Genomic DNA, 252,818 nt, shown 5'->3' with positions numbered 1-252,818 from the left:
GCAACCATCTCAGCTGTAATTAACTCAAGACTCTCAACTATACAATTAGCTACGAGTTCCAAAGGGTTAGCCATTATTAATAACTATTTTAGAAATACCATAAGATGGAAAAGCAATCGCAAAGAATCTCTCCGTTTATGACGGTGTGATAAAGGAGAATTCACTGAATGCCTTACGTATCCCAAGGTTTTCCAGAAAGCACATTTTCAGAGTGTCCCACTTTGCCAATACTCAACCTACTTAAAAGCAAAACATATCCTTCACATATTTCGTGGATGTAGATTCTCGTGTTATACATAGACTAATAGGTGGTCCTTTGGAAAGGTGGAATAATACTGAACAACAAATATACTACCCAGCATGCAGCAAATTCAAATACTCATTTAAGGAAATCAGTCAATTGAAATGAATTCATTAGACCCTAATCTATTGATTTCATATTACTGGGAATACAGATATGCATCTGTTGGTCAGATATAGCTTCTTTTTTTTTAAGGTAGGGGCGTGGATAAAAAAACAGTCAGTATCTGGTGTGACCACCATTTGCCTCATGCAGCACAACACATCTCCTTCGCATAGAGTTGATCAGACTTTTGATTGTAGCCTTTGGAATGGTGTCCCACTCCTCTTCAATGGCTGTTGCTGTATATTGGCGGAACTGGAACCTGCTGTCATACACATCGATCCAGAGCATCCCAAACATGCTCAATGGGTGACATGTCTGGTGAGTACGCAGGCCATGAAAGAACGTGGACATGTTCAACTTCCAAGAATTATGTACAGATCCTTCCAGCGTGCATTATCATGCTGAAACATGAGGTGATGGCGGCGGATGGACGCCAAGATAAATTGCAATTGTGTTAACTGTATGTAGCTTATGTCTGCTCATACCATAACCCTACCAACATCACGGGGCACTCTGTTCACTGGATTGACCTGCGTGCTCGCCCACACGAGCACGCAGGTGAGCTTCCCTGAGATGTTTTTTTTTTCAACAATTTGTGCAAAAATTCTTCAGTTGTGCAAACTCACAGTTTCATCAGCTGTCTGGGTGGCTGGTCTCAGACGATCCTGCAGGTAAAAAAGCCGGATGTGGAAGTCCTGGGCTGTCATGGTTACACATGATCTGCGGTTGTGAGGCCGGTTGGAGGTACTGCCAAATTCTCTAAAACAATGTTGGAGGTGGCTTATGGTAGAGATTATCTGGCAACAGCTCTAGTGGACATTCCTGCAGTCAGTATGCCAATTGCACTCTCCCTCATCTTGAGACATCTGTGGCATTGTGATGTGACACTGCACATTTTAGAGTGGCCTTTAATTGTCCCCATGATGATGCTGTTTAGCGAGCTTCTTGATATGCCACAGCTGTTAGGTGGATGGATTATCTTGGTGAAGGAGAAATGCTCACTAACAGGGATGTAAACAGATTTCTGCCCAAAATTTTAGAGAAATAATATTTTTGTGCATATGGAACATTTCTGGGATCTTTTATTTCAGCTCATGAAACATGGGACCAACACTTTACATAATGCATTTATATTTTTGTTCAGTCTATATATTTTTTTTTATTTTTTTTATAGTGGAAGACATCTGAAATCTATGATCATAGTGCCCTCTACTTGTGACAGGCAAAATTGAATCTGATATATTCTATAGCATTAATCTAGTTTTGTCTTCTGACATTTGAATTCAACATTGATCTTTCATGTTCAGTGATATGCTGCAATGTGAAAAGCCAATCTCCAACTTCTCTAATTAGTAAGTATGGTAAAAAGTATAAAATAAGCAGAGAATCACTGGGATTTCTTGACATTTCAGAAAATGTACAACATTTCCTATTGGTAAGGAAAAATAAAATAAACAGTGATAATTGTATAAAAAGTTTAATTTCAATTATTTAATTAACCAAAAAATAGAAACAGCCATGATAAACAAGGAAAAGAAAAGTAAAACTGAAACCCCGGGAGGATAGGATAAAATCAAATAAAAGATGAATGAAGTGGGAGATCAGGGAGAGACATTTAAAATAAAAAACGGTCAGATCATTTTTTTATTCTCCCTCTCTGAAAGACACAGGGACAGATGGGCACGGCCACGTAGTCTTCACTGGTCAGGGGGTGATTTTCATCTGTAGTGTTCAACTGAAACGAGAAAAGGTGAAAGACGAGGGAGAGGTTAGTTTACAGCGTCTAACTTTGTGTACCCACATAAAATGACTTCCAGATGTTGGGTCCAAAAAAATTACCTAATTAAATAAATGGATGCCTGCAGCCTTTACACCTGTATTAATGGCACCTGTTTGAACTTGTTAATAGTATAAAAGACACCTGTCCACAAACTCAAACAGTCACACTCCAAACTCCACTATGGCCAAGACCAAAGAGCTGTCAAAGGACACCAGAAACAACATTGTAGACCTGCACCAGGTTGGGAAGACTGAATCTGCAATAGGTAAGCAGCTTGGTTTGAAGAAATCAACTGTGGGAGCAATTATTAGGAAATGGAAGACATACAAGACCACTGATAATCTCCCTCGATCTGGGGCTCCACGCAAGATCTCACCCCGTGGGTTCAAAATGATCATAAGAACGTTGAGCAAAAATCCCAGAACCACACGGGGGGACCTAGTGAATGACCTGCAGAGAGCTGGGACCAAAGTAACAAAACACAGTGGCCTCCATCATTCTTAAATGGAAGAAGTTTGAACCACAAAGACTCTTCCTAGAGTCCAACTGAGCAATCGGTGGAGAAGGGCCTTGGTCAGGGAGGTGACCAAGAACAGAGCATTTTGTCCTCCAAACACAACGAGTTGAGTTTTTAGCAAAAAGTTATATTTTGGTTTCATCTGACCATATGACATTCTCCCAATCTTCTTTTGGATCATCCAAATTCTCTCTAGCAAACTTCAGATGGGCCTGGATATGTACTGGCTTAAGCAGGGGGACACGTCTGGCACTGCAGGATTTGAGTCCCTGGCGGCGTAGTGTGTTACTGATGGTAGGCTTTGTTACTTTGGTCACAGCTCTCTGCAGGTCATTCACTAGGTCCCCCCGTGTGGTTCTGGGATTTTTGCTCACCGTTCTTGTGATCATTTTGACCCCACAGGGTGAGATCTTGCGTGGAGCCCCAGATTGAGAGAGATTATCAGTGGTTTTGTATGTCTTCCATTTCCTAATAATTGCTCCCACAGTTGATTTCTTCAAACCAAGCTGCTTACCTATTGCAGATTCAGTCTTCCCAGCCTGGTGCAGGTCTACAATTTTGTTTCTGGTGTCCTTTGACAGCTCTTTGGTCTTGGCCATAGTGGAGTTTGGAGTGTGACTGTTTGAGTTTGTGGACAGGTGTCTTTTATACTAATAACAAGTTCAAACAGGTGCCATTAATACAGGTAACGAGTGGAGGACAGAGGAGCCTCTTAAAGAAGAAGTTACAGGTCTGTGGGAGCCAGAAATCTTGCTTGTTTGTAGGTGACCAAATACTTATTTTCCACCATAATTTGCAAATAAATTCATTAAAAATCCTACAATGTGATTTTCTGGATTTTTTTCTTATTTTGTCCGTCATAGTTGAATTGTACCTATGATGAAAATTACAGGCCTCTCTCATCGTTTTAAGTGGGAGAATTTGCACAATTGGTGGCTGACTAAATACTTTTTTTGCCCCACTGTATAATGTATACAAATACATATTAATAGCAACTTGGGTGTTAGAGGAAACACTAGGGTGGGATCAGCTCATCTGTAGCTGCAAGGAGTTGAGGAGTGGGGTCCAGTTTCCGTTCAAGGACTGGATTTTGTCTTTGGTGGATGCTGTAATTTTTCCCATTGTGATGTGGTCTGTGAGGAGGTTAATCCATTGACAAAATAGACTGTTGGTTTCTGTTTTTCTAGTTGAGTAATATTGTTTTATTGGATATATTTAAGGTGAATAAAATGGACTGATGATCTCCAAGAAGGCAGAAGGATGGGAAGAATGGAATCCTGTGACCCAAAAGGGTGGACAGTTTGTGTATGGTTTCCTTCCAGAATTGTTGGGTGGGTGGACAGAGCCATGTGGCGTGAAAGTGGTTGTCTGGAGTGTCGTTGATTTGTTTTAATGCATTAATTAATCTACTTTTTCTTAATCCAGGTCCTAGGGACCCAAAGAGGTGGACATTTTTGTTTCTGCCCTAGCACTAACACACTTGATTCAACTTATCATCACTCATGATGAGTGTTAAGAAACACTGTATTGGGGGCCTCCTGGGTGGCGCAGTGGTTAAGGGCGCCAGCTGTAACCAGAGATTCTGGGTTCGCGCCCAAGCTCTGTCGCAACCGGCCGCGACCGGGAGGTCTGTGGAGCGACGTGCAATTGGCCTAGCGTCGTTAGGGCTTGGCCGGTAGGGATATACTTGCCTCATCGTGCACCTGGCGATCTTGGTTAGTGTGCACTGCGCCCAGCTTTCAACCTTCGTCTCTCCCGAGCCCGTACGGGAGTTGAAGCGATGAGACAAGATAGTCTACTAATAATTGGGGAGAAAAAGGGGGTCAAAAAACACTGTATTCGGAAATTAATCTAGACTTTTTCTACATTTTGTTATTCTAAAATGTATTAAATAGTTTTTTCCCCCCTCATCAATCTACACATAATACCCCTAGCACACCTGTATTTGGGGAGTTTCTCCCATTCTTCTCTGCATATCCTCTCAAGCACTGTCAGGTCGGATGGGGAGTGTTGGTGCACAGCTATTTTCAGGTCTCACCAGAAATGTTTGATTGGGTTCAAGTCCGGGCTCTGTCTGGGCCACTCAAGGACATTCATACTTGTCCCGAAGCCACTCCTGCTTTGTCTGGGCTGTGTGGTCGTTCTCCTGTTGGAAGGTGAACCTTCGACCCAGTCTGAGGTCCTCAGTGCTCTGGAGCAGGTTTCCATCAAGGATCTCTCTGTACTTTGCTCCGTTCATCTTTCCCTCAATCCTGACTAGTCCTGACTAGTCTCCCTGTCTCAACCTCTGAAAAACATCCCCACAGCATAATGCTGCCACCACCTTGCTTCACCGCAGGGATGGTGCCAGGTTTCCTCAAGACGTGATGCTTGGCTTTCAGCCAAAGAGTTAATTCTTGGTTTCATCAGTCCAGATGTGTGCCTTTACAGATCATGTCCAACCAATTGAAGTTACCACAGGTGGACTCCAATCATGTAGTAGAAACATATCAAGGATGATTAATGGAAACAGGATGCACCTGAGCTCAATTTTTGGTCTCATAGCAAAGGATCTGAATTCGTATGTAAATAAGTTATTTCAGTGTTTTTAATAAATTTACATTTGCAAAAATGTTTTTGCTTTGTCATTATGGGGTATTGTGTGTGGAAAAAAGTATTTAATACATTTTAGAAGAAGGCTTTAACGTAACAAAATGTGGATAAAGTCAAGCGTTCTGAACCCTTTCCGAATGCACTGTATCTAACATTCTAGTTCACATGATCTTCAAATCCAAGGTAATGAGGAAATATGCAGGCTTTTTCTCCGCTATATATACAGTGCCTTGCGAAAGTATTCGCCCCCTTGAACTTTGCGACCTTTTGACACATTTCAGGCTTCAAACATAAAGATATAAAACTGTATTTTTTTGTGAAGAATCAACAACAAGTGGGACACAATCATGAAGTGGAACGACATTTATTGGATATTTCAAACTTTAACAAATCCAAAACTGAAAAATTGGGCGTGCAAAATTATTCAGCCCCTTTACTTTCAGTGCAGCAAACTCTCTCCAGAAGTTCAGTGAGGATCTCTGAATGATCCAATGTTGACCTAAATGACTAATGATGATAAATACAATCCACCTGTGTGTAATCAAGTCTCCGTATAAATGCACCTGCACTGTGATAGTCTCAGAGATCCGTCAAAAGCGCAGAGAGCATCATGAAGAACAAGGAACACACCAGGCAGGTCCGAGATACTGTTGTGAAGAAGTTTAAAGCCAGATTTGGATACAAAAAGATTTAAACATCCCAAGGAGCACTGTGCAAGCGATAATATTGAAATGGAAGGAGTATCAGACCACTGCAAATCTACCAAGACCTGGCTGTCCCTCTAAACTTTCAGCTCATACAAGGAGAAGACTGATCAGAGATGCAGCCAAGAGGCCCATGATCACTCTGGATGAACTGCAGAGATCTACAGCTGAGGTGGGAGACTCTGTCCATAGGACAACAATCAGTCGTATATTGCACAAATCTGGCCTTTATGGAAGAGTGGCAAGAAGAAAGCCATTTCTTAAAGATATCCATAAAAAGTGTTGTTTAAAGTTTGCCACAAGCCACCTGGGAGACACACCAAACATGTGGAAGAAGGTGCTCTGGTCAGATGAAACCAAAATGGAACTTTTTGGCAACAATGCAAAACGTTATGTTTGGCGTAAAAGCAACACAGCTGAACACACCATCCCCACTGTCAAACATGGTGGTGGCAGCATCATGGTTTGGGCCTGCTTTTCTTCAGCAGGGACAGGGAAGATGGTTAAAATTGATGGGAAGATGGATGGAGCCAAATACAGGACCATTCTGGAAGAAAACCTGATGGAGTCTGCAAAAGACCTGAGACTGGGACGGAGATTTGTCTTCCAACAAGACAATGATCCAAAACATAAAGCAAAATCTACAATGGAATGGTTCAAAAATAAACATATCCAGGTGTTAGAATGGCCAAGTCAAAGTCCAGACCTGAATCCAATCGAGAATCTGTGGAAAGAGCTGAAAACTGCTGTTCACAAATGCTCTCCATCCAACCTCACTGAGCTCGAGCTGTTTTGCAAGGAGGAATGGGAAAAAATTTCAGTCTCTCGATGTGCAAAACTGATAGAGACATACCCCAAGCGACTTACAGCTGTAATCGCAGCAAAAGGTGGCGCTACAAAGTATTAACTTAAGGGGGCTGAATAATTTTGCACGCCCAATTTTTCAGTTTTTGATTTGTTAAAAAAGTTTGAAATATGCAATAAATGTCGTTCCACTTCATGATTGTGTCCCACTTGTTGTTGATTCTTCACAAAAAAATACAGTTTTATATCTTTATGTTTGAAGCCTGAAATGTGGCAAAAGGTCGCAAAGTTCAAGGGGGTCCGAATACTTTCGCAAGGCACTGTATTTGTGCTCCCTGTAAGTGTCTTGCACCATCACACTGTATGATTGAAATAAAATGACTACAACCTTAGAAATAAAACATTGATTACAATATTGTGTTGTTGACCTTTTGTTAAAATTAGTATCAGTATGTAGGATATCTGGTGGCAAGCCCAATCATGTAATGTAATCACACACACGCACGCGCACGCACACGCACACACACACGATAACATATTACAGAACACATACTAATATTTTCTCAGTTTGGTAACATGTATTTATTTGTAACAAAACTACGTTGATTACATTGCTGATTTCTACCATACACTGAGAGTGTATCTTGAAAAACTATTTCACTTATCTGTGATGCATGCTCTCTTTATTTTTTTTATCAATAATTTGCATGTAGTTTAATCTGTGATTAATAAAGGGTGTTAAGATACAGGAGGTTCCCTGGTGGCGTTACTTTTTGGGGTTGTGATCCACCCCGTCCTCATCCACCCAGATCTCTCCGGTCTTGGCGAACTTGACCTCTTTATCGACAGTGAGGATGTAGGACTTGGGCTGACCCTGTGCATACTCTGCCAGGAGGTTGTTCAGCCCATTCAGTGGGGATTCCTTAGGGCAACTATGTGAATTGTCACTTTCTACTTGGAAGCCAGTGACATAGAGGTTATGTGGCAGAATGCTCTTCTTAACGGTGCCATCCAGAATGAGGATGGAGTCGCCCTTCTTGAGATGACTCCCCTCGATGAGGTCACTGAGAGCCATCTTCTCTGACTTGTAGTAGAGACGCACTTTGCCACCTGTTGCGTTGGCTATATTACAACCTAAGAGAACAAGAGAATGAAACAGAAAGAGAGAGATAGATAGAGAGGGATAGTCAAAGAGAGAGATAGTCAATACTGGACAGTGCTGAAAGAAATGTGGTTGTCAATATTAGGTGTTGCTAGGAACACTGCTGAGAGCAACAGAGTCACACACTTGTTCACTTTTTGGAAAATACTCAAATGTAAATGTTTAGAATTGTTCAGACGGATAATGACAATATTCCATACCAAGAAGGCCTCCAAGTCAGGTGACTTCTCAGGTGACCATGAAATGAAAATCAGGTGACCTGTCACCTGACCCTATAACTATGTCTGCCAAGCACACTAAACATTTCTTGGTTTGGCAGCCTTCGCCTGACTTCACTAGTATGCGTTCAGGGTAAACGTGAGTGTTATCTGCGCTACATTCATTGTTTAACCCCTAGTTCAACTTACCAACTTTTGATGTGTATGTTTGGACTCCTTCATTAGCATTGTTGTTCTGTTGATGTAAACTCTTATGCCTCTTTCTTTGTCTGTTCACAGAAACCATACTCAATCATACTCTTTCAAGTAGTCTTTATTCATGTGTTTGCCCTCTGTGCTGGGACACTTTTTGTGCTACAATAAATGGTTAAATGTTCTCTGGAGTCCTTGTCCTGTGGTGTATTAATTATGGAAACTGTTTAAGAACCAAAACGGGGCAAAATGAGACTTTTTATTGGACAAATTCAGGGAGGTCCATCCCTGTTTCGTTCCGTTTGCTTCTGTTTTAATAAAAGTTTTGCAACAGAATCGGCGTAATGGATACTGGTCACTAACCGGAGCCCAATTGGCAGTTAACAAACAATCCACCCACTACTGCCTTTAGTCAAAAGTACACTATAAACTCACTAGCATAGTCTTACAAGCCATTTTAAAACAAGTTTTCTGCAATTCTACAGTTTGACATGACTTATTATGCCTCTCTTGAGGGGTGTATGGAGGGGTACTATGAAAATGCAGTATAAGTGGAAGGGACATTTTTTAACTTCCTGCATTTCAACACATTTTGCCATGGGGAAGAGAAATGTGCAGTTTTTTGCTTTTCTACACATTGTCATGAGTCTGAGAGAATTAAGCAGTTTTAAAGCTAATTTCCTGCATTTCTACACTTTGCCATGGGGCAGAGATTAGGTTTTATAGCTCTTGTCCTGCTATTCTTCACAGATTGCCATGATGAGAAATGTAGCCGATTTCAAGCTAATTTCCTGCTACTCTACAAATTTTGCCATGAGGCTGAGAGAAAATGATGCAGTTTTAAAGTAACTGTCCAGTGAAAATCTCACTTAAGTTCATATTCGTGGCGAAAGCATAAATTGGAGAAAAAAACACGTAAACCTCACACTTGTATCTCAAACAGACCTGTTTCATAAATGCTTGCTATTTCGTCCGAGGATGTCGTCCTCCTGAAGCAGATGAGCTGGCCAATCAGCAGTCTACTCGCACTAATATTTAATGACCAGTATACGCCCACACCATTCCAACATGTTTAATTAAATATTTTTGGAAGGTAAACTATTTATCTTCTATTGTAATTCATTATAGGTAATATTTCATAGAAATCTGAAAACACTGGTCAAAAACGCAAAAATAACCGCGTTAAACTAACTGATCTATATGCACCATCATACCAGGTTATTTAATGCTTTAAGAATAAATGCACATGATATTTGGCTACGGAAGTGCCATCTCTACAGCTTCCGTCCAAAAACAAATCCCATGAAATGACGTCAGCAGATACTGGCTAGTTACAAGTGGCTGGCTTAGCTAATGAGCTAGCTACGTCGTTCACAGCACGCATGACCAGAGTGACACAATGAACCAAAGGCACACCCCATTTCTGTTTGAAAATTGAGTAAGGAGTTTGACCGTTAAAGCTGATTTCCTGCAATTCTACATATTTTGCCATTGCTTACGACATGTTAGTATGCTATATGGGGGGGGGGGGGGGGGGGGGGGGGGGCAACCCCAACAAGAATTTATTGGTGGGGAATAATCAACTTGTTCTGAATATTGAAGAGGACATGTCCCCCCCCCACTTAGAATCCCATGTGGGATGGGCCACAGGCTAAGTGTCATCAAATGTATTTATATACAGAGTCCCTGCTCCAGTTGGACTGGGTTACATACCTTGCGCATCGCTGTTGACGTTGATTGAACCACTAGCTCCCATTGCTGCCAGAGAGAGGGGGAAGAGAGGCGAGAAAGAGGATGACAGGTACGGAGAGAAAGTAAATCTCCAAATGTAAATTGCTGATTGATTTAAATTCTTGAATTTGAATAAATGGTCAACTATTATACACGGCACCACCATCAGAATGCTACACTACAGACAGTACCTATAACAAGTATTCACACCCCTTTTACTTTGTGTGTTAAACGACAACTAAAATGGATTTAATTTGGGATTTTGTCACTGATCTACACAAAATACTCCATAATGTCAGTGATTTAAAACAATTAATAAAAAAAAGGTGTTATTCAGATGTATTAAAATGTATTTAAAATCAAATAATAGGTTGCACTGACTCGCTCTGTGCAATAATTGTGCTTAACATGATTTTTTTGGGGACTGATCCATCTCTGCACTGTACCTCATACATGTTAAATCAAATTTTATTAGTCACATGTGCCAAATACAACAGGTGTGGACCTTACAGTGAAATGCTTACTTACAAGCCCCTAACCAAAAATGCGGTTTAAAATATACGAACAAGAAATAAAAGGAAGAAGCAATTAAAGAGCAGCAGTAAAATAACAATAGCGAGACGATATACAGGGGGTACCGGTACAGAGTCAATGGTGGGGGGTGGGTGAGCAATGCAAATAGTCTGGGTAGCCATTTGATTCGATGTTCATTAGACATACACCATATCTATAAGTTCCCTCAGTTGGCCCTGCTCAGATCATGCCACCATGCCTGTGTTTAAACAAGCAGCCCAATTGTGATCTTTTTTTCACTAATTGTTCTCTTGACCAATCAGATCAGTTCTGAAAAATATCTGATGTGGTTGGTCAAAATACCAATTAGTGGAAACAAATATCAGAATTGAGCTGCTTGTGTAAACGCAGCCTATGAAGCTTTTCTCGTCAACAGCCGGCTCTCTCTGTAGTAATTAAGCCTGGGGACGAGATTACCATGAGGCCAATAGTGATTTTAAAACCTAAACCTAAGGCATGCATTTTAAATCATGTATTTACCTGTGTCTGGGTGTTCTTCCTTGGTGCAGTGGAGGGTTTGAAGGTTGTAGTAATCAGGTGTTCTAGTGCAGAGTGGAGAGATGGCTCTGCTTTTATAGGGTAGATCTTACAGAGGGAGGGAGGGAGGGTCGGTGGGGGGTTCTCAGCCAAATCTAGGTAAAAGTTTATGTGCCGGAGAACTGAAGAGAAGGATTCAGTTCGAGAACCGTCGTGGGTGTCACAAGAGCTGTATATTTAGATGTCAAACACTAAAACGTATTTTATCTCCAAGTACCATTCCTTGAACTACCCCTGACAAGTAAATCACAGACAATCAAGGGAGTTTGATCACCTAAAATAATAAAACGAGGATCAGACTAAGAATTAAAACATTTGCTGGGGTCAGCTCTGACCATGTAAGAGTCTCTGAGTTGCTATCTATGTGGAGTTGTTCTCTTGCTCATTAGAACTGATCTCAGATCAGCTGGTATCAGGGTCTTAGCCTGAAGGTATATGCGCTGTCTCAGGTCCAGTTTGCGCTGGAAGCCGTAGAGGCGGCAGTGGTAGGGCTGGCTGCCACTGCGCTGACGGCTGTGGGTGATGTGGTTGGAGCTCTTTGCCATACACCAGGCACACATCGGGCTTCTCACCTGGGATAGGAGGGCAGAGGGGACATACTGTATTAAAGGGGAAGTTTATTATTTCATTATGTAATGTTAGATTGTTCCTCACCCTGAAAGTAGTCTATGAGCCAGGAAAAACTAACACATGTTTAAGTTTCTTTAAACAGCCACTACAAACTTCAGCTAACTTCATCCAAATCAATGGGAGTGGCTGTTTTTTAAACATTTTCTATATATTCCCACATACTCCGGCGCGTAGCCACTTCATTTTTAACAGGCACCACATGCCCCTACCACTCCCATTGTTTTTTTTGTTCTTTTATTTTAAATAGTTAATAATTTTCTAGCGTGACCGTGATAAAGTCAATATCCCTATGTCCATAGAATACATATTGACTCACCTGTTTGAATGAAGGTGTGTTTTTTTTCGTATCAGATTTCTGGCAATCTTTTGCCACAGTATTGACAGGGGTAGGGCCGCATGTCAGAGTGGATAGGGTGGAGGAGCGCTTGAACACTTTCCCACACACCTTACACAGCCAAACGTACGCTCCTGAAACACATGAGGACAAAGCATATAGGCCATATATTTTGTGGAACATTTTATTTATTGGGTTGTCACATTCATTTCAAATCACAGTTTCATATGAAGTTAAATTAATCCTTTTTTACAAATACACCAAAACAAACTAATATAGGTCATAAAGCGTAGACCCCTCAAACTCAACTCTGGACTTCAAAACCAGTTCCACACTATTTCTTCTTTGTTCCCCTCCAATCAGCGACTGATTTAGACCTGAGACACCAGGTGTGAGGGATTAATTATTAGGTAGAACAGAAAACCAGCATGCTTCAGACCTTGTAGGGTAAGAGTTCAATAACCTTGGTATAGGCCATCTAGTCATGTATAGGGTCTGCTTGTGGTGTGTTTTCCTGTATATAGCTTATAACTGGCATCTAAACCTTAATAAACAGTCCTGGTGATAATACACAATATCACATATTTCATTAACTGTATCTACTTTGAGCAAAGGTTAGGGTCAAAACCATTTTGATGACCAAATTAAAATGGAATTCACCCCAACCCTGCTTTCACATGTACAGTTATGAATAGAACTACTGTTCCCTGAAGGAGGGAATGAGGTCCGTGGAGGCTGCAGAGGGGGAACGGCTCGTAATAATGGCGGGAAGGGTGCAAATGGAATGGCATGAAATACCTGGAAACCATGTGTTTCATGTATTTGATACCATTCCACTGATTCCGCTCCCATCATTACCACGAGCCCGTTCTCCCTAATTAAGGTGCCACCAACCTCCTGTAAATGAGGTATACCATACCTCATTTATGGTATATAATTTTGACCAATCAAATTCACCTGAAGAAATCACGCCCAACCTGGCCAATGGGTCCGAACCCGCCCTCATAAGCCCGCCTTCCTGGCTAAAATACCGGGGCTCGTATTCATTTCCTCAATTCAGTACCGCTCTTCAGCGAGCCCAAACCCCCCGATGGAGAGGGCCAAATTAATTTATACCTTGTTCCCTCCTTCATGGAACAGTAGTTATATTCATAACTGTACGTTCCCTTTCAGTCTGTCACTCGGTATAACATAATATGGGGACATACAATCACACCCCAAGCCGGCTCAGAGGGTACCAAACTAGGAGGCCCCAACCTCCAAAAAAGGGGTTTCAAAAGCCACCTTTCCCCCTAATACATACCCGAGAAACCTGAACTGTCAGAGTCAGGGAACCAGAACCGGCTGTAACTTGGCTATGCGCACTGACACGCTGCCACTGCAGCCCAAGTCCATAGATCCCACGGTTCCAAGAATACTTACCATGCAAATGTCAGAACTCGTACAAGGAACTGCAAGTCCAAAACAACAGAACACCTGTTGTGACTTGATAAAGTGCACGTGTGCTGCATAGCATCAACCAGAGTGGATGAACCACAGCAGCCCGAGGCTCAAAACCACAGAAAACCTTCAAACGCCTGCCACTTACATGTTTAAACCCTCTCGTAGAGGGTGCATGTGCCACCTGTATAGTCGATTACGTTCAAGGATAAATCCCTGGCTGGGGAAATTCAACCTTTCAGGGGCCAAACCCACAGATCCCATATCTGTGGCTGTGGATGCCAAACTCTTCCTTGCTTCTGGGACAATAGCTCAGACGACATGGAACCTTCCACGGGTCTCCTTCCAACAGGCGGATGATCTCTGGGAACCATGGTTGTCTGGGCCAACTGGGAGCCACCACTGATACGCCAAAGCATCAGCTCCCACCGGAGTGCCATGATCCCTCATTGTGAAGACGACAACAATGTGCATTTTCTCGCGATGCGTAAAGTTCTACGACGGTCCTACCGAACCGGACCCATATCTGGGCAAAAACCGAAGGGTACAGTCTCTACTATGTAGAGAGGACCCCCCTGGAAAGTAGATCTGCGTCCACATTGAGAGATCCAGGAAGATGCGTCACCCTGAGCGACAGGAAATGTGCAATGCTCCATACAAGCAGAAAACGGGCCAGGTTTAGGAGAGACAGACCACTCCCCCCCGCCTGTTGATGTACGTCACCGCTGTCCTGTTGTCAGACCGAACCAACACATGCTGGCCCTCAAACATTAGAAGGAAACGCCTCAGCACTAGCAAACAGTCAGTAGCTCTGGGTAATTGATATGCAGCGCCCTTTGAGCTATTGACCAAATCCCTCTGTTCCGAGTAGCCAACACACAGTGCTCCCCATCCCAGTAAGGATGTGTCTGTTGTGATCACCCGGCCCATGAACACTACCCGGCCCATGAGAACCCTCTGCTACACTAGTCACGGGTCCCTCCAAAGAGTCAACGCCCTTAGGCACGACAAGGATACTTTGAGCAACCAATGGCAATGGCGAGATGCATCCAGACGCGTAGCAATCACCCAGCGCTGAAATAGACGCATCAACATAAGTCCCAGAGGAACCACTATCAGAGATCATCAGACCCAATAACCGCAGGCTTAAGCGAAAAGGCACAGGGTTCCCCAGCTGATACCGTGCCAGACAGAGACGGAATGCAACCCTCTTTTGCGGAAAAAAAACAATGGATTCCGAACCGAATCGAGAACGAGACCCAGAAACTGAATTAGCGGAGTCAAACAACTTTTCTTGTGATTCACTTTGAACCCCAGAGAATGAATATGGGAAACCAGCATGGCAGTGTGGAGCTCCACCTGTTCCCTCGACTCCAGTACGACCAACCAATCTTCCAGATAGGCCAATACTCTGATCCCCTGGCACCACATCGGTGCCAAAGCCACCTCCACCACCATAGAAAAGGTGAGGGGCGATAGGGAGAGCCCTAAAGGCAGGCGAAGAAACCTATAGGCCACACCCTCAAATGAAACTTTCTAAACTTTATGTGGGGGAGGAAATATAGATACATTAAAATAAGCATTCCTTCACATCTATGGGCATGAACCAATCGCTGGGAAGCACCGACTGCAATAGCCCGAGAAGTGTGAGCATTTTGATCTTACAAACCTTGATGTGCTTGTTTAAAACAAGCAAGTCCATGATGAGGCTCAATGTTACATCGCTCTTGGGAACTAAGCAGTACTGGCTGTACCAATCGCTCTGTACTTCTGACACGGGGACCAACCGAATTGCCTGCCTTTGAAGAGGAGAGGATGGCTGCGTTTCAAACTCAAAACACCGTCATCCACTTACCCTCGCCTTATGTCCTTGGGGGAATCCCCACGGCCATCTTTGTCATCGGTCCAAATGATTAGCCAAGCAAGGGAAGTTCGCAACGTAAGCCCCTCAGCCCTCGTTTTGGATCGAGTTTGCAAGTGTATAATTATGTTCACTTCTGGGCCTGAAATGCCCCATAATTCAATTTGTGATGATTGTACATTCGCTAAGACTTAACACCTCAACGTCAATATGAAGTCAACATACAAGTGTAAGTTAAAACAAATGTAAATAAGTTAGAAATTGTGCTGCTGCACATGACAGCACAAACACATCTAGTAAAAGTTAACTAACGTTAGTTAGCTAATTAATTTGCTATCATACAGTAAGCGTATATTAATAATTATATTGTTAATATAAGTAGACATGCAATCTTAATTGACTGTAGCGCATATAAAAACACCCACAAGCTACTGATGGCTGAAAACACAATCATCGCGGGACGAACGAGTGACGAATTTCCAGGCAAGGGCGATCCATTTGAGATGAATTCCTTCCTCCCTCGCCCCTTGCCCTGCAAGTGTAAACTCGTCAGACGTCGTGGTACGTCATCAGAAGTGTCCAATTAATTTGAGGGCTAAGGGGAGAGGGTGTGTCTTTTAAGACAGGTGCTAGGACCTTGGGGACGATTGACGTAATGACATCACAAAAAGGAGGAGGAAGCACAGCGAACTGCAGACCGTACCCCCTTGCCTCCATTCTCATCACCCATGGTGAAACTGCGCATGCCCTCCACTGGACGGAATATGCTGCCAGTCTCCCATACGTTATCTCCTCAAGGGGGTGCCACCCTGAGGACTAGGATAATTCGTTATTTTTGTCATGCTTATTTTCATAACCACCAGTCTTGACAACTGCATGAAACAAGAACTGTGTATATTATACCCACACCTGGACCATACCGCACTTTCGATACCCCTGAACACAGAGGAACCTTGAGTAGAAACAATGTGCTTTCGTGGTACCACCATTCTGATACGCAGTCCACACTTTTTGCCGGTGTGATCCACCACATCCTCATAGATCTTTCCAGTGTTGGCGAACTTCACCCCTTTGTCGTCAGTGATCATGTAGGATTTGGGGAGACCCTCAACATAATTTGCTAGGAAGATGTCAAACAGTGGATGCACAAATATCATACCCCAAAGACATGCTAACCTCTCAACATTACAATAACAGACAGAGGTTAGCATTTTTTGGGGGGTATGTAATCTTCTCTGTAATCTTCTCACTCATCCTTATTCACCATTCATTCAGAATGATCCGCAATCATGGTAGCATCCACATAATGTAGAAGTGTTTAGAAAAAATATTATATTGCAAATGACACATTACATAAGTCTCTCATTGTTTCCGCCTGTTATAGACCCCCCTCAGCTCCCAACTGGACACCATATGTGAATTTATTGCGCCCATCTAGCTTCAGAGCTCATTCTGTTAGGTGACCTAAACTGGAATATGCTTTAACACCCCGGCCATCCTACAATCTAAGATAGATGCCCTCAATCTCACACAAATTATCAAGGAACCCACCAGGTACAACCCTAAATCTGAAAAAAATGGGCACCCTCGTAGATATTATCCTGATCAACTTGCCCTCGAAATACACCTCTGCTTTTTTAAAATCAGGATCTCAGTGATCACTCCCTCTTTGACTGCATCCGTTATGGGTCCGCGGTCAAACGACCACCCCTCATCACTGTCAAACGTTCCCTAAAACACTTATGCGAGCAGGCCTCTCTAATCAACTTGACCTTGGTATCCTGGAAGGATATTGACCTCATCCCGTCAGTAGAGGATGCCTGGTTGTTCTTTAAAAGGAATTTCCTCACCATCTTCTATAAGCATGCCCCTTTCTAAAAAATGTAGAACTAAGAACAGATATAGCCCTTGGTTCCCTCCAGACCTGACTGCCCTCAACCAGCACAAAAACATCATGTGGCGTACTGCACTAGCATCGAATAGTCTCCGCGATATGCAACTTTTCAGGGAATTCAGGAACCAATACACACAGTCAGTTAGGAACGCAAAGGCTAGTTTTTTCAAACAGAAATTTGCATCCTATAGCTCTAACTCCAAAAAAATTTGGGACACTGTAAAGTCCATGGAGAATAAGAGCACCTCCTCCCAGCTGCCCACTGCACTAAGGCTAGGAAACACTGTCACCACCGATAAATCCACGATAATCGAGAATTTCAATAAGCATTTTTCTATGGCTGGCCATGCTTTCCTCCTGGCTACCCCAACCCCGGCAAACAGCTCCGCAACCCCACAGATACTTGCCCAAGCCTCCCCAGCTTCTCCTTCACCCAAGTCTAGATAGCAGATGTTCTGAAAGAGTTCCAAAACCTGGACCCGTACAAATCAGCCACCATACCTTCTCCACTGTGCAATCCGGTTTCCGAGCTGGTCACGGGTGCACCTCAGCCACGCTCAAGGTACTAAACGATATCATAACCGCCATCGATAAAAGACAGTACCGTGCAGCAGTCTTCATTGACCTGGCCAAGGCTTTCGACTCTGTCAATCACCATGTTCTTATTGGCAGACTCAACAGCCTTGGCTTCTCAAATGACTGCCTCGCCTGGTTCACCAACTACTTCTCAGATAGAGTTCAGTGTGTCAAATCAGAGGGCCTGTTGTCCGGACCTCTGGAAGTCTCTATGGGGGTGACACAGGGCTCAATTCTTGAGCCGACTCTTTTCTCTATATATATCAGTGATGTCGCTCTTGCTGTGGGTGATTCCTTGATCCACCTCTACACAGACGACACCATTCTGTATACTTCTGGCCCTTCTTTGGACACTGTTAACAAATCTCCAAACAAGCTTCAATGCCATACAATAGTCCTTCCGTGGCCTCCAACTGCTCTTAAATGCTAGTAAAATGAAATGCATGCTCTTCAACCGATCGCTGCTTGCACCCACCCGCCCGACTAGCATCACTACTCTGGACGGTTCTGACTGTAGACAACTACAAATATCTAGGTGTCTGGCTAGACTGTAAACTGTCCTTCCAGACTCATGTTAAGCATCTCCAATCCAAAATTAAATCTAGAGTCAGCTTCCTATTTCGCAACAAAGGCTCCTTCACTCACGCTGCCAAACAGACCCTTGTGAAACTGACTATCCTACCGATCCTCGACTTCGGCGATGCAATTTACAAAATAGCCTCCAACACTCTACTCAACAAATTGGATGCTACATATTCATCGCCAAACCCACTGGCTCCAGGTCATCTATAAGTATTTGCCAGGTAAAGCTCCGCCTTATCTCAGCTCACTGGTCACCATAGTAACATCCACCCATAGCACGTGCTCCAGCAGGTATATCTCACTGGTCATCCCCAAGGCCAACACCTCCTTTGGCTGCCGTTCCTTCCAGTTCTCTGCTGTCAATTACTTGAATGAATTGCAAAAATCGCTGAAGTTGGACACATATCTCCCTCACTAACTTTAAGCATCAGCTATCTGAGCAGTTTATCGATTGCTGCAGCTCTACACAGCCCATCTGTAAATAGCCCATCCAACTACCTGCCGCATCCCTATATTGTTTTTATTTACTTTTTTGCACACCAGTAATTCTACTTGCACATCATCATCTGCACATCTATCACTCCAGTGTTAATTTGCTAAATTTTAATTACTTCGCTACTATGGCCTATTTATTGCCTTACCTCCTTACTCCATTTGCAGACACGATATATAGATTTTTCTATTGTATTATTGACTGTACTTTTGTTTTATGTGGGATAAACAAAAGTACAGTCAATAATACAATAGAAAAATCTATATATCGTGTCTGCAAATGGAGTAAGGAGGTAAGGCAATAAATGTAACTCCGTGTTGGTGTTTTTGTCGCACTGCTTTGCTTTATCTTGGCCAGGTCTCAGTTGTAAATGAGAACTTGTTCTCAACTGGCCTACCTGGTTAAATAAAGGTGAAATAATATATATATATTTTTTATCATTCATTTCTGTTGGGCACAAAAACATCGAACACAACCAAAACAAACAGAAAATGCATCCAACAAATATTTTTGGTCACAAGCTTGATGTAGTTAATTGCGTGCTATGAATATGGGACCAAATAGTCAAATATGTACTACTGTAACACACAAGTAAATTTGTCCAAACACTTTTGGTCCACTAAAATGTGATGACTATGTAAAAAATGTGCTGCAATTTCTAAACGGTTCTCATGATATGAATGAAAATACTCTCAAATTCAAGCTGACAGTGTGCACTTTAACCTCATAATCGTTGTATCATTTCTAATCCAAAGTGTTGGAGTACAGAACCAAAATAAGAAATGTGTCACTGTCCTAATACTTTTGGAGCTCAATGGATATGGACATGTCATTTCTTATTCTTTGAAATGTCTAATATAAGTGTGTCTTATCATCCCATGTGGGATGGGCCACATAGGCTAAGTGACATTGCGCAATAATAAAATATAAATGTAGGAAATTATATAGAGTCCCTCCTGCTGGACTAGGTTACATACTGGCCTGATTGGTGATTTGCCAGTTGAAATATCGGCCTTACCACCTTATATGCTTTGGTCTGATACGTTTACGCCTGATATGTCATGGCTGTCGTCATGGCTGTCGTCATGGCTGTCGTCATGGCTGTCGTCATGGCTGTCGTCATGGCTGTCGTCATGGCTGTCGTCATGGCTGTCTGTGCCTGAAGCTGGAGTACTCTTTCCCTAACCCATTGTTGCTACAATGGAGAGGAACAGAGAAAGAGGGTGCGAGGAAGAGAGACACTGAGATGCTCCAAATGGAAATGGAAAGCACGGTACAACATGCATTGAAGATACTGACATTTTTATTCAGTGTCAGTCATCCCTCATTGCATAAACTGGCAGTACATACGTCTTTTGTGATGTCTTGGTCTGTATACTGATTGAAACTGTTTTTAAGTCGTGAATCAAGCAGGGTGGGTGTCAAATCAGAGTTGATTTGAGAATTCTCATTCCAATTAATTTATTGAATTTGAATTAAAAACATAAACAGCACCACCATCAGGACGCTACACTACAGACAGTACCTATAGTAATTATTCACACCCCTTTGTAATGGTAAGCTTAAATTAGTTCAGGACAAAACATTTACTTCAAATCGAATAATAAATTACATTGACTCGCTATGTGTGCATTAACAGTGGTTAACATGATTTTTGAATGACTGATCCACACACAACATGTAAGGTCCCTCTGTCGTCCCTGCTCAGGTATGTCACCATGAGGCTAATCTTGTCCCCAGCCGGCTCTCTCTCTGTAAGGTCCCTCTGTCGTCCCTGCTCAGGTATGTCACCATGAGGCTAATCTTGTCCCCAGCCGGCTCTCTCTCTGTAAGGTTCCTCTGTCGTCCCTGCTCAGGTATGTCACCATGACGCTAATCTTGTCCCCAGCCGGCTCTCTCTCTGTAAGGTCCCTCTGTCGTCCCTGCTCAGGTATGTCACCATGAGGCTAATCTTGTCCCCAGCCGGCTCTCTCTCTGTGTCCCTCTGTCGTCCCTGCTCAGGTATGTCACCATGAGGCTAATATTGTCCCCAGTCGGCTCTCTCTCTGTAGCAATTAAGCCTGGGGATGAGGTCACATTAAGGCCGATAGTGATTCTAAAACCCAAAGCATGTATTTTAAACTATGTATTTACCTGTGTCTGTGTGTTCTTCCTTTGTGGTGCAGTGGAGGGCTTGAAGGTTCGAAGGGATCAGGTGTTTTAGTGCAGTACTTTTGGCTGTGCTTTTATAGGGAAGCGCTGACAGAGAGAGAGGGGGCTCTCTCAGCCCATCACAGGTATTTAAATCCAGGTAAATGTTTCCGTACCAGAGAATTGAAGAGAATGAAGATAACGATTCATTTTCCAGAGAATTCCGTTGCACACGGTTGAACTACTTTTATCTCAAAGTGACATACCTTTAAAACCACCCCGAGAGGTAAATCATTAAAAAGCAAGGGAGTTTGATCACTAAAAAAAACAATGATCATTCATTCATTACAATAATATCTTGTTGTTATCCAAATCTGAAAGTGGATAACAACGAGTTTTAATGCACACACTTAAGAAAGCGATACTTTGGAATATAAATGGGATTGGAATGTTTCAAAGGTGTTTTCAACATATTTTCAGATATGACCCTATGATTACACTGAAAAAACAGAAATATATATGTAGGGAAAATATACAGTTGGGATTCAACTACAGTCAAGGTAAATGTTTGTTAGAATTTTTTGTGGAGCATCCATCCGTTCTTCCATCCATCCCCAGCTTCTGTTACGCTTGTCCAGTTGTGCCCTTATAATGAAAAAATTATTTGGGGTCAGCTATGACCAATCTCCCGATTGTGAAAACTAAACTCAGATCAGCTCTTAGCCAGGGTCTTGACCTAAAGGTCTATGTACGGTAGTTCTTCTGGTTTTGTCCCAGCTCCTGTTTGCGCTGGAAGCCATAGAGGTAGTGGTAGGGCTGGTTGCTACTGTGCTGACGACTGTGGGTGATGAGGTTGGAGCTCTGGCTGAAGGCTTTGCCACACACCTGGCACACATGGGGCTTCTCACCTGGAATAGAATGGCAGAGGGGACATACTGTATTAAAGGGGAAGTTCACTCTTTTATAACTTCGGTTTTCTTTAATGAAACAGCCACTACAAATTTCAGCTAACTTAATCCAAATCAATGGGAGTGGTAGGGGCATGCCTTGGCTGTTAAATTTATTTATTTTAAAGGCCAAATCACTTCCCACGTCACCGGAACATGGCATGCAGTCACTTTCATTTTTAACAGGCATCACATGCCCCTACCACTCCCATTGTTTAAAAAAAAACAATTATATTTAAAATAGTTAATACGTTTCGAACGTGACTGTGACAAAGACAAGATCCCTATTTCCAGAAAATACATATCGACTCACCAGTGTGAATGAAGGTGTGTTTTTTCATATCAGATTTCTGGTGAAATCTTTTGCCACAGTATTGACAGGGGTAGGGTCGCGTGTCAGAGTGGATTAGCAGGTGAGTGGACAGGGTGGAGGAGCGCTTGAACACTTTCCCACACACCTTACAGCCAAACGTACGCTCCTGAAACACATGAGAACAAAGCATATATGGCCATATATTTTGTGGAAAAAAATATTTATTGGGTTCACAGTTTCAGGAGAAGTGTAATGAATCTTTATTTAATTTTTTACACCAAACAAAAATGAGTATAGGCCATATAGTCATGAATAGGATATACTGTGGTGTTTTTTCCTGTATATAGTTTATAACTAGCATCAAACTCTTAAAACTCCCTGAAGTCGATGTCCAGTGGAAATCTAATCAGCATTTAAAAAATCCCCATGAAAAAAATCTGTCAGTTTAAGATAGAGAGATGTTGTTTTTGCATTGGATGCGTCTCAATCCACCACATCCGCCTATGTCGCACTTTCACATCTGAGGTGAAAGTTGACAGAGCTAGAGCGGTGTTTGTTAGACCAGGAGGAGACGTCTTGAAAATCGGTCTTCTCACAAAATCGTCTGTGGTGTTTCCGAATGTCCTACAAACTATTTTGACGTCTCTCAAACTATTTTGAGACTCTCACGAACATGTACATGATTTGTTCTAGGACGCTCACAAGACTCGTCTGATGGTCCCCTGGTACCAGCTGAAAAAAATGATGATAGTATATATGGAGACTATTTAATGGCCAAAATATGGGGTTAAATACACATAAAAAAACGAATAATAATAAAAAATAAACAAATGTTTCCTGATCTTTCTTAAATCTCTCAGATATAGGAGAGACACCTCAGAACAAACTTCCTTTTGATATTTTTTTGGGACTATCTGTTGTTTCATGTAGTGAATCTGTTATTCAATGTGTTTGTATAGCCTAATAACAGTAAAGACCTGATACTTCAATGAGTCTTAAAATTCAAAATCAAATAGCTAAATGATCCTTGGTATGGCCTTAAAACAATTCCATATATCTTTGTAGAACAGTGCAGTTAATAACTTAATTTCAAAATTTTTAAAATGATATTTCCACACTATGAGGTGGTAATAACACTCTGAAATTGTGAAATGATGATAATGCCCTTTTTCTGTAGGAGCTGTATGAAAAACAAATGCCTGCAATTTCAGCCTTTTTTGGTTGGATGGAACTTTTGTGCCGCATCATGATGTCACAATTTGATCTGATTAGAATAGACCTGACCCCAGAGCTGCTTTAAAACCCTTCATTATACATGTAATGTGGCAGGCAACAGGCCTTTATTTGCTTCATTAGGTGTGTTATTCCTACCTTGACCCTGTAGCTCAAAACCAGGTCTGGCCTATAGCCGTACGGCTGACTGTTAGTCTTTGTGTGTGCTGATGACGATTGCTTGTGTCTGCCACCATGGGACTTGTGGACGTGGGACTCCAGACTGGAGACAGAAAAGAAACTCTGAAAAGAAAACAAACACTTTAATGTGATTTGCAGAAGGGGAGAGCAGTGCAGTAAATACAATTGACCTATTATCTTAATTTAATCCTCACACTGGACTTCCAGTCAGAAACAGAATAGACAATCAAAGCACGTCAGGCTTCAGTTTCTGCACTTTGACCTTTGGTTAATAAAAAGGCTGTGTGTAGGTCTATCCAATCACCTCAGTGGTATTCCAATGAGTCAGAATTATTCATCATCCATGATGGAAGCAAACATAGCATTCTCTTATAACTAATATCAACCCTTTTTGATGGAGAGGATAGATGTTTAATAATTCACCTTTATTTATACAGGTAAATAAATGAAGAACAGATCATTATTTGCAATGACGACTTGTCAGAGGGATAGAATAACAAAACTGATTTGGGATCATCCACTAACTTTTCCACACAGTGGACATTCAGTCCCAGTGGTCCTGTGGTCACTGATCTGGGGACAGTCTCTGTGTCGGGTCTCTCCCAGGAGGGGAGAGCCCACCTCTTCAGCAGGGCTGCCAGGGTTCAACTGGGATGGAGAGTGGTGGTGCAGCGCAGCTCTATCACCTTAAGATGGGGAATAGCAGGTGGTTGAAAAGTTACATTAATTAGCCCCGTCTTACAAGCAATCACTGATCTCTAGGTCTTGAACACATTGCTGTTTCAGTCTTAACTTGAATGAACATTGTATATTAATTAATGATTATGAGAGAACGATAATACACAAAACTGGCGGATGTACATGAGCTTGTGTTAGCTGAGCCTCAGTGTTCAACACCTACCTGAAAACATGGGACTGGTGGGGTGAAGGTAAGGGGGGCTATGTGAGGCAGGGTGGAGGGCTGGAGGTGGAGAGGGCTGTGGTGGGTAGGCCTCATTGTGTGTCACTAGAGACACTGCACTCTTCGGTGACGGCTGTCCCTGAAGGGTACCCCACTGCCTCTTGTCCGTTTCTGAGGGACCCACTGGCACCAGGGTCGTGCCCAAGCAGGGGCTACCTGCTTTGGGGCGCAGAGGGTGAGAGCCCCCCCTCCTCACCAGGAAAGAGCGAGGCATGGTGGGGAAGCGAGAAGCAGCAGGAGCACAGAGGGTTTTGTAGACTCAATCTAATGGAAGGGAAGAAGAAGGCCCTGCAATATGGAGTACATGACAATTGACATAATAGTCCATGTGTTATTCAACCAACATACAGCAGGTGGCAGCAATGCTTTGACTAACACAGTCACATACCACACTGCCGTATTCATACAGCTTATCAGAGTGTAAGTGCTGATCTAGGATCCGTTTTCAGATCATTATGAATAGGATAACAGGACCACGGGGGACCTGATCCTAGATCAGCACACCTAATCGGAAATGCTTTCTGAATACAGGCCCTGGTCACACAACCACTCCTAAAGAAACAGTACTGTGGGTTTTGCTGACACTAAAATTATGAAGACAACATTTTGAAACCATAAAAACAAACTCCATACTGAAATCAGTTCAAATATGCTGAACGGAAATGCTGAGTTTTCCCAGCAGAGCTTTTCCCATATATTCATAAAGGAAGTCATTTATTTGGCATTTAATGTCCAATTGACAGAGACATCTCTAGGCAGATCGTCTCAGCCAAGTCATTGCACAAACTCATTACTCGTGAGCTTGGTTGGATTGCTGCATAAACTGTGGCCACATAATACTAGCACGCAGTGTTATGAAACCATTCCACAGCAACTACCACCAAAATCCAACTAAACACAGCAGACCGTTATGTATTATCCCGACTCACCCTGTGAACTTTCTCCCCTCTGGTTGCACAGCCTTACAGGTGGCAAATAGTAAGAGACTTGAAGACGTAACAAGATATAAGACTAGGGGCAATAAAGCTCCCGAAAATATGGTTAAAAGCTTCAGATATCAAATATTTCTCAGTTGAAGTATTCTATGTTACTAGGCAGAATAGTTCAATCTTTTGCCCAAGGGCCAATGGATCACTGGATAAGACAGAACACTTTCGACTGTGTAATGTTGCAGATACAGGGTGGCATTTGAAACAGCATAATTAAGTATGATGCAGATACACTGGTGGAGATGAATGATGATTAGATTGAACACATCGGCCGAATTCATTTGGTACGGTAACTGCAGTTAAACTCACCTTATAAAAGAGGAATGACAAATCTCTGCAGCTAGCCGTCTTGAAGATGTCATCAGTCAAGTCACCTGGTGAGAGGACAACAGAGCTTTGATTTTAAAGATGATGATACTGTACATGATCATTTCCTAAAAGCACAAAGCAAAAATAAACTCCTAATCTTAATTGCAGGATGGAATTGAAGGCCGCAAGAAGTAATTTATGGCTTTATGGCCTGACTACAAAAAAAAGTGTTTCAAACAAACTTACCAGATAACACGTTTTTTGAAAAGGCATACAAAATGTCAACATTTCACAAAGCAAATAGGCAGAACAAATACATTCTGGCTCAAATTCTAAATGAATTTAAACAAAATATCTAAATATGATATGCCAAAATGTTTACCTTTACTCCCGGATCTCCCACTAGTGAACTAATGAAATTAAAACAGGAAGCTCAAATCATGCAACATTACAGGGATATGCTCAAGTTTAAGCTCTAAACTGTATTCAGATGTTGTGTTCAGTGAAGTCCAATGACGCGGATGGGGAAGAGCATGTCTGTAGCACCGCTCCACTCAGCAGCAGCCACCTCAACCACAGCGCTTCCTCAGAAAGACCAGACCGACACCAATGCCGAGCAACAGTTCTTTCTGCTGCACTAAAAATCCACTCAGCGCTGCTTTGCTACAGTATATAGGACCAAACGAGTCCCGATGTACTCGCTCTAATCTCTTCACTTTCAAATGGCCAAATGTCCTCTTTGACTTGAGGTTGGTATACAAATCTCCAATGTCAGTCTACTTCACTGTTATATCAAAATGATTCACATGATCACAAAACAGGAAGACGTGTTGAAGTGAGGCAAGAGAAAACCAAGTAACAAGAAATTGGATGAGGGGAGGATGGTGGGGTCACTTGAGTAACTTTCTGCAGAAAGTGTCACCACACACAAGTGTTGAGACAGGAGGGGGTTTCAAAATGGAGGTTAGAGAAGAGAGCGATGGAGAGGGAAAGCCCAAACAGAAATTAACTGGTAACCCAATGTCGTGATGAGCAGAGCGGGAGAGAAAGATAAGAGAGAGGGACAGCGAGCCAGAGAGGATAACGGGTTCAATGGAAGATTACAATGGATTTTATATCCAAATGAAGACAGGGGTGCACACAATCAACACAACGCTCGAGTCAGCACAACAACACCGTACCACCTCAACATGGCATCTGAGAATGTGTAGTGTCAATGTTCATTTCATATCAATCATCATCAAGTACAGAACACTGAAATGTTTTCATAATATTGTCTTTAATATCTTTATTACTGTCATTAATATACTTGACAACACATTGGTAGAATTGCAAGAGAGTGAACAAGGTTGGCGGGAGTAAAGTGGATACCGACCTGCTGTTACATACATGAGAGAAGTCCTACACCAGGGTTGTGTTTGAGGCACCAAACGGAAGAAAAGTGACTGAAACCGGGAGGGACTTCAATGGACGTGTCCAATAATAAACACAAATGTTTGTTTTCTGTTGCAGAACATTTGAAAAATATTTTACATTGTGTGCCCTAATGAATACAACCCAGGGTATGCATGAGGACACCGTCCATAAGGGGGAGTCTCCATGTTTCGTTTCTTTCTTCTTTGAGACACAGACAATGGCATGTATAGTGTTCCAGTTTCATTCTAACATTGTTTTATATATATATATATATATAAAATCTTAAACATATTGGGGATCCTTCAGTCCTAGCGCAACAGTGGCCTTCACCTTTGAGATATTTTTGGTGAACACCACCCTAAACCAGAGTGAAAATGCTGAACTGTCTATGAAAATTACATTTGATATACATGTAATTAATCTCCTATGTATAAATCTACCTACATTATGGCACTATATAAGATTTAAACATGGAACCCTACCATTCCCCACACCCTAAGATTTTAACCATGATCTTAGTTCAGATCAAAGAATAGCCATACCAACGCTAATCATAAAACTACATGGATGACAAATACTGAATCAGAGGGCATCTTCATGTGTATCAAAAAACTATTTTAGTCACAGTTATACCAGTTGTAGTTGGGACACTGGGGAGCTCCACGTCCGAGCACCATCTCTGAACAGCAGTATAGTGTTTGTGTTATGTGTAAATTAGACACTGTCTGGTAGTGTCTAATAGTGGTGTAAAGTACTTAAGTAAATACTACTTTAGTCGTTTTTTTGGTATCTGTACTTTACTTTTTATATTTGACAACTTTAGGAATTTAGTGGAGTAAAATAAATACAAATGGTGTACTTTTTACTCCATACATTTTCCCTGACACCCAAAAGTACTCGTTGCATTTTGAATGCTTAGCAGGACAGGAAAATGGTCAAATTCACACACTTATCAAGAGAACATCCCTGGTCATCCCGATTGCCTCTGATCTGGCAGACTCACTAAACACAAATGCTTAATTTGTAAATTATGTCTGAGTGTTGGAGTGTGCCCCTGGCTATCTGTAAATAAACAAAAAGCAAAACAAATTATACCGTCTGGTTTGTTGAATGTAGGGAATTTGAAATGATTTATACTTTACTTTTGATACTTAAGTATATTTAAAACCAAATACTTTTACTCAAGTAGTATTTTACTGGGTGACTCACTTTTGAGTAATTGTCTATTATAAAAAAGGTATCTTTACTTTTACTCAGGTTTGACTCAAGTACCTTTTCCACCACTGACCAAGACTATACTCTACCGCAGGTCGACAACACATGGCATCCGAACTCCCTCCCATTGCTAAAGTAATGCCGTAACTGACTGGTCCAGGATGTTACACCAGACAACAGTGATTTCAGCTGCTGCACTGGTTTAACCTCTAAAAAGGTGGTTATTTGTAATACTTGAGTGAGCGAAAGATGGGCTACGTGGCAGTGGAACCCCATTGGAAGAGCTCCCTTATTTCCTTGGCAGTTGGTGACAGGTTCCCCCTTCATCCAGCATCATTGTGTGACAAAAGCCAGGCACACAGCCAAATCTGAGTGCATGGCATAAGTTGAACATAAGAAAACAGAAAGCATGATACAAAGTTGGGATGCATAGGCTTGGTGGCATAGAGTCTTAGCTTGCTACACTAACCACTCCAAGCATCCACTTCAATCTAGAATCTTAGGATCTATATCTAGAATCTTAGGATCTATATCTAGAATCTATATCTAGAATCTTAGAATCTATATCTAGAATCTTAGAATCTATATTTAGAATCTTAGAATCTGTATCTAGAATCTTAGGATCTGTATCTAGAACCCTAGGATCTGTATCTAGAATCTTAGGATCTATATCTAGAATCTTAGGATCTATACAACACCCTATTTAATATAATACCACACATCCCCTGCAGTCTGCCTCAGCAAATCAACTCAATTATTATTGTGATATATTTATATTAATACTTTCGTTCAGGTTGTCATATTGTATAATTCAATAATATTCCATACGTTTCGCTTCCACTGTTGTAAGAATGTAGAAATGAGAAGTGTCTGCCACAGAAGTAAGACAACGCTCCTTCCATTTCCTTCCATCTATATAGAGTTTCTATGAAAACCACATGGAGCTTCTTTCTAGACGGCCATCATCGATTCCCATGATCAACTCTGTCCCATTGATATAAACACATAACATTTGAATGCTTTGGAAACATGACACCAAGCCGATGCATTCGTCTCCCCGCTCCTAATGACTGAGCTAAAGCTAATTCTCACAAGCATTTGTCATATATTCAAGACCATTGGGATGATATGCCACATGAGGTACAGTGCCTTGCGAAAGTATTCGGCCCCCTTGAACTTTGCGACCGTTTGCCACATTTCAGGCTTCAAACATAAAGATATAAAACTGTATTTTTTTGTGAAGAATCAACAACAAGTGGGACACAATCATGAAGTGGAACGACATTTATTGGATATTTCAAACTTTTTTAACAAATCAAAAACTGAAAAATTGGGCGTGCAAAATTATTCAGCCCCCTTAAGTTAATACTTTGTAGCGCCACCTTTTGCTGCGATTACAGCTGTAAGTCGCTTGGGGTATGTCTCTATCAGTTTTGCACATCGAGAGACTGAAATTTTTTCCCCATTCCTCCTTGCAAAACAGCTCGAGCTCAGTGAGGTTGGATGGAGAGCATTTGTGAACAGCAGTTTTCAGTTCTTTCCACAGATTCTCGATTGGATTCAGGTCTGAACTTTGACTTGGCCCTTCTAACACCTGGATATGTTTATTTTTGAACCATTTCATTGTAGATTTTGCTTTATGTTTTGGATCATTGTCTTGTTGGAAGACAAATCTCCGTCCCAGTCTCAGGTCTTTTGCAGACTCCATCAGGTTTTCTTCCAGAATGGTCCTGTATTTGGCTCCATCCATCTTCCCATCAATTTTAACCATCTTCCCTGTCCCTGCTGAAGAAAAGCAGGCCCAAACCATGATGCTGCCACCACCATGTTTGACAGTGGGGATGGTGTGTTCAGCTGTGTTGCTTTTACGCCAAACATAACGTTTTGCATTGTTGCCAAAAAGTTCAATTTTGGTTTCATCTGACCAGAGCACCTTCTTCCACATGTTTGGTGTGTCTCCCAGGTGGCTTGTGGCAAACTTTAAACGACACTTTTTATGGATATCTTTAAGAAATGGCTTTCTTCTTGCCACTCTTCCATAAAGGCCAGATTTGTGCAATATACGACTGATTGTTGTCCTATGGACAGAGTCTCCCACCTCAGCTGTAGATCTCTGCAGTTCATCCAGAGTGATCATGGGCCTCTTGGCTGCATCTCTGATCAGTCTTCTCCTTGTATGAGCTGAAAGTTTAGAGGGACGGCCAGGTCTTGGTAGATTTGCAGTGGTCTGATACTCCTTCCATTTCAATATTATTGCTTGCACAGTGCTCCTTGCGATGTTTAAAGCTTGGGAAATCTTTTTGTATCCAAATCCGGCTTTAAACTTCTTCACAACAGTATCTCGGACCTGCCTGGTGTGTTCCTTGTTCTTCATGATGCTCTCTGCGCTTTTAACGGACCTCTGAGACTATCACAGTACAGGTGCATTTATACGGAGACTTGATTACACACAGGTGGATTGTATTTATCATCATTAGTCATTTAGGTCAACATTGGATCATTCAGAGATCCACACTGAACTTCTGGAGAGAGTTTGCTGCACTGAAAGTAAAAGGGGCTGAATAATTTTGCACGCCCAATTTTTCAGTTTTTGATTTGTTAAAAAAGTTTGAAATATCCAATAAATGTCGTTCCACTTCATGATTGTGTCCCACTTGTTGTTGATTCTTCACAAAAAAATACAGTTTTATATCTTTATGTTTGAAGCCTGAAATGTGGCAAAAGGTCGCAAAGTTCAAGGGGGCCGAATACTTTCGCAAGGCACTGTATATACTAGGTAAAAATACTGCTCCCAGTCTGTTAACACCTGTGCATTATAGCCATCTGAAGCTGTAGTAACAGCACGCATCAGATAGTCAGATATTTTCAGTCAACACGTTCAACTGAATGTTTCCATCCATCCCTAAATTCTATTGGTAACAGGCAGTAGAAAGAGGAAGTGATGTCACAGTCGGCTGTTCTGGAAGGAGAGGTATTGATAATTCATCATTCAGTACCATGACTGAGACGAGAACAACAGAACAACAGAGAGAGTGATGACCCTGGTCCAACTTGATAATGATATTTATGATGATTTGATCAGTACACTTGTAGCTCGTAAATTATATATATTTTTGCCTCTGATCGGCAATGTCAACAAATTCTCATATTTTGTTCTCCCCCGTAACTCAAAATGAACACCTTCACATCACTCACACAGCCTTTTAAAGGACGCATGCCAATCCGTCCCAAACTAGACAAACTCTAGCCTCACCATTAGACAAAATGAATGATTGACTGAGCCATTGCTGTCCTCTTACAAGCACTTGTGTGTTGATATCTGCTTTTAGGGTTTAAAAATTCCTTAACACATTTCAAATAGATTATAAAAAGGAGTTGTTTATGTGTGGGTATTCTCACATGCTTAAGTCATGCTTAAGCCATAGGTAGAGACATCATTATGAAGTCTAGCCATGACCGTTCAACAATTTCTTCACAGTAGTTTTCGCACTCGCACCTGATTCCTAAGGGGTTGGTTGTAAAGTTCAACTGCATGTTGAGCAGATAGAACATAACTTAAAAGAAGACTGGGAGAAAGAAGGAAAATCATAGCAGCGCATTCGTTCGGTCTCTCTGACATGCATCGTCATGGACGCCGCCCGTTGACACCTCAGCCTCAGGATTCAAGTTGGCACAAAGGACCATGGGAACTAAAACATGTATAAAGTTTGGCCGCCGTTGGTATCCATCTATATATTTATATTTGTAGAGATATCTAAAAAAAAAAATATTAAAATAAATAACAACATAAATAATAGCAGAAAAAAAAAAAAGATTTGGCAACGTTGAGATTTTTGTTGTTGTTGACATGAGCCATCGTAAATCACTTGCCTTGTTTCAATTTGCAAGGCATTGAGACACACACAACATACAATTTCAGTAAGATAAAATGTTAATATTGATCTATGCATGTGATGTCATCTAGTAACATCCCTATGATATTGATGTGTACAAGTTCATACCATACTCCTTTCCTACCTCTATCCTTCCTTCCTTCCCTCTCGCTCTCATTTTTTTGAAGTGTGCATTGTGAGGTTACAGTGGAGGGTTGTTTCCATTGTAACAGGCAGTGCAGGTGGCTAATGGGTCTTCTTGGAATGATGGAATGGCAGAAAGAGAGAGATGGAGAGAGAGAGAGAAAAGGAGGAGGAAAGAGAGAGATGGAGGGAGACGGCGTGTTCCACATCTCGCTCATGGGACAGTACAGTACGAGCAGGGTCAAGCCCAACAAGTCATCCATCCATCTCATCTTTTACCGATCCCAAATCCATATGGAAGTCCTTCCAAACTTGAGGGGAATCATTTAATCAAAGTGATGTCCTATGCATCTCATAGTCACTGCTGTGTGGTATGGTTGGAGTATTGAAAGTTGAAAGCAATTTTTGGGGGTCAATTTTCAATCCTTTTTATTTTCTCGGCTTTCTGTGTGGATAGGATATGCTTGCTGCACAGTGAGCGAGCGTACTGAAGTTATCTGTTCTTCACTCAGGTCCGGAGTGCAGCGTGGAAACTAATGGCAAGGACAGGACAGGAGAGGACAGGGGAATATGACTGGAATTGACTCTACCCCCATAGGGAATATAGGGTCTGCCGGTAAAAATGTAGAGGAGAAAGAGATTCAGGGAGAGATATAGGGAGAGAGAGGGAGATAAAGAGAGGGATAACTGAAGAGAGAAGTAAAAGGGGGAGATGGAGAGAAGAGAATGACAAAAAGAGGAGAGACCATGGCGCCAACGCGAAGGAGGAGGGGAGGATGTCCGTTACAGGTTACAGTAGGAGTTTAGGGTGAGAACAGTAGTACAATAAAGTTGGGGTGAGTACAGCATCTCTAATACTAAAGGGATGCAGAGTACAGTATCTTTAGTAGTCTAGGTCAGGACCAGGTAGTTCCAGGGACCTCCATGGCTCAGTTGTCCAGGACCTCAGCACACACCATGCTAGTGTAGAGCTGCTGCGAGGGGCCGTGGTGGGGGTGGTCCGGGTGGGCCTCTGCTTCGCTGTCGGTGCTGCCCTCGCTGTCCAGCCTGGCCGAGGGGTGGGGGTGGGGCAGGGCAGTGTACATGGCATTGGGGGGGATGGGGCTGGGGAGAAGGTCCTCATCCGAGCTCAGGTAGTCGCCTCCGGCCGACGAGGGGCTAGCTAGACACAGATCCGGGTAGCCCCCGCCCCCGTCCCGGGAACTAGGGGCGAACTTGGAGCGCTGCCCGCGGAGCTGCCTGATCTAAAAGAGAAAGAAATAAGGTTATAGAAGATATTCATATCCGGGGATCATTATCACAGTCATCTAGGATATTACTGATAGAAAAAATAAAGAATTTTGATGCTGTTTCAGTTGGTGAGAAGAGTGTGTACCACTGGTTGGAAAGTGACCCATTTCTATAGAAACCTGGTATGGTGGTCTAGCCTGCAGTAACAGGCACATCAGACTGGGTGTAACCTTGTGGGTGTGTTCTAAATCTAGTACCTAGTACATTGATAAGGTCTGTCGATAAGCTTTACAGAAAGTCAGAGTACCTGTGGATTTTCAGCTGCCAGTACAGATTGAAGTCTGTTTTACTATGAAAGAACCTGCTGAAGCACCAACCACTTCACCTGTGTGTGTGTGTGTGTGTGTGTGTGTGTGTGTGTGTGTGTGTGTGTTCACATATGAAGCCTGCATCAATGACGTGTAGTGGGTGTCCCTTGCGTGACAAGCCACAGCCGGTCTCCAAATGCTTCAGCAAGTACATGTCTGTGTCTGCGTGAGTGTGTGAGTGTGTGCATGCGTAGATAAAACACTGATTCAGTACTTACAGAAAACTCTGAGATTTGTACTGTTAGGCTGGTAGGAGGGGGGAGGGTAGTGGTTAACCAATAGGAACACTATAACTAGGCACTCGCCCACCTCTTCCTCTTCAGTCTCGGTTTACACAGCAGAGCTCAATCATGTACACTATACTGGCTGGAAAAAAAACAGATCTGATTCTAGTTCAGCCCTTCTCGAAGTGTATCATGTTGTTCTGGGACAAAATCTGAATATTCAAAATTCATTGGTATGATAAACACTTTAGAATCATAACTTAAACTGTTACAAAAAATGTAAAAAATGTATGCTAATTCTACTAATTCTCTCCTACACCAAAACATGAATTAATTTGCAAAACAAATGCCCGGGATCTTTGAGACCGAAAAATGACTCCATGCTAATTTTGACTTTGTCACGAATGTTTCGGTACTCTATACATAAAGGCTCCATATGACGAATATAACCAATAGTATGCACTCTAAGAACTAGTGAACAGAAAAGGGCAAGTCAGTCCCATCACTCCCTTCTCACGCACAGCCGCTCTCTGAATGAGCAAGTGTATATTACGTGTGTGTGTGTGTGTGTGTGTGTGTGTGTGTGTGTGTGTGTGTGTGTGTGTGTGTGTGTGTGTAAGCATGTGAGAATCAGTGTTGTCTAGTTCTCACACGCATTCATCGCCCTCTTTCTGAGGGCTGGGGTTTTGAAGTGGTAGGGGGGGGGGGGGTAGGGGGGTACGTCTGTTCTGTGGTTGGAAATGTCATACAGAGGAAGGCCAGAGTAGTGATTCTAGTATGTCATGCTTCACGTGGCAGCCAACATCTATCATTTCAGAGAAATACAAAAAGCACGAGGGGATGCGATTTACATAGCTGGGTCTCAATGGCTAAACTAACGCCAGACACGAGGGCTTTTACTGGTGTGTGTGTGGGGGGGGGTCCCATGTGGCTCAGTTGGTGGAGCATTGCGCTTGCAACACCAGGGTTGTGGGTTCCATTACCACGGGGTGGACCAGTACCAACAAACAAACAAAAAGTATGAAAATGTATGAACTCACTTCCGTAAGTTGCTCTGGATAAGAGTGTCTGCAAAATGACTGTTAAACATTAAATGTGTGTGACCTCGTTCTTGAGCTCTCCGATCTGGTCTCGAAGCTGGGTGATGTACTGCCTGGAGTCAGAGTGGTTCAGCTGGCCCTGGATCAGACCCTCCTCCTTCTGTAGGACAGGGATGACACACACACACACACACACACACACACACACACACACAGGAGTCAGAGTGGTTCAGCTGGCCCTGGATCAGACCCTACTCCTTTTGTAGGACAGGGACAGGTGGATGAGATGCACACATACTCGCCCGCGTACGGACACAACCGAACAGTCAACGCCAAAGAAGCAGAGAAGACGATCTCCCCAATGTACACATGCCACCCAGAAGAAATCTAAACACACTTGACAATCACATCCATTCAATATGGAAGTCAAGTTCAGATCTGTGTACAAACACCCCACCTGTATCTCCAGCTCAGCTATCTTCTGTCTGAGCTCAGCCATGGCGGCCATGCTGTCAGCCTCCCGCAAGCGCACCGCCATCACCTCCTCTTTACTCTACAGAGAGGGGGAAGAGGGTGGTAGAAGAGAAAAGACAGAAAGAGAAAAATTACCTCTGGCGCAAAGCCTGAGTGAAAGCCACTAGCCCATCTAGTTGTGCAATAGAGTCTGTTTAAATTGCAGCCTCACACACAAAGCCCACTTATCAATGTCACCCTGGGCTGCTTCCATTTCCCACACCCTCTCCTTTATATATCTTTCTCCCACCATCTTCTCTTCTCTCACCTGGCAGTCAGTCCACTTATTCCACTACCTTCCTCCATCCTCCCCATACCATCTCCACTTCCCCTCTCCTCCCGCTTCCTTCCTCCATCCTCCCCATACCATCTCCACTTCCCCTCTCCTCCCGCTTCCATCCTCCATCCTCCCCATACCATCTCCACTTCCCCTCTCCTCCCGCTTCCATCCTCCATATACCATCTCCACTTCCCCTCTCCTCCCGCTTCCATCCTCCCCATACCATCTCCACTTCCCCTCTCCTCCCGCTTCCATCCTCCATCCTCCCCATTCCATCTCCACTTCCCCTCTCCTCCCGCTTCCATCCTCCATATTCCATCTCCACTTCCCCTCTCCTCCCGCTTCCATTCTCCATCCCTCCCTCTTTCTGCGCCTTCATCCCCGCTCTCCCTCCCGTCTTAACTTGCAGCCCACTTATTCCACACATATCAACGCTACCGTTGGCTACCTCTATTTTCCCCCTTCCCTCCGCCTCTACCCCACCTTGCAGTCGAGCTCGGCCCGTTTCCTCTTCATCTCGGTGAGCTGGGACTGCAGCCCCTTGTTCTGGCCCGCCAGCTGCTGCAGCCTCTCCTGCATGGCGGCGCTTTCCACCTCATGGCGCCCAATCAGCTTGCTGTGAATCTGGTTCTGAAGGTAAAGAGAGAGTGGGGACACTGTCAGAAGACTGAAAGCGTAATTAGTCATTCTGGATTAGCGTCTGCTAAATTACAAGTTTTTAAATGTAATGTGCAGCACAAGTCAAAAGTTTGCACACCTACTCATTCAAGGGTTATTTATTTTTACTATTTTCTACATTGTAGAATAATAGTGAAGACATCAAAACTATGAAATGACACATATGGAATCATGTAGTAACCAAAAAAAGTGTTAAACAAATCAAAATATATTTTAGATTTGAGATTTTTCAAAGTAGCCAAACTTTACCTTGAAGACAGCTTTTGCAAACTCTTGACATTCTCTCAACCAGCTTCAGGTGACCATGAGGTCACCTGGAACGCATTTCAATTAACAGGTGTGCCTTGTTAAAAGTTCATTTGTGAAATGTATTTCCTTCTTAATGAATTTGAGCCAATCAGTTGTGTTGTGACATGGTAGGGGCGGTATACAGAAGATAGCCCTATTTGATAAAAGACCAAGTCCATATTATGGTAAGAACAGATGAAATGAGCAAAGAAAAAGGACAGTCCATCATTACTTTAAGACATGAAGGTCAGTCAATATGGAACATTTCAAGAACTGAACATTTCTTCAAGTGCAGTCGCAAAAACCAAGCGCTATGATGAACCTGGCTCTCATGAGGACTGCCACAGGAAAGGAAGACCCAGAGTGACCTCTGCTGCAGAGGATAAGTTAGAGTTACCAGTCTCAGAAATTGCAACAGAGTTCAAGTAACAGACATCTTAACATCAACTGTTCAGAGGAGACTGAGTGAATTATGCCTTAGTGGTCGTATTGCTGCAAAGAAACCACAACTAAAGGAATCCAATAAGAAGAGACTTGCTTGGGCCAAAAAACACGAGCAATGGACATTAAACTGGTGGAAATTTGTCCTTCGGTCTGATGAGTATAGATTTGAGATTTTTGGTTCCAAACGCTGTCTTTGTGAGAGGCAGAGTAGGTGAACGGATGATCTCTGCATGTGTGGTTCCCACCGTGAAGCATGGAGGAGGTGGTGTGACGGTGCTTTGCTGGTGACACTGTCTGTTATTTATTTAGAATTCATGGCGCACTTAACCAGCATGACTACCACAGCATCTGCAGTGATATGCCACCCCATCTGGTTTGCGCTTAGTGGGACTATCATTTGTTTTTCAACAGGACAATGACCCAAAACACAACACCAGGCTGTGTAAGGGCTTTTTGACCAAGGAGGAGAATGATGGAGTGCTGCATCAGATGACCTGTCCTCCCCAAATCACCCGACCTCAAGTCAATTGAGATGGTTTGGGATGAGTCGGACCGCAGAGTGAATGAAAAGCAGCCAACAAGTGCTCCTTCAAGACATTTGGAAAAGCATTCCAGGTGAAGCTGGTTGAGAGAATTCCAAGCGTGTGCAAAGCTGTCATCAAGGCAAAGGGTGGCTATTTGAAGAATCTCAAATATAAAACATATTTTGATTTGTTTAACACGTTTTTGGTTACTACATGATTCCATATGTGTTATTTCATAGTTGTGATGTCTTCACTATTATTCTATAATGTAGAAAATAGTACAAAATAAATAAAAAACCCTTGAATGAGTAGGTGTGTCCAAACCTTTGACTGGTACTGTATATGATATTAGCTTTTAGGTCTTAATTTAAGGTTAGGTTAAAAATCTGCTATTTTGACTGGCTGTGCCAGCTAGTGACCATTCTGCAGCGCTGCCTCCAGTACATGAGTCATCCCAATAAATGCCAACCTGCGGCCCAAAGTGATGAACTGTAACGAAAATGTGTGTGTGTGTGTGTGTGTGTGTGTGTGTGTGTGTGTGTGTAGGCCTATGGTGTTGTATAGAGCTTTGAATAATCCACCACAAAAGTCAAACATCTCACTCATCAGGGTGAGAAACATGAGTGTGGAACTGAATGTTAAACACTTAGCGAGGTACTTTCCATAAATCGAAAAGATATATGTACACTATCATTCAAAAGTTTGGGGTCACTTAGAAATGCCCTTGTTTTTGAAAGAATAGGACATTTTCTGTCCATTTAAATAACATCAAATTGATCAGAAACACAGTGCAGACATTGTTAATGTTGTAAATGACTATTGTAGCTGGAAACGGCAGATTTTTTATGGAATATCTACATAGGTGTACAGAGGCCCATTATGAGCAACCATCACTCCTGCGTTCCAATGGCACGTTGTGTTAGCTAATCCAAGTTTATCATTTTAAAAGGCTACTTGATCATTAGAAAACACTTTTGCAATTATGTTAGCACAGCGGAAAACTGTTGTTCTGATTAAAGAAGCAATAAAACTGGCCTTCTTTAGACTAGTTGAGTATCTGGAGCATCAGCATTTGTGGGTTCGATTACAGGCTCAAAATGACCAGAAACAAAGAGCTTTCTTCTGAAACTTGTCAATCTATTCTTGTTCTGAGAAATGAAGGCTATTCCATGCGAGAAATAGCCAAGAAACTGAAGATCTCGTATAACGCTGTGTACTACTCCCTTCACAGAACAGCCCAAACTGGCTCTAACCAGAATAGAAAGAGGAGTGGGAGGCCCCGGTGCACAACTGAGCAAGAGGACAAGTGCATTACAGTGTCTAGTTTGAGAAACAGACGCCTCACAAGTCCTCAATTAGCAGCTTAATTAAATAGTACCCGCAAAACACCAGTCTCAACGTCAACAGTGAAGAGGCGACTCCGGGCTGCTGGCCTTCTAGGCAGAGTTTCAAAGAAAAAGCCATATCTCAGACTGGCCAATAAAAAGAGAAGATTAAGATGGGCAAAAGAACACAAACACTAGAAGGCCAGCATCCCGGAGTCAGGATGTTGAGGTTGAGACTGGTGTTTTGCAGGTACTATTTGGGATTTATCTACCATTTCCACATAGTATTTGTAGTAGTAGTTACCCCGTAGTCATTTAGGCCTAATGAAAGTCTCCATTAGAAATGTGAGCCAATACGATTTATTTCCCTAGGCTGGTCCCAGTACTGTTTGTGCCATCTTGCCAACTCCTATGGTCATTGTTACGTGAGACAGACCTGAGATCAGACTAAGGAAATAACACACAATGGATCACTTTTATTTAGACAGAGCACAAACAGATTTGGCATCAGGCTAAAGTTCCTCCACTGACCTTGCTCTCCAGCTGTATGGCTTGGAGTTTGACCTCCCTGAGTTCAGCCTGGGCCTGGGCCTCTCTCAGACGCACCCCCATCAGCTTCTCCTGCAGCTCATTCAGGGCGTTCTTCTTGGGGGATTCCTTCCAGTGACCTCCACCCCCGCCTCCTTTTGACATGTGGAGCTGGAGAGAGAGAGGAACGGAGATGAAGAACAGGTTAGAGAGCCACAACCAATGTGCATCGGTTCTCTATCTATCTCTCCCTAAAGTCACTCGCTCTGAGACCTTGAAGTAGTTGTTCCCCTTGGTCTGCAAGGGCCGTGGCTTTCGTGGAGCGACGGGTAACGATGATTTGAGGGTGACTGTTGTCAATGTGTGCAGAGAGTGCCTGGTTCTAACCCAGGTTGGGGCGAGGAGAGGGACGGAAGCAACACTGCTACATAAGCACAGTCCTTCTAGTCACCTCTACTATGCTCTCCCCTTCTGAAGCCTTCAGTTCCCTACTGTACAGCTCTCTGCTCTGTGGTGTGTTACTTACCTGCCAGCGCTGGTTGAGCTCGGTCACCGTGTCCTGCATCTCTCTGAAGGAGTGCAGTGTCTCCAGCTCTCGGAGCTTCACCAGCTTCAGCTCATCCTGCAGCTGGGCCACGTTGTTCTCATCAGGCAGAGAGCTGCTCCTCTGGAACACAAACACACACACGCATGATAAAGATATGAAACATACAAATATAACCACACACACACACACACACAGGTGTGGTTGAGCTCGGTTCTCTTACCTTCTCTAGGTCCAGTACTTTGTCCTGCATCTCTTTGAGGGCTCCCAGTAGCTCTGCCTCCTGCAGCCGGGACTGCTCCAGCTGCGTCTGCAGACCGGTCACAAACTGCTCTGTGTACTGAGAAACAACACATGGACCAATTATAAACGGAGACAACACACTGGGACCAATCCCAAACTGACACTACACATATCAACCAATCAATCAAACTGCTCTGTGTACTAAGGCATCAGAAGATAAAGATCCTCCACTCAGCACAGTCAGAAGAGGGCTGGCCAACCCTCAGAGCCTGGATCCTCTCTAGGTTTCTTCCTAGGTTCCTGCCTTTCAAGGGAGTTTTTCCTAGCCACCGTGCTTCTACATCTGGATTGCTTGCGGTCTGGGAATCTAGGCTGTGTTTCTGCATAGCAGTTTGCCACTGCTAACTCAAAAAGGCCTTTTTAAAATACATTTGATTGGTTGATGGGTCAGAAGAATGTCTGTCTAAATGGCTGTTTTCTATTGATATGGAAATGGAAAACCACACAATGTCTATCAGTGTATCCACCAGGTAGATTCACCTCATTTGTGGACACCGAAGTAGATAAATGAGTGATGTACTAAAAGGAGATGTGGAGTACAGCTCTGTGTAGCTGTGGTAGTTGTGGTGAGATGGACAGAAGGGATGTGGGTTGGCAAAAGGGGGAAACCAACCCAAAAAAACATTCTGTTTCTCACTAGATGCAGTTCAGAGAGAAGAGACTGAAAGAGAGAGCTGGTGAGATCGAGAGAGAACATTGGGACAAACCAATATCTGTGTATGTGTATGCATGGCATAAAGGCCTTTCTTTATTTGTGAATTAAAGTACCCACTCGGTTTCAATGTGAGAGAGAAGTGAGAGGTGGGGGTGTGTGAATTCTGGCTTGGTAATATACCCAGGCTAGTCATCGGAGGCACAACACATACTCTGACCACACCTGAAACTCCAAATCAATAGCAACACCACACACACCTATACCACTGATTCTCTCCATGGCTCCAATTCTAGTAGATCTAAACTTAGTTCAACTGGCGTTGAAAGACTAACGGAGGAGGAGGAGACAGTCAAGGAAACAATGTTGAGACGTGCTCTCACATTAGTGTGACTGCTGTGTCTGACTATGAAGAGAAACAGCACATTGTTACAACACTGTACACACTGTACATAGCCAAAATATGACATTGGAAATGTCTCTATTCCTTTGAAACGTTTGTGAGTGTAATGTTTATTTCTGTTTATTATCCATTTCATTTGCTTTGGCAATGTGACCATGTTTCCCCATGCCAATGAAACCCTTTGAATTGAAACTGAGAAACTAACGTCTGTAGAAAGAGTTGTGGTTCCTGACACATTCAGTAACAGAAACACATCGTCTTTTGTTTTTTGCCGTAGTTGGGAACTTGCATTCAAAACGGATTCAAGCGCCGACTGACTCACGCGTGTTTGAATAGACTAAAATAGTGTGTGTGTGAGAAAGATAAAAAAAAAAAAATATATATATATAAATATATATATATATATATAAAAATTAAAACAACATTCTACACACATGATGCAGTGCACCGTGAGGCAAAGTCACAGAGGAGCATTCGGTGTTTCTGTAGCATACAACACACACTAACACACAAGGACAGGCGACACACAGCTGCTAACACACAGCCACAATAGAATAACTGAAGCCCTATTGTAGTGGACCAGCTGGGCTACAGGCATTGTCTGTCTGTCTACCCATTCAACATCACACTAATTGTCCACCTCACCATGGCGGTCTGTCTACATCTATACATTAGAATGCTCATACAACTGGCTTATACCACACCAGCCCTGGGTGAACACAATGTTATAACACTATGGATTTAGAACAGGTCAAACATCAAACTCTATACAATGACTACCGCCCCCGTAGCACTCACCTCGGTAGCCATGAACTGCTTTGAAAGGCTGGTCATGGCTCACATCAACGCCATCATCTCGCAAACCCCTTTTCCCACTGCAATTCCCATACCGCCTCAGATCCACAGACGACACAATCTCAATTGCACTCCACACTGCCCTTTCCCACCTGGACAAAAGGAACACCTATGTGAGAATGCTGTTCATTGACTACAGCTCAGCGTTCAATGGCATAGTGCCCACAAAGCTCATCACTAAGCTAAGGAACCTGGGACTAAACACCTCCCTCTGTAACTAGATCTTGGACTTTCTGAAGGGCCGTCCCCAGGTGGTAAGGGTAGGTAACAACACGTCTGCAACGCTGATCTTCAACACGGGGGCCCCTCTGGGGTATGTGCTTAGTCCCCTCCTGTACACTCCCTTTTCACCCATGACTGTGTGGCCTCACACGACTCCAACACCATCATTAAGTTTGTTGACGACACAACGGTGGTAGGCCTGATCACCGACAACGATGAGACAGTCAGAGACCTGGTAGTGTGGTGCCAGGACAACAACCTCTCCCTCAACGTGAGCAAGACAAAGGAATTGATTGTGAACTACAGGATAAGAAGGCCCCAAAAAATTGGCAAAGACTCCAGTCACTGTTCCCTCTGCTACTGCTCGGCAAGCGGTACCAGAATGCCAAGTCTAGGTCCAAAAGGCTCCTTATCAGCTTCTACCCCCAAGACATATGACTGCTGAACAATTAATCAAATGGCCACCCAGACTATTTGCATTGGCTCCCCCACCCCCTTTGTTTTTTACACTGCTGCTACTCACTGTTTATTATCAATGCATAGTCATTTCACCCCTACCTGCATGTACAAATGACCATAATTGCCTCGACTAACCTGTTCTCCCACACATTGACTTGGTACCAGTATCCCCTGTATATAGCAGCGTTATTGTTATTTTAATGTTCCTTTTTTTACTGAGGTTTATTTAGTAAATCTTTTCTCAACTCTATTTTCTTAAAACTACATTATTGGGTAAAGGGCTTGTAAGTATTCGGCGCATGTGACAAATAAAATTGATTTGGATTTATAATGTACGGTGTTGCTCTGCTGGCAACTGAATGCAATAATTCTACATTAAAAAGAGTCAACACATTGACAAGCAACACCGTCCTAAAAACACACAGAATTACTGTAAGTGAGCATAGAACAGTTACTTTGGTAGTGATTCAGTTTCTGTAATTTAAGTGACTTTTTCAGATATAACCCATGACGAGAAACTAAGAAAGTGTTTGACAGCCTTTCCACTATCATCAAAGCGCTACCCAAACACTTACGATAAGACGATAATCAACTTGGTCCTAAACGTACGAATCAAACATCCATACGCGCATTATGCTGAACTGTTTGGAAAACACATGTTGTTATTATGTTACATGGTATAAAGAGCAAAGGGGCAGAATAACATGTATACACTGCAACAGTTGACTCTAAGACATACAGTGGGGGAAAAAAGTATTTAGTCAGCCACCAATTGTGCAAGTTCTCCCACTTAAAAAGATGAGAGAGGCCTGTACTTTTCATCATAGGTACACTTCAACTATGACAGACAAAATGAGAAAACAAATCCAGAAAATCCCATTGTAGGATTTTTTATGAATTTATTTGCAAATTATGGTGGAAAATAAGTATTTGGTCAATAACAAATGTTTCTCTCAATACTTTGTTATATACCCTTTGTTGGCAATGACAGAGGTCAAACGTTTTCTGTAAGTCTTCACAAGGTTTTCACACACTGTTGCTGGTATTTTGGCCCATTCCTCCATGCAGATCTCCTCTAGAGCAGTGATGTTTTGGGGCTGTTGCTGGGCAACACGGACTTTCAACTCCCTCCAAAGATTTTCTATGGGGTTGAGATCTGGAGACTGGCTAGGCCATTCCAGGACCTTGAAATGCTCCTTACGAAGCCACTCCTTCGTTGCCCTGGCGGTGTGTTTGGGATCATTGTCATGCTGAAAGACCCAGACACGTTTCATCTTCAATGCCCTTGCTGATGGAAGGAGGTTTTCACTCAAAATCTCACGATACATGGCCCCATTCATTCTTTCCTTTACACGGATCAGTCGTCCTGGTCCCTTTGCAGAAAAACAGCCCCAAAGCATAATGTTTCCACCCCCATGCTTCACAGTAGGTATGGTGTTCTTTGGATGCAACTCAGCATTCTTTGTCCTCCAAACACAACGAGTTGAGTTTTAACCAAAAAGTAATATTTTGGTTTCATCTGACCATATGACATTCTCCCAATCTTCTTCTGGATCATCCAAATGCTCTCTAGCAAACTTCAGACGGGCCTGGAAATGTACTGGCTTAAGCAGGGGGACACGTCTGGCACTGCAGGATTTGAGTCCCTGGCGGCGTAGTGTGTTACTGATGGTAGGCTTTGTTACTTTGGTCCCAGCTCTCTGCAGGTCATTCACTAGGTCCCCCCGTGTGGTTCTGGTATTTTTGCTCACCGTTCTTGTGATCATTTTGAACCCACGGGGTGAGATCTTGCGTGGAGCCCCAGATCGAGGGAGATTATCAGTGGTCTTGTATGTCTTCCATTTCCTAATAATTGCTCCCACAGTTGATTTCTTCAAACCAAGCTGCTTACCTATTACAGATTCAGTCTTCCCAGCCTGGTGCAGGTCTACAATTTTGTTTCTGGTATCCTTTGTCAGCTCTTTGGTCTTGGCCATAGTAGAGTTCGGAGTGTGACTGTTTGAGGTTGTGGACAGGTGTCTTTTATACTGATAACAAGTTCAAGCAGGTGCCATTAATACAGGTAACGAGTGGAGGACAGAGGAGCCTCTTAAAGAAGAAGTTACAGGTCTGTGAGAGCCAGAAATCTTGCTTGTTTGTAGGTGACCAAATACTTATTTTCCACCATAATCAGCAAATAAATTCATTAAAAATCATACAATGTGATTTTCTTTCTCATTTTGTCTGTCATAGTTGAAGGGTACCTATGATGAAAATTACAGGCCTCTCTCATCTTTTTAAGTGGGATAACTTGCACAATTGGTGGCTGACTAAATACTTTTTTGCCCCACTGTATTTTCTTTAAATTGTATATACACGAATAATATATATTTTGACCATTAATTATGACCAGTGGTGGAAAATGTACTAAATTCTAATACTTGAGTAAAAGTAAGTGTCCCCCAGTAAAATACTACTAGTAGAAGTCTAAAAGGATTTGGTTTTAAATATACTTAAGTAGCAAAAACGAATTATTTAATTCCTTATATTAAGCAAACCAGACAGCACCATTTTCTTGTTTTATTCTTATTTATTTACAGATAGCCAGGGTCACACTCCAACACTCAGACATAATTTAAAAATGAAGAGTTTGTGTTTAGTGAGTCTGCCAGATCAGAGGCAGTAGGGATGGCCAGGGATGTTCTCTTGATAAGTGTGCGAATTTGACTATTTTCTGTCCTGCTAAGCATTCAAAATGTAAAGAGTACTTTTGGGTGTCAGGGAAAAGGTATGGGGTAAAAAGTACAGAATTTTTCATTACTAACATAGTGAAGTAAAAGTTGTCAAAAATATAAATAGTAAAGTACAGATACCCCAAAATACTACTTAAGTAGTACTTTACATCACTGATTATGATGCAGACCGATACTGTCTATCATCCAACATCCACTAACTGTGCCACTCTGGCTAGATTGAGGTCACAACTCAACACAAACTGACTTGGGGAAATTCACTTTGACACTTCACAGTTCTCACCAACACCAGCCTTTATTTATTTTTTTCTCACCGAATAATTTGTCAATGTCATTGATGTAGAATGTAATTAAATGACAAGTACAATTTGCTAAAAATCATTTCAATATTTTACGAGCAGAAGACTGTCCGAATGAGTCAGTTCCCCAAACAAGAACAAGAAAAAAAAATCCACAAGGGCAACCACAGACTATAAAGCCTAGTGCTGGTATTTTTCCATAACAGTCACTGGCACATCAAAAACATGTTTTGCCAATTTGTAACTTTTAGAGCTTGTTATCCATTGCAATAGACTTGTATTTGATCATTTTGCTCATAATCTCTGAGTGAAAGCCTAAGACGGGTGCACTGTTCATCAAAGCCTGACTTTAGTTCAGTCCCTGCCCCATCCCAATATCCCACCCACACTGACTCCAGATCATTCCTTACCTTCTCCCGCTGCAGTTCTCCGATGGTGTCCTGGGCTTTCTCCAGGTTCTGACTGGTCACACTGAACTGCTGCCTCACCACCGCCAGCTCCCGCTTGATCACGTAGTTCTCCTCCGCCTCCTGCGCCCGCGTCACCTGACCCTGGAATAGTGAAGACACAGGGTCAGAGACCAGAGGGGGCCGTGTCAGTTATAGGGAATATGTCTGGGGGGGTGGGGGTATGGACATCGTTGGTTTGAATTTAGAGGGAATTGGTGCTTAGCTTTAACACTTTCACTATTGGAGGTTAGATATTAGGAGTTTGACAGTGTAGAATATGAAATGGCACTTCTGTATCCATTCCGATTAGGTTGCAATTACCCTGTAAAGACATTTCTGTCCTAATAAATGACAAAGGGCATAAAACACTGCCTGTGTTTCGACGAGCCACATGCAGTGTTAGAGCACCTGCCATGGACACACATGCGGTCACAGGGGGAGCATGGTCTGACGGACAGACAGACAAACAAAACATTCTCTCATGCAGAAGTCAGGCACTGATCGGTCACTGTCATTGCAGACAGAGAGAGGAAGTGCAGGAGGAAGGAAGGTGTTAAGAGAGGAGGAGAGATGGTTTTCCAGTACCGTACCTGTATCAGCCTGTCTGCTAGAGCAGCACTTTCCTACAACACCAGTGAAGGAGAGGAAGAAGATAAGACAATAAAAGGAGGATAAGGAGAGAATAGGGAGACATAAAGACAAAGAGGAGTGAAGGATAAGAACAGGGCGAGCGTGTAACGGAAACGTGACAACAGAAAATAAACAAGAGGGTGAGACAGAAATAAATAAATCACAGTACAGAGTGAAAGAGCGGCAGTGGGTTTGTGTGAGAGAAGGAATAAAAAGAGGACAGAAAGACAACAAGCATTACTCAGAGAACAACAGGAGAGAAGCAAGAGGGGAAGAAAAACCAGAGTGCTTGGAAAAGGAGGAGAGACTCAGTGGCTCCGGTCTAGAATAAGGCCCATCCATTTCAATCATCCATTCACGCACACAAAATCAACAGACATGATCTCTGTCTTTAGGTGCATTCACAACTTAAGTCACCTCACTTATTCTGTAAATGTGACAGGATATAAGTCTTGGTTGGCATATTTTAGCTTCATGTTCCTGGCTGTGTTTTATTGTCCATCATAAACCTTATTCGCAATAGCACGAAAGTGAGTGTCTGACTCGAAGCCAAGTTTCCATCTCTTACCTTCTCCAATGTCTCAATCCTCTGCTTCAGAAGCCTGTTCTCTGTGCGTAACCTCTGTGGATGTGTATTTCAAACGGGTAGAGAGACCGTTAGGAACATGTATTAGTCATTATACAAAGCTTATAAATCTGTTGGTCTATTAATAGATTAGCTCAAAGAAGTTAAGACACGTGAGCACACACACACACACACACACACACACACACACACACACACACCTTGATCTCTATCTGCTCCTCCATCTCTTTGTTCTTGATTGTGGTGTACTCTTTCTCCAACCTGGCAAATAAAAGCATTTTAGCAGAGTTAGATTCATACAATGCGTTTCCATTTTCCATTTATGCATTTGACTGTGTGCAAATCAAACTGAAACGAATCATCTTAAACTGAAAGCATGCTTTGTATAGTAACACCACCACAAATCAGGGCCCATTGGGCCATATGAACTGTAGTCTACAACCTAGAGCCAGTATTGTTATTCTAATGAACAGTGATTAGAAGCAGAGCCTACTTCTTCATCCTCTTGGGGTTGTATTTGACCTGGTAGGCCCTCAGGATCAGCTTGTCTGGGCAGCTGTCAAACTGGTGAGGGATCAACTTCTGGAAGTGCTGCGAGAGAAGGAAGAGACATGGTTAGAGCTTCATAGAATACACTCTGAGCGAGAATATGTCCTGTTAATACACTCTGAACGAGAATATGTCCTGTTAATACACTCTGAATGAGAATATATGTCTCCTGTTAATACACTCTGAATGAGAATATGTCCTGTAAATACACTCTGAATGAGAATATGTCTCCTGTTAATACATTCTGAACGAGAATATGTCCTGTTAATACACTCTGAATGAGAATATGTCCTGTTAATACACTCTGAACGAGAATATGTCTCCTATTAATACACTCTGAATGAGAATATGTCTCCTGTTAATACACTCTGAACGAGAATATGTCTCCTGTTAATACACTCTGAACGAGAATATGTCCTGTTAATACACTCTGAATGAGAATATATGTCTCCTGTTAATACACTCTGAATGAGAATATGTCCTGTAAATACACTCTGAATGAGAATATGTCTCCTGTTAATACATTCTGAACGAGAATATGTCCTGTTAATACACTCTGAATGAGAATATGTCCTGTTAATACACTCTGAACGAGAATATGTCTCCTGTTAATACACTCTGAATGAGAATATGTCTCCTGTTAATACACTCTGAACGAGAATATGTCTCCTGTTAATACACTCTGAACGAGAATATGTCCTGTTAATACACTCTGAATGAGAATATGTCTCCTGTTAATACACTCTGAACGAGAATATGTCTCCTGTTAATACACTCTGAACGAGAATATGTCCTGTTAATACACTCTGAATGAGAATATGTCTCCTGTTAATACACTCTGAACGAGAATGTCTCCTGTTAATACACTCTGAACGAGAATATGTCTCCTGTTAATACACTCTGAACGAGAATATGTCTCCTGTTAATACACTCTGAATGAGAATGTGTCTCCTGTTAATACACTCTGAACGAGAATGTGTCTCCTGTTAATACACTCTGAACGAGAATGTGTCTCCTGTTAATACACTCTGAACGAGATTGTGTCTCCTGTTAATACACTCTGAACGAGAATATTTCTCCTGTTAATACACTCTGAACGATAATATGTCTCCTGTTAATACACTCTGAATGAGAATGTGTCTCCTGTTAATACACTCTGAACGAGAATATGTCTCCTGTTAATACACTATGAACGATAATATGTCTCCTGTTAATACACTATGAAAAGGAATAATATGTATGTTAATACACTCTGAAAGGGAATAATATGTCCTGTTAATACACTATGAAAAATAATATGTCCTGTTAATACACTATGAAAAATAATATGTCCTGTTAATACACTATGAAAAACAATATGTCTGTTAATACACTAGGAAAAATAATAATATGTTCTGTTCATACACTATGAAAGGGAATAATATGTCCTGTTCATACACTCTGAACGAGAATATGTCTCCTGTTAATACACTATGAACGAGAATATGTCTCCTGTTAATACACTATGAACGAGAATATGTCTCCTGTTAATACACTATGAACGAGAATATGTCTCCTGTTAATACACTATGAACGAGAATATGTCTCCTGTTAATACACTATGAACGAGAATATGTCTCCTGTTAATACACTATGAACGAGAATATGTCTCCTGTTAATACACTATGAACGAGAATATGTCTCCTGTTAATACTCTCTGAACGAGAATATGTCTCCTGTTAATACACCATGAAAAGTAATATGTCTGTTAATACACTATGAAAAATAACATGTCTGTTAATACACTCTGAAAAATAACATGTCTGTTAATACACTATGAAAAATAACATGTCTGTTAATACACTATGAAAAATAACATGTCTGTTAATACACTATGAAAAATAACATGTCTGTTAATACACTCTGAAAGGGAATAATATGTCCTGTTAATACACTCTGAAAGGGAATAATATGTCTGTTAATACACTCTGAAAGGGAATAATATGTCTGTTAATACACTCTGAAAGGGAATAATATGTCCTGTTAATACACTCTGAAAGGGAATAATATGTCCTGTTAATACACTATGAAAAATAATATGTCTGTTAATACACTATGAAAGGGAATAATATGTATGTTAATACACTCTGAAAGGGAATAAATAATATGTCTGTTAATACACTCTGAAAGAGAATAATATGTCCTGTTAATACACTCTGAAAGGGAATAATATGTCTGTTAATACACTCTGAAAGGGAATAATATGTCTGTTAATACACTCTGAAAGGGAATAATATGTCTGTTAATACACTCTGAAATAGAATAATATGTCCTGTTAATACACTATGAAAAATAATATGTCTGTTAATACACTATGAAAGGGAATAATATGTCTGTTAATACACTCTGAAAGGGAATAATATGTCTGTTAATACACTCTGAAAGAGAATAATATGTCCTGTTAATACACTCTGAAAGGGAATAATATGTCTGTTAATACACTCTGAAAGGGAATAATATGTCTGTTAATACACTATGAAAAATAACATGTCTGTTAATACACTCTGAAAGGGAATAATATGTCCTGTTAATACACTCTGAAAGGGAATAATATGTCTGTTAATACACTCTGAAAGGGAATAATATGTCTGTTAATACACTCTGAAAGGGAATAATATGTCCTGTTAATACACTATGAAAGGGAATAATATGTCTGTTAATACACTCTGAAAGGGAATAATATGTCCTGTTAATACACTATGAAAAATAATATGTCTGTTAATACACTATGAAAGGGAATAATATGTCTGTTAATACACTCTGAAAGGGAATAAATAATATGTCTGTTAATACACTCTGAAAGAGAATAATATGTCTGTTAATACACTCTGAAAGGGAATAATATGTCCTGTTAATACACTCTGAAAGGGAATAATATGTCCTGTTAATACACTATGAAAAATAATATGTCTGTTAATACACTATGAAAGGGAATAATATGTATGTTAATACACTCTGAAAGGGAATAAATAATATGTCTGTTAATACACTCTGAAAGAGAATAATATGTCCTGTTAATACACTCTGAAAGGGAATAATATGTCTGTTAATACACTCTGAAAGGGAATAATATGTCTGTTAATACACTCTGAAAGGGAATAATATGTCTGTTAATACACTCTGAAATAGAATAATATGTCCTGTTAATACACTATGAAAAATAATATGTCTGTTAATACACTCTGAAAGGGAATAATATGTCTGTTAATACACTCTGAAAGGGAATAATATGTCCTGTTAATACACTATGAAAGGGAATAATATGTCTGTTAATACACTCTGAAAAATAATATGTCTGTTAATACACTCTGAAAGGGAATAATATGTCCTGTTAATACACTATGAAAAATAATATGTCTGTTAATACACTATGAAAGGGAATAATATGTCTGTTAATACACTCTGAAAGGGAATAAATAATATGTCTGTTAATACACTCTGAAAGAGAATAATATGTCTGTTAATACACTCTGAAAGGGAATAATATGTCTGTTAATACACTCTGAAAGGGAATAATATGTCCTGTTAATACACTATGAAAGGGAATAATATGTCTGTTAATACACTCTGAAAAATAATATGTCTGTTAATACACTCTGAAAGGGAATAATATGTCCTGTTAATACACTATGAAAAATAACATGTCTGTTAATACACTCTGAAAGGGAATAATATGTCCTGTTAATACACTCTGAAAGGGAATAATATGTCCTGTTAATACACTATGAAAAATAATATGTCTGTTAATACACTATGAAAGGGAATAATATGTCTGTTAATACACTCTGAAAGGGAATAAATAATATGTCTGTTAATACACTCTGAAAGAGAATAATATGTCTGTTAATACACTCTGAAAGGGAATAATATGTCTGTTAATACACTCTGAAAGGGAATAATATGTCTGTTAATACACCCTGAAAGGGAATAATATGTCCTGTCAATACACTCTGAAAGAGAATAATATGTCTGTTAATACACTCTGAAAGATAATAATATGTCTGTTAATACACTATGAAAGGGAATAATATGTCTGTTAATACACTCTGAAAGGGAATAATATGTCCTGTTAATACACTATGAAAAATAATATGTCTGTTAATACACTATGAAAGGGAATAATATGTCTGTTAATACACTCTGAAAGAGAATAATATGTCCTGTTAATACACTCTGAAAGGGAATAAAATGTCTGTTAATACGCTATGAAAGGGAATAATATGTCTGTTAATACACTCTAAAAGGGAATAATATGTCTGTTAATACACTCTAAAAGGGAATAATATGTCTGTTAATACACTCTGAAAGGGAATAATATGTCTGTTAATACACTCTAAAAGGGAATAAAATGTCTGTTAATACGCTATGAAAGGGAATAATATGTCTGTTAATACACTCTAAAAGGGAATAATATGTCTGTTAATACACTCTGAAAGGGAATAATATGTCTGTTAATACACTCTAAAAGGGAATAATATGTCTGTTAATACACTCTGAAAGGGAATAATATGTCTGTTAATACACTCTGAAAGGGAATAATATGTCTGTTAATACACTCTGAAAGGGAATAATATGTCCTGTTAATACACTATGAAAAATATAATGTCCTGTTAATACACTATGAAAGGGAATAATATGTCTGTTAATACACTATGAAAGGGAATAATATGTCCTGTAGGTATCACATGATAATTGAAGTAAAGACACGTCACAAATGCCCATATGTTTAAACAATGGTTCATTTCACTCTTTTGTTTTTCTTGCCTCCAGCAAGTCTTGTGTCTATCTACAGTGATAATTCATGATTTATACTATAGTGCAGGGGTCCCCAATTACATTTAGCCGTGGGCTGATTTTTCCTTGAGCCGATGGGTGGGGGGCTGGAACATAGTTATAAATCATTTGTACACTGCAAATTGACCGCAAGAACAGATATAGTATTTCACAAAACAATTTGAATTTCAAACCTTGTTTACATTGTGATACGATCACATATGTCTCCATGTATCCGTGGGAATACTAGGGAACAGATTTCCTAAATTAAAATCACTTTGAGCTCATTTTCTGGTAATTTTACAGTCTTTTAATGTCCAAGAAAGATTTTTTTTGTTTAAATAAAATCTCAGAAAACATAATAAAATAAAATCACCCACAAGAGAAATTTGGTCCCTTAAAGCTGAATTACTTAATGGTGAAACAGCTTATTGGGGAACCCTGCTGTAGTGCCTTTTATTTGGACGGCAGGTAGGATAGTGGTTAGAGTGTTGGACTAGTAACCGAAAGGTTGCAAGATTGAATCCCCAAGATGACAAGGTAAAAAAACATGTTCTGGCCCTGACTTGCCTAGTTAAATAAAGGTAAAATAAAAAATATTGGATAAATCCCAAATGGCACCCTATTCCATATATCATCCACTAATTTTGAAGGGGCCTAGTGATTGTTACCTGAGACATGCCCTCCATGTCCAACTGGATGAGGTCAGTCTGGTTGTACTGCAGAATGGCCATGCCCACACGAAATATAATCTCCAGACCCTGAAGACAGGGAATCAAAGTTCAATTCAACACAACCATAGTGCTAGATCACAAGACTCTCTTGTGGAAGATATTTTATCTTCATGAGAACAACCCGTGAATAAAGGTTACATTTAAATCAAACCATGTCTATTGGATCCACTATGTTGATTTTTTTCTCTCAAAGTATGTTCACCCAAACACATTCTCACACTCGCATAAGACACCAGTGGTGAGTCTCTTACCTCGTACATGAAGATATCAAAGATGCGTGTGGCGACGGGCATGGGGAGGAAGGTGAGGAAGAGAGTGAGGAACCAGGAGGAGGCGTACATGGACGTGTGGAAACTCTGAGAACGGAAGTGGACGTTCAGCTCCGGGAGCTGCTCCTGTTGGGATAAGGTGAGAGAGGGAAAAGAGGAAGAGAAAGAGGGTAGATGAGAAGGGAAGAGACGAGAGGAGTTAATTAAGCAATAAGGCACGAGGGGGTGTGGTATATGGCCAATATACCACGGCTAAGGGCTGTTCTTATGCACGAGTGCCTGGACACAGTTCTTAGCCGTGGTATATTGGCCATATATCACAAACCCCCAAGGTGCCTTATTGCTGTTATAAACGGGTAACCAATGTAACTAGAGCAGTAAAAATAAATGTTTTGTCATAGACGTGGTATACGGTCTGATATAACATGGCTGTCAGCCAATCAGCATTCAGGTCTCAAACCACCCAGTTTATAATAATAGGGGTTTTAGTTGAGCTGCAACACTGTAATGGTTTAAAAGTCGTACTATATAAAATGTAAGGACTTACCTAGAATAAATCTGTGCTGTATGAATCTATTTGCTGCCCCATAGTGGACAACTCTATAATTGCAATATCTGTGCTTATTCCCCAACTACAGTGCACCATATGCATACTTAAGTAAAACCAGACATTTTTTAGGTATTTTTTCCCCATTTCAATCCCAGCCACTTGCAAGGCCCTTAAGGTTTTAGTTAATTTGACAATATATGCATCCTAAATGGCACTATATTCCCTACATAGGGCACTACTTTGACCTATTGGCCCTTGTCAAAAGTAGTGCACTTTATAGGGTATAATTTGCCATTTGGGACACAGTCAACCTTCTACATTGGCCAGCGTGACATATGGAGATGAATAAAGTTGATTTACCTGCAGCAGGTATTCAAACTGGTAGATACAGAGGCCTAGTTCAGCCATGGTTGGTTTGAAAAGCTCCCTCAGACGGTACTCCTGCATCAGACGCACAAACACGCAGAACGCCTCCTCCTCTGGCATCTAGAGGGCCACAGGAGAGACCGGGTCAGGCTGTGTGACTGTGTGTGCATTCACACTAATCAGGAGCTCAGAGGTCATTTATTCATACTGTATAAGCAATGAAAAACGGGTAGAATCAGGATAATTCCGTAATTGACCTCATCCCGTCAGTAGAGGATGCCTGGATATTTTTTAAAAATGCCTTCCTAACCATCTTAAATAAACATGCCCCATTCAAGAAATTTAGAACCAGGAACAGATATAGCCCTTGGTTCTCCCCAGACCTGACTGCCCTTAATCAACACAAAAACGTCCTATGGCGTTCTGCATTAGCATCGAACAGCCCCCGTGATATGCAGCTGTTCAGGGAAGCTAGAAACCATTATACACAGGCAGTTAGAAAAGCCAAGGCTAGCTTTTTCAAGCAGAAATTTGCTTCTTGCAACACTAACTCAAAAAAGTTCTGGGACACTGTAAAGTCCATGGAGAATAAGAACACCTCCTCCCAGCTGCCCACTGCACTGAAGATAGGAAACACTGTCACCACTGATAAATCCACCATAATTGAAAATTTCAATAAGCATTTTTCTACTGCTGGCCATGCTTTCCACCTGGCTACTCCTACCCCTGTCAACAGCACTGCACCCCCAACAGCAACTCGCCCAAGCCTTCCCCATTTCTCCTTCTCCCAAATCCATTCAGCTGATGTTCTGAAAGAGCTGCAAAATCTGGACCCCTACAAATCAGCCGGGCTAGACAATCTGACAATCCCTTTCTTTCTAAAATTATCTGCCGAAATTGTTGCCACCCCTATTACTAGCCTGTTCAACCTCTCTTTCGTGTCGTCTGAGATTCCCAAAGATTGGAAAGCAGCTGCGGTCATCCCCCTCTTCAAAGGGGGGGACACTCTTGACCCAAACTGCTACAGACCTATATCTATCCTACCATGCCTTTCTAAGGTCTTCGAAAGCCAAGTCAACAAACAGATTACCGACCATTTTGAATCTCACCATACCTTCTCTGCTATGCAATCTGGTTTCAGAGCTGGTCATGGGTGCACCTCAGCCACGCTCAAGGTCCTAAACGATATCTTAACCGCCATCGATAAGAAACATTACTGTGCAGCCGTATTCATTGATCTGGCCAAGGCTTTCGACTCTGTCAATCACCACATCCTCATCGGCAGACTCAACAGCCTTGGTTTCTCAAATGATTGCCTCGCCTGGTTCACCAACTACTTCTCTGATAGAGTTCAGTGTGTCAAATCTGAGGGTCTGTTGTCCGGACCTCTGGCAGTCTCTATGGGGGTGCCACAGGGTTCAATTCTTGGACCGACTCTCTTCTCTGTATACATCAATGAGGTCGCTCTTGCTGCTGGTGAGTCTCTGATCCACCTCTACGCAGACGACACCATTCTGTATACTTCCGGCCCTTCTTTGGACACTGTGTTAACAACCCTCCAGGCAAGCTTCAATGCCATACAACTCTCCTTCCGTGGCCTCCAACTGCTCTTAAATACAAGTAAAACTAAATGCATGCTCTTCAACCGATCACTACCTGCACCTACCCGCCTGTCCAACATCACTACTCTGGACGGCTCTGACTTAGAATACGTGGACAACTACAAATACTTAGGTGTCTGGTTAGACTGTAAACTCTCCTTCCAGACCCATATCAAACATCTCCAATCCAAAGTTAAATCTAGAATTGGCTTCCTATTTCGCAACAAAGCATCCTTCACTCATGCTGCCAAACATACCCTTGTAAAACTGACCATCCTACCAATCCTCGACTTTGGCGATGTAATTTACAAAATAGCCTCCAATACCCTACTCAACAAACTGGATGCAGTCTATCACAGTGCAATCCGTTTTGTCACCAAAGCCCCATATACTACCCACCATTGCGACCTGTACGCTCTCGTTGGCTGGCCCTCGCTTCATACTCGTCGCCAAACCCACTGGCTCCATGTCATCTACAAGACCCTGCTAGGTAAAGTCCCCCCTTATCTCAGCTCGCTGGTCACCATAGCATCTCCCACCTGTAGCACACGCTCCAGCAGGTATATCTCTCTAGTCACCCCCAAAACCAATTCTTTCTTTGGCCGTCTCTCTTTCCAGTTCTCTGCTGCCAATGACTGGAACGAACTACAAAAATCTCTGAAACTGGAAACACTTATCTCCCTCACTAGCTTTAAGCACCAACTGTCAGAGCAGCTCACAGATTACTGCACCTGTACATAGCCCACATATAATTTAGCCCTATCAACTACCTCTTTCCCAACTGTATTTAATTTATGTATTTATTTTTCTCCTTTGCACCCCATTATTTTTATTTCTACTTTGCACATTCTTCCATTGCAAAACTACCATTCCAGTGTTTTACTTGCTATATTGTATTTACCTTGCCACCAAGGCCTTTTTTTGCCTTTACCTCCCTTCTCACCTCATTTGCTCACATTGTATATAGACTTGTTTATACTTTATTATTGACTGTATGTTTGTTTTACTCCATGTGTAACTCTGTGTTGTTGTATCTGTCGAACTGCTTTGCTTTATCTTGGCCAGGTCGCAATTGTAAATGAGAACTTGTTCTCAACTTGCCTACCTGGTTAAATAAAGGTAAAATAAAAAAAATAAAAAATTTAGCACAACGTAGCGCGATAGCAAGAGAGGAGAATGTCGAGACTAGAGGGCTGCTGAAGAGACGTTACCTGCATGAGCAGCAGGCCCACGATGAAGGCACTGCCCTGGCAGTAGCCCACCTCCCGGTCCACCAGAGAATACGCCTGCACACACAGACATCAATCAATATGAACAAACCTATACTCATTGGGGAGACTTCCCGGACACAGATTAAGTTTAGAGATTCTCCATTTGCAATGCTTTTTAGTCCAGGACTAGGCTTCATCAGTGTCTGGGAAACCGGCCTCTACAGTTCACATACACATTTAACTCAATCAATCAAATGTATTTATAAAGTCGTTTTAACATCAGCAGATGTCACAAAATGCTATACAGAAACCCAGCCAAAAACCCCAAACAGCAAGCAATGCAGATGTAACTGCTTCTAACTGTTCATCCAACTGCACATCTCACTAGTATAGTGATAGTACCAAAAAGGACTAATCATACCAAATCTATTCTGTTTGTCCAAGTAAACCTAAGAGACAACGTTCACACAAAAAAAAAAAAAAAAAAAAGTCATGCTCAAGGTGAAAATGTCCTCACCTTCATGACGTTGAAGAGTACCTCCTGACCCAGGCTGTCCTGGCCCTTGAAGAACTCATGCTCGGGGTAGGTGCGGGCGATGTCCCGGCGGATGAGCTTTTCGCAGGGCGAGGACATCTTGAGCAGCTCAGAATACTGGTTCTTCACTGGCATGTCTGTAGCGTTACCAAGCAGCTGCCACACGATGGCCCGGAAGTGGTGTGGGATGCCCTTGCGGATCAGCTCCTGGAGGGGAAAAGAAAGATTTAGTTACGAATCAAATTCTCAGTTTGCTGTAGAACTCCACCTCCCAGCCTATACTGAATATCTATGTCATCTCATACGTCTCTAATCTTCAATTATCTTATCCCTCCATCTGTGCTCTGTCCTCACTTGTCCTCGCTCCCATTTTCTCCTCTCTAATCTCTCCTGCTGTTCCCCTCTCCCTTTTCCATCCTTTTCCCTAGCTCTGTCTTTTCCCTAGCTCTGTCCCCTTTTCCCCCTCTCCTCCCCATCTTCTCCCCTCTATTCCCTTTGCTCTGTCAGTCTCTCAATCACTCATCCACCCCCCCTCACCTTGAGCAGCTTGTCCTTCTTGCGTCTCCATTCGTCCCACTCGTTGACGATGCGTCCCCACAGGATCCAGGTGTCCTCCTCCAGGTGGGACAGGTTGGACGAGGCAGAGGAGCTTGACACAAGGGACGAGCCGCTGTTCCGCCGCGAGCCGCTCATCGAGCGCATCGACTTGGAGTCCGCCTCCAGAAGTCTGAGGTGGGGGGGGTGTCAAGGGGTTAGGGGTCAAAGGTCAGACATGGGTCACATGAGTGAATCTAGACCCACTTATGCTTTCGTTGCTCTAGTCTTGTTTCCATTACTTGCTTTGATCTTTTTATTGTCAATCCATAATGTTAAGCTTTTCAGGCTTAATGTTATATGCTCTTTTGCATTAAATTAGACTGTTACTTGAAACGTTTTTAATTGTTACTCCATGTAGTAGAAAATCATGTGTGGGAGAATGTCATGTAAAACACTGGAGAGCACAAAGAACCAGCAGTAACTTTAGTACCACTAGGTCAAGTTACTGAGCCTTGAGCACCTCTTTGATAGTGACTGGGCACTGGGCCTATTGTTGAGATACTTATCAGTGCCAAAGCAGCTACTCTGATAGTAGAGACAATGAGGGTGTGTCCAAAATGGCAGCTTTTTCCCTATATAGTGCACTGCTTTTGACCCGAGCTCGCCTGGACCCTGATCAAAAGTAGTGCACTACATAGGGAATAGGATGCCATTTGGGACGCAACCTGAGTGTGTGCCTGCACATTGGTTATAATACCGTGCCAGTAAAAGCAAAGGTCCAGCTCACAGAGGCAGAAGAGGAAGGTGCAACAGTGCATGTTCCAGCTCTGGCATCAAAGCGTCTCTCAGCTAGCCTAGCCGGCCCGCTAGACCTTGTCCAGAAGCTCCTCCAGCCCAATGACACATCTGCTCAGTGCATCTGCTTTGGAGCTACCCACAGCGGGGAGAGGCTAACCTCTGCTACCCCATACTGACCTGGAAACCTCATAGCCATGTGCTGTAACACAGTTGGATCGCTGGACTGTACCCGTCTGTTTATGAGTGGCTCATCATTTACCTGGCAAAATATCAGCAAATGCCATTCTCACAACAGCGCAGGGATCTTGAACGCAGCCATGCGAGACCAGTCACAACCTAACAGTAGGTTTCCATTGAACAAGGTTACAAAAGCAATGTTGCAAAAAGACATGTGTAACGGAAACGGCAGATATGAGAAACGTGCAACAGATTGACAACATTTTTATCCGTTCAATAAGGGTGGATTTTTCTTTTGTTGAACTTTCTTTATTGCAAGAAATGATGATGGAGACTGTGTTTATGTAATAGAGTATTGCCAAATAATTTTTAAGATAAGCCTACGAGCCGAGCTGCACACCGAATCCACATTTAATTCTAAATCCAACTATTGGTCAAATATATATATTTTTTTCCCTTTGCAGTGACATTCAATAATGCCTGAATTGCTTAGCCTTTCTTTTCTGGTTGGCTGGATGCAAGTTCAAGATCCAATTCTTTCAGATCTAAAGGAGTGCAAGTTACACCACGGCGATAAGGTGGCACATGAGAATTCTTAGAATATTAGTCAATTCTTGCATTCTATCCATGCTGGCTTTGGGAGCTACCTCAGACATGAAACAGATAGGTCAGAGGGCATACAGGCTGCCACCAGTTTATTAAATGTGCAATTTGCCTAAATGGATCATGGAAAAATGTCAACCACTTAATTTTTATTTGACACGTTTTTTGCTAAAAAGTTTTGTTATTTTTCATGGGATGTCATTACGTCCAGCTGTTTTTAAATTGACACGAGACAGTTAAATGAAAACGCAAAGTGGCAGGCAATTGTCACATCTATTGTCTTTCTAAATATCTACACAAAACCACTGGACAAGTTAATGGAAACATACAGGTAACTGCCAAAATAAATTACACTTGAGTGAACGAGGCATACAAAGTATATTGAAAGCAGGTGCTTCTACACAGGAGTGGTTCCTGAGTTAATTAAGCAATTAAAAACCCATCATGCTTAGCGTCTATGTATAAAATGCCCAGTTGCCCATTAGTTTGGCTACCATGGCGAGAAGAGATATCAGTGACTTTGAAAGAGGGGTGTGTGTGTGTGTGTGTATCTCAGTCACCAGATCTCAACCCAATTGAACACTTATGGGAGATTCTGGAGCAGTGCCTGAGACAGCCTTTTCCACCACCACCACCACCGAAACAAATTATGGAATTTCATGCAGAAGAATGGTGTCACATCCCTCCAACAGAGTTCCAGACACTTGTAGAATCTACAGTGCCTTGCGAAAGTATTCGGCCCCCTTGAACTTTGCGACCTTTTGCCACATTTCAGGCTTCAAACATAAAGATATAAAACTGTATTTTTTTGTGAAGAATCAACAACAAGTGGGACACAATCATGAAGTGGAACGGATATTTCAAACTTTTTTAACAAATCAAACACTGAAAAATTGGGCGTGCAAAATTATTCAGCCCCCTTAAGTTAATACTTTGTAGCGCCACCTTTTGCTGAGATGACAGCTGTAAGTCGCTTGGGGTATGTCTCTATCAGTTTTGCACATCGAGAGACTGACATTTTTTCCCATTCCTCCTTGCAAAACAGCTCAAGCTCAGTGAGATGGAGAGCATTTGTGAACAGCAGTTTTCAGTTCTTTCCACAGATTCTCGATTGGATTCAGGTCTGGACTTTGACTTGGCCATTCTAACACCTGGATATGTTTATTTTTGAACCATTCCATTGTAGATTTTGCTTTATGTTTTGGATCATTGTCTTGTTGGAAGACAAATCTCCGTCCCAGTCTCAGGTCTTTTGCAGACTCCATCAGGTTTTCTTCCAGAATGGTCCTGTATTTGGCTCCATCCATCTTCCCATCAATTTTAACCATCTTCCCTGTCCCTGCTGAAGAAAAGCAGGCCCAAACCATGATGCTGCCACCACCATGTTTGACAGTGGGGATGGTGTGTTCAGCTGTGTTGCTTTTACGCCAAACATAACGTTTTGCATTGTTGCCAAAAAGTTCAATTTTGGTTTCATCTGACCAGAGCACCTTCTTCCACATGTTTGGTGTGTCTCCCAGGTGGCTTGTGGCAAACTTTAAACAACACTTTTTATGGATATCTTTAAGAAATGGCTTTCTTCTTGCCACTCTTCCATAAAGGCCAGATTTGTGCAATATACGACTGATTGTTGTCCTATGGACAGAGTCTCCCACCTCAGCTGTAGATCTCTCTAGTTTTTGATTTGTTAAAAAAGTTTGAAATATCCAATAAATGTCGTTCCACTTCATGATTGTGTCCCACTTGTTGTTGATTCTTCACAAAAAAATACAGTTTTATATCTTTATGTTTGAAGCCTGAAATGTGGCAAAAGGTCGCAAAGTTCAAGGGGGCCGAATACTTTCGCAAGGCACTGTATGTGAAGGTGCATTGAAGCTGTTCTGACTTGTGGTGCCCAGCGTCCTATTAAGACACTTTATGTTGGTGTTTCCTTTATTTTGGCAGTTACCTGTAGCTACTGTGCAACACATGTGAACCCCGGTTCCCATCTCTTTCTCACCTGTTCTGCTCCTCAAGCTTGGCCAGCAGCTCTAGCTCGTCAGGGCTCAGGCTCTCAGAGTCGGCGGGGGAGGCGGCGGGGGCCGAGAGCATGGCATCTTGGCAAGATGAGTCCGGGCTGAGGAGGGGGCTGCCCATGGAATGGTCCATGCCAGGGGGAGAGGAAGGGGGACACTCCAGCTGGTTGTGTCCCCCTGTGGAGCACTCTCTCTCAGGGCTGCCGCTGGGGGTGGACATGGTGGAGGTGGGCACGGTGCAATGCACTGTTGGACAGGGGAGGCTGTGGCTGGGTCTCCTTACCCGTCTCCCCCGCTGTAAGGTCACCTGGTAGGGTGGTGCCGGAGCCAATTGGATCAGGGTTCCTCAAATCTGTTGTGAATTTTGAGGACATTTGAATTACGAGGACATATGCATGAGGACATATGCATGAGGACATATGCATGAGGACATATGCATGAGGACATATGCATGAGGACATATGCATGAGGACATATGCATGAGGACATATGCATGAGGACATACACTGAACAAAAATATTAATGCAACATGTTGGTCCCATGTTTCATGAGCTGAAATAAAAGATCCCAGAAATGTTCCATATGCACAAAAAGCTTATTTCTCTCAAATTTTTGGCACAAATGTGGTTACATCCCTGTTCATGAGCATTTCTCCTTTGCCAAGATAATCCATCCACCTGACAGGTGTGGCATATCAAGAAGCTGATTAAACAGCATGACCATTACACAGGTGCACCTTGTGCTGGGGACAATAAAAGGCCACTCTAAAATGAGCATTTGTGTCACACGACACAATGCCACAGATGTCTCAAATTGAGGGAGCGTGCAATTGGCATGCTGACTGCAGGAATGTCCACCAGAGCTCTTGCCAGAGAATCTAATGTTAATTTTTCTACCAAAATGAATGTACAGAGATACCGTGATGAGATCCTGAGGCCCATTGTTGTGCCATTCATCCGCCGCCATCACCTCATGTTTCAGCATGATAATGCACGGCCCCATGTCGCAAGGATCTGTACACAATTCCTGGAAGCTGAAAATGTCCCAGTTCTTCCATGGTCTGCATACTCACCAGACATATCACCCATTAGGCATGTTTGGGGTGCTCTGGATCAACGTGTACGACATTGTGTTCCACAGGAAACAATCAACAGCCTGATCAACTCTATGAGATGTGTCACGCTACATGAGGCAAATGGTGGTCACACTGGTTTTCTGAATCATGCCCCAACCTTAATTTTTTTTAAAGGTATCTGACCAACAGATGTATCTGTATTCCCAGTCATGTAAAATCCATAAATTAGGGACTAATTCATTCATTTCAAATGGACTTATTTCCTTATATGAACTATAACTCAGTAAAATCTTTGAATGAATGCTGCGTTTACATTTTTGTTCAGTATACATACAAACAGTGCATTCGGAAAGTATTCAGAACCCTTGACTTTTTCCAAATGTTACTTTACAGCCAAATTCTAAACATTCTACACACAATACCCCACAATGACAAAGCGAAAATAGGTTTGTATAAATTTTTGCTAATTGATTAAAAATAAAAAACAGTCAAAAGTTTGAACACACCTACTAATTCAAGGGTTTTTCTTTATTTTCACTATTTTAGTTTTTTTTGCGACTGCACTTGAAGAAACTTTCAAAGTTCTTGAAATTCATGATTTACTGACCTTCATGTCTTAAAAGTAATGATGAACTGTCATTTCTCTTTGCTTATTTAAGCTGTTCTTGGCATAATATGGAGTTGGTCTTTTAACAAATTCTGTATGCCACCCCTACCTTGACACAACATAACTGATTGGCTCAAACGCATTAACTTCTTTGGGACTGGGGGGCAGTATTGAGTAGCTTGGATGAATGAGGTGCCCAGAGTAAACTGCCTGCTACTCAGGCCCAAAAGCTACAATATGCATATAATTAGTAGATTTGGATAGAAAACACTCTGAAGTTTCTAAAACGGTTTGAATTATGTCTGTGAGAATAACAGAACTCATATGGCAGGCAGAAACCTGAGAAAAAATCCAACCAGGAAGTGGGAAATCTGAGGTTTGTAGTTTTTCAAGTCATTGCCTATCCAATATACAGTGTCTATGGGATCATATTGCACTTCCTAAGGCTTCAACTAGATGTCAGCAGTCTTTAGAACCTTGTTTCAGACTTCTACTGTGAAGGGGGAGAGAATAAGAGCTGTTTGAGTCAGAGGTCTGGCAGAATGCCATGAGCACAGTAAGGCACGCGACCGTGAGAGCTAGCTGCGTTCCTTTTCATTTCTAAAGACAAAGGAATTGTCCGGTTGAAACATTATTGAAGATTTATGTTAAGATTTATGTTTCTACAAACTGTAATATAACTTTTTTGACTTTGTCTGAACTAAGTGATCACGCATTGAGCATTTGGATTACTGGGCTAAACGCGTGAACAAATGAATGATGGATGATAAATGATGGACTTTATCGAACAAAACAAACATTTATTGTGGAACTGGGATTCCTGGGAGTGCATTCCGATGAAGATTAAAGGTAAGTGAATATTTATAACGCTATTTCTGAGTTTTGTGACACCTCTCCTTCTTTGGAAAATGGCTGTATGTTTTTCTGTGACTTGGTGCTGACCTAACATAATCACAAGGTGTGCTTTTGCTGTATAGCCTTTTTGAAATCAGACACCGTGGCTGGATTAACGAGAAGTTTATCTTTAAAATGGTGTATAATACTTGTATGTTTGAGGAATTTTAATTATGAGATTTATGTTGTTTTGAATTTGGCGCCCTGCAATTTCACTGGCTGTTGCTAGCATCCCACATATCCCAGAGAAGTTTTAAAGAAAGAAATTCCACAAATTCACTTTTAACAAGGCACACCTTTTAATTGAAATGCATTCCAGGTGAATACCTCATGATGCTGGTTGAGAGAATGCCAAGAGTGTGCAAAGCTGTCATCAAGGCAAAGGGTGGCAACTTTGAAGAATCTCAAATATAAAATAGATTTTGATTTGTTTAACACTATTTTGGTTACTACATGATTCCATGTGTGTTATTTCATAGTTTTGATGTCTTCACTATTATTCTACAATGTATAAAAGAGTAAAAATAAAGAAAAACCTTTAAAATGAGCTGGTGTCCAAACTTCTGACTGGTACTGTAAGTATTCAGACCCTATGCAATGAGACTCAAATTGAGCTCAGGTGCATCCTGTTTCCATTGATCATCCTTGAGATGTTTCTACAACTTGATTGGAGTCCACCTGTGGTAAATTAAATTGATCGGACATGATTTGGAAAGGCACACACCTGTCTATATAAGGTCCCACAGTTGACCGTGCATGTCAGAGCAAAACCAAGCCAGTCAGGATAATATCTATGAGGGTGCCCATGTTTATGGATTTAGGGTTGTACCTGGTATGTTCCTTGTGAGATTGAGGGCATCTAGCTTAGATTGTAGGACTGCCGGGGTGTTAAGCATATCCCAGTTTAGGTCACCAAGCAGAACGAACTCTGAAGATATATGGGGGGCTGTCCAGGGCACAGCTGGGAGCGGAGGGGGGGGGGGGGGGGGTCTATAACTACAGTGCCTTGCGAAAGTATTCGGCCCCCTTGAACTTTGCGACCTTTTGCCACATTTCAGGCTTCAAACATAAAGATATAAAACTGTATTTTTTTTGTGAAGAATCAACAACAAGTGGGACACAATCATGAAGTGGAACGACATTTATTGGATATTTCAAACTTTTTTAACAAATCAAAAACTGAAAAATTGGGCGTGCAAAATTATTCAGCCCCCTTAAGTTAATACTTTGTAGCGCCACCTTTTGCTGCGATTACAGCTGTAAGTCGCTTGGGGTATGTCTCTATCAGTTTTGCACATCGAGAGACTGAAATTTTTTCCCATTCCTCCTTGCAAAACAGCTCGAGCTCAGTGAGGTTGGATGGAGAGCATTTGTGAACAGCAGTTTTCAGTTCTTTCCACAGATTCTCGATTGGATTCAGGTCTGGACTTTGACTTGGCCATTCTAACACCTGGATATGTTTATTTTTGAACCATTCCATTGTAGATTTTGCTTTATGTTTTGGATCATTGTCTTGTTGGAAGACAAATCTCCGTCCCAGTCTCAGGTCTTTTGCAGACTCCATCAGGTTTTCTTCCAGAATGGTCCTGTATTTGGCTCCATCCATCTTCCCATCAATTTTAACCATCTTCCCTGTCCCTGCTGAAGAAAAGCAGGCCCAACCATGATGCTGCCACCACCATGTTTGACAGTGGGGATGGTGTGTTCAGCTGTGTTGCTTTTACGCCAAACATAACGTTTTGCATTGTTGCCAAAAAGTTCAATTTTGGTTTCATCTGACCAGAGCACCTTCTTCCACATGTTTGGTGTGTCTCCCAGGTGGCTTGTGGCAAACTTTAAACAACACTTTTTATGGATATCTTTAAGAAATGGCTTTCTTCTTGCCACTCGTCCATAAAGGCCAGATTTGTGCAATATACGACTGATTGTTGTCCTATGGACAGAGTCTCCCACCTCAGCTGTAGATCTCTGCAGTTCATCCAGAGTGATCATGGGCCTCTTGGCTGCATCTCTGATCAGTCTTCTCCTTGCATGAGCTGAAAGTTTAGAGGGACGGCCAGGTCTTGGTAGATTTGCAGTGGTCTGATACTCCTTTCATTTCAATATTATCGCTTGCACAGTGCTCCTTGGGATGTTTAAAGCTTGGGAAATCTTTTTGTATCCAAATCTGGCTTTGAACTTCTTCACAACAGTATCTCAGACCTGCCTGGTGTGTTCCTTGTTCTTCATGATGCTCTCTGCGCTTTTAACGGACCTCTGAGACTATCACAGTGCAGGTGCATTTATACGGAGACTTGATTACACACAGGTGGATTGTATTTATCATCATTAGTCATTTAGGTCAACATTGGATCATTCAGAGATCCTCACTGAACTTCTGGAGAGAGTTTGCTGCACTGAAAGTAAAGGGGCTGAATAATTTTGCACGCCCAATTTTTCAGTTTTTGATTTGTTAAAAAAGTTTGAAATATCCAATAAATGTCATTCCACTTCATGATTGTGTCCCACTTGTTGATTCTTCACAAAAAAATACCGTTTTATATCTTTATGTTTGAAGCCTGAAATGTGGCAAAAGGTCGCAAAGTTCAAGGGGGCCGAATACTTTCGCAAGGCACTGTATAACAGGCGGCAACAGTGAGAGACTTATTTCTGGAGAGATTCATTTTTAAAATTAGAAGCCCGAACTGTTTGGGCATAGACCTTGAAAGTATGACAGAACTTTGCAGGCTAACTCCTCCGCCTTTGGCAGTTCTATCTTGATGGAAAATGTTGTAGTTGGGGATGGAAATCTCAGAATTTTTGGTGGCCTTCCTAAGCCAGGGTTCAGACACAGCAAGGACATCAGGGTTGGTGAAGTGTGCTAAAGCAGTGAGTAAAACAAACTTAGGGAAGAGGCTTCTGATGTTAACATGCATGAAACCAAGGCTTTTACGGGTTACAGAAGTCAACAAGTGAGAGCGCAGGGCCTGGGTTAACCTCCACATCCCCAAGGAACAGAGTAGGATGAGGGTATGGCTGAAGCCTATCAAAACTGGTCGTTTTGTGCGTTGGGGACAAAGAATAAAAGGAGCAGATTTATGGGAGTGGTAGGATAGATTCAGGGCATAATGTAGAGACAGCGGTATGGTAGGGTGTGTTGTGATGTGATGGTCATTACTGAGAGGTGGTTAAGGAGAGTGTTTTGAATTCTGATAACCTTACTGGTTATAACCTTTTTTGGCAAGACGGATCTTCCAAAAGGTGGGGGAGTGGCAAACTTTACCAAGGATCACCTTCAGTGCTCAGTTGTCTCCACCAAGTCTGTCCCCAAACAATTTGATTTGCTGGTTGTAAGTATTAAACTTTCAAATAGCTCTTTGATGACTGTTGCTGGGTGCTATCATCCTCCATCAGCACTGGCCTGTACCCTACCTGCCCTAAGTTCTCTCCTGGCCCCTTAAACTAAGTCTGAATTTGTCCTGATAGGTGACCTAAACTGGGACATGCTTAAACCACCTGACTAAATCCTAAAGCAATGGGACTCCCTAAATATTTCTCAGATTACTAATCCCACAAGGTATGAAGCCAAACACACAGAAAAGGCTACTCTTCTTGATGTTATCCTCACAAATAATCCTGATAGATATCAGTCTGGTGTTTTCTGTAATGACCTTAGTGATCACTGTTTTATAGCCTGTGTTCGTAATGGATGCTCAGTGACATGACCTGTCCTGATTTGTCATAGACGCTTGCTAAAAAACTTTAATTAGCAAGCCTTCCTTCATGAACTGGCCTCTGTAAAATGGTATAGAATCAGCTTGATCCCCTCTGTCGAAGACGCTTGGACCTTCTTTTTTTATTTTTTTATATATATTTTTGACTCAGCCATGCCTCCTTGCCCGTCCAACATTTCCTCATCCGATGCTTCTCCCTCTTTTTCCCCCTGCCCTGCAACAAAGTTTCTCCCTGCAGGCAGTCACTGAGTCCGAGGTGCTAAAGGAGCCCCTGAAACTTGACCGTCTGCGTTATGTAGTGCATAACAGCAGCCCTTAGCCGTAGTATATTGGCAGGAAGAGACTGTGCATTAAAGGTGATTGGATTAGCAAACTAGAAAGGATGTGTTGAGAAAGATAGCTCTGCAGATTTCTAGTATATCAACATGGCCTATAGTGAAGCCAAGAACAGACTGTGCACTGCACAATGTAGCTACTAATCACAAAACCAATAGGGGGGAACCATTGGTCAGTGATAAACCAGAGCCAGAGGTCCCGCTGCTATTGTTTAACCAAGAAGGTAGCAACACTGCTCTGGAGTTCCTCTCTGCACTCCTGTCTGTGGCAGCCAAGCTGCACCATAGAAATGGAATTACTAGAATGAGAATCCCATGAGGGTGCAGCCAAATTGCGATGGCCTGGGTTGTTTCCTGTTCAACTCATTCTAGTTCCATGGCGTTTCCACTCCTGTATGTGACATCCAGGCAGCACCATAGAAATATAATTACTAGAATGAAAAAGAAATCCCTGACAGCCTCATAGAAATATAATTATTCGAACAGGTAAAAGACCTCAGGCCATGGCAATTTGACTGCACCCTCATAGCATTTCCATTCTTTGCTTATATTTCTATGGACAGAAGCACAGCCCTGGCCTGCTTCATGTATGGGAACTCTATTACTGGGTAAGCCAAAACCCAGCCGAGCTGGTGGCCCCAATTCAGAGGGAGAGGAGAGATAGACCTAACCCCAAGCCGAGAGTAATTTCAGCATACATTTGACAAATGGAATCCCAGAAGGTGGGGCTTATGCACATCTGCAAGAGTGAGAGAGGAGGGGAATGGGCTAGCCCCCATTGGAATGCTGAACAGCTCTATGACTACAACACACACACACACACACACACTGAAATCCTAGGTGTTTTAATATCCGCCATAGTCACACCGATACATAAGTCTACTGAAGCGCGACAATGACAAGCAGAAAAAACTGCCCAGAGAAGAAAAAAATATTGTTTGAAGGGAGAAAACACTGCAGAGGGATGGAGGGACAAGGACACCATTCATGCGCTGGGAGAGGCCAATCAAAAGAGCCATTAACTAGCACGAGACCAATTGCATCAGAAGAGCAGCAGCTCGGGCAAAACGAGCATCCCCAAACCGTCACGATATTCCCTCAAAATGACACGCAGCTAGTTCCTCCAAAACAATGTAACAATAGAAACAGAAAGGTTGTCCATATGTAGGCTAATTTAATCAAAGCTAATCTTATGACACCATAAATACTGCACTTTTAACCTTTGATATTGCTCAAGACTGCTCACTGTGACGATGGAAATGCACAATAGTTACCTTTTAAGAAACCAATGCAAGAAATAATCTTAAAATCTATGAAAATATAACACTAGTCTCCCTCTGCAAACAAATCCCCTAAATTACTGGCATCCTAATTTGTCATCTCACCAGGAATCACTCCAGTCCAGCTACAGTAGGATGTACACCAGAGGAGGTATACAGCAATGTCATTGAAGCCAGGCTATAGTCCAAACTCTGTGAGTCATGCCAGACTACAGCAGTATGCGGGACTATTGCTGCTCTCGCTATCAGTACATTAACTCTCTCTAAGGGTAACCGTAGGACAAACAAAAAAATGGCACTGAATGTAGCTGAATGCGGAAGTCCTCCCATTTAGTGTGTCTGGAGGTGATATGTTGTGCTTCCCAAACCCTATATAGTGCACTACTTTTGATCAGAGCCAATTTGGGGCCCTGGTTAAAAGTACTACACCATATAGGGAATAGGGTGCAATTTAAGACACCACCATGGTGAACTTGGGACTGCAGAGTACTGGAGACAGAGATAGCCTTGGGGGACCAAGGGCCGTACCCAGCACATGAGGGAGCTTCAATGTGAGCCCTGTTGTGTGTGTGTGTGTGTACAGGAGCTTCTCCCTTGCCGTGAATGGGGCATCTTCAATGTGAGCACTGTGTTGTGCCTATGCATGAGTTTGTATGTAAACCACTATCCGCGTGCACAATTATCGCATTCTGTGTGCGCCTCAGTGCTTCCTATCCTCACGCCAACTGTCCACAGCAACAGACAGACCTATTGTACCCCCAACTATCAGCCCTCCCTATCCCCCATTTCTCCCCCTGAACCCCTAATCCACCCCTCCATTCCCCTCTCTCCCTCCTTGTATGTCCTGTGCCTCCCCCTCAGGCCATGCTTGACATCACAGGCAGCCCCCCATGCTAATCCCCCAGTCCTCCCTCCTGTTCGCCCTAACCTCACTGTTGCTACATCTCATTTACATCTTTATGCCCGTCTTTCCGCTGACACGTGGCTTGTTCCTCAACGCCACAACATCCAAGTGCATGCGACTGTGGAGGCATCCAAAATGGCACCCTATGCTCTATATAGTGCGCTACTTGGGAATGGGCCCTGGTCAAAAGTAGTCCACTTTGTAGTGCCCAGTTCATCTCCTGCTCTGGTGTCTAGGGTTAGTATTATGAACCCTGTGCTCTTCTGACGTCACTGTTGTTGATGTATTCCCTCTGTTTCTGTAATGGCTGCGTATTAACCCTGGTCTGTAATAGGCTTGACCTCCCCTAGTCATCCAACATCTTCATGGCAATGACAGCCTGACCATCCTTGACAAAGTGAATTATAAACTCAGCAAAAAATAAATAAATCCTCTCACTGTCAACTGCGTTTATTTTCAGAAAACTTAACATGTGTAAATATTTGTATGAATATAAGATTCAACAACAGACATCAACTGAACAAGTTCCACAGACATGTGACTGACAGAAATTGAATAATGTGTCCCTGAACAAAGGGGGGGTCAAAATCAAAAGTAACAGTCAGTATCTGGTGTGGCCACCAGCTGCATTAAGTACTGCAGTGCATCTCCTCCTCATGGACTGTACCAGATGTGCCAATTCTTGCTGTGAGATGTTACCCCACTCTTCCACCAAGGCACCTGCAAGTTCCTGGAAATTTCTGGGGGGGGGGGGTAATGGCTCTAGCCCTCACCCTCCGATCCAACAGGTCCCAGACGTGCTCAATGGAATTGTGAAACGTGAATCCAACCATCACCCCTGGTGAGACAAATCCGTGACTCATCAGTGAAGAGCACTTTTTGCCAGTCCTGTCTGGTCTAGCAACAGTGGGTTTGTGCCCATAGGCGACGTTGTGCCCGGTGATGTCTGGGGAGGACCTGCCTTACAACAGGCCTGTCCTGTCCCGCAGGTGTGATGTTTGGATGTACCGATCCTCTGCAGTCCTCACGCCTCCTTGCAGCATGCATAAGGCATGTTCACGCAGATGAGCAGGGACCCTGGGCATCTTTCTTTTGGTGTTTTTCCAGAGTCAGTAGAAAGTGTCCTCTTTAGTGTCCTAAGTTTTCATAACTGTGACCTTAATTGCCTACTGTCTGTAAGCTGTTAGTGTCTTAACGACCGTTCCAGTTCATTAATTGTTTATGGTTCATTGAACAATCATGGGAAACAGTGTTTAAACCCTTTACAGTGAAGATCTGTGAAGTTATTTGGATTTTTACAAATTATCTTTGAAAGACAGGGTCCTGAAAACGGGACTTTCTTTTTTTGCTGAGTTTATATACATTCATTATATCGGTCCATGGCCCTATACAGCAGATGTTATCTAGAATCGAGATGAATCTAATGAATAAGTTACTTTGATGGTAAGCTTGAATGAAGAACAGACACATTTCGGCTAATTAGCTAATATCATGTCATCCGGTGAAGCTCCCTCAGACTACCAAAGTTCCCTAAACGCAACCACATTTAGAAGAAGAATTGCTTCCTGAATTCCTAGTGTAGCAATCAGCGCCCTCCTGATAATCACGTTTCCATGAATACCAAGGGGAACAAGGCTTTAAAATATACACTTCCACCATCCTCCCTCCAAAGGAATTGCAAAGGAATGCGATGTGACTAATCATTTATTCTGCAATGGTAGTGAGTGTATTGTCGGAGGGGGGCTAGGCCGATCTGACCCTGATCAGCTCTGTGATTCAATAAGATACAGATTAAAAGGATCACCAGCACTCCTGCGTTAACCTCAAATGGATTACAAACAGATTTAACACTGTACACCAACATAACCCCGGATGCCCTTGCATTTGCCTAGGCATTAACAGAAAATACACACATAAACGATACACAGTATGTCCATGGGATTGGTTTAAGCCTCACTTTCCCAAAGTAGATGAACCAACCAGATCCCCTTTTCTGGGGCACTGATCGAAACTGATCTGGGACCAGTATAGTTAGTGTGGCGTCAAAAAGAAACCATCTGACCTATTACTATTACACCTGTGCCACTTTGGTACAATAGCCTCAGTACATTGTGTCACCAGTTGATTGTGTGTTCATTCATCTCTATATTAACACCATATGAAACCTCCCTCTGGGGTTACAGAACAGGTCTGGATAGTTTGCCACACACACTGGAATGGGCCAATAGAGAGGTGACGTTAATTATACTCCCAGAGAGAGTGAACTGTGAACTGAGGTGAATCATTCCTGTACATTACCAGACACCAGTGATCCTAGAAAACAAGTGCAACCAAGACAACAGCTCTGGTGAAATGGTTGCCCGGGCTTGTTTATCATAATAAAGGGCAAGGCCCTGTTCACCTGACTAGGTGGAGAAATAGATGGGGGGCGTGGTATTGGGCGTGGCCAAGAACGCCTTCTCCGACCAACATTTTTAGAGGCCCTCCCATGGCAGCAGAAACAAAATGTTGCTGTATCAAAACAATTTTGTCTGCTATTCGCAATTCTAGACATTTTGCCATGGAGAAAAGAAAGCATTTTACAGTTTAATTAAGCTAGTTTCCTGCAATTCTACACATTTTGCCATGGCTTGTGTTGTGTTCTTATGCTACATTTCATGACCAAAAGCTTGTCAAACATCTCATTACAAATCATGGGTATTATTATAGAGTTGGTCCCCTCCTTTGGTGCTATAACAGCCTCCACTCTTCTGGGAAGGCTTTCCACTAGATGTTGGAACATTGCTGCAGGGACTTGCTTCCATTCAGCCACAAAAGCATTAGTGAAGTCGGGCAATGATGCTGGGCGATTAAGCCTGGCTCGCAGTCGGTGTTCCAATTAATTCCAAAGCTGTTCGATGGCGTTAAGGTCAGGGCTCTGTGCAGGCCAGTCAAGTTATTCCACACCAACCTCGGCAAACCATTTCTGTTTGGAACTCCCTTTGTGCATGGAGGCATTGTCATGCTAAAACAGGAAAGGGCATCGTATAGAATGTCATTGTATGCTGTAGCGTTAAGGTTTCCCTTCACTGGAACTAAAGGGCCAATCCCGAACCATGAAAAACAGCCCCAGGCAATTCGTTATTCCTCCTCCAAACATTAGTTGGCACTATGCATTGTGGCAGATAGTGTACTCCTGGCATTCGCCAAACCAAGATTAGTCCGTCGACTTCCAGCGGGTGAAGTGTGATTCATCACTCCAGAGAATACGTTTCCACTGCTCCAGAGTCCAATGGCGGCAAGCTTTACGCCACTCAAACCAATGCTTGGTATTGCGCATGGTGATCTTAGGCTTATGTGCGGCTGCTCGGCCATGGAAACCCCTTTCATGAAGCTCCCGACAAACAGTTATTATGCTGACGTTGCTTCCAGAGGCAGTTGGTAACTTGGTAGTGAGTGTTGCAACTGAGGACAGATTTTTATTGACGCGCTACAACACTTGGTGGTCCCGTTCTGTGAGCTTGTGTGGCCTACCACTTCACGGCTGAGCCGTTGTTGCTCCTAGGCGTTTCCAATTCACAATAACAGCACTTACAGTTGACCGGGGCAGCTCTAGCAGGGCAGATATTAGACAAACTGACTTGTTGGAAAGGTGGCATCCTATAATGATGCCACGTTGAGCTCATCAGTAAAGGCCACTCCACTGCCAATGTTTGTCTACAGAGATTGCATGACTGTGTGCTCAATTTTTATACATCTGTCAGCAAAGGATGTGGCTGAACTGTCTGAATCCACTACTTTGAAGTGGTGCCCACATACTTTTTTTATATATAGTGTATCTGAGTGACTCAAACATTATAACAAAATCAATTGGGGGCCCCATGCCAAGACATTTGGGGAATTTTAGGGGAAACACTGTAATGTTGTTTTTGTAATATTATCACCCCTCTAGTATGTGATGTCTCTGAAACAATACAGTTATACTGATCTGTAGCATCCTGTATCTGGGCAAATATTGGTTTGCTTTGTGAGTAACTTTAACTAGTTGCCATTCCATTTCCGCTATATTCCGTGCTGTAATGTAATGTGCTTCCAAATTAATATGAACAACAGACTAGAAGGGAGCTTGTAGTAGCTGCAGTAGGGCAGGATACTGGAGTTTTAGACTTGATATGTCAGGTCATGGAGTTGCTCCCAGTATTTCAGCGTCAGCAGCACAGCAGGATAATGGAGTGGAACCTTTAGCACAGGGCAGGCCTCTGCTGATCGCTACAACCAACCAACCACAGTGAGAGAGCCGGTATGACGAACAAATAGACAGAACCTCCGAGATGCAGAGACAGACAGACAGGCAGACAGACACAGACATCAGGACAGGTTTATGATATCCCTCCCTCCTACTACGGTCCATATTGTGGCATTCAGCAGTTTTGTACGGCAGAAGCACGCCACAGCCAAGCTGGTGTAAAACACAAAGGCATATTAGTTTACCATTCATTCACAGTTCACCTTAGCATGGATTGCCATAACAACAGCAAGTAGCAGGGATGATGAGAAAGAAGTGAGGTTTACACAGCTGTGTGTAAATGCCAACTGTCACTTTTACTGAGCTGTAATGTTTAAATGTCCCATCCGTGTGTGTGTGGTAATCTGGTATAGTGTTTAATTTTAAAACAAGGTCATGAGGATGTGTGAAGATCAGATAATTGTTTTCTTGAGAGCAAGTGTTTCACTCTCTGTATGGTGAGTGCATTTCCTAGATAAGGTTAAAAGAAATTACTCTTTCTCACTCAACACACCCTGTGCAGGTGAAATCTACCCAGCGCTTTCACTTGGTGGTGCATGTCTCTAGTCTGTTCTATTCTAGTGTTTATAATACTAACCATAATTAGTCTGAAATGCAAGGTCATTTATTCCTTGAAAAGTAGTCCCCAAAAAGACTGAAAGCAGATGCTTGGGGCAGAATACTTCACTTTTTTTTAATAGTCAGCCATAATACCTCTTCCATAATAAAATGTTTGAGATTTTTCGCTCTCATCTTTTGGAGTAAAGCCAACCCAAGGGACACCCATTTCTGACTACAATATTCTAATGGCTGTAGCATGCCTTCACTAGCAAAAATAATACATCTGAAGGACAAATAACCTGCGTTGTATAGGCTACAAAGAACTGCCTGAGGATGTAATTACGTAGGCTTTTGCCTGTTTCGGTTTATGTGATGGCACTTAGCGCGGATTTCAGGCCAATATGCTAATGCCTATGGCTGCTACCTGTACAACAGGCTCTCGCGCTGCAGATGATGCTTCAGCTCCAGTATCTGTCACCAATTCAAATGTCAGTTCAATCCTATCTCTTGCAGTACAATGTGACAGAAGAAGGCTATTCAAAACATTGCAACGATTGTATAACGATATATGCAATGGAGGCCGCGCAAGCGAAGAGGCTACAATGTGTCCTCTTATTTCTGTGGGTAAAACTGTAGGCTACAGAAAAATAACGGGGTTTGTAGCCTATTTCGGCTATTTTCTTTTTTGTTGCCTTCCCTTTCCATTTGAGGGGCTTATTCGCTTTCCGGAAATATGCAAATGAAGACCACTGTATTAATTCGACAAGAGAGAAATGAAGCAGTATCAGCACCGCTGTCGCCGAGTAACCTCTGATGAAGATTAAGGCTTCCTCAATGTAAAAATACACTAAGCTTTGTTTTGGAGCAGAAACGTGAACTTCGCTCGGTCCATCTACACGTATGACAAATATTTATGTGACACCTGAAATTATAACAAGAACAACAGTAAATAATGTCTAAATACATTTATAAATAAAACAGCAATGCCCACCTGAATGTTCCCATAATCGAAGCGGTTCTTGCTCGTAGCTGCTATGTCATGCCGGCAACCACGAAACTAGCACAGAATAAAACCTTCACGATGTCGACTTCGCCGCCTTATGAAAAATACAGTAAGAAATGCGACGCCAAAGCCATCGCTCGTGCTGCTGTTTATTAGAAAATGCGAAGTCGCGCAGCTGTCCGTCTGTCGGCGCTTCCTCAAGAAGACCTATAACTAGCTATAGGCGACAAATACTAGACAGGGAGCCGTCCACCCTTTCTCCCCTGTCCTCCCCAACTATGTTGTAATACAAATAAGGCAGACATTAAAATACCTTTAAACAGCAGCGTCAATCATTAATACAAATCATAAACAGAATGGCGTGCTTCAGCGTTTCTACACCATTTGCCGTGAGGTGGTGCACACACCAATCAGATTACAACACACGCATGATTGGCATGTCTAAAGCCAATGAATTGGCTTAATTAAGGTACCCTTTGTAGTGACACCGCAATGATCCACTCATGTCTATTCTTTATTCTGCGGGGAGGCGGGGCTTGCATACAGTGGCGTGCTTACTCTATAGTGCTTAAGAGATTTATTCCCTCTAAAAAAATATAAAATTGGGGAATTATTCAAATGTAACTCTTATTATGTCAATTGCAATTAGGTTAGGGCATTATTATAGCCTATACTGGCTATAATGACTGGCACCGTGAGCATACTCATAACAATGATACTGTAGCAGACAGCAAATTGACCTTAAGAATCTATGGCATGCAGGTGGGTCTTTAAAAAAAACTCAAGAAGAAGAAGATCAAAATAGCTGCAAGTTGTGTTTATTGAATTAAATGTGGTGTAATAACATGAGTTGTGAGTAGGGGGGTTGTCTCTCTCCCTCTTCTGTTGGCTTTGAGAGTTTATTTAGAAAGTGGGTTGGGGGAGGTGGCAGCAGGGTTTTCCCAATCTCGTCTTCTGCACAGTTACTCTTTGCATTTTTTTTTTAAAGGGGAAGCAAAATAGTTTTGCCAGGGCGGCTGTGATCCGCGGGAGGAGAGCCTGTTTTTTCTTAGGCTCATCTACAGCCACAGTACCTGAACAGGTGACAGAGAACAAGGCATGAAATCAGGGTCGTGTTCATTAGGGTACACAGTAGCAAAATATTTTGAAACAGAAAACAAAAACAAGCATTTGTTATTGGCAAGTTCAAGAAAGTTCGTCCCTGTTTTAGTCCGCGGTCTTCAATTTAGTGGCTAATGAATAAGACCCTGATAACTTCATCATAGTCTCCCGTCCTTACATTACAATAGTGTGCTGAAGACAGATGCACATGTTGACTGACAGAAATGAGGACTTACTATCATTGCCAAGAGGAGACACCTTGTTCTTCTTCTGGTTCTTGTTATTTCCTCGCTTCTTCTTTCCTGACTTCCTCACTTCTTTCTTCATAGCCTCTTCCTTCTCTTTCCTCTTAGTAGAGAGAGAAACAGATATGAGTCGATGCCTCACAATCAAACAGCCCAAATAAAAAAACGATCACCTAGTTCTTGGCCGTCTCACCTGTGTGGAGGTGATGTCCTCGAGGTCTGTGGAGAGGGCGCTGCTGATGGGCTAGGTGCTTTCAGAAAGGTAGCTAATTACCTGGGACTTCTCAGAGATGGCTGAGCTTGCACTGGTCTTTTCCAAACCAGTGCTGTCATCAGCCATCTCCTCTAGGTCCTCTTCTAGGGTTTCCCTCCAAACCAGGAGCTCCTCGGTGAGGGTGACGTCACTCCTTGAGGAGGTTGAGGAGTGTGACCTCCCACTACCACGGCTCCTCCTGGCTCCAAAATGGCATTCGAAACTCCAGTCCTCGGAATAGTCATCTATGACTTGTGTGATGGTGTCCGCCATGCACCTGATGGCTCCCTCGCTACCAGAGCGTGCGGCACGCAGTTGAGCCCGGTTGGAGTCCGAACGCAGGGACAATCTTTTAGCCGCAGTCTTCACGATGGCCTTCACCGCATCCTCCCCACTGAATTGGATCCTCTCCTCCAGGCCAAAGACGACAGAGATGTCAGCATACTTCAGGGCATGCTGGACCTCCACAAAGAGATCCTTCATCAGCCTGAAGGGGTCATTGGCCCTCCTTGTCTGGGGGGACTCTGAGACCTCCAGTCGGCAGATGATGCCGTGGAGAATAAACTTCAGAGTCTGGGGGCTCATGACGGTGGCCCAGGGAGTGCTGCAAAGGAGGATGTGCTCCTTGCCTGGTAGGAGGGAGGGAATCTTCTCCAGGGGGTCCTGCCTGTTCTTGGTGGGCATCAGGGAGCTGTCACTCATCTCGGAGACCTCAGCCCACCCTACCTCTTCTTCCAGAGTCTGGGCAGGAGCTGCCCATGCTGCCTGGGTTGAGGTGGAGGGTTTAGGGTATGAGACAGTCATGACACTTACAACCACCTCCTCTTCGTCCTTGGGTGAAGAGGAACACGGAGAGCCAGGGAACCTTTCTCTGGCACCGGAATCCAATCCTAAGAAAACACACTCATATTCTGAACTGTTTCAAAGCCACATCCATGTATAACACTATGCAGTATCTAGTACATTTACTATAATGATAATACACTGGTTATTACACAAGTTATTACATGGTTATTACTGGTGATTTGGGCAAAACAGGTTATAAGTGTACCTTTCTGGATGATGAGCCTGGCCTTGTAATCGTCGTTGCAGGTACTGTTCAGGATGTCTCCCACCCTGGTGGTCAGGACCTGGCAGACGGCCCCTAGTCAAATCAAAATGTATTTAATACAGGGGTGTCAAACTCATTCCATGGAGGGCTAAGTGTCTGCGGGTTTTAGTTTTTTCCTTTCAATTAAGACCTAGACAACCAGGTTAGAGGAGTTTCTTACTAATTAGTGACCTTAATTCATCAATCAAGGGTGGAGTGATACCCTGCAGAAACCCGGCCTTCTATAGAATGAGTTTGACATTTGATTTAAAGTAATTCTTCACACATAACATGTCTCCAAACACTGTATAGAAAAATAAGAAAAAAAGAGGAGAGAAAATGAAAATACCATTACTGACAATAAGAGAAAAGAAAGAAGGGGAATGTGCGGGTGCAAAAACGGTAAAAACAACATAATAACTAACCTAGTGCCTCCTTGTTGTCATCGGAGAGGGAGAGGGAGCTGGAGGACTGGAGGGTAACTTTAGTGCCCTTCTTGATAGCTGGCAGGACACCTACAGAAAGAGGATCGTAGACATTAGTGGATCCTTCCACCATATATCGTTTTAGAATTCTATCAATAAATCCAGGTATTTTGAAAGTGGAGATGAACACCCACTGTAACTGGTTGTTTGAGTTAGAAGAGTTTGAGGCAGTGCCAACATACCAACTACTTGGCGGCTTAGTTTTTTCACCCCTGACTTAGCCTCCCTAGACCTTCTAGCCTTGATAACCTCTGTGGCCTTCTTTTCTGCCTTTGCTATATTTGCCTCTCGGCTGGGCCTGGGGCCTTGCGGGGGCTTCGGCACAAGGTTCTGAGACAAATAACAACAGTGGGGAAATCATATCACCATAGAAACCACATTTTCACCATAGGCATGATGGTACTGAGTGACATGTCACATAAGGGTTAACCTTAGAATTAGAATCAGAATTAAAATCTGAATTCCAATACTATTAGTTCTAACTAGTAGGTGGTCCATGTGTCTTAATGGCGTTATTATCGCGTTGTAAACTGGTTTTCAACCCTTCGTATTACTAGATTGCAACCAACTGGCCTCCGTGACAACCAGACGTTTTGCAACAGAACTAAAATATGTTTCTTACCTTTCGAGGGCTATCCTGGAGGCAGTCTACCAGGGCTGGCAGGCTTAGTCCATCATGGCCAGCGGAATGGACATCTGCTATTCGAGGGCTATCCTGGAGGCAGTCTACCAGGGCTGGCAGGCTTAGTCCATCATGGCCAGTGGAATGGACATCTGTCTGGAGCACTTGCTCTCTAGCACTAGCTTGGAGGGTCCCAGCCTGGGGTATAGGAACATAAGGACATACATATAACTTAAGCCCTCCATTATTATACCCACTTTTCCAACTATAAACCATAACCTTAGAATTACAATCAGAATTCAAATCTGAATTCCAAAACTATTAGTTCTAACTAAACTCAGCAAAAAAAGAAACGTCCTCTCACTGTCAACTGCGTTTATTTTCAGAAAACTTAACATGTTTATGGTTCATTGAACAAGCATGGGAAAAAGTGTTAAAACCCTTCACAATGAAGATCTGTGAAGATATTTGGATTTTTACGAATTATCATTAAAATACATGGTCCTGAAAAAGGGACGCTTCTTTTTTTGCTGAGTTTAGTAGGTGGTCCATGTGTCTTAATGGCTTTATTATCACGTGTAAACTGGTTTTCAACACGTCATATTACTAGATTGCAACCAACTGGTCTCCGTTACAACCAGACGTTTTGCAACAGAACTAAAAGACGTTTTCTTACCTTTAGGGGGCTGTCAATGGGGCAGTCTACCAGGGCTGGCAGCCTTAGTCCATCATGGTCAGTGATGTCTGTCTGGAGGACCTGCTCTCCAGCACTAGCTTGGAGGGTCCCAGCCTGGGGTATATGAACATAAGGAAATACATTTAACCTTAGCCCTCAATTAATTATGCCCACTTTTCCAACTATAAATCATATCAATCTGTTTTTTACAGCATATAGGTTATACTACCAAGAAGATAGCCTCATTACATATCAAGAGGGATAGCCCCAGAATGAACAAACATTTTTTCATCACTTATGAGTCTTACTTTTAGAAGAATGTTTCTCAACGGTTTATGATTTCTATCCATTGTGCTTTCAGGCACCCTTCAGATTGGACCTGACTTTTTTTTAAATAAACAAATACATTTTAAAATACATTTCAAACATTTTTTTACAACATCTTGGCCAGTTATGCTGTACTTACACAGAATGTCGTCTTTGTCCACTCAAAGTGATTTATTTGAACATGAGGATGACTGTCCTTTGCAAAGCATCAACTCAACTGAGGCAAAAGCAGCGCACTGAACATTTTCTTGAGTTCGTTTACGTCATAGGCTTCTATATTCCATCGTACATTATGACGTCAACTACAAAAGCACAGAGCGACCACTCGGGGAAATTAATGCATTGTTTCTGATCACATACGATATCTGAAAAATGTTTACAATGTAACCCAATTAATTTAGGTTCAGTGAGGTTTTATCGTATTATATGGATAAATGTTGCCCTCTGTTGGCCATAACTGATATATTATAGTCAAATAAATCAAATCATTGATGGGTTTGGTGAGGGAAGACAGATGTAGTAAGCTAATATGATCAGGGCATGCACACATATTGCCCATGAATGAATAAATGTTTTAAGCCAAATGTCTATTTGTCCAAGACAGTCATTGTTACGCCTTTGCCCAAATTGCCCAATATAGCTTCATGTCACACATCTATCATAATTTATACAAACTGGATGAATGCAGGCTGTTGGTTTGTAAATGTTGTAAATAAATATGTATATAGTATGCATATGTAACAGTTGTTAAAGTACTATGTGAATTTCACCAGGTTCATATATTAATATGTCGTGTTGATTTGTTATTATGCATGCCTGCATCCTGGCTGAAGTGGATGGAGTGTGTTCTCACGTCTTGCCCTGCGTGCTCAAATCGTTTTGATGCACTGAGAGAGGTAGTCACGCTTTTTATGTCTTCAGAAAAGTTGGATTATTTTCAGTACAAAGTCATACACACAGTGTTTTGTTCATGAATAATGATGTGTATTTAGAGGTTACTCATAAGTGAATGGTATTGTTAAGATGCACTTGTAATTGTACTTTTTAGGATGATATCAACATTCTGAATTCAACATGTGGTTAATAGCTAGCTAAGGTATTAGCAGGCTATTTATTGTATGTGTGAACGATGGCTAGCTCCTCGAATGATCCCAGTCCCTCCTATTGTGCATCTGCTGTAGAAAGAGGCTACGATTCGCAGAACATATGTGCTCTACAAATGTTTGATTTCCTTTTGGATGCAGGTATGTGGTTTTATCTTTGTAAAATATGTTATGTATAATAAGGAGAGACTATTAATATTTTGTATTCGAAAATCATTTTGATGCACTGAGAGAGAAAGAGGCGACGATTCTCAGAACATATGTGCTCTACAAATGTTTTATTTCCTTTTGGATGCAGAGAGTGAGTTCTGCTTGATTAAAAATACCTGATCTCCAAAGTCCACGTCTATAGTCTCAATCAACCACACACAACGCAGAGTTAGTTACAGCGGTGCAGTATAGCACCGGTTACACATATTCTTATTATTGTTTCATTCACTTATCTTTTTGACCTGCACTGTTGGAGTTCAGATCTTAAGAATTTCACTGTACCCTACAATTACTACTGAATAAAGCTATCAGTGTTGTCAAACAAGAAATGATGCCTACAATTTAGTTTATGGCAGCTGGCGAAATCCCGCCTTCTTCTTCTTCTGGCATTTTCAAGATCGGCATTAAATTAGACGGTTCGTTTTCAGGCCGGTTTGGTGAGATTGCCTTTAAAATGGACCAATAGTGGACACGAATACACGAGCACAGTGCTTCTAGACTGCCCCTGTGATACTCGAAGCCGATTTTAATTGCATAAAAAAAATTCAGTATTGAGTAATTTTCAATATCTACATCAATTGTAAATAATAAACATATTTTTCTTTCCATAATGCTCACAAATAGTAGCCATGTTCGAGTATATTTTTGTTAAAATCTTTGCGAAAACCTTGTGCAATCTGGCTAGCTAACTAACACATTTAGCATTGCGTCAAGCTAACGCTAGTACTAGCACGGTCATGTCAGTTAGCAGTTAACTTCTGCTAGCAGTGTGTCGCAGGTTGGTTCCGAGAATTACATTTTAGGTCAAGTTAGGCCCTAGAAATGTCTTGCTCGTTATTAATTTGAGCCAACGTTATTTCTGAATATTCACCTTGCATTTGGAACCTATTTCCCTTTATAGCACTTTGCTGTCACAAAGTTTGAATGAGGAGGCGGCTGCCATTGTTTGTGCGGAGAGTGAGGCATGATTCCTTGTTCAACTTGATTGAATCGGGCAACTGGCTAACTACTGTAAACTGAGTTGTGTGGGATTCTGTGTTTCACATTATAGCCATTACCATATGATTAATTATTATCTGATGTTGGTTGTGTGAGGTATCTGCATTTGTGCACTGGAGCATCCATTATGAGATTAAACAACTGCTTGCTACTTGCCTGTTTGTGTGTGTGACAAGAACTGAATAACATGGTGTGACTTGCATGTTGCAAAACTGTAGATAACAGCCCAGCAGATGCTTTGTCCTTGTGTTTGTATGTAACAATATTGAGCACATGGTGTGACTTGCTGTATCTTACAAAGTTGTGGTTAAGCAGGCATAGGGAGGCGTGGTCATCACGAGGTTTAACTGAGATGGAAAAATACTGAACAACACAATAGCAGGAACTGAGCAACTGTTATAACTAGGCTGCGATACCAGAACAGTAAGAATCTATACATCGACAGAGGGAGGACTCCAAGAAGCGCCAAGAGGCGGGGACCCGCCTGAGCGTCTGCGATAGGCTGAGCAAGTTTAAACCACGCCCGGCCTCTACTGTGATAGGCCAACAGGCTGGTTGGAACTATGTCATCACAGTATAAGAACAACTGTTTACGTACATCCTTTCAGTTCTCTGTTCTGCCCTGCGTGGTATTACAGCGTGCCCGTATATACGAAAGTTGCATTTGCCATTTATTACTTATAAATAAAAAAATACATAGTATACAATCGGTGACTCATTGTTATATTTATCCTGATACCAGATTCGAATTTACGCAACTCTAACAGTTGCAGGGTGGTCGCTGGTCCAATCCTTGTTTCTAGCTAGGTAAATTGTAATGATTATGTGCCAAATGTATTCGCTTCCCATTTTGCGTAGTGTCCAGCTTTAGCGGTGTGCGTGCGGCCTGCTACTATCATTATTAGCAGCTAGTTAATGCTATGTAGAAATAAACATTAGACGAGTGTTTCCCAAACTCGGTCCTAAGAACATCAGGGGGTGTACGTTTTGGTTTGTGCTGTAGCACGACACAGCTGAATATGCATCAAGCTTTGACTGAGTCAGCTGTGTAATGTTGTGGGGGAAATGTGCACCCCTTGGAGTTCCAAGGACCGAATATGGAAAACCCTGTGCTAGACGGTGATGTTTCACAAGGATTCAATTCAGAAAGTGAAATTACAAGAATTGGAATCCTCATGTAATATAACTAAGGTCAGATGGTGAGGAATTGTACATAGATTATTGAATTGGCATTTCAATTAACCTTCTGAATTTACTGTATTGTTGATGCAGCGCCCACCCCCAAACTAGTCTCCAGTTTTTCCTAGCTTCAACTAACGCAAGTACCCCTTCTCTAGAATGGCAGAGAACGACGTTGACAACGAGCTGTTGGACTATGAAGAGGATGAGGAGCCTCAGGTTGCCCCGGAGACCGTCACACCTGCGGGCAAGGAGGAGGTAAAGGGCTCTTAGTCTCCACCCACAGCTCTGGCTTCTGAGACTTCCTGCTCAAACCAGAGCTGCTCCGCGCCATTGTCGACTGTGGCTTTGAACATCCCTCTGAAGGTGAGCCTCACATGCACTTCCCACCTTCAACCAAGGACTGTTTTTGACTTTGTCCATTCTGTGTGTGTCAAATAGCACCATATTCCTGACATAGTGCACTACTATTGAGCTGGGCCCATAGGGCTTTATTCAAAACTAGCCCTGTGTGTGACTGGGCCCTGGTCGAAAGTAATCCACAATATATAGTGTGTCATTTGGGACTATGAGTTATACATGTATGCCCCTTCAAGCATCACATCATACTTAAACTGGTCATCTCTGTATACCTGTCGCAAGACCCACTGGTTGATGCTTATTTATAAAACCCTCTTAGGCCTCACTCCCCCTCCCCTATCTGAGATAACTACTGCAGCCCTCATACTCCACATACAACACCTGTTCTGCCAGTCACATTCTGTTAAAGGTCCCCAAAGAGCACGCATCCCTGGGTCGCTCCTCTCTTCAGTTATCTGCCCTAGTGACTGGAATGAGCTGCAACAAACACCCAAACTGTACAGTTTTATCTCAATCTCTTCATTCAAAGACTCAATCATGGACACTTACAAAGCAGCCACAACTGTCAGTGTGATGTGTTGTCTACCTTCTTGCCCTTTGTGCTGTTGTCTGTGCCCAATGTTTGTACAATGTTTATTGCTGCTACCATGCTGTGTTGTCATGTGTTGATGCCTTGCTATGTTGTCTTAGGTCTCTCTTTATGTAGTGATGTGTGTTTTGTCCTATATATATATTTTGTTAATGTTAAATCCCAGGCCCCAATCCCCGCAGGAGGCCTCTTGGTAGGCCGTCATTGTAAATAAGAATTTGTTCTTAACTAACTTCCCCTAGTTACGTTTCTGTCTTTCAGTCCAACATGAGTGCATCCCACAGGCCATCCTGGGCATGGACATCCTGTACCAGGCCAAGTCTGGTATGGGCAAGACGGCTGTGTTTGTACAGGCCACCCTGCAGCAGATTGAGCCTGTGTACAGGCAGGTGAATGGTTGAATAATGAAATTAATCTCTACATTGTGGAAGCAGCAACTGAATTGCTGTTACATCTTCATGTACTAAAAATAGCTTTCGATGGAGAATCCATTGAGTGCTTTGTAGTTTAGGAATAGGCTTAATGTGTATCTGGGGATACTTGCATAAGAAAGTGTCTAATCGCCAACTTTATTTAACCTTTATTTGGACTAGGCAAGTCAGTTAAGAATAAATTCTTATTTACAATGACGGCCTACCCCGGCCAAACCCTAATGACGCTGGGCCAATTGCAGTCTGAATTTGTTCTCCTTTTAATCTCACTGTTTACACTGCTGTTCTATCCTATTGGATAATCTTGTGTGCTTTTTGTTTCTCTGCTGTCCAGAGAGTTCTGTATTAAACATCCTCCCCTACCTCTCTCTCTGTCTACCAGGTGTCTGTGCTGGTGATGTGCCACACACGAGAGCTGGCCTTCCAGATCAGCAAAGAGTATGAGTGCTTCTCCAAGTACATGCCTACCGTCAAGGCAGCCGTGTTCTTCGGGGGCCTGTCTATCAAGAAGGACGAGGATGCGCTGACGAAGAACTGCCCCCACTTTGTATTGGTAACGCCCGGCCGCATCCTGGCCCTCATCCGCAACAAGACCCTCAACCTGAAGAACGTGAAGCACTTTGTCCTGGACGAGTGTGACAAGATGCCAATTCAGACCACAGTAGGACAGGGGGGCTGATGCCAGATGTGAGTGACGGGAGCAAGGAGTAAGTTGAAACGTCACAGAGGAACGGTCAATTGAAAACGTGTTCCAATGTACCTACTAGCATACCACTTAGAATGCGCTTCTAATACACGGTCCTACTAAGTAGTAGTGGATCTTGGAACAGAATGGGATAGATGGTGTGACTTAAGTAAGGATTTAGCCAAAACGTAGGGAAGTATTTACATTTTATGTAGTCGTCGGATTTCAGGCTGAGTGGGTTGACTTTTTTTGTGACGGCCATATTCTTTTCCTTTCGTTTCTCCCTCAGACATGAGGCGTGATGTTTAGGACATCTTCAGGCTCACACCCCACGAGAAGCAGTGCATGATGTTCAGCGCCACCCTAAGCAAAGAGATCCGTCCTGTCTGCCGCAAGTTCATGCAGGATGTACGTTGAAGGGTTTCTTATAACCTGTGGTTATGTACATGTTCTGAAACTTCAAGTTGCAGTTTTACACACACACACACACACACACACAGATGAACCCATCTCCCTAAATTGCACCTTGAAGAGGCAATCGGCAGTATAAACATTAATGAATCATCTACCTCGCCCCTGTTTTGGAGGGATAAGTCTGGAGAAATTTAACCACTCTGAAATTCGTATATTTATATGCAAGGACTGACCGTCAATGATATCAGAATTATAATTTTGACCATGTTTTGAGACTATATAGTTTATTTTTGCGTTTACTTTGTTTACAAGCATTGGAATGAAACAAGCTTGTATTTTGGGTTCTGATGGGGTACGAAAGTTGAACTAAGCTCATGGGCATTTGTTATTCTTCTAATTTTAAATGTCTAAAAATGGATGTAGAAACTGCAGATTGACCCCTTTTAAAAAAAACATTTTAAGGGATTTTGGATATGGCTTAATTTTCATGTAGGGCCTCCCGGGTGGCGCAGTGGTTAAGGGCGCTGTACTGCAGCGCCAGCTGTGCCACCAGAGACTCTGGGTTCTCGCACATGCTCTGTCGCAACCGGCCGCGACCGGGAGGTCCGTGGGGCGACGCACAATTGACCCAGCTTCGTCCGGGTTAGGGAGGGCTTGGCCGGTAGGGATATCCTTGCCTCATCGCGCACCAGCGACTCCTGTGGCGGGCCGTGCGCAGTGCACGCTAACCAAGGTTGGCAGGTGCACGGTTTTTCTTCTGACACATTGGTGCGTCTGGCTTCCGGGTTGGATGCGCGCTGTGTTAAGAAGCAGTGCGGCTTGGTTGGGTTGTGTATCGGAGAACGAGTGACTTTCAACCTTCGTCTCTCCCGAGCCCGTACGGGAGTTGTAGCGATGAGACAAGATAGTAGCTACTAAAACAATTGGATACCATGAAATTGGGGAGGAAAAGGGGTAAAAATATTTACTAAAATAAAAAAAATATGAATCTGTCTCACAAGTGGCCAGAGTTGACCCTCTCTTAACCTGGGTCTGGGGATCTGGACATTTTCGGGAGGAACAGTCCTGGCATTAAAGCTATAAAATTAAAAATAAAGTTCCATCCAGCTCTAGTACTAGTAATTGATGTTCACAATCACATTTGTAGTTCTTCATTCACCAACACAGAATGTGGTTTACTCCTGTTTTTCACATAATGTGGCTAGGTTTATAAAACTGCCCTAAAGAGTGACACTTTCCCCATGTTCTATTCATTAGGGCACACTAGCAAAATGTTTAGCACTGGAAGTCCTGGTAGTCCCTCCCTGTGTTTGGTGCTTAATGAATATCTCCTGTAGCCCATGGAGGTGTTTGTGGACGATGAGACCAAGCTGACGCTGCACGGCCTGCAGCAGTACTACTGCAAGCTGAAGGACAGCGAGAAGAACCACAAGCTCTTCGACCTGCTCGAGTTCAACCAGTTACGGACAGAGGTCTTTTCAGAGAATTTAATGCTAAAACCTAATTTATTTTAGTTTTAATCTGAGTGAGTTGAATGTATTTTGTCCATGGATTTGAAAGTCACATTTTTAAATACAATTTTACTCATTCAAGTGAACTAAGTCTATGCACCAACAAAGTTTCTGCCTGTGAGTTTTATGCCCTGTGTTTTTCGTCTTCAGAGTGTAAATTTATTTGACCAGGGTAAAGCCAGGGTGCCATATCAGATGCAGCATGGGTTTTGTGCCCCATGTTTGTCTTCGGTGTCTCACTGCCATTTTCTCCCCTGTCTGAAGGTGGTGATCTTTGTGAAATCTGTGCAGCGCTGTGTGGCTCTGTCTCAGCTGCTGGTGGAGCAGAACTTCCCTGCAATCGCCATCCACAGGGGCATGGCCCAGGAGGAGAGGTGGGTTCTGATGGAGAGGAAAAAATCACTGGCTAAACCCTACAGTCTATGCACTTGTTAAAATCTGAGCAGTTTTGATTGGTATAAGCAATATTAGGATATTGCTTACACTTCAAGTCATCTCAGATATTAATAAGTGCATAGGGTTTAGGGGTAGATTTGGGATTGGGTCTTGGCTTTCATTGGGAATTTCTGATTTGGACAAAAGCATGTCCTCGACTTTTCCATCCTCTTATCCGTAAACCGATAAGTGGTTGAGGAGTGTCAATTCGTTAGTAGGCAAACGGTGTCCTCGCCTCCTGCTGAAGAAGCATACAGTGCCTTGCGAAAGTAGTCGGCCCCCTTGAACTTTGCGACCTTTTGCCACATTTCAGGCTTCAAACATAAAGATATAAAACTGTATTTTTTTGTGAAGAATCAACAACAAGTGGGATACAATCATGAAGTGGAACGACATTTATTGGATATTTCAAACTTTTTTAACAAATCAAAAACTGAAAAATTGGGCGTGCAAAATTATTCAGCCCCCTTAAGTTAATACTTTGTAGCGCCACCTTTTGCTGCGATTACAGCTGTAAGTCGCTTGGGGTATGTCTCTATCAGTTTTGCACATCGAGAGACTGAATTTTTTTCCCATTCCTCCTTGCAAAACAGCTCGAGCTCAGTGAGGTTGGATGGAGAGCATTTGTGAACAGCAGTTTTCAGTTCTTTCCACAGATTCTCGATTGGATTCAGGTCTGGACTTTGACTTGGCCATTCTAACACCTGGATATGTTTATTTTTGAACCATTCCATTGTAGATTTTGCTTTATGTTTTGGATCATTGTCTTGTTGGAAGACAAATCTCCGTCCCAGTCTCAGGTCTTTTGCAGACTCCATCAGGTTTTCTTCCAGAATGGTCCTGTATTTGGCTCCATCCATCTTCCCATCAATTTTAACCATCTTCCCTGTCCCTGCTGAAGAAAAGCAGGCCCAAACCATGATGCTGCCACCACCATGTTTGACAGTGGGGATGGTGTGTTCAGCTGTGTTGCTTTTACGCCAAACATAACGTTTTGCATTGTTGCCAAAAAGTTAAATTTTGGTTTCATCTGACCAGAGCACCTTCTTCCACATGTTTGGTGTGTCTCCCAGGTGGCTTGTGGCAAACTTTAAACTACACTTTTTATGGATATCTTTAAGAAATGGCTTTCTTCTTGCCACTCTTCCATAAAGGCCAGATTTGTGCAATATACGACTGATTGTTGTCCTATGGACAGAGTCTCCCACCTCAGCTGTAGATCTCTGCAGTTCATCCAGAGTGATCATGGGCCTCTTGGCTGCATCTCTGATCAGTCTTCTCCTTGTATGAGCTGAAAGTTTAGAGGGACGGCCAGGTCTTGGTAGATTTGCAGTGGTCTGATACTCCTTCCATTTCAATATTATCGCTTGCACAGTGCTCCTTGGGATGTTTAAAGCTTGGGAAATCTTTTTGTATCCAAATCCGGCTTTAAACTTCTTCACAACAGTATCTCGGACCTGCCTGGTGTGTTCCTTGTTCTTCATGATGCTCTCTGCGCTTTTAACGGACCTCTGAGACTATCACAGTGCAGGTGCATTTATACGGAGACTTGATTACACACAGGTGGATTGTATTTATCATCATTAGTCATTTAGGTCAACATTGGATCATTCAGAGATCCTCACTGAACTTCTGGAGAGAGTTTGCTGCACTGAAAGTAAAGGGGCTGAATAATTTTGCACGCCCAATTTTTCAGTTTTTGATTTGTTAAAAAAGTTTGAAATATCCAATAAATGTCGTTCCACTTCATGATTGTGTCCCACTTGTTGTTGATTCTTCACAAAAAAATACAGTTTTATATCTTTATGTTTGAAGCCTGAAATGTGGCAAAAGGTCGCAAAGTTCAAGGGGGCCGAATAGTTTCGCAAGGCACTGTAAGTGTCCTTTGCTGAAGTTGAGATCTACCCCTCCCCTTTCAATCAGCTGTTTACTCTGAGAAGCATGCACATATTTAAAACGATAAGTAGCATATCGTTTTTATCCATACAATGTCTAGCTAAATGTCTTTTACTACTTTACACATTTTAATTTGGGATTACACCCCTGTAAATGTCATTTGCATTATGTGTGAATGGAGTCTAATTTCATACAAGCACATTTCCTCCTCTCCTCAGTTACTGTTGACTTTTTTTCAAATCAAATTGAGAATCTCATTTACTTGCACATTTTCTATAATAGTCATGTAGAAGAAGCTGTTATCCAAAGGGACTTAACAAGAACTTTCTCTCAGACAACATGTTTGTGGGTCACAGTTTCAGTGTACCCACAGGAGTGAAGCAGGATGTATAATGCCTGTTCTACTTATTCTAAATCTATGGGTGCCCCCCTTCCTCCCCCAGGCTTTCCCGATACCAGCAGTTCAAGGACTTCCAAAGGCGGATCCTGGTGGCCACCAACCTGTTTGGCCGAGGGATGGACATTGAGCGCGTCAACATCGTCTTCAACTACGACATGCCCGAGGATTCTGACACCTACTTGCACAGAGTGGCACGTGCAGGCAGGTTCGGGACAAAATTCATTATATCGGTCCATGGCCCTGTACAGCAGATGTTATCTAGAATCGAGATGAATCTCTTTGATGGTAAGCTTGAATGAAGAACAGACACATTTGGGCTAATATCATGTCATCCGGTAAAGCTCTTTCAGACTACCCAAGTTCCTTAAACGCAACCACATTTAGAAGAAGAATAGCTTCCTGAATTCCTAGTGTAGCAATAAGCGCCCTCCTGATAATCACGTTTCCATGAATACCAAGGGGAACATGGCTTTAAAATATACACTTCCACCATCCTCCCTCCAAAGGAATTGCAAAGCAATGCGATGTGACTAATAATTTATTCTGCAATGGTAGTGAGTGTATTGTCGGAGGGGGGCTAGGCCGATCTGACCCTGATCAGGTCTGTGATTCAATAAGATACAGATTAAAAGGATCACCAGCACTGCTGCGTTAACCTCAAATGGATTACAAACAGATTTAACACTGTACACCAACATAACCCCGGATGCCCTTGCATTTGCCTAGGCATTAACAGAAAATACACACATAAACGATACACGGTATGTCCATGGGATTAGTTTAAGCCTCACTTTCCCAAAGTAGATGAACCAACCAGATCCTCTTTTCGGGGGCACTGATCGAAACTGATCTGGGACCAGTATAGTTAGTGTGGCGTCAAAAAGAAACCATCTGACTTAAAACTATTACTATTACACCTGTGCCACTTTGGTACAATAGCCCCAGTACATTGTGTCACCAGTTGATTGTGTGTTCATTCAGCTCTATATTAACACCATATGAAACCTCCCTCTGGGGTTACAGAACAGGTCTGGATAGTTTGCCACACACACTGGAATGGGCCAATAGAGAGGTGACGTTAATTATACTCCCAGAGAGAGTGAACTGTGAACTGAGGTGAATCATTCCTGTACATTACCAGACACCAGTGAGTGATCCTAGAAAACAAGTGCAACCAAGACAACAGCTCTGGTGAAATGGTTGCCCGGGCTTGTTTATCATAATAAAGGGCAAGGCCCTGTTCACCTGACTAGGTGGAGAAATAGATGGGGGGCGTGGTATTGGGCGTGGCCAAGAACGCCTTCTCCGACCAACATTTTTAGAGGCCCTCCCATGGTAGCAGAAACAAAATGTTGCTGTTTTAAAACAATTTTGTCTGCTATTCGCAATTCTAGACATTTTGCCATGGGGAAAAGAAAGCATTTTACAGTTTAATTAAGCTAGTTTCCTGCAATTCTACACATTTTGCCATGGCTTGTGTTGTGTTCTTATGCTACACTTCATGACCAAAAGCTTGTCAAACATCTCATTACAAATCATGGGCATTATTATAGAGTTGGTCCCCCCTTTGGTGCTATAACAGCCTCCACTCTTCTGGGAAGGCTTTCCACTAGATGTTGGAACATTGCTGCGGGGATTTTCTACTTGCTTCCATTCAGCCACAAAAGCATTAGTGAAGTCGGGCAATGATGCTGGGCGATTAAGCCTGGCTCGCAGTCGGTGTTCCAATTAATTCCAAAGCTGATCGATGGGGTTAAGGTCAGGGCTCTGTGCAGGCCAGTCAAGTTCTTCCACACCAACCTCGGCAAACAATTTCTGTTTGGAACTCCCTTTGTGCACGGAGGCATTGTCATGCTAAAACAGGAAAGGGCATCGTATAGAATGTCTTTGTATGCTGTAGCGTTAAGGTTACCCTTCACTGGAACTAAAGGGCCAATCCCGAACCATGAAAAACAGCCCCAGGCAATTCGTTATTCCTCCTCCAAACATTAGTTGGCACTATGCATTGTGGCAGGTAGTGTACTCCTGGCATCCGCCAAACCCAGATTTGTCCATCGGACTGCCAGCTGGTGAAGCGTGATTCATCACTCCAGAGAATGCGTTTCCACAGAGTCCAATGGCGGCAAGCTTTACGCCACTCCAGCCAATGCTTGGCATTGTGCATGGTGATCTTAGGCTTGTGTGCGGCTGCTCGGCCATGGAAACCCCTTTCATGAAGCTCCCGACAAACAATTATTATGCAGACGTTGCTTCCAGAGGTAGTGAGTGTTGCAACTGAGGACAGATTATTTTTTACTCGCTGCAACACTCGGCGGTCCCGTTCTGTGAGCTTGTGTGGCCTACCACTTCACGGCTGAGCCGTTGTTGCTCCTAGACGTTTCCAATTCACAATAACAGCACTTACAGTTGACCGGGGCAGCTCTAGCAGGGCAGATATTTGACAAACTGACTTGTTGGAAAGGTGGCATCCTATGATGATGCCACGTTGAAAGTCACTGAGCTCTTCAGTAAAGGCCATTCTACTGCCAATGTTGGTCTACAGAGATTGCATGACTGTGTGCTCAATTTTTATACATCTGTCAGAAAAGTATGTTGCTGAACTGTCCGAATCCACTATTTTGAAGTGGTGTCCACATACTTTTGTATATATAGTGTATCTGAGTGACTCAAACATTATAACAAAATCAATTGGGGGCCCCATGCCAAAACATTTGGGGAATTTTAGGGGAAACATTGCAATGTTGTTTTTGTAATATTATCACCCCTCTAGTATGTGATGTCTCTGAAACAATACAGTTATACTGATCTGTAGCATCCTGTATCTGGGCAAATAATGGTTTTCTATGTGAGTAACTTTAACTAGTTGCCATTCCATTTCCGCTTTATTCCGTGTTGTAATGTGAAGTGCTTCCAAAATAATATGAACAACAGACTAGAAGGGAGCTTGTAATAGCTGCAGTAGGGCAGGATACTGGAGTTTTAGACTTGATATGTCAGGTCATGGAGTTGCTCCCAGTATCTCAGCGTCAGCAGGATAATGGAGTGGAACCTTTAGCACAGGGCAGGCCTCTGCTGATCGCTACAACCAACCAACCACAGTGAGAGAGTCGGTGTGACGAGCAGATAGACAGAACCTCCGAGATGCAGAGACAGACAGACAGGCAGACAGACACAGACATCAGGACAGGTTTATGATATCCCTCCCTCCTACTACGGTCCTTATTGTGGCATTCAGCAGTTTTGTACAGCAGAAGCACACCATAGCCAAGCTGGTGTAAAACACAAAGACTTAATCTGACAACATCACAAAGGCATATTAGTTTACCATTCATTCACAGTTCACCTTAGCATGGATTGCCATAACTATAGCAAGTAGCAGGGATGATGAGAAAGAAGTGAGGTTTACACAGCTGTGTGTAAATGCCAACTGTCACTTTTACTGAGCTGTAATGTTCAAATGTCCCATCCGTGTGTGTGGTAGTCTAGTGTATTGTTTAATTTCAAAACAAGGTCATGAGGATGTGTGAAGATCAGATAATTGTTTTCTAGAGGGTTAGTGTTTCACTCTCTGTATGGTGAGTGCATTTCCTAGATAAGGTTAAAATAAATGACTTGATGAATTAGCCTGAAATGCAAGGTAATTTATTCCTTGAAAAGTAGTCCCCAAAAATACTGAAAGCAGACGCTTGGGGCAGAATACTTCACTTTTTTTATAGTCAGCCATAATTCCTCTTCCATAATAAAATGTTTGAGATCTTTCGCTCTCATCTTTTGGAGTAAAGCCAACCCAAGGGACACCCATTTCTGACTACAATATTCTAACGGCTGTAGCATGCCTTCACTAGCAAAAAATAATACATCTGAAGGACAAATAACCTGCGTTGTATAGGCTACAAAGAACTGGCTGAGGATGTAATTACGTAGGCTTTTGCCTGTTTCGGTTTGTGTGATGGCACTTAGCACGATTTCAGGCCAATATGCTAATGCCTATGGCTGCTACCTGTACAACAGGCTCTCGCGCTGCAGATGATGCTCCAGTATCTGTCACCAATTCAAATGTCAGTTCAATCCTGTCTTGCAGTGCAATGTGATAGAAGAAGGCTATTCAAAACATTGCAACGATTGTATAATCGCGAAGAGGCTACAAGGTGTCCTCTTATTTCTGTGGGTAAAACTGTAGGCTACAGAAAAATAACAGGGTTTGTAACCTATTTCGGCTATTTTCTTTTTCGGTTGCCTTCCCTTTCCATTTGAGGGGCTTATTCGCTTTCCGGAAATATGCAAATGAAGACCACTGTATTAATTCGACAAGAGAGAAATGAAGCAGTATCAGCACCGCTGTCGCTGAGTAACCTCTGATGAAGATTATAACAGAACATGGCCAAGATGTTCAAATGTTCATAAATGACCAGCATGGTCAAATAATAGGTCTGGGACAGGTAGCACGTCCGGTGAACAGGTCAGGATTCCATAGCCGCAGGCAGAACAGTTGAAACTGGAGCAGCAGCATGGCCAGGTGGACTGGGGACAGCAAGGAGTGATCATGCCAGGTAGTCCTGAGGCATGGTCCTAGGGCTCAGGTCCTCCGAGAGAGAGAAAGAAAGAGAGAATTAGAGAGAGCATACTTAAATTCACACAGGACACCGGATAAGACAGGAGAAGTACTCCAGATATAACAAACTGACCCTAGCCCCCCGACACATAAACTACTGCAGCATAAATACTAGAGGCTGAGACAGGAGGAGTCAGGAGACATTGTGGCCCCATCCGATGATACCCCCGGACAGGGCCAAACAGGAAGGATATAACCCCACCCACTTTCCCAAAGCACAGCCCCCACACCACTAGAGGGATATCTTCAACCACCAACTTACCATCCTGAGACAAGGCCGAGTATAGCCCACAAAGATCTCCGCCACGGCACAACCCAAGGGGGGGTGCCAACCCAGACAGGAAGATCACATCAGTGACTCAACCCACTCAAGTGACGCACCCCTCCTAGGGACGGCACTCTATAGTGCTTTAGAGATTTATTCCCTCTAAGAAAAAATTGTAAAATGAGGGAATTGTTCAAATGTAACTCTTATTATGTCAATTGCAATTAGGTTAGGGCATTATTATAGCCTATACTGGCTATAATGACTGGCACAGTGAACATTCTCATAACAATGATACTGTAGTAAACAGCAAATTGACCTTAAGAATCTATAGCATGCAGGTGGGTCTTTAAAAATAAAACTCAAGAAGAAGAAGATCAAAATAGATGCAAGTTGTGTTTATTGAATTAAATGGGGTGTAATAAAATGAGTTGTGAGTAGGGGGGGTTGTCTCCCTCCCTCTTCTGTTGGCTTTGAGAGTTTATTTAGAAAGTGGGTTGGGGGAGGTGGCAGCAGGGTTTTCCCAAACTCGTCTTCTGCACAGTTAATTTTTGAATTTTTTTTTTGCAGGGGAAGCAAAATAGTTTTGCCAGGGCGGCTGTGATCCGCGGGAGGAGAGCCTGTTTTTTCTTAGGCTCATCTTCAGCCACAGTACCTGAACAGGTGACAGAGAACAAGGCATGAAATCAGGGTTGTGTTCATTAGGGTACACAGTAGCAAAATATTTTTAAACGGAAACAAAAACAAGCATTTGTTATTGGCAAGTTCAAGAAAGTTCCTCCCTGTTTTAGTCCGCTGTCTTCCATTTAGTGGCTAATGAATAAGACCCTGATAACTTCATCATAGTCTCCCGTCCTTACATTACAATAGTGTGCTGAAGACAGATGCACATGTTGACTGACAGAAATTAGGACTTACTATCATTGCCAAGAGGAGACACCTTGTTCTTCTTCTGGTTCTTGTTATTTCCTCGCTTCTTCTTTCCTGACTTCCTCACTTCTTTCTTCATAGCCTCTTTCTTCTTAGTAGAGGGAGAAACAGACATGAGTCGATGCCTCACAATCAAACAGCCCAAATAACTAAACGATCTACTGGTTCTTGGCCGTCTCACCTTTTTGGAGGTGATGTCCTCGAGGTCTGTGGAGAGGGCGCTGCTGATGGGCTTGGTGCTTTCAGAAAGGTAGCTAATTACCTGGGACTTTTCAGAGATGGCTGAGCTTACACTGGTCTTTTCCAAACCAGTGCTGTCATCAGCCATCTCCTCTAGGTCCTCTTCTAGAGTTTCCCTCCAAGCCAGGAGCTCCTCGGTGAGGGTGACGTCACTCCTTGAGGAGGTTGAGGAGTGTGACCTCCCACTACCACGGCTCCTCCTGGCTCCAAAATGGCCGTCGGAACTCCAGTCCTCGGAATAGTCATCTATGACTTGTGTGATGGTGTCCGCCATGCACCTGATGGCTCCCTCGCTACCAGAGCGTGCGGCACGCAGTTGAGCCCGGTTGGAGTCCGAATGCAGGGACAATCTTTTAGCCGCAGTCTTCACGATGGCCTTCACCGCATCCTCCCCACTGAATTGGATGCTCTCCTCCAGGCCAAAGACGACAGAGATGTCAGCGTACTTCAGGGCATGCTGGACCTCCACAAAGAGATCCTTCATCAGCCTGAAGGGTTCATTGGCCCTCCTTGTCTGGGGGGACTCTGAGGCCTCCAGTCGGCACATGATGCCATGGAGAATAAACTTCAGAGTCTGGGGGCTCATGACGGTGGCCCAGGGAGTGCTGCAAAGGAAGATGTGCTCCTTGCCTGGTAGGAGGGAGGGAATCTTCTCCAGGGGGTCCTGCCTGTTCTTGGTGGGCATCAGGGAGCTGTCACTCATCTCGGAGACCTCAGCCTCCCCCACCTCTTCTTCCAGGGTCTGGGAAGGAGCTGCCCGTGCTGCATGGGTTGAGGTGGAGGGTTTAGGGTATGAGACAGTTGTGCCGCTTACAACCACCTCCTCTTCGTCCTTGGGTGAAGAGGAACACGGAGAGCCAGGGAACCTTTCCCTGGCACCGGAATCCAATCCTAAGAAAACACACTCATATTCTGAACTGGTTCAAAGCCACATCCATGTATAACACTATGCAGTATCTAGTACATTTACTATAATGGTAATACACTGGTTATTACACAAGTTATTACATGGTTATTACTGGTGATATGGGCAAAACAGGTTATAAGTGTACCTTTCTGGATGATGAGCCTGGCCTTGTAATCGTCGTTGCAGGTACTGTTCAGGATGTCTCCCACCCTGGTGGTCAGGACCTGGCAGACGGCCCCTAGTCAAATCAAAATGTATTTAATACAGGGGTGTCAAACTCATTCCATGGAGGGCTAAGTGTCTGCGGGTTTTAGTTTTTTCCTTTCAATTAAGACCTAGACAACCAGGTTAGAGGAGTTTCTTACTAATTAGTGACCTTAATTCATCAATCAAGGGTGGAGTGATACCCTGCAGAAACCCGGCCTTCTATAGAATGAGTTTGACATTTGATTTAAAGTAATTCTTCACACATAACATGTCTCCTAACACTGTATAGAAAAATAAGAAAGAAAAAAGAGAGAAAATGAAAGTACCATTACTGACAAAAAGAGAAAAGAAAGAAGGTGTTACGGTGCGTGAATGAGGACCCAAAAGCGAATCAACTTAAACAGAGCTTCTTTAATTACCAAACATAGGTAGGCTCAGATGGACCGGCAGATTCCGACAGGACAGGACAAGGTTACAGCAAACATGACGACAGTCTGGTTCAGGCATGAATGACACAAACAAACAAGAATCCGACAAGGACAGGAGCAGAAACAGAGAGAGATATAGGGACCTAATCAGAGGGAAAAAAGGGAACAGGTGGGGAACGGGGTGAATGGGTAGTTAGAGGAGACAAGGGACAGCTGGGGGAAAGCGGGGGAGAAAAGGTAACCTAACACGACCAGCAGAGGGAGACAGGGTGAAGGGAAAGGACAGAGACAAGACAACATGACAGTACATGACAGTACCCCCCCACTCACCGAGCGCCTCCTGGCGCACTCGAGGAGGAAACCTGGCGGCAACGGAGGAAATCATCAATCAGCGCACGGTCCAGCACGTCCCGAGAGGGAACCCAACTCCTCTCCTCAGGACCGTACCCCTCCCAGTCAACTAGGTACTGATGACCACGGCCCCGAGGACGCATGTCCAAGATCTTACGGACCCTGTAGATAGGTGCGCCCTCGACAAGGATGGGGGGGGGGGGGGGAAGACGAGCGGGGGCGCGAAGAACGGGCTTAACACAGGAGACATGGAAGACCGGGTGGACGCGACGAAGATATCGCGGAAGAAGAAGTCGCACTGCGACAGGATTAATGACCTGAGAGATACGGAATGGACCAATGAACCGCGGGGTCAACTTGCGAGAAGCCGTCTTAAGGGGAAGGTTCTGAGTGGAGAGCCAAACTCTCTGACCGCGACAATACCTAGGGCTCTTAGTTCTACGCTTATTAGCAGCTCTCACAGTCTGCGCCCTATAACGGCAAAGTGCAGACCTGACCCTCTTCCAGGTGCGCTCGCAACGTTGGACAAAAGCCTGAGCGGAGGGGACGCTGGACTCGGCGAACTGAGATGAGAACAACGGAGGCTGGTACCCGAGGCTACTCTGAAAAGGAGATAGCCCGGTCGCAGACGAAGGAAGCGAGTTGTGGGCGTATTCTGCCCAGGGGAGCTGTTCTGACCAAGACGCAGGGTTGCGAAAAGAAAGACTGCGTAAGATGCGACCAATAGTCTGATTGGCCCGTTCTGCTTGACCGTTAGACTGGGGGTGAAAGCCGGAAGAGAGACTGACGGAAGCCCCAATCAAACGGCAAAACTCCCTCCAAAATTGAGACGTGAATTGCGGACCTCTGTCCGAAACGACGTCTGACGGAAGGCCATGAATTCTGAAAACATTCTCGATGATGATTTGTGCCGTCTCTTTAGCAGAAGGAAGCTTAGCAAGGGGAATGAAATGAGCCGCCTTAGAGAACCTATCGACAACCGTAAGAATAACAGTCTTCCCCGCTGACGAAGGCAGTCCGGTGACAAAATCTAAGGCGATGTGAGACCACGGTCGAGAGGGAATAGGAAGCGGCCTGAGACGGCCGGCAGGAGGAGAGTTACCGGACTTAGTCTGCGCGCAGACCGAACAAGCAGCCACGAAACGACGCGTGTCATGCTCCCGGGTGGGCCACCAGAAACGCTGGCGAATGGAAGCAAGCGTACCCCGAACGCCAGGGTGGCCGGCTAACTTGGCAGAGTGAGCCCACTGAAGAACGGCCAGACGAGTAGGAACGGGAACGAAAAGAAGGTTCCTAGGACAAGCGCGCGGCGACGGAGTTTGAGTGAGTGCTTGCTTTACCTGCCTCTCAATTCCCCAGACAGTCAACCCGACAACACGCCCCTCAGGGAGAATCCCCTCGGGGTCAGTGGAGGCTACTGAAGAACTGAAGAGACGAGACAAAGCATCAGGCTTGGTGTTCTTAGAGCCCGGACGATAAGAAATCACGAACTCGAAACGAGCGAAAAACAGCGCCCAACGCGCCTGACGCGCATTAAGTCGTTTGGCAGAACGGATGTACTCAAGGTTCCTATGGTCAGTCCAAACGACAAAAGGAACGGTCGCCCCCTCCAACCACTGTCGCCATTCGCCTAGGGCTAACCGGATGGCGAGCAGTTCGCGGTTACCCACATCATAGTTACGTTCCGACGGCGACAGGCGATGAGAAAAATACGCGCATGGGTGGACCTTGTCGTCAGAGAGGGAGCGCTGAGAAAGGATGGCTCCCACTCCCACCTCTGACGCGTCAACCTCGACAACGAACTGTCTAGAGACGTCAGGTGTAACAAGGATAGGAGCGGATGTAAAACGATTCTTGAGGAGATCAAAAGCTCCCTGGGCGGAAACGGACCACTTAAAGCACGTCTTGACAGAAGTAAGGGCTGTGAGAGGAGCTGCCACCTGACCGAAATTACGGATGAAACGACGATAGAAGTTCGCGAAGCCGAGAAAGCGCTGCAGCTCGACGCGTGACTTAGGGACGGGCCAATCAATGACAGCTTGGACCTTAGCGGGATCCATCTTAATGCCTTCAGCGGAAATAACAGAACCGAGAAATGTGACGGAGGAGGCATGAAAAGTGCACTTCTCAGCCTTCACAAAAAGACAATTCTCTAAAAGGCGCTGGAGGACACGTCGAACGTGCTGAACATGAATCTGGAGTGACGGTGAAAAAATCAGGATATCGTCAAGGTAAACGAAAACAAAGATGTTCAGCATGTCTCTCAGGACATCATTGACTAATGCCTGAAAGACAGCTGGAGCGTTAGCGAGGCCGAAAGGAAGAACCCGGTATTCAAAGTGCCCTAACGGAGTGTTAAACGCCGTCTTCCACTCGTCCCCCTCCCTGATGCGCACGAGATGGTAAGCGTTACGAAGGTCCAACTTAGTGAAAAACCTGGCTCCCTGCAGGATCTCGAAGGCTGAAGACATAAGAGGAAGCGGATAACGATTCTTCACTGTTATGTCATTCAGCCCTCGATAATCTATGCAGGGGCGCAGAGACCCGTCCTTCTTCTTGACAAAAAAAAACCCCGCTCCGGCGGGAGAGGAGGAGGGGACTATGGTACCGGCGTCAAGAGCTACAGACAAATAATCTTCGAGAGCCTTACGTTCGGGAGCCGACAGAGAGTATAGTCTACCCCGGGGGGGGGTGGTTCCCGGAAGGAGATCAATACTACAATCATACGACCGGTGTGGAGGAAGAGAGGTGGCCCTGGACCGACTGAACACCGTGCGCAGATCGTGATATTCCTCCGGCACCCCTGTCAAATCACCAGGCTCCTCCTGTGAAGAAGAGACAGAGGAAACAGGAGGGATAGCAGACATTAAACATTTCACATGACAAGAGACGTTCCAGGAGAGGATAGAATTACTAGACCAATTAATGGAAGGATTATGACAAACTAGCCAGGGATGGCCCAAAACAACAGGTGTACAAGGTGAACGAAAAATTAAAAAAGAAATGGTTTCACTATGATTACCAGAAACAGTGAGGGTTAAAGGTAGCGTCTCACGCTGAATCCTGGGGAGAGGACTACCATCCAGGGCGAACAAGGCCGTGGGCTCCTTTAACTGTCTGAGAGGAATGTCATGTTCCCGAGCCCAGGTCTCGTCCATAAAACAGCCCTCCGCCCCAGAGTCTATTAAGGCACTGCAGGAAGCTGACGAACCGGTCCAGCGTAGATGGACCGACAAGGTAGTGCAGGATCTTGAAGGAGAGACAGGAGTAGTAGCGCTCACCAGTAGCCCTCCGCTTACTGACGAGCTCTGGCCTTTTACTGGACATGAAGTGACAAAATGACCAGCGGAACCGCAATAGAGACAGAGGCGGTTGGTGATTCTCCGTTCCCTCTCCTCAGTCGAGATGCGGATACCTCCCAGCTGCATGGGCTCAGCACCCGAGCCGGCAGAGGAAGATGGTAGTGATGCGGAGAGGGAGGCGACGGAGAGCGCGAGCTCCTTTCCACGAGCTCGGTGCCGAAGATCAACCCGTCGCTCAATGCGAATAGCGAGTTCAATCAAGGAATCCACGCTGGAAGGAACCTCCCGGGAGAGAATCTCATCCTTTACCTCTGCGCGGAAACCCTCCAGAAGACGAGCGAGCAAGGCCGGCTCGTTCCAGCCACTGGAGACAGCAAGAGTGCGAAACTCAATAGAGTAGTCTGTTATGGATCGATTGCCTTGACATAGGGAAGACAGGGCCCTGGAAGCCTCCTCCCCAAAAACAGATCGATCAAAAACCCGTATCATCTCCTCCTTAAAGTCTTGATACTGGTTAGTACACTCAGCCCTTGCCTCCCAGATTGCCGTGCCCCACTCACGAGCCCGTCCAATAAGGAGAGATATGACGTAGGCGACACGAGCAGTGCTCCTGGAGTAAGTGTTGGGCTGGAGAGAAAACACAATATCACACTGGGTGAGGAACGAGCGGCATTCAGTGGGCTCCCCAGAGTAACACGGCGGGTTATTGATTCTGGGCTCCGGAGATTCGAAAGCCCTGGAAGTGGCCGGTGGATCGAGGCGGAGATGGTGAACCTGTTCTGTGAGGTTGGAGACTTGGGTGGCCAGGGTCTCAACGGCATGTCGAGCAGCAGACAATTCCTGCTTGTGTCTGCCTAGCATCGCTCCCTGGATCTCGACGGCTGAGTGGAGAGGATCCGAAGTCGCTGGGTCCATTCTTGGTCGGATTCTTCTGTTACGGTGCGTGAATGAGGACCCAAAAGCGAATCAACTTAAACAGAGCTTCTTTAATTACCAAACATAGGTAGGCTCAGATGGACCGGCAGATTCCGACAGGACAGGACAAGGTTACAGCAAACATGACGACAGTCTGGTTCAGGCATGAATGACACAAACAAACAAGAATCCGACAAGGACAGGAGCAGAAACAGAGAGAGATATAGGGACCTAATCAGAGGGAAAAAAGGGAACAGGTGGGGAACGGGGTGAATGGGTAGTTAGAGGAGACAAGGGACAGCTGGGGGAAAGCGGGGGAGAAAAGGTAACCTAACACGACCAGCAGAGGGAGACAGGGTGAAGGGAAAGGACAGAGACAAGACAACATGACAGTACATGACAGAAGGGGAATGTGCGGGTGCAAAAGACGGTAAAAACAACATAATAACTAACCTAGAGCCTCCTTGTTGTCATCGGAGAGGGAGGGGGAGCTGGAGGACTGGAGGGTAACTTTAGTGCCCTTCTTGATAGCTGGCAGGACACCTACAGAAAGAGGATCGTAGACATTAGTGGATCCTTCCACCATATATCGTTTTAGAATTATATCAATAAATCCAGGTACTTTGGAAGTGGAGATGAATACTCACGGTAACTGATTGTTTGAGTTAGAGTTTGAGGCAGTGCCAACATACCAACTACTTGGCGGCTTAATTTTTTCACCCCTGACTTAGCCTCCCTAGACCTTCTAGCCTTGATAACCTCTGTGGCCTTCTTTTCTGCCTTTGCTATATTTGCCTCTCGGCTGGGCCTGGGGCCTTGCGGGGGCTTCGGCACAAGGTTCTGAGACAAATAACAACAGTGGGGAAATCATATCACCATAGAAACCACATTTTTCACCATAGGCATGATGGTACTGAGTGACATGTCACATAAGGGTTAACCTTAGAATTAGAATCAGAATTAAAATCTGAATTCCAATACTATTAGTTCTAACTAGTAGGTGGTCCATGTGTCTTAATGGCGTTATTATCGCGTTGTAAACTGGTTTTCAACCCTTCGTTTACTAGATTGCAACCAACTGGCCTCCGTGACAACCAGACGTTTTGCAACAGAACTAAAATATGTTTCTTACCTTTCGAGGGCTATCCTGGAGGCAGTCTACCAGGGCTGGCAGGCTTAGTCCATCATGGTCAGCGGAATGGACATCTGCTATTCGAGGGCTATCCTGGAGGTAGTCTACCAGGGCTGGCAGGCTTAGTCCATCATGGCCAGCGGAATGGACATCTGTCTGGAGCACTTGCTCTCCAGCACTAGCTTGGAGGTTCCCAGCCTGGTGTATAGGAACATAAGGAAATACATATAACTTAAGCCCTCCATTATTATGCCCACTTTTCCAACTATAAACCATAACCTTAGAATTACAATCAGAATTCAAATCTGAATTCCAAAACTATTAGTTCTAACTAAACTCAGCAAAAAAAGAAACGTCCTCTCACTGTCAACTGCGTTTATTTTCAGAAAACTGAACATGTTTATGGTTCATTGAACAAGCATGGGAAACAGTGTTAAAACCCTTCACAATGAAGATCTGTGAAGATATTTGGATTTTTACGAATTATCATTAAAATACATGGTCCTGAAAAAGGGACGCTTCTTTTTTTGCTGAGTTTAGTAGGTGGTCCATGTGTCTTAATGGCTTTATTATCACGTTGTAAACTGGTTTTCAACACGTCATATTACTAGATTGCAACCAACTGGTCTCCGTCACAACCAGACGTTTTGCAACAGAACTATAAGACGTTTTGTTACCTTTAGGGGGCTGTCAATGGGGCAGTCTACCAGGGCTGGCAGCCTTAGTCCATCATGGTCAGTGATGTCTGTCTGGAGGACCTGCTCTCCAGCACTAGCTTGGAGGGTCCCAGCCTGGGGTATATGAACATAAGGAAATACATTTAACCTTAGCCCTCAATTAATTATGCCCACTTTTCCAACTATAAATCATATCAATCTGTTTTTTACAGCATATAGGTTATACTACCAAGAAGATAGCCTCATTACATATCAAGAGGGATAGCCCCAGAATGAACAAACATTTTTTGTATCACTTATGAGTCTTACTTTTAGAAGAATGTTTCTCAACGGTTTATGATTTCTATCCATTGTGCTTTCAGGCACCCTTCAGATTGGACCTGACTTTTTTTTAAATAAACAAATACATTTTAAAATACATTTCAAATTTTTTTTACAACATATTGGCCAGTTATGCTGTACTTACACAGAATGTCTTCTTTGTCCACTCAAAGTGATTTATTTGAACATGAGGATGACTGTCCTTTGCAAAGCATCAACTCAACTGAGGCAAAAGCAGCGCACTGAACATTTTCTTGAGTTCGTTTACGTCATAGGCTTCTATATTCCATCGTACATTATGACGTCAACTACAAAAGCACAGAGCGACCACTCCGGGAAATTAATGCATTGTTTCTGATCACATACGATATCTGAAATTGTTTTACAATGTAACCCGATTAATTTAGGTTCAGTAAGGTTTTATCGTATTATATGGATAAATGTTGCCCTCTGTTGGCCATAACTGATATATTATAGTCAAATAAATCAAATCATTGATGGGTTTGGTGAGGGAAGACAGATGTAGTAAGCTAATATGATCAGGGCATGCACACATATTGCCCATGAATGAATACATGTTTTAAGCCAAATGTCTATTTGTCCAAGACAGTCATTGTTACGCCTTTGCCCAAATTGCCCAATATAGCTTTATGTCACACATCTATCATAATTTATACAAACTGGATGAATGCAGGCTGTTGGTTTTTAAATGTTGTAAATAAATATGTATATAGTATGCATATTATTATTATTGTTTCATTCACTTATCTTTTTGACCTGCACTGTTGGAGTTCAGATCTTAAGAATTAAGAACTTCACTGTACCCTACAATTTCATCTGCGACCGACTAATAAACGAATCTAATCGACTGGTTCGAAGAATGACATTTTAGGTCAAGTTAGGCCCTAGAAATGTCTTGCTCGTTATTAATTTGAGCCAACGTTATTTCTGAATATTCACCTTGCCTTTGGAACCTATTTCCCTTCATAGCACTCTGCTGTCACAAAGTTTGAATTGTAGTATCTGGGATCTACATCGGTTTATATTAGTTACTGTGCTGTTACTAAGCAGTAATGCATTACGGCAGTGTTACGTTACTACACCTAATAGGAAATGCACATGCGCACTGGGGTGCCGCGAACTGTAGAGCACGAGGGGTTTTGACTAAACGAAAACGAACTGTACTCCCGTCTCCTGCCTGGTCATTTCTCCACAACACAAATATTACAGTGGCGACGAGGTGATTAAACTACATAAACGGACATTGCTTGAAGGGAAGAATGTTGCGTGAGTAATGAAACTCAAAATAATTATGTAATTCGTCAGTTATTTTTTATTTTCTTTCGCCAGTAGAGAAGGCTAGCACTGCTAGTACAGTATTCAGGAGCTGCCAAGTAGCAAGACTATTGGAGTCCAGAACAGCGACACTGCCCTCTTGTGGTTAAATAAATATAAAAAACTGTCATTGAACCCATTGAAATTAGGCGATCTCAGTGGAGGAATATTGGCAAGAAGAAAAAGGAAGAAGGAACGTAACACGGTGTGGTGTGTACATTATTACAAATGAGTGCAGTGAATGAAGTAATTGCAGAAACTTCTGAAGTGAAGAATTCGGTGAAAATTAAGGAATAAGGAAACTGAACAATTAACTGAATGGCAACCATTGGTCAGTACCAGAGTTTGAGGCTACAAAAGAGGATTTTGATTCCTATTTGGAGCGTTTTGAGCGTTGGCTGGCTGCAAATGAAATCAAAGATGGAAAGAAAGCAGACGTATTTCTCAGTGTTTTGGGTCCAACTGAGTATGGATTGCTGAAAGGTCTCATTGAACCAATGAAAGCAGTGGAGTTGAACTATGCAGAACTGACTGAAACTCTTTCAAGGTATTTCAAGCCTAAGCCAATTCTCATTGCAGAACGTTTCAGATTTTACCACTGGTGACCAGAGTCAAGGGGAAACCGTGGCTGACTACATCCTTGCTTTGAAAAGGCTGGCAAGTACATGTGAGTTTGCACGATTTCTTGATGATGCTCTCCGAGACAAGTTTGTATGTGGTCGCACAGGTGAAGCATATCACAGAAGGCTCCTGTCAGAGAAGGACCTGACCTTTAAGAAAGCCTGTGATATAGCACTTGGACTCGAGCTTGCCCACAGGGATACTATTGAGCTATCGGGACATGCAGAACGTCAGAAAGGTGTTCACAAGGTCAGTGATGCACGTGGTGGAAAAAGCTCACAAAAGTCACACTTTTTTCAGTCCCGTCCTCAAGGTTACACAAGAACAAAGCAGCCCACATCTCAAAGGTCTAAGCCAAGTTGCTACAGATGTGGGGGAGATAATCATCAGCACAGTGAATGTCGATTCCAAAATGAAAAGTGCCACAATTGTGGAAAGGTTGGACATTTACAGTAAGGCCTCAAAACGCACAGCAAGAGCGCACAAAGTGTCAGACGCAGCACAAGAAGAGGAAGGTACAACTGAAACAGTAGTGGAACTGTTCAGTGTACACAGCTCAACAACTAAAAGATGGAATCTATCTCAACATGGAGTTAGCGGGAAAACAGGTTAAAATGCAGCTGGACACCGGAGCGTCTGTATCTCTGGTTCCAGAGAGACTCTACAAAGAAAAACTGAAAGAGTGTCCTCTTCAGCCCGCGTCCATCCGCCTTTCTTCATACACTGGTGACACTATTCCTGTGTTAGGGCAGATCCAGGTACAAGTCCGGTATGAGGGAAAGGAGTGGACGCTACCGCTTGTCATTGTTAAAGGAGAAAAATCAGCCTTGCTAGGCAGAAACTGGCTACAAAAGATCAAGTTGAACTGGGGAGAAATCTTCAGTCTGAGAAATGACAAACCAGTGAGTCAGGCTACACTCACTAACATGCTGGAGAAGCACAAATAACTTTTCAAAGATGGCTACGGTGAAATACAAGACTTCACAGCAAAAGTCAGAGTGCAAGAAGGAACCAAGCCTATCTTTCACAAACCACCTGGACCGCCTACAGAAGAATAACATAATCACAAAAGTAGCGAGGAGTGACTGGGCCGCTCCGATTGTTGTAGTCCCAAAGAAAGACAAGACCGTCAGAATGTGCGGTGACTACAAGGTCACAGTAAATCGCTGCATACTACCAGAGGAATATCCACTACGAAACGCTGAAGATCTGTTTGCCACTCTAGCTGGTGGGAAGGTTTTCAGTAAGCTGGACCTAGCATTCGCTTATCAGCAACTGAAGCTGGATCCGGAGTCAGAACAGTATCTGACCATCAATACACACAAGGGGCTATTCAGATTCAATCGCTTGGCCTATGGAATCTCGACAGCTCCAGCGATATTCCAACAAACAATGGATCAGATCTTGGACGGTATAGACCATGTTGTGTGCTTCATGGACGACATCCTCGTGTCAGCACCAACTATTGGAGACCACCTTGTAGTGCTGAACAAAGTGATGTCAAGACTGGAGAAATACGGAGTGAGAATGAAACGCAGCAAGTGTGAGTTCCTCCAGGACTCAGTGGAGTATCTCGGATACAAGATTGATGCACAAGGCCTGCACCCAACCAACAGCAAGGTGGAAGCAATCGTAAACGCACCAGCACCCATAAATATCTCAGAGCTGAGGTCATTTTTGGGGCTCCTGAACTATTACGGAAAGTTTGTGGCAAACTTGTCCACATTGTTGCATCCGCTTCACCAACTGCTGCAGGCCGATACAAAGTGGAATTGGTCCCCACAATGCGAAGAAGCATTCAAGACTTGCAAACAGCGTCTGCTAAAGAGCAAGTGGCTTGCCCACTATAACGCAGAGATGAGGCTGAGACTCGCGTGTGATGCATCTCCATACGGAGTAGGAGCCGTCATCTCACATGTTCTACCGTCAGGTGAAGAACACCCTATTGCATTTGCATCACAGACTCTGTCACCAAGTGAGAAAAATTATGCTCAAATTGAGAAGGAAGTCCTGAGCATAATATTCGGAGTGAAGAAGTTTCACAAATACCTCTACTGAAGGAAGTTCCAACTGCTGACAGATCACAAGCCTCTGTTGGCCATCCTTGGACCAAAATCAGCTATACCAACCCTTGCTGCACTTCGAATGCAACGTTGGGCTCTGATATTGTTAGCCTACGACTACGAGATTGAGTACAGACGATCCAGTGATCACGCAAATGCCGATGCACTATCAAGACTACCATGCAATAGTGACTCCGACAGTGAAGATGATAGAGCAGTCTTCCAGATCTCTCTCATTGATGAACTGCCCATATCTGCTTCTGACATAGCAGAGGAAACAAGGAAAGACCCAGTGCTTTCCAAAGTCTTGGACTTAACATTAGGCGGTTGGCCAACCTTCGTAAATGACGATAACCTTCGTCCATTCATCGACAAGAAACACCAGTTGTCCACTGATCAAGGGTGTGTTCTGTGGGGATCAAGGGTGGTGGTACCTCACAAATTCCAGAGGAGACTGCTATCTGACCTGCATGAGGGACATCCAGGGATCACTCGAATGAAAGCACTCGCTCGCAGTTATCTGTGGTGGCCTGGACTGGATCAGGACATTCAACAGCATGTAGGCCACTGCTCACCTTGTGAAGCTGTTCGCAACAAGCCTGCTGCTGCGTCTCTTCATCCATGGTCCTGGGCTGCTACACCTTGGGAACGCATCCATGTGGATTACGCCGAAATTGACAAGCAACATTTCCTTGTTGTCGTTGATGTCCATTCCAAGTGGATGGAAGTGTTCCCTACTCAACTGACCACAGCTGAGAAGAACATCAATCTTCTCAGACACCTGTTTGCATCCTTTGGACTAGTCAAGGAGCTCGTATCGGACAATGGCCCTCCGTTCACGTCAAACGATTTTGAAATGTTTCTCAAGAACAATGGAGTAAGGCACATCCTGTCACCACCTTACCATCCGGCATCAAACGGAGCAGCAGAGAGAGCCGTGCAAACCTTTAAGAAGGCCTGGACTAGACTCGAGGTTCAGTCTGTGCCCACCCACCAAAGGCTTCCGCGGTTCCTGTTTACTTACTGTAACACACCACACACAGTAACGGAATGTACACCAGCTGAACTGTTTCTGAAACGCCAACCACGTACCCGCCTGACATTGTTGAAACCAGACTTGTCAAGCACTGTGGCAAAGCACCAGCTACAGCAGAAGAAAGCTCATGACAGACACTCAAAGACTGTCAGAGAATTCAAAGAGGAAGAGAGGGTGATGGTACGTGATTTCAGACACCCCAAGCGCCTGTGGAACTCAGGTGTGATCTTGCAACGCAGAGGACCTTTGACTTACCAAGTCCAAAATGGTCATCGCCAGGTCAACGTTCATGTGGATCATCTGCTACGGTCCAACGCCCCAGCAGAGACATGCCGAGAGAACAAGAACAATAACGACCCCCAGGACTATTCTCCTGACTGTGGACGTACGGGAGAGACAGAGCCTGACCTTCCACCCGAACCTGGCCCACCACAGGAAGCCCAGGAGGAGCGGAGATATCCTATTCGACAGCGAAGGGCACCTCAAAAGCTTGACCTGTGAGTTGAGCTGGTTAAGGAGGTAACGGACAGTAAAACAAACACTTTAATATGTCCTAGATAAAAGGAAAGAAAAAGGACATTACCTGGGTTAGTTATTAGGACACAAACTCCATCTTCGGGGGAGAATAATCCCCTGGATTTGTGCTGGGCTCTGAAAAGTCTGCTTCAACCCAGTAGTTGAAAAATGTTTAAGAATGCATTGTTCAGATATTGCATTAGTAGTTTCCTAACATATTTACCTTGTTCTCTGGGAGTTAAACACTATGGGGGAGGAGTGTAGTATCTGGGATCTACATCGGTTTATATTAGTTACTGTGCTGTTACTAAGCAGTAATGCATTACAGCAGTGTTACGCTACTACACCTAATAGGAAATGCACATGCGCACTGGGGTGCCGCGAACTGTAGAGCACGAGGGGTTTTGACTAAACGAAAACGAACTGTACTCCCGTCTCCTGCCTGGTCATTTCTCCACAACACAAATATTACATGAATGAGGAGGCGGCTGCCATTGTTTGTGCGGAGAGTGAGGCATGATTCCTTGTTCAACTTGATTGAATCGGGCAACTGGCTAACTACTGTAAACTGAGTTGCAGGGTGGTCGCTGGTCCAATCCTTGTTTCTAGCTAGGTAAATTGTAATGATTATGTGCCAAATGTATTCGCTTCCCATTTTGCGTACTGTCCAGCTTTGGCGGTGTGCGTGCGGCCTGCTACTAGCATTATTAGCAGCTAGCTAATGCTATGTAGGAATACACATTAGACGAGTGTTTCCAAAACTCGGTCCTAGGGACCTCAGGGGTTTTTGTTTTTTGCCGTAGCACTACACAGCTGATTCCAATAAGCATCAAGCTTTGATTGAGTCAGCTGTGTAATGTTGGGGGGGAAACGTGCACCCCTTGGAGTCCCAAGGACCGAATATGGAAAACCCTGTGCTAGACGGTGATGTTTCACTAGGATTCAATTCAGAAAGTAAAATTACAAGAATTGGAATCCTCATGTAATATAACTAAGGTCAGATGGTGAGGAATTGTACATAGATTATTGAATTGGCATTTCAATTAAACTTCTGAATTTACTGTATTGTTGATGCAGCGCCCACCCCCAAACTAGTCTCCAGTTTTTCCTAGCTTCAACTAACGCAAGTACCCCTTCTCTAGAATGGCAGAGAACGACGTTGACAACGAGCTGTTGGACTATGAAGAGGATGAGGAGCCTCAGGTTGCCCCGGAGACCGTCACACCTGCGGGCAAGGAGGAGGTAAAGGGCTCTTAGTCTCCACCCACAGCTCTTGCTTCTGAGACTTCCTGCTCAAACCAGAGCTGCTCCGCGCCATTGTCGACTGTGGCTTTGAACATCCCTCTGAAGGTGAGCCTCACATGCACTTCCCACCTTCAACCAAGGACTGTTTTTGACTTTGTCCATTCTGTGTGTGTCAAATGGCACCATATTCCTGACATAGTGCACTACTATTGAGCTGGGCCCATAGGGCTTTATTCAAAACTAGCCCTGTGTGTGACTGGGCCCTGGTCGAAAGTAATCCACAATATATAGTGTGTCATTTGGGACTATGAGTTATACATGTATGCCCCTTCAAGCATCACATCATACTTAAACTGGTCATCTCTGTATACCTGTCGCAAGACCCACTGGTTGATGCTTATTTATAAAACCCTCTTAGGCCTCACTCCCCCTCCCCTATCTGAGATAACTACTGCAGCCCTCATACTCCACATACAACACCTGTTCTGCCAGTCACATTCTGTTAAAGGTCCCCAAAGAGCACGCATCCCTGGGTCGCTCCTCTCTTCAGTTATCTGCCCTAGTGACTGGAATGAGCTGCAACAAACACCCAAACTGTACAGTTTTATCTCAATCTCTTCATTCAAAGACTCAATCATGGACACTTACAAAGCCGCCACAACTGTCAGTGTGATGTGTTGTCTACCTTCTTGCCCTTTGTGCTGTTGTCTGTTCCCAATGTTTGTACAATGTTTTGTGCTGCTACCATGCTGTGTTGTCATGTGTTGATGCCTTGCTATGTTGTCTTAGGTCTGTCTTTATGTAGTGATGTGTGTTTTGTCCTATATATATATTTTGTTAATGTTAAATCCCAGGCCCCAATCCCCGCAGGAGGCCTCTTGGTAGGCCGTCATTGTAAATAAGAATTTGTTCTTAACTAACTTCCCCTAGTTACGTTTCTGTCTTTCAGTCCAACATGAGTGCATCCCACAGGCCATCCTGGGCATGGACATCATGTACCAGGCCAAGTCTGGTATGGGCAAGACGGCTGTGTTTGTACAGGCCACCCTGCAGCAGATTGAGCCTGTGTACAGGCAGGTGAATGGTTGAATAATGACATTGTGGAAGCAGCAACTGAATTGCTGTTACATCCTCATGTACTAAAAATAGCTTTCGATGGAGAATCCATTGAGTGCTTTGTAGTTTAGGAATAGGCTTAATGTGTATCTGGGGATACTTGCATAAGAAAGTGTCTAATCGCCAACTTTATTTAACCTTTATTTGGACTAGGCAAGTCAGTTAAGAATAAATTCTTATTTACAATGACGGCCTACCCCGGCCAAACCCTAATGACGCTGGGCCAATTGCAGTCTGAATTTGTTCTCCTTTTAATCTCACTGTTTACACTGCTGTTCTATCCTATTGGATAATCTTGTGTGCTTTTTGTTTCTCTGCTGTCCAGAGAGTTCTGTATTAAACATCCTCCCCTACCTCTCTCTCTGTCTACCAGGTGTCTGTGCTGGTGATGTGCCACACACGAGAGCTGGCCTTCCAGATCAGCAAAGAGTATGAGTGCTTCTCCAAGTACATGCCTACCGTCAAGGCAGCCGTGTTCTTCGGGGGACTGTCCATCAAGAAGGACGAGGACGCGCTGACGAAGAACTGCCCCCACTTTGTATTGGTAACGCCCGGCCGCATCCTGGCCCTCATCCGCAACAAGACCCTCAACCTGAAGAACGTGAAGCACTTTGTCCTGGACGAGTGTGACAAGATGCAAATTCAGACCACAGTAGGACGGGGGGTGGGCTGATGCCAGATGTGAGTGACGGGAGCAAGGAGTAAGTTGAAACGTCACAGAGGAAAGGTCATTTGAAAACGTGTTCCAATGTACCTACTAGCATACCACTTAGAATGCGCTTCTAATACACTGTCCTACTAAGAGTAGTAGTGGATATTGGAACAGAATGTGATAGATGGTGTGACTTAAGTAAGGATTTAGCCAAAACGTAGGGAAGTATTTACATTTTATGTAGTCCCGTGGTTATGTACATGTTCTGAAACTTAAAGTTGTAGTTTTACACACACAGAGATGAACCCATCTCCCTAAATTGCACTTTGAAGAGGCATCGGCAGTATAAACATTAATGAATCATCTTCCTCGCCCCTGTTTTGGAGGGATAGGTCTGGAGAAATTTAACCACTCTGAAATTCGTAGAGCTATATGCAAGGACTGACCGTCAATGATATCAGAATTATAATTTTGACCATGTTTTGAGACTATATAGTTTATTTTTGCGTTTACTTTGTTTACAAGCATTGGAATGAAACAAGCTTGTATTTTGGGTTCTGATGGGGTATGAAAGTTGAACTAAGCTCATGGGCATTTGTTATTCTTTTAATTTTAAATGTCTAAAAATGGATGTAGAAACTGCAGAGGCCCCCCCCCCCCCTTTTTTTTCAAGGGATTTTGGATATGGCTTAATATTCATGTAAAAAGTTCCAGTCTAGCACATCTATGCTTTGTCTTTTCGTGACAGTCTGTCTCACAAGTGGCCAGAGTTGACCCTCTCTTCACCTGGGTCTGGGGCTCTGGACATTTTCGGGAGGAACAGTCCTGGCATTAAAGCTATAATGAAAAATAAAGTTCCATCCAGCTCTAGTACTAGTAATTGATGTTCACAATCAGATTTGTAGTTCTTCATTCACCAACACAGAATGTGGTTTACTCCTTTTTTTCACTTAATGTGGCTAGGTTTATAAAACTGCCCTAAATAGTGACACTTTCCCCATGTTCTATTCATTAGGGCACACTAGCAAAATGTTTAGCACTGGAAGTCCTGGTAGTCCCTCCCTGTGTTTGGTGCTTAATGAATATCTCCTGTAGCCCATGGAGGTGTTTGTGGACGATGAGACCAAGCTGACGCTGCACGGCCTGTAGCAGTACTACTGCAAGCTGAAGGACAGCGAGAAGAACCACAAGCTCTTCGACCTGCTCGACGTGCTCGAGTTCAACCAGGTACGGACAGGGGTCTTTTCAGAGACGTAATTTATAAAACATAAGTGAGTTGAATGTATTTTGTCCATGGATTTTAAAGTCACGTTTTTAAATCCAATTTTACTCATTCAAGTGAACTAAGTCTATGCACTGACAAAGTTTCTGCCTGTGAGTTTTATGCCCTGTGTTTTTCGTCTTCAGAGTGTACATTTATTTGACCAGGGTAAAGCCAGGGTGCCATATCAGATGCAGCATGGGTTTTGTGCCCCATGTTTGTCTTCGGGGTCTCACTGCCATTTTCTCCCCTGTCTGAAGGTGGTGATCTTTGTGAAGTCTGTGCAGCGCTGTGTGGCTCTGTCTCAGCTGAACTTCCCTGCAATCGCCATCCACAGGGGCATGGCCCAGGAGGAGAGGTGGGTTCTGATGGAGAGGAAAAAATCACTGGCTAAACCCTACAGTCTATGCACTTGTTAAAATCTGAGCAGTTTTGATTGGTATAAGCAATATTAGGATATTGCTTACACTTCAAGTCATCTCAGATATTAATAAGTGCATAGGGTTTAGGGGTAGATTTGGGATTGGGTCTTGGCTTTCATTGGGAATTTCTGATTTGGACAAAAGAATGTCCTCGACTTTTCCGTCCTCTTATCCGTAAACCGATAAGTGGTTGAGGAGTGTCAAATTGTTAGGAGGCAAACGGTGTCCTCGCCTCCTGCTGAGGAAGCATAAGTGTCCTTTGCTGAAGTTGAGATCTACCCCTCCCCTTTCAATCAGCTGTTTACTCTGAGAAGCATGCACATATTTAAAACGATAAGTAGCATATCGTTTTTATCCATACAATGTCTAGCTAAATGTCTTTTACTACTTTACACATTTTAATTTGGGATTCCACCCCTGTTAATGTCATTTGCATTATGTGTGAATGGAGTCTAATTTCATACAAGCACATTTCCTCCTCTCCTCAGTTACTGTTGACTTTTTTTCAAAAGGAGGAGAGGAATGAGGAGTTGCACAATCAAATTGAGAATCTCATTTACTTGCACATTTTCTATAATAGTCATGTAGAAGAAGCTGTTATCCAAAGGGACTTAACAAGAACTTTCTCTCAGACAACATGTTTGTGGGTCACAGTTTCAGTGTACCCACAGGAGTGAAGCAGGATGTATAATGCCTGTTCTACTTATTCTAAATCTATGGGTGCCCCCCTTCCTCCCCCAGGCTTTCCCGATACCAGCAGTTCAAGGACTTCCAAAGGCGGATCCTGGTGGCCACCAACCTGTTTGGCCGAGGGATGGACATTGAGCGCGTCAACATCGTCTTCAACTACGACATGCCAGAGGATTCCGACACCTACCTGCACAGAGTGGCCCGTGCAGGCAGGTTCGGGATGAAATTAATTATATCGGTCCATGGCCCTGTACAGCAGATGTTATCTAGAATCATATAAGTTGCTTTGTTGGTAAGCTTGAATGAAGAACAGACACATTTGGGCTAATTAGCTAATATCATGTAATCCGGTGAAGCTCCCTCAGACTACCCAAGTTCCCTAAACGCAACCACATTTAGAAGAAGAATTGCTTCCTGAATTCCTAGTGTAGCAATAAGCGCCCTCCTGATAATCACGTTTCCATGAATATCAAGGGGAACATGGCTTTAAAATACACACTTCCACCATCCTCCCTCCAAAGGAATTGCAAAACAATGCGATGTGACTAATAATTTATTCTGCAATGGTAGTGAGTGTATTGTCGGAGGGGGGCTAGGCCGATCTGACCCTGATCAGGTCTGTGATTCAATAAGATACAGATTAAAAGGATCACCAGCACTGCTGCGTTAACCTCAAATGGATTACAAACAGATTTAACACTGTACACCAACATAACCCCGGATGCCCTTGCATTTGCCTAGGCATTAACAGAAAATACACACATAAACGATACACGGTATGTCCATGGGATTAGTTTAAGCCTCACTTTCCCAAAGTAGATGAACCAACCAGATCCCCTTTTCTGGAGCACTGATTGAAACTGATCTGGGACCAGTATAGTTAGTGTGTCGTCAAAAAGAAACCATCTGACCTATTACTATTACACCTGTGCTACTTTGGTACAATAGCCTCAGTACATTGTGTCACCAGTTGATTGTGTGTTCATTCAGCTCTATATTAACACCACATGAAACCTCCCTCTGGGGTTACAGAACAGGTCTGGATAGTTTTCCACACACACTGGAATGGGCCAATAGAGAGGTGACGTTAATTATACTCCCAGGGAGAGTGAACTGAGGTGAATCATTCCTGTACATTACCAGACACCAGTGATCCAAGAAAACAAGTGCAACCAAGACAACAGCTCTGGTGAAATGGTTGCCCGGGCTTGTTTATCATAATAAAGGGCAAGGCCCTGTTCACCTGACTAGGTGGAGAAATAGATGTGGGGGGCGTGGCCAACAGCGCCTTCTCCGACCAACATTTTTAGAGGCCCTCCCATGGCAGCAAAAACAAAATGTTGCTGTTTTAAAACAATTTTGTCTGCTATTTGCAATTCTAGACATTTTGACATGGGGAGAAGAAAGCATTTTACCGTTTAATTAAGCTAGTTTCCTGCAATTCTACACAGTTTGCCATGGCTTGTGTTGTGTTCTTATGCCACACTTCATGACCAAAAGCTTGTCAAACATCTCATTACAAATCATGGGGATTATTATAGAGTTGGTCCCCCCTTTGGTGCTATAACAGCCTCCACTCTTCTGGGAAGGCTTTCCACTAGATGTTGGAACATTGCTGCGGGGACTTGCTACTTGCTTCCATTCAGCCACAAAAGCATTAGTGAAGTCAGGCAATGATGCTGGGCGATTAAGCCTGGCTCGCAGTCGGTGTTCCAATTAATTCCAAAGCTGATCGATGGGGTTAAGGTCAGGGCTCTGTGCAGGCCAGTCAAGTTCTTTCACACCAACTTCTGCAAACAATTTCTGTTTGGAACTCCCTTTGTGCACGGAGGCATTGTCATGCTAAAACAGGAAAGGGCATCATATAGAATGCTGTAGCGTTAAGGTTTCCCTTCACTGGAACTAAAGGGCCAATCCCGAACCATGAAAAACAGCCCCAGGCAATTCGTTATTCCTCCTCCAAACATTAATTGGCACTATGCATTGTGGCAGGTAGCGTACTCCTGGCATCCGCCAAACCCAGATTTGTCCATCGGAATGCCAGCTGGTGAAGTGTGATTCATCACTCCAGAGAATGCGTTTCCACAGAGTCCAATGGCGGCAAGCTTTACGCCACTCCCGCCAATGCTTGGCATTGCGCATGGTGATCTTAGGCTTGTGTGCGGCTGCTCGGCCATGGAAACCCCCTTCATGAAGCTCCCGACAAACAGTTATTATGCTGACGTTGCTTCCAGAGGCAGTTGGGAACTCGGTAGTGATTATTTTTGACTCGCTACAACACTGCGGTCCCGTTCTGTGAGCTTGTGTGGCCTACCACTTCACGGCTGAGCCGTTGTTGCTCCTAGACGTTTCCAATTCACAATAACAGCACTTACAGTTGACCGGGGCAGCTCTAGCAGGGCAGATATTTGACAAACTGACTTGTTGGAAAGGTGGCATCCTATGATGATGCCACGTTGAAAGTCACTGAGCTCTTCAGTAAAGGCCATTCTACTGCCAATGTTGGTCTACAGAGATTGCATGACTGTGTGCTCAATTTTTATACATCTGTCAGAAAAGTATGTTGCTGAACTGTCCGAATCCACTATTTTGAAGTGGTGTCCACATACTTTTGTATATATAGTGTATCTGAGTGACTCAAACATTATAACAAAATCAATTGGGGGCCCCATGCCAAAACATTTGGGGAATTTTAGGGGAAACATTGCAATGTTGTTTTTGTAATATTATCACCCCTCTAGTATGTGATGTCTCTGAAACAATACAGTTATACTGATCTGTAGCATCCTGTATCTGGGCAAATAATGGTTTTCTATGTGAGTAACTTTAACTAGTTGCCATTCCATTTCCGCTTTATTCCGTGCTGTAATGTGAAGTGCTTCCAAAATAATATGAACAACAGACTAGAAGGGAGCTTGTAATAGCTGCAGTAGGGCAGGATACTGGAGTTTTAGACTTGATATGTCAGGTCATGGAGTTGCTCCCAGTATCTCAGCGTCAGCAGGATAATGGAGTGGAACCTTTAGCACAGGGCAGGCCTCTGCTGATCGCTACAACCAACCAACCACAGTGAGAGAGTCGGTGTGACGAGCAGATAGACAGAACCTCCGAGATGCAGAGACAGACAGACAGGCAGACAGACACAGACATCAGGACAGGTTTATGATATCCCTCCCTCCTACTACGGTCCTTATTGTGGCATTCAGCAGTTTTGTACAGCAGAAGCACACCATAGCCAAGCTGGTGTAAAACACAAAGACTTAATCTGACAACATCACAAAGGCATATTAGTTTACCATTCATTCACAGTTCACCTTAGCATGGATTGCCATAACTATAGCAAGTAGCAGGGATGATGAGAAAGAAGTGAGGTTTACACAGCTGTGTGTAAATGCCAACTGTCACTTTTACTGAGCTGTAATGTTCAAATGTCCCATCCGTGTGTGTGGTAGTCTAGTGTATTGTTTAATTTCAAAACAAGGTCATGAGGATGTGTGAAGATCAGATAATTGTTTTCTAGAGGGTTAGTGTTTCACTCTCTGTATGGTGAGTGCATTTCCTAGATAAGGTTAAAATAAATGACTTGATGAATTAGCCTGAAATGCAAGGTAATTTATTCCTTGAAAAGTAGTCCCCAAAAATACTGAAAGCAGACGCTTGGGGCAGAATACTTCACTTTTTTTATAGTCAGCCATAATTCCTCTTCCATAATAAAATGTTTGAGATCTTTCGCTCTCATCTTTTGGAGTAAAGCCAACCCAAGGGACACCCATTTCTGACTACAATATTCTAACGGCTGTAGCATGCCTTCACTAGCAAAAAATAATACATCTGAAGGACAAATAACCTGCGTTGTATAGGCTACAAAGAACTGGCTGAGGATGTAATTACGTAGGCTTTTGCCTGTTTCGGTTTGTGTGATGGCACTTAGCACGATTTCAGGCCAATATGCTAATGCCTATGGCTGCTACCTGTACAACAGGCTCTCGCGCTGCAGATGATGCTCCAGTATCTGTCACCAATTCAAATGTCAGTTCAATCCTGTCTTGCAGTGCAATGTGATAGAAGAAGGCTATTCAAAACATTGCAACGATTGTATAATCGCGAAGAGGCTACAAGGTGTCCTCTTATTTCTGTGGGTAAAACTGTAGGCTACAGAAAAATAACAGGGTTTGTAACCTATTTCGGCTATTTTCTTTTTCGGTTGCCTTCCCTTTCCATTTGAGGGGCTTATTCGCTTTCCGGAAATATGCAAATGAAGACCACTGTATTAATTCGACAAGAGAGAAATGAAGCAGTATCAGCACCGCTGTCGCTGAGTAACCTCTGATGAAGATTATAACAGAACATGGCCAAGATGTTCAAATGTTCATAAATGACCAGCATGGTCAAATAATAGGTCTGGGACAGGTAGCACGTCCGGTGAACAGGTCAGGATTCCATAGCCGCAGGCAGAACAGTTGAAACTGGAGCAGCAGCATGGCCAGGTGGACTGGGGACAGCAAGGAGTGATCATGCCAGGTAGTCCTGAGGCATGGTCCTAGGGCTCAGGTCCTCCGAGAGAGAGAAAGAAAGAGAGAATTAGAGAGAGCATACTTAAATTCACACAGGACACCGGATAAGACAGGAGAAGTACTCCAGATATAACAAACTGACCCTAGCCCCCCGACACATAAACTACTGCAGCATAAATACTAGAGGCTGAGACAGGAGGAGTCAGGAGACATTGTGGCCCCATCCGATGATACCCCCGGACAGGGCCAAACAGGAAGGATATAACCCCACCCACTTTCCCAAAGCACAGCCCCCACACCACTAGAGGGATATCTTCAACCACCAACTTACCATCCTGAGACAAGGCCGAGTATAGCCCACAAAGATCTCCGCCACGGCACAACCCAAGGGGGGGTGCCAACCCAGACAGGAAGATCACATCAGTGACTCAACCCACTCAAGTGACGCACCCCTCCTAGGGACGGCACTCTATAGTGCTTTAGAGATTTATTCCCTCTAAGAAAAAATTGTAAAATGAGGGAATTGTTCAAATGTAACTCTTATTATGTCAATTGCAATTAGGTTAGGGCATTATTATAGCCTATACTGGCTATAATGACTGGCACAGTGAACATTCTCATAACAATGATACTGTAGTAAACAGCAAATTGACCTTAAGAATCTATAGCATGCAGGTGGGTCTTTAAAAATAAAACTCAAGAAGAAGAAGATCAAAATAGATGCAAGTTGTGTTTATTGAATTAAATGGGGTGTAATAAAATGAGTTGTGAGTAGGGGGGGTTGTCTCCCTCCCTCTTCTGTTGGCTTCGAGAGTTTATTTAGAAAGTGGGTTGGGGGAGGTGGCAGCAGGGTTTTCCCATACTCGTCTTCTGAACAGTTACTTTTGCATTTTTTTTTTTTGCAGGGGAAGCAAAATAGTTTTGCCAGGGCGGCTGTGATCCGCGGGAGGAGAGCCTGTTTTTTCTTAGGCTCATCTGCAGCCACAGTACCTGAACAGGTGACAGAGAACAAGGCATGAAATCAGGGTCGTGTTCATTAGGGTACACAGTAGCAAAATATTCTGAAACGGAAAACAAAAACAAGCATTTGTTTAAGCATTTGTTTAACAAGCATTTGTTAAGTTCAATAAAGTTCCTCCCTGTTTTAGTCCGCTGTCTTCCATTTAGTGGCTAATGAATAAGACCCTGATAACTTCATCATAGTCTCATGTTCTTACATTACAATAGTGTGCTGAAGACAGATGCACATGTTGACTGACAAAAATGAGGACTTACTATCATTGCCAAGAGGAGACACCTTGTTCTTCTTCTGGTTCTTGTTATTTCCTCGCTTCTTCTTTCCTGACTTCCTCACTTCTTTCTTCATAGCCTCTTCCTTCTCTTTCTTCTTAGTAGAGAGAGAAACAGACATGAGTCGATGCCTCACAATCAAACAGCCCAAATAACAAAACGATCTACTAGTTCTTGGCCGTCTCACCTGTGTGGAGGTGATGTCCTCGAGGTCTGTGGAGAGGGCGCTGCTGATGGGCTTGGTGCTTTCAGAAAGGTAGCTAATTACCTGGGACTTCTCAGAGATGGCTGAGCTTACACTGGTCTTTTCCAAACCAGTGCTGTCATCAGCCATCTCCTCTAGGTCCTCTTCTAGAGTTTCCCTCCAAGCCAGGAGCTCCTCGGTGAGGGTGACGTCACTCCTTGAGGAGGTTGAGGAGTGTGACCTCCCACTACCACGGCTCCTCCTGGCTCCAAAATGGCCATTGAAACTCCAGTCCTCGGAATAGTCATCTATGACTTGTGTGATGGTGTCAGCCATGCACCTGATGGCTCCCTCGCTACCAGAGCGTGCGGCACGCAGTTGAGCCCGGTTGGAGTCCGAACGCAGGGACAATCTTTTAGCCGCAGTCTTCACAATGGCCTTCACCGCATCCTCCCCACTGAATTGGATGCTCTCCTCCAGGCCAAAGACGACAGAGATGTCAGCATACTTCAGGGCATGCTGGACCTCCACAAAGAGATCCTTCATCAGCCTGAAGGGGTCATTGGCCCTCCTTGTCTGGGGGGACTCTGAGGCCTCCAGTCGGCACATGATGCCGTGGAGAATAAACTTCAGAGTCTGGGGGCTCATGACGGTGGCCCAGGGAGTGCTGCAAAGGAGCATGTGCTCCTTGCCTGGTAGGAGGGAGGGAATCTTCTCCAGGGGGTCCTGCCTGTTCTTGGTAGGCATCAGGGAGCTGTCACTCATCTCGGAGACCTCAGCCTCCCCCACCTCTTCTTCCAGGGTCTGGGAAGGAGCTGCCCGTGCTGCATGGGTGTTCGGCACAGAGTTGTCCTTCATGGAGGTGCTGGGGACTACCTCTTCTTCATCCAGGCAGGGTCTGGGCAGAAAACCGTCCAGAGTCTGGGCAGGAGCTGCCCATGCTGCCTGGGTTGAGGTGGAGGGTTTAGGGTATGAGACAGTCATGACACTTACAACCACCTCCTCTTCGTCCTTGGGTGAAGAGGAACACGGAGAGCCAGGGAACCTTTCTCTGGCACCGGAATCCAATCCTAAGAAAACACACTCATATTCTGAACTTGTTCAAAGCCACATCCATGTATAACACTATGCAGTATCTAGTACATTTACTATAATGGTAATACACTGGTTATTACACAAGTTATTACATGGTTATTACTGGTGATATGGGCAAAACAGGTTATAAGTGTACCTTTCTGGATGATGAGCCTGGCCTTGTAATCGTCGTTGCAGGTACTGTTCAGGATGTCTCCCACCCTGGTGGTCAGGACCTGGCAGACGGCCCCTAATCAAATCAAAATGTATTTAATACAATAATTCTTACTAATTAGTGACCTTAATACATCAATCAAGGGTGGAGTGAAACCCTGCAGAAACCCGGCCTTCTATAGAATGAGTTTGATATTTGATTTAAAGTAATTCTTCACACATAACATGTCTCCAAACACTGTATAGAAAAATAAGAAAAAAAGAGGAGAGAAAATGAAAATACCATTACTGACAATAAAAGAAAAGAAAGAAGGGGAATGTGTGGGTGCAAAAGATGGTAAAAACAACATAATAACTAACCTAGTGCCTCCTTGTTGTCATCGGAGAGGGAGCTGGAGGACTGGAGGGTAACTTTAGTGCCCTTCTTGATAGCTGGCAGGACACCTACAGAAAGAGGATTGTAGACATTAGTGGATCCTTCCACCATTAATCGTTTTAGAATTCTATCAATAAATCCAGGTATTTTGGAAGTGGAGATGAATACTCACTGTAACTGGTTGTTTGAGTTAGAAGAGTTTGAGGCAGTGCCAACATACCAACTACTTGGCGGCTTAGTTTTTTCACCCCTGACTTAACCTCCCTAGACCTTCTAGCCTTGATAACCTCTGTGGCCTTCTTTTCTGCCTTTGCTATATCTGCCTCTCGGCTGGGCCTGGGGCCTTGCGGGGGCTTCGGCACAAGGTTCTGAGACAGATAACAACAGTGGGGAAATCATATCACCATAGAAACCACATTTTTCACCATAGGCATGATGGTACTGAGTGACATGTCACATAAGGGTTAACCTTAGAATTAGCATCAGAATTCAAATCTGAATTCCAATACTATTAGTTCTAACTAGTAGGTGGTCCATGTGTCTTAATGGTGTTATTATCGGGTTGTAAACTTGTTTTCAACCCGTCGTATTACTAGATTGCAACCAACTGGCCTCCGTGACAACCAGACGTTTTGCAACAGAACTAAAAGCTGTTTCTTACCTTTCGAGGACTATCCTGGAGGCAGTCATCCAGGGCTGGCAGGCTTAGTCCATCATGGCCAGCGGAATGGACATCAGCCTTTCGAGGGCTATCCTGGAGGCAGTCTACCAGGGCTGGCAGGCTTAGTCCATCATGGCCAGCGGAATGGACATCTGCCTTTTGAGGGCTATCCTGGAGGCAGTCTACCAGGGCTGGCAGGCTTAGTCCATCATGGCCAGCGGAATGGACATCTGTGTGGAGCACTTGCGATCCAGCACTAGCTTGGAGGGTCCCAGCCTGGGGTATAGGAACATAAGGAAATACATATAACTTAAGCCCTCCATTATTATGCCCACTTTTCCAACTATAAACCATAACCTTAGAATTATAATCAGAATTAAAATCTGAATTCCAAAACTATTAGTTCTAACTAAACTCTAACTAACAAAAAAAGACACGTCCTCTCACTGTCAACTGCGTTTATTTTCAGCAAACTTAACATGTGTAAATATTTGTATGAACATAACAAGATTCAACAACTGAGACATAAACTGAACAAGTTCCACAAGCATGTGACTAACAGAAATGGAATAATGTGTCCGTGAACAAAGGAGGGGTCAAAATCCAAAGTAACAGTCAGTAACTGGTGTGGCCACCAGCTGCATTAAGTACTGCAGTGCATCTCCTCCTCATGGGCTGCACCAAATTTGGCAGTTCTTGCTGTGAGATGTTAACCCACTCTTAAAAAATTAAATAAGAAAATGTTACCCCACTCTTCCACCAAGGCACCTGCAAGTTCCTGCACATTGCTGGGGGGAATGGCCCTAGCCCTCACCCTCCGATCCAACAGGTCCCAGACATACTCAATGGGATTGAGATCCGGGCTGTTCGCTGGCCATGGCAGAACACTGACATTCCTGTCTTGCAGGAAGTCACACACAGAACGAGCAGTATGGCTTGTGCCATTGTCATGCTGGAGGGTCATGTCACGATGAGCCTGGAGGAAGGGTACCACATGAGGGAGGAGGCAGTCTTCCCTTTAACGCACAGCGTTGAGATTGCCAGCAATGACAACAAGCTCAGTCCGACGATGCTGTGACACACCGTCCCAGACCTTGACGGACCCTTCACCTCCAAATCGATCCCGCTCCAGAGTACAGGCCTCGGTGTAATGCTCATTCCTTTCGACGATAAACACAAATCCGACCATCACCCCTAGTGAGACAAAATCGCGACTTGTCAGTAAAGAGCACTTTTTGCCAGTCCTGTCTGGTCCAGCGTCGGTGTGTTTGTGCCCATAGGCGACGTTGTGCCCGGTGATGTCTGGTGAGGACCTGCCTTACAACATGCCTACAAACCCTCAGTCCAGTCTCTCTCAGCCTATTGCGGACAGTCTGAGCACTGATGGAGGGATTGTGCGTTCCTGGTGTAACTCGGGCAGTTGTTGTTGCCATCCTGTACCTGTCCCGCAGGTGTGATGTTCAGATGTACCGATCCTGTGCAGGTGTTGTTACACGTGGTCTGCCATTGCGATGACGATCAGCTGTCCGTCCTGTCTCCCTGTAGCGCTGTCTTAGGCGTCTCACATTACGGACACTGCAATGTATTGCCCTGGCCACATCTGCAGTCCTCATGCCGCCTTACAGCATGCTTAAGGCACGTTCATGCAGATGAGCAGGGACCCTGGGCATCTTTCTTTTGGTGTTTTTCAGAGTCAGTTGAAAGGCCTCTTTAGTGTCCTAATTTTTCACAACTGTGACCTTAATTTCCTACCGTCTGTAAGCTGTTAGTGTCATAACGACCGTTCCACAGGTGCATGATCATAAATTGTTTATGGTTAATTGAACAAGCATGGGAAACAGTGTTAAAACCCTTCACAATGAAGATCTGATATTTGGATTTTTACAAATTATCTTAAAAATACTTGGTCCTGAAAAAGGGATGTTTCTTTTTTTGCTGAGTTTAGTAGGTGGTCCATGTGTCTTAATGGCTTTATTATTGCGTTGTAAACTGGTTTTCAACACGTCATATTACTAGATTGTAACCAACTGGTCTCCGTTACAACCAGACGTTTTGCAACAGAACTATAAGACGTTTTCTTACCTTTAGAAGGCTGTCAATGGGGCAGTCTACCAGGGCTGGCAGCCTTAGTCCATCATGGTCAGTGATGTCTGTCTGGAGGACCTGCTATCCAGCACTAGCTTGGAGGGTCCCAGCCTGGGGTATATGAACATAAGGAAATACATTTAACCTTAGCCCTCAATTAATTATGCCCACTTTTTCAACTATAAATCATATCAATCTGTTTTTACAGCATATAGGTTATACTACCAAGAAGATAGCCTCATTACATATCAAGAGGGATAGCCCCAGAATGAACAAACATTTTTTTATCACTTATGAGACTTACTTTTAGAATAATTTTTCTCAACGGTTTATGATTTATATCCATTGTGCTTTCAGGCACCCTTCAGATTGGACCTGACATTTTTTTAAATAAACAAATACATTTTAAAATACATTTCAAACATTTTTTTTACAGCATCTTGGCCAGTTATGCTGTACTCACACAGAATGTCTTCTTTGTCCACTCAAAGTGATTTATTTGAACATGAGGATGACTGTCCTTTGCAAGGCATCAACTCAACTGAGGCAAAAGTAGCGCACTGAACATTTTCTGGAGTTCGTTTACGTCATAGGCTTCTATATTCCATCGTACATTATGACGTCAACTACAAAAGCACAGAGCGACCACTACGGGAAATTAATGCATTGTTTCTGATCACATAAGATATCTGATTTTTTTTTACAATGTAACCCAATTAATTTAGGTTCAGTGAGGTTTTATCGTATTATATGGATAAATGTTGCCCTCTGTTGGCCATAACTGATATATTATAGTCAAATAAATCAAATCATTGATGGGTTTGGTGAGGGAAGACAGATGTAGTAAGCTGATATGATCAGGGCATGCACACATATTGCCCATGAATGAATAAATGTTTTAAGCCAAATGTATATTTGTCCAAGACAGTCATTGTTACGCCTTTGCCCAAATTGCCCAATATAGCTTCATGTCACACATCTATCATAATTTATACAAACTGGATGAATGCAGGCTGTTGGTTTGTAAATGTTTTAAATAAATATGTATATAGTATGCATATGTATCAGTTGTTAAAGTACTATGTGAATTTCACCAGGTTCATATTTTAATATGTCGTGTTGATTTGTTATTATGCATGCCTGCATCCTGGCTGAAGTGGAGTGTGTTCTTACGTCTTGCCCTGCGTGCTCAAATCATTTTGATGCACTGAGAGAGGTAGTCACGCTTTTTATGTCTTCAGAAAAGTTTGATTATTTTCAGTACAAAGTCATACACACAGTGTTTTGTTCATGAATAATGATGTGTATTTAGAGGTTACTCATAAGTGGATGGTATTGTTAAGATGCGCTTGTAATTGTACTTTTTAGGATGATATCAACATTCTGAATTCAACATGTGGTTAATAGCTAGCTAAGGTATTAATTAGCAGGCTATTTATTGTATGTGTGAACGATGGCTAGCTCCTCGAATGATCCCAGTCCCTCCTATTGTGTATCTGCTGTAGAAATAGGCTACGATTCGCAGAACATATGTGCTCTACAAATGTTTTATTTCCTTTTGGATGCAGGTATGTGGTTTTATCTTTGTAAAATATGTTATGTATAATAAGGAGAGACTTAATCTTTGTATTCGAAAATCATTTTGATGCACTGAGAGAGAAAGAGGCGACGATTCTCAGAACATATGTGCTCTACAAATGTTGTATTTCCTTTTGGATGCAGAGAGTGAGTTCTGCTTGATTAAAACTACCTGATCTCCAAAGTCCACGTCTATAGTCTCAATCAACCACACACAACGCAGAGTTACAGCGGTGCAGTATAGCACCGGTTACACATATTCTTATTATTGTTTCATTCACTTATCTTTTTGACCTGCACTGTTGGAGTTCAGATCTTAAGAATTTCACTGTACCCTACAATTACTACTGAATAAAGCTATCAGTGTTGTCCAACAAGAAATTATGCCTACAATTTAGTTTATGGCAGCTGGCGAAATCCCGCCTTCTTCGTTGTCATTTTCAAGATCGGCATTAAATTAGACGGTTCGTTTTCAGGCCGGTTTGGTGAGATTGCCTTTAAAATTGACCAATAGTGGCCACGAATACACGTGCTTCTAGACTGCCCCTGTGAACCTAGCTAGCAGTGATACTCCAAGCCAATTTTAATTGCAAAAAAAATGTGCAGTATTGAGTAATTTTCAATATTTGCATCAATTGTAAATAAGAAACATTTTTCTTTCCATAATGCTCACAAATAGCAGCCATGTTCGAGTATATTTTTGATAAAAGCTTTGCGAAAACCTTGTGCAATCTGGCTAGCTAACTAACACATTTAGCATTGCGTCAAGCTAACGCTGATACTAGCACGGTCGTGTCAGTTAGTAGTTAACTTCTGCTAGCAGTGTGTCGCAGGTTGGTTCCGAGAATGACATTTTAGGTCAAGTTAGGCCCTAGAAATGTCTTGCTCGTTATTAATTTGAGCCAACGTTATTTCTGAATATTGTAAGGAAGTGCTATTTCTTATGCAGGTGACCAGCCTACTGCTATTACATTGCTATAACTGAGACAACGTATTTTCACAGTAAAACATGTTAGGTCCCATACAGGATAGCTCCCACACAGCACACACACATTACACACACTAACTGCCGAGGACACACAGATAAGACATACACCCACACATTGGGAGGAAGAGACAGCCTTGACTTGCAGAAACCAGCGCACACACCAAATCTCCTTTTTTAGCTGAACATTGTGTGACAAGGAACGTCACGACAAGACTCAGAGGGATGACGGACGGCCCAACAGGGCCAATCCAAGAAGACTACACCTCAGCCTGAACCATCCCGAAGACCCGATCTTCTAGAATCAACCTACTTTCTGTTCTGTATATGAGACATGTGCAAACTGTTAGCGGGGCTTCTTTTCTGCTGGTTCCTTAAGAACCGAATGAAATGGGCCCGTATACGTTGTACCAGATATCTTTACTCATAATTAAACTGTCACTTGTCATACAATAGACCACCTTGTCTGAATCGATCCTTGACCGGCTCTCCCTCCTACATATCCCATTATCAACACTTGCTTGTTATTAATTTGAGCCAACGTTATTTCTGAATATTCACCTTGCATTTGGAACCTATTTCCCTTTATAGCACTTTGCTGTCACAAAGTTTGAATGAGGAGGCGGCTGCCATTGTTTGTGCGGAGAGTGAGGCATGATTCCTTGTTCAACTTGATTGAATCGGGCAACTGGCTAACTACTGTAAACTGAGTTGTGTGGGATTCTGTGTTTCACATTATAGCCATTACCATATGATTAATTATTATCTGATGTTGGTTGTGTGAGGTATCTGCATTTGTGCACTGGAGCATCCATTATGAGATTAAACAACTGCTTGCTACTTGCCTGTTTGTGTGTGTGACAAGAACTGAATAACATGGTGTGACTTGCATGTTGCGAAACTGTAGATAACAGCCCAGCAGACGCTTTTGTCAGGTGCGTGAATGAGGACCCAAAAGCGAATTAACAAACAGAGTTTCTTTAATGATGAACACACGTGGGCTCAGATGGACAGGTAGATTCCGACAGGACAGGACAAGGTTGCAGCAAACACGATGATAGTCTGGTTCAGGCATGAGACACACAAACAAGAATCCGACAAAGACAGGAGCAGAAACAGAGAGAGATATAGGGACCTAATCAGAGGGATAAAGGGAACAGGTGGGAAAAGGGGTGAATGAGGTAGTCAGAGAAGACAAGGAACAGCTGGGGGAAAGAGGGACAGAAACGGTAACCTAGTACGACCAGCAGAGGGAGACAGGGTGAAAGGAAAGGACAGAAAGACACAACATGACAATACATGACAGTACCCCCCCACTCACCGAGCGCCTCCTGGCGCACTCGAGGAGGAAACCTGGCGGCAACGGAGGAAATCCTCGATCAGCGCACGGTCCAGCACGTCCCGAGAGGGAACCCAACTCCTCTCCTCAGGACCGTACCCCTCCCAATCTACGAGGTACTGGTGACCACGGCCCCGAGGACGCATGTCCAAAATCCTACGGACCCTGTAGATGGGTGCGCCCTCGACAAGGATGGGGGGGGGGGGGGGGAAGACGAGCGGGGGCGCGAAGAACGGGCTTGATACAGGAGACATGGAAGACCGGGTGGACGCGACGAAGGTATCGCGGAAGAAGAAGTCGAACTGCGACAGGATTAATGACCCGAGAAATACGGAACGGACCAATGAACCGCGGGGTCAACTTGCGAGAAGCCGTCTTAAGGGGAAGGTTCTGAGTGGAGAGCCAAACTCTCTGACCGCGACAATATCTAGGACTCTTAGTTCTACGCTTATTAGCAGCCCTCACAGTCTGCGTCCTATAACGGCAAAGTGCAGACCTGACCCTCTTCCAGGTGCGCTCGCAACGTTGGACAAAAGCCTGAGCGGAGGGGACGCTGGACTCGGCGAACTGAGATGAGAACAGCGGAGGCTGGTACCCGAGGCTACTCTGAAAAGGAGATAGCCCGGTCGCAGACGAAGGAAGCGAGTTGTGGGCGTATTCTGCCCAGGGGAGCTGTTCTGACCAAGACGCAGGGTTGCGAAAAGAAAGACTGCGTAAGATGCGACCAATAGTCTGATTGGCCCGTTCTGCTTGACCGTTAGACTGGGGGTGAAAGCCGGAAGAGAGACTGACGGAAGCCCCAATCAAACGGCAAAACTCCCTCCAAAATTGAGACGTGAATTGCGGACCTCTGTCCGAAACGACGTCTGACGGAAGGCCATGAATTCTGAAAACATTCTCGATGATGATTTGTGCCGTCTCTTTAGCAGAAGGAAGCTTAGCAAGGGGAATGAAATGAGCCGCCTTAGAGAACCTATCGACAACCGTAAGAATAACAGTCTTCCCCGCTGACGAAGGCAGTCCGGTGACAAAATCTAAGGCGATGTGAGACCACGGTCGAGAGGGAATGGGAAGCGGCCTGAGACGGCCGGCAGGAGGGGAGTTACCGGACTTAGTCTGCGCGCAGACCGAACAAGCAGCCACGAAACGACGCGTGTCATGCTCCCGGGTGGGCCACCAAAAACGCTGGCGAATGGAAGCAAGCGTACCCCGAACGCCAGGGTGGCCGGCTAACTTGGCAGAGTGAGCCCACTGAAGAACGGCCAGACGAGTAGGAACGGGAACGAAAAGAAGGTTCCTAGGACAAGCGCGCGGCGACGGAGTGTGAGTGAGCGCTTGCTTTACCTGCCTCTCAATTCCCCAGACAGTCAACCCGACAACACGCCCCTCAGGGAGAATCCCCTCGGGGTCAGTGGAGGCTACTGAAGAACTGAAGAGACGAGATAAAGCATCAGGCTTGGTGTTCTTAGAGCCCGGACGATAAGAAATCACGAACTCGAAACGAGCGAAAAACAGCGCCCAACGCGCCTGACGCGCATTAAGTCGTTTGGCAGAACGGATGTACTCAAGGTTCCTATGGTCAGTCCAAACGACAAAAGGAACGGTCGCCCCCTCCAACCACTGTCGCCATTCGCCTAGGGCTAACCGGATGGCGAGCAGTTCGCGGTTTCCCACATCATAGTTACGTTCCGACGGCGACAGGCGATGAGAAAAATACGCGCATGGGTGGACCTTGTCGTCAGAGAGGGAGCGCTGAGAAAGAATGGCTCCCACGCCCACCTCTGACGCGTCAACCTCGACAACGAACTGTCTAGAGACGTCAGGTGTAACAAGGATAGGAGCGGATGTAAAACGATTCTTGAGGAGATCAAAAGCTCCCTGGGCGGAAACGGACCACTTAAAGCACGTCTTGACAGAAGTAAGGGCTGTGAGAGGAGCTGCCACCTGACCGAAATTACGGATGAAACGACGATAGAAGTTCGCGAAGCCGAGAAAGCGCTGCAGCTCGACGCGTGACTTAGGGGCGGGCCAATCAATGACAGCTTGGACCTTAGCGGGATCCATCTTAATGCCTTCAGCGGAAATAACAGAACCGAGAAATGTGACGGAGGAGGCATGAAAAGTGCACTTCTCAGCCTTCACAAAAAGACAATTCTCTAAAAGGCGCTGGAGGACACGTCGAACGTGCTGAACATGAATCTGGAGTGACGGTGAAAAAATCAGGATATCGTCAAGGTAAACGAAAACAAAGATGTTCAGCATGTCTCTCAGGACATCATTGACTAATGCCTGAAAGACAGCTGGAGCGTTAGCGAGGCCGAAAGGAAGAACCCGGTATTCAAAGTGCCCTAACGGAGTGTTAAACGCCGTCTTCCACTCGTCCCCCTCCCTGATGCGCACGAGATGGTAAGCGTTACGAAGGTCCAACTTAGTGAAAAACCTGGCTCCCTGCAGGATCTCGAAGGCTGAAGACATAAGAGGAAGCGGATAACGATTCTTCACTGTTATGTCATTCAGCCCTCGATAATCTATGCAGGGGCGCAGAGACCCGTCCTTCTTCTTGACAAAAAAAACCCCCGCTCCGGCGGGAGAGGACTACCATCCAGGGCGAACAAGGCCGTGGACTCCCTTAACTGTCTGAGAGGAATGTCATGATCCCGAGCCCAGGTCTCGTCCATAAAACAGCCCTCCGCCCCAGAGTCTATTAAGGCACTGCAGGAAGCTGACGAACCGGTCCAGCGTAGATGGACCGACAAGGTAGTGCAGGATCTTGAAGGATAGACAGGAGTAGTAGCGCTCACCAGTAGCCCTCCGCTTACTGATGAGCTCTGGCTTTTACTGGACATGAAGTGACAAAATGACCAGCAGAACCGCAATAGAGACAGAGGCGGTTGGTGATTCTCCGTTCCCTCTCCTTAGTCGAGATGCGGATACCTCCCAGCTGCATAGGCTCAGCTCCCGAGCCGGCAGAGGAAGATGGTAGTGATGCGGAGAGGGAGGCAACGGAGAACGCGAGCTCCTTTCCACGAGCTCGGTGACGAAGATCAACCCGTCGCTCAATGCGAATAGCGAGTTCAATCAAGGAATCCACGCTGGAAGGAACCTCCCGGGAGAGAATCTCATCCTTTACCTCTGCGCGGAGACCCTCCAGAAGACGAGCGAGCAAAGCCGGCTCGTTCCAGCCACTGGAGGCAGCAAGAGTGCGAAACTCAATAGAGTAGTCTGTTATGGATCGATTGCCTTGACATAGGGAAGACAGGGCCCTGGAAGCCTCCTCCCCAAAAACAGATCGATCAAAAACCCGTATCATCTCCTCCTTAAAGTCCTGATACTGGTTAGTACACTCAGCCCTTGCCTCCCAGATTGCCGTGCCCCACTCACGAGCCCGTCCAGTAAGGAGAGATATGACGTAGGCGACACGAGCAGTGCTCCTGGCGTAAGTGTTGGGCTGGAGAGAAAACACAATATCACACTGGGTGAGGAACGAGCGGCATTCAGTGGGCTCCCCAGAGTAACACGGCGGGTTATTGATTCTGGGCTCCGGAGATTCGAAAGCCCTGGAAGTGGCCGGTGGATCGAGGCGGAGATGGTGAACCTGTTCTGTGAGGTTGGAGACTTGGGTGGCCAGGGTCTCAACGGCATGTCGAGCAGCAGACAATTCCTGCTCGTGTCTGCCTAGCATCGCTCCCTGGATCTCGACGGCTGAGTGGAGAGGATCCGAAGTCGCTGGGTCCATTCTTGGTCGGATTCTTCTGTCAGGTGCGTGAATGAGGACCCAAAAGCGAATTAACAAACAGAGTTTCTTTAATGATGAACACACGTGGGCTCAGATGGACAGGTAGATTCCGACAGGACAGGACAAGGTTGCAGCAAACACGATGATAGTCTGGTTCAGGCATGAGACACACAAACAAGAATCCGACAAAGACAGGAGCAGAAACAGAGAGAGATATAGGGACCTAATCAGAGGGAAAAAGGGAACAGGTGGGAAAAGGGGTGAATGAAGTAGTCAGAGAAGACAAGGAACAGCTGGGGGAAAGAGGGACAGAAACGGTAACCTAGTACGACCAGCAGAGGGAGACAGGGTGAAAGGAAAGGACAGAAAGACACAACATGACAATACATGACAGCTTTGTCCTTGTGTTTGTATGTAACAATATTGAGCACATGGTGTGACTTGCTGTATCTTACAAAGTTGTGGTTAAGCAGGCATAGGGAGGCGTGGTCATCACGAGGTTTAACTGAGATGGAAAAATACTGAACAACACAATAACAGGAACTGAGCAACTGTTATAACTAGGCTGCGATACCAGAACAGTAAGAATCTATACATCAACAGAGGGAGGACTCCAAGAAGCGCCAAGAGGCGGTGACCCGCCTGAGCGTCTGCGATAGGCTGAGCAAGTTTAAACCACGCCCAGCCTCTACTGTGATAGGCCAACAGGCGGGCTGGAACTATGTCCATCACAGTATAAGAACAACACTACTGTTTACGTACATACTGTCAGTTCTCTGTTCTCCCCTGGGTGGTATTACAGCGAGTCCGTATAAAAGAAAGTTGCATTTGCCATTTATTACTTAGCTAATAAAAAATACATAGTATACAATCGGTGACTCATTGTTATATTTATACCAGATTCGAATTTACGCAACTCTAACAGTTGCAGGGTGGTCGCTGGTCCAATCCTTGTTTTTAGCTAGGTAAATTGTAACGATTATGTGCCAAATGTATTCGCTTCCCATTTTGCGTACTGTCCAGCTTTGGCGGTGTGCGTGCGGCCTGCTACTATCATTATTAGCAGCTAGCTAATGCTATGTAGGAATAAACATTAGACGAGTGTTTCCCAAACTCGGTACTAAGGACATCAGGGGGTGTACGTTTTGGTTTGTGCTGTAGCACGACACAGCTGAATAAGCGCCGAATAAGCATCAAGCTTTGATTGAGTCAGCTGTGAAATGTTGGGGGGGAAACGGTCACCCCTTGGAGTCCCAAGGACCGAATTGTGCTAGACGGTGATGTTTCACAAGGATTCAATTCAGAAAGTGAAATTACAAGAATTGGAAACCTCATGTAATATAACTAAGGTCAGATGGTGAGGAATTGTACATAGATTATTGAATTGGCATTTCAATTAACCTTCTGAATTTACTGTATTGTTGATACAGCGCCCACCCCCAAAATAGTCTCCAGTCTTTCCTAGCTTCAACTAACACAAGTACCCCTTCTCTAGAATGGCAGAGAATGACGTTGACAACAAGCTTTTGGACTATGAAGAGGATGAGGAGCCTCAGGTTGCCCTGGAGACCGCCACACCTGCGGGCAAGGAGGAGGTAAAGGGCTCTTAGTCTCCATCCACAGTTCCGCCTTCTGAGACTTCCTTCTCAAACCAGAGCTGCTCCACGCCATTGTCGACTGTGGCTTTGAACATCCCTCTGAAGGTGAGCCTCACAGGCACTTCCCACCTTCAACCAAGGACTGTTTTTGACTTTGTCCATTCTGTGTGTGTCAAATGGCACCCTATTCCTGACGTAGTGTAAAACTATTGAGCTGGGCCCATAGGGCTTTGTTCAAAACTAGCGCTGTGTGTGACTGGGCCCTGGTCGAAAGTAATCCACAATATATAGTGTGTCATTTGGGACTCCGACTACGAGTTATACATGTATGCCCCTTCAAGCATCACATCATACTTAAACTGGTCATCTCTGTATACCTGTTGCAAGACCCACTGGTTGATGCTTATTTATAAAACCCTCTTAGGCCTCACTCCCCCTCCCCCTATCTGAGATAACTACTGCAGCCCTCATACTCCACATACAACACCTGTTCTGCCAGTCACATTCTGTTAAAGGTCCCCAAAGCGCACGCATCCCTGGGTCGCTCCTCTCTTCAGTTTTCTGCCCTAGTGACTGGAATGAGCTGCAACAAACACCCAAACTGTACAGTTTTATCTCAATCTCTTCATTCAAAGACTCAATCATGGACACTCTTACAAAGCAGCCACAACTGTCAGTGTGATGTGTTGTCTACCTTCTTGCCCTTTGTGCTGTTGTCTGTGCCCAATGTTTGTACAATGTTTTGTGCTGCTACCATGCTGTGTTGTCATGTGTTGATGCCTTGCTATGTTGTCTTAGGTCTCTCTTTATGTAGTGATGTGTGTTTTGTCCTATATATATATTTTTTAAATGTTAAATCCCAGGCCCCAATCCCTGCAGGAGGCCTCTTGGTAGGCCGTCATTGTAAATAAGAATTTGTTCTTAACTAACTTCCCTAGTTACGTTTCTGTCTTTCAGTCCAACATGAGTGCATCCCACAGGCCATCCTGGGCATGGACATCCTGTGCCAGGCCAAGTCTGGAATGGGCAAGACGGCTGTGTTTGTACTGGGCCACCCTGCAGCAGATTGAGCCTGTGTACCGGCAGGTGAGTGGTTGAATCATGAAATTAATCTCTACATTGTGGAAGCAGCAACTGAATTGCTGTTACACTGAAACATAGTCCTCCTGTACTAAAAATAGCTTTCGGCGGAGAATCCATTGAGTGCTTTGTAGTTTAGGAATAGGCTTAATGTGTATCTGGGGATACTTGCATAAGAAAGTGTCTAATCGCCAACTTTATTTAACCTTTATTTGGACTAGGCAAGTCAGTTATGAACACATTTTTATTTACAATGACGGCCTACCCTGGCCAAACCCTAATGACGCTGGGCCAATTGCAGTCTGAATTTGTTCTCCTTTTAATCTCACTGTTTACACTGCTGTTCTATCCTATTGGATAATCTTGTGTGCTTTTTATTTCTCTGCTATCCAGAGAATTCTGTATTAAACATCCTCCCCTACCTCTCTCTCAGTCTACCAGGTGTCTGTGCTGGTGATGTGCCACACACGAGAGCTGGCCTTCCAGATCAGCAAAGAGTATGAGCGCTTCTCCAAGTACATGCCTACTGTCAAGGCAGCCGTGTTCTTCGGGGGCCTGTCCATCAAGAAGGACGAGGACGCGCTGAAGAAGAACTGCCCCCACATTGTGGTGGGAACGCCCGGCCGCATCCTGGCCCTCATCCGCAACAAGACCCTCAACCTGAAGAACGTGAAGCACTTTGTCCTGGAAGAGTGTGACAAGATGCAAATTCAGACCACAGTAGGACAGGGGGGCTGATGCCAGATGTGAGTGACGGGAGCAAGGAGTAAGTTGATACGTCACAGAGGAACGGTCAATTGAAAACGTGTTCCAATGTACCTACTAGCATACCACTTAGAATGCACTTCTAATACACTGTCCTACTAAATAGTAGTGGATCTTGGAACAGAATGTGATAGATGGTGTGACTTAAGTAAGGATTTAGCCAAAACGTAGGAAAGTATTTACATTTTATGTAGTCCCGTGGTTATGTACATGTTCTGAAACTTAAAGTTGCAGTTTTACACACACACAGATGAACCCATCTCCCTAAATTGCACTTTGAAGAGGCAATCGGCAGTATAAACATTAATGAATCATCTTCCTCGCCCCTGTTTTGGAGGGATAGGTCTGGAGAAATTTAACCACTCTGAAATTCGTAGAGCTATATGCAAGGACTGACCGTCAATGATATCAGAATTATCATTTTGACCATGTTTTGAGACTATATAGTTTATTTTTGCGTTTACTTTGTTTACAAGCATTGGAATGAAACAAGCTTGTATTTTGGGTTCTGGTGGGGTACGAAAGTTGAACTAAGCTCATGGGCATTTGTTATTCTTTTAATTTTAAATCTCTAAAAATGGATGTAGAAACTACTGATTGCCCCCCCCCCCCCCTTTTTTTTCAAGGGATTTTGGATATGGCTTAATATTCATGTAAAAAGTTCCAGTCTAGCACATCTAAGCTTTGTCTTTTCGTGACTGTCTGTCTCACAAGTGGCCAGAGTTGACCCTCTCTTCACCTGGGTCTGGGGCTCTGGACATTTTCAGGAGGAACAGTCCTGGCATTAAAGCTATAATGAAAAATAAAGTTCCATCCAGCTCTAGTACTAGTAATTGATGTTCACAATCACATTTGTAGTTCTTCATTCACCAACACAGAATGTGGTTTACTCCTGTTTTTCACTTAATGTGGCTAGGTTTATAAAACTGCCCTAAATAGTGACACTTTCCCCATGTTCTATTCATTGGGGCACACTAGCAAAATGTTTAGCACTGGAAGTCCTGGTAGTCCCTCCCTGTGTTCTGTTTGGTGCTTAATGAATATCTCCTGTAGCCCATGGAGGTGTTTGTGGACGATGAGACCAAGCTGACGCTGCACGGCCTGTAGCAGTACTACTGCAAGCTGAAGGACAGCGAGAAGAACCACAAGCTCTTCGACCTGCTCGACGTGCTCGAGTTCAACCAGGTACGGACAGAGGTCTTTTCAGAGACGTAATTTATCAAACGTAAGTGAGTTGAATGTATTTTGTCCATGGATTTGAAAGTCACGTTTTTAAATACAATTTTACTCATTCAAGTGAACTAAGTCTATGCACCGACAAAGTTTCTGCCTGTGAGTTTTATGCCCTGTGTTTTTCGTCTTCAGAGTGTACATTTATTTGACCAGGGTAAAGCCAGGGTGCCATATCAGATGCAGCATGGGTTTTGTGCCCCATGTTTGTCTTCGGGGTCTCACTGCCATTTTCTCCCCTGTCTGAAGGTGGTGATCTTTGTGAAGTCTGTGCAGCGCTGTGTGGCTCTGTCTCAGCTGCTGGTGGAGCAGAACTTCCCTGCAATCGCCATCCACAGGGGCATGGCCCAGGAGGAGAGGTGGGTTCTGATGGAGAGGGAAAAATCACTGGCTAAACCCTACAGTCTATGCACTTGTTAAAATCTGAGCAGTTTTGATTGGTATAAGCAATATTAGGACTTACACTTCAAGTCATCTCAGATATTAATAAGTGCATAGGGTTTAGGGGTAGATTTGGGATTGGGTCTTGGCTTTCATTGGGAATTTCTGATTTGGACAAAAGAATGTCCTCGACTTTTCCGTCCTCTTATCCGTAAACCGATAAGTGGTTGAGGAGTGTCAATTCGTTAGTAGGCAAACGGTGTCCTCGCCTCCTGCTGAGGAAGCATAAGTGTCCTTTGCTGAAGTTGACATCTACCCCTCCCCTTTCAATCAGCTGTTTACTCTGAGAAGCATGCACATATTTAAAACGATAAGTAGCATATCGTTTTTATCCATACAATGTCTAGCTAAATGTCTTTTCCTACTTTACACATTTTAATTTGGGATTCCACCCCTCTAAATGTCATTTGCATTATGTGTGAATGGAGTCTACTTTCATACAAGCACATTTCCTCCTCTCAGTTACTGTTGACTTTTTTTCAAAAGGAGGAGAGGAATGAGGAGTTGCACAATCAAATTGAGAATCTCATTTACTTGCACATTTTCTATAATAGTCATGTAGAAGCTGTTATCCAAAGGGACTTAACAAGAACTTTCTCTCAGACAACATGCTTGTGGGTCACAGTTTCAGTGTACCCACAGGAGTGAATCAGGATGTTTAATGCCTGTTCTACTTATTCTAAATCTATGGGTGCCCCCCTTCCTCCCCCAGGCTTTCCCGGTACCAGCAGTTCAAGGACTTCCAAAGGTGGATCCTGGTGGCCACCAACCTGTTTGGCCGAGGGATGGACATTGAGTTCGTCAACATCGTCTTCAACTACGACATGCCGAGGACTCCGACACCTACCTGCACAGAGTGGCCCGTGCAGGCAGGTTCGGGACGAAATTCATTATATCGTTCCATGGCCCTGTACAGCAGATGTTATCTAGAATCATATAAGTTGCATAAATGGTAAGCTTGAATGAAGACCAGACACATTTGGGCAAATTAGCTAATATCATGTAATCCGGTGAAGCTCCCTCAGACTACCCAAGTTCCCTAAACGCAACCACATTTAGAAGAAGAATTGCTTCCTGAATTCCTAGTGTAGCAATAAGCGCCCTTCTGATAATCACGTTTACATGAATACCAAGGGTAACATGGCTTTAAAATATACACTTCCACCATCCTCCCTCCAAAGGAATTGCAAAGAAATGCGATGTGACTAATAATTTATTCTGCAATGGTAGTGAGTGTATTGTCGGAGGGGGGCTAGGCCGATCTGACCCTGATCAGGTCTGTGATTAAATAAGATACAGATTAAAAGGATCACCAGCACTGCTGCGTTAACCTCAAATGGATTACAAACAGATTTAACACTGTACACCAACATAACCCCGGATGCCCTTGCATTTGCCTTGGCATTAACAGAAAATACACACATAAACGATACACGGTATGTCCATGGGATTGGTTTAAGCCTCACTTTCCCAAAGTAGATGAACCAACCAGATCCTCTGTTCTGGGGCACTGATCGAAACTGATCTGGGACCAGTATAGTTAGTGTGGCATCAAAATGAAACCATCTGACCTATTACTATTACACCTGTACCACTTTGGTACAATAGCCCCAGTACATTGTGTCACCAGTTGATTGTGTGTTCATTCAGCTCTATATTAACACCACATGAAACCTCCCTCTGGGGTTACAGAACAGGTCTGGATAGTTTGCCACACACACTGGAATGGGCCAATAGAGAGGTGACGTTAATTATACTCCCAGAGAGAGTGAACTGTGAACTGAGGTGAATCATTCCTGTACATTACCAGACACCAGTGAGTGATCCTAGAAAACAAGTGCAACCAAGACAACCGCTCTGGTGAAATGGTTGCCCGGGCTTGTTTATCATAATAAAGGGCAAGGCCCTGTTCACCTGACTAGGTGGAGAAATAGATGGGGGGGCGTGGTATTGGGCGTGGCCAACAGCGCCTTCTCCGACCAACATTTTTAGAGGCCCTCCCATGGCAGCAGAAACAAAATGTTGCTGTTTTAAAACAATGTTGTCTGCTATTCGCAGTTCTAGACATTTTGCCATGGGGAAAAGAAAGCATTTTACAGTTTAATTAAGCTAGTTTCCTGCAATTCTACACATTTTGCCATGGCTTGTGTTGTGTTCTTATGCTACACTTCATGACCAAAAGCTTGTCAAACATCTCATTACAAATCATGGGCATTGTTATAGAGTTGGTCCCCCCTTTGGTGCTATAACAGCCTCCACTCTTCTGGGAAGGCTTTCCACTAGATGTTGGAACATTGCTGCGGGGACTTGCTTCCATTCAGCCACAAAAGCATTAGTGAAGTCAGGCAATGATGCTGGGTGATTAAGCCTGGCTCGCAGTCGGTGTTCCAATTAATTCCAAAGCTGTTCACTCATGTGAAGGCCAAATTACAGAGGAGGAACTGCTTGAGGCAATTGGGTTCTTTAAGGATGGGAAAACTCCAGGGCTGGATGGCATACCAGTGGAAGTATACAAAACTTTTTTGGTATACTCAAAGGACCATTATTGGCTTGTTTTAACCACTCCTATATAAATGGTAGATTATCAGACACGCAAACTGGAAACAATAGAACATTATGAAATATCGGGGACACCAGGCCTGGTTTTCATAGCTGATTTAGAAGAGGCTTTTGATAAAGTACGACTGGAGTTTATATATAATATTTCAATTTTGGGGAATGTCTTATAAAATGGGTTAAGGTTATGTATAGTAACCCTAGGTGTAAAATAGTAAATAATGGCTACATCTCAGAAAGTTTTAAACTATCTAGAGGAGTAAAACAAGGTTGTCCACTATCGGCATATCTATTTATTATTGCCATCGAAGTGTTAGCTGCAAAGATTAGATCAAACAATAATATTAAGGGATTAGAAATCAGGGGCTTAAAAACTAAGGAGTCATTGTTCGCTGATGATTCATGTTTTCTTTTAAAACCACAATTGGAGTCTCTCCACGGCCTCTTAGAGGATCTATATACTTTTGCTATCCTCTCTGGATTAAAACCAAATTATGATAAATGTACCATATTACATATTGGATCACTAAAAAAATGCACATTTTACATTACCATGTAGTTTACCAATTAAATGGTCTGACGGAGATGTGGACATACTCGGTATACAAATCCCAAAAGAAAGAAATTATCTCACTCCAATATTTTTTTATAGAAAGTTTGCAAAAATAGATAAGATCTTGCTACCTTGGAAAGGAAAATACCTGTCTATTTGTGGAAAAATCACCCTGATTAACTCCTTAGTTATATCAGTGTACCTATTTGCTTATGGTTTTGCCTAAACCTAGTGTTTACAAAAGTAACACATTCCAAAACAACAGAAAACCCATTATACAAATAACACAGCAAAATATCTTATTAAGAATGCACATGTTCATTCACAATCGACATTAAATGGCAGCTACTCTTCGCTACAACCGAGCAGGGCTCATATTACTCTCTTCAAACTTAACTCTAACTTCCTCAAGATGTTACTAAGACACACCTTAAACACTCTTGACATGTTAGCGAGTTATAACATTTAAATGACTCTTTTTTTTATCATCAATAAAGTACCTGAAAACAGGGGAGAAATAATCACGAGAGTGATACGGTGTTGTTTTCTCAATTCAACTTTTAGTTCAATGAGAAAAGACCGCGATTTCCCCAGGAATATGGGTGGAGACCAGAGCAATCGATCTCCAGCTCATAGATTAAGAGCATTTCGTAGATCACAGATTAACACTTAGGCACCACAAAATAAAGTAATCAATATAACGTTTACCCATTACTCTCACAATTCGTACCCTTTGTACGCTTGAACTTTAACACAATTATATGAATGTTTTCAATCTCTATCAACTAATACTGAATGCATGATCTTTTTAACCTTAGATGTTTTAAGATCCTCAGATACTATGAACTTACTAATACTTTTTAATGTATAACAGGCTATGAATATTTCCTTTAACCTGTCACATATGTATATATATGTATATATATGCATGCGTGTATGGATATATATATTTACCCCAAAAATATGGGGGATTGGAAATGATGCAGACAATTACATAGGAAGCAACATTCTATCCGCAATATTAAGCTAAAAGAAAAAAAAGCTGTTTGATGGGGTTAAGGTCAGGGCTCTGTGCAGGCCAAACCATTTCTGTTTGGAACTCCCTTTGTGCACGGAGGCATTGTCATGCTAAAACAGGAAAGGGCATCGTATAGAATGTCATTGTACCCCTCACTGGAACTAAAGGGCCTATCCCGAACCATGAAAAATAGCCCCAGGCAATTCGTTATTCCTCCTCCAAACATTAGTTGGCACTATGCATTGTGGCAGGTAGCGTACTCCTGGCATCCGCCAAACCCAGATTTGTCCGTTGAACTGCCAGCTGGTGAAGCGTGATTCATCACTCCAGAGAATGCGTTTCCACTGCTCCAGAGTCCAAAGGCGGCAAGCTTTACGCCACTCCAGCCAATGCTTGGCATTGCGCATGGTGATCTTATGTTTGTGTGCGCCTGCTCGGCCATGGAAACCCCCTTCATGAAGCTCCCGACAAACAGTTATTATGCTGACGTTGCTTCCAGAGGCAGTTGGGAACTCGGTAGTGAGTGTTGCAACTGAGGACAGATTTTTTTTGACTCGCTACAACACTCGGCAGTCCCGTTCTGTGAGCTTGTGTGGCCTACCACTTCACGGCTGAGCCGTTGTTGCTCCTAGACGTTTCCAATTCACAATAACAGCACTTACAGTTGACCGGGGCAGCTCTAGCAGGGCAGATATTTGACAAACTGACTTGTTGAAAAGGTGGCATCCTATGATGATGCCACGTTGAAAGTCACTGAGCTCATCAGTAAAGGCCATTCTACTGCCAATGTTTGTCTACAGAGATTGCATGACTGTGTGCTCAATTTTTATACATCTGTCAGCAGAGGATGTTGCTGAACTGTCCGAATCCACTAATTTGAAGTGGTGTCCACATACTTTTGTTAATATAGCGTATCTGAGTGACTCAAACATTATAACAAAATCAATTGGGGGCCCCATGCCAAAACATTTGGGGAATTTTAGGGGAAACATTGCAATGTTGTTTTTGTAATATTATCACCCCTCTAGTATGTGATGTCTCTGAAACAATACAGTTATACTGATCTGTAGGATCCTGTATCTGGGCAAATATTGGATTGCTTTGTGAGTAACTTTAACTAATTGCCATTCCATTTCCGCTTTATTCCGTGCTGTAATGTAAAGTGCTTCCAAAATAATATGAACAACAGACTAGAAGGGAGCTTGTAGTAGCTGCAGTAGGGCAGGATACTGGAGTTTTAGACTTGATATGTCAGGTCATGGAGTTGCTCCCAGTAGCTCAGCGTCTTCAGGATAATGGAGTGGAACCTTTAGCACAGGGCAGGCCTCTGCTGATCGCTACAACCATCCAACCACAGTGAGAGAGTCGGTGTGACGAACAGATAGACAGAACATCCGAGATGCAGAGACAGACAGACAGACAGACACAGACATCAGGACAGGTTTATGATATCCCTCCCTCCTACTACGGTCCTTATTGTGGCATTCAGCAGTTTTGTACAGCAGAAGCACGCCACAGCCAAGCCGGTGTAAAACACAAAGACTTAATCTGACAACATCACAAAGGCATATTAGTTTACCATTCATTCACAGTTCACCTTAGCATGGATTGCCATAACAACAGTAAGTAGCAGGGATGATGAGAAAGAAGTGAGGTTTACACAGCTGTGTGTAAATGCCAACTGTCACTTTTACTGAGCTGTAATGTTGAAATGTCCCATCCGTGTGTGTGTGGTAATCTGGTATAGTGTTTAATTTCAAAACAAGGTCATGAGGATGTGTGAAGATCAGACAATTGTTTTCTAGAGACTTAGTGTTTCACTCTCTGTATGGTGAGTGCATTTCCTAGATAAGGTTAAAATAAATTACTTGATTTCTCACTCAACACACCCTGTGCTGGTGAAATCTACCCAGCGCTTTCACTTGGTGGTACATGTCTCTAGTCTGTTCTGTTCTAGCGTTTATAATATTAACAATAATTAGCCTGAAATGCAAGGTAATTTATTCCTTGAAAAGTAGTCCCCAAAAAGACTGAAAGCAGATGCTTGGGGCAGAATACTTCACTTTTTTTTATAGTCAGCCATAATACCTCTTCCATAATAAAATGTTTGAGATCTTTCGCTCTCATCTTTTGGAGTAAAGCCAACCCAAGGGACACCCATTTCTGACTACAATATTCTAACGGCTGTAGCATGCCTTCACTAGCAAAAAATAATACATCTGAAGGACAAATAACCTGCGTTGTATAGGCTACAAAGAACTGGCTGAGGATGTAATTAGTAGGCTTTTGCCTGTTTTGGTTTGTGTGATGGCACTTAGCACGATTTCAGGCCAATATGCTAATGCCTATGGCTGCTACCTGTACAACAGGCTCTCGCGCTGCAGATGATGCTCCAGTATATGTCACCAATTCAAATGTCAGTTCAATCCTATGTCTTGCAGTGCAATGTGATAGAAGAAGGCTATTTAAAACATTGCAACGATTGTATAACGATATATGCAATGGAGGCCGCGCAAGCGAAGAGGCTACAAGGTGTCCTCTTATTTCTGTGGGTAAAACTGTAGGCTACAGAAAAATAACAGGGTTTGTAACCTATTTCGGCTATTTTCTTTTTCGGTTGCCTTCCCTTTCCATTGAGGGGCTTATTCGCTTTCCGGAAATATGCAAATGAAGACCACTGTATTAATTCGACAAGAGAGAAATGAAGCAGTATCAGCACCGCTGTCGCCGAGTAACCTCTGATGAAGATTATAACAGAACATGGCCAAGATGTTCAAATGTTCATAAATGACAAGCATGGTCAAATAATAAGTCTGGGACAGGTAGCACGTCCGGTGAACAGGTCAGGATTCCATAGCCGCAGGCAGAACAGTTGAAACTGGAGCAGCAGCACGGCCAGGTGGACTGGGGACAGCAAGGAGTGATCATGCCAGGTAGTCCTGAGGCATGGTCCTAGGGCTCAGGTCCTCCGAGAGAGAGAAAGAAAGAGAGAATTAGAGAGAGCATACTTAAATTCACACAGGACACCGGATAAGACAGGAGAAGTACTCCAGATATAACAAACTGACCCTAGCCCCCCGACACATAAACTACTGCAGCATAAATACTGGAGGCTGAGACAGGAGGGGTCAGGAGACACTGTGGCCCCATCCGATGATACCCCCGGACAGGGCCAAACAGGAAGGATATAACCCCACCCACTTTGCCAAAGCACAGCCCCCACACCACTAGAGGGATATCTTCAACCACCAACTTACCATCCTGAGACAAGGCCGAGTATAGCCCACAAAGATCTCCGCCACGGCACAACCCAAGGGGGGGTGCCAACCCAGACAGGAAGATCACATCAGTGACTCAACCCACTCAAGTGACGCACCCCTCCTAGGGACGGCACTCTATAGTGCTTTAGAGATTTATTCCCTCTAAAAAAAAATGTAAAATGAGGGAATTATTATTCAAATGTAACTCTTATTATGTCAATTGCAATTAGGTTAGGGCATTATTATAGCCTATACTGGCTATAATGACTGGCACAGTGAACATACTCATAACAATGATACTGTAGTAGACAGCAAATTGACCTTAAGAATCTATAGCATGCAGGTGGGTCTTTAAAAAAAAAAACTCAAGAAGAAGATCAAAATAGATGCAAGTTGTGTTTATTTAATTAAATGTGGTGTAATAAAATGAGTTGGGGGGGTTGTCTCCCTCCCTCTTCTGTTGGCTTTGAGAGTTTATTTAGAAAGTGGGTTGGGGGAGGTGGCAGCAGGGTTTTCCCAAACTCGTCTTCTGAACAGTTACTTTTGTATTTTTTTTTTGCAGGGGAAGCAAAATAGTTTTGCCAGGGCGGCTGTGATCCGCGGGAGGAGAGCCTGTTTTTTCTTAGGCTCATCTGCAGCCACAGTACCTGAACAGGTGACAGAGAACAAGGCATGAAATCAGGGTCGTGTTCATTAGGGTACACAGTAGCAAAATATTTTGAAATGGAAAACAAAAACAAGCATTTGTTATTGGCAAGTTCAATAAAGTTCCTCCCTGTTTTAGTCTGCGGTCTTCCATTTAATGGCTAATGAATAAGACCCTGATAACTTCATCATAGTCTCCCATTCATGCATTACAATAGTGTGCTGAAGACAGATGCACATGTTGACTGACAGAAATGAGGACTTACTATCATTGCCAAGAGGAGACACCTTGTTCTTCTTCTGGTTCTTGTTATTTCCTCGCTTCTTCTTTCCTGACTTCCTCACTTCTTTCTTCATAGCCTCTTCCTTCTCTTTCTTCTTAGTAGAGAGAGAAACAGACATGAGTCGATGCCTCACAATCAAACAGCCCAAATAACAAAACGATCTACTAGTTCTTGGCCGTCTCACCTGTGTGGAGGTGATGTCCTCGAGGTCTGTGGAGATGGCGCTGCTGATGGTCTTGGTGCTTTCAGAAAGGTAGCTAATTACCTGGGACTTCTCAGAGATGGCTGAGCTTACACTGGTCTTTTCCAAACCAGTGCTGTCATCAGCCATCTCCTCTAGGTCCTCTTCTAGAGTTTCCCTCCAAGCCAGGAGCTCCTCGGTGAGGGTGACGTCACTCCTTGAGGAGGTTGAGGAGTGTGACCTCCCACTACCACGGCTCCTCCTGGCTCCAAAATGGCCGTTGAAACTCCAGTCCTCGGAATAGTCATCTATGACTTGTGTGATGGTGTCCGCCATGCACCTGATGGCTCCCTCGCTACCAGAGCGTGCGGCACGCAGTTGAGCCCGGTTGGAGTCCGAACGCAGGGACAATCTTTTAGCCGCAGTCTTCACAATGGCCTTCACCGCATCCTCCCCACTGAATTGGATGCTCTCCTCCAGGCCAAAGACGACAGAGATGTCAGCATACTTCAGGGCATGCTGGACCTCCACAAAGAGATCCTTCATCAGCCTGAAGGGGTCATTAGCCCTCCTTGTCTGGGGGGACTCTGAGGCCTCCAGTCGGCACATGATGCCGTGGAGAATAAACTTCAGAGTCTGGGGGCTCATGACGGTGGCCCAGGGAGTGCTGCAAAGGAGGATGTGCTCCTTGCCTGGTAGGAGGGAGGGAATCTTCTCCAGGGGGTCCTGCCTGTTCTTGGTAGGCATCAGGGAGCTGTCACTCATCTCGGAGACCTCAGCCTCCCCCACCTCTTCTTCCAGGGTCTGGGAAGGAGCTGCCCGTGCTGCATGGGTGTTCGGCACAGTGTTGTCCTTCATGGAGGTGCTGGGGACTACCTCTTCTTCATCCAGGCAGGGTCTGGGCAGAAAACCGTCCAGAGTCTGGGCAGGAGCTGCCCATGCTGCCTGGGTTGAGGTGGAGGGTTTAGGGTATGGGACAGTCATGACACTTACAACCACCTCCTCTTCGTCCTTGGGTGAAGAGGAACACGGAGAGCCAGGGAACCTTTCTCTGGCACCGGAATCCAATCCTAAGAAAACACACTCATATTCTGAACTGGTTCAAAGCCACATCCATGTATAACACTATGCAGTATCTAGTACATTTACTATAATGGTAATACACTGGTTATTACACAAGTTATTACATGGTTATTACTGGTGATATGGGCAAAACAGGTTATAAGTGTACCTTTCTGGATGATGAGCCTGGCCTTGTAATCGTCGTTGCAGGTACTGTTCAGGATGTCTCCCACCCTGGTGGTCAGGACCTGGCAGACGGCCCCTAGTCAAATCAAAATGTATTTAATACAGGGGTGTCAAACTCATTCCATGGAGGGCTAAGTGTCTGCGGGTTTTAGTTTTTTCCTTTCAATTAAGACCTAGACAACCAGGTTAGAGGAGTTTCTTACTAATTAGTGACCTTAATTCATCAATCAAGGGTGGAGTGATACCCTGCAGAAACCCGGCCTTCTATAGAGTGAGTTTGACATTTGATTTTAAGTAATTCTTCACACATAACATGTCTCCAAACATTGTATAGAAAAATAAGAAAGAAAAATGAGAGAAAATGAAAGTACCATTACTGACAATAAGAGAAAAGAAAGAAGGGGAATGTGCGGGTGCAAAAGACGGTAAAAACAACATAATAACTAACCTAGAGCCTCCTTGTTGTCATCGGAGAGGGAGGGGGAGCTGGAGGACTGGAGGGTAACTTTAGTGCCCTTCTTGATAGCTGGCAGGACACCTACAGAAAGAGGATCGTAGACATTAGTGGATCCTTCCACCATATATCGTTTTAGAATTCTATCAATAAATCCAGGTACTTTGGAAGTGGAGATGAATACTCACGGTAACTGATTGTTTGAGTTAGAGTTTGAGGCAGTGCCAACATACCAACTACTTGGCGGCTTAATTTTTTCACCCCTGACTTAGCCTCCCTAGACCTTCTAGCCTTGATAACCTCTGTGGCCTTCTTTTCTGCCTTTGCTATATTTGCCTCTCGGCTGGGCCTGGGGCCTTGCGGGGGCTTCGGCACAAGGTTCTGAGACAAATAACAACAGTGGGGAAATCATATCACCATAGAAACCACATTTTTCACCATAGGCATGATGGTACTGAGTGACATGTCACATAAGGGTTAACCTTAGAATTAGAATCAGAATTAAAATCTGAATTCCAATACTATTAGTTCTAACTAGTAGGTGGTCCATGTGTCTTAATGGCGTTATTATCGCGTTGTAAACTGGTTTTCAACCCTTCGTATTACTAGATTGCAACCAACTGGCCTCCGTGACAACCAGACGTTTTGCAACAGAACTAAAATATGTTTCTTACCTTTCGAGGGCTATCCTGGAGGCAGTCTACCAGGGCTGGCAGGCTTAGTCCATCATGGCCAGCGGAATGGACATCTGCTATTCGAGTGCTATCCTGGAGGCAGTCTACCAGGGCTGGCAGGCTTAGTCCATCATGGCCAGCGGAATGGACATCTGTCTGGAGCACTTGCTCTCCAGCACTAGCTTGGAGGGTCCTAGCCTGGGGTATAGGAACATAAGGAAATACATATAACTTAAGCCCTCCATTATTATGCCCACTTTTCCAACTATAAACCATAACCTTAGAATTACAATCAATATTCAAATCTGAATTCCAAAACTATTAGTTCAAAACTAAACTCAGCAAAAAAAGAAACGTCCTCTCACTGTCAACTGCGTTTATTTTCAGAAAACTTAACATGTTTATGGTTCATTGAACAAGCATGGGAAACAGTGTTAAAACCCTTCACAATGAAGATATGTGAAGATATTTGGTTTTTTACGAATTATCATTAAAATACATGGTCCTGAAAAAGGGACGCTTCTTTTTTTGCTGAGTTTAGTAGGTGGTCCATGTGTCTTAATGGCTTTATTATCACGTTGTAAACTGGTTTTCAACACGTCATATTACTAGATTGCAACCAACTGGTCTCTGTTACAACCAGACGTTTTGCAACAGAACTATACAACGTTTTCTTACCTTTAGGGGGCTGTCAATGGGGCAGTCTACCAGGGCTGGCAGCCTTAGTCCATCATGGTCAGTGATGTCTGTCTGGAGGACCTGCTCTCCAGCACTAGCTTGGAGGGTCCCAGCCTGGGGTATATGAACATAAGGAAATACATTTAACCTTAGCCCTCATTTAATTATGCCCACTTTTCCAACTATAAATCATATCAATCTGTTTTTTACAGCATATAGGTTATACTACCAAGAAGATAGCCTCATTACATATCAAGAGGGATAGCCCCAGAATGAACAAACATTTTTTCATCACTTATGAGTCTTACTTTTAGAAGAATGTTTCTCAACGGTTTATGATTTCTATCCATTGTGCTTTCAGGCACCCTTCAGATTGGACCTGACTTTTTTTTAAATAAACAAATACCTTTTAAAATACATTTCAAACATTTTTTTTACAACATCTTGGCCAGTTATGCTGTACTTACACAGAATGTCTTCTTTGTCCACTCAAAGTGATTTATTTGAACATGAGGATGACTGTCCTTTGCAAAGCATCAACTCAACTGAGGCAAAAGCAGCGCACTAAACATTTTCTTGAGTTCGTTTACGTCATAGGCTTCTATATTCCATCGTACATTATGACGTCAACTACAAAAGCACAGAGCGACCACTCCGGGAAATTAATGCATTGTTTCTGATCACATACGATATCTGAATTTTTTTTACAATGTAACCCAATTAATTTAGGTTCAGTGAGGTTTTATCGTATTATATGGATAAATGTTGCCCTCTGTTGGCCATAACTGATATATTATAGTCAAATAAATCAAATCATTGATGGGTTTGGTGAGGGAAGACAGATGTAGTAAGCTAATATGATCAGGACATGCACACATATTGCCCATGAATGAATACATGTTTTAAGCCAAATGTCTATTTGTCCAAGACAGTCATTGTTACGCCTTTGCCCAATATAGCTTCATGTCACACATCTATCATAATTTATACAAACTGGATGAATGCAGGCTGTTGGTTTGTAAATGTTGTAAATAAATATGTATATAGTATGCATATTATTATTATTGTTTCATTCACTTATCTTTTTGACCTGCACTGTTGGAGTTCAGATCTTAAGAATTAAGAACTTCACTGTACCCTACAATTTCATCTGCGACCGACTAATAAACTAATCTAATCGACTGGTTCCAAGAATGACATTTTAGGTCAAGTAAGGCCCTAGAAATGTATTGCTCGTTATTAATTTGAGCCAACGTTATTTCTGAATATTCACCTTGCCTTTGGAACCTATTTCCCTTCATAGCACTTTGCTGTCACAAAGTTTGAATTGTAGTATCTGAGATCTACATCGGTTTATATTAGTTACTGTGCTGTTACTAAGCAGTAATGCATTACGGCAGTGTTACGTTACTACACCTAATAGGAAATGCACATGCGCACTGGGGTGCCGCGAACTGTAGAGCACGAGGGGTTTTGACTAAACGAAAACTAACTGTACTCCCGTCTCCTGCCTGGTCATTTCTCCACAACACAAATATTACAGTGGCGACGAGGTGATTAAACTACATAAACGGACATTGCTTGAAGGGAAGAATGTTGCGTGAGTAATGAAACTCAAAATAATTATGTAATTCGTCAGTTATTTTTGATTTTCTTTCGCCAGTAGAGAAGGCTAGCACTGCTAGTACAGTATTCAGGAGCTGCCAAGTAGCAAGACTATTGGAGTCCAGAACAGCGACACTGCCCTCTTGTGGTTAAATAAATATAAAAAACTGTCATTGAAATTAGGCGATCTCAGTGAAGAAATATTGTACACGGTGTGTACATAATTACAAATGAGTGCAGTGAATTAAGTAATTGCAGAAACTTCTGAAGTGAAGAGTTAGGTGAAAATTAAGGAATAAGGAAACTGAACAATTAACTGAATGGCAACCATTGGTCGAGTACCAGAGTTTGAGGCTACAAAAGAGGATTTTGATTCCTATTTGGTGCGTTTTGAGCGTTGGCTGGCTGCAAATGAAATCAAAGATGGAAAGAAAGCAGACGTATTTCGTGTTTTGGGTCCAACTGAGTATGGATTGCTGAAAGGTCTCATTGAACCAATGAAAGCAGTGGAGTTGAACTATGCAGAACTGACTGAAACTCTTTCAAGGTATTTCAAGCCTAAGCCAATTCTCATTGCAGAACGTTTCAGATTTTACCACTGGTGACCAGAGTCAAGGGGAAACCGTGGCTGACTACATCCTTGCTTTGAAAAGGCTGGCAAGAACATGTGAGTTTGCACGATTTCTTGATGATGCTCTCCGAGACAAGTTTGTATGTGGTCTCACAGGTGAAGCATATCACAGAAGGCTCTTGTCAGAGAAGGACCTGACCTGTAAGAAAGCCTGTGATATAGCACTTGGACTCGAGCTTGCCCACAGGTATACTATTGAGCTATCGGGACATGCAGAACGTCAGAAAGGTGTTCACAAGGTCAGTGATGCACGTGGTGGAAAAAGCTCACAAAAGTCACACTTTTTTCAGTCCCGTCCTCAAGGTTACACAAGAACAAAGCAGCCCACATCTCAAAGGTCTAAGCCAAGTTGCTACAGATGTGGGGGAGATAATCATCAGCACAGTGAATGTCGATTCCAAAATGAAAAGTGCCACAATTGTGGAAAGGTTGGACATTTACAGTAAGGCCTCAAAACGCACAGCAAGAGCGCACAAAGTGTCAGACGCAGCACAAGAAGAGGAAGGTACAACTGAAACAGTAGTGGAACTGTTCAGTGTACACAGCTCAACAACTAAAAGATGGAATCTATCTCAACATGGAGTTAGCGGGAAAACAGGTTAAAATGCAGCTGGACACCGGAGCGTCTGTATCTCTGGTTCCAGAGAGACTCTACAAAGAAAAACTGAAAGAGTGTCCTCTTCAGCCCGCGTCCATCCGCCTTTCTTCATACACTGGTGACACTATTCCTGTGTTAGGGCAGATCCAGGTACAAGTCCGGTATGAGGGAAAGGAGTGGACGCTACCGCTTGTCATTGTTAAAGGAGAAAAATCAGCCTTGCTAGGCAGAAACTGGCTACAAAAGATCAAGTTGAACTGGGGAGAAATCTTCAGTCTGAGAAATGACAAACCAGTGAGTCAGGCTACACTCACTAACATGCTGGAGAAGCACAAATAACTTTTCAAAGATGGCTACGGTGAAATACAAGACTTCACAGCAAAAGTCAGAGTGCAAGAAGGAACCAAGCCTATCTTTCACAAACCACCTGGACCGCCTACAGAAGAATAACATAATCACGAAAGTAGCGAGGAGTGACTGGGCCGCTCCGATTGTTGTAGTCCCAAAGAAAGACAAGACCGTCAGAATGTGCGGTGACTACAAGGTCACAGTAAATCGCTGCATACTACCAGAGGAATATCCACTACCAAACGCTGAAGATCTGTTTGCCACTCTAGCTGGTGGGAAGGTTTTCAGTAAGCTGGACCTAGCATTCACTTATCAGCAACTGAAGCTGGATCCAGAGTCAGAACAGTATCTGACCATCAATACACACAAGGGGCTATTCAGATTCAATCGCTTGGCCTATGGAATCTCGACAGCTCCAGCGTTATTCCAACAAACAATGGATCAGATCTTGGACGGTATAGACCATGTTGTGTGCTTCATGGACGACATCCTCGTGTCAGCACCAACTATTGGAGAGCACCTTGTAGTGCTGAACAAAGTGATGTCAAGACTGGAGAAATACGGAGTGAGAATGAAACGCAGCAAGTGTGAGTTCCTCCAGGACTCAGTGGAGTATCTCGGATACAAGATTGATGCACAAGGCCTGCACCCAACCAACAGCAAGGTGGAAGCAATCGTAAACGCACCAGCACCCATATATATCTCAGAGCTGAGGTCATTTTTGGGGCTCCTGAACTATTACGGAAAGTTTGTGGCAAACTTGTCCACAAGAAGAAGAAGCATTCAAGACTTGCAAACAGCGTCTGCTAAAGAGCAAGTGGCTTGCCCACTATAACGCAGAGATGAAGCTGAGACTCGCGTGTGATGCATCTCCATACGGAGTAGGAGCCGTCATCTCACATGTTCTACCGTCAGGTGAAGAACACCCTATTGCATTTGCATCACAGACTCTGTCACCAAGTGAGAAACATTATGCTCAAATTGAGAAGGAAGCCCTGAGCATAATATTCGGAGTGAAGAAGTTTCACAAATACCTCTACTGAAGGAAGTTCCAACTGCTGACAGATCACAAGCCTCTGTTGGCCATCCTTGGACCAAAATCAGCTATACCAACCCTTGCTGCACTTCGAATGCAACGTTGGGCTCTGATATTGTTAGCCTACGACTACGAGATTGAGTATAGACGATCCAGTGATCACGCAAATGCCGATGCACTATCAAGACTACCATGCAATAGTGACTCCGACAGTGAAGATGATAGAGCAGTCTTCCAGATCTCTCTCATTGATGAACTGCCCATATCTGCTTCTGACATAGCAGAGGAAACAAGGAAAGACCCAGTGCTTTCCAAAGTCTTGGACTTAACATTAGGCGGTTGGCCAACCTTCGTAAATGACGATAACCTTCGTCCATTCATCGACAAGAAAGACCAGTTGTCCAATGATCAAGGGTGTGTTCTGTGGGGATCAAGGGTGGTGGTACCTCACAAATTCCAGAGGAGACTGCTATCTGACCTGCATGAGGGACATCCAGGGATCACTCGAATGAAAGCACTCGCTCGCAGTTATCTGTGGTGGCCTGGACTGGATCAGGACATTCAACAGCATGTAGGCCACTGCTCACCTTGTGAAGCTGTTCGCAACAAGCCTGCTGCTGCGCCTCTTCATCCATGGTCCTGGGCTGCTACACCTTGGGAACGCATCCATGTGGATTACGCCGAAATTGACAAGCAACATTTCCTTGTTGATGTCCATTCCAAGTGGATGGAAGTGTTCCCTACTCAACTGACCACAGCTGAGAAGAACATCAATCTTCTCAGACACCTGTTTGCATCCTTTGGACTAGTCAAGGAGCTCGTATCGGACAATGGCCCTCCGTTCACGTCAAACGATTTTGAAATGTTTCTCAAGAACAATGGAGTAAGGCACATCCTGTCACCACCTTACCATCCGGCATCAAACGGAGCAGCAGAGAGAGCCGTGCAAACCTTTAAGAAGGCCTGGACTAGACTCAAGGTTCAGTCTGTGCCCACCCACCAAAGGCTTCCGCGGTTCCTGTTTACTTACCGTAACACACCACACACAGTAACGGAATGTACACCAGCTGAACTGTTTCTGAAACGCCAACCACGTACCCGCCTGACATTGTTGAAACCAGACTTGTCAAGCACTGTGGCGAAGCACCAGCTACAGCAGAAGAAAGCTCATGACAGACACTCAAAGACTGTCAGAGAATTCAAAGAGGAAGAGAGGGTGATGGTACGTGATTTCAGACACCCCAAGCGCCTGTGGAACTCAGGTGTTATCTTGCAACGCAGAGGACCTTTGACTTACCAAGTCCAAATTGGTCATCGCCAGGTCAACGTTCATGTGGATCATCTGCTACGGTCCAACGCCCCAGCAGAGACATGCCGAGAGAACAAGAACAATAACGACCCCCAGGACTATTCTCCTGACTGTGGACGTACGGGAGAGACAGAGCCTGACCTTCCACCCGAACCTGGCCCACCACAGGAAGCCCAGGAGGAGCGGAGATATCCTATTCGACAGCGAAGGGCACCTCAACAGCTTGACCTGTGAGTTGAGCTGGTTAAGGAGGTAACGGACAGTAAAACAAACACTTTAATATGTCCTAGATAAAAGGAAAGAAAAAGGACATTACCTGGGTTAGTTATTAGGACACAAACTCCATCTTCGGGGCAGAATAATCCCCTGGATTTGTGCTGGGCTCTGAAAAGTCTGCTTCAACCCAGTAGTTGAAAAATGTTTAAGAATGCATTGTTCAGATATTGCATTAGTAGTTACCTAACATATTTACCTTGTTCTCTGGGAGTTAAACACTATGGGGGAGGAGTGTAGTATCTGGGATCTACATCGGTTTATATTTGTTACTGTGCTGTTACTAAGCAGTAATGCATTACAGCAGTGTTACGCTACTACACCTAATAGGAAATGCACATGCGCACTGGGGTGCCGCGAACTGTAGAGCACGAGGGGTTTTGACTAAACGAAAACTGCCTGGTCATTTCTCCACAACACAAATATTACATGAATGAGGAGGCGGCTGCCATTGTTTGTGCGGAGAGTGAGGCATGATTCCTTGTTCAACTTGATTGAATCGGGCAACTGGCTAACTACTGTAAACTGAGTTGCAGGGTGGTCGCTGGTCCAATCCTTGTTTCTAGCTAGGTAAATTGTAATGATTATGTGCCAAATGTATTCGCTTCCCATTTTGCGTACTGTCCAGCTTTGGCGGTGTGCGTGCGGCCTGCTACTAGCATTATTAGCAGCTAGCTAATGCTATGTAGGAATACACATTAGACGAGTGTTTCCCAAACTCGGTCCTAGGGACCTCAGGGGGTTTTGGTTTTTGCCGTAGCACTACACAGCTGATTCCAATAAGCATCAAGCTTTGATTGAGTCAGCTGTGTAATGTTGGGGGGGAAACGTGCACCCCTTGGAGTCCCAAGGACTGAATATGGAAAACCCTGTGCTAGACTAGGATTCAATTTAGAAAGTGAAATTACAAGAATTGGAATCCTCATGTAAAATAACTGAGGTTAGATGGTGAGGAATTGTACATAGATTATTGAATTGGCATTTCAATTACCCTTCTGAATTTACTGTATTGTTGATACAGCGCCCACCCCCAAACTAGTCTCCAGTCTTGCCTAGCTTCAACTAACGCAAGTACCCCTTCTCTAGAATGGCAGAGAACGACGTTGACAACGAGCTGTTGGACTATGAGGAGCCTCAGGTTGCCCCGGAGACCGCCACACCTGCTGGCAAGAAGGAGGAAAAGGGCTCTTACGTCTCCATCCACAGCTCCGCATTCCGAGACTTCCTGCTCAAACCAGAGCTGCTCCGCGCCATTGTCGACTGTGGCTTTGAACATCCCTCTGAAGGTGAGCCTCACAGGCACTTCCCACCTTCAACCAAAGACTGTTTTTGACTTTGTCCATTCTGTGTGTGTCAAATGGCATCCTATTCCTGACATAGTGTACTACTATTGAGCTGGGCCCATAGGGCTTTGTTCAAAACTAGCGCTGTGTGTGACTGGGCCCTGGTGGAAAGTAAAGTAGGGTGTCATTTGGGACTCTGACAATGAGTTATCCATGTATGCCCCTTCAAGCATCACATCATACTTAAACTGGTCATCTCTGTATACCTGTCGCAAGACCCACTGGTTGATGCTTATTTATAAAACCCTCTTAGGCCTCACTCCCCCTCCCCTATCTGAGATATCTACTGCTGCCCTCATACTCCACATACAGCACCTGTTCTGCCAGTCACATTCTGTTAAAGGTCCCCAAAGCGCACCTATCCCTGGGTCGCTCCTCTCTTCAGTTTTCTGCCCCTAGTGATTTACAGTTTTATCTCAATCTCTTCATTCAAAGACTCAATCATGGACACTCTTACAAAGCAGCCACAACTGTCAGTGTGATGTGTTGTCTACCTTCTTGCCCTTTGTGCTGTTGTCTGTGCCCAATGTTTGTACAATGTTTTGTGCTGCTACCATGCTGTGTTGTCATGTGTTGATGCCTTGCTATGTTGTCTTAGGTCTCTCTTTATGTAGTGATGTGTGTTTTGTCCTATATATATATTTTTTAAATGTTAAATCCCAGGCCCCAATCCCTGCAGGAGGCCTCTTGGTAGGCCGTCATTGTAAATAAGAATTTGTTCTTAACTAACTTCCCTAGTTACGTTTCTGTCTTTCAGTCCAACATGAGTGCATCCCACAGGCCATCCTGGGCATGGACATCCTGTGCCAGGCCAAGTCTGGAATGGGCAAGACGGCTGTGTTTGTACTGGCCACCCTGCAGCAGATTGAGCCTGTGTACGGGCAGGTGAGTGGTTGAATAATGAAATGAATCTCTACATTGTGGAAGCAGCAACTGAATTGCTGTTACATCCTCCCTCCTTTACTAAAAATAGCTTTCGATTGAGAATCCATTGAGTGCTTTGTAGTTTAGGAATAGGCTTAATCTGTATCTGGGGATACTTGCATAAGAAAGTGTCTAATCGCCAACTTTATTTAACCTTTATTTGGACTAGGCAAGTCAGTTAAGAATAAATTCTTATTTACAATGGCGGCCTACCCCGGCCAAACCCTAATGACGCTGGGCCAATTGCAGTCTGAATTTGTTCTCCTTTTAATCTCACTGTTTACACTGCTGTTCTATCCTATTGGATAATCTTGTGTGCTTTTTGTTTCTCTGCTGTCCAGAGAGTTCTGTATTAAACATCCTCCCCTACCTCTCTCTCTGTCTATACAGGTGTCTGTGCTGGTGATGTGCCACACACGAGAGCTGGCCTTCCAGATCAGCAAAGAGTATGAGTGCTTCTCCAAGTGCAGGCCTACCGTCAAGGCAGCCGTGTTCTTCGGGGGCCTGTCCATCAAGAAGGACGAGGACGCGCTGACGAAGAACAGCCCCCACTTTGTATTGGTAACGCCCGGCCGCATCCTGGCCCTCATCCGCAACAAGACCCTCAACCTGAAGAACGTGAAGCACTTTGTCCTGGACGAGTGTGACAAGATGCAAATTCAGACCACAGTAGGACGGGGGGGCTGATGCCAGATGTGAGTGACGGGAGCAAGGAGTAAGTTGAAACGTCACAGAGGAACGGTCAATTGAAAACGTGTTCCAATGTACCTACTAGCATACCACTTAGAATGCACTTCTAATACACTGTCCTACTAAGTAGTAGTTGGATCTTGGAACAGAATGGGATAGATGGTGTGACTTAAGTAAGGATTTAGCCAAAACGTAGGAAAGTATTTACATTTTATGTAGTCCCGTGGTTATGTACATGTTCTGAAACTTAAAGTTGCAGTTTTACACACACACAGATGAACCCATCTCCCTAAATTGCACTTTGAAGAGGCAATCGGCAGTATAAACATTAATGAATCATCTTCCTCGCCCCTGTTTTGGAGGGATAGGTCTGGAGAAATTTAACCACTCTGAAATTCGTAGAGCTATATGCAAGGACTGACCGTCAATGATATCAGAATTATCATTTTGACCATGTTTTGAGACTATATAGTTTATTTTTGCGTTTACTTTGTTTACAAGCATTGGAATGAAACAAGCTTGTATTTTGGGTTCTGATGGGGTACGAAAGTTGAACTAAGCTCATGGGCATTTGTGATTCTTTTAATTTTAAATGTCTAAAAATGGATGTAGAAACTGCAGATATCCCCCCCCTTTTTTTTCAAGGGATTTTGGATATGGCTTAATATTCATGTAAAAAGTTCCAGTCTAGCACATCTATGCTTTGTCTTTTCGTGACTGTCTGTCTCACAAGTGGCCAGAGTTGACCCTCTCTTCACCTGGGTCTGGGGCTCTGGACATTTTCGGGAGGAACAGTCCTGGCATTAAAGCTATAATGAAAAATAAAGTTCCATCCAGCTCTAGTACTAGTAATTGATGTTCACAATCAGATTTGTAGTTCTTCATTCACCAACACAGAATGTGGTTTACTCCTGTTTTTCACTTAATGTGGCTAGGTTTATAAAACTGCCCTAAATAGTGACACTTCCCCATGTTCTATTCATTAGGGCACACTAGCAAAATGTTTAGCACTGGAAGTCCTGGTAGTCCCTCCCTGTGTTTGGTGCTTAATGAATATCTCCTGTAGCCCATGGAGGTGTTTGTGGACGATGAGACCAAGCTGACGCTGCACGGCCTGTAGCAGTACTACTGCAAGCTGAAGGACAGCGAGAAGAACCACAAGCTCTTCGACCTGCTCGACGTGCTCGAGTTCAACCAGGTACGGACAGAGGTCTTTTCAGAGACGTAATTTATAAAACATAAGTGAGTTGAATGTATTTTGTCCATGGATTTGAAAGTCACGTTTTTAAATACAATTTTACTCATTCAAGTGAACTAAGTCTATGCACTGACAAAGTTTCTGCCTGTGAGTTTTATGCCCTGTGTTTTTCGTCTTCAGAGTGTACATTTATTTGACCAGGGTAAAGCCAGGGTGCCATATCAGATGCAGCATGGGTTTTGTGCCCCATGTTTGTCTTCGGGGTCTCACTGCCATTTTCTCCCCTGTCTGAAGGTGGTGATCTTTGTGAAATCTGTGCAGCGCTGTGTGGCTCTGTCTCAGCTGAACTTCCCTGCAATCGCCATCCACAGGGGCATGGCCCAGGAGGAGAGGTGGGTTCTGATGGAGAGGAAAAAATCACTGGCTAAACCCTACAGTCTATGCACTTGTTAAAATCTGAGCCGTTTTGATTGGTATAAGCAATATTAGGATATTGCTTACACTTCAAGTCATCTCAGATATTAATAAGTGCATAGGGTTTAGGGGTAGATTTGGGATTGGGTCTTGGCTTTCATTGGGAATTTCTGATTTGGACAAAAGAATGTCCTCGACTTTTCCGTCCTCTTATCCGTAAACCGATAAGTGGTTGAGGAGTGTCAAATCGTTAGGAGGCAAACGGTGTCCTCGCCTCCTGCTGAGGAAGCATAAGTGTCCTTTGCTGAAGTTGAGATCTACCCCTCCCCTTTCAATCAGCTGTTTACTCTGAGAAGCATGCACATATTTAAAACGATAAGTAGCATATAGTTTTTATCCATACAATGTCTAGCTAAATGTCTTTTACTACTTTACACATTTTAATTTGGGATTCCACCCCTGTTAATGTCATTTGCATTATGTGTGAATGGAGTCTAATTTCATACAAGCACATTTCCTCCTCTCCTCAGTTACTGTTGACTTTTTTTCAAAAGGAGGAGAGGAATGAGGAGTTGCACAATCAAATTGAGAATCTCATTTACTTGCACATTTTCTATAATAGTCATGTAGAAGAAGCTGTTATCCAAAGGGACTTAACAAGAACTTTCTCTCAGACAACATGTTTGTGGGTCACAGTTTCAGTGTACCCACAGGAGTGAAGCAGGATGTATAATGCCTGTTCTACTTATTCTAAATCTATGGGTGCCCCCCTTCCTCCCCCAGGCTTTCCCGGTACCAGCAGTTCAAGGACTTCCAAAGGCGGATCCTGGTGGCCACCAACCTGTTTGGCCGAGGGATGGACATTGAGCGCGTCAACATCGTCTTCAACTACGACATGCCAGAGGATTCCGACACCTACCTGCACAGAGTGGCACGTGCAGGCAGGTTCGGGATGAAATTCATTATATCGGTCCATGGCCCTGTACAGCAGATGTTATCTAGAATCATATAAGTTGCTTTGTTGGTGAGCTTGAATGAAGAACAGACACATTTGGGCTAATTAGCTAATATCATGTCATCTGGTGAAGCTCCCTCAGACTACCCAAGTTCCCTAAACGCAACCACATTTAGAAGAGGAATTGCTTCCTGAATTCCTAGTGTAGCAATAAGCGACCTCCTGATAAATCACGTTTCCATGAATACCAAGGGGAACATGGCTTTAAAATACACACTTCCACCATCCTCCCTCCAAAGGAATTGCAAAGCAATGCGATGTGACTAATAATTTATTCTGCAATGGTAGTGAGTGTATTGTCGGAGGGGGGCTAGGCCGATCTGACCCTGATCAGGTCTGTGATTCAATAAGATACAGATTAAAAGGATCACCAGCACTGCTGCGTTAACCTCAAATGGATTACAAACAGATTTAACACTGTACACCAACATAACCCCGGATGCCCTTGCATTTGCCTAGGCATTAACAGAAAATACACACATAAACGATACACGGTATGTCCATGGGATCAGTTTAAGCCTCACTTTCCCAAAGTAGATGAACCAACCAGATCCTCTTTTCTGGGGAACTGATCGAAACTGATATGGGACCAGTATAGTTAGTGTGGCATCAAAATGAAACCATCTGACCTATTACTATTACACCTGTGCCACTTTGGTACAATAGCCCCAGTACATTGTGTCACTAGTTGATTGTGTGTTCATTCAGCTCTATATTAACACCATATGAAACCTCCCTCTGGGGTTACAGAACAGGTCTGGATAGTTTGCCACACACACTGGAATGGGCCAATAGTGAGGTGATGTTAATTATTCTCCCAGAGAGAGTTAACTGAGGTGAATCATTCCAGTACATTACCAGACACCAGTGATCCTAGAAAACAAGTGCAACCAAGACAACCGCTCTGGTGAAATGGTTGCCCGGGCTTGTTTATCATAATAAAGGGCAAGGCCCTGTTCACCTGACTAGGTGGAGAAATAGATGGGGGGGGGCGTGGTATTGGGCGTGGCCAACAGTGCCTTCTCCGACCAACATTTTTAGAGGCCCTCCCATGGCAGCAGAAACAAAATGTTGCTGTTTTAAAACAATTTTGTCTGCTATTCGCAATTCTAGACATTTTGCCATGGGGAAAATAAAGTATTTTACAGTTTAATTAAGCTAGTTTCCTGCAATTCTACACATTTTGCCATGGCTTGTGTTGTGTTCTTATGCTACACTTCATGACCAAAAGCTTGTCAAACATCTCATTACAAATCATGGGCATTATTATAGAGTTGGTCCCCCCTTTGGTGCTATAACAGCCTCCACTCTTCTGGGAAGGCTTTCCACTAGATGTTGGAACATTGCTGCGCGGACTTGCTTCCATTCAGCCACAAAAGCATTAGTGAAGTCGGGCAATGATGCTGGGCGATTAAGCCTGGCTCGCAGTCGGTGTTCCAATTAATTCCAAAGCTGTATACTCAAAGGACCATTATTGGCTTGTTTTAACCACTCCTATATAAATGGTAGATTATCAGACACGCAACAAGAAGGTCTGATATCATTATTACTGAAACAGGACCCAAGTGGTGTATATACAGTGCCTTGCGAAAGTATTCGGCCCCCTTGAACTTTGCGACCTTTTGCCATATTTCAGGCTTCAAACATAAAGATATAAAACTGTATTTTTTTGTGAAGAATCAACAACAAGTGGGACACAATCATGAAGTGGAACGACATTTATTGGATATTTAAAACTTTTTTAACAAATCAAAAACTGAAAAATTGGGTGTGCAAAATTATTCAGCCCCTTTACTTTCAGTACAGAAGTTCAGTGAGGATCTCTGAATGATCCAATGTTGACCTAAATGACTAATGATGATAGATACAATCCACCTGTGTGTAATCAAGTCTCCGTATAAATGCACCTGCACTGTGATAGTCTCAGAGGTCCGTTAAAAGCGCAGAGAGCATCATGAAGAACAAGGAACACACCAGGCAGGTCCGAGATACTGTTGTGAAGAAGTTTAAAGCCGGATTTGGATACAAAAAGATTTCCCAAGCATTAAACATCCCAAGGAGCACTGTGCAAGCGATAATATTGAAATGGAAGGAGTATCAGACCACTGCAAATCTACCAAGACCTGGCCGTCCCTCTAAACTTTCAGCTCATACAAGGAGAAGACTGATCAGAGATGCAGCCAAGAGGCCCATGATCACTCTGGATGAACTGCAGAGATCTACAGCTGAGGTGGGAGACTCTGTCCATAGGACAACAATTGCACAAATCTGGCCTTTATGGAAGAGTGGCAAGAAGAAAGCCATTTCTTAAAGATATCCATAAAAAGTGTTGTTTAAATTTTGCCACAAGCCACCTGGGAGACACACCAAACATGTGGAAGAAGGTGCTCTGGTCAGATGAAACCAAAATGTAACTTTTTGGCAACAATGCAAAACGTTATGTTTGGCGTAAAAGCAACACAGCTCATCACCCTGAACACCATCCCCACTGTCAAACATGGTGGTGGCAGCATCATGGTTTGGGCCTGCTTTTCTTCAGCAGGGACAGGGAAGATGGTTAAAATTGATGGGAAGATGGATGGAGCCAAATACAGGACCATTCTGGAAGAAAACCTGATGGAGTCTGCAAAAGACCTGAGACTGGGACGGAGATTTATCTTCCAACAAGACAATGATCCAAAACGTAAAGCAAAATCTACAATGGAATGGTTAAAAAATAAACATATCCAGGTGTTAGAATGGCCGAGTCAAAGTCCAGACCTGAATCCAATCGAGAATCTGTGGAAAGAACTGAAAACTGTTGTTCACAAATGCTCTCCATCCAACCTCACTGAGCTCGAGCTGTTTTGCAAGGAGGAATGGGAAACAATTTCAGTCTCTCGATGTGCAAAACTGATAGAGACATACCCCAAGCGACTTACAGCTGTAATCGCAGCAAAAGGTGGCGCTACAAAGTATTAACTTAAGGGGACTGAATAATTTTGCACGCCCAATTTTTCAGTTTTTGATTTGTTAAAAAAGTTTGAAATATCCAATAAATGTCGTTCCACTTCATGATTGTGTCCCACTTGTTGTTGATTCTTCACAAAAAAATACAGTTTTATATCTTTATGTTTGAAGCCTGAAATGTGGCAAAAGGTCGCAAAGTTCAAGGGGGCCGAATACTTTCGGAAGGCACTGTATATAGATCCAGTCCATTAAAAAAATTGGAGACCTCTTACACTTCAGTGTTGTGATGCAAAAATCCTAGCAAAATGCTTGGCACATAGAATTTAAAAAGTATTGTCAGATATTATTCATCCTAATCAGACAGGTTTTTAACATGGGCGATACATTGGAGATAATAAAAGACAAGTACTGGAAACAATAGAACACTATGAAATATCGGGGACACCAGGCCTGGTTTTCATACCTGATTTAGAAAAGGCTTTTGATAAAGTACGACTGGAGTTTATATATAAATGCCTAGAATATTTCAATTTTGGGGAATCTCTCATAAAATGGGTTAAGGTTATGTATAGTAACCCTAGGTGTAAAATAGTAAATAATGTCTACATCTCAGAAAGTTTTAAACTATCTAGAGGAGTAAAACAAGGTTGTCCACTATCGGCATATCTATTTATTATTGCCATCGAAGTGTTAGCTGCAAAGATTAGATCAAACAATAATATTAAGGGATTAGAAATCAGGGGCTTAAAAACTAAGGAGTCATTGTTCGCTGATGATTCATGTTTTCTTTTAAAACCACAATTGGAGTCTCTCCACGGCCTCTTAGAGGATCTAGATACTTTTGCTATCCTCTCTGGATTAAAACCAAATTATGATAAATGTACCATATTACATATTGGATCACTAAAAAATGCACATTTTACATTACCATGTAGTTTACCAATTAAATGGTCTGACGGAGATGTGGACATACTCGGTATACAAATCCCAAAAGAAAGAAATTATCTCACTCCAATAATTTTTTATAGAAAGTTAGCAAAAATAGATAAGATCTTGCTACCTTGGAAAGGAAAATACCTGTCTATTTGTGGAAAAATCACCCTGATTAACTCCTTAGTTATATCACAGTGTACCTATTTGCTTATGGTTATGCCTACACCTAGTGACCTGCTTTTTAAATTATATGAACAAAAAATATTCAATTTTATTTGGAACGGCAAACCAGATAAAAATTAAAAGGGCCTATTTATATAACGAATATGAATTCGGTGGGCAGAAATGATTAAATATTAAAGCATTAGACCTCTCACTAAAGGCATCGGTCATACAAAAGTTATACTTAAATCCAAACTGGTTCTCTAGTCAATTGGTACGAATGTCTCATCCTATATTCAGGAAGGGCCTTTTCCCCTTTATTCAGATTACACCTGCTCACTTTCGGTTGTTTGAAAAGGAAATAATCTCCAAAATATCTTAATTTTTTTAAACAAGCCTTAGAAAGTTGGTTGCAATTTCAGTTTAATCCACCTGAAAGGACGGAACAAATAGTACAACAAATATTGTGGTTAAATTCAAATATACTAATTGATAAAATTGTATTTATCGAAGAAATGTTTAAAAAAGGTATAATTTTAGTGAATGATATCATAAATAGGACTGATGGAGTTATGTCACACATGCAGCTAACACAGACATATGGAAATGTCTGCTCTACCCAAAATTACAACCAATTAATTGCAGCATTACCACAAAAATGCTGTGCCATATAAATTGCAAAATAGTTGGGAAGAGATTTTCGATGTACCCATTCCATGGCACATGGTTTATGAATTGATACGCAAAACAACGCCGGATTCAAAACTTTGAATTTTTCAATATAAATTACCATACAAAATTCTTGCAACTAATAGAATGTTATATATAATTGCGTGGATACAATCTTCCCAGCTCTGCAGAATCTGCTGTGAGGAGGCAGAGTCATTAGATCATTTATTTTGGTATTGTCCATATATAGCTCATTTTTGGTCACAGGTCCAGGAATGACTGAAGAATTGCAACATTTGCCTAGAACTAACACTACAAATAGCAATACTGGGTGATTTGAAAAGCCATAGTCAATCAATCAATAATATAATAATTATTTTGGCAAAAATGTTTATTTTTAATTTACAATCTGTAGAAGCTATGAGAATAGGAAGGTTCAGTTCTTTTGTGAAGCATCACAGCACAGTTGAAGGATATATGGCAAGTAGAAATCCGAAGTGGATGATGTTGAGAGACAGATGGGAGGGGTTGAATGGAGCTGAAGGGTGGGACTAATAACAAGATAAACAATGTAAAGCATACCGGATCTGTAGGATGTATATAGGTTCGGAGCTTTTGTGAAATAGCATAGTTACAAGTAGCAATCAAACTGGATGGACATCAGAAATAGAGGAAGGACTAAGAACAAAGAGAGAACTGTTGTGGAGTAGACTGTGTCTGTAGAATGTGTATAGGATGTGTGGATTGAAGGTAGAGGCAGAAGTGTTTATTAGTTTACTTCAATTGGGGGATCGGCGGTAGGGTTTGCGGGGAATAATAATAAAGGTATATTCTTTAAAAAAGTATGTATGTCTATATAGGTATGTGTATGTATATATATATATATATATATATATATATATATATATATATATATATATATATATATATATATATATATGCATGCGTGTATGGATATATATATTTACCCAAAAAATATGGGGGATTGGAAATGATGCAGACAATTACATTGGAAGCAACATTCTATCCGCAATATTAAGCTAAAAGAAAAAAAAGCTGTTCGATGAGGTTAAGGTCAGGGCTCTGTGCAGGCCAGTCAAGTTCTTCCATACCAACCTCTGAAAACCATTTATGTTTGGAACTCCCTTTGTACACGGAGGCATTGTCATGCTAAAACAGGAAAGGGCATCGTAAAGAATGTAATTGTATGCTGTAGCGTTAAGGATTTCCCTTCACTGGAACTATAAATGGCCTATCCCGAACCATGAAAAACAGCCCCAGGCAATTCGTTATTCCTCCTCCCAGCATTAGTTGGCACTATGCATTGTGGCAGGTAGCGTACTCCTGGCATCCGCCAAACCCAGACTTGTTCGTCGGACTACCAGCTGGTGAAGCGTGATTCATCACTCCAGAGAATGCGTTTCTACTGCTCCAGAGTCCAATGGCGGCAAGCTTTACGCCACTCCAGCCAATGCTTGGCATTGCGCATGGTGATCTTAGGCTTGTACTTATATTCACACAGGACACCGGATAAGACAGGAGAAGTACTCCAGATATAACAAACTGACCCTAGCCCCCGACACAATCTACTACAGCATAAATACTGGAGGCTGAGACAGGAGGGGTCAGGAGACACTGTGGCCCCATCTGATGATACCCCCGGACAGGGTCAAACAGGAAGGATATAACCCCACCCACTTTGCCGAAGCAAAGCCCCCACACCACTAGAGGGATATCTTCAACCACCAACTTACCATCCTGAGACCAGGCCGAGTATAGCCCACAAAGATCTCTGCCACGGCACAACCCAAGGGGGGAGCGCCAACCCAGACAGGAAGATCACATCAGTGACTCAACCCACTCAAGTGATGCACCCCCCCTAGGGACGGCACTCTATAGTGCTTTAGAGATTTATTCCCTCTAAAAAAATATATAAAATGAGGGAATTATTCAAATGTAACTCTTATTATGTCAATTGCAATTAGGTTAGGGCATTATTATAGCCTATACTGGCTATAACGACTGGCACAGTGAACATACTCATAACAATGATACTGTAGTAGACAGCAAATTGACCTTAAGAATCTATAGCATGCAGGTGGGTCTTTAAAAAAAAAACTCAAGAAGAAGAAGATCAAAATAGATGCAAGTTGTGTTTATTGAATTAAATGGGGTGTAATAAAATGAGTTGTGAGTAGGGGGGATGGTCTCCCTCCCTCTTCTGTTGGCTTTGAGAGTTTATTTAGAAAGTGGGTTGGGGGAAGTGGCAGCAGGGTTTTCCCAAACTCGTCTTCTGCACAGTTACTTTTGCAATTTTTTTTTGCAGGGGAAGCAAAATAGTTTTGCCAGGGCGGCTGTGATCCGCGGGAGGAGAGCCTGTTTTTTCTTAGGCTCATCTGCAGCCACAGTACCTGAACAGGTGACAGAGAACAAGGCATGAAATCAGGGTCGTGTTCATTAGGGTACACAGTAGCAAAATATTTTGAAACGGAAAACAAAAACAAGCATTTGTTATTGGCAAGTTCAAGAAAGTTCCTCCCTGTTTTAGTCCGCGGTCTTCCATTTAGTGGCTAATGAATAAGACCCTGATAACTTCATCATAGTCTCCCGTCCTTACATTACAATAGTGTGCTGAAGACAGATGCACATGTTGACTGACAGAAATGAGGACTTACTATCATTGCCAAGAGGAGACACCTTGTTCTTCTTCTGGTTCTTGTTATTTCCTCGCTTCTTCTTTCCTGACTTCCTCACTTCTTTCTTCATAGCCTCTTCCTTCTCTTTTTTCTTAGTAGAGAGAGAAACAGATATGAGTCGATGCCTCACAATCAAACAGCCCAAATAACTAAACGATCTACTGGTTCTTGGCCGTCTCACCTGTGTGGAGGTGAGGTCTTTGCAGAGGGTGCTGCTGATGGGCTTGGTGCTTTCAGAAAGGTAGCTAATTACCTGGGACTTCTCAGAGATGGCTGAGCTTACACTGGTCTTTTCCAAATCAGTGCTGTCATCAGCCATCTCCTCTAGGTCCTCTTCTAGGGTTTCCCTCCAAGCCAGGAGCTCCTCTGTGAAGGTGACGTCACTCCTTGAGGAGGTAGAGGAGTGTGACCTCCCACTACCACGGCTCCTCCTGGCTCCAAAATGGCCGTTGGAACTCCAGTCCTCGGAATAGTCATCTATGACTTGTGTGATGGTGTCTGCCATACACCTGATGGCTCCCTCGCTACCAGAGCGTGCGGCACGCAGTTGAGCCCGGTTGGAGTCCGAACGCAGGGACAATCTTTTAGCCAAAGTCTTCACGATGGCCTTCACCGCATCCTCCCCACTGAATTGGATGCTCTCCTCCAGGCCAAAGATGACAGAGATGTCAGCATACTTCAGGGCATGCTGGACCTCCACAAAGAGATCCTTCATCAGCCTGAAGGGGTCATTGGCCCTCCTTGTCTGCGGGGACTCTGAGGCCTCCAGTCGGCACATGATGCCGTGGAGAATAAACTTCAGAGTCTGGGGGCTCATGACGGTGGCCGAGGGAGTGCTGCGAAGGAGGATGTCCTCCTTGCCTGGTAGGAGGGAGGGAATCTTCTCCAGGGGGTCCTGTCTGTTCTTGGTGGGCATCAGGGAGATGTCACTCATCTCGGAGACCTCAGCTTCCCCCACCTCTTCTTCCAGGGTCTGGGAAGGAGCTGCCCGTGCTGAATGGGTGGTCGTCACAGAGTCGTCCTTCATGGAGGTGCTGGGGACTACCTCTTCTTCATCCAGGCAGGGTCTGGGCAGAAAACCGTCCAGAGTCTGGGCAGGAGCTGCCCATGCTGCCTGGGTTGAGGTGGAGGGTTTAGGGTATGAGACAGTCATGACACTTACAACCACCTCCTCTTCGTCCTTGGGTGAAGAGGAACACGGAGAGCCAGGAAACCTTTCCCTGGCACCGGAATCCAATCCTAAGAAAACACACTCATATTCTGAACTGGTTCAAAGCCACATCCATGTATAACACTATGCAGTATCTAGTACATTTACTATAATGGTAATACACTGGTTATTATATAAGTTATTACATGGTTATTACTGGTCATATGGGCAAAACAGGTTATAAGTGTACCTTTCTGGATGATGAGCCTGGCCTTGTAATCGTCGTTGCAGGTACTGTTCAGGATGTCTCCCACCCTGGTGGTCAGGACCTGGCAGACGGCCCCTAGTCAAATCAAAATGTATTTAATGCAGGGGTGTCAAACTCATTCCATGGAGGGCTAAGTCTCTGCGGGTTTTAGTTTTTTCCTTTCAATTAATACCTAGACAACCAGGTTAAAGGAGTTTCTTACTAATTAGTGACCTTAATTCATCAATCAAGGGTGGAGTGAAACCCTGCAGAAAACCGGCCTTCTATAGAATGAGTTTGACATTTGATTTAAAGTAATTCTTCACACATAACATATCTCCAAACACTGTATAGAAAAAAAGAGGAGAGAGAAAATGAAAATACCATTAATGACAATAAGAGAAAAGAAAGGAGAATGCGGGTGAAAAGACGGTAAAAACAACATAACTAACCTAGTGCCTCCTTGTTGTTATCAGAGAGGGAGAGGGAGCTGGAGGACTGGAGGGTCAGGAAGCTGCCCCTCTCTAACAGAGCGGCCCACCTCCCACGGGACTCTGCCCCCTCCTCCTCTCCAAGGTCACGTGACCAGGTGGAGTCGCTGTCCCACAACTCGTTCTCGCTGGATGTGGGGGTCTCCCCCCAGCCGTCCCTATACATCCAGTTGAAGTTGTCATTCCACATAATGTCTCTACCCGGTGGGGTGGTCGGCAGATCCAAGAAGTTCTCCAGCAGATTCTTAATGGCCCGTTGGATGAACATGTACAGCACATTTGTGAAAAATTCATCGGAGAGCCTACGGTTGGCAGCCAGGTCTTTCAGGATGGGCTCGGACCTGCTCTGGCGGGCCATTGGCCTCCTTCCCATACCGGTGTCCAGAAGCATCTGATACACCTTGCAGATGAGCTCCTTTCCAAAGTAGTGGACCTTCCCCCTGAAGATCCTGTTGACCAGCTTCCATGAGGACAGGATCTGCCCTAGGGGCTCCACTGGTGGGGTTAACTTCATGTCCGTGATGTCATTCAGTGAAACATCATCCTCACTGCTGAACTCCTGGTGGAGTTCCCGGTCAGTGTCGGAGTGCGTCAGATGAAAAATAACATCAAAGATGTTACTGGCTGTGACTCCTGTCTCTCTGTGGCCGGTGGTAGGAGCGGTGGTCTGCCTACTTCTTCTGCCGCCATGCCCAGACCGGGGAATGCTGGCAGTCTGGGTCGTGTCTATCTCCCCAGCAGGGCTGCTGGTCTCCCCAACTTCCCCTGGCCTCTCCCCAAGCAGGGCAAGGGCAGGGAGGGACCCCTCGCTAAGGACTTTATGGACGTCGCTTTCCTTGGGCTTCCTCTCTGACCCCAGTTCTCCCAAATCTGGCATATTGGACCTGCTCGATCCCTGTGATAACCCAGGGCATCTCCCATTCCAGCTGCTGTTGCCTCTTCCAGACCTCATGTGGTGGATCCGTCTGGCGGCCTCCTGGGCACTCTCACAGGCGTCCCTGAACAACTCTGAGAAGATGCTGGAGAGCCTCTCTTCGGTCAGACTGATGTCTGGATGGGTGTTCTCCAGGTCATCCTCAACAGAAAAGAAGAGGTCCTCCTGGGCCCTTTTCAGGATGTTACTCACAGACAGATCTGCTACGCCCAGAAGCTCCTTGTCGGTCTCAGAAGGGGGAGTGGGCGGCTGACCACCCAGGAGCCTTCCCTTCGGCTCAGAACTCCGCTGGTGGAACTCCCTGGAGATGATCTGGAGCTCACCTGACCCCCAGCGGGACGAGTTTGATGACTCTGGACTGGATGTCCTGATCAGAACCATCACTGGGAGGAACACCTCATTGGAGACACACACCACCCACTTTATGATCTCGTCCAGGTCACCTATTGTCACGTTCTTAGAAAGAGAAACAGAAAACAACAAAATGACAGCTAGTAGTTTTTATGTTAAAAAAATTGTTTTCACATGATCACTCCACCTTTGAAAGCAGAAGAAATGGGGGACTTACTATTTGTTTGAGGAAGTTCCTGATAAGCTTTCTCTTACTGGAAAACAAACAAACAAACCAGGAATCATTGGCAACTTAAACTAGTGCTTACATAGATAATATTTTTTTCTGCACATAATGAGGTTCACAGCAGGACTCACGGGTGAGACTTCAGGAAGTTTGTTAGAGAGAACATCTCAGGTCCAATTTGACGGGAGGCATCATCGCTCTTAGCCTCAGACGTGACATCACTCTTTGGGGTCAGGAGGTCATCAACAGATGAAGAGGAGATAATTATCTCCCCATCAGGTGTCAAGGGACATAGGGGTTCTGAAACAGAAGACAGTCAGAATTACCACCGAACAAGCTAGTAACCACGGAAACGATTCTATTGAAGTTGTATAATCAGGAATAAACACTGTGTCACCAACACCCACCTGTTGTATCCATTTTAGTAACTTTAGTGCCCTTCTTGATAGCTGGCAGGACACCTACAGAAAGAGGATCGTAGACATTAGTGGATCCTTCCACCATATATCGTTTTAGAATTCTATCAATAAATCCAGGTATTTTGGAAGTGGAGATGAATACTCACTGTAACTGGTTGTTTGAGTTAGAGTTTGAGGCAGTGCCAACATACCAACTACTTGGCGGCTTAGTTTTTTCACCCCATACTTAGCCTCCCTAGACCTTCTAGCCTTGATAACCTCTGTGGCCTTCTTTTCTGCCTTTGCTATATTTGCCTCTCGGCTGGGCCTGGGGCCTTGCGGGGGCTTCGGCACAAGGTTCTGAGGCGAATAACAGTGGGGAAATCATATCACCATAGAAACCACATTTTTCACCATAGGCATAATGGTACTGAGTGACATGTCACATAAGGGTTAACCTTAGAATTAGAATCAGAATTAAAATCTGAATTCCAATAGTATTAGTTCTAACTAGTAGGTGCTCCATGTGTCTTAATGGCGTTATTATCGCGTCGTAAACTGGTTTTCAACCCGTCGTATTACTAGATTGCAACCAACTGGTCTCCGTTACAACCAGACGTTTTGCAACAGAACTAAAAGCTGTTTCTTACCTTTCGAGGGCTATCCTGGAGGCAGTCTACCAGGGCTGGCAGGCTTAGTCCATCATGGCCAGCGGAATGGACATCTGTCTGGAGCACTTGCTCTCTATCACTAGCTTGGAGGGTCCCAGCCTGGGGTAGAGGAACATAAGGAAATACATATAACTTAAGCCCTCCATTATTATACCCACTTTTCCAACTATAAACCATAACTTAGAATAACAATCAGAATTCAAATCTGAATTCCAAAACTATTAGTTCTAACTAAACACAGCAAAAACAGAAATGTCCCTTTTTCAGGACCAAGTATTTTTAAGATAATTCGTAAAAATCCAAATATCAGATCTTCATTGTGAAGGGTTTTAACACTGTTTCCCATGCTTGTTCAATGAACCATAAACAATTTATGATCATGCACCTGTGGAACGGTTGTTAAGACACTAACAGCTTACAGACGGTAGGAACCGTCTTAATGGCTTTATTATTGCGTTGTAAACTGGTTTTCAACACGTCATATTACTAGATTGCAACCAACTGGTCTCTGTTACAACCAGACGTTTTGCAACAGAACTATAAGACGTTTTCTTACCTTTAGGGGGCTGTCAATGGGGCAGTCTACCAGGGCTGGCAGCCTTAGTCCATCATGGTCAGTGATGTCTGTCTGGAGGACCTGCTCTCCAGCACTAGCTTGGAGGGTCCCAGCCTGGGGTATATGAACATAAGGAAATACATTTTACCTTAGCCCTCAATTAATTATGCCCACTTTTCCAACTATAAATCATATCAATCTGTTTTTACAGCATATAGGTTATACTACCAAGAAGATAGCCTCATTACATATCAAGAGGGATAGCCCCAGAATGAACAAACATTTTTTTATCACTTATGAGACTTACTTTTAGAATCATTTTTCTCAACGGTCTATGATTTCTATCCATTGTGCTTTCAGGCACCCTTCAGATTGGACCTGACATTTTTTTAAATAAACAAATACATTTTAAAATACATTTCAAACATTTTTTTTACAACATCTTGGCCAGTTATGCTGTACTCACACAGAATGTCTTCTTTGTCCACTCAAAGTGATTTATTTGAACATGAGGATGACTGTCCTTTGCAAAGCATCAACTCAACTGAGGCAAAAGTAGCGCACTGAACATTTTCTTGAGTTCGTTTACGTCATAGGCTTCTATATTCCATCGTACATTATGACGTCAACTACAAAAGCACAGAGCGACCACTCGGGGAAATGAATGCATTGTTTCTGATCACATACGATATCTGAAAAATGTTTACAATGTAACCCAATTAATTTAGGTTCAGTGAGGTTTTATCGTATTATATGGATAAATGTTGCCCTCTGTTGGCCATAACTGATATATTATAGTCAAATAAATCAAATCATTGATGGGTTTGGTGAGGGAAGACAGATGTAGTAAGCTGATATGATCAGGGCATGCACACATATTGCCCATGAATGAATAAATGTTTTAAGCCAAATGTATATTTGTCCAAGACAGTCATTGTTACGCCTTTGCCCAAATTGCCCAATATAGCTTCATGTCACACATCTATCATAATTTATACAAACTGGATGAATGCAGGCTGTTGGTTTGTAAATGTTGTAAATAAATATGTATATAGTATGCATATGTAACAGTTGTTAAAGTACTATGTGAATTTCACCAGGTTCATATTTGAATGTGTCGTGTTGATTTGTTATTATGCATGCCTGCATCCTGGCTGAAGTGGAGTGTGTTCTTACGTCTTGCCCTGCGTGCTCAAATCATTTTGATGCACTGAGAGAGGTAGTCACGCTTTTTATGTCTTCAGAAAAGTTTGATTATTTTCAGTACAAAGTCATACACACAGTGTTTTGTTCATGAATAATGATGTGTATTTAGAGGTTACTCATAAGTGAATGGTATTGTTAAGATGCACTTGTAATTGTACTTTTTAGGATGATATCAACATTCTGAATTCAACATGTGGTTAATAGCTGGCTAAGGTATTAGCAGGCTATTTATTTGTATGTGTGAACGATGGCTAGCTCCTCGAATGATCCCAGTCCCTCCTATTGTGTATCTGCTGTAGAAATAGGCTACGATTCGCAGAACATATGTGCTCTACAAATGTTTTATTTCCTTTTGGATGCAGGTATGTGGTTTTATCTTTGTAAAATATGTTATGTATAATAAGGAGAGACTTAATCTTTGTATTCGAAAATCATTTTGATGCACTGAGAGAGAAAGAGGCGATGATTCTCAGAACATATGTGCTCTACAAATGTTTTATTTCCTTTTGGATACAGAGTGAGTTCTGCTTGATTAAAACTACTTGATCTCCAAAGTCCACGTCTATAGTCTCAATCAACCACACACAACGCAGAGTTACAGCGGTGCAGTATAGCACCGGTTACACATATTCTTATTATTGTTTCATTCACTTATCTTTTTGACCTGCACTGTTGGAGTTCAGATCTTAAGAATTTCACTGTACCCTACAATTACTACTGAATAAAGCTATCAGTGTTGTCAAACAAGAAATGATGCCTACAATTTAGTTTATGGCAGCTGGCGAAATCCCGCCTTCTTCGTTGGCATTTTCAAGATCGGCATTAAATTAGACGGTTCGTTTTCAGGCCGGTTTGGTGAGATTGCCTTTAAAATGGACCAATAGTGGCCACGAATAGACTGCCCCTGTGATACTCGAAGCCAATTTTAATTGCATAAAACATTTTCAGTATTGAGTAATTTTCAATATCTATATCAATTGTAAATAAGAAACATATTTTTATTTCCATAGTGCTCACAAATAGTAGCCATGTTCGAGTATATTTTTGTTAAAATCTTTGCGAAAACCTTGTGCAATCTGGCTAGCTAACTAACACATTTAGCATTGCGTCAAGCTAACGCTAGTACTAGCACGGTCATGTCAGTTAGCAGTTAACTTCTGCTAGCAGTGTGTCGCAGGTTGGTTCCGAGAATTACATTTTAGGTCAAGTTAGGCCCTAGAAATGTCTTGCTTGTTATTAATTTGAGCCAACGTTATTTCTGAATATTCACCTTGCATTTGGAACCTATTTCCCTTTATAGCACTTTGCTGTCACAAAGTTTGAATGAGGAGGCGGCTGCCATTGTTTGTGCGGAGAGTGAGGCATGATTCCTTGTTCAACTTGATTGAATCGGGCAACTGGCTAACTACTGTAAACTGAGTTGTGTGGGATTCAGTGTTTCACATTATAGCCATTACCATATGATTAATTATTATCTGATGTTGGTTGTGTGAGGTATCTGCATTTGTGCACTGGAGCATCCATTATGAGATTAAACAACTGCTTGCTACTTGCCTGTTTGTGTGTGTGACAATAACTGAATAACATGGTGTGACTTGGATGTTGCAAAACTGTAGATAACAGCCCAGCAGATGCTTTGTCCTTGTGTTTGTATGTAACAATATTGAGCACATGGTGTGGTTAAGCAGGCATAGGGAGGGGTGGTCATCACGAGGTTTAACTGAGATGGAAAAATACTGAACAACACAATAGCAGGAACTCAGCAACTGTTATAACTAGGCTGCGATACCAGAACAGTAAGAATCTATACATCGACAGAGGGAGGACTCCAAGAAGCGCCAAGAGGCGGGGACCCGCCTGAGCGTCTGCGATAGGCTGAGCAAGTTTAAACCACGCCCAGCCTCTACTGTGATAGGCCAACAGGCGGGTTGGAGCTATGTCCATCACAGTAAAATAACAACTGTTTACGAACATCCTGTCAGTTCTCTGTTCTGTTCTGCCCTGCGTGTTATTACAGCGAGCCCGTATATACGAAAGTTGCATTTGCCATTTATTACTTAGCTAATAAAAAATACATAGTATACAATCGGTGACTCATTGTTATATTTATACCAGATTCGAATTTACGCAACTCTAACAGTTGCAGGGTGGTCGCTGGTCCAATCCTTGTTTCTAGCTAGGTAAATTGTAATGATTATGTGCCAAATGTATTCGCTTCCCATTTTGCGTACTGTCCAGCTTTGGCGGTGTGCGTGCGGCCTGCTACTATCATTATTAGCAGCTAGTTAATGCTATGTAGGAATAAACATTAGACGAGTGTTTCCCAAACTCGGTCCTAAGAACATCAGGGGGTGTACGTTTTGGTTTGTGCTGTAGCACGACACAGCTGAATATGCATCAAGCTTTGACTGAGTCAGCTGTGTAATGTTGTGGGAGAAATGTGCACCCCTTGGAGTTCCAAGGACCGAATATGGAAAACCCTGTGCTAGACGGTGATGTTTCACAAGGATTCAATTCAGAAAGTGAAATTACAAGAATTGGAATCCTCATGTAATATAACTAAGGTCAGATGGTGAGGAATTGTACATAGATTATTGAATTGGCATTTCAATTAACCTTCTGAATTTACTGTATTGTTGATGCAGCGCCCACCCCCAAACTAGTCTCCAGTCTTTCCTAGCTTCAACTAACGCAAGTACCCCTTCTCTAGAATGGCAGAGAACGACGTTGACAACGAGCTGTTGGACTATGAAGAGGATGAGGAGCCTCAGGTTGCCCCGGAGACCGCCACACCTGCGGGCAAGGAGGAGGTAAAGGGCTCTTAGTCTCCACCCACAGCTCTGGCTTCTGAGACTTCCTGCTCAAACCAGAGCTGCTCCGCGCCATTGTCGACTGTGGCTTTGAACATCCCTCTGAAGGTGAGCCTCACATGCACCTCCCACCTTCAACCAAGGACAGTTTTTGACTTTGTCCATTCTGTGTGTGTCAAATGGCACCCTATTCCTGACATAGTGCACTACTATTGAGCTGGGCCCATAGGGCTTTGTTCAAAACTAGCGCTGTGTGTGACTGGGCCCTGGTCGAAAGTAATCCACAATATATAGTGTGTCATTTGGGACTCCGACTATGTGTATACATGTATGCCCCTTCAAGCATCACATCATACTTAAACTGGTCATCTCTGTATACCTGTCTCAAGACCCACTGGTTGATGCTTATTTATAAAACCCTCTTAGGCCTCACTCCCCCTCCCCTATCTGAGATAACTACTGCAGCCCTCATACTCCACATACAACACCTGTTCTGCCAGTCACATTCTGTTAAAGGTCCCCAAAGCGCACGCATCCCTGGGTCGCTCCTCTCTTCAGTTTTCTGCCCTAGTGACTGGAATGAGCTGCAACAAACACCCAAACTGTACAGTTTTATCTCAATCTCTTCATTCAAAGACTCAATCATGGACACTCACAATGCAGCCACAACTGTCAGTGTGATGTGTTGTCTACCTTCTTGCCCTTTGTGCTGTTGTCTGTGCCCAATGTTTGTACAATGTTTTGTGCTGCTACCATGCTGTGTTGTCATGTGTTGATGCCTTGCTATGTTGTCTTAGGTCTCTCTTTATGTAGTGATGTGTGTTTTGTCCTATATATATATTTTGTTAATGTTAAATCCCAGGCCCCAATCCCCGCAGGAGGCCTCTTGGTAGGCCGTCATTGTAAATAAGAATTTGTTCTTAACTAACTTCCCCTAGTTACGTTTCTGTCTTTCAGTCCAACATGAGTGCATCCCACAGGCCATCCTGGGCATGGACATCCTGTACCAGGCCAAGTCTAGTATGGGCAAGACGGCTGTGTTTGTACTGGCCACCCTGCAGCAGATTGAGCCTGTGGACGGGCAGGTGAATGGTTGAATAATGACATTGTGGAAGCAGCAACTGAATTGCTGTTACATCCTCATGTACTAAAAATAGCTTTCGACTGAGAATCCATTGAGTGCTTTGTAGTTTAGGAATAGGCTTAATCTGTATCTGGGGATACTTGCATAAGAAAGTGTCTAATTGCCAACTTTATTTAACCTTTATTTGGACTAGGCAAGTCAGTTAAGAATAAATTCTTATTTACAATGACGGCCTACCCCGGCCAAACCCTAATGACGCTGGGCCAATTGCAGTCTGAATTTGTTCTCCTTTTAATCTCACTGTTTACACTGCTGTTCTATCCTATTGGATAATATTGTGTGCTTTTTGTTTCTCTGCTGTCCAGAGAGTTCTGTATTAAACATCCTCCCCTACCTCTCTCTCTGTCTACCAGGTGTCTGTGCTGGTGATGTGCCACACACGAGAGCTGGCCTTCCAAATCAGCAAAGAGTATGAGCGCTTCTCCAAGTACATGCCTATTGTCAAGGCAGCCGTGTTCTTCGGGGGCCTGTCCATCAAGAAGGACGAGGACGCGCTGATGAAGAACTGCCCCCACATTGTGGTGGGAACGCCCGGCCGCATCCTGGCCCTCATCCGCAACAAGACCCTCAACCTGAAAAACGTGAAGCACTTTGTCCTGGACGAGTGTGACAAGATGCAAATTCAGACCACAGTAAGACAGGGGGGCGGATGCCAGATGTGAGTGACGGGAGCAAGGAGTAAGTTGAAACGTCACAGAGGAACGGTCAATTGAAAACGTGTTCCAATGCACCTACTTGCATACCACTTAGAATGCACTTCTAATACACTGTCCTCCTAAGTAGTAGTGGATCTTGGAACAGAATGGGATAGATGGTGTGACTTAAGTAAGGATTTAGCCAAAACGTAGGAAAGTATTTACATTTTATGTAGTCCCGTGGTTATGTACATGTTCTGAAACTTAAAGTTGCAGTTTTACACACACACACACACAGATGAACCCATCTCCCTAAATTGCACTTTGAAGAGGCAATCGGCAGTATAAACATTAATGAATCATCTTCCTCGCCCCTGTTTTGGAGGGATAGGTCTGGAGAAATTTAACCACTCTGAAATTCGTAGAGCTATATGCAAGGACTGACCGTCAATGATATCAGAATTATCATTTTGACCATGTTTTGAGACTATATAGTTTATTTTTGCGTTTACTTTGTTTACAAGCATTGGAATGAAACAAGCTTGTATTTTGGGTTCTGATGGGGTACGGAAGTTGAACTAAGCTCATGGGCATTTGTTATTCTTTTAATTTTAAATCTCTAAAAATGGATGTAGAAACTGCAGATATCCCCCCCTTTTTTTTCAAGGGATTTTGGATATGGCTTAATATTAATGTAAAAAGTTCCAGTCTAGCCCCTCTAAGCTTTGCCTGCTCGTGACTGTCTGTCTCAAAGTGGCCAGAGTTGACCCTCTCTTAACCTGGGTCTGGGGCTCTGGACATTTTCGGGAGGAACAGTCCTGGCATTAAAGCTATAATGAAAAATAAAGTTCCATCCAGCTCTAGTACTAGTAATTGATGTTCACAATCACAATGACACTTTCCCCATGTTCTATTCATTAGGGCACACTAGCAAAATGTTTAGCACTGGAAGTCCTGGTAGTCCCTCCCTGTGTTCTGTTTGGTGCTTAATGAATATCTCCTGTAGCCCATGGAGGTGTTTCTGGACGATGAGACCAAGCTGACGCTGCACGGCCTGCAGCAGTACTACCGCAAGCTGAAGGATAGCGAGAAGAACCGCAAGCTCTTCGACGTGCTTGAGTTCAACCAGGTACGGACAGAGGTCTTTTCAGAGATTTGAATGCTAAAACGTAATTTATTTCAGTTTTAATCTGAGTGAGTTGAATGTATTTTGTCCATGGATTTGAAAGTCACGTTTTTAAATACAATTTTACTCATTCAAGTGAACTAAGTCTATGCACTGACAAAGTTTTTGACTGTGAGTTTCTGCCTGTGAGCATGCACATATTTAAAACGATAAGTAGCATATAGTTTTTATCCATTTACTTTTTTTCAAAAGGAGGAGAGGAATGTGGAGTTGCACAATCAAATTGAGAATCTCATTTACTTGCACATTTTCTATAATAGTCATGTAGCAGAAGCTGTTATCCAGAGGGACTTAACAAAAACTTTCTCTCAGACAACATGTTTGTGGGTCACAGTTTCAGTGTACCCACAGGAGTGAAGCAGGATGTATAATGCCTGTTCTACTTATTCTAAATCTATGGGTGCCCCCCTTCCTCCCCCAGGCTTTCCCGATACCAGCAGTTCAAGGACTTCCAAAGGCGGATCCTGGTGGCCACCAACCTGTTTGACCGAGGGATGGACATTGAGCGCGTCAACATAGTCTTCAACTACGACATGCCCGAGGATTCTGACACCTACCTGCACAGAGTGGCCCGTGCAATAACTACAATGTGACACCTCGCTTCGATGAGAAGAGGTCATATACGAAAGTTGGAAACTACTCATTAGTTGATGCTGTGAAATCAGCCAAGTCTGTCACAGAGAAAATACTTCGTCTTGAGATTAGCAGCATCAAGGAACTTATTCAAGCACAGAGAATCCAGCGGATTCTGTGGTCGACCACAAAGGAACAGCTTGCTGACTGTCTGACTAAAAAAGGAGCATCCGCTCTTGTGCTCCTACAGGATCTCAGTAATGGAAAGTGGCAGCTTGAGTAATACAAATTAAAACTGTCACACAACCCATTTGTAATGGGGATCTTGAATAATACTTGGACATTGCATTATGTTGTTGATGTTTTATTTGTCTTTAAAGAAAAGGGGAGATTGTTAAGTTCATGTTTTAAGTATCCCAATATTTCTGTTATTACGGGGCTATCACTCAGTCAAGAGGGCGCATGCGCAAGAAGTCTGGTAGTTGATGGACCTTGCCTTGAGTGTAATGGCGACCTTTGATGGTGTTCATATGATATGCCAAAGGAGAAGGAGTTGCAGTCTACTGCAGAGAGAGCCTGCAAAGTAATGTCATACTTTCCAGGTCCATACCCAAACAGTTCGAACTACTAACTTTAAAAATTACTCTCTCCAGAAATAAGTCTCTCACTGTTGCCGCCTGCTACCGACCCCCCTCAGCTCCCAGCTGTGCCCTGGACACCATTTGTGAATTGATCGCCCCCCATCTAGCTTCAGAGTTTGTTCTGTTAGGTGACCTAAACTGGGATGTGCTTATTAACACCCCGGCAGTCCTACAATCTAAGCTAGATGCCCTCAATCTTACACAAATCCTCAAGGAACCCACCAGGTACAACCCTAAATCTGTAAACAAGGGCACCCTCATAGACGTTATCCTGACCAACTGGCCCTCCAAATACACCTCCGCTGTCTTCAACCAGGATCTCAGCGATCACTGCCTCGTTGTCTGTATCCGCTACGGGTCCGCAGTCAAACGACCACCCCTCATCACTGTCAAACGCTCCCTAAAACACTTCTGCGAGCAGGCCTTTCTAATCGACCTGGCCCGGGTATCCTATATCCATCCTGCCCTGCCTATCTAAGGTCTTCGAAAGCCAAGTCAACAAACAGATCACTGACCATCTCGAAACCCACCGTACCTTCTCCGCTGTGCAATCTGGTTTCCGAGCCGGTCACGGGTGCACCTCAGCCACGCTCAAGGTACTAAATGATATCATAACCGCCATCGGTAAAAGACAGTACTGTGTAGCCGTCTTCATCGACCTGGCCAAGGCTTTCGACTCGGTCAATCACCATATTCTTATCGGCAGACTCAGTAGCCTCTGTTTTTCTAATGACTGCCTTGCCTGGTTCACCAACTACTTTGCAGACAGAGTTCAATGTGTCAAATCGGAGGGCATGTTGTCCGGTCCTCTGGCAGTCTCTATGGGGGTACCACAGGGTTCAATTCTCGGGCTGACTATTTTCTCTGAATATATCAATGATGTTGCTCTTGCTGCGGGCGATTCCCTGATCCACCTCTACGCAGACGACACCATTCTGTATACTTCTGGCCCTTCCTTGGACACTGTGCTATCTAACCTCCAAACGAGCTTCAATGCCATACAACACTCCTTCCGTGGCCTCCAACTGCTCTTAAACGCTAGTAAAACCAAATGCATGCTTTTCAACCGTTCGCTGCCTGCACCCGCACGCCCGACTAGCATCACCACCCTGGATGGTTCCGACCTAGAATATGTGGACATCTATAAGTACCTAGGTGTCTGGCTAGACTGAAAACTCTCCTTCCAGACTCATATCAAACATCTCCAATCTAAAATCAAATCTAGAGTCGGCTTTCTATTCCGCAACAAAGCCTCCTTCACTCACGCCGCCAAACTTACCCGAGTAAAACTGACTATCCTACCGATCCTCGACTTTGGCGATGTCATCTACAAAATAGCTTCCAATACTCTACTCAGCAAACTGGATGCAGTTCATCACAGTGCCATCCGTTTTGTTACTAAAGCACCTTATACCACCCACCACTACGACCTGTATGCTCTAGTCGGCTGGCCCTTGCTACATGTTCATCGCCAGACCCACTGGCTCCAGGTCATCTACAAGTCCATGCTAGGTAAAGTTCCGCCTTATCTCAGTTCACTGGTCACGATGGCAACACCCACCCGTAGCACGCGCTCCAGCAGGTATATCTCACTAATCATCCCTAAAGCCAACACCTCATTTGGCCGCCTTTCCTTCCAGTTCTCTGCTGCCTGTGACTGGAATGAATTGCAAAAATCGCTGAAGTTGGAGACTTTTATCTCCCTCACCAACTTTAAACATCTGCTATCTGAGCAGCTAACCGATCGCTGCAGCTGTACATAGTCCATCGGTAAATAGCCCACCCAATTTACCTACCGCATCCCCATACTGTTTTTAGTTATTTACTGTTCTTCTTCTTCTGCACACCGGTATCTCTACCTGCACATGACCATCTGATAATTTATCACTCCAGTGTTAATCTGCAAAATTGTAATATTCGCCTACCACCTCATGCCTTTTGCACACAATGTATATAGACTCTTTTTTTTCTTTTTTCTACTGTGTTATTGACTTGTTTATTGTTTACTCCATGTGTAATTCTGTGTTGTTGTCTGTTCACACTGCTATGCTTTATCTTGGCCAGGTCGCAGTTGCAAATGAGAACTTGTTCTCAACTAGCCTACCTGGTTAAATAAAGGTGAAATAAAATAAAAAATACCATAAAAAATAGTAAACTTTGTTAAACTGGAACCTTGTCGTTGTGTCATTTCGAGTTAACACATGGCCCTGTACAGCAGATTGAGATGAATCTAATGAATAAGTTGCTTTGATGTAAGCTTGAATGAAGACCAGACACATTTGGGCTAATATCATGTCATCCGGTGAAGCTCCCTCTGACTACCCAAGTTCCCTAAACGCAACCACATTTAGAAGAAGAATTGCTTCCAGAATTCCTAGTGTAGCAATAAGCGCCCTCCTGATAATCACGTTTCCATGAATACCAAGGGGAACATGGCTTTAAAATACACACTTCCGACCAACATTTTTAGAGGCCCTCCTATGGCAGCAGAAACAAAATGTTGCTGTTTTAAAACAATTTTGTCTGCTATTCGCAGTTCTAGACATTTTGCCATGGAGAAAAGAAAGTATTTTACAGTTTAATTAAGCTAGTTTCCTGCAATTCTACACATTTTGCCATGGCTTGTGTTGTGTTCTTATGCTACACTTCATGACCAAAAGCTTGTCAAACATCTCATTACAAATCATGGGCATTGTTATAGAGTTGGTCCCCCCTTTGGTGCTATAACAGCCTCCACTCTTCTGGGAAGGCTTTCCACTAGATGTTGGAACATTGCTGCGGGGACTTGCTACTTGCTTCCATTCAGCCACAAAAGCATTAGTGAAGTCGGGCAATGATGCTGGGCGATTAAGCCTGGCTCGTAGTCGGTGTTCCAATTAATTCCAAAGCTGATCGATGGAGTTAAGGTAAGGGCTCTGTGCAGGCCAGTCAAGTTCTTCCACACCAACCTCGGCAAACAATTTCTGTTTGGAACTCCCTTTATGCACGGAGGCATTGTCATGCTAAAACAGGAAAGGGCATCGTATAGAATGTCATTGTATGCTGTAGCGTTAAGGTTTCCCTTCACTGGAACTAAAGGGCCAATCCCGAACCATGAATAACAGCCCCAGGCAATTCGTTATTCCTCCAAACATTAGTTGGCACTATGCATTGTGGCAGGTAGCGTACTCCTGGCATCCGCCAAACGCAGATTTGTCCATCGGACTGCCAGCTGGTGAAGCGTGATTCATCACTCCAGAGAATGCGTTTCCACAGAGTCCAATGGCGGCAAGCTTTATGCCACTCCAGCCAATGCTTGGCATTGTGCATGGTGATCTTAGGCTTGTGTGCGGCTGCTCGGCCATGGAAACCCCTTTCATGAAGCTCGGCGGTCCCGTTCTGTGAGCTTGTGTGGCCTACCACTTCACGGCTGAGCCGTTGTTACTCCTAGATGTTTCCAATTCACAATAACAGCACTTACATTTGACCGGGGCAGTTCTAGCAGGGCAGATATTTGACAAACTGACTTGTTGGAAAGGTGGCATCCTATGATGATGCCACGTTGAAAGTCACTGAGCTCATCAGTAAAGGCCATTCTACTGCCAATGGTTGTCTACAGAGATTGCATGACTGTGTGCTCAATTTTTATACATCTGTCAGCAGAGGATGTTGCTGAACTGTCCAAATCCACTAATTTGAAGTGGTGTCCACATACTTTTGTATATATAGTGTATCTGAGTGACTCAAACATTATAACAAAATCAATTGGGGTTCCCATGCCAAGACATTTGGGGAATTTTAGGGGAAACATTGCAATGTTGTTTTTGTAATATTATCACCCCTCTAGTATGTGATGTCTCTGGAACAATACAGTTATACTTATCTGTAGCATCCTGTATCTGGGAAAATATTGGATTGCTTTGTAAATAACTTTAACTAGTTGCCATTCCATTTCCGCTTTATTCCGTGCTGTAATGTGAAGTGCTTCCAAAATAATATGAACAACAGACTAGAAGGGAGCTTGTAGTAGCTGCAGTAGGGCAGGATACTGGAGTTTTAGACTTGATATGTCAGGTCATGGAGTTGCTCCCAGTAGCTCAGCGTCTTCAGGATAATGGAGTGGAACCTTTAGCACAGGGCAGGCCTCTGCTGATCGCTACAACCAACCAACCACAGTGAGAGAGTCGGTATGACGAACAGATAGACAGAACCTCCGAGATGCAGAGACAGACAGACAGGCAGACAGACACAGACATCAGGACAGGTTTATGATATCCCTCCCTCCTTCTACGGTCCTTATTGTGGCATTCAGCAGTTTTGTACAGCAGAAGCACGCCACAGCCAAGCCGGTGTAAAACACAAAGACTTAATCTGACAACATCACAAAGGCATATTAGTTTACCATTCATTCACAGTTCACCTTAGCATGGATTGCCATAACAACAGCAAGTAGCAGGGATGATGAGAAATAAGTGAGGTTTACACAGCTGTGTGTAAATGCCAACTGTCACTTTTACTGAGCTGTAATGTTGAAATGTCCCATCCGTGTGTGTGTGGTAATCTGGTATAGTGTTTAATTTCAAAACAAGGTCATGAGGATGTGTGAAGATCAGACAATTGTTTTCTAGAGACTTAGTGTTTCACTCTCTGTATGGTGAGTGCATTTCCTAGATAAGGTTAAAATAAATGACTTGATTTCTCACTTAACACACCCTGTGCTGGTGAAATCTACCCAGCGCTTTCACTTGGTGGTACATGTCTCTAGTCTGTTCTATTCTAGTGTTTATAATATTAACAATAATTAGCCTGAAATGCAAGGTCATTTATTCCTTGAAAAGTAGTCCCCAAAAAGACTGAAAGCAGATGCTTTAGGCAGAATACTTCACTTTTTTTTTTTATAGTCAGCCATAATATCTCTTCCATAATAAAATGTTTGAGATCTTTCGCTCTCATCTTTTGGAGTAAAGCCAACCCAAGGGACACCCATTTCTGACTACAATATTCTAACGGCTGTAGCATGCCTTCACTAGCAAAAAATAATACATCTGAAGGACAAATAACCTGAGTTGTATAGGCTACAAAGAACTGGCTGAGGATGTAATTATGTAGGCTTTTGCCTGTTTCGTGTGATGGCACTTAGCACGATTTCAGGCCAATATGCTAATGCCTATGGCTGCTACCTGTACAACAGGCTCTCGCGCTGCAGATGATGCTCCAGTATCTGTCACCAATTCAAATGTCAGTTCAATCCTATGTCTTGCAGTGCAATGTGATAGAAGAAGGCTATTTAAAACATTGCAACGATTGTATAACGATATATGCAATGGAGGCCGCGCAAGCGAAGAGGCTACAAGGTGTCCTCTTATTTCTGTGGGTAAAACTGTAGGCTACAGAAAAATAACAGGGTTTGTAACCTATTTCGGCTATTTTCTTTTTCGGTTGCCTTCCCTTTCCATTTGAGGGGCTTATTCGCTTTCCGGAAATATGCAAATGAAGACCACTGTATTAATTGACAAGGGAGAAATGAAGCAGTATCAACACCGCTGTCGCCGAGTAACCTCTGATGAAGATTATAACAGAACATGGCCAAGATGTTCAAATGTTCATAAATGACCAGCATGGTCAAATAATAGGTCTGGGACAGGTAGCACGTCCGGTGAACAGGTCAGGATTCCATAGCCGCAGGCAGAACAGTTGAAACTGGAGCAGCAGCACGGCCAGGTGGACTGGGGACAGCAAGGAGTGATCATGCCAGGCAGTCCTGAGGCATGGTCCTAGGGCTCAGGTCCTCCAAGAGAGAGAAAGAAAGAGAGAATTAGAGAGAGCATACTTAAATTCACACAGGACACCGGATAAGACAGGAGAAGTACTCCAGATATAACAAACTGACCCTAGCCCCCCGACACATAAACTACTGCAGCATAAATACTGGAGGCTGAGACAGGAGGGGTCAGGAGACACTGTGGCCCCATCCGATGATACCCCCGGACAGGGCCAAACAGGAAGGATATAACCCCACCCACTTTGCCAAAGCACAGCCCCCACACCACTAGAGGGATATCTTCAACCACCAACTTACCATCCTGAGACAAGGCCGAGAATAGCCCACAAAGATCTCCGCCACGGCACAACCCAAGGGGGGGTGCCAACCCAGACAGGAAGATCACATCAGTGACTCAACCCACTCAAGTGACGCACCCCTCCTAGGGACGGCACTCTATAGTGCTTTAGAGATTTATTCCCTCTAAAACAAAATGTAAAATGAGGGAATTATTATTCAAATGTAACTCTTATTATGTCAATTGCAATTAGGTAAGGGCATTATTATAGCCTATACTGGCTATAATGACTGGCACAGTGAACATACTCATAACAATGATACTGTAGTAGACAGCAAATTGACCTTAAGAATCTATAGCATGCAGGTGGGTCTTTAAAAAAAAAACTCAAGAAGAAGAAGATCAAAATAGATGCAAGTTGTGTTTATTGAATTAAATGTGGTGCAATAAAATGAGTTGTGAGTAGGGGAGGTTGTCTCCCTCCCTCTTCTGTTGGCTTTGAGAGTTTATTTAGAAAGTGGGTTGGGGGAGGTGGCAGCAGGGTTTTCCCAAACTCGTCTTCTGAACAGATACTTTTGCATTTTTTTTTTTGCAGGGGAAGCAAAATAGTTTTGCCAGGGCGGCTGTGATCCGCGGGAGGAGAGCCTGTTTTTTCTTAGGCTCATCTGCAGCCACAGTACCTGAACAGGTGACAGAGAACAAGGCATGAAATCAGGGTCGTGTTCATTAAGGTATACAGTAGCAAAATATTTTGAAACGGAAAACAAAAACAAGCATTTGTTATTGGCAAGTTCAATAAAGTTCCTCCCTGTTTTAGTCCGCGGTCTTCCATTTAGTGGCTAATGAATAAGACCCTGATAACTTCATCATAGTCTCTCGTCCTTACATTACAATAGTGTGCTGAAGACAGATGCACATGTTGACTGACAGAAATGAGGACTTACTATCATTGCCAAGAGGAGACACCTTGTTCTTCTTCTGGTTCTTGTTATTTCCTCGCTTCTTCTTTCCTGACTTCCTCACTTCTTTCTTCATAGCCTCTTCCTTCTCTTTCTTCTTAGTAGAGAGAGAAACAGACATGAGTCGATGCCTCACAATCAAACAGCCCAAATAACAAAACGATCTACTGGTTCTTGGCCGTCTCACCTGTGTGGAGGTGATGTCCTCGAGGTCTGTGGAGAGGGCGCTGCTGATGGGCTTGGTGCTTTCAGAAAGGTAGCTAATTACCTGGGACTTCTCAGAGATGGCTGAGCTTACACTGGTCTTTTCCAAACCAGTGCTGTCATCAGCCATCTCCTCTAGGTCCTCTTCTAGAGTTTCCCTCCAAGCCAGGAGCTCCTTGGTGAGGGTGACGTCACTCCTTGAGGAGGTTGAGGAGTGTGACCTCCCACTACCACGGCTCCTCCTGGCTCCAAAATGGCCGTTGAAACTCCAGTCCTCGGAATAGTCATCTATGACTTGTGTGATGGTGTCCGCCATGCACCTGATGGCTCCCTCGCTACCAGAGCGTGCGGCACGCAGTTGAGCCCGGTTGGAGTCCGAACGCAGGGACAATCTTTTAGCCGCAGTCTTCACAATGGCCTTCACCGCATCCTCCCCACTGAATTGGATGCTCTCCTCCAGGCCAAAGACGACAGAGATGTCAGCATACTTCAGGGCATGCTGGACCTCCACAAAGAGATCCTTCATCAGCCTGAAGGGGTCATTAGCCCTCCTTGTCTGGGGGGACTCTGAGGCCTCCAGTCGGCACATGATGCCGTGGAGAATAAACTTCAGAGTCTGGGGGCTCATGACGGTGGCCCAGGGAGTGCTGCAAAGGAGGATGTGCTCCTTGCCTGGTAGGAGGGAGGGAATCTTCTCCAGGGGGTCCTGCCTGTTCTTGGTAGGCATCAGGGAGCTGTCACTCATCTCGGAGACCTCAGCCTCCCCCACCTCTTCTTCCAGGGTCTGGGAAGGAGCTGCCCGTGCTGCATGGGTGTTCGGCACAGTGTTGTCCTTCATGGAGGTGCTGGGGACTACCTCTTCTTCATCCAGGCAGGGTCTGGGCAGAAAACCGTCCAGAGTCTGGGCAGGAGCTGCCCATGCTGCCTGGGTTGAGGTGGAGGGTTTAGGGTATGAGACAGTCATGACACTTACAACCACCTCCTCTTCGTCCTTGGGTGAAGAGGAACACGGAGAGCCAGGGAACCTTTCTCTGGCACCGGAATCCAATCCTAAGAAAACACACTCATATTCTGAACTGGTTCAAAGCCACATCCATGTATAACACTATGCAGTATCTAGTACATTTACTATAATGGTAATACACTGGTTATTACACAAGTTATTACATGGTTATTACTGGTGATATGGGCAAAACAGGTTATAAGTGTACCTTTCTGGATGATGAGCCTGGCCTTGTAATCGTCGTTGCAGGTACTGTTCAGGATGTCTCCCACCCTGGTGGTCAGGACCTGGCAGACGGCCCCTAATCAAATCAAAATGTATTTAATACAGGGGTGTCAAACTCATTCCATGGAGGGCTAAGTGTCTGCGGGTTTTAGTTTTTTCCTTTCAATTAAGACCTAGGCAACCAGGTTAGAGGAGTTTCTTACTAATTAGTGACCTTAATTCATCAATCAAGGGTGGAGTGAAACCCTGCAGAAACCCGGCCTTCTATAGAATGAGTTTGACATTTGATTTAAAGTAATTCTTCACACATAACATGTCTCCAAACACTGTATAGAAAAATAAGAAAGAAAAAGGAGAGAAAATGAAAGTACCATTACTGACAATAAGAGAAAAGAAAGAAGGGGAATGTGCGGGTGCAAAAGACGGTAAAAACAACATAATAACTAACCTAGAGCCTCCTTGTTGTCATCGGAGAGGGAGGGGGAGCTGGAGGACTGGAGGGTAACTTTAGTGCCCTTCTTGATAGCTGGCAGGACACCTACAGAAAGAGGATCGTAGACATTAGTGGATCCTTCCACCATATATCGTTTTAGAATTCTATCAATAAATCCAGGTATTTTGGAAGTGGAGATGAATACTCACGGTAACTGATTGTTTGAGTTAGAGTTTGAGGCAGTGCCAACATACCAACTACTTGGCGGCTTAATTTTTTCACCCCTGACTTAGCCTCCCTAGACCTTCTAGCCTTGATAACCTCTGTGGCCTTCTTTTCTGCCTTTGCTATATTTGCCTCTCGGCTGGGCCTGGGGCCTTGCGGGGGCTTCGGCACAAGGTTCTGAGACAAATAACAACAGTGGGGAAATCATATCACCATAGAAACCACATTTTTCACCATAGGCATGATGGTACTGAGTGACATGTCACATAAGGGTTAACCTTAGAATTAGAATCAGAATTAAAATCTGAATTCCAATACTATTAGTTCTAACTAGTAGGTGGTCCATGTGTCTTAATGGCGTTATTATCGCATTGTAAACTGGTTTTCAACCCTTCGTATTACTAGATTGCAACCAACTGGCCTCCGTGACAACCAGACGTTTTGCAACAGAACTAAAAACTGTTTCTTACCTTTCGAGAGCTATCCTGGAGGCAGTCTACCAGGGCTGGCAGGCTTAGTCCATCATGGCCAGCGGAATGGACATCTGCCTTTCGAGGGCTATCCTGGAGGCAGTCATCCAGGGCTGGCAGGCTTAGTCCATCATGGCCAGCGGAATGGACATCTGTCTGGAGCACTTGCTCTCCAGCACTAGCTTGGAGGGTCCCAGCCTGGGGTATAGGAACATAAGGAAATACATATAACTTAAGCCCTCCATTATTATGCCCACTTTTCCAACTATAAACCATAACCTTAGAATTACAATCAGAATTACAATCTGAATTCCAAAACTATTAGTTCTAACTAAACTCAGCAAAAAAAGAAACGTCCTCTCACTGTCAACTGCGTTTATTTTCAGAAAACTTAACATGTTTATGGTTCATTGAACAAGCATGGGAAACAGTGTTAAAACCCTTCACAATGAAGATCTGTGAAGATATTTGGATTTTTACGAATTATCATTAAAATACATGGTCCTGAAAAAGGGACGCTTCTTTTTTTGCTGAGTTTAGTAGGTGGTCCATGTGTCTTAATGGCTTTATTATCACGTTGTAAACTGGTTTTCAACACGTCATATTACTAGATTGCAACCAACTGGTCTCCGTTACAACCAGACGTTTTGCAATAAGACGTTTTCTTACCTTTAGGGGGCTGTCAATGGGGCAGTCTACCAGGGCTGGCAGCCTTAGTCCATCATGGTCAGTGATGTCTGTCTGGAGGACCTGCTCTCCAGCACTAGCTTGGAGGGTCCCAGCCTGGGGTATATGAACATAAGGAAATACATTTAACCTTAGCCCTCAATTAATTATGCCCACTTTTCCAACTATAAATCATATCAATCTGTTTTTACAGCATATAGGTTATACTACCAAGAAGATAGCCTCATTACATATCAAGAGGGATAGCCCCAGAATGAACAAACATTTTTTCATCACTTATGAGTCTTACTTTTAGAAGAATGTTTCTCAACGGTTTATGATTTCTATCCATTGTGCTTTCAGGCACTCTTCAGATTGGACCTGACTTTTTTTTAAATAAACAAATACATTTTAAAATACAATTCAAACATTTTTTTTACAACATCTTGGCCAGTTATGCTGTACTTACACAGAATGTCTTCTTTGTCCACTCAAAGTGATTTATTTGAACATGAGGATGACTGTCCTTTGCAAAGCATCAACTCAACTGAGGCAAAAGCAGCGCACTGAACATTTTCTTGAGTTCGTTTACGTCATAGGCTTCTATATTCCATCGTACATTATGACGTCAACTACAAAAGCACAGAGCGACCACTCCGGGAAATTAATGCATTGTTTCTGATCACATACGATATCTGAATTTTTTTTACAATGTAACCCAATTAATTTAGGTTCAGTGAGGTTTTATCGTATTATATGGATAAATGTTGCCCTCTGTTGGCCATAACTGATCTATTATAGTCAAATAAATCCAATCATTGATGGGTTTGGTGAGGGAAGACAGATGTAGTAAGCTAATATGATCAGGACATGCACACATATTGCCCATTAATGAATACATGTTTTAAGCCAAATGTCTATTTGTCCAAGACAGTCATTGTTACGCCTTTGCCCAATATAGCTTCATGTCACACATCTCATAATTTATACAAACTGGATGAATGCAGGCTGTTGGTTTGTAAATGTTGTAAATAAATATGTATATAGTATGCATATTATTATTATTGTTTCATTCACTTATCTTTTTGACCTGCACTGTTGGAGTTCAGATCTTAAGAATTAAGAACTTCACTGTACCCTACAATTTCATCTGCGACCGACTAATAAACTAATCTAATCGACTGGTTCCAAGAATGACATTTTAGGTCAAGTAAGGCCCTAGAAATGTATTGCTCGTTATTAATTTGAGCCAACGTTATTTCTGAATATTCACCTTGCCTTTGGAACCTATTTCCCTTCATAGCACTTTGCTGTCACAAAGTTTGAATTGTAGTATCTGGGATCTACATCGGTTTATATTAGTTACTGTGCTACACCTAATAGGAAATGCACATGCGCACTGGGGTGCCGCGAACTGTAGAGCACGAGGGGTTTTGACTAAACGAAAACTAACTGTACTCCCGTCTCCTGCCTGGTCATTTCTCCACAACACAAATATTACAGTGGCGACGAGGTGATTAAACTACATAAACTGACATTGCTTGAAGGGAAGAATGTTGCGTGAGTAATGAAACTCAAAATAATTATGTAATTCGTCAGTTATTTTTGATTTTCTTTCGCCAGTAGAGAAGGCTAGCACTGCTAGTACAGTATTCAGGAGCTGCCAAGTAGCAAGACTATTGGAGTCCAGAACAGCGACACTGCCCTCTTGTGGTTAAATAAATATAAAAAACTGTCATTGAAATTAGGCGATCTCAGTGGAGAAATATTGGCAAGAAGAAAAAGGAAGAAGGAACGTAACACGGTGTGTACATAATTACAAATGAGTGCAGTGAATGAAGTAATTGCAGAAACTTCTGAAGTGAAGAATTAGGTGAAAATTAAGGAATAAGGAAACTGAACAATTAACTGAATGGCAACCATTGGTCGAGTACCAGAGTTTGAGGCTACAAAAGAGGATTTTGATTCCTACTTGGTGCGTTTTGAGCGTTGGCTGGCTGCAAATGAAATCAAAGATGGAAAGAAAGCAGACGTATTTCTCAGTGTTTTGGGTCCAACTGAGTATGGATTGCTGAAAGGTCTCATTGAACCAATGAAAGCAGTGGAGTTGAACTATGCAGAACTGACTGAAACTCTTTCAAGGTATTTCAAGCCTAAGCCAATTCTCATTGCAGAACGTTTCAGATTTTACCACTGGTGACCAGAGTCAAGGGGAAACCGTGGCTGACTACATCCTTGCTTTGAAAAGGCTGGCAAGTACATGTGAGTTTGCACGATTTCTTGATGATGCTCTCCGAGACAAGTTTGTATGTGGTTGCACAGGTGAAGCATATCACAGAAGGCTCCTGTCAGACCTGACCTTTAAGAAAGCCTGTGATATAGCACTTGGACTCGAGCTTGCCCACAGGGATACTATTGAGCTATCGGGACATGCAGAACGTCAGAAAGGTGTTCACAAGGTCAGTGATGCACGTGGTGGAAAAAGCTCACAAAAGTCACACTTTTTTCAGTCCCGTCCTCAAGGTTACACAAGAACAAAGCAGCCCACATCTCAAAGGTCTAAGCCAAGTTGCTACAGATGTGGGGGAGATAATCATCAGCACAGTGAATGTTGATTCCAAAATGAAAAGTGCCACAATTGTGGAAAGGTTGGACATTTACAGTAAGGCCTCAAAACGCACAGCAAGAGCGCACAAAGTGTCAGACGCAGCACAAGAAGAGGAAGGTACAACTGAAACAGTAGTGGAACTGTTCAGTGTACACAGCTCAACAACTAAAAGATGGAATCTATCTCAACATGGAGTTAGCGGGAAAACAGGTTAAAATGCAGCTGGATACCGGAGCGTCTGTATCTCTGGTTCCAGAGAGACTCTACAAAGAAAAACTGAAAGAGTGTCCTCTTCAGCCCGCGTCCATCCGCCTTTCTTCATACACTGGTGACACTATTCCTGTGTTAGGGCAGATCCAGGTACAAGTCCGGTATGAGGGAAAGGAGTGGACGCTACCGCTTGTCATTGTTAAAGGAGAAAAATCAGCCTTGCTAGGCAGAAACTGGCTACAAAATATCAAGTTGAACTGGGGAGAAATCTTCAGTCTGAGAAATGACAAACCAGTGAGTCAGGCTACACTCACTAACATGCTGGAGAAGCACAAATAACTTTTCAAAGATGGCTACGGTGAAATACAAGACTTCACAGCAAAAGTCAGAGTGCAAGAAGGAACCAAGCCTATCTTTCACAAACCACCTGGACCGCCTACAGAAGAATAACATAATCACGAAAGTAGCGAGGAGTGACTGGGCCGCTCCACAGTAAATCGCTGCATACTACCAGAGGAATATCCACTACCAAACGCTGAAGATCTGTTTGCCACTCTAGCTGGTGGGAAGGTTTTCAGTAAGCTGGACCTAGCATTCGCTTATCAGCAACTGAAGCTGGATCCAGAGTCAGAACAGTATCTGACCATCAATACACACAAGGGGCTATTCAGATTCAATCGCTTGGCCTATGGAATCTCGACAGCTCCAGCGATATTCCAACAAACAATGGATCAGATCTTGGACGGTATAGACCATGTTGTGTGCTTCATGGACGACATCCTCGTGTCAGCACCAACTATTGGAGAGCACCTTGTAGTGCTGAACAAAGTGATGTCAAGACTGGAGAAATACGGAGTGAGAATGAAACGCAGCAAGTGTGAGTTCCTCCAGGACTCAGTGGAGTATCTCGGATACAAGATTGATGCACAAGGCCTGCACCCAACCAACAGCAAGGTGGAAGCAATCGTAAACGCACCAGCACCCATAAATATCTCAGAGCTGAGGTCATTTTTGGGGCTCCTGAACTATTACGGAAAGTTTGTGGCAAACTTGTCCACATTGTTGCATCCGCTTCACCAACTGCTGCAGGCCGATACAAAGTGGAATTGGTCCCCACAATGCGAAGAAGCATTCAAGACTTGCAAACAGCGTCTGCTAAAGAGCAAGTGGCTTGCCCACTATAACGCAGAGATGAGGCTGAGACTCGCGTGTGATGCATCTCCATACGGAGTAGGAGCCGTCATCTCACATGTTCTACCGTCAGGTGAAGAACACCCTATTGCATTTGCATCACAGACTCTGTCACCAAGTGAGAAAAATTATGCTCAAATTGAGAAGGAAGCCCTGAGCATAATATTCGGAGTGAAGAAGTTTCACAAATACCTCTACTGAAGGAAGTTCCAACTGCTGACAGATCACAAGCCTCTGTTGGCCATCCTTGGACCAAAATCAGCTATACCAACCCTTGCTGCACTTCGAATGCAACGTTGGGCTCTGATATTGTTAGCCTACGACTACGAGATTGAGTACAGACGATCCTGTGATCACGCAAATGCCGATGCACTATCAAGACTACCATGCAATAGTGACTCCGACAGTGAAGATGATAGAGCAGTCTTCCAGATCTCTCTCATTGATGAACTGCCCATATCTGCTTCTGACATAGCAGAGGAAACAAGGAAAGACCCAGTGCTTTCCAAAGTCTTGGACTTAACATTAGGCGGTTGGCCAACCTTCGTAAATGACGATAACCTTCGTCCATTCATCGACAAGAAAGACCAGTTGTCCACTGATCAAGGTTGTGTTCTGTGGGGATCAAGGGTGGTGGTACCTCACAAATTCCAGAGGAGACTGCTATCTGACCTGCATGAGGGACATCCAGGGATCACTCGAATGAAAGCACTCGCTCGCAGTTATCTGCGGTGGCCTGGACTGGATCAGGACATTCAACAGCATGTAGGCCACTGCTTACCTTGTGAAGCTGTTCGCAACAAGCCTGCTGCTGCGTCTCTTCATCCATGGTCCTGGGCTGCTACACCTTGGGAACGCATCCATGTGGATTACGCCGAAATTGACAAGCAACATTTCCTTTTTGTCGTTGATGTCCATTCCAAGTGGATGGAAGTGTTCCCTACTCAACTGACCACAGCTGAGAAGAACATCAATCTTCTCAGACACCTGTTTGCATCCTTTGGACTAGTCAAGGAGCTCGTATCGGACAATGGCCCTCCGTTCACGTCAAACGATTTTGAAATGTTTCTCAAGAACAATGGAGTAAGGCACATCCTGTCACCACCTTACCATCCGGCATCAAACGGAGCAGCAGAGAGAGCCGTGCAAACCTTTAAGAAGGCCTGGACTAGACTCGAGGTTCAGTCTGTGCCCACCCACCAAAGGCTTCCGCGGTTCCTGTTTACTTACCGTAACACACCACACACAGTAACGGAATGTACACCAGCTGAACTGTTTCTGAAACGCCAACCACGTACCCGCCTGACATTGTTGAAACCAGACTTGTCAAGCACTGTGGCAAAGCACCAGCTACAGCAGAAGAAAGCTCATGACAGACACTCAAAGACTGTCAGAGAATTCAAAGAGGAAGAGAGGGTGATGGTACGTGATTTCAGACACCCCAAGCGCCTGTGGAACTCAGGTGTGATCTTGCAACGCAGAGGACCTTTGACTTACCAAGTCCAAATTGGTCATCGCCAGGTCAACGTTCATGTGGATCATCTGCTACGGTCCAACGCCCCAGCAGAGACATGCCGAGAGAACAAGAACAATAACGACCCCCAGGACTATTCTCCTGACTGTGGACGTACGGGAGAGACAGAGCCTGACCTTCCACCCGAACCTGGCCCACCACAGGAAGCCCAGGAGGAGCGGAGATATCCTATTCGACAGCGAAGGGCACCTCAACAGCTTGACCTGTGAGTTGAGCTGGTTAAGGAGGTAACGGACAGTAAAACAAACACTTTAATATGTCCTAGATAAAAGGAAAGAAAAAGGACATTACCTGGGTTAGTTATTAGGACACAAACTCCATCTTCGGGGCAGAATAATCCCCTGGATTTGTGCTGGGCTCTGAAAAGTCTGCTTCAACCCAGTAGTTGAAAAATGTTTAAGAATGCATTGTTCAGATATTGCATTAGTAGTTACCTAACATATTTACCTTGTTCTCTGGGAGTTAAACACTATGGGGGAGGAGTGTAGTATCTGGGATCTACATCGGTTTATATTTGTTACTGTGCTGTTACTAAGCAGTAATGCATTACAGCAGTGTTACGCTACTACACCTAATAGGAAATGCACATGCGCACTGGGGTGCCGCGAACTGTAGAGCACGAGGGGTTTTGACTAAACGAAAACTGCCTGGTCATTTCTCCACAACACAAATATTACATGAATGAGGAGGCGGCTGCCATTGTTTGTGCGGAGAGTGAGGCATGATTCCTTGTTCAACTTGATTGAATCGGGCAACTGGCTAACTACTGTAAACTGAGTTGCAGGGTGGTCGCTGGTCCAATCCTTGTTTCTAGCTAGGTAAATTGTAATGATTATGTGCCAAATGTATTCGCTTCCCATTTTGCGTACTGTCCAGCTTTGGCGGTGTGCGTGCGGCCTGCTACTAGCATTATTAGCAGCTAGCTAATGCTATGTAGGAATACACATTAGACGAGTGTTTCCCAAACTCGGTCCTAGGGACCTCAGGGGGTTTTGGTTTTTGCCGTAGCACTACACAGCTGATTCCAATAAGCATCAAGCTTTGATTGAGTCAGCTGTGTAATGTTGGGGGGGAAACGTGCACCCCTTGGAGTCCCAAGGACTGAATATGGAAAACCCTGTGCTAGACTAGGATTCAATTTAGAAAGTGAAATTACAAGAATTGGAATCCTCATGTAAAATAACTAAGGTTAGATGGTGAGGAATTGTACATAGATTATTGAATTGGCATTTCAATTACCCTTCTGAATTTACTGTATTGTTGATACAGCGGCCACCCCCAAACTAGTCTCCAGTCTTGCCTAGCTTCAACTAACGCAAGTACCCCATCTCTAGAATGGCAGAGAACGACGTTGACAACGAGCTGTTGGACTATGAGGAGCCTCAGGTTGCCCCGGAGACCGCCACACCTGCTGGCAAGAAGGAGGAAAAGGGCTCTTACGTCTCCATCCACAGCTCCGCATTCCGAGACTTCCTGCTCAAACCAGAGCTGCTCCGCGCCATTGTCGACTGTGGCTTTGAACATCCCTCTGAAGGTGAGCCTCACAGGCACTTCCCACCTTCAACCAAAGACTGTTTTTGACTTTGTCCATTCTGTGTGTGTCAAATGGCATCCTATTCCTGACATAGTGTACTACTATTGAGCTGGGCCCATAGGGCTTTGTTCAAAACTAGCGCTGTGTGTGACTGGGCCCTGGTGGAAAGTAAAGTAGGGTGTCATTTGGGACTCTGACAATGAGTTATCCATGTATGCCCCTTCAAGCATCACATCATACTTAAACTGGTCATCTCTGTATACCTGTCGCAAGACCCACTGGTTGATGCTTATTTATAAAACCCTCTTAGGCCTCACTCCCCCTCCCCTATCTGAGATATCTACTGCTGCCCTCATACTCCACATACAGCACCTGTTCTGCCAGTCACATTCTGTTAAAGGTCCCCAAAGCGCACCTATCCCTGGGTCGCTCCTCTCTTCAGTTTTCTGCCCCTAGTGATTTACAGTTTTATCTCAATCTCTTCATTCAAAGACTCAATCATGGACACTCTTACAAAGCAGCCACAACTGTCAGTGTGATGTGTTGTCTACCTTCTTGCCCTTTGTGCTGTTGTCTGTGCCCAATGTTTGTACAATGTTTTGTGCTGCTACCATGCTGTGTTGTCATGTGTTGATGCCTTGCTATGTTGTCTTAGGTCTCTCTTTATGTAGTGATGTGTGTTTTGTCCTATATATATATTTTTTAAATGTTAAATCCCAGGCCCCAATCCCTGCAGGAGGCCTCTTGGTAGGCCGTCATTGTAAATAAGAATTTGTTCTTAACTAACTTCCCTAGTTACGTTTCTGTCTTTCAGTCCAACATGAGTGCATCCCACAGGCCATCCTGGGCATGGACATCCTGTACCAGGCCAAGTCTGGTATGGGCAAGACGGCTGTGTTTGTACTGGCCACCCTGCAGCAGATTGAGCCTGTGTACGGGCAGGTGAGTGGTTGAATAATGAAATTAATCTCTACCTTGTGGAAGCAGCAACTGAATTGCTGTTACATCCTCCCTCCTTTACTAAAAATAGCTTTCGATTGAGAATCCATTGAGTGCTTTGTAGTTTAGGAATAGGCTTAATCTGTATCTGGGGATACTTGCATAAGAAAGTGTCTAATCGCCAACTTTATTTAACCTTTATTTGGACTAGGCAAGTCAGTTAAGAATAAATTCTTATTTACAATGGCGGCCTACCCCGGCCAAACCCTAATGACGCTGGGCCAATTGCAGTCTGAATTTGTTCTCCTTTTAATCTCACTGTTTACACTGCTGTTCTATCCTATTGGATAATCTTGTGTGCTTTTTGTTTCTCTGCTGTCCAGAGAGTTCTGTATTAAACATCCTCCCCTACCTCTCTCTCTGTCTATACAGGTGTCTGTGCTGGTGATGTGCCACACACGAGAGCTGGCCTTCCAGATCAGCAAAGAGTATGAGTGCTTCTCCAAGTGCAGGCCTACCGTCAAGGCAGCCGTGTTCTTCGGGGGCCTGTCCATCAAGAAGGACGAGGACGCGCTGACGAAGAACAGCCCCCACTTTGTATTGGTAACGCCCGGCCGCATCCTGGCCCTCATCCGCAACAAGACCCTCAACCTGAAGAACGTGAAGCACTTTGTCCTGGACGAGTGTGACAAGATGCAAATTCAGACCACAGTAGGACGGGGGGGCTGATGCCAGATGTGAGTGACGGGAGCAAGGAGTAAGTTGAAACGTCACAGAGGAACGGTCAATTGAAAACGTGTTCCAATGTACCTACTAGCATACCACTTAGAATGCACTTCTAATACACTGTCCTACTAAGTAGTAGTTGGATCTTGGAACAGAATGGGATAGATGGTGTGACTTAAGTAAGGATTTAGCCAAAACGTAGGAAAGTATTTACATTTTATGTAGTCCCGTGGTTATGTACATGTTCTGAAACTTAAAGTTGCAGTTTTACACACACACAGATGAACCCATCTCCCTAAATTGCACTTTGAAGAGGCAATCGGCAGTATAAACATTAATGAAGCATCTTCCTCGCTCCTGTTTTGGAGGGGTAGGTCTAGAGAAATTTAACCACTCTGAAATTCGTAGAGCTATATGCAAGGACTGACCGTCAATGATATCAGAATTATCATTTTGACCATGTTTTGAGACTATATAGTTTATTTTTGCGTTTACTTTGTTTACAAGCATTGGAATGAAACAAGCTTGTATTTTGGGTTCTGATGGGGTACGAAAGTTGAACTAAGCTCATGGGCATTTGTGATTCTTTTAATTTTAAATGTCTAAAAATGGATGTAGAAACTGCAGATATCCCCCCCCTTTTTTTTCAAGGGATTTTGGATATGGCTTAATATTCATGTAAAAAGTTCCAGTCTAGCACATCTATGCTTTGTCTTTTCGTGACTGTCTGTCTCACAAGTGGCCAGAGTTGACCCTCTCTTCACCTGGGTCTGGGGCTCTGGACATTTTCGGGAGGAACAGTCCTGGCATTAAAGCTATAATGAAAAATAAAGTTCCATCCAGCTCTAGTACTAGTAATTGATGTTCACAATCAGATTTGTAGTTCTTCATTCACCAACACAGAATGTGGTTTACTCCTGTTTTTCACTTAATGTGGCTAGGTTTATAAAACTGCCCTAAATAGTGACACTTCCCCATGTTCTATTCATTAGGGCACACTAGCAAAATGTTTAGCACTGGAAGTCCTGGTAGTCCCTCCCTGTGTTTGGTGCTTAATGAATATCTCCTGTAGCCCATGGAGGTGTTTGTGGACGATGAGACCAAGCTGACGCTGCACGGCCTGTAGCAGTACTACTGCAAGCTGAAGGACAGCGAGAAGAACCACAAGCTCTTCGACCTGCTCGACGTGCTCGAGTTCAACCAGGTACGGACAGAGGTCTTTTCAGAGACGTAATTTATAAAACATAAGTGAGTTGAATGTATTTTGTCCATGGATTTGAAAGTCACGTTTTTAAATACAATTTTACTCATTCAAGTGAACTAAGTCTATGCACTGACAAAGTTTCTGCCTGTGAGTTTTATGCCCTGTGTTTTTCGTCTTCAGAGTGTACATTTATTTGACCAGGGTAAAGCCAGGGTGCCATATCAGATGCAGCATGGGTTTTGTGCCCCATGTTTGTCTTCGGGGTCTCACTGCCATTTTCTCCCCTGTCTGAAGGTGGTGATCTTTGTGAAATCTGTGCAGCGCTGTGTGGCTCTGTCTCAGCTGAACTTCCCTGCAATCGCCATCCACAGGGGCATGGCCCAGGAGGAGAGGTGGGTTCTGATGGAGAGGAAAAAATCACTGGCTAAACCCTACAGTCTATGCACTTGTTAAAATCTGAGCCGTTTTGATTGGTATAAGCAATATTAGGATATTGCTTACACTTCAAGTCATCTCAGATATTAATAAGTGCATAGGGTTTAGGGGTAGATTTGGGATTGGGTCTTGGCTTTCATTGGGAATTTCTGATTTGGACAAAAGAATGTCCTCGACTTTTCCGTCCTCTTATCCGTAAACCGATAAGTGGTTGAGGAGTGTCAAATCGTTAGGAGGCAAACGGTGTCCTCGCCTCCTGCTGAGGAAGCATAAGTGTCCTTTGCTGAAGTTGAGATCTACCCCTCCCCTTTCAATCAGCTGTTTACTCTGAGAAGCATGCACATATTTAAAACGATAAGTAGCATATAGTTTTTATCCATACAATGTCTAGCTAAATGTCTTTTACTACTTTACACATTTTAATTTGGGATTCCACCCCTGTTAATGTCATTTGCATTATGTGTGAATGGAGTCTAATTTCATACAAGCACATTTCCTCCTCTCCTCAGTTACTGTTGACTTTTTTTCAAAAGGAGGAGAGGAATGAGGAGTTGCACAATCAAATTGAGAATCTCATTTACTTGCACATTTTCTATAATAGTCATGTAGAAGAAGCTGTTATCCAAAGGGACTTAACAAGAACTTTCTCTCAGACAACATGTTTGTGGGTCACAGTTTCAGTGTACCCACAGGAGTGAAGCAGGATGTATAATGCCTGTTCTACTTATTCTAAATCTATGGGTGCCCCCCTTCCTCCCCCAGGCTTTCCCGGTACCAGCAGTTCAAGGACTTCCAAAGGCGGATCCTGGTGGCCACCAACCTGTTTGGCCGAGGGATGGACATTGAGCGCGTCAACATCGTCTTCAACTACGACATGCCAGAGGATTCCGACACCTACCTGCACAGAGTGGCACGTGCAGGCAGGTTCGGGATGAAATTCATTATATCGGTCCATGGCCCTGTACAGCAGATGTTATCTAGAATCATATAAGTTGCTTTGTTGGTGAGCTTGAATGAAGAACAGACACATTTGGGCTAATTAGCTAATATCATGTCATCTGGTGAAGCTCCCTCAGACTACCCAAGTTCCCTAAACGCAACCACATTTAGAAGAGGAATTGCTTCCTGAATTCCTAGTGTAGCAATAAGCGACCTCCTGATAAATCACGTTTCCATGAATACCAAGGGGAACATGGCTTTAAAATACACACTTCCACCATCCTCCCTCCAAAGGAATTGCAAAGCAATGCGATGTGACTAATAATTTATTCTGCAATGGTAGTGAGTGTATTGTCGGAGGGGGGCTAGGCCGATCTGACCCTGATCAGGTCTGTGATTCAATAAGATACAGATTAAAAGGATCACCAGCACTGCTGCGTTAACCTCAAATGGATTACAAACAGATTTAACACTGTACACCAACATAACCCCGGATGCCCTTGCATTTGCCTAGGCATTAACAGAAAATACACACATAAACGATACACGGTATGTCCATGGGATCAGTTTAAGCCTCACTTTCCCAAAGTAGATGAACCAACCAGATCCTCTTTTCTGGGGAACTGATCGAAACTGATATGGGACCAGTATAGTTAGTGTGGCATCAAAATGAAACCATCTGACCTATTACTATTACACCTGTGCCACTTTGGTACAATAGCCCCAGTACATTGTGTCACTAGTTGATTGTGTGTTCATTCAGCTCTATATTAACACCATATGAAACCTCCCTCTGGGGTTACAGAACAGGTCTGGATAGTTTGCCACACACACTGGAATGGGCCAATAGTGAGGTGATGTTAATTATTCTCCCAGAGAAAGTTAACTGAGGTGAATCATTCCAGTACATTACCAGACACCAGTGATCCTAGAAAACAAGTGCAACCAAGACAACCGCTCTGGTGAAATGGTTGCCCGGGCTTGTTTATCATAATAAAGGGCAAGGCCCTGTTCACCTGACTAGGTGGAGAAATAGATGGGGGGGGGCGTGGTATTGGGCGTGGCCAACAGTGCCTTCTCCGACCAACATTTTTAGAGGCCCTCCCATGGCAGCAGAAACAAAATGTTGCTGTTTTAAAACAATTTTGTCTGCTATTCGCAATTCTAGACATTTTGCCATGGGGAAAATAAAGTATTTTACAGTTGAATTAAGCTAGTTTCCTGCAATTCTACACATTTTGCCATGGCTTGTGTTGTGTTCTTATGCTACACTTCATGACCAAAAGCTTGTCAAACATCTCATTACAAATCATGGGCATTATTATAGAGTTGGTCCCCCCTTTGGTGCTATAACAGCCTCCACTCTTCTGGGAAGGCTTTCCACTAGATGTTGGAACATTGCTGCGCGGACTTGCTTCCATTCAGCCACAAAAGCATTAGTGAAGTCGGGCAATGATGCTGGGCGATTAAGCCTGGCTCGCAGTCGGTGTTCCAATTAATTCCAAAGCTGTATACTCAAAGGACCATTATTGGCTTGTTTTAACCACTCCTATATAAATGGTAGATTATCAGACACGCAACAAGAAGGTCTGATATCATTATTACTGAAACAGGACCCAAGTGGTGTATATACAGTGCCTTGCGAAAGTATTCGGCCCCCTTGAACTTTGCGACCTTTTGCCATATTTCAGGCTTCAAACATAAAGATATAAAACTGTATTTTTTTGTGAAGAATCAACAACAAGTGGGACACAATCATGAAGTGGAACGACATTTATTGGATATTTCAAACTTTTTTAACAAATCAAAAACTGAAAAATTGGGTGTGCAAAATTATTCAGCCCCTTTACTTTCAGTGCAGCAAACTCTCTCCAGAAGTTCAGTGAGGATCTCTGAATGATCCAATGTTGACCTAAATGACTAATGATGATAAATACAATCCACCTGTGTGTAATCAAGTCTCCGTATAAATGCACCTGCACTGTGATAGTCTCAGAGGTCCGTTAAAAGCGCAGAGAGCATCATGAAGAACAAGGAACACACCAGGCAGGTCCGAGATACTGTTGTGAAGAAGTTTAAAGCCGGATTTGGATACAAAAAGATTTCCCAAGCATTAAACATCCCAAGGAGCACTGTGCAAGCGATAATATTGAAATGGAAGGAGTATCAGACCACTGCAAATCTACCAAGACCTGGCCGTCCCTCTAAACTTTCAGCTCATACAAGGAGAAGACTGATCAGAGATGCAGCCAAGAGGCCCATGATCACTCTGGATGAACTGCAGAGATCTACAGCTGAGGTGGGAGACTCTGTCCATAGGACAACAATTGCACAAATCTGGCCTTTATGGAAGAGTGGCAAGAAGAAAGCCATTTCTTAAAGATATCCATAAAAAGTGTTGTTTAAATTTTGCCACAAGCCACCTGGGAGACACACCAAACATGTGGAAGAAGGTGCTCTGGTCAGATGAAACCAAAATGTAACTTTTTGGCAACAATGCAAAACGTTATGTTTGGCGTAAAAGCAACACAGCTCATCACCCTGAACACCATCCCCACTGTCAAACATGGTGGTGGCAGCATCATGGTTTGGGCCTGCTTTTCTTCAGCAGGGACAGGGAAGATGGTTAAAATTGATGGGAAGATGGATGGAGCCAAATACAGGACCATTCTGGAAGAAAACCTGATGGAGTCTGCAAAAGACCTGAGACTGGGACGGAGATTTATCTTCCAACAAGACAATGATCCAAAACGTAAAGCAAAATCTACAATGGAATGGTTAAAAAATAAACATATCCAGGTGTTAGAATGGCCGAGTCAAAGTCCAGACCTGAATCCAATCGAGAATCTGTGGAAAGAACTGAAAACTGTTGTTCACAAATGCTCTCCATCCAACCTCACTGAGCTCGAGCTGTTTTGCAAGGAGGAATGGGAAACAATTTCAGTCTCTCGATGTGCAAAACTGATAGAGACATACCCCAAGCGACTTACAGCTGTAATCGCAGCAAAAGGTGGCGCTACAAAGTATTAACTTAAGGGGACTGAATAATTTTGCACGCCCAATTTTTCAGTTTTTGATTTGTTAAAAAAGTTTGAAATATCCAATAAATGTCGTTCCACTTCATGATTGTGTCCCACTTGTTGTTGATTCTTCACAAAAAAATACAGTTTTATATCTTTATGTTTGAAGCCTGAAATGTGGCAAAAGGTCGCAAAGTTCAAGGGGGCCGAATACTTTCGGAAGGCACTGTATATAGATCCAGTCCATTAAAAAAATTGGAGACCTCTTACACTTCAGTGTTGTGATGCAAAAATCCTAGCAAAATGCTTGGCACATAGAATTTAAAAAGTATTGTCAGATATTATTCATCCTAATCAGACAGGTTTTTAACATGGGCGATACATTGGAGATAATAAAAGACAAGTACTGGAAACAATAGAACACTATGAAATATCGGGGACACCAGGCCTGGTTTTCATAGCTGATTTAGAAAAGGCTTTTGATAAAGTACGACTGGAGTTTATATATAAATGCCTAGAATATTTCAATTTTGGGGAATCTCTCATAAAATGGGTTAAGGTTATGTATAGTAACCCTAGGTGTAAAATAGTAAATAATGTCTACATCTCAGAAAGTTTTAAACTATCTAGAGGAGTAAAACAAGGTTGTCCACTATCGGCATATCTATTTATTATTGCCATCGAAGTGTTAGCTGCAAAGATTAGATCAAACAATAATATTAAGGGATTAGAAATCAGGGGCTTAAAAACTAAGGAGTCATTGTTCGCTGATGATTCATGTTTTCTTTTAAAACCACAATTGGAGTCTCTCCACGGCCTCTTAGAGGATCTAGATACTTTTGCTATCCTCTCTGGATTAAAACCAAATTATGATAAATGTACCATATTACATATTGGATCACTAAAAAATGCACATTTTACATTACCATGTAGTTTACCAATTAAATGGTCTGACGGAGATGTGGACATACTCGGTATACAAATCCCAAAAGAAAGAAATTATCTCACTCCAATAATTTTTTATAGAAAGTTAGCAAAAATAGATAAGATCTTGCTACCTTGGAAAGGAAAATACCTGTCTATTTGTGGAAAAATCACCCTGATTAACTCCTTAGTTATATCACAGTTTACCTATTTGCTTATGGTTATGCCTACACCTAGTGACCTGCTTTTTAAATTATATGAACAAAAAATATTCAATTTTATTTGGAACGGCAAACCAGATAAAAATTAAAAGGGCCTATTTATATAACGAATATGAATTCAGTGGGCAGAAATGATTAAATATTAAAGCATTAGACCTCTCACTAAAGGCATCGGTCATACAAAAGTTATACTTAAATCCAAACTGGTTCTCTAGTCAATTGGTACGAATGTCTCATCCTATATTCAGGAAGGGCCTTTTCTCCTTTATTCAGATTACACCTGCTCACTTTCGGTTGTTTGAAAAGGAAATAATCTCCAAAATATCTTAATTTTTTTAAACAAGCCTTAGAAAGTTGGTTGCAATTTCAGTTTAATCCACCTGAAAGGACGGAACAAATAGTACAACAAATATTGTGGTTAAATTCAAATATACTAATTGATAAAATTGTATTTATCGAAGAAATGTTTAAAAAAGGTATAATTTTAGTGAATGATATCATAAATAGGACTGATGAAGTTATGTCACACATGCAGCTAACACAGACATATGGAAATGTCTGCTCTACCCAAAATTACAACCAATTAATTGCAGCATTACCACAAAAATGCTGTGCCATATAAATTGCAAAATAGTTGGGAAGAGATTTTCGATGTACCCATTCCATGGCACATGGTTTATGAATTGATACGCAAAACAACGCCGGATTCAAAACTTTGAATTTTTCAATATAAATTACCATACAAAATTCTTGCAACTAATAGAATGTTATATATATGGGGGGATACAATCTTCCCAGCTCTGCAGAATCTGCTGTGAGGAGGCAGAGTCATTAGATCATTTATTTTGGTATTGTCCATATATAGCTCATTTTTGGTCACAGGTCCAGGAATGACAGAAGAATTGCAACATTTGCCTAGAACTAACACTACAAATAGCAATACTGGGTGATTTGAAAAGCCATAGTCAATCAATCAATAATATAATAATTATTTTGGCAAAAATGTTTATTTTTAATTTACAATCTGTAGAAGCTATGAGAATAGGAAGGTTCAGTTATTTTGTGAAGCATCACAGCACAGTTGAAGGATATATGGCAAGTAGAAATCCGAAGTGGATGATGTTGAGAGACAGATGGGAGGGGTTGAATGGAGCTGAAGGGTGGGACTAATAACAAGATAAACAATGTATAGCATACCGGATCTGTAGGATGTATATAGGTTCGGAGCTTTTGTGAAATAGCATAGTTACAAGTATAAATCAAACTGGAAGGACATCAGAAATAGAGGAAGGACTAAGAACAAACAAGAGAGAACTGTTGTGGAGTAGACTGTGTCTGTAGAATGTGTATAGGATGTGTGGATTGAAGGTAGAGGCAGAAGTGTTTATTAGTTTACTTCAATTGGGGGATCGGCGGTAGGGTTTGCGGGGAATAATAATAAAGGTATATTCTTTAAAAAAGTATGTATGTCTATATAGGTATGTGTATGTGTGTATATATATATATATATATATATATATATATATATATATATATATATATATATATGCATGCGTGTATGGATATATATATTTACCCAAAAAATATGGGGGATTGGAAATGATGCAGACAATTACATTGGAAGCAACATTCTATCCGCAATATTAAGCTAAAAGAAAAAAAAGCTGTTCGATGAGGTTAAGGTCAGGGCTCTGTGCAGGCCAGTCAAGTTCTTCCATACCAACCTCTGAAAACCATTTATGTTTGGAACTCCCTTTGTGCACGGAGGCATTGTCATGCTAAAACAGGAAAGGGCATCGTAAAGAATGTAATTGTATGCTGTAGCGTTAAGGATTTCCCTTCACTGGAACTATAAATGGCCTATCCCGAACCATGAAAAACAGCCCCAGGCAATTCGTTATTCCTCCTCCCAGCATTAGTTGGCACTATGCATTGTGGCAGGTAGCGTACTCCTGGCATCCGCCAAACCCAGACTTGTTCGTCGGACTACCAGCTGGTGAAGCGTGATTCATCACTCCAGAGAATGCGTTTCTACTGCTCCAGAGTCCAATGGCGGCAAGCTTTACGCCACTCCAGCCAATGCTTGGCATTGCGCATGGTGATCTTAGGCTTGTACTTATATTCACACAGGACACCGGATAAGACAGGAGAAGTACTCCAGATATAACAAACTGACCCTAGCCCCCGACACAATCTACTACAGCATAAATACTGGAGGCTGAGACAGGAGGGGTCAGGAGACACTGTGGCCCCATCTGATGATACCCCCGGACAGGGTCAAACAGGAAGGATATAACCCCACCCACTTTGCCGAAGCAAAGCCCCCACACCACTAGAGGGATATCTTCAACCACCAACTTACCATCCTGAGACCAGGCCGAGTATAGCCCACAAAGATCTCTGCCACGGCACAACCCAAGGGGGGAGCGCCAACCCAGACAGGAAGATCACATCAGTGACTCAACCCACTCAAGTGATGCACCCCCCCTAGGGACGGCACTCTATAGTGCTTTAGAGATTTATTCCCTCTAAAAAAATATATAAAATGAGGGAATTATTCAAATGTAACTCTTATTATGTCAATTGCAATTAGGTTAGGGCATTATTATAGCCTATACTGGCTATAATGACTGGCACAGTGAACATACTCATAACAATGATACTGTAGTAGACAGCAAATTGACCTTAAGAATCTATAGCATGCAGGTGGGTCTTTAAAAAAAAAACTCAAGAAGAAGAAGATCAAAATAGATGCAAGTTGTGTTTATTGAATTAAATGGGGTGTAATAAAATTAGTTGTGAGTAGGGGGGATGGTCTCCCTCCCTCTTCTGTTGGCTTTGAGAGTTTATTTAGAAAGTGGGTTGGGGGAAGTGGCAGCAGGGTTTTCCCAAACTCGTCTTCTGCACAGTTACTTTTGCAATTTTTTTTTGCAGGGGAAGCAAAATAGTTTTGCCAGGGCGGCTGTGATCCGCGGGAGGAGAGCCTGTTTTTTCTTAGGCTCATCTGCAGCCACAGTACCTGAACAGGTGACAGAGAACAAGGCATGAAATCAGGGTCGTGTTCATTAGGGTACACAGTAGCAAAATATTTTGAAACGGAAAACAAAAACAAGCATTTGTTATTGGCAAGTTCAAGAAAGTTCCTCCCTGTTTTAGTCCGCGGTCTTCCATTTAGTGGCTAATGAATAAGACCCTGATAACTTCATCATAGTCTCCCGTCCTTACATTACAATAGTGTGCTGAAGACAGATGCACATGTTGACTGACAGAAATGAGGACTTACTATCATTGCCAAGAGGAGACACCTTGTTCTTCTTCTGGTTCTTGTTATTTCCTCGCTTCTTCTTTCCTGACTTCCTCACTTCTTTCTTCATAGCCTCTTCCTTCTCTTTTTTCTTAGTAGAGAGAGAAACAGATATGAGTCGATGCCTCACAATCAAACAGCCCAATTAACTAAACGATCTACTGGTTCTTGGCCGTCTCACCTGTGTGGAGGTGAGGTCTTTGCAGAGGGCGCTGCTGATGGGCTTGGTGCTTTCAGAAAGGTAGCTAATTACCTGGGACTTCTCAGAGATGGCTGAGCTTACACTGGTCTTTTCCAAATCAGTGCTGTCATCAGCCATCTCCTCTAGGTCCTCTTCTAGGGTTTCCCTCCAAGCCAGGAGCTCCTCTGTGAAGGTGACGTCACTCCTTGAGGAGGTAGAGGAGTGTGACCTCCCACTACCACGGCTCCTCCTGGCTCCAAAATGGCCGTTGGAACTCCAGTCCTCGGAATAGTCATCTATGACTTGTGTGATGGTGTCTGCCATACACCTGATGGCTCCCTCGCTACCAGAGCGTGCGGCACGCAGTTGAGCCCGGTTGGAGTCCGAACGCAGGGACAATCTTTTAGCCAAAGTCTTCACGATGGCCTTCACCGCATCCTCCCCACTGAATTGGATGCTCTCCTCCAGGCCAAAGATGACAGAGATGTCAGCATACTTCAGGGCATGCTGGACCTCCACAAAGAGATCCTTCATCAGCCTGAAGGGGTCATTGGCCCTCCTTGTCTGCGGGGACTCTGAGGCCTCCAGTCGGCACATGATGCCGTGGAGAATAAACTTCAGAGTCTGGGGGCTCATGACGGTGGCCGAGGGAGTGCTGCGAAGGAGGATGTCCTCCTTGCCTGGTAGGAGGGAGGGAATCTTCTCCAGGGGGTCCTGTCTGTTCTTGGTGGGCATCAGGGAGATGTCACTCATCTCGGAGACCTCAGCTTCCCCCACCTCTTCTTCCAGGGTCTGGGAAGGAGCTGCCCGTGCTGAATGGGTGGTCGTCACAGAGTCGTCCTTCATGGAGGTGCTGGGGACTACCTCTTCTTCATCCAGGCAGGGTCTGGGCAGAAAACCGTCCAGAGTCTGGGCAGGAGCTGCCCATGCTGCCTGGGTTGAGGTGGAGGGTTTAGGGTATGAGACAGTCATGACACTTACAACCACCTCCTCTTCGTCCTTGGGTGAAGAGGAACACGGAGAGCCAGGAAACCTTTCCCTGGCACCGGAATCCAATCCTAAGAAAACACACTCATATTCTGAACTGGTTCAAAGCCACATCCATGTATAACACTATGCAGTATCTAGTACATTTACTATAATGGTAATACACTGGTTATTATATAAGTTATTACATGGTTATTACTGGTCATATGGGCAAAACAGGTTATAAGTGTACCTTTCTGGATGATGAGCCTGGCCTTGTAATCGTCGTTGCAGGTACTGTTCAGGATGTCTCCCACCCTGGTGGTCAGGACCTGGCAGACGGCCCCTAGTCAAATCAAAATGTATTTAATGCAGGGGTGTCAAACTCATTCCATGGAGGGCTAAGTCTCTGCGGGTTTTAGTTTTTTCCTTTCAATTAATACCTAGACAACCAGGTTAGAGGAGTTTCTTACTAATTAGTGACCTTAATTCATCAATCAAGGGTGGAGTGAAACCCTGCAGAAAACCGGCCTTCTATAGAATGAGTTTGACATTTGATTTAAAGTAATTCTTCACACATAACATATCTCCAAACACTGTATAGAAAAAAAGAGGAGAGAGAAAATGAAAATACCATTAATGACAATAAGAGAAAAGAAAGGAGAATGCGGGTGAAAAGACGGTAAAAACAACATAACTAACCTAGTGCCTCCTTGTTGTTATCAGAGAGGGAGAGGGAGCTGGAGGACTGGAGGGTCAGGAAGCTGCCCCTCTCTAACAGAGCGGCCCACCTCCCACGGGACTCTGCCCCCTCCTCCTCTCCAAGGTCACGTGACCAGGTGGAGTCGCTGTCCCACAACTCGTTCTCGCTGGATGTGGGGGTCTCCCCCCAGCCGTCCCTATACATCCAGTTGAAGTTGTCATTCCACATAATGTCTCTACCCGGTGGGGTGGTCGGCAGATCCAAGAAGTTCTCCAGCAGATTCTTAATGGCCCGTTGGATGAACATGTACAGCACATTTGTGAAAAATTCATCGGAGAGCCTACGGTTGGCAGCCAGGTCTTTCAGGATGGGCTCGGACCTGCTCTGGCGGGTAATTGGCCTCCTTCCCATACCGGTGTCCAGAAGCATCTGATACACCTTGCAGATGAGCTCCTTTCCAAAGTAGTGGACCTTCCCCCTGAAGATCCTGTTGACCAGCTTCCATGAGGACAGGATCTGCCCTAGGGGCTCCACTGGTGGGGTTAACTTCATGTCCGTGATGTAATTCAGTGAAACATCATCCTCACTGCTGAACTCCTGGTGGAGTTCCCGGTCAGTGTCGGAGTGCGTCAGATGAAAAATAACATCAAAGATGTTACTGGCTGTGACTCCTGTCTCTCTGTGGCCGGTGGTAGGAGCGGTGGTCTGCCTACTTCTTCTGCCGCCATGCCCAGACCGGGGAATGCTGGCAGTCTGGGTCGTGTCTATCTCCCCAGCAGGGCTGCTGGTCTCCCCAACTTCCCCTGGCCTCTCCCCAAGCAGGGCAAGGGCAGGGAGGGACCCCTCGCTAAGGACTTTATGGACGTCGCTTTCCTTGGGCTTCCTCTCTGACCCCAGTTCTCCCAAATCTGGCATATTGGACCTGCTCGATCCCTGTGATAACCCAGGGCATCTCCCATTCCAGCTGCTGTTGCCTCTTCCAGACCTCATGTGGTGGATCCGTCTGGCGGCCTCCTGGGCACTCTCACAGGCGTCCCTGAACAACTCTGAGAAGATGCTGGAGAGCCTCTCTTCGGTCAGACTGATGTCTGGATGGGTGTTCTCCAGGTCATCCTCAACAGAAAAGAAGAGGTCCTCCTGGGCCCTTTTCAGGATGTTACTCACAGACAGATCTGCTACGCCCAGAAGCTCCTTGTCGGTCTCAGAAGGGGGAGTGGGCGGCTGACCACCCAGGAGCCTTCCCTTCGGCTCAGAACTCCGCTGGTGGAACTCCCTGGAGATGATCTGGAGCTCACCTGACCCCCAGCGGGACGAGTTTGATGACTCTGGACTGGATGTCCTGATCAGAACCATCACTGGGAGGAACACCTCATTGGAGACACACACCACCCACTTTATGATCTCGTCCAGGTCACCTATTGTCACGTTCTTAGAAAGAGAAACAGAAAACAACAAAATGACAGCTAGTAGTTTTTATGTTAAAAAAATTGTTTTCACATGATCACTCCACCTTTGAAAGCAGAAGAAATGGGGGACTTACTATTTGTTTGAGGAAGTTCCTGATAAGCTTTCTCTTACTGGAAAACAAACAAACAAACCAGGAATCATTGGCAACTTAAACTAGTGCTTACATAGATAATATTTTTTTCTGCACATAATGAGGTTCACAGCAGGACTCACGGGTGAGACTTCAGGAAGTTTGTTAGAGAGAACACCTCAGGTCCAATTTGACGGGAGGCATCATCGCTCTTAGCCTCAGACGTGACATCACTCTTTGGGGTCAGGAGGTCATCAACAGATGAAGAGGAGATAATTATCTCCCCATCAGGTGTCAAGGGACATAGGGGTTCTGAAACAGAAGACAGTCAGAATTACCACCGAACAAGCTAGTAACCACGGAAACGATTCTATTGAAGTTGTATAATCAGGAATAAACACTGTGTCACCAACACCCACCTGTTGTATCCATTTTAGTAACTTTAGTGCCCTTCTTGATAGCTGGCAGGACACCTACAGAAAGAGGATCGTAGACATTAGTGGATCCTTCCACCATATATCGTTTTAGAATTCTATCAATAAATCCAGGTATTTTGGAAGTGGAGATGAATACTCACTGTAACTGGTTGTTTGAGTTAGAGTTTGAGGCAGTGCCAACATACCAACTACTTGGCGGCTTAGTTTTTTCACCCCATACTTAGCCTCCCTAGACCTTCTAGCCTTGATAACCTCTGTGGCCTTCTTTTCTGCCTTTGCTATATTTGCCTCTCGGCTGGGCCTGGGGCCTTGCGGGGGCTTCGGCACAAGGTTCTGAGGCGAATAACAGTGGGGAAATCATATCACCATAGAAACCACATTTTTCACCATAGGCATAATGGTACTGAGTGACATGTCACATAAGGGTTAACCTTAGAATTAGAATCAGAATTAAAATCTGAATTCCAATAGTATTAGTTCTAACTAGTAGGTGCTCCATGTGTCTTAATGGCGTTATTATCGCGTCGTAAACTGGTTTTCAACCCGTCGTATTACTAGATTGCAACCAACTGGTCTCCGTTACAACCAGACGTTTTGCAACAGAACTAAAAGCTGTTTCTTACCTTTCGAGGGCTATCCTGGAGGCAGTCTACCAGGGCTGGCAGGCTTAGTCCATCATGGCCAGCGGAATGGACATCTGTCTGGAGCACTTGCTCTCTATCACTAGCTTGGAGGGTCCCAGCCTGGGGTAGAGGAACATAAGGAAATACATATAACTTAAGCCCTCCATTATTATACCCACTTTTCCAACTATAAACCATAACTTTAGAATAACAATCAGAATTCAAATCTGAATTCCAAAACTATTAGTTCTAACTAAACACAGCAAAAACAGAAACGTCCCTTTTTCAGGACCAAGTATTTTTAAGATAATTCGTAAAAATCCAAATATCAGATCTTCATTGTGAAGGGTTTTAACACTGTTTCCCATGCTTGTTCAATGAACCATAAACAATTTATGATCATGCACCTGTGGAACGGTTGTTAAGACACTAACAGCTTACAGACGGTAGGAACCGTCTTAATGGCTTTATTATTGCGTTGTAAACTGGTTTTCAACACGTCATATTACTAGATTGCAACCAACTGGTCTCTGTTACAACCAGACGTTTTGCAACAGAACTATAAGACGTTTTCTTACCTTTAGGGGGCTGTCAATGGGGCAGTCTACCAGGGCTGGCAGCCTTAGTCCATCATGGTCAGTGATGTCTGTCTGGAGGACCTGCTCTCCAGCACTAGCTTGGAGGGTCCCAGCCTGGGGTATATGAACATAAGGAAATACATTTTACCTTAGCCCTCAATTAATTATGCCCACTTTTCCAACTATAAATCATATCAATCTGTTTTTACAGCATATAGGTTATACTACCAAGAAGATAGTCTCATTACATATCAAGAGGGATAGCCCCAGAATGAACAAACATTTTTTTATCACTTATGAGACTTACTTTTAGAATCATTTTTCTCAACGGTTTATGATTTCTATCCATTGTGCTTTCAGGCACCCTTCAGATTGGACCTGACATTTTTTTAAATAAACAAATACATTTTAAAATACATTTCAAACATTTTTTTTACAACATCTTGGCCAGTTATGCTGTACTCACACAGAATGTCTTCTTTGTCCACTCAAAGTGATTTATTTGAACATGAGGATGACTGTCCTTTGCAAAGCATCAACTCAACTGAGGCAAAAGTAGCGCACTGAACATTTTCTTGAGTTCGTTTACGTCATAGGCTTCTATATTCCATCGTACATTATGACGTCAACTACAAAAGCACAGAGCGACCACTCGGGGAAATTAATGCATTGTTTCTGATCACATACGATATCTGAAAAATGTTTACAATGTAACCCAATTAATTTAGGTTCAGTGAGGTTTTATCGTATTATATGGATAAATGTTGCCCTCTGTTGGCCATAACTGATATATTATAGTCAAATAAATCAAATCATTGATGGGTTTGGTGAGGGAAGACAGATGTAGTAAGCTGATATGATCAGGGCATGCACACATATTGCCCATGAATGAATAAATGTTTTAAGCCAAATGTATATTTGTCCAAGACAGTCATTGTTACGCCTTTGCCCAAATTGCCCAATATAGCTTCATGTCACACATCTATCATAATTTATACAAACTGGATGAATGCAGGCTGTTGGTTTGTAAATGTTGTAAATAAATATGTATATAGTATGCATATGTAACAGTTGTTAAAGTACTATGTGAATTTCACCAGGTTCATATTTGAATGTGTCGTGTTGATTTGTTATTATGCATGCCTGCATCCTGGCTGAAGTGGAGTGTGTTCTTACGTCTTGCCCTGCGTGCTCAAATCATTTTGATGCACTGAGAGAGGTAGTCACGCTTTTTATGTCTTCAGAAAAGTTTGATTATTTTCAGTACAAAGTCATACACACAGTGTTTTGTTCATGAATAATGATGTGTATTTAGAGGTTACTCATAAGTGGATGGTATTGTTAAGATGCACTTGTAATTGTACTTTTTAGGATGATATCAACATTCTGAATTCAACATGTGGTTAATAGCTGGCTAAGGTATTAGCAGGCTATTTATTTGTATGTGTGAACGATGGCTAGCTCCTCGAATGATCCCAGTCCCTCCTATTGTGTATCTGCTGTAGAAATAGGCTACGATTCGCAGAACATATGTGCTCTACAAATGTTTTATTTCCTTTTGGATGCAGGTATGTGGTTTTATCTTTGTAAAATATGTTATGTATAATAAGGAGAGACTTAATCTTTGTATTCGAAAATCATTTTGATGCACTGAGAGAGAAAGAGGCGATGATTCTCAGAACATATGTGCTCTACAAATGTTTTATTTCCTTTTGGATACAGAGTGAGTTCTGCTTGATTAAAACTACTTGATCTCCAAAGTCCACGTCTATAGTCTCAATCAACCATACACAACGCAGAGTTACAGCGGTGCAGTATAGCACCGGTTACACATATTCTTATTATTGTTTCATTCACTTATCTTTTTGACCTGCACTGTTGGAGTTCAGATCTTAAGAATTTCACTGTACCCTACAATTACTACTGAATAAAGCTATCAGTGTTGTCAAACAAGAAATGGTGCCTACAATTTAGTTTATGGCAGCTGGCGAAATCCCGCCTTCTTCGTTGGCATTTTCAAGATCGGCATTAAATTAGACGGTTCGTTTTCAGGCCGGTTTGGTGAGATTGCCTTTAAAATGGACCAATAGTGGCCACGAATAGACTGCCCCTGTGATACTCGAAGCCAATTTTAATTGCATAAAACATTTTCAGTATTGAGTAATTTTCAATATCTACATCAATTGTAAATAAGAAACATATTTTTATTTCCATAGTGCTCACAAATAGTAGCCATGTTCGAGTATATTTTTGTTAAAATCTTTGCGAAAACCTTGTGCAATCTGGCTAGCTAACTAACACATTTAGCATTGCGTCAAGCTAACGCTAGTACTAGCACGGTCATGTCAGTTAGCAGTTAACTTCTGCTAGCAGTGTGTCGCAGGTTGGTTCCGAGAATTACATTTTAGGTCAAGTTAGGCCCTAGAAATGTCTTGCTTGTTATTAATTTGAGCCAACGTTATTTCTGAATATTCACCTTGCATTTGGAACCTATTTCCCTTTATAGCACTTTGCTGTCACAAAGTTTGAATGAGGAGGCGGCTGCCATTGTTTGTGCGGAGAGTGAGGCATGATTCCTTGTTCAACTTGATTGAATCGGGCAACTGGCTAACTACTGTAAACTGAGTTGTGTGGGATTCAGTGTTTCACATTATAGCCATTACCATATGATTAATTATTATCTGATGTTGGTTGTGTGAGGTATCTGCATTTGTGCACTGGAGCATCCATTATGAGATTAAACAACTGCTTGCTACTTGCCTGTTTGTGTGTGTGACAATAACTGAATAACATGGTGTGACTTGGATGTTGCAAAACTGTAGATAACAGCCCAGCAGATGCTTTGTCCTTGTGTTTGTATGTAACAATATTGAGCACATGGTGTGGTTAAGCAGGCATAGGGAGGGGTGGTCATCACGAGGTTTAACTGAGATGGAAAAATACTGAACAACACAATAGCAGGAACTCAGCAACTGTTATAACTAGGCTGCGATACCAGAACAGTAAGAATCTATACATCGACAGAGGGAGGACTCCAAGAAGCGCCAAGAGGCGGGGACCCGCCTGAGCGTCTGCGATAGGCTGAGCAAGTTTAAACCACGCCCAGCCTCTACTGTGATAGGCCAACAGGCGGGTTGGAGCTATGTCCATCACAGTAAAAGAACAACTGTTTACGAACATCCTGTCAGTTCTCTGTTCTGTTCTGCCCTGCGTGTTATTACAGCGAGCCCGTATATACGAAAGTTGCATTTGCCATTTATTACTTAGCTAATAAAAAATACATAGTATACAATCGGTGACTCATTGTTATATTTATACCAGATTCGAATTTACGCAACTCTAACAGTTGCAGGGTGGTCGCTGGTCCAATCCTTGTTTCTAGCTAGGTAAATTGTAACGATTATGTGCCAAATGTATTCGCTTCCCATTTTGCGTACTGTCCAGCTTTGGCGGTGTGCGTGCGGCCTGCTACTATCATTATTAGCAGCTAGTTAATGCTATGTAGGAATAAACATTAGACGAGTGTTTCCCAAACTCGGTCCTAAGAACATCAGGGGGTGTACGTTTTGGTTTGTGCTGTAGCACGACACAGCTGAATATGCATCAAGCTTTGACTGAGTCAGCTGTGTAATGTTGTGGGGGAAATGTGCACCCCTTGGAGTTCCAGGGACCGAATATGGAAAACCCTGTGCTAGACGGTGATGTTTCACAAGAATTCAATTCAGAAAGTGAAATTACAATAATTGGAATCCTCATGTAATATAACTAAGGTCAGATGGTGAGGAATTGTACATAGATTATTGAATTGGCATTTCAATTAACCTTCTGAATTTACTGTATTGTTGATGCAGCACCCACCCCCAAACTAGTCTCCAGTCTTTCCTAGCTTCAACTAACGCAAGTACCCCTTCTCTAGAATGGCAGAGAACGACGTTGACAACGAGCTGTTGGACTATGAAGAGGATGAGGAGCCTCAGGTTGCCCCGGAGACCGCCACACCTGCGGGCAAGGAGGAGGTAAAGGGCTCTTAGTCTCCACCCACAGCTCTGGCTTCTGAGACTTCCTGCTCAAACCAGAGCTGCTCCGCGCCATTGTCGACTGTGGCTTTGAACATCCCTCTGAAGGTGAGCCTCACATGCACCTCCCACCTTCAACCAAGGACAGTTTTTGACTTTGTCCATTCTGTGTGTGTCAAATGGCACCCTATTCCTGACATAGTGCACTACTATTGAGCTGGGCCCATAGGGCTTTGTTCAAAACTAGCGCTGTGTGTGACTGGGCCCTGGTCGAAAGTAATCCACAATATATAGTGTGTCATTTGGGACTCCGACTATGTGTATACATGTATGCCCCTTCAAGCATCACATCATACTTAAACTGGTCATCTCTGTATACCTGTCTCAAGACCCACTGGTTGATGCTTATTTATAAAACCCTCTTAGGCCTCACTCCCCCTCCCCTATCTGAGATAACTACTGCAGCCCTCATACTCCACATACAACACCTGTTCTGCCAGTCACATTCTGTTAAAGGTCCCCAAAGCGCACCTATCCCTGGGTCGCTCCTTTCTTCAGTTTTCTGCCCTAGTGACTGGAATGAGCTGCAACAAACACCCAAACTGTACAGTTTTATCTCAATCTCTTCATTCAAAGACTCAATCATGGACACTCACAAAGCAGCCACAACTGTCAGTGTGATGTGTTGTCTACCTTCTTGCCCTTTGTGCTGTTGTCTGTGCCCAATGTTTGTACAATGTTTTGTGCTGCTACCATGCTGTGTTGTCATGTGTTGATGCCTTGCTATGTTGTCTTAGGTCTCTGTTTATGTAGTGATGTGTGTTTTGTCCTATATATATATTTTGTTAATGTTAAATCCCAGGCCCCAATCCCCGCAGGAGGCCTCTTGGTAGGCCGTCATTGTAAATAAGAATTTGTTCTTAACTAACTTCCCCTAGTTACGTTTCTGTCTTTCAGTCCAACATGAGTGCATCCCACAGGCCATCCTGGGCATGGACATCCTGTACCAGGCCAAGTCTAGTATGGGCAAGACGGCTGTGTTTGTACTGGCCACCCTGCAGCAGATTGAGCCTGTGGACGGGCAGGTGAATGGTTGAATAATGACATTGTGGAAGCAGCAACTGAATTGCTGTTACATCCTCATGTACTAAAAATAGCTTTCGACTGAGAATCCATTGAGTGCTTTGTAGTTTAGGAATAGGCTTAATCTGTATCTGGGGATACTTGCATAAGAAAGTGTCTAATTGCCAACTTAATTTAACCTTTATTTGGACTAGGCAAGTCAGTTAAGAATAAATTCTTATTTACAATGGCGGCCTACCCCGGCCAAACCCTAATGACGCTGGGCCAATTGCAGTCTGAATTTGTTCTCCTTTTAATCTCACTGTTTACACTGCTGTTCTATCCTATTGGATAATATTGTGTGCTTTTTGTTTCTCTGCTGTCCAGAGAGTTCTGTATTAAACATCCTCCCCTACCTCTCTCTCTGTCTACCAGGTGTCTGTGCTGGTGATGTGCCACACACGAGAGCTGGCCTTCCAAATCAGCAAAGAGTATGAGCGCTTCTCCAAGTACATGCCTATTGTCAAGGCAGCCGTGTTCTTCGGGGGCCTGTCCATCAAGAAGGACGAGGACGCGCTGATGAAGAACTGCCCCCACATTGTGGTGGGAACGCCCGGCCGCATCCTGGCCCTCATCCGCAACAAGACCCTCAACCTGAAAAACGTGAAGCACTTTGTCCTGGACGAGTGTGACAAGATGCAAATTCAGACCACAGTAAGACAGGGGGGCGGATGCCAGATGTGAGTGACGGGAGCAAGGAGTAAGTTGAAACGTCACAGAGGAACGGTCAATTGAAAACGTGTTCCAATGCACCTACTTGCATACCACTTAGAATGCACTTCTAATACACTGTCCTCCTAAGTAGTAGTGGATCTTGGAACAGAATGGGATAGATGGTGTGACTTAAGTAAGGATTTAGCCAAAACGTAGGAAAGTATTTACATTTTATGTAGTCCCGTGGTTATGTACATGTTCTGAAACTTAAAGTTGCAGTTTTACACACACACACACACAGATGAACCCATCTCCCTAAATTGCACTTTGAAGAGGCAATCGGCAGTATAAACATTAATGAATCATCTTCCTCGCCCCTGTTTTGGAGGGATAGGTCTGGAGAAATTTAACCACTCTGAAATTCGTAGAGCTATATGCAAGGACTGACCGTCAATGATATCAGAATTATCATTTTGACCATGTTTTGAGACTATATAGTTTATTTTTGCGTTTACTTTGTTTACAAGCATTGGAATGAAACAAGCTTGTATTTTGGGTTCTGGTGGGGTACTAAGTTGAACTAAGCTCATGGGCATTTGTTATTCTTTTAATTTTAAATGTCTAAAAATGGATGTATAAACTACTGATTGCCCCCCTTTTTTTTCAAGGGATTTTGGATATGGCTTAATATTAATGTAAAAAGTTCCAGTCTAGCCCCTCTAAGCTTTGCCTGCTCGTGACTGTCTGTCTCAAAGTGGCCAGAGTTGACCCTCTCTTAACCTGGGTCTGGGGCTCTGGACATTTTCGGGAGGAACAGTCCTGGCATTAAAGCTATAATGAAAAATAAAGTTCCATCCAGCTCTAGTACTAGTAATTGATGTTCACAATCACAATGACACTTTCCCCATGTTCTATTCATTAGGGCACACTAGCAAAATGTTTAGCACTGGAAGTCCTGGTAGTCCCTCCCTGTGTTCTGTTTGGTGCTTAATGAATATCTCCTGTAGCCCATGGAGGTGTTTGTGGACGATGAGACCAAGCTGACGCTGCACGGCCTGCAGCAGTACTACCGCAAGCTGAAGGATAGCGAGAAGAACCGCAAGCTCTTCGACGTGCTTGAGTTCAACCAGGTACGGACAGAGGTCTTTTCAGAGATTTGAATGCTAAAACGTAATTTATTTTAGTTTTAATCTGAGTGAGTTGAATGTATTTTGTCCATGGATTTGAAAGTCACGTTTTTAAATACAATTTTACTCATTCAAGTGAACTAAGTCTATGCACTGACAAAGTTTTTGACTGTGAGTTTCTGCCTGTGAGCATGCACATATTTAAAACGATAAGTAGCATATAGTTTTTATCCATTTACTTTTTTTCAAAAGGAGGAGAGGAATGTGGAGTTGCACAATCAAATTGAGAATCTCATTTACTTGCACATTTTCTATAATAGTCATGTAGCAGAAGCTGTTATCCAGAGGGACTTAACAAAAACTTTCTCTCAGACAACATGTTTGTGGGTCACAGTTTCAGTGTACCCACAGGAGTGAAGCAGGATGTATAATGCCTGTTCTACTTATTCTAAATCTATGGGTGCCCCCCTTCCTCCCCCAGGCTTTCCCGATACCAGCAGTTCAAGGACTTCCAAAGGCGGATCCTGGTGGCCACCAACCTGTTTGACCGAGGGATGGACATTGAGCGCGTCAACATAGTCTTCAACTACGACATGCCCGAGGATTCTGACACCTACCTGCACAGAGTGGCCCGTGCAATAACTACAATGTGACACCTCGCTTCGATGAGAAGAGGTCATATACGAAAGTTGGAAACTACTCATTAGTTGATGCTGTGAAATCAGCCAAGTCTGTCACAGAGAAAAGACTTCGTCTTGAGATTAGCAGCATCAAGGAACTTATTCAAGCACAGAGAATCCAGCGGATTCTGTGGTCGACCACAAAGGAACAGCTTGCTGACTGTCTGACTAAAAAAGGAGCATCCGCTCTTGTGCTCCTACAGGATCTCAGTAATGGAAAGTGGCAGCTTGAGTAATACAAATTAAAACTGTCACACAACCCATTTGTAATGGGGATCTTGAATAATACTTGGACATTGCATTATGTTGTTGATGTTTTATTTGTCTTTAAAGAAAAGGGGAGATTGTTAAGTTCATGTTTTAAGTATCCCAATATTTCTGTTATTACGGGGCTATCACTCAGTCAAGAGGGCGCAGGCGCAAGAAGTCTGGTAGTTGATGGACCTTGCCTTGAGTGTAATGGCGACCTTTGATGGTGTTCATATGATATGCCAAAGGAGAAGGAGTTGCAGTCTACTGCAGAGAGAGCCTGCAAAGTAATGTCATACTTTCCAGGTCCATACCCAAACAGTTCGAACTACTAACTTTAAAAATTACTCTCTCCAGAAATAAGTCTCTCACTGTTGCCGCCTGCTACCGACCCCCCTCAGCTCCCAGCTGTGCCCTGGACACCATTTGTGAATTGATCGCCCCCCATCTAGCTTCAGAGTTTGTTCTGTTAGGTGACCTAAACTGGGATGTGCTTATTAACACCCCGGCAGTCCTACAATCTAAGCTAGATGCCCTCAATCTCACACAAATCCTCAAGGAACCCACCAGGTACAACCCTAAATCTGTAAACAAGGGCACCCTCATAGACGTTATCCTGACCAACTGGCCCTCCAAATACACCTCCGCTGTCTTCAACCAGGATCTCAGCGATCACTGCCTCGTTGTCTGTATCCGCTACGGGTCCGCAGTCAAACGACCACCCCTCATCACTGTCAAACACTCCCTAAAACACTTCTGCGAGCAGGCCTTTCTAATCGACCTGGCCCGGGTATCCTATATCCATCCTGCCCTGCCTATCTAAGGTCTTCGAAAGCCAAGTCAACAAACAGATCACTGACCATCTCGAAACCCACCGTACCTTCTCCGCTGTGCAATCTGGTTTCCGAGCCGGTCACGGGTGCACCTCAGCCACGCTCAAGGTACTAAATGATATCATAACCGCCATCGGTAAAAGACAGTACTGTGTAGCCGTCTTCATCGACCTGGCCAAGGCTTTCGACTCGGTCAATCACCATATTCTTATCGGCAGACTCAGTAGCCTCTGTTTTTCTAATGACTGCCTTGCCTGGTTCACCAACTACTTTGCAGACAGAGTTCAATGTGTCAAATCGGAGGGCATGTTGTCCGGTCCTCTGGCAGTCTCTATGGGGGTACCACAGGGTTCAATTCTCGGGCTGACTATTTTCTCTGAATATATCAATGATGTTGCTCTTGCTGCGGGCGATTCCCTGATCCACCTCTACGCAGACGACACCATTCTGTATACTTCTGGCCCTTCCTTGGACACTGTGCTATCTAACCTCCAAACGAGCTTCAATGCCATACAACACTCCTTCCGTGGCCTCCAACTGCTCTTAAACGCTAGTAAAACCAAATGCATGCTTTTCAACCGTTCGCTGCCTGCACCCGCACGCCCGACTAGCATCACCACCCTGGATGGTTCCGACCTAGAATATGTGGACATCTATAAGTACCTAGGTGTCTGGCTAGACTGAAAACTCTCCTTCCAGACTCATATCAAACATCTCCAATCTAAAATCAAATCTAGAGTCGGCTTTCTATTCCGCAACAAAGCCTCCTTCACTCACGCCGCCAAACTTACCCGAGTAAAACTGACTATCCTACCGATCCTCGACTTTGGCGATGTCATCTACAAAATAGCTTCCAATACTCTACTCAGCAAACTGGATGCAGTTCATCACAGTGCCATCCGTTTTGTTACTAAAGCACCTTATACCACCCACCACTACGACCTGTATGCTCTAGTCGGCTGGCCCTTGCTACATGTTCATCGCCAGACCCACTGGCTCCAGGTCATCTACAAGTCCATGCTAGGTAAAGTTCCGCCTTATCTCAGTTCACTGGTCACGATGGCAACACCCACCCGTAGCACGCGCTCCAGCAGGTATATCTCACTAATCATCCCTAAAGCCAACACCTCATTTGGCCGCCTTTCCTTCCAGTTCTCTGCTGCCTGTGACTGGAATGAATTGCAAAAATCGCTGAAGTTGGAGACTTTTATCTCCCTCACCAACTTTAAACATCTGCTATCTGAGCAGCTAACCGATCGCTGCAGCTGTACATAGTCCATCGGTAAATAGCCCACCCAATTTACCTACCGCATCCCCATACTGTTTTTAGTTATTTACTGTTCTTCTTCTTCTGCACACCGGTATCTCTACCTGCACATGACCATCTGATAATTTATCACTCCAGTGTTAATCTGCAAAATTGTAATATTCGCCTACCACCTCATGCCTTTTGCACACAATGTATATAGACTCTTTTTTTTCTTTTTTCTACTGTGTTATTGACTTGTTTATTGTTTACTCCATGTGTAATTCTGTGTTGTTGTCTGTTCACACTGCTATGCTTTATCTTGGCCAGGTCGCAGTTGCAAATGAGAACTTGTTCTCAACTAGCCTACCTGGTTAAATAAAGGTGAAATAAAATAAAAAATACCATAAAAAATAGTAAACTTTGTTAAACTGGAACCTTGTCGTTGTGTCATTTCGAGTTAACACATGGCCCTGTACAGCAGATTGAGATGAATCTAATGAATAAGTTGCTTTGATGTAAGCTTGAATGAAGACCAGACACATTTGGGCTAATATCATGTCATCCGGTGAAGCTCCCTCTGACTACCCAAGTTCCCTAAACGCAACCACATTTAGAAGAAGAATTGCTTCCAGAATTCCTAGTGTAGCAATAAGCGCCCTCCTGATAATCACGTTTCCATGAATACCAAGGGGAACATGGCTTTAAAATACACACTTCCGACCAACATTTTTAGAGGCCCTCCTATGGCAGCAGAAACAAAATGTTGCTGTTTTAAAACAATTTTGTCTGCTATTCGCAGTTCTAGACATTTTGCCATGGAGAAAAGAAAGTATTTTACAGTTTAATTAAGCTAGTTTCCTGCAATTCTACACATTTTGCCATGGCTTGTGTTGTGTTCTTATGCTACACTTCATGACCAAAAGCTTGTCAAACATCTCATTACAAATCATGGGCATTGTTATAGAGTTGGTCCCCCCTTTGGTGCTATAACAGCCTCCACTCTTCTGGGAAGGCTTTCCACTAGATGTTGGAACATTGCTGCGGGGACTTGCTACTTGCTTCCATTCAGCCACAAAAGCATTAGTGAAGTCGGGCAATGATGCTGGGCGATTAAGCCTGGCTCGTAGTCGGTGTTCCAATTAATTCCAAAGCTGATCGATGGAGTTAAGGTAAGGGCTCTGTGCAGGCCAGTCAAGTTCTTCCACACCAACCTCGGCAAACAATTTCTGTTTGGAACTCCCTTTATGCACGGAGGCATTGTCATGCTAAAACAGGAAAGGGCATCGTATAGAATGTCATTGTATGCTGTAGCGTTAAGGTTTCCCTTCACTGGAACTAAAGGGCCAATCCCGAACCATGAATAACAGCCCCAGGCAATTCGTTATTCCTCCAAACATTAGTTGGCACTATGCATTGTGGCAGGTAGCGTACTCCTGGCATCCGCCAAACGCAGATTTGTCCATCGGACTGCCAGCTGGTGAAGCGTGATTCATCACTCCAGAGAATGCGTTTCCACAGAGTCCAATGGCGGCAAGCTTTATGCCACTCCAGCCAATGCTTGGCATTGTGCATGGTGATCTTAGGCTTGTGTGCGGCTGCTCGGCCATGGAAACCCCTTTCATGAAGCTCGGCGGTCCCGTTCTGTGAGCTTGTGTGGCCTACCACTTCACGGCTGAGCCGTTGTTACTCCTAGATGTTTCCAATTCACAATAACAGCACTTACATTTGACCGGGGCAGTTCTAGCAGGGCAGATATTTGACAAACTGACTTGTTGGAAAGGTGGCATCCTATGATGATGCCACGTTGAAAGTCACTGAGCTCATCAGTAAAGGCCATTCTACTGCCAATGGTTGTCTACAGAGATTGCATGACTGTGTGCTCAATTTTTATACATCTGTCAGCAGAGGATGTTGCTGAACTGTCCAAATCCACTAATTTGAAGTGGTGTCCACATACTTTTGTATATATAGTGTATCTGAGTGACTCAAACATTATAACAAAATCAATTGGGGTTCCCATGCCAAGACATTTGGGGAATTTTAGGGGAAACATTGCAATGTTGTTTTTGTAATATTATCACCCCTCTAGTATGTGATGTCTCTGGAACAATACAGTTATACTTATCTGTAGCATCCTGTATCTGGGAAAATATTGGATTGCTTTGTAAATAACTTTAACTAGTTGCCATTCCATTTCCGCTTTATTCCGTGCTGTAATGTGAAGTGCTTCCAAAATAATATGAACAACAGACTAGAAGGGAGCTTGTAGTAGCTGCAGTAGGGCAGGATACTGGAGTTTTAGACTTGATATGTCAGGTCATGGAGTTGCTCCCAGTAGCTCAGCGTCTTCAGGATAATGGAGTGGAACCTTTAGCACAGGGCAGGCCTCTGCTGATCGCTACAACCAACCAACCACAGTGAGAGAGTCGGTATGACGAACAGATAGACAGAACCTCCGAGATGCAGAGACAGACAGACAGGCAGACAGACACAGACATCAGGACAGGTTTATGATATCCCTCCCTCCTTCTACGGTCCTTATTGTGGCATTCAGCAGTTTTGTACAGCAGAAGCACGCCACAGCCAAGCCGGTGTAAAACACAAAGACTTAATCTGACAACATCACAAAGGCATATTAGTTTACCATTCATTCACAGTTCACCTTAGCATGGATTGCCATAACAACAGCAAGTAGCAGGGATGATGAGAAATAAGTGAGGTTTACACAGCTGTGTGTAAATGCCAACTGTCACTTTTACTGAGCTGTAATGTTGAAATGTCCCATCCGTGTGTGTGTGGTAATCTGGTATAGTGTTTAATTTCAAAACAAGGTCATGAGGATGTGTGAAGATCAGACAATTGTTTTCTAGAGACTTAGTGTTTCACTCTCTGTATGGTGAGTGCATTTCCTAGATAAGGTTAAAAGAAATTACTTGATTTCTCACTCAACACACCCTGTGCTGGTGAAATCTACCCAGCGCTTTCACTTGGTGGTACATGTCTCTAGTCTGTTCTGTTCTAGCGTTTATAATATTAACAATAATTAGCCTGAAATGCAAGGTAATTTATTCCTTGAAAAGTAGTCCCCAAAAAGACTGAAAGCAGATGCTTTAGGCAGAATACTTCACTTTTTTTTTATAGTCAGCCATAATACCTCTTCCATAATAAAATGTTTGAGATCTTTCGCTCTCATCTTTTGGAGTAAAGCCAACCCAAGGGACACCCATTTCTGACTACAATATTCTAACGGCTGTAGCATGCCTTCACTAGCAAAAAATAATACATCTGAAGGACAAATAACCTGCGTTGTATAGGCTACAAAGAACTGGCTGAGGATGTAATTAGTAGGCTTTTGCCTGTTTCGGTTTGTGTGATGGCACTTAGCACGATTTCAGGCCAATATGCTAATGCCTATGGCTGCTACCTGTACAACAGGCTCTCGCGCTGCAGATGATGCTCCAGTATCTGTCACCAATTCAAATGTCAGTTCAATCCTATGTCTTGCAGTGCAATGTGATAGAAGAAGGCTATTTAAAACATTGCAACGATTGTATAACGATATATGCAATGGAGGCCGCGCAAGCGAAGAGGCTACAAGGTGTCCTCTTATTTCTGTGGGTAAAACTGTAGGCTACAGAAAAATAACAGGGTTTGTAACCTATTTCGGCTATTTTCTTTTTCGGTTGCCTTCCCTTTCCATTTGAGGGGCTTATTCGCTTTCCGGAAATATGCAAATGAAGACCACTGTATTAATTGACAAGGGAGAAATGAAGCAGTATCAACACCGCTGTCGCCGAGTAACCTCTGATGAAGATTATAACAGAACATGGCCAAGATGTTCAAATGTTCATAAATGACCAGCATGGTCAAATAATAGGTCTGGGACAGGTAGCACGTCCGGTGAACAGGTCAGGATTCCATAGCCGCAGGCAGAACAGTTGAAACTGGAGCAGCAGCACGGCCAGGTGGACTGGGGACAGCAAGGAGTGATCATGCCAGGCAGTCCTGAGGCATGGTCCTAGGGCTCAGGTCCTCCAAGAGAGAGAAAGAAAGAGAGAATTAGAGAGAGCATACTTAAATTCACACAGGACACCGGATAAGACAGGAGAAGTACTCCAGATATAACAAACTGACACTAGCCCCCCGACACATAAACTACTGCAGCATAAATACTGGAGGCTGAGACAGGAGGGGTCAGGAGACACTGTGGCCCCATCCGATGATACCCCCGGACAGGGCCAAACAGGAAGGATATAACCCCACCCACTTTGCCAAAGCACAGCCCCCACACCACTAGAGGGATATCTTCAACCACCAACTTACCATCCTGAGACAAGGCCGAGAATAGCCCACAAAGATCTCCGCCACGGCACAACCCAAGGGGGGGTGCCAACCCAGACAGGAAGATCACATCAGTGACTCAACCCACTCAAGTGACGCACCCCTCCTAGGGACGGCACTCTATAGTGCTTTAGAGATTTATTCCCTCTAGAAAAAATATAAAATGAGGGAATTATTATTCAAATGTAACTCTTATTATGTCAATTGCAATTAGGTTAGGGCATTATTATAGCCTATACTGGCTATAATGACTGGCACAGTGAACATACTCATAACAATGATACTGTAGTAGACAGCAAATTGACCTTAAGAATCTATAGCATGCAGGTGGGTCTGTAAAAAAAAAACTCAAGAAGAAGAAGATCAAAATAGATGCAAGTTGTGTTTATTGAATTAAATGTGGTGTAATAAAATGAGTTGTGAGTAGGGGAGGTTGTCTCCCTCCCTCTTCTGTTGGCTTTGAGAGTTTATTTAGAAAGTGGGTTGGGGGAGGTGGCAGCAGGGTTTTCCCAAACTCGTCTTCTGCACAGTTACTTTTGCATTTTTTTTTTTGCAGGGGAAGCAAAATAGTTTTGCCAGGGCGGCTGTGATCCGCGGGAGGAGAGCCTGTTTTTTCTTAGGCTCATCTGCAGCCACAGTACCTGAACAGGTGACAGAGAACAAGGCATGAAATCAGGGTCGTGTTCATTAAGGTATACAGTAGCAAAATATTTTGAAACGGAAAACAAAAACAAGCATTTGTTATTGGCAAGTTCAATAAAGTTCCTCCCTGTTTTAGTCCGCGGTCTTCCATTTAGTGGCTAATGAATAAGACCCTGATAACTTCATCATAGTCTCTCGTCCTTACATTACAATAGTGTGCTGAAGACAGATGCACATGTTGACTGACAGAAATGAGGACTTACTATCATTGCCAAGAGGAGACACCTTGTTCTTCTTCTGGTTCTTGTTATTTCCTCGCTTCTTCTTTCCTGACTTCCTCACTTCTTTCTTCATAGCCTCTTCCTTCTCTTTCTTCTTAGTAGAGAGAGAAACAGACATGAGTCGATGCCTCACAATCAAACAGCCCAAATAACAAAACGATCTACTGGTTCTTGGCCGTCTCACCTGTGTGGAGGTGATGTCCTCGAGGTCTGTGGAGAGGGCGCTGCTGATGGGCTTGGTGCTTTCAGAAAGGTAGCTAATTACCTGGGACTTCTCAGAGATGGCTGAGCTTACACTGGTCTTTTCCAAACCAGTGCTGTCATCAGCCATCTCCTCTAGGTCCTCTTCTAGAGTTTCCCTCCAAGCCAGGAGCTCCTTGGTGAGGGTGACGTCACTCCTTGAGGAGGTTGAGGAGTGTGACCTCCCACTACCACGGCTCCTCCTGGCTCCAAAATGGCAGTTGAAACTCCAGTCCTCGGAATAGTCATCTATGACTTGTGTGATGGTGTCCGCCATGCACCTGATGGCTCCCTCGCTACCAGAGCGTGCGGCACGCAGTTGAGCCCGGTTGGAGTCCGAACGCAGGGACAATCTTTTAGCCGCAGTCTTCACAATGGCCTTCACCGCATCCTCCCCACTGAATTGGATGCTCTCCTCCAGGCCAAAGACGACAGAGATGTCAGCATACTTCAGGGCATGCTGGACCTCCACAAAGAGATCCTTCATCAGCCTGAAGGGGTCATTAGCCCTCCTTGTCTGGGGGGACTCTGAGGCCTCCAGTCGGCACATGATGCCGTGGAGAATAAACTTCAGAGTCTGGGGGCTCATGACGGTGGCCCAGGGAGTGCTGCAAAGGAGGATGTGCTCCTTGCCTGGTAGGAGGGAGGGAATCTTCTCCAGGGGGTCCTGCCTGTTCTTGGTAGGCATCAGGGAGCTGTCACTCATCTCGGAGACCTCAGCCTCCCCCACCTCTTCTTCCAGGGTCTGGGAAGGAGCTGCCCGTGCTGCATGGGTGTTCGGCACAGTGTTGTCCTTCATGGAGGTGCTGGGGACTACCTCTTCTTCATCCAGGCAGGGTCTGGGCAGAAAACCGTCCAGAGTCTGGGCAGGAGCTGCCCATGCTGCCTGGGTTGAGGTGGAGGGTTTAGGGTATGAGACAGTCATGACACTTACAACCACCTCCTCTTCGTCCTTGGGTGAAGAGGAACACGGAGAGCCAGGGAACCTTTCTCTGGCACCGGAATCCAATCCTAAGAAAACACACTCATATTCTGAACTGGTTCAAAGCCACATCCATGTATAACACTATGCAGTATCTAGTACATTTACTATAATGGTAATACACTGGTTATTACACAAGTTATTACATGGTTATTACTGGTGATATGGGCAAAACAGGTTATAAGTGTACCTTTCTGGATGATGAGCCTGGCCTTGTAATCGTCGTTGCAGGTACTGTTCAGGATGTCTCCCACCCTGGTGGTCAGGACCTGGCAGACGGCCCCTAATCAAATCAAAATGTATTTAATACAGGGGTGTCAAACTCATTCCATGGAGGGCTAAGTGTCTGCGGGTTTTAGTTTTTTCCTTTCAATTAAGACCTAGGCAACCAGGTTAGAGGAGTTTCTTACTAATTAGTGACCTTAATTCATCAATCAAGGGTGGAGTGAAACCCTGCAGAAACCCGGCCTTCTATAGAATGAGTTTGACATTTGATTTAAAGTAATTCTTCACACATAACATGTCTCCAAACACTGTATAGAAAAATAAGAAAGAAAAAGGAGAGAAAATGAAAGTACCATTACTGACAATAAGAGAAAAGAAAGAAGGGGAATGTGCGGGTGCAAAAGACGGTAAAAACAACATAATAACTAACCTAGAGCCTCCTTGTTGTCATCGGAGAGGGAGGGGGAGCTGGAGGACTGGAGGGTAACTTTAGTGCCCTTCTTGATAGCTGGCAGGACACCTACAGAAAGAGGATCGTAGACATTAGTGGATCCTTCCACCATATATCGTTTTAGAATTCTATCAATAAATCCAGGTATTTTGGAAGTGGAGATGAATACTCACGGTAACTGATTGTTTGAGTTAGAGTTTGAGGCAGTGCCAACATACCAACTACTTGGCGGCTTAATTTTTTCACCCCTGACTTAGCCTCCCTAGACCTTCTAGCCTTGATAACCTCTGTGGCCTTCTTTTCTGCCTTTGCTATATTTGCCTCTCGGCTGGGCCTGGGGCCTTGCGGGGGCTTCGGCACAAGGTTCTGAGACAAATAACAACAGTGGGGAAATCATATCACCATAGAAACCACATTTTTCACCATAGGCATGATGGTACTGAGTGACATGTCACATAAGGGTTAACCTTAGAATTAGAATCAAAATCTGAATTCCAATACTATTAGTTCTAACTAGTAGGTGGTCCATGTGTCTTAATGGCGTTATTATCGCATTGTAAACTGGTTTTCAACCCTTCGTATTACTAGATTGCAACCAACTGGCCTCCGTGACAACCAGACGTTTTGCAACAGAACTAAAAACTGTTTCTTACCTTTCGAGAGCTATCCTGGAGGCAGTCTACCAGGGCTGGCAGGCTTAGTCCATCATGGCCAGCGGAATGGACATCTGCCTTTCGAGGGCTATCCTGGAGGCAGTCATCCAGGGCTGGCAGGCTTAGTCCATCATGGCCAGCGGAATGGACATCTGTCTGGAGCACTTGCTCTCCAGCACTAGCTTGGAGGGTCCCAGCCTGGGGTATAGGAACATAAGGAAATACATATAACTTAAGCCCTCCATTATTATGCCCACTTTTCCAACTATAAACCATAACCTTAGAATTACAATCAGAATTACAATCTGAATTCCAAAACTATTAGTTCTAACTAAACTCAGCAAAAAAAGAAACGTCCTCTCACTGTCAACTGCGTTTATTTTCAGAAAACTTAACATGTTTATGGTTCATTGAACAAGCATGGGAAACAGTGTTAAAACCCTTCACAATGAAGATCTGTGAAGATATTTGGATTTTTACGAATTATCATTAAAATACATGGTCCTGAAAAAGGGACGCTTCTTTTTTTGCTGAGTTTAGTAGGTGGTCCATGTGTCTTAATGGCTTTATTATCACGTTGTAAACTGGTTTTCAACACGTCATATTACTAGATTGCAACCAACTGGTCTCCGTTACAACCAGACGTTTTGCAATAAGACGTTTTCTTACCTTTAGGGGGCTGTCAATGGGGCAGTCTACCAGGGCTGGCAGCCTTAGTCCATCATGGTCAGTGATGTCTGTCTGGAGGACTTGCTCTCCAGCACTAGCTTGGAGGGTCCCAGCCTGGGGTATATGAACATAAGGAAATACATTTAACCTTAGCCCTCAATTAATTATGCCCACTTTTCCAACTATAAATCATATCAATCTGTTTTTACAGCATATAGGTTATACTACCAAGAAGATAGCCTCATTACATATCAAGAGGGATAGCCCCAGAATGAACAAACATTTTTTCATCACTTATGAGTCTTACTTTTAGAAGAATGTTTCTCAACGGTTTATGATTTCTATCCATTGTGCTTTCAGGCACTCTTCAGATTGGACCTGACTTTTTTTAAAATAAACAAATACATTTTAAAATACAATTCAAACATTTTTTTTACAACATCTTGGCCAGTTATGCTGTACTCACACAGAATGTCTTCTTTGTCCACTCAAAGTGATTTATTTGAACATGAGGATGACTGTCCTTTGCAAAGCATCAACTCAACTGAGGCAAAAGCAGCGCACTGAACATTTTCTTGAGTTCGTTTACGTCATAGGCTTCTATATTCCATCGTACATTATGACGTCAACTACAAAAGCACAGAGCGACCACTCCGGGAAATTAATGCATTGTTTCTGATCACATACGATATCTGAATTTTTTTTACAATGTAACCCAATTAATTTAGGTTCAGTGAGGTTTTATCGTATTATATGGATAAATGTTGCCCTCTGTTGGCCATAACTGATATATTATAGTCAAATAAATCAAATCATTGATGGGTTTGGTGAGGGAAGACAGATGTAGTAAGCTAATATGATCAGGACATGCACACATATTGCCCATGAATGAATACATGTTTCAAGCCAAATGTCTATTTGTCCAAGACAGTCATTGTTACGCCTTTGCCCAATATAGCTTCATGTCACACATCTATCATAATTTATACAAACTGGATGAATGCAGGCTGTTGGTTTGTAAATGTTGTAAATAAATATGTATATAGTATGCATATTATTATTATTGTTTAATTCACTTATCTTTTTGACCTGCACTGTTGGAGTTCAGATCTTAAGAATTAAGAACTTCACTGTACCCTACAATTTCATCTGCGACCGACTAATAAACTAATCTAATCGAATGGTTCCAAGAATGACATTTTAGGTCAAGTAAGGCCCTAGAAATGTATTGCTCGTTATTAATTTGAGCCAACGTTATTTCTGAATATTCACCTTGCCTTTGGAACCTATTTCCCTTCATAGCACTTTGCTGTCACAAAGTTTGAATTGTAGTATCTGAGATCTACATCGGTTTATATTAGTTACTGTGCTGTTACTAAGCAGTAATGCATTACGGCAGTGTTACGTTACTACACCTAATAGGAAATGCACATGCGCACTGGGGTGCCGCGAACTGTAGAGCACGAGGGGTTTTGACTAAACGGAAACTAACTGTACTCCCGTCTCCTGCCTGGTCATTTCTCCACAACACAAATATTACAGTGGCGACGAGGTGATTAAACTACATAAACGGACATTGCTTGAAGGGAAGAATGTTGCGTGAGTAATGAAACTCAAAATAATTATGTAATTCGTCAGTTATTTTTTATTTTCTTTCGCCAGTAGAGAAGGCTAGCACTGCTAGTACAGTATTCAGGAGCTGCCAAGTAGCAAGACTATTGGAGTCCAGAACAGCGACACTGCCCTCTTGTGGTTAAATAAATATAAAAAACTGTCATTGAAATTAGGCGATCTCAGTGGAGAAATATTGGCAAGAAGAAAAAGGAAGAAGGAACATAACACGGTGTGTACATTATTACAAATGAGTGCAGTGAATGAAGTAATTGCAGAAACTTCTGAAGTGAAGAATTAAGTGAAAATTAAGGAATAAGGAAACTGAACAATTAACTGAATGGCAACCATTGGTCGAGTACCAGAGTTTGAGGCTACAAAAGAGGATTTTGATTCCTATTTGGAGCGTTTTGAGCGTTGGCTGGCTGCAAATGAAATCAAAGATGGAAAGAAAGCAGACGTATTTCTCAGTGTTTTGGGTCCAACTGAGTATGGATTGCTGAAAGGTCTCATTGAACCAATGAAAGCAGTGGAGTTGAACTATGCAGAACTGACTGAAACTCTTTCAAGGTATTTCAAGCCTAAGCCAATTCTCATTGCAGAACGTTTCAGATTTTACCACTGGTGACCAGAGTCAAGGGGAAACCGTGGCTGACTACATCCTTGCTTTGAAAAGGTTGGCAAGTACATGTGAGTTTGCACGATTTCTTGATGATGCTCTCCGAGACAAGTTTGTATGTGGTCTCACAGGTGAAGCATATCACAGAAGGCTCTTGTCAGAGAAGGACCTGACCTTTAAGAAAGCCTGTGATATAGCACTTGGACTCGAGCTTGCCCACAGGTATACTATTGAGCTATCGGGACATGCAGAACGTCAGAAAGGTGTTCACAAGGTCAGTGATGCACGTGGTGGAAAAAGCTCACAAAAGTCACACTTTTTTCAGTCCTGTCCTCAAGGTTACACAAGAACAAAGCAGCCCACATCTCAAAGGTCTAAGCCAAGTTGCTACAGATGTGGGGGAGATAATCATCAGCACAGTGAATGTCGATTCCAAAATGAAAAGTGCCACAATTGTGGAAAGGTTGGACATTTACAGTAAGGCCTCAAAACGCACAGCAAGAGCGCACAAAGTGTCAGACGCAGCACAAGAAGAGGAAGGTACAACTGAAACAGTAGTGGAACTGTTCAGTGTACACAGCTCAACAACTAAAAGATGGAATCTATCTCAACATGGAGTTAGCGGGAAAACAGGTTAAAATGCAGCTGGACACCGAGGCGTCTGTATCTCTGGTTCCAGAGAGACTCTACAAAGAAAAACTGAAAGAGTGTCCTCTTCAGCCCGCATCCATCCGCCTTTCTTCATACACTGGTGACACTATTCCTGTGTTAGGGCAGATCCAGGTACAAGTCCGGTATGAGGGAAAGGAGTGGACGCTACCGCTTGTCATTGTTAAAGGAGAAAAATCAGCCTTGCTAGGCAGAAACTGGCTACAAAATATCAAGTTGAACTGGGGAGAAATCTTCAGTCTGAGAAATGACAAACCAGTGAGTCAGGCTACACTCACTAACATGCTGGAGAAGCACAAATAACTTTTCAAAGATGGCTACGGTGAAATACAAGACTTCACAGCAAAAGTCAGAGTGCAAGAAGGAACCAAGCCTATCTTTCACAAACCACCTGGACCGCCTACAGAAGAATAACATAATCACGAAAGTAGCGAGGAGTGACTGGGCCGCTCCACAGTAAATCGCTGCATACTACCAGAGGAATATCCACTACCAAACGCTGAAGATCTGTTTGCCACTCTAGCTGGTGGGAAGGTTTTCAGTAAGCTGGACCTAGCATTCGCTTATCAGCAACTGAAGCTGGATCCAGAGTCAGAACAGTATCTGACCATCAATACACACAAGGGGCTATTCAGATTCAATCGCTTGGCCTATGGAATCTCGACAGCTCCAGCGATATTCCAACAAACAATGGATCAGATCTTGGACGGTATAGACCATGTTGTGTGCTTCATGGACGACATCCTCGTGTCAGCACCAACTATTGGAGAGCACCTTGTAGTGCTGAACAAAGTGATGTCAAGACTGGAGAAATACGGAGTGAGAATGAAACGCAGCAAGTGTGAGTTCCTCCAGGACTCAGTGGAGTATCTCGGATACAAGATTGATGCACAAGGCCTGCACCCAACCAACAGCAAGGTGGAAGCAATCGTAAACGCACCAGCACCCACAAATATCTCAGAGCTGAGGTCATTTTTGGGGCTCCTGAACTATTACGGAAAGTTTGTGGCAAACTTGTCCACATTGTTGCATCCGCTTCACCAACTGCTGCAGGCCGATACAAAGTGGAATTGGTCCCCACAATGCGAAGAAGCATTCAAGACTTGCAAACAGCGTCTGCTAAAGAGCAAGTGGCTTTCCCACTATAACGCAGAGATGAAGCTGAGACTCGCGTGTGATGCATCTCCATACGGAGTAGGAGCCGTCATCTCACATGTTCTACCGTCAGGTGAAGAACACCCTATTGCATTTGCATCACAGACTCTGTCACCAAGTGAGAAAAATTATGCTCAAATTGAGAAGGAAGCCCTGAGCATAATATTCAGAGTGAAGAAGTTTCACAAATACCTCTACTGAAGGAAGTTCCAACTGCTGACAGATCACAAGCCTCTGTTGGCCATCCTTGGACCAAAATCAGCTATACCAACCCTTGCTGCACTTCGAATGCAACGTTGGGCTCTGATATTGTTAGCCTACGACTACGAGATTGAGTACAGACGATCCAGTGATCACGCAAATGCCGATGCACTATCAAGACTACCATGCAATAGTGACTCCGACAGTGAAGATGATAGAGCAGTCTTCCAGATCTCTCTCATTGATGAACTGCCCATATCTGCTTCTGACATAGCAGAGGAAACAAGGAAAGACCCAGTGCTTTCCAAAGTCTTGGACTTAACATTAGGCGGTTGGCCAACCTTCGTAAATGACGATAACCTTCGTCCATTCATCGACAAGAAAGACCAGTTGTCCACTGATCAAGGTTGTGTTCTGTGGGGATCAAGGGTGGTGGTACCTCACAAATTCCAGAGGAGACTGCTATCTGACCTGCATGAGGGACATCCAGGGATCACTCGAATGAAAGCACTCGCTCGCAGTTATCTGTGGTGGCCTGGACTGGATCAGGACATTCAACAGCATGTAGGCCACTGCTCACCTTGTGAAGCTGTTCGCAACAAGCCTGCTGCTGCGCCTCTTCATCCATGGTCCTGGGCTGCTACACCTTGGGAACGCATCCATGTGGATTACGCTGAAATTGACAAGCAACATTTCCTTGTTGATGTCCATTCCAAGTGGATGGAAGTGTTCCCTACTCAACTGACCACAGCTGAGAAGAACATCAATCTTCTCAGACACCTGTTTGCATCCTTTGGACTAGTCAAGGAGCTCGTATCGGACAATGGCCCTCCGTTCACGTCAAACGATTTTGAAATGTTTCTCAAGAACAATGGAGTAAGGCACATCCTGTCACCACCTTACCATCCGGCATCAAACGGAGCAGCAGAGAGAGCCGTGCAAACCTTTAAGAAGGCCTGGACTAGACTCAAGGTTCAGTCTGTGCCCACCCACCAAAGGCTTCCGCGGTTCCTGTTTACTTACTGTAACACACCACACACAGTAACGGAATGTACACCAGCTGAACTGTTTCTGAAACGCCAACCACGTACCCGCCTGACATTGTTGAAACCAGACTTGTCAAGCACTGTGGCGAAGCACCAGCTACAGCAGAAGAAAGCTCATGACAGACACTCAAAGACTGTCAGAGAATTCAAAGAGGAAGAGAGGGTGATGGTACGTGATTTCAGACACCCCAAGCGCCTGTGGAACTCAGGTGTGATCTTGCAACGCAGAGGACCTTTGACTTACCAAGTCCAAATTGGTCATCGCCAGGTCAACGTTCATGTGGATCATCTGCTACGGTCCAACGCCCCAGCAGAGACATGCCGAGAGAACAAGAACAATAACGACCCCCGGGACTATTCTCCTGACTGTGGACGTACGGGAGAGACAGAGCCTGACCTTCCACCCGAACCTGGCCCACCACAGGAAGCCCAGGAGGAGCGGAGATATCCTATTCGACAGCGAAGGGCACCTCAACAGCTTGACCTGTGAGTTGAGCTGGTTAAGGAGGTAACGGACAGTAAAACAAACACTTTAATATGTCCTAGATAAAAGGAAAGAAAAAGGACATTACCTGGGTTAGTTATTAGGACACAAACTCCATCTTCGGGGGAGAATAATCCCCTGGATTTGTGCTGGGCTCTGAAAAGTCTGCTTCAACCCAGTAGTTGAAAAATGTTTAAGAATGCATTGTTCAGATATTGCATTAGTAGTTTCCTAACATATTTACCTTGTTCTCTGGGAGTTAAACACTATGGGGGAGGAGTGTAGTATCTGGGATCTACATCGGTTTATATTAGTTACTGTGCTGTTACTAAGCAGTAATGCATTACAGCAGTGTTACGCTACTACACCTAATAGGAAATGCACATGCGCACTGGGGTGCCGCGAACTGTAGAGCACGAGGGGTTTTGACTAAACGAAAACGAACTGTACTCCCGTCTCCTGCCTGGTCATTTCTCCACAACACAAATATTACATGAATGAGGAGGCGGCTGCCATTGTTGGTGCGGAGAGTGAGGCATGATTCCTTGTTCAACTTGATTGAATCGGGCAACTGGCTAACTACTGTAAACTGAGTTGCAGGGTGGTCGCTGGTCCAATCCTTGTTTCTAGCTAGGTAAATTGTAATGATTATGTGCCAAATGTATTCGCTTCCCATTTTGCGTACTGTCCAGCTTTGGCGGTGTGCGTGCGGCCTGCTACTAGCATTATTAGCAGCTAGCTAATGCTATGTAGGAATACACATTAGACGAGTGTTTCCAAAACTCGGTCCTAGGGACCTCAGGGGTTTTTGTTTTTTGCCGTAGCACTACACAGCTGATTCCAATAAGCATCAAGCTTTGATTGAGTCAGCTGTGTAATGTTGGGGGGGGAAACGTGCACCCCTTGGAGTCCCAAGGACCGAATATGGAAAACCCTGTGCTAGACGGTGATGTTTCACTAGGATTCAATTCAGAAAGTAAAATTACAAGAATTGGAATCCTCATGTAATATAACTAAGGTTAGATGGTGAGGAATTGTACATAGATTATTGAATTGGCATTTCAATTACCCTTCTGAATTTACTGTATTGTTGATACAGCGCCCACCCCCAAACTAGTCTCCAGTCTTGCCTAGCTTCAACTAACGCAAGTACCCCTTCTCTAGAATGGCAGAGAACGACGTTGACAATGAGCTGTTGGACTATGAGGAGCCTCAGGTTGCCCCGGAGACCGCCACACCTGCGGGCAAGAAGGAGGTAAAGGGCTCTTACGTCTCCATCCACAGCTCCGCTATTCCGAGAGTTTCTGCTCAAACTAGAGCTGCTCCGCGCCATTGTCGACTGTGGCTTTGAACATTCCTCTGAAGGTGAGCCTCACAGGCACTTCCCACCTTCAACCAAAGACTGTTTTTGACTTTGTCCATTCTGTGTGTGTCAAATGGCATCCTATTCCTGACATAGTGTACTACTATTGAGCTGGGCCCATAGGGCTTTGTTCAAAACTAGCGCTGTGTGTGACTGGGCCCTGGTGGAAAGTAAAGTAGGGTGTCATTTGGGACTCCGACTGAGTTATCCATGTATGCCCCTTCAAGCATCACATCATACTTAAACTGGTCATCTCTGTATACCTGTTGCAAGACCCACTGGTTGATGCTTATTTATAAAACCCTCTTAGGCCTCACTCCCCCTCCCCTATCTGAGATATCTACTGCTGCCCTCATACTCCACATACAACACCTGTTCTGCCAGTCACATTCTGTTAAAGGTCCCCAAGCTCACCTATCCCTGGGTCGCTCCTCTCTTCAGTTTTCTGCCCCTAGTGATTTACAGTTTTATCTCAATCTCTTCATTCAAAGACTCAATCATGGACACTCTTACAAAGCAGCCACAACTGTCAGTGTGATGTGTTGTCTACCTTCTTGCCCTTTGTGCTGTTGTCTGTGCCCAATGTTTGTACAATGTTTTGTGCTGCTACCATGCTGTGTTGTCATGTGTTGATGCCTTGCTATGTTGTCTTAGGTCTCTCTTTATGTAGTGATGTGTGTTTTGTCCTATATATATATTTTTTTAAATGTTAAATCCCAGGCCCCAATCCCTGCAGGAGGCCTCTTGGTAGGCCGTCATTGTAAATAAGAATTTGTTCTTAACTAACTTCCCTAGTTACGTTTCTGTCTTTCAGTCCAACATGAGTGCATCCCACAGGCCATCCTGGGCATGGACATCCTGTACCAGGCCAAGTCTGGTATGGGCAAGACGGCTGTGTTTGTACTGGGCCACCCTGCAGCAGATTGAGCCTGTGTACGGGCAGGTGAGTGGTTGAATAATGAAATTAATCTCTACATTGTGGAAGCAGCAACTGAATTGCTGTTACATCCTCCCTCCTTTACTAAAAATAGCTTTCGATTGAGAATCCATTGAGTGCTTTGTAGTTTAGGAATAGGCTTAATCTGTATCTGGGGATACTTGCATAAGAAAGTGTCTAATCGCCAACTTTATTTAACCTTTATTTGGACTAGGCAAGTCAGTTAAGAATAAATTCTTATTTACAATGAAGGTCTACCCCGGCCAAACCCTGATGACGCTGGGCCAATTGCAGTCTGAATTTGTTCTCCTTTTAATCTCACTGTTTACACTGCTGTTCTATCCTATTGGATAATCTTGTGTGCTTTTTGTTTCTCTGCTGTCCAGAGAGTTCTGTATTAAACATCCTCCCCTACCTCTCTCTCTCTGTCTACCAGGTGTCTGTGCTGGTGATGTGCCACACACGAGAGCTGGCCTTCCAGATCAGCAAAGAGTATGAGTGCTTCTCCAAGTACATGCCTACCGTCAAGGCAGCCGTGTTCTTCGGGGGCCTGTCCATCAAGAAGGAAGAGGACGCGCTGACGAAGAACTGCCCCCACTTTGTATTGGTAACGCCCGGCCGCATCCTGGCCCTCATCCGCAACAAGACCCTCAACCTGAAGAACGTGAAGCACTTTGTCCTGGACGAGTGTGACAAGATGCAAATTCAGACCACAGTAGGACGGGGGGTGGGCTGATGCCAGATGTGAGTGACGGGAGCAAGGAGTAAGTTGAAACGTCACAGAGGAAAGGTCATTTGAAAACGTGTTCCAATGTACCTACTAGCATACCACTTAGAATGCACTTCTAATACACTGTCCTACTAAGAGTAGTAGTGGATATTGGAACAGAATGTGATAGATGGTGTGACTTAAGTAAGGATTTAGCCAAAACGTAGGGAAGTATTTACATTTTATGTAGTCCCGTGGTTATGTACATGTTCTGAAACTTAAAGTTGTAGTTTTACACACACAGAGATGAACCCATCTCCCTAAATTGCACTTTGAAGAGGCATCGGCAGTATAAACATTAATGAAGCATCTTCCTCGCCCCTGTTTTGGAGGGATAGGTCTGGAGAAATTTAACCACTCTGAAATTCGTAGAGCTATATGCAAGGACTGACCGTCAATGATATCAGAATTATCATTTTGACCATGTTTTGAGACTATATAGTTTATTTTTGCGTTTACTTTGTTTACAAGCATTGGAATGAAACAAGCTTGTATTTTGGGTTCTGATGGGGTACGGAAGTTGAACTAAGCTCATGGGCATTTGTTATTCTTTTAATTTTAAATCTCTAAAAATGGATGTAGAAACTGCAGATATCCCCCCCCCCTTTTTTTTCAAGGGATTTTTGATATGGCTTAATATTCATGTAAAAAGTTCCAGTCTAGCACATCTATGCTTTGTCTTTTCATGACTGTCTGTCTCACAAGTGGCCAGAGTTGACCCTCTCTTCACCTGGGTCTGGGGCTCTGGACATTTTCGGGAGGAACAGTCCTGGCATTAAAGCTATAATGAAAAATAAAGTTCCATCCAGCTCTAGTACTAGTAATTGATGTTCACAATCACATTTGTAGTTCTTCATTCACCAACACAGAATGTGGTTTACTCCTTTTTTTCACTTAATGTGGCTAGGTTTATAAAACTGCCCTAAATAGTGACACTTTCCCCATGTTCTATTCATTAGGGCACACTAGCAAAATGTTTAGCACTGGAAGTCCTGGTAGTCCCTCCCTGTGTTTGGTGCTTAATGAATATCTCCTGTAGCCCATGGAGGTGTTTGTGGACGATGAGACCAAGCTGACGCTGCACGGCCTGTAGCAGTACTACTGCAAGCTGAAGGACAGCGAGAAGAACCACAAGCTCTTCGACCTGCTCAACGTGCTCGAGTTCAACCAGGTACGGACAGAGGTCTTTTCAGAGACGTAATTTATAAAACATAAGTGAGTTGAATGTATTTTGTCCATGGATTTGAAAGTCACGTTTTTAAATACAATTTTACTCATTCAAGTGAACTAAGTCTATGCACTGACAAAGTTTCTGCCTGTGAGTTTTATGCCCTGTGTTTTTCGTCTTCAGAGTGTACATTTATTTGACCAGGGAAAAGCCAGGGTGCCATATCAGATGCAGCATGGGTTTTGTGCCCCATGTTTGTCTTCGGGGTCTCAATGCCATTTTCTCTCCTGTCTGAAGGTGGTGATCTTTGTGAAGTCTGTGCAGCGCTGTGTGGCTCTGTCTCAGCTGAACTTCCTTGCAATCGCCATCCACAGGGGCATGGCCCAGGAGGAGAGGTGGGTTCTGATGGAGAGGAAAAAATCACTGGCTAAACCCTACAGTCTATGCACTTGTTAAAATCTGAGCAGTTTTGATTGGTATAAGCAATATTAGGATATTGCTTACACTTCAAGTCATCTCAGATATTAATAAGTGCATATGGTTTAGGGGTAGATTTGGGATTGGGTCTTGGCTTTCATTGGGAATTTCGGATTTGGACGAAAGAATGTCCTCGACTTTTCCGTCCTCTTATCCGTAAACCGATAAGTGGTTGAGGAGTGTCAAATCGTTAGTAGGCAAACGGTGTCCTCGCCTCCTGCTGAGGAAGCATAAGTGTCCTTTGCTGAAGTTGAGATCTACCCCTCCCCTTTCAATCAGCTGTTTACTCTGAGAAGCATGCACATATTTAAAACGATAAGTTGCATATCGTTTTTATCCATACAATGTCTAGCTAAATGTCTTTTACTACTTTACACATTTTAATTTGGGATTCCACCCCTGTAAATGTAATTTGCATTATGTGTGAATGGAGTCTAATTTCATACAAGCACATTTCCTCCTCTCCTCAGTTACTGTTGACTTTTTTTCAAAAGGAGGAGAGGAATGAGGAGTTGCACAATCAAATTGAGAATCTCATTTACTTGCACATTTTCTATAATAGTCATGTAGAAGAAGCTGTTATCCAAAGGGACTTAACAAGAACTTTCTCTCAGACAACATGTTTGTGGGTCACAGTTTCAGTGTACCCACAGGAGTGAAGCAGGATGTATAATGCCTGTTCTACTTATTCTAAATCTATGGGTGCCCCCCTTCCTCCCCCAGGCTTTCCCGGTACCAGCAGTTCAAGGACTTCCAAAGGCGGATCCTGGTGGCCACCAACCTGTTTGGCCGAGGGATGGACATTGAGCGCGTCAACATCGTCTTCAACTACGACATGCCCGAGGATTCCGACACCTACCTGCACAGAGTGGCCCGTGCAGGCAGGTTCGGGATGAAATTCATTATATCGGTCCATGGCCCTGTACAGCAGATGTTATCTAGAATCATATAAGTTGCTTTGTTGGTAAGCTTGAATGAAGACCAGACACATTTGGGCTAATTAGCTAATATCATGTCATCCGGTGAAGCTCCCTCAGACTACCCATGTTCCCTAAACGCAACCACATTTAGAAGAAGAATTGCTTCCTGAATTCCTAGTGTAGCAATAAGCCCCCTCCTGATCAATCAAGTTTCCATGAATACCAAGGGAAACATGGCTTTAAAATACACACTTCCACCATCCTCCCTTCAAAGGAATTGCAAAGCAATGCGATGTGACTAATCATTTATTCTGCAATGGTAGTGAGTGTATTGTCGGAGGGGGGCTAGGCCGATCTGACCCTGATCAGGTCTGTGATTCAATAAGATACAGATTAAAAGGATCACCAGCACTGCTGCGTTAACCTCAAATGGATTACAAACAGATTTAACACTGTACACCAACATAACCCCGGATGCCCTTGCATTTGCCTAGGCATTAACAGAAAATACACACATAAACGATACACGGTATGTCCATGGGATTAGTTTAAGCCTCACTTTCCCAAAGTAGATGAACCAACCAGATCCTCTTTTCTGGGGAACTGATCGAAACTGATCTGGGACCAGTGTAGTTAGTGTGGCATCAAAATGAAACCATCTGACCTATTACTATTACACCTGTACCACTTTGGTACAATAGCCCCAGTACATTGTGTCACCAGTTGATTGTGTGTTCATTCAGCTCTATATTAACACCATATGAAACCTCCCTCTGGGGTTACAGAACAGGTCTGGATAGTTTGCCACACACACTGGAATGGGCCAATAGTGAGGTGATGTTAATTATTCTCCCAGAGAGAGTGAACTGAGGTGAATCATTCCTGTACATTACCAGACACCAGTGATCCTAGAAAACAAGTGCAACCAAGACAACCGCTCTGGTGAAATGGTTGCCCGGGCTTGTTTATCATAATAAAGGGCAAGGCCCTGTTCACCTGACTAGGTGGAGAAATAGATGGGGGGGCGTGGTATTGAGCGTGGCCAACAGCGCCTTCTCCGACCAACATTTTTAGAGGCCCTCCCATGGCAGCAGAAACAAAATGTTGCTGTTTTAAAACAATTTTGTCTGCTATTCGCAATTCTAGACATTTTGCCATGGGGAAAAGAAAGCATTTTACAGTTTAATTAAGCTAGTTTCCTGCAATTCTACACATTTTGCCATGGCTTGTGTTGTGTTCTTATGCTACACTTCATGACCAAAAGCTTGTCAAACATCTCATTACAAATCATGGGCATTATTATAGAGTTGGTCCCCCCTTTGGTGCTATAACAGCCTCCACTCTTCTGGGAAGGCTTTCCACTAGATGTTGGAACATTGCTTCCATTCAGCCACAAAAGCATTAGTGAAGTCGGGCAATGATGCTGGGCGATTAAGCCTGGCTCGCAGTCGGTGTTCCAATTAATTCCAAAGCTGTTCACTCATGTGAAGGCCAAATTACAGAGGAGGAACTGCTTGAGGCAATTGGAGCCTTTAAGGATGGGAAAACTCCAGGGCTGGATGGCATACCAGTTAAAGTATACAAAACTTTTTTTGGTATACTCAAAGGACCATTATTGTCTTGTTTTAACCACTCCTATATAAATGGTAGATTATCAGACACGCAACAAGAAGGTCTGATATCATTACTGAAACAGGACCCAAGTGGTGTATATATATAGATCCAGTCCATTAAAAAAATTGGAGACCTCTTACACTTCAGTGTTGTGATGCAAAAATCCTAGCAAAATGCTTGGCACATAGAATTTAAAAAGTATTGTCAGATATTATTCATCCTAATCAGACAGGTTTTTAACATGGGCGATACATTGGAGATAATAAAAGACAAGTACTGGAAACAATAGAACACTATGAAATATCGGGGACACCAGGCCTGGTTTTCATAGCTGATTTAGAAAAGGCTTTTGATAAAGTACGACTGGAGTTTATATATAAATGCCTAGAATATTCCAATTTTGGGGAATCTCTTATAAAATGGGTTAAGGTTATGTATAGTAACCCTAGGTGTAAAATAGTAAATCATGGCTACATCTCAGAAAGTTTTAAACTATCTAGAGGAGTAAAACAAGGTTGTCCACTATCGGCATATCTATTTATTATTGCCATCGAAGTGTTAGCTGCAAAGATTAGATCAAACAATAATATTAAGGGATTAGAAATCAGGGGCTTAAAAACTAAGGAGTCATTGTTCGCTGATGATTCATGTTTTCTTTTAAAACCACAATTGGAGTCTCTCCATGGCCTCTTAGAGGATCTAGATACTTTTGCTATCCTCTCTGGATTAAAACCAAATTATGATAAATGTACCATATTACATATTGGATCACTAAAAAAATGCACATTTTACATTACCATGTAGTTTACCAATTAAATGGTCTGACGGGGATGTGGGCATACTCGGTATACAAATCCCAAAAGAAAGAAATGATCTCACTCCTATAATTTTTTATAGAAAGTTAGCAAAAATAGATATGATCTTGCTACCTTGGAAAGGAAAATACCTGTCTATTTGTGGAAAAATCACCCTGATTAACTCCTTAGTTATATCACAGTGTACCTATTTGCTTATGGTTTTGCCTACACCTAGTGACCTGCTTTTTAAATTATATGAACAAAAAATATTCAATTTTATTTGGAACGGCAAACCAGAAAATTAAAAGGGCCTATTTATATAATGAATATGAATTTGGTGGGCAGAAATGATTAAATATTAAAGCATTAGACCTCTCACTAAAGGCATCAGTCATACAAAAGTTATACTTAAATCCAAACTGGTTTTCTAGTCAATTGGTACGAATGTCTCATCCTATATTCAGGAAGGGCCTTTTCCCCTTTATTCAGATTACACCTGCTCACTTTCGGTTGTTTGAAAAGGAAATAATCTCCAAAATATCTTTATCTTTTAAACAAGCCTTAGAAAGTTGGTTGCAATTTCAGTTTAATCCACCTGAAAGGACGGAACAAATAGTACAACAAATATTGTGGTTAAACTTGATTAAAAAAACTGTATTTATCGAAGAAATGTTTGAAAAGGGTATAATTTTAGTGAATGATATCATAAATAGGGCTGGTGGAGTTATGTCACACATGCAGCCAACACAGACATATGAAAATGTCTGCTCTACCCAAAATTACAACAAATTAATTGCAGCATTACCACAAAAATGGAAGAGGCAAGTAGAAGGGGAAAAAAGTAAGGAACTTGTATGTCGGCCCTGTATTAAAGAACATAAATGGTTAAAGAAAAGTGTGATAAATAAAACATATACCAATTTCATTTAAGGACCAAAAAAACTGACAGCTGTGCCATATAAATTGCAAAATAGTTGAAGAGATTTTCGATGTACCCATTCCATGGCACATGGTTTATGAATTGATACGCAAAACAACGCCGGATTCAAAACTTCTAATTTTTCAATATAAATTACCATACAAAATTCTTGCAACTAATAGAATGTTATATATATGGGGGGATACAATCTTCCCAGCTCTGCAGAATCTGCTGTGAGGAGGCAGAGTCATTAGATCATTTATTTTGGTATTGTCCATATATAGCTCATTTTTGGTCACAGGTCCAGGAATGACTGAAGAATTGCAACATTTGCCTAGAACTAACACTACAAATAGCAATACTGGGTGATTTGAAAAGCCATAGTCAATCAATCAATAATATAATAATTATTTTGGCAATTTGTTTTATTTTTAATTTACAATCTGTAGAAGCTATGAGAATAGGAAGGTTCAGTTCTTTTGTGAAGCATCACAGCACAGTTGAAGGATATATGGCAAGTAGAAATCCGAAGTGGATGATGTTGAGAGACAGATGGGAGGGGTTGAATGGAGCTGAAGGGTGGGACTAATAACAAGATAAACAATGTAAAGCATACCGGATCTGTAGGATGTATATAGGTTCGGAGCTTTTGTGAAATAGCATAGTTACAAGTAGCAATCAAACTGGATGGACATCAGAAATAGAGGAAGGACTAAGAACAAAGAGAGAACTGTTGTGGAGTAGACTGTGTCTGTAGAATGTGTATAGGATGTGTGGATTGAAGGTCGAGGCAGAAGTGTTTATTAGTTTACTTCAATTGGGGGATCGGCGGTAGGGTTTGCGGGGAATAATAATAATGGTATATTCTTGGATATATATATTTACCCCAAAAATATGAGGGGATTGGAAATTATGCAGACAATTACATTGGAAGCAACATTCTATCCGCAATATTAAGCCAAAAGGAAAAAAAGCTGTTCGATGTG

At 43.5% G+C, this 252,818-nt stretch overlaps 10 protein-coding genes and 7 pseudogenes across 16 annotated transcripts; 9 read left to right on the top strand and 8 right to left on the bottom strand.

Moving 5' to 3' along the window:
• Positions 1-7,361: 7,361 nt before the first annotated feature.
• LOC149978815 (uncharacterized) lies at positions 7,362-14,107 on the bottom strand. Its single transcript, XM_090195923.1, has 4 exons — positions 12,163-14,107; positions 11,160-11,788; positions 10,089-10,133; positions 7,362-7,937 (listed from the first exon to the last, which is right to left on the bottom strand). The coding sequence occupies exons 3-4, from the start codon at positions 10,129-10,131 to the stop codon at positions 7,570-7,572; spliced, it is 411 nt and encodes a 136-aa protein (XP_090052049.1). The 5' UTR covers positions 10,132-10,133; positions 11,160-11,788; positions 12,163-14,107; the 3' UTR covers positions 7,362-7,569.
• A 7,396-nt stretch (positions 14,108-21,503) lies between these two features.
• Positions 21,504-26,956, bottom strand: LOC110485846 (uncharacterized). The gene is made up of 7 exons (XM_021557038.3): positions 26,471-26,956; positions 26,089-26,153; positions 24,731-25,078; positions 24,355-24,515; positions 23,788-23,931; positions 22,417-22,582; positions 21,504-22,064 (listed from the first exon to the last, which is right to left on the bottom strand). The coding sequence occupies exons 3-7, from the start codon at positions 25,002-25,004 to the stop codon at positions 21,901-21,903; spliced, it is 909 nt and encodes a 302-aa protein (XP_021412713.2). The 5' UTR covers positions 25,005-25,078; positions 26,089-26,153; positions 26,471-26,956; the 3' UTR covers positions 21,504-21,900.
• Positions 26,957-31,767: 4,811 nt separating this feature from the next.
• On the bottom strand, positions 31,768-78,123 carry LOC110485845 (EVI5-like protein). 2 transcript variants are annotated; one of them, XM_021557035.3, is made up of 20 exons: positions 77,693-78,123; positions 63,053-63,420; positions 59,476-59,665; positions 58,921-59,145; positions 58,404-58,478; positions 55,586-55,711; positions 54,658-54,801; positions 54,344-54,433; positions 48,805-48,902; positions 48,512-48,572; positions 48,294-48,347; positions 47,686-47,718; positions 47,057-47,197; positions 40,945-41,061; positions 40,704-40,844; positions 40,181-40,348; positions 36,874-37,020; positions 36,055-36,150; positions 35,662-35,757; positions 31,768-33,979 (listed from the first exon to the last, which is right to left on the bottom strand). In XM_021557035.3, exons 2-20 carry the CDS (start codon positions 63,286-63,288, stop codon positions 33,665-33,667), a joined length of 2,553 nt encoding a protein of 850 aa, XP_021412710.2. In that variant the 5' UTR covers positions 63,289-63,420; positions 77,693-78,123; the 3' UTR covers positions 31,768-33,664. The 2 variants fall into 2 exon arrangements, with proteins under 2 accessions (XP_021412710.2, XP_021412711.2); XM_021557036.3 differs by lacking the exon at positions 47,686-47,718 and having other exon boundaries at positions 77,693-78,095.
• Positions 75,516-79,888, bottom strand: LOC149978814 (uncharacterized). Its single transcript, XM_090194332.1, has 4 exons — positions 79,325-79,888; positions 79,042-79,153; positions 78,713-78,777; positions 75,516-75,572 (listed from the first exon to the last, which is right to left on the bottom strand). Exons 1-4 carry the CDS (start codon positions 79,886-79,888, stop codon positions 75,516-75,518), a joined length of 798 nt encoding a protein of 265 aa, XP_090050458.1.
• Positions 79,889-86,153: 6,265 nt separating this feature from the next.
• LOC149978813 (ATP-dependent RNA helicase DDX39A-like) lies at positions 86,154-93,074 on the top strand (annotated as a pseudogene). Its single transcript, XR_016485787.1, has 7 exons — positions 86,154-86,360; positions 87,205-87,332; positions 87,757-88,030; positions 88,346-88,467; positions 89,811-89,945; positions 90,249-90,358; positions 92,759-93,074. The product of XR_016485787.1 is annotated as an ATP-dependent RNA helicase DDX39A-like (transcript).
• A 4,901-nt stretch (positions 93,075-97,975) lies between these two features.
• On the bottom strand, positions 97,976-172,683 carry LOC118936323 (uncharacterized). The gene is made up of 27 exons (XM_090194331.1): positions 171,393-172,683; positions 171,023-171,128; positions 161,164-161,320; positions 152,621-152,734; positions 151,943-152,140; positions 151,502-151,649; positions 151,263-151,352; positions 150,815-150,890; positions 149,340-150,662; positions 139,072-139,317; positions 137,440-137,533; positions 126,233-126,508; positions 125,842-125,939; positions 123,951-125,043; positions 123,749-123,857; positions 123,399-123,463; positions 115,305-115,543; positions 113,697-113,798; positions 112,114-112,165; positions 106,682-106,795; positions 106,005-106,202; positions 105,565-105,712; positions 105,326-105,415; positions 99,815-99,907; positions 98,704-99,653; positions 98,511-98,613; positions 97,976-98,247 (listed from the first exon to the last, which is right to left on the bottom strand). Exons 1-27 carry the CDS (start codon positions 172,564-172,566, stop codon positions 98,078-98,080), a joined length of 7,626 nt encoding a protein of 2,541 aa, XP_090050457.1. The 5' UTR covers positions 172,567-172,683; the 3' UTR covers positions 97,976-98,077.
• LOC118938226 (ATP-dependent RNA helicase DDX39A-like) lies at positions 113,052-118,372 on the top strand (annotated as a pseudogene). Its single transcript, XR_016485785.1, has 7 exons — positions 113,052-113,186; positions 113,716-113,923; positions 114,768-114,895; positions 115,308-115,615; positions 116,573-116,813; positions 117,108-117,205; positions 118,011-118,372. The product of XR_016485785.1 is annotated as an ATP-dependent RNA helicase DDX39A-like (transcript).
• On the top strand, positions 137,437-142,106 carry LOC110485842 (ATP-dependent RNA helicase DDX39A-like; annotated as a pseudogene). The gene is made up of 6 exons (XR_016485786.1): positions 137,437-137,658; positions 138,511-138,639; positions 139,075-139,425; positions 140,407-140,583; positions 140,878-140,987; positions 141,782-142,106. The product of XR_016485786.1 is annotated as an ATP-dependent RNA helicase DDX39A-like (transcript).
• Positions 159,508-162,407, top strand: LOC149978812 (ATP-dependent RNA helicase DDX39A-like). The gene is made up of 3 exons (XM_090195919.1): positions 159,508-159,706; positions 160,521-160,648; positions 161,078-162,407. The coding sequence occupies exons 1-3, from the start codon at positions 159,508-159,510 to the stop codon at positions 161,372-161,374; spliced, it is 624 nt and encodes a 207-aa protein (XP_090052045.1). The 3' UTR covers positions 161,375-162,407.
• On the top strand, positions 162,444-165,609 carry LOC149978811 (ATP-dependent RNA helicase DDX39A-like). Its single transcript, XM_090195920.1, has 3 exons — positions 162,444-162,575; positions 162,870-162,967; positions 163,773-165,609. Exons 2-3 carry the CDS (start codon positions 162,951-162,953, stop codon positions 163,999-164,001), a joined length of 246 nt encoding a protein of 81 aa, XP_090052046.1. The 5' UTR covers positions 162,444-162,575; positions 162,870-162,950; the 3' UTR covers positions 164,002-165,609.
• Positions 172,684-178,738: 6,055 nt separating the features above from the next.
• Positions 178,739-184,011, top strand: LOC149978810 (ATP-dependent RNA helicase DDX39A-like; annotated as a pseudogene).
• Positions 184,012-191,162: 7,151 nt separating this feature from the next.
• On the bottom strand, positions 191,163-193,426 carry LOC118938232 (uncharacterized). The gene is made up of 3 exons (XM_090195922.1): positions 191,817-193,426; positions 191,615-191,723; positions 191,163-191,350 (listed from the first exon to the last, which is right to left on the bottom strand). Exons 1-3 carry the CDS (start codon positions 192,795-192,797, stop codon positions 191,181-191,183), a joined length of 1,260 nt encoding a protein of 419 aa, XP_090052048.1. The 5' UTR covers positions 192,798-193,426; the 3' UTR covers positions 191,163-191,180.
• A 7,655-nt stretch (positions 193,427-201,081) lies between these two features.
• LOC110485841 (ATP-dependent RNA helicase DDX39A-like) lies at positions 201,082-206,351 on the top strand (annotated as a pseudogene). The gene is made up of 8 exons (XR_016485461.1): positions 201,082-201,216; positions 201,733-201,932; positions 202,747-202,874; positions 203,304-203,595; positions 204,337-204,365; positions 204,670-204,801; positions 205,096-205,193; positions 205,999-206,351. The product of XR_016485461.1 is annotated as an ATP-dependent RNA helicase DDX39A-like (transcript).
• A 6,898-nt stretch (positions 206,352-213,249) lies between these two features.
• LOC118962846 (uncharacterized) lies at positions 213,250-215,396 on the bottom strand. The gene is made up of 3 exons (XM_090195918.1): positions 213,826-215,396; positions 213,624-213,735; positions 213,250-213,359 (listed from the first exon to the last, which is right to left on the bottom strand). Exons 1-3 carry the CDS (start codon positions 214,795-214,797, stop codon positions 213,250-213,252), a joined length of 1,194 nt encoding a protein of 397 aa, XP_090052044.1. The 5' UTR covers positions 214,798-215,396.
• A 5,529-nt stretch (positions 215,397-220,925) lies between these two features.
• Positions 220,926-226,241, top strand: LOC149978809 (ATP-dependent RNA helicase DDX39A-like; annotated as a pseudogene).
• Positions 226,242-233,309: 7,068 nt separating this feature from the next.
• On the bottom strand, positions 233,310-235,657 carry LOC149978808 (uncharacterized). Its single transcript, XM_090195917.1, has 2 exons — positions 234,048-235,657; positions 233,310-233,954 (listed from the first exon to the last, which is right to left on the bottom strand). The coding sequence occupies exons 1-2, from the start codon at positions 235,026-235,028 to the stop codon at positions 233,784-233,786; spliced, it is 1,152 nt and encodes a 383-aa protein (XP_090052043.1). The 5' UTR covers positions 235,029-235,657; the 3' UTR covers positions 233,310-233,783.
• Positions 235,658-244,033: 8,376 nt separating this feature from the next.
• On the top strand, positions 244,034-250,251 carry LOC118938228 (ATP-dependent RNA helicase DDX39A-like; annotated as a pseudogene). The gene is made up of 6 exons (XR_016485784.1): positions 244,034-244,233; positions 245,046-245,174; positions 245,605-245,912; positions 246,868-247,108; positions 247,403-247,500; positions 248,306-250,251. The product of XR_016485784.1 is annotated as an ATP-dependent RNA helicase DDX39A-like (transcript).
• Positions 250,252-252,818: the final 2,567 nt, after the last annotated feature.

The sequence above is a fragment of the Oncorhynchus mykiss genome, chromosome 13 (assembly GCF_057628025.1).
Source record: "Oncorhynchus mykiss isolate SJ-2025 chromosome 13, ASM5762802v1, whole genome shotgun sequence".
NCBI lineage: Eukaryota > Metazoa > Chordata > Actinopteri > Salmoniformes > Salmonidae > Oncorhynchus > Oncorhynchus mykiss.
The sequence above is the reverse complement of the archived record's forward strand: the minus strand, read 5'-3'. Positions and strand labels throughout refer to the sequence as shown.

Excerpts from the sequence above, each read along its gene's own strand:
- LOC149978814 (XM_090194332.1), bottom strand. The coding sequence starts at position 79,888 with ATGAGCCCCCAGACTCTGAAGTTTATTCTCCACGGCATCATCTGCCGA. Across the intron at positions 79,154-79,324 it reads CCATCTCTGAGAAGTCCCAG|AGGAAAGAGAAGGAAGAGGC; the intron begins GTAATTAGCTAC and ends CTCTCTACTAAG. Across the intron at positions 78,778-79,041 it reads GTCTCCTCTTGGCAATGATA|GTACTGTGGCTGTAGATGAG; the intron begins GTAAGTCCTCAT and ends TCACCTGTTCAG.
- LOC149978815 (XM_090195923.1), bottom strand. The coding sequence starts at position 10,131 with ATGGGAGCTAGTGGTTCAATCAACGTCAACAGCGATGCGCAAG. Across the intron at positions 7,938-10,088 it reads CGTCAACAGCGATGCGCAAG|GTTGTAATATAGCCAACGCA; the intron begins GTATGTAACCCA and ends TTGTTCTCTTAG.
- LOC110485845 (XM_021557035.3), bottom strand. The coding sequence starts at position 63,288 with ATGTCCACCCCCAGCGGCAGCCCTGAGAGAGAGTGCTCCACAGGGGGA. Across the intron at positions 54,802-55,585 it reads AGTTTGAATACCTGCTGCAG|GAGCAGCTCCCGGAGCTGAA; the intron begins GTAAATCAACTT and ends TTATCCCAACAG. Across the intron at positions 35,758-36,054 it reads TAGCTGAGCTGGAGATACAG|AAGGAGGAGGGTCTGATCCA; the intron begins GTGGGGTGTTTG and ends CCTGTCCTACAG.
- LOC110485846 (XM_021557038.3), bottom strand. The coding sequence starts at position 25,004 with ATGCCTCGCTCTTTCCTGGTGAGGAGGGGGGGCTCTCACCCTCTGCGC. Across the intron at positions 23,932-24,354 it reads AATGTCCACTGTGTGGAAAA|AGTTTCTTTTCTGTCTCCAG; the intron begins GTTAGTGGATGA and ends TTTTCTTTTCAG. Across the intron at positions 22,065-22,416 it reads ACACACCTTCATTCACACTG|GTGAGAAGCCCCATGTGTGC; the intron begins GTGAGTCGATAT and ends ATTCTATTCCAG.
- LOC149978812 (XM_090195919.1), top strand. The coding sequence starts at position 159,508 with ATGGCAGAGAACGACGTTGACAACGAGCTGTTGGACTATGAGGAGCCT. Across the intron at positions 159,707-160,520 it reads CTTTGAACATCCCTCTGAAG|TCCAACATGAGTGCATCCCA; the intron begins GTGAGCCTCACA and ends TCTGTCTTTCAG. Across the intron at positions 160,649-161,077 it reads TTGAGCCTGTGTACGGGCAG|GTGTCTGTGCTGGTGATGTG; the intron begins GTGAGTGGTTGA and ends CTGTCTATACAG.
- LOC149978808 (XM_090195917.1), bottom strand. The coding sequence starts at position 235,028 with ATGACTGTCTCATACCCTAAACCCTCCACCTCAACCCAGGCAGCATGG. Across the intron at positions 233,955-234,047 it reads AGGACATCACCTCCACACAG|AAAGAGAAGGAAGAGGCTAT; the intron begins GTGAGACGGCCA and ends TCTACTAAGAAG.
- LOC118938232 (XM_090195922.1), bottom strand. The coding sequence starts at position 192,797 with ATGACTGTCTCATACCCTAAACCCTCCACCTCAACCCAGGCAGCATGG. Across the intron at positions 191,724-191,816 it reads AGGACATCACCTCCACACAG|AAAGAGAAGGAAGAGGCTAT; the intron begins GTGAGACGGCCA and ends TCTACTAAGAAG. Across the intron at positions 191,351-191,614 it reads GTCTCCTCTTGGCAATGATA|GTACTGTGGCTGCAGATGAG; the intron begins GTAAGTCCTCAT and ends TCACCTGTTCAG.
- LOC118962846 (XM_090195918.1), bottom strand. The coding sequence starts at position 214,797 with ATGACTGTCTCATACCCTAAACCCTCCACCTCAACCCAGGCAGCATGG. Across the intron at positions 213,736-213,825 it reads AAGACCTCACCTCCACACAG|AAAAAAGAGAAGGAAGAGGC; the intron begins GTGAGACGGCCA and ends CTCTCTACTAAG. Across the intron at positions 213,360-213,623 it reads GTCTCCTCTTGGCAATGATA|GTACTGTGGCTGCAGATGAG; the intron begins GTAAGTCCTCAT and ends TCACCTGTTCAG.
- LOC118936323 (XM_090194331.1), bottom strand. The coding sequence starts at position 172,566 with ATGACTGTCTCATACCCTAAACCCTCCACCTCAACCCAGGCAGCATGG. Across the intron at positions 113,799-115,304 it reads ATCACCAGCACAGACACCTG|GTGTGACGGTCTCCGGGGCA; the intron begins GTAGACAGAGAG and ends CCTTGCCCGCAG. Across the intron at positions 105,416-105,564 it reads ATTAAGCCGCCAAGTAGTTG|GTGTCCTGCCAGCTATCAAG; the intron begins GTATGTTGGCAC and ends CTCTTTCTGTAG.